We start from the raw sequence: 288,358 nt of genomic DNA, 5'->3' as shown, positions 1-288,358 counted from the left end.
TTGGGGCCAACACCCATTCGCTCCAGCCAATGTCAGCGAAGTCCACCCTGAGGTAACGCCTGGAGCAAACCCTGGGCTCGCTCCACTGTCTCCTCCTGGCCTTCTTCATTGTCCGCTCATCAAAGCTCAGCACCTGGGCCTTACTCAGGCCCTCGCTGCTTTCCTGACCCAGTTTCCTTCCTGGTTTGACCGCTGCTTTGGATTTGGCGGGGAAAAAGGTGCTCTGCCACAGTTCATGGTTCTTTAAGGTGTTAAAGTGGACCTCTGGAATGTCGTTTGTGTGGATCTGGTGCTGAAGCTCCCTCCGGATCCTTGAGGCTGAGGCGGACGCATCCTCCCCTACAGGAAAGGGTCCATAGCGCTGGAGCGACATGGCTACACTGTTTGGTTCATCTATGGCTCGGTCATCAGCGTACAGCAAAATATATGGCAGGTTGGCTGGAGAGAGGCGTTCGTGGCCATGAGGACTCTTCTGTTGCATCCGAGCCGCCCCAAACCCCATATCAAACTCCACCGTGACCACAAGCTCTTTGACATCCCTGGCTTGTTTCACCACCGCTGTGATGTCCCTCGATTGCCAAGAGCCTTTCTTGAAAGGGGTCAGAGTTACGTTTCCCAGTGGTGTTGCAAAAGCAGAGTTTGGGGAAGATCCATGGAAGAGAAGCTGTGACGAGGGAGGATATGGATGCTGGAGGCTGCCAGACGGGTGGCGAGGCCTTCGGAAATGCCACGGTCGCTGGTGGTGGCGGGGGCGTTTGTAGAGGAAGTGAAAAGAGGCAAAGAGGACGACCTCCGAGTCTTGGATGGAGGATAAGTTGAATTGGAACACGTCTTTGCCTTGCAAGACTCCTGGGGAATTTGAAAAAAGAAATTATAAAAAGAATGAGAGGACTGACAATAAAAGCAAGGTTTCCATGCTGAGTCAGACTTTTTAAGTATGGGCTAAACATATGAATATTACTCTACTCATCATAATTCTTTCTCATGCAAAGCACGTAAAAACCTTGTTTCTTAACTCTTTTGGAACTGAGAAGAACAGCTGTGTTTTCATCTTGTCTGCCATGCTTTTTGTACTTTGTTTAATGCTTTTGGGAAAAGATTGATAAATCAAAGATCAATTTTTTTCAGTCCAAGTACAAGTATTAAATCATTCAATCAGTGAATCTTGCTCTGAAATGAACTATAAAGATGACTGAAGCGATCAAGTTGCTTCTTTGAACCTTTTCCCCCCTCTCTTATTTTTTTCTCCTTTAGCATCTCAGTCTGGCATGTTTGACTGACATGAATAACTGCATCCAATATATGTTCTGCAAAATGTTGCTCAACACATGTGACTGACATAAGCAACAGCATGGGAAATATTAAGCACAGCACGGTTAAGTGCCTGCCTCACGCATGACCAAAACCTCATCCTAGATGGCTATCCTCTTGAAGTTCAACCTTGTCTCCCACACTTCCACCACAGCCTGAAAGACAAACACTGGATCGGTCCAGTAGGTCTGTAGCATATGGAAATGCTTATAGGAGAAAGAGCTCCTCTGAGGCTTTTCGCTGTGCAGCCGGTGTCTGGGTGTGATAATAGGTTCTCTTGTCTAACACCTAGACTGTTACTGCTACCGGGGAACTAACAGTGCTCGACACTTAAAGTCCCCCAGTTCACTAAATCACAACTCCGACGGAGCATGGAGGTGAAGATGTGTAGCCCAAAGGGCAGTGGGGGCTGCTCTGTGATTGACAAAACACCTGCATTAAGGATTGTTTAGGACGTCCCACTGATGAAATAATAAAAATCTTTTTTTTTTCAAGGTATTTGTTGTGTATGTGATTTGACTGTTCAAGATTATCTGAATTTTCTGCATTTCTTTTTACTTTGTATGCATTTTCAGTCTGTGAAAGGAACTTGAAATGTAAAGTATAAATTAACAAGTGCCCTAAACAATGAGTGTTTAATTCAAAGATAAGCATAAAAGTGTTGTATTAATTATGTTATATGTTAATGTTATATGTACTTTGACACCTACTTCCTATCAGACTTGAACTTAGCTTTATGGCACTCGCGTTTTTCTCCTCTGACTAGATCCTTGCTTGTGTTATAATAACCCTCAGATGTATGTGGCTTTGGATAAAAGCGTCTACTAAGTGAAATTGTAACATAGCAACATTGTACTTTTTAAAGGGTAAATAAACACAGGCTATTATCCTGATTCACATTTTATTAATTTTAAATAGTCTGTGAATAAATACAGACTTTTGTCTTTTTGTAGTGCTTGTAATGTAGTATAATAATCACCAAATTGATATCAGATTAATGATTATGACATGAGTAACACACAATTATGCTTCAAAAATGATAATTCTAATCATTTTTTAATTTTTTTAATTGGGAAATGTTGGTCTTTATTAAACTTACAGTCTTTATTTGAAAATAAATGCCTAATCAATATTCAAAAGTTAATAATAATATCAATAATCTGTAGATATCTGGGGGATTTTTAATAAAGAAGAATAGTGATCATATAAAATAATATACCTACTAAACATTTTGGATATTAGACTCAACTTTCAAGGCGCACGCAGTATCTGTTAATTAATTTTGGACAGGATAAACTTTTCTGTTCAGTCCAAAAACAGCGTTCATTGAAAAAATAAACGTGTGGGGTCACTCACTCGGGACAGCTTTGAAACTTCTCACGGTGTTTCCGTCCTTCTGGCTCTGCGGCTCTTTACTGTACTTCTCGTACACTTTGAACATGTTGATGGAGACCATGTCCCGGTTTGCGCTTTCGTGCGCAAAGACGCGCTGCTCTTCAGGCGACGGGACATCGCCACCTTGACGCACGTCTTCACCAAGATCCTCAGTTACGACTTTACCCCAGGTAGACTGCAGAATCACCAATAAATGCAGAATGTGAAAAAGCCGGTTCGCCATGGCTGGTGATCTGGGAAATGTTTCCATGCAAAAAAGACTCTCGGATAAAGTTCTTTATTCTGAGAAAAAGAATCAAAGAAATGGTCCCTCTCTGCTCGCTCGCTGGTTGATGCCCACCCAGACTAAACGGCCGGTATCCAGGTAATCCGTATCAGACCCGCACTCCACGGTTCATGGTCTACAGCTGTTTCTACAATGGGAGGAGACCCGGGGTGGACGCATGCATGAAGCGCTGCTGCTGGATGACAGATGGTGACGCCTCGGAGCGCACAGCCAACGAGAGACATGCAGCGCTTTTAGTTCAGAGTAACTGCTTATGAGTGTTTAGAAGTTTAGAAGAGAATCTGAGAGAATAGTGTGTATGTATTTAATCACGAAGCCATTAAGGTTCAAACATAGAGACCTAAGAAGTTTTAAAGCTGCAGTGTGCAACATAAAAATAACAACACACAGGGTTTTTTCATCATTATTATCAGTATGTGACGGTGTGTGTCATGCCTATATCCTGTTGGCCTTCTTAAAGAAAACTTGCTTTCCAATAAACTGAACCAGATTTTCTGTGGGTGGTTATCAAGTTAATGTTTGTGGTCATGGAGCAGGAAATTGGTAAAAAGTTGGACAAGGATCATTTGAGGGAGACTGTAAAAAAAGAACAAATTGTATATATTCATTTTCTATTGGTAATTTAAAGTGTAACATAGCAAAAAACAAAAAACATTCTCTCACCTACCTCTAGTGCAGAAACTTTTAGGGGTTTTTTTGCACAGGTTTTGATACATCCATCCCTGATAATTCTGTCTCCACCTAAATACAGTGGAGATGAATAGAATCGGATGGATCTCACAGCATTTAAATATTTAAAAATTCAAAAGCAGCATTTCTTCCCACAAACAGTGTCACTATCAAGGTGTGGTCACATCAGAAAGTGCCACAGCAAAATTCATCTGCTTGTCCTTGCAAAGTAATACCAGGTTCAGACTACATGACATTTTTGTCTGATAAGATGTCACTATATCAAATTAGATGATTATAGAGTCATAAATTCTTGCCATGATTTGGCTAAAAGACATGACAGACTACATGTTGCTACCTGACCAATCATATGCTGCAATCCATTGCAAGTAAAAAGTCGATAGTTCCAAGTCGGTTTTCCCGACTTCCAATCTAAATCCAGTGCATCTGCTCAGGAAAACATGGACGCCTGCAACAAACTGATGTTTGGAGGGCCATGTACATGCAGGGTTTCATTCCAACCCAAGACTGAAGCAGCTGATTAAAGAGATTAGCACACTTTAAAAGAGATGGCAGGAGTAGGCTAGTACTGCATACTCACAAAGACTTCTATCAAGCACAAATCATGGAATGGAAGCAATGGCAACTACAAAGTTGTTACAGCACATTTCACAACACAAACACTTCATGAAGTAAAAATTGATGAAAAGGTAATTCTGCTTACTGTTCGCTGTGTGCGCCGCCATATTGCTGTGTCAGGCGTGTTTCTGTTGGCGAAATCATGCTAGATGATTCTTGCCTGAGTTTCTGACTTGGAATTCCGACTTGAATGACTGTTCCATTGTAATTTTCCGTGTCAGAAGTTGTTTTTTTCTGAGTGCCAAGTACAATGGATTGCAGCAATAGCTTTCCACCTTTCACGACCTGCATGATGTCATCGGAAGGAGGTGCCAGGGAACGACTTCCAGGAACATGAATGTAAACAAACAATGGCGTCTGAAGTGGTGTGTATGATACTGGCTGTCTATTGTCATGGCGTCATGAACCTTTCTTTTGTTTCCCAGCTCCACCTCACAGCATGAGCCCATCAACAACATCATTTATCTTTTGCTTGTAACTAACTCCTGTTTACAGTTCTGCGCGGAAGAGCGCTCTCTGCACCTATTGGCCAACATCATGGAACACATTGTGGAAGTTGTTGTAATTGGCAAGAGAAGGTAAAAATTTCGGGCATGCTAGTCTTTTTGTCGAGACCTCGTGAGGCGTCCCAGATGTGCATTGGTTGTCGTCCACTACGATACACTAAACTAGATGAAACAAATTGTCACACCTGATGCCCATTTTTGGTCCAGACACCCTACATTTGTCAGGTCAGCCTATTAATGGGCCGATATTGTGTAGTCTGAACCTGATGTGCGCAATGTCAGAACCTTAGGAACGTAGGGACTCTAGCTGGCAAGCTAACAACTAAGACAATAGCAAGCCAGGAATGTGCTAGTACTAGTCACAGAGATTGATTGCACATTAACAAAAATGCTCTCCAAGCTAGCTAACTTACCAACTGTCATTTAACAAGCTAGTTAACCTGGCTGCTAACAAGACAACAAGTTCACACAGTTTATTCAAATCATATGTTATATCAGCAATTCCTGTCTTATAACTGTCTGCAAATCATTCCTCTTTTGAGGAAATGTTCATACTCTGACAGAGGAGAGTTCAATTAAATAAAAGTGCAATACAACGAGAGAGCTGCGTTGACTTCCACCATTATGGACGCTCCATTTCCTCATAGGTCGTGTCAAGACTCCCTATTGCTCAATAGTGCAATAGTGCAAGTCAAGATAGGCAAAGTTGAACTGGATGTGGAAAAAAAATCACAGATTTACTTCACTTCTTCTTGTAATTTAAGTAAACCAACCTTTTATCACAAAGTGGAATACCAGCGCTGTGCCAGTATTTATATTAGTCCATCCCAGGTGGAGGTAACTATGTAGTTTTGAAAAGGTGCCTCAGATTCAGCTTCGAGTGGTTGAAAAAAGTCAATAATTACCACCTGTAATTTTTTCAGTGTGTTTAGACTACTGAAGATGGTTATCTCAGCCGCAGAATAGCTGACAGCTTATCAAGATGACTGACAAGTGTTACAGCAACACTTCTGACTGATGGGTGGGTGGAGCTCACAGTTGTTCCTGCCTCAAGGGGAAACTTTGTCATATTGTTGCTTGTTGACACACACTTCATTTAGAGAGAACTGAGCAGCGAACAGCTGAAAAAGAACCGCCAGACTTCTTTTTAGGGTCTCCTGCTTTCTGTGTTCCTCATGCAGCACAATGGTTACCCTGTGAGAGAGATGGCAGCATGCTAGAGTCACCACGGGTCAGACAGCTATTAAAATACCCCCTACTAGTCCTGAGGGTGATCACAAGGGGCTCTTTGACACCACTGTGTCCTACAACAGAGATAAAGGACTCTGCTGGGACTGGGATCCTCTTCAGAAAAACACTGGTGTGTTTAAAGGTCGTGCTGCTTCAACAACAGAGCCAGATAGCATCTGTCTCCACCCAGGGAATAATCAAATGCTGTTATCACTCAGCGTGGGGTTGTCTAATTGGTTCTAATGGGGTTAGAAAAACTAATCTTGCCCATGTTACTTTTCTTTTGATGATTTCATGCGGGGGTTTCAAAACAAACTGACGTGGAAGTGAGGAGGATGAGTTATGTTACACTGATGGCTGTAATTAATTTATTCAGACTGTCCTTTGACTTTTCTCACCATAAAAATTAACTAACGTGGGCCCTTTATTTCTGGGTCCTGTCTTGTAGAGGGGGCCTATGTCACATTGGGTTTTAAGACTCTAAAACTTGACCTGGGGGGTCAGTAAGGGCTCAACAGCAAATTCTTGCCATGTGGCCTCTAACAGGTTAATCTGGCCCTGAAAGTTGTGTGACATTGTTATAGCTCCACAAAACACCTTTAAGTCACAGTAAAATGGAAGTTAGAGCATCTTTAGCTTCAGTAATGTGACGTATTTCTCTGGGGTTTCATTACAAGAGAGATTCGAATCAAACCCTCCAGATTTGCTTGGATATTTCTAAAGTGAGTCTGGTTTAGCAAGTGCAGTGCGTTATGAAGCTGTAGAGAGATATGATGATGTGCAGGACTGTTGTCCGACACCCAACACTCCCTCATCCTTGTTGTTCTATCAGGAGGAGTAAGATGGAGGTGAAATGAATGAATGAGACCGACATCCAAACTAACTTCCTCCTATGACATTGCTCTGCTAGCTATGTCCCACTAAGTGCAGTTTTATGTGATGGGCGGAGTAAGCTTAGTTAGTTAGTTTGGGTCAATATAGAACCAACACAATACTTAATTTTAATGTTACCTACAAAGCTGCTCAATACAAGGGTGGTTTTTACCCAGTTTTAGTGTTATTTTTATTCTACTGTTGGGTTATATACCCAAACTAAAGCTTTAAAATCTACTCTGCTCTTTTTAAACTTACATGTCACAGTTTGTTATTGATTGTTAATCACTTGTGTATCTTTTGAATGTCATATGCACATTGTTTTGTACAAGAAACAATACATTTATGACTGTTTTTAAGGCAGCTAATAGGTCAACATAACAGGTTGCTAATGGGTAAATATAACCCAATATTGTGTTGGTGCTATATTGACCCAAACTGGGCAAAATTTTAACCCAGGGATTTTTAGTGTGTAGTCACCCCAAATCACATTTGGAGATGAGTCATCAGTGTTTGTGTACTCGATGCTTCAAGTTTCCACATCACACTTGTGTACATTGTATATTGGCTCCAAACTGATTGTGATGTCACAAATCATGCTCATAGGTATGCCCCTTAAACTGAGATTTAGGGTGAGCACAGAGAAACTTTCCACTTTCAGCAGATGAATGTGAAAACATCTTTCTAGTGTCAAATTCTGTACATACATCATTTTGAAAAACATATTTTTGACTGAAGGGGGACTTAAAATTTTACTTTAAATTGAAACACTTAATTTATAACTCTTCTTCATTCTGTCAGTGAGAACTTTTGAACATTTTTAATATTCTGGATTGATTGGCAATGAGTCAAGTTTCCCATAGAGTCATTAAAATCAAATCAAATCAAATCTGATCTAGTTTGACAAAGCAATCCCAACTCAAGGTCCACTTTCTTGGTTTTTCCAGAACTTCAAATCATTTTACACAACCTTCATCAGCAGATTGGGTTTGCGTAGTTGTCATGGAAATACATTGACATCTGAGGTCAGAAGCTGTAAATGTTGTCATCGATAGTGCTTGTCCTTGTTGGCCTAAAAAAAAAATTACTCACTAACTTTTTTCCAACTTTTTTCTTGCACTGAGCAAAAACTATCCACTGATGAAGACCATACTAGTAAGGGACCTTGAGTTGGGATTGATTTGTCAAACTACAATTTCCATGGTCTAGAATAACTCTAATCTAATCACTTTATGGCAATACATGTAGACAAAATAGACACAGCTTCATTTGCAGCCTGTGAATGTCATAGTCTTTTCACTTCTTTCTTCCAAAAATAAACTTAACAGACAAAACTACACTCAGCATCTGGCATTGAGTTAGTGTGACAAATCCAATCTTCACCTGTGTTATCACAGAATTAAATCATCCTCTATCTTCTGCCTCTGAGGTCTTGATGTATGCGTTCTTACTTGGCATACAAGGTTATCATTGCTGGACACGACTGCAAAGTGGCAGCATTAGAAAGAAGCTCTTGCTCATTTCTTCTGTGAAATACTTGCCATTGATATTGTTTGTTTACTATTTTCTGCTATCAAACTCCATTGTGCCACCTTGCCTTATGGAAATACATCAGCTCCATGTTGACTCCTCTGGTGAACCAGCTGTAGCCACTGGGCCAAAACTGCTTCACTGCAGTGATTAGCCGCCACTTCAAAGGTAATTTAAAACCCTGTGAGTGTTTGTCACACCCACAGCAAACTTCATGGGACCTCTCACTTTACAGCTTGCCCGCTATATGAGAAGTAGAGCCTTAGAAGGACAGGGCTCAGAATTTGTTGAATTGCAAACTGTTATATCCAATGAACATAAATTCTCAAAGATCATAAAGTCACCTCATTATAGTGAGTTTGCGGCCAGAGATCAAAGGAGCGTGTCCAGGCTCTGTGTCCCACACACGTCAGGACGGTTACCAATATAGCTGCTAAACAAAGTAGAGTGTAGAGCGAGAGAGAGAGAAAATAGTCATTATTAGGTGTTTTAGACCAAAATTAGAACTAGCTTTTTTTAAAAATTGTTCTATGAATAAACCAGTGGAATAAAAGTTTTTTTGAGAAGGACACCCATAATTTAGATTTTCTTCTTTATAGCTGTGCTGGAAATATCTCAGCTCGTCATTGCCTCAGTTTAGCATTTGGTTGCTTGAAGGACTTTTTTGTTATTTGAGGAAATACGCTTTTTTGCTGAGAATTGTATGAAAATATTGACACCACTCTCACATCTGTTCGTTCAATATGCAGCCAGTTAGCTTAGCTTAGCATAAAGAATGGAACAAGGGGGAAACAACTAGAATGCCTCTGCCCAGAGGTGGAAAAGGGTTAGGGTTAGGGTTAGGGTTAGGGTTAGGGTTAGGCCTGCTCAAAGGGTTGAGGCCTACAGCTCAAAATTTTTGCTAATTAACCTGCTATATTGCATTTGTTTAATTCATACAACTTTTGTGAGCTGAAGGTGCCATTAGTTTATTTTTTTGTAACCTTTGGACAGAGCCAGACTCTCTGTTTTCAGTCTTTATGCTAAGCTAACAGTCTCCGGGATATAGCTTCATATTTAGCATACAAACACGAAAGTGATATTGACCTTCTCATCTAACACTTCACAAGAAAGCGACTAAGTAGATTTGACAAAATGTTAAACTATTCCTTTGACCATCCTCCATTCATACATCACCATCAAACCTCAGGAATGGTGCTGAACTGTGAAGTGATTTTGGCATAGCAACCTCGACTTTTAGGATCATCACGTGACGCACACTCACCTAAAAGGCATTTTTCACATAGTCAATTGGAAAAGGAGCGCCTGTAAAATGGTGAATACATTTTCCTGAATGTCACAAACCCTCTGAAATAACTTTTTTGGTATCAGAATTTTAGCTATTTGCTCCAATAACATCTGACAAGTTATTAAATTAAATTATTTTATCCCAAAGCAAAGATTTAAGTTAAGAAAGGTTGACCAGATGAGCAAAGAAAAGTAGAAAAGTGCAGTGTGAAGTGGACACTCCTTCATTTGAGGGGATCACTGACGCTGAAAAGATTGAGAACCAGTGCTGTTAGTTATAGAAGTCAATAATAGAAGTACCAGACCAAGAAGCGGGCCAAAATTCACGTCCTCTTTTGCACATTGAGACTCATTTAAAATTTTTCATCTCGTATGACATCATGGATGAGTCACCTCTCCACCTCCTCCTCCTCCTCCTCCTCCTCCTTCGCAGGGTGAAATGGAAGTGTACCCCCCCAAAAATATGCTCTCATTCACAGAATATTTGCCTGGGGTGCTCATCAGGACAGGGAGGAGGACAGACGAGCCCACCATGTTTCTTTTGGCCCAGGACCCCATCCTTCATCCTCCCCCTTTTCCTCCTCCTCTTCCTCCCTTTGACTTGTTTTCATACCGCTGGCTGGAGCTGAATGACCATTCATGCTCGCTGCTGTTGGATATGGATGTTTGTGTTTGTGTGTGTGTGTGTGTGTGAGAGACTGAGGGGCATGACATCCCCTCATCTGATGTCTGCCAAGCAATCCACACACACTCACTAGTCTGGATCCTGTGCCATACCTCCCTCATAGAGAGTCACAGTCATGCCACTTCAGCTCACATCAACATCATTCAAACAAGAGTGACAGGTCCAGCACGGACACACACGCACACGCACACACACACACTCACACACACACACACACACACACCCCTCTCCAGGAGATATCCGGTTGTCTCATGCATTAGCGTTGCAAGTAGCAGTGCCAGCTGAAAGAGGAATGTCTGCTGGAGTCAGAGGGGAAACTTGTGCATGACAAATTTATGACTGCAAATCACTGCAATTTGCCAGACTGTATGGTGAAAAAACAACAAGTGACATGTGAGAAGAATTAGACTGAGTTGAATCATTTCTGTGGCACTTGGGAAGCTTGTTGACAAAATGTCACCACCGTCATTTGTGTGACAGACAGACAGACAGAAAACGTGTATGTGTGTGTCTAATGATGAGTGCGTGTTCATTCAGACTGTGATTCTGTAGTTCAGATTGTGTCATTGTGTTATTTGTGCATATATGTTTGACTCTTGTAGAAACGCTCACACACACGTAACCGCATCCAGCCCACACAGCGTGACAACTGTACAGTATGTCTGAGTGTTGTGTGCAAACAGGTGGAGTTTCAGAACCTGCAAGAGTTTAAAATGGCAACTGAAAGGTCAACTGCAGAATGAGTGGTGTGCAAGTATCTCAAAAGATGAACAACGGACTATGGAGATAGGTCTAAATAGAAGGATAGACTGATCTCTCAAAGACTTGACAAAGTCTTGTTGTTATTACTAATTTCTGCAACAATTAGCCAAATGGGTAATTTAACCAACCTGAATATGAACTTACAAGACTTGCCTCACCAGGAAAATGACAGTGTCGACCATATGTTCAAATGCATAGAATAAACCTTACCTTTGTCCTGATAAGCAGCCTCTTGTGGTTGTGCAAAAAAAAAGACACAAGCCTGGTTCCATGACTTTGAAGCACAGGTGATATTAACAGAGCTGCACAGGTTATAAGTTTATTTACAGAAATAACTTTGTCACAAATAGGTTAAATGAACTGATACTAGCAATTTCTACAGGCAAATGGCAACGATTTGAGTGATAGTTCACTGATTACTGATTGGTTAGAGCAAAACAAAACAAAAGAGCTGCCTCTCCCACTAAGAAACATGTTTACAATGGCTGAATGGATTCAGTGGTAATTCAGTCTAATTACCAGACTAAGGTGAAAGTAGCATGCTGCTAGAAAAAAATCTATGCCTTTAGTACAAGAAAGTGATGTTAGCTCATTACATGCAATAGTTAACTTGGTAATTATTTCCAGTATAATTGCTTTTTTTCCCCATTAGGAGTACATCAGTTCAAACATGATTTCCATCCCTAATGTTATGTTCTCCTTCATCAAAAAGTTGGACTGTAAATAGGGTCATCCACTGGTTAAGACTACAAGTAATTTCTACTCGTTTAAATTAATAAAGAAAAAGGTGGTGAAATACTGATTGACAAAGAGCAGCCAGGTTCCTCTGACACAATTAAAAAGATACAACAGATTGAAGAATTACAGAATATTTGCTCTGCAAATTGTGTTTTTTATAATCCACTTTTATAGTTTAACATCAAAGTTGCGTCTGTTTTTGACATTCAAAATGAATGGAGATAGATTTCTAGATTTATTTTTCTGTTGAAAACAAGAAATAAAGACAGACTGGAAATAATGAGCCCCAGAAGTGGACGAAACACAAATCAGACATAGGCTACAGTGTCAAAGTTTTCAGTTTGTTATAAACAGTGCAGAAATTGGCTGTGCTGTATCTATTCAGAGCTGTTGGATGGAGGTGAAGTTGCCCATTTAGAAACAATATCAACTGTTCACACTGCTTTTTCTGCCAGATAGGACCTCCAATATAGCCACTGGAGGCTGTTTTTAAAATTCAAGAAAGCCCTCAGATTCTCTCAAGTGTGGTTGCTTCTTGCTCGGCCTCCCTGCTGTCTGCGCCCCTCGATAGATGTCAGCTTGACCCCGTGCCACGGGGCTGTCAGAGCCACACATGAGGACCTGCTCATTTATCATCCTGCTGCAGACAGTGGGGCTGATGACTAACCGAGGTAATGAGCTGCTCTCGGCTGTGCGAGGGCTTCCCTCCCGAGATCCAACTAACATGTGCAGAATCCAAAACCACAAGAACCCCAACAAACCCCACACAGCACCACCCCCATGTGGCTCCACGCATACAAGGCCAGCAATCAGCATGATGGATTTCAGCCCTGACACGCTTTTCCTCAAGCGGCCCAATTAGGAAAATACTTTTGCAGGTTGTTTTTCCTTTCTTTAACAAAGCTAAGTTCTTATTGTGCTTTACTGTCTGATCCAGTGGTTGGTACACAGTATGCCAGAAGATGGATTGACTTTAAAGAGGAAATTTAGTTTCATTATGGTTAGGAATAAGAGGTTGGGGAAATCCCTTTGTACAAAAGGAAAGTGAGAAACCAGATCTTTTTTTTCATTTGTGCATTAACGTGATAACAATACATGTGTAAAACAATTGAAAACATGGTGTTGGAAGGCAGAACAGAGGAGGTCGCAAAATAATCACACATAATCAAAACAAAACAAAACAAAACAAAAACCAGAGAAACCAGATCTTAAGATTGAGGTTGTAGGTGCTGAACTCAAAAACCAAAGACAGACAGGCGCAGAAAGGCTCGAAGACATGCAGACAGGCCATAAAGTTCTTTTGAAAAACAAGCTTTCTGTGCCGTCCAACAACAGAATCCCACTGAGCAGTTTGAGGGATTCTCACTTAGATCTTACTCTCACCAATCATAAGAAAACATGTCAGAGGAAACCTTTCTAAGCCGAGGTCCAAACCTTACAAACTCTCTCTAAACCAAATGTCAATCTGCGCCTTTCTGACGGATGACTTTGAATGTCTCCCATGAGAAGAGCTTTCATTAATGGTGATCACTCTCCTCGAGTGTTTTCAAGACTGCAATTTTTTCTCAGCTATACCACTGAGCTGTATTGGCAATTCCTCCTCAGAGGCCCCCGTCTGAGAACAATCATCCACGACGTGTTTGTCAGTTATTTGAAAAATTGACAACGATCTCATATTGCACCTATTATTCACGTCTCAGGCTCCTGGAACAGCTGTATATTAAAAGCCAGCCAGGAGTACATATCTTCCTTTGCCAACAGGAATGGTTCGCAGCACCAGGCCCTCCAGTTGATTTCACACTCGGGGAGCAGACCTGTGCTCACACTTGGCCCCACCTTATTAAAACTCTTTCCTTGTTAATTACCTCCAGACAACGCTGTTGTTCAGTCAGGATGGAGGACCAGAGAAACGTGAAACTGCTGGTGATACCTTGAGTTTGTCTGATAAGTAATTGGTATATGAAGTGATATATGATCTTGTGCAGTGTTTTGACTCGATAGATATTTGATTTGTTAAGAGTGCAGGTTGCATGAATCCCAAAGCCAGCTGAATTTCTGTGGCTATGAACAAGGATAAACAAAGCAAAAACACTATGAATCACATTTGATCCTCTAGAGCTTTTTTAAGCTTCAACTTTTTACTCCACACCAGTGAAGTGTATCGATGGCCTCACCCTCCTCTCACTCAGACAGTCAAGCTTGTATCCCAGCAACATACAGTAGATGTTCACCACCCATGCCCTCACTGTAATCTTGTTTATAACAGCTTTCCTCCATTACTCTTTCTGCGATGACCTTCTTTGTGGCTGATACCCCTCTAATCTTGACAGCTGCAACCAGCTCACTGCTGGCCATACCCATGTGACATAAGCAAGGACTACACCCTGTATTGACCAAAACATTATTAAAAAAAGGCCATTTTGAGGCATTTGGGCAAGCAGATACAGGATCATGCTGTGGTAAAAAAAAACAACCTAATTTGTGTGCACAAATGAATAAATCATGCTCTAGACTTCATAGTTCAGTGAGGGAACATAAAGTTTATCATATGTCTAAGGGATGTCAAAGATTACAAAACATTGTTCGACAAGCAAAACTCAAAGTACAACAGATATCTTCTTCCAAAATCAAACCAAAATAGCATTAAATACAAGCAGCTTGACACTCAATATTAAGTTACTGTAGCAAATAGCTGACCTGAAGTTACAGCTGTATTGATGTTCAAGATATGTAAAGTGTTTTGCCTGTTAAAGAACATTGTATTATCTTTGATTAGCGTTAAGCATACTGTATGTTAAATATCCATTTAAACATTATGCTCTGTTAATTGTGCACAGGCATTACATAATTTGAGAGTATAAATTAATAATTTGTGTGCCTAAATTTAGTATTTTTCTTTTTAGGATTGTGAGCCCAATAAGAAAGGTGGTTTTTCTCAAGACACATCATCACTTATCATCACGTTATCACACTCATAGCATGGTAATTTAACAGAGAAATAAAGGGATGTGCTTTCTCATTGGGTGAAAAGACAGAAGCAACAGCTAAAAATGGGTCAGAGCCAATTCAAGGTTATCATGCTAAAACAATACAGTTAAGACACTGTAGTTTGGTTTGGCTCTGTGTTGTGAAAGTGCTCTCTTTTCACAGAAAGGCCCCCCTGTTGTTTATGCCTATGATGAGCTGAGGAAGGTGATGTCGGCCATCGAGTGCCACGTTCTGTCCTCGCCATGATCCATCACTTCAAGGGCTACCCTACAGGAAGGACCATTTTCCCATCATCCCTCAGTCAGTGAGGCCGTTACTCTCCACATTAATGGACCAAATGGACTGACGACTGGCACCAAGCGCTCTCCATCTTTCTCTCCAGCCCTCACTTTATTACTCTTTGTATACTTTCTAACTTTCTCTTCCTTCCCCAGTCTGCTTATTTCTCTGTCTGTCTCTCGACTTCCCTCTCACGTTTTCTCCCGATCCCGTTTTCAGCATTTTGGCTTAACTGTCTATAAATCACTTGTCATATCACTGTGACGTAGTCTGGCCCTGCTGAGACAGCCTGTGGTGTGATTTAGCCTCAAGTTGATTTTCGTGCAGAGTGATACTTTGTATGTCAGTGCCTCTGTCAGTCGCACACAATTCGGACACAGCGAGTTTTCCAGCCAGCCCTGAACTTTTTATTCTCTTTTCATGCGAGAGAATGGAATTAAGTCGGTGCATTACAGACTTCAGTTTTTCTGGCCAGGCATATTGTTTTCCTTGGCCGCCTCACTTAAAGTCTGTTGAAACAGGCCTTTTTTTCATGTCTATAAATGGGCTCTTTTCATGAATCCATGAGGGAATGCTTGCTTTTTGAAGGGATTTAAGAGGATACTGCACCATACTCAGTCAGGGGCCCTAGATTTGTGCTGCACACTCCATCATATTGAGGCTAATATGGTATGGCGGGCTTGCTGTATATGAATTGTCATGGTATTTATCAAAATGGCTTGCCAAAGTGCTGGAGACGGGAACAACTGGAGTGGTGATGAGAGGGGTTAGTGAATTGCTTCCTGTCTCTGAGAGCTGATGAGTGAAAGAGAGAAGGAGGCAGCAGGAGCTCAGAGAACAGATAGCAGGAAAAATATTGCTCATGCTGTGCTTGAGACAATATGTTGTAATAGCATCTGCAACAGTGATGGAATAAATGCAATGGTAAAATCAATGTTAATAGTCATAACCCAGCTTGTCTCAGGATACAATTCCAGCAAACAATACACATTACAAAATGTCTCCAAACATCTGTGAAAAGCCAATTGTAGGCTTTAAAGTAATGGTTTGACATTTTGGGAAACATGTTTATTCACTATCTTGCTGAGAGTTAGACGACAAGATTGATACCACTCTTATGTCTAGTACGCTAAATAGGAAGCTATAGCCAGCAGCTGGTTAGCTTAGCTTAGCATAAAGGCTGGAAACAGAAGAAATCACCAAGCCTGGCTCTGTCCAAAGGTAACGACATACACCCACCAACACGTCTAAATGGCTCATTAATTAACTTGTTATATTTTATGTGTTTGATCCAAACTACTTTAAAGGTGTTGGTAGTGGATGAATGAACCATTAGAGCCAGGCCAGCTGTTGCAGTCTTTATGCTAAGCTAACAGTCTCCTGGCTGTAGTTTCATTTTAAGCGTACATATATAAAAGTGGTATGAATCCTTTCATCTAACTCCCGGCAAGAAAGCAGATAGGCATATTTCCCAAAATGTTAAATTAAATGCTAACGAACACATTGTGGTTTTACAGGTGTGCTTTGGCTACTGTGATGTTGATGGGCAACCAGCAGACACTTTGCAACAAGATATAACTTGTGTTAATTAGTGAGCTTCAGAGGTGGTAGGCAGACTTTGTTACCTTTAGACTGAGCCAGGCTAGGCCTGGTTGTGGCTTTATATTTTGTTTGCAGTCATGAAAGTGGTATCAATCTTCTCATTTAACTCTTGGCAAGAAAGCAAATAAGTGCATTTCCCAAAATGTTGATCCATTGCTTTAAGAATGATAAACAATGACTATACTACGGATAATATGTATAATTGTGTATGTCTTATTTAATGTCAGAAAAGTAGTATATTAGTAGCAAGTTTCAGGGAACATGGACTACATGCTGTCTTTCCCTGTTGGCGTCAGCTCTTCCGCTGGGATAAACTAACTTAACTTAACTTGGTACTGCTCAAACTGAAAAGGTCCGTTCTCATGGAACTGGAGCCATCGACACAAACATCAGCTAAATTGATGTTATATTAAGGTTGTTTAATGGTAAGTTGAGCAGCTTTTTGAGTGTGCAAGGTTTTGAGGTTTTCTTCCTCTCCAAGAGTAATAAGACTGAGGTGATATTATGTTACCAACCCTTCTGTCATTAGTTTGACCCACAGGTATTCATCTCAAGATCATTTCAGCCCAGAGAATATATTTGCAAAATTAAATTTTCCTTCTGTCATTGTCTTTGGTTTATGTTACTGTTTTTGTAATAATTTTGTAAGTTTTCATGAGTGTGTATGACGAATGACCTCAGGTGCGTAACTGAATACAAAGATCAACTTTGAGTCTGAGAAATGGAGACAACTTAAGGCCAACAACACATTTACAAGTTGGTGATTGTTAGTGTTGGTATTGTTGAGGTACTCTCCCTGTCCTTATAGCACCAGAGTTCATACTATTGTGTCTTGTCATGTACTTAAAAATTGCTTTTTTACCAGTGTCATTCCTTATACACATACATGTTTAAATTTCATGTAAACATTGTCTTGTATTTAATTTATACAGGAATGATGTATTTCATGAACACATACTGTACTTTCCACATGAATGCCAATAATTAATAGCAGATCTAATTCATGATTTAACAGCAGTTTACTTTACTTTTGTTTGAAATATTGGCAAGGAAATGAGTTCAGTGAGTATGCTGTTATACCAAAACAATCACAGCCATAGTCTTAATTGCAATTCATATTCCCCTGGACCTAATAGGAGTGTAACACAAAGCTACTGTATCTGTTCGTGTCACAAAAATATTGTATGTATTCGTATCTGGATTTATGCCGAAGTTGTTGTCTACATTGCTTCATTTTCTGTTATTTTATACTGCCATTTATATTCCTTATACATATATATAAAGGTGTAGCTACAAAGAAAATAAATATATGGGTTAAATATTACATTAAAACCATAGTAATCAAATAAAGATTATGTTTCATACACAAGTCAGAACTGCATTGATCCATATTGCGTGATTTTTCCTTTAAAACTGGAAGTTGTGTATATACATGACGGAGGCCCTGATGAATATACAATTAAGTTGGTCTGAAGTTCCCTTGGCTATTTTTCACACACTTTTGAGACAGTCCCTTACTTTAGCTTGTCAGTTCTTGTAGCTATCGTTAAGTCACATGGTGTCAGGCTTAGATACCAGATCATGAGGTAAAAATAACATCACTCAAGCTTCATCCTGTACAAAACATTTGGTTCAAAATTGGGAAACTGTTGGTTAGAGAACATTATCTGTTCATTTACATCCCTAGGACCTGATTCCATTTCTGTGTTTTTGTCAGATTGTGATGTAACTCCCCAAACAAACATGATGATGATTCATAAAATTCAGTATTTTAGCTTAAAGCAGGGAGTGCATATGCATCAGCAATTTTATTTATACAGTAAAAGACCCTTGATGATGCAGTGTGCAGCTGTGCCTCGTATCTACTGACAGAATCAGCCTCTAAGGTATTTTTATGTAGTACTGTTACGTCAGTCTCTATAATATCTTTTGACTGTAAATTTATGATTGTGTAGTCTCCACTTTCACTGACACTGATTAACCCACATTTCTATTGTTACAGACTAAATAGCATGCATTACACACACACAAACACTGTCACTTAGCCAGCTCTAACTTGAGAGGAGCAATTTCTGGTTCCGACTGAATTATTTCTGTAATCACAGTCTCCCACCACACACTACGCCGCTACAGGCTCTCTCAGGTTGCAGTTAATGATCCTATGACCCAGTCCTGAACCTTTGACATCAAATACTCCAAATGTAGTGTGATGTGATTGTAAAACTGCAGCGTTTGTCAAACCACAGTGAACTCTCTCTTTGTCTGTTTCCTCTCTCTTTCCCCCCTTTATCAAATGACACAGAGGAACTCCCAGCTCACAGCCCACTTTCTTTTCTTTCACGCTTCCTGTCAGTCAGTCTGTTTTTCTGTGCGTCAGACGTGTGTTTAGCAGTGAAGTCAGCCTGCTGCTTTCTGCCAAACACCTCTCAGTAAGATATTTGATACCGCTTCTTCATATTTCAGTCAAGAGGGACTCGGCTTAATGTGTCATTTCACAATTAACCTTAACGTGTGTCCTTTTACAAGCTAAAGGCTCGGAGGGAAATAAACTGTTAGATTAATTACAAAGAACGAAATGTACTGTATGACTAGTGCGGTTTTGTGTATAGTATAGTAAAGTATAGTAATATACACTGATAAATGAAAATATCAAAAGTGGGGACACTGACACATTTTCCCAAGTGGCAGTAAAAATTACTCAGGGGGACACGAGAGAGCCTGTTTTCAACAGACCTACACTGCCAACTGTTCCACAACATGATACTGTAGTAAATGAGAGTCTCTTTCACTGAACAAATATTATTTTGACAGGTCGTGTAGTGTTCGGCTGAGCTAAAATGCTTACAAACAGATAGAATCTGATCAGATTTATCTGATGGCCCATTTTCCCTGCTGTGACACCAACCAGCAGCCACAAGAAGGCAAAACTGTATTGAAGTGAACAGGAAAACCTACAACTTCTCTTTCAAAATAAAAAGTCTGTAAACCCATACCACTTTCTAACAAAGCACACTTTATAAAGGGTGTATAAGTTGTGACTGATGGCTTTATTAATGGTTAATAAATCATTTACTGTTCTTTAATTTGCTCCTTATGAACAAATTTTGGGTTACCAGGCTGTGAAAAACCCCTTTTGGCTGTTTTGATTTTATTAATAGCTTATGACTGATCTGAACCGTTAATAAATGATCCATAAACTACAATAAATCCATTATATTACAACTTTTAAACTTTTTATAAATAATGCATTTTTAGACAATGGTAGAAGTTGCCTTTGTCCACAGAACATTAGATTCTTGTAAACTTCTTCTAATGTGTTTTCATTAGTGCTTTTGAGTACTTTGAGTACTAAGTTTTGCTCCAATAAAACATTTAAGATTCACTAATCAATATTTTCATATCAACAATGGATAAAAGAGAGATGTTGCTTAAAGTGATAAACCCACAGAGAACCAACTGTAAGTACCCATCGCACTGAACAGCAGACGTAGCTAGCGACTAGCTGGTGAACATAGTGCATCAGCTAGCAAGTCCAAGAGCCAGATATTTCCCTTAGGAGTCGGTGGAGACCAAAACGGAGATAAAAGGAATTTGAGCAATGAGCTTAAATTCTCCAGTTGGGTAGAAACACGACTTAAGATGAATGCTAATTCTGCTCTATGTATGCTGGATGTGTTGCTTGCTAACATGTTCACCATAACAACTTTATAACATGACAATATGTCAATGTTGAGTTTCCAGCTTGTTCTGCTTGGACTTTTAATGGGGTGTTTTTCCTTGACAGGTGTGTTAGATTGTCACATAGTGCCTAAATCATCTCCTAGCCCTAGATGTAGTTTATTGGTTTTTAAAAATGTGATACTTTATTTTAAACATCTCTGGTTTAGGAAAGTTATTTTTGTATCCAGGGGACAGGGGTTCTGTTCCTTCATCATAAAACATGAAACTGAGTCACAAAACTAAAGATGTGTGAGATAAATGTGGTGCGAGGCACAAAAACAGTCACCAGTGTCTGCTGCTGCTCCACAGCTTATCCTTATTTATGAGGACAGGTAGAAGGGGCTTAGAAAAACATCAGAGATGACAGAATTTCAATATCAGATATCTACGTTAAAGCAACGCTCTGCGGGCAAAACCAACATCCGTGTGGAAATGACCCAGACGCACTTCTTCATCAGACGTCCAGAATGAATCCCAAAACCCGACATCCGAGGGAACCTGAGCCAGTGTGTGTGTGTGTACATGTGTGTGGTGGGGGGAAGATGAGACAGAGAGTGATACAGATAACAGGAGTGTTTCTGATTTGTCAGCAAGATTGATTTTCAGGCTTGCATGCCAATAAAAAAATTTGGTAATTGAGTTTAAATGAATTGACTCAGAGGATTGAGACAGAGGAAGGGAAAAAGATGGAGATGGAGAAATGGAGTGGGGACAGAAACAGAGGGGAGACTGTTAAGAAAACAAAGAAAAAGGCACAGAGAAAAGACAGCAAAAAGACAGACGGAGGCACAGAGTGTGAGACAGACATAGAGAGGCTGCCAGCTCCGCTTCATCTCATCAGACAAGTTCATGAGTGATAGCAGCCAAAGGCCTTGTGAGCGGCCTGTCCCCGCCGCCGTCCGCCCTCTGCTTTATTTCATCATGAAAGTTTTATGCGTGGAAAAATAACAAGACGCGGAGCCAAGTGGCTCGATGGTCGAAAGAAAGAAAGAAAAAAAACCCTGAGCCCTCTGAGACAAAAGGCTTCTGTTGTTTCTAAATCAACGTTAATTTGCGACTTGGCGGAACCCCGCATGAAGGAAGCTTGTGGTAAAGAAAAGAAAATGAGTCGGGGTTATTTTGTTCACATTTGCCATCGTAGGTCCAGGGTTGTTTTTTATGCTAACCTTGTGGTTTAGCCTTTCAAGTTTGGATTTCACTTCTGCCCCCACTAAGACCCACACCCCTCCTGCTCCCAGTGACTCTTTGACCAAATGCAGAGATGGCAATGAATCCGAGAAAAGGTTTCATCCTGGGATTTGCCCACATCACAGCGGTAGCCCTTGTTGAAGCCTTTGTCCTGCATTTGTCCTCTAGATAATTTGTTCTTTAATGCCACAAAATAGAATAAAGTCAGTGTAATTTTACTTCAAACTCTTTTGTCTCCCTGTGCTTAGCAGTTCATTCTACCGATCAAAGAGATTACATGAGTGAAAGTGCAAACATACAGTTAAGGCAGGGATTTATATGGTGACAGAAGATTTAGAGTTATACATTGAATGTGCAGAATAAGTAATATTTCACTGATGTTTTCCATGCTTCTCTCTCTTCATCTCCATTTCTTTGACTTGTTTGTAGATGCAATAATGAAAATCTATAAGATATAAAAGCTTGAAAAAGATACTTAACCTTCAGAGCCTTCAGGTTGGATTTACTTAACTCTATTAACTCCACAAGCTTGCTGTAAATTGGTCGTTTCAGCCTGATGAATGCCACCTGTTCATGATTAGTAGTGCATTTGCGTGATTTGATCATTAGCACAATTAACACTCTGATATTTCTATAAGGCTACCCGTGCCGCTGTGTTTGTGGGTGAGTTTCATTCGCAAAAATGTCGCACAAGAGTAAAAAGAAGGCTTGCATAGTGAAGAAGATATTAACACAGATGCAAACAACGTATATAAGAGCAGAGTTAAACTGTGAAAGAAATAAAGAGAGAATACAGTTACATGCTAACAAACTGCTAAAGCAAGTAAAGTCAGGTTTATTATATAGCACGCTTAAAGACAACTGGAGTTGACCGATGTGCTGTACAAAATATAGTGAAAGGCACAACAGTAGTGAGTGAAATGACATCAGTAGTAAAAAGGAAAGTATAACAACTATGAATGGCAATAATAAAATGCAAGGCAATATCAAAATATGCGCACAAATGTTAAACAGAATAAATCTTGTAAGATCAATTTATAAAAAATAAAAGATTATAAAAATACTAAAATACTAAAACCACTAAGAGCAACCAAAGGCCACTGAAAACATGTACGTCTTGAGTTTTGTCTTAAAAGTATCAATAGAGGGGGAACACTTGATGGAAAGAGACTATTCTAAAGCCACCCACTAGCCTCGATCGTGGAACAGTTAAAAATAATTGTTCTGAGGCTGAAAGAGGCTTAGTAGGGGCAGAGACGTTCTGAAATGTATCGGGGTGCCAGCACATGTATGGCTTTAAAAACAAATGTAACAACCTTGAATTCAGTTCCTGTATTTGACGAGTAGAAAACACAAGAGAATTTAATACAGCAGGTGATGTTACACTGCCAAAATATCAAGAGGGGAACGTAATTCATTGCTAGTCCAGGTTGGACCTCAATTCATTCTCCAGCAAGCTGCTAGCAGCTGTTGATTTTGCTCATCCACATCCCAATGTGCAAAGCATACCTCGCTGCGAGAGTCGTTTAGCTTAAACTCACAGAGTTGCTTTAGATTAAGGTCAGATCACGTTCCCACCACAGATGAATCACATCATTCGATTGGGACTGGATGGAGACCATTTTCCTTTGAAGGGTCTCAGCGTAATTGTTTTGGTCCACATCTGAGTATGATTGCTGTGTTCAGATCTGCCAAAATGAATCAAAGGGGAAAAACAAAAATTGAAAAACAAAGTTAAACCATGGCCTTTTTTTTTAGTTGATCTCGATATCATATTTTAACACCAAACTCATGCAATTTAAGGATTATAATACTTAAGTCAAGTGTTTTTCACCCAATGAAGACAGTGTGTGACAGTTCTGGATCAGTCTTCTATTTTGTTCTCACCAAAGACAAAACTGAAAGAGAAAAATGTTGTCTTGACTCACCAGTACGTGCCATTTAAGAGCTAATCTGTTCATATTAGCGGTTCTTGCATGAAGTCCATTGTTTCTTTCACATTAATACTGACACTGCAAACATTTTGTTAGAATTCACAATGATAAGATAGATCACAATTATTTATCCCCACCAACTTGTGAATTTAGATGATGAGATAAATATTGATGACCTGGGCCAAGTTAGGTGACATGACAGCAACATGACAAACAAAGCAGATGAGGATTGAAACAGATGGAAGAGAGTAAAGGAAAAAATAAGTAGACATATACAGGAAGAAAGATATATACAGAAGAATTAAAGGAGAGAAAAGGAAACAAGAAGTAGAAAAAACAATTACTTGATATTATGAAACTGTATCAGTATAACACTCTTGGCCAGTGTACATTAATGTAGTGTATTTAAAACCCGATAGTCTCAGTATGGTCTTAAAATGAAATATAAGCAGCTACAGGTTTATCTGAAGTTGCAAACCAAACACAGCCTGTATGAATGAAGTGGCCAAAGATAGAAAAGAAGAGAGACAATAAAAGCCTAGAAAAGCGAGAGAAAATAGCATGAAAGAAAGAAAACATTTAGCCCCACGTTCTGCTCTACATTCAGCAGGAGGAAAGACATTCCTGCATATTCTCTCAGCTTTAAGATGTGAAATGAGAAAATTCCATCCATCGCCGTCGATAAAGACAATGTTATTGCAAGACTCGCAGTGTTGGGTTACATGATGTTTGTCTCCCTGGAAACAAGCCCGTTGGAGAGGCGTCAGGGTTAGTAGCCGAGTGGAGATCAGAAACAGGTGAAGGCTATCTCTCTCTCGGTCACACCGTCTATCTACCTAATACAGCATGAGGCCTGAAGCCAACGGCAAGTGTGTTTGGTTTAAAAAGAAATTCAAATCTGTCAATTTTCATGTCAAAAAAAGAAGGATATTCTGGGGGGAAAGACATCTGAAACAGCATTTAGAACATTGTTGGACACTTAAAAGTCAGTTATTTAATTCTGAGCAGATCTCAAGTCCATATGGCAGCGAGTGCTGACTCCGTGTGACCGAGCAATGCGATTGCGAGCCTCACCTGAGTGCCATCGATCTCCATTTACAGGAACCGTGCGTGCATGAAAGCCAGGTCTGGACTTGATTGGGAGGCGAGCGGAGAGGCGGCCAATTTGTCATCATTTGGGTGACAACTTGTCTGACTGACATGCTCCCTCGGTGACCTCTCTTTGTGCTTTGAACTGATAACAAAACTGTATGTGTGCGACTGTGTGTGTGTGTGTGTGTGGGGGGGGGGGGGGGGGGGGGGGGAGAAAGAGAGAAATGACAAGGAGGAAACAGAGGCCGTTAAAGAGAAAAGCAGGGTTTCTGGGTTTAAATGGTAAAATTCCCAAACGTTTCCAGAACGTCATGTCTTGATTTCATTTGAAGGTTTAGATATTGAGTAACATTTCTGTTAACAATAGATTGCCATCACACACTGAGCTCAGCTTAAAACCAGACTGACTGTATATCAATTCAATAGTTCAATAGTACTTTTGCTTACTTTACCAAACTTTTTATGCGATTTCCAAAGTTGTCATGATCTAATGCTATGTAAGTTCATTTCCAGACTTATAAGATCTGTATGAGAAAACTGGAAAGAGCTCTGCAGGTGTTTGATATAAGACAACTTTATTTATCCACAGGTTTCCACCTCCTCATGTTGTTACACTGTGATTTTGTGTTGTGAAAGTTTATGAAATATTCTTTCCATCTAATGCAGTGAAAGCCCTAAAAATCCAGTACTCTGTGCACAATAAAAACTTTAAAAGCTGCATCATATTCCATATGCATGCATAAATGAAACCAAATGCTACTTTTCACAGACAAAAAACTTAATTTACTTAGCTGCAATGTTAACATCAAAATTAAAACATGCAAATTATAAATAAAATACATTTTTTTTCCTAAACACGTTTGGAATAAATTGACAAGAATAAACATAAAATTAAGTGCTAAACAATTTTGCAAATCAGACAACTAAAGTATTGTTTACAGGGCCTAATGAAACTGGCATAAAGATAAAAGTGCAAATGAACTATAAAAAAATAACAAATTACACACAATTATCACTATGAAGATTAATAGAGAAGGCTTTCAAATTATCATCATCATCATCATCATCATCATCAAATGATAAGTCCTTTTGGAAGCCATTCTGTGCCAAAAATGTCTGTCTAAACGTTATCCTTGATCTAGCGATCTCACTGTCAGTCATCACTGACTTGATGGACTTCACAGACTCAGTCATCAACGTCAGTATGTGAGAATCTGATGATGACTTTGAAATTGGTTTGTTTGTACTCATGGCTGAAGTGGTAAATAAAAGCATACCGCACCTCAGCCACACCGTCTATGTGGTCTTATAGATCAATGTTTGTAATATAACAAATTAACAAAACTGATTTATGAGGAATTCATTTACTTGAACTTAAAGCCAAATCAAGACAACAGCTGGACTTAAACATGAATCAGCATTTTGTGTTTCTTAACAGAAACTATCTGTCAGTTTTAGTGCTGTGTTTACAACAGTTACCGAGGTCAACAACCTTTGAACAGTTTAAGAAAACATCATGTTAAAAGAGTTATTGTGTAGTGTTAGTGCCTGTGTTAAAAGATCTGTAAGTCCTTTTATAGCAGGTTTAAATCTTGTGCTTTGAGTTTTATTTGTTAGGATGTACTTCAGTTGACATTTGGATATCTGAATGTGCCTTTAATAATATTTACCAGTAGAGTAATTCATGTAGACACAGGTGTACTGTAAGTCAGACCTTCCTGGTTTTTTCTGCCTCCTGCTTGTGTCATCACTGAATCACAGCCTGAGCTGCTTCTATGTGTTTCTCATTCCTCAAACTTTTTATTTAAATTTTGAATCAGTTGCACCTTCTTCCTTCTTGAATCACTTTACTTTCTCCTTGTTTTTCTTTCAGCACCATTTAAGTTACATCCTGTGACTCTTCCTCGCTTCTGTCTCCTCTCTCTTCATTCCTTCACTCACTCTGAAAATGTAAAAAGCTTTCCTTTTAAAGGTCGGACAGCATGAAGTAGAACTTTAACTTGTATGGTGTTAATTACAGTAATTGTGGACAAACAACACACTGTGGGAATGCATCAGCAGACAGGCTATCCAAACTATCAAACTACATTAGCATTACTGTAATGAAAAGCAGCAGCAGATAAACTGGACGGTTAAAACAACACTAATGTCAATTTAAAAAACTTAAGCTCCACTGAAGGGTTTTTGCTAGCTACTTATTTCATTGTATTTTGTCTAACAGATTATTATTTAATGCTGCACATGTCAGTTAATGTCATATATCATCCTTTGAACTCTCTGTCTCATGACAGCAGCTCCAGTCTGCCTGCTAGCTTAAGCATGGAGGGCTTGTTTTTAAATCGGCGTAGCATGGGTGGGTGGTGGTTTGTTCGTCCATGTTAACAATAACAGCTGTCTCCGTGTCTCATACAAGGCAACAGTGTTCAAGCAGGAAACAAAATGAAGCTACAACAGAAAGTGCGATAGGAAGCCAGTCTGAGCCAGTAACAGCTGTAAAATGATGGAAAGTTTGCGTAAACCATTTCACATGTTCACATTCATGAGAGTGCATGATGATCATTAGGCTGTTTTGGTGCCCCCTCTGGCACTTGGTGCCCTACGCACAGCGTGTGATGCAAATGTACGTAGCAGCAGTGCTGCCTGCCTGGCACCAAACAAAAGTTAGCGACAAGCTGGTGAGCATAATGAAGCTAAGTACAGGTTTAGCTAGCTTCACTGGAGTAGCTAAAGATCCAGGTATATCAGGAGTTGGTGGAGACCAAAAACACAGCTAAAAGGAGTGACTTACTTTCACCAGGAGGCCAGACCACACTATGTACTCTTCCAAAGAACATATCCAAGGTACAAGAAGCATCACTCTGATATCACGAGTGGACGGCATGTGTTTTTAGATTAAGATGGGCAACAGAGTGACCACTCCTCTCAAGTGAAATGACCTAGCTAGTCATTAAACTTTTATTTATGTCAATATTTTGAGATAATCAACAAAAAGTTGGACTTACCTGGACTCACTTGTGACTTGCAAAACAATTACTTGTAAAATGTATTTATAGAGGTGTATCTTCAAGCTAGTAATTAAAGACCACGTGATAGAAAAGACCAAAGTAGTCTAAAGCTGGCATGTGGCTATGGGTGGGCGTGGGTGGGCCCTGATCAGAAGGATTCCTTTTTTGCTGGATCATCCAATGAATAGCAGTCGATGAATACTGTCTCAATTATCTGACTAGGTGACCAATAAAATTAAAACAATTCTTCTTTCTTGCTTCTTACCATATGATGATGATGTTGATGGGTCCGATTTTTTGAGTCGCAGTACATTTCACAATTGCCAGATTGCGAGCAGCCATTCCTCTTTCACTCAGTGTACAACCTGTGCTTTGCACGTAGGAGTAGAAGCCTACTGTCCGCTAGCTAGCTGCTCTTAATGTAAGTTAAGATAAAAACCATGGTGAAACAAAACAGTTTGCTTAAGTTTGTCACAAAAAGACGTCATGAGGAGCAGGAAGAAGAGAATTCAGCTAAAGTTCAGCCATCATTCTCAACCCAGACACCTACTCCTGCGCCAGTTTCTCCTCAACAAGTGCCAAGTAGTAATGACACGTACGCGGCTGCTAATTCAGCCCTCAGCAGCAGCATGTTATTCTCCAAGTCTCTTTTTAACTGTCAGTCAGATAAAAACTGGCATCAAGACACCAATGATGACGTACAGACTGAACTCCTTCTCCCTGCTCTCCTTTGAAGGAGAACTGACTGAAGCGTTGGACTATAATGAAATAATTTGAGTTTTAAACACCAAGCCCCGTCATCTCCTGCTGTAATAATCAAAAGTAATTTACCATTTCAGACTGTAGAAGCCTATTGCCTATTTCAATATTGTTTATTGGGTGTAGTTTTTGTTGGGTGTACAACTGGATTTTATGCTGATGTTGCTGCGTCTGTCGTGTGTTGGTGTGTGTGTGTGTGTGTCTGTGCGTGCATGTGTGGGGTTTATGGCTGCCATGCCAGGCTATATTCAGGTGTCATTTTTATGTTACTGAGCAAGTTGGCACCGGTGTACCTCTATCCATATGACAGATTAATGATGCTGTTGCATCTGTTAGCTGTGTGTGTGTATGTGTGTGTGTGTGTGCATGTGTGTGGTTTATGACTGCTGTGCCAGGCTATGTTCAGGTGTTATTTTTAACGGTACTGTGCATGTTGGTGCTGGTGTACCTCTATCTATAAGCTGTGTGTGTGTGTGTGTGTGTGAATATGTGGCTGCAGTTCCAGGTCATGCGATGCTGTTAATGTTCGTCTTGGTGCCTGTAACATTGTCTCTGATGGCTTGTATGATTAAACTGTGGTGCATTCAGGCAAGTATAGTTGTAATGGCCTATTTTGGTTAACATATGTGTTTCAGAAGCCATTAAGTATGATTGGTCTTGGACGGCCTCAGCCCATCTGATTATATCCAACCACATTGTGATTTCTGCCTACATTACTGGTCTAAATCGAACTCTTTCCAAATCAAAATGTTAGGCTAGCTGGGAGACTTATAGGTGAAGTTCACAAAATGTGTATTCTCTCCTTTTATGTAACATGAACTGAAATGAGAATCTATGGTTCACATGAAGTCAAACTCTAACCACCTTTAGCACATTACTGTTGCCAACTCAAAGATGATGAAAGTTTAACCTTCAACCATCCTTTTTTGTTCAGGAAACAGCATTATCATTCCATTAAACAAATGTTTTGTTTTGTAATGAATGCTCTCCTGAGTATGCAGCTATGTTTCATTTATGGTGGTTAAAAAACAAATTTATGTGTCCCTGCCCTATTACTCACACTGCAGTATTTCAGAGTCAGCACCATCAGCATCTAAATCAGAGGAAAATGAAACAGCCTGGATTTCATAATGCTAAGAAAAAGTGCAGTTGATGAATAAACCAAATCTGAAATTGATTACGAGAAGTAATGAGTTGTTCTTTTTCAGAAGCTGTTTTATTTTTACAAGCAATTGGTAGCTGAGCAAATAACCCTGCACGGGGAGCCAGCCAGGTACGCATGCAGGCAAGGCTGAATGCATTGTGAAAGCTGAATAATTACATCGTCTAAAATGTTTTTTTGGCTTAAAGCATGGAATCAAAGATTAGCTCCCCAGAGTGAGGATTTAAAAGATCCAACCTCTCTAAACCCCGTTGGCTTGAGGACGACTGCTGAGGCAGACAAGATATAAGAAAAGGCTCTTTCTCCAGATTTCTTCCTTTTTTTTAAATTTGGATGAATAAATTAAAGAGAAAGGGTAAACAAACAACAGGTAGCCTATGTGCACCAAATGGTTTAAGAGTTTCCCACCTCTTTAAGTTGCTACACTGGTGTTTTGCTGTTTTTGCACGCCAGCAAGAACGAGCAGAGGAGAGAAGGAGGGAGAAGAGAGGAGTTCAGCTTTAACCAGTGCTGTGAAAGATATTTACATGCAAATTTAGAAAATAATGCAGGAAACAGCTGGTGGCTGAAAACATATGCAATACAGGTTCAGTCTAAGTGGATAGAGCCACGGGTATGTATTGCCACTGGTCTCAGGTCTTTATTTTAGTATGTCTAATACCCAAGTGAATGTCAACAGACATGCTGCAATAATGGAAGAAAAATGTCTTTATTGACCTAAAATAGAGAGTGTAAACTTGGATGCATCATGGTGCTGTTGGTGTTTTTTTTTTTCTAATGATCTCTGACTGTCAGTGGGTCCTTTTCTGATAAAGTTTCTTTGTTTAAAAAATTAATGAATGCACTTTTGGTTTTGAATTTAAGTTTTTAAATGGTCTGTTTGGGACCTGTGAAGACCTCTACACTCTGGCCATGTCCTCACAATTTTGGGGGATGAAGAGGATTTTGCTAAAGGAAAATTTGCCTTTACAGTAGGTCACTTTCAGGCCGGATATCATCTTTGTTCCACTTTGACTGTGAGAATGTGCACAGTTGGCCAGTAGAAACACTGATGCACTGCATTTGCAACAACACATCTTTATAATGAAACAACCACCAAAGTTACGCAACCCTCATCGTCATGGCAACAGTAAACACCATGACAATCTAAGTCACGGTTTTTAAAAAACTGTCCCAACTCGCAGTTGGAAATGGGAAGTGAACAGCGGTCTCCTGCAGCTAAGTACCAATCCACTCAACTGGCCTCTTCCTAATATGAAAATTTGTCACCTTGTACTGATGTCATCTGAAGTGTGTCACTTCCCCGGGTCATAATTACTACAGCCGCTAGATGATGTAAACGTAACTGTAGGTCATTTTTGTCGGATGAATTTTCAACCTATACTGTCATCATATACTGGATGACCTGTACTGTTGTTTTTCTTGTGAGGGCAGGCTGATTTGGAAATGTAGACTCTAATAGTCATGACCAGACTACAAGACATATCTCTCAAACAGATTGTTTATAGTTTGTGATTACCCACATGAGAACTGTGACATCACATCCTTATTTGGGGATGAATGCTGGCCAGTTTTGTGGATGTAAGTGTAATGTCATTGTACTTAACTTTCAAATTAGGTGGAATTTAGATCTGCTGAGAAATTGATTACTGAAATTGATCAATTTTTTTTTCTCTTGATTTTGGCCTCAATTCCTGTTTCTTACGATGAGAATGTCTTATGTACCCATGTGTTGTTTTTTGGGGTTTTTTTGGTGTGGTTGATAGAAAATGGTAACAAATGCCATGCCAGCAGTGTATAATATAACTTTATGCCTGCCTGCTTTTCTTCCATGCACACTTCTTTGTAATACTACCACTTGTTTTCCAAAAAGCCAACATTTTTTGCTTTATTACTTGGAAGATGAGAAAGTTGTTTTTTTTCCAGTCATAAGCTATGCAAATGTCTTGCTTTATATATAAATGGCTGCGAGATATCCAAGTTTGTTTCACATTCAGGAAAGAGCTTGGTAAGATGCAGTTGCAGTATAAATGCATAAAGAAATGCATGGCTGTAGCAGGACGCAGAGACAACTGCTTTGCCACACAGTTTGGCATGGTAACATGCTGAACAGTGCTTCTTTGTTAGCAGACAGAAACGCTCTCCCTGTGCGATCACCGCAGGATGCAGGCCTCATAGAAAACATACACACACTCACACACAAGCCAAGGGAACTTATACATCAGAGTAGTCGCTCTCCTATGAATGTTTAATAAGTGAGGAGAGGGGCCAGTCAAAATTCACACACACACACAAACTTAATGAGGGGTGTCTCACACGTAGTGCTTCAACTGACGCCAGGAATGGCGGGAGGTGTGTGTGAATGTGTGTGTATACGCTTTGGTGGGGGTGTTTGAAGGTGTGAATCAAACACTTAACTAAGCGGCTCCACTCATGCTTTCCTAAGACTTATACAAACACATTAAGCTGCTTGTCATATTTCTACATGTATGTTGCAATAGCTGTACACAAACTAGATTTATGTAAAAAAAATAAATAAATAAATACTCAACCTACAGTCTAACTTATCTCCACTTCCATTATAGCTATATGCCAGGACCATGTCTACACAGATTATTTGGAAAGGTAACTTTACTCATCTACTGCTTTTTTAAAGGGCAGGTCCATTATTTGTTGTTTTTTGAGGTTTATATATATATATATATATATATATATATATATATATATATATATATATATATATATATATATATAGCTTCCCAGTAGTGTTCCATATGTATTCAAATCTGAAAATTCAAAAATCAAAAGTGAGTAGACGAAACATCTCATATAAAGGGAAGCTTGGGATCTCTCCTGGTGCTCCTGATGGCCAATTATGTACTAGAGAAAACAAGACACATTCTATATTACAGAACACATGACACATTCTGATTTAGGGGCTGATAACAAATTCTCCGGTGTAACGTTAATGCAAGAACTTGGCAGCAATAACACACAACACTCTCTCCGGCAGTAAACGTCACCATGACAGTTAAAGCCACATTCATCTGGGGAAAGGATCACCGTGAATGATCTCCAGCTACACTGTATATTCAACATCACTAACAATTTATAGAAAATTTATTTCAAAAGAGACAACATTACACTTCATAACGCATTTTATTTATAACATGAAGTATGGGCTGGGTCTGGATTTGGATTTAAGAAGTCCTGCGCTAGAGGAAAAGTCAGGAAAGTTAGTAGGATTCATCCTCTGGGGACCAAGACTGTCTCTTCAAAATTTCATGGCAATCCATTTTTCAGTAACTAACAAAGTTGTTTTTATGATAAAAGGAGAGAAAAAAGGGTGAAATAGATGTGTGTGTGTGTGTGTGTGTTTGGGGGGGGGGGGGGATTTTTCATTTTTCTCTTTTTATTTGTTTGCAACCTTTTAGCACCCTCTTTGGTCTAGTTGATTAGTGTTTGCCCATTTGGTATACACTGTGGTGACTTGTGATGTTATTTTTCAAAGGTCCAACATAATGTGTCAATAAAATGTTTATTGGAATCTAATCTAAATACTGTAACGAAATTAGATTGAAGTCTGTCAACATCAAATACCTCTACTCAGCACTTTTCTTTGTGGTTGGATTTTGAGGGAAGTGTATGACGAAAAACAGGACAAGGGTGCTGTTCTTCCAGAGCAAATACAACAAAAACTTTTCAGAGTTTCTGGCGACAGTAGTGGATGAAGTTACAACACAATGGAAAAATCACTTCTAACATGTTGATCAAGGATTTTATTCTGTTTTCCGTTGTTTCTGGTCCTTTGTGCTAAGCTAACTAACCAGCCACTGGTGATAGCTACATGTTTAGCATGTAGACATGAGAATATTATCAATCTTCTCATCTAATGCAAGAAAGTAAATATGCATTTTACCAAAAATGTTAAATTATGCCTTGCATGTTAAAGAAAGATTGTGTACATGGTTAAAAGAAACCAACATTGACACCACTGAAACCAGAGACCACATTTCACATCCACTCTCCTAAAAACAAAGTCAGATTTGTATGCTCAAAAGTTGTTAAGCCAATTTTCGTCCCACATTATTCGTGCAGATTTGACCACTGGACTGTTTGTGTTTGTTTGCCCCAAACAGTCAATATATCAACCTGGTAACTACTGTACACGTTAGCTGTAAGCTAGCTAGCAATGTATGCATCAACCATATGTGTCCAGAGTGTATGTGTGTGAATTTGTGGGACAGTTCAACCACTGTCTGATCCCAGAACTCACTAGAAACTCCAGATCTTTCTGTTATACCTCAGTCTCTCTGCTTTTCATCTTGTTCTTGTATGTTACTTAAATAAAGCCTTGAGAAAGAAGTTCAAATTGAAAAATTATTAACTTGTGTGAATGCGTCTTCACCTTAATTTGTGTTGAATGGAAGCAGATTTGTTTCTATTCAAGCAGGCAATCACAGCTTAAATTCTCTTTCTTTACTGTCTGAGTACACCTTAAGTGGTGTATGGCACTAAAACAACATCATGCTACTTCTGTCTTCACTCCTGAAAGACAATTATTTGCATGACCACAATATGCTGCTTGTCAGGAAGGAAAATGTTACAGTAATGTAAATCGGTTTAAGTGTTTGACCGAATGACTAACGCTGTCATTTTCTTAGCGAGGCCAGTTTCCTGAACTTGTTTGTGGTCAGAATTACAACTAACACTGAATTAAAGTATCAGAAAACATGCAATACAAAGTAATTGTGTGTGTGTGAAAGACAGACCTGTTTACTTGTTCTTTGTATGAATGGTCTAAAAGTCTTCTTGCGCTTGCAGTGTAAACACACTTGGTTCATGTTGTGGCATTCTTGTGTTGGATTAATCCGAGTGCACCTTCCTGCCACCATGACTATCACTTTCTATACAATTGCAACTCTGCAGAGCTTTGTGGTCAGCTCTTCACAACACTTTGTTTTGTAGAGACTAGTTTCATCTGTCCCAAAGCAGTTCAACTCCTGTCACAGTTATTTGATGTGTATTAGCATCCCCCTCGGGGCTGAGCTGTCTCTTCAGCTCTCAGGTTGTGTTTGTTGTGTTTCTGCCCTTGCACAGCCAATTAAGGTTAATATGATAGACATGACTTAAGCACATGAAAGCTTCTGAGGTTCCCTGGCAAAATACTTCAGTGGAGAGGTACTCCAAATAGGTATGTGTGTGGATGAAAGTGTGTATATGTGTGTGTGTGTGTGTGTGTGTGTGAGATGGGACATACAGAACCTGAAGCAAGCCCCAAGGTTGTAAATTGTCAACGATGTCTGGAGCAAAGCCCCCATTTGAAATAAAGACACGAGACTCAGTATTTGTGGAATGCACTGTCAGACTCAGCTTGATATACAGACTTCTGCATTTTTTTCCTACTCTTTAAATGATCCTACTCTTTGATTTTTTCCACAAACCAATCAGAGACAGTTTTGGTATTCAGCATCAAGCCAGGTGAATGTTACAAAGATTTTGTGGGAATTTTTCAGTATGACAGTCACAGATGTATATCTTGCAGGATCTTGCTCAAGGGCTCCTCAGTAGCAGTCCTTAATAGAGAGGGTAGTTGATTCTTCAGAAATGAATTATGCTTCATTAATAGTAGGAAAACATATTTTAATATGCTTTGCTGTTGTTGAATACAGCAGATTTCTGTTCACCTTTATTGACACAAAAACAGCTTCCATATTCCACAGCAAAAGTTTACCTCCAAAAATGGAGTACAAACATTTTTGCACATTAGCGAACCTATGTAGCATTGGTTGAACAGTGGCCACAAATTGCATTTACAAGATAATAATGAATGCTAAAATTTAGCCTAACAGTATAGCACAAAAACACTCTGGAAAGTCACAGAAATAACTCAGTAATGTCAACTGCACAGGAATATGTATCTGCGACTAGTATGCTAATATTAGCTTCAACAAACCCCTTATAAATTCAACTTTTCATTTTTTCTGTCAAAGTTTAACATATAATTTCACATCCAACAGACACAGAGCAACATTAACAATCATTTGCAATCTGTTACTCGCCATACAACAAATTTAGGTCTAATGTTTACTCTCCTTTTAGCTCTGTTTAGGTCTCCACCAACACCTGAGGCAAATATCTGGCCCTTCAGCTGCTAAATCTCCCAAAACATTCACCAGCTAATCAAACTCTGGTCCTTCCGTTTACATGACAGTCTGTGCAACTTCTTGGTCACTGTGCTGCCCATGTTCTCAGCATGATCTCATCTCGGGGTTATTATACTATAAAAGCACACATGCAGACCCACCACACATCTTAGGCAATGGTGGTCCACTGCGTGATGATCTGCAGTGCCCTGTGGGAAAGTGATTCCTACAGTGTGTGGAGGAGATTCAGAAGTAATCCAAGTTCTCACCTATTAAAACGAAACAGATCACCACCTCAAAGAGAGGGCAAAATCCCCACTAATAGCGGTAAAGGCCTGTGGCAGACCCACACACTCTCTCTCATACACACACACAGACACAGAAAAGACAGACAGTGATGAATTGTAGGGGGAAAATCCCTGCTGTACAGATCCTTCAAAGGCAAAAACCTGCAAAGCTCTTCAAGGCAGATCCTCACAGCACTCAGAGAGAGCTTGCTTTCCTCCAGTAAAGAGAATAAGGGCGAATGAGAGCACTGGAAAGTCATTCAGACACTTTATTAAGATCTCAAGTCATAAAGCCACTGGAAAGCCATCGGATCCACGGCCATTTGGGCGCCGTGTCCTATGGACAGCAATCAAAAAGCTTGATGCATAGCATACATCTGGGATAGTGCTTTAGTGCTGAGTCTCCTATACCGGGGTCCAGTTGAGAAAATACTCGCAGAGGTGAGTTGCACCCAGCGTTCCCTGTGAGCCAGTGCTGTTCGTTACTGGGGTTTTCATTCCAACCAAACACTACAGCTGCTGAAACCTGCAGTTTTCCATCACACTCAACCCAACACAAGGGAACATTGGACACATTAGGATTCGAGTTAGAATTGCGCCAGAGAACTATTGGCTGCTCAAAAAGTCGCCAGATAGTCATAAAGCTTCAATGCGCTGTGTCGTGCTGGTTCAGAGACATCAGCACAGCCAACCTGAGCAGACTCTTCCAGGTAAATTCAAGAGGCTGGAAAGTTAAATGTTCGATATTGTGACCAGAGATGGAAAGAGTACGGTACAAGAATAGCCTGCTCAAGAAGATATACTTTTATTACACCTGGACAGGGCAGTTCTTTTTGTAAGTTTAGTTTGTTGTCAATGAAGTCCACACATTACATTACATTACTGTGAACAGGAACTTACCAGGATTTAAATGATACTGCACTGTTTACATCCATATTTACCTAGCAGTTGTTGTTCTCCATTGTTTGCTACGTTACCGTCACTTGGCTTTACTACGTTCCTGCCACCAACTGTCAAGGACTCACACATAAAAATATTGCTCCGTAGCACTACTGGTGGCCAGAAAATCCACAGGGTATCTTTGATTACTTAGCTTTTCATTTTTTATTAAATTTCCCAACATAAATATCTGTTTCAAAGCTTTCGCTGCATTGCCACTAATCAAATTTCTGGTGAGGTTTATACTGAATTCTTTACTTTCACATGTAATTATTTATTGTCTTAGCATTTGCCAAATTTAAAAATATTGAGTGTAAGAATACTGAAGTCTGTCTTTAATTGTAGAATATAAACTGATCCAGGGCTACTAAAATCTTCAAATCCCCCCCAAAAAATACAGTTGATGTGATGTAAGTTTTCTCAATGGTGGCAACTGCAAACCATTTTTTATTGCATCCTGTAGTGTTTTGAAATACTGTCATTTCATCTTTCCAGTTCCCATTTATTTGTGAAAAGAGACTTGGGGATTACTTGAGTTAGGTAACAATAAACAACATGTTCTTTGTTATTGTCATTATATCTTTGTCATCATATAATTTTTTCAGACGATTCAACACATAAAAAACAGTGGTATCGTCTTTTTAATATTACTACAAATATTAATACTAGGAAGATTACTTCTGTTGAATCCTGCCAGTGTAAAAGAACAGAAGTTACAATCAAAAAATCCCTATCTTTCACAAGGTGTCAGGCAGGTTCAACAGAAGTCTGTTTTATATTCTCAGTACATGAAAAAGGTTACTCATAATTACAGTAATTAGACCACTTCAAATTAGTGACTTTCCCTCCTTGAAGATGACAAACATGTTTATGGTTTCAATTATGTCTGCTATGCAAATTGGTATCCTGTAGATTTGTGGTATTTTTTCAACATGACACCAGCATATTTTATGGCTGTGGGCTTATTGCAGGCAGGCAGCAACCCATGCTGGCTTTAACACAAGTACATTCACACACTCTCAGACAGACACACACAGCTTTTACAGCAATTTAACAGTCGAAAAGCGGCAGTGATATTTTTACAAGCTGCACACCGAGGGAGAAATGCTTGCTTCAGATCATTTACTTGTACTGAGCAATGATGACAAACATCACATCTTTGAAAGTAGTGGAAACAAAGTTTGATTAAGAAAGTGCTGACAGATCCTGAATGGTTTGGACCTGTGGCAGGACAACCTGTGCACAAGACAACTGTGCACTTCCTAAAAAGGTGGACCAGATGGTCTATTTTAAAATGAACGGATGCACTGATTTCAGGTTCTCAAGTCAAAATTTAGGCATGAAATGCTGATGTTTCTCATGTTTCTTTTTGTGGTCGTCAGAGAAATACAATGTAAAGTGCAAAGTGCAAAGTTGTTAAAGGACTGTGAAAAGTTTTTTGGGGTTTGGAGGGGGGCTTAATCTTTCATTTTCTTTTATAAAACAGCTTGGCTCCCCAGCTTTTTTAATATTTCCTTTGGATCCTCGCCTTGACATCAAAAAAAAGCTGCAATAATCTCCCCCAACATTTCAAAGTAATATATTTTATGGCAAACATAACAAAATGATGACTCTTCCAGCCACGCTATTTTTGAATAAAGAGCTGCAAAAAAAAAAAAAGCGGTTACCGCCACCAAATAAGTGAGCTGGACACAGGTGGCAGATCTGTGGCTGCTGACGGACTTGAGCACTGTAATATTTTTGCTGAAATTCTGGACCCCGAATAATGAAAATAAATATGACTCTAAGTAATAACTAAAGATTCATGACCATTCTGTTTGTCAAAACTGACACATTAGTCCTACAGTATTAGTTGATTTGGAGGATCAAGCCTTTCTACAATACGTTATGAAATATTTCCTGATACATTTAAATCTATTTTCATTTTGTATGTTAAAGTTCCTGCTGGCCCCCAACTACCTTGTCTTTCTGTAACATTTTTGTCTTGCAGTAGTTATTTGTAAATGTCTCTAGTGATAAAATGATACTTTTATAGACACAGAAAACACAGAAGAGCAGTTTCTTACATGCAACGACGGTGGTTGCTTAATAAAATGTTTTGCTCAACACCAACATTTGACAAACAGGAGGAAACATGCAAAGGGAGAGATGTGTAATGTCAAAAAATTTATTCAGAGAGACATTGAAGTCCATGAAAAACAATGGATATTGTTTTAACTTTAATTCTTTCTTTCTATTCACAAAAAAATGAAAAAGTTTGCTGAAATTTCTGATTGTAAACAAGCCACCTACTATTCCTCTACAAATGGAAGACGGTCCATCTCAGCACGCCTCAGTAGCATCCTTTAACACTTCCTCCTGCTTTCCTGGGTTACACAGCTGTCCCATAAAGCCATCCTCTTCCTATCTCTGTATAATACGTCTGTCTGTGTGTCTGGGGCTTGTAAAGATTTACTTTTACCAGATGCTCTCTGCCTTGTTAACTTCAGCCCATTTGTCCCATTGTAGCTCAGTTCGTTTAATAAGATTTGCATGGCTGAACATGGAGTCGACAATTTAAGAAACTACCCACAACTATGTGTGGTTATTTCAATTCACTTGAGACCTTTACCCACCGCAGCTCCTACACCGAGTGTCTTCTTCTTTTACACGCACTGTTTGTTTCTGGTTTTATCAAAAAGACTTTTCCACATGTCCAAATTCAGCCTGAGCAACTGAAGGGGAGACAATGACCAGTGTATGCTACTCAATCTTTTATCTGTGTCATGACAAAACATGACTGTCACTCCGTATGCTACAATATGTCATGTTGTGATTAAAATCAGGGCGTAACATATGGAGGGCTGAGATTACAGGATTACTTGTTGCTGCTGTGACAGTCTGATAATTTCCTTTCATCACATCTGGACCCATGAAAGATTGACAGCTAACTGGACAGCTAGCTGTCCCCCCTCTTGTCTATAAAGTAGGACAAACACAGCATTGAGAGTGCAGGAGCTGCCAACAATAAATCAGTAAGTGTTGAGATAACATGAACAAAAAAATTAACAATCTAAATGTTAGCAAGCTAGGTTAGCTACGTACACTAACTTCCACTGGAAGCTACAGTAGTTAGCCTAGCTTGCTAGCTTCCATTAAAGGGGACAGACCATGCTTTTTCTGTTTTTTTTTCTGTTATTTAAAGACTGTTATGATGTTGGATGTCTATGTTATTTTTGTCAAAGTTCCAAAAATTGAGGTTAACATATATAAATGCACACTGCAAGTCAAAAGCCAGGGCTTCAACCTGCCGTGAACACTTCGGTTTTAATGTTTTTTTCTACCTTGCCGACAAGCTGACATCGGCTTGCTGTACATGCCTATAAAAGGCCGTCTGTTCTGTAGCCTTAAGGTTGTTGCTAAGGTTTTTCCTTGTGTTGTTTTCATTGTCTACTCATTTTTTGGGTCAAATTCCAGCTCAAACATGTACAGATGTATTTGAGAAGTTGATATATTGTGTAAAGAACGAGAAAAAGTAGTGAAATCCTATTACTATAGTTTGTTTCATGGTTTGTTGATGTCGCCTCTCCATGCAGCTTAAAGAGGCTAACCAATCAGAACAGAGTGGGCTCATTGGGATGAGGGTCTTAAAGAGACAGGAGCCTAGACAAATAAGGAGTTTTTGAACTGTAAATCATGCAAAGACATTCCAGTAGAGCCCCAGATTGAAAATATAGATCTGCAAATGTGCATAATATGTCCACTGTAATGTTTCCTTACCCAAAAAGTGAAGCAAATTCAAATTTCAAATTAAAAAATAGTTCAAATTGTAATAATTCAAGAGTAATTGTGGTGGTTCTCTGGGGATTTTCTGCATATGTTCAAAGCAGTTCCTTTGTCATTTATTCATTAGCTATACTGCTTAACCTATTTCTTATGTTAAATATAATTGTCTATTTGGCTATTTTTTGTACACTTTTAGAGGAACATTAATGCCTGGTGTTAACCAAGCTGTTTTTTACCTTCCATCTCAGATATTGCTGAGACAGAGCCATTACATAGCTATAAATGCATCCTGCCAGCATCATCTGATGGAGGAAATAGATATGAAAGGCTTTCAGTCAGACAGTGTAGCCTTGATAATAACATCATCTGGACATCTTTTAGAGCACAAGATGCTGTCACTGTATGTCCAGTTATTTGTTCACTGCCTGTTGATTTGTAGGTTTCTTATGACTCTTCCTGTGCCAAAGACACAGAGATGAATTAGAGAGTAACGAGATGATAAAATATGATATCTGAGTACTGAACATTTGTGAAGGATCACATCAAATTTATATGACTGTATTCACTGTTTAGATCTGAAATGACTTTTCCCGTCATTTTTCAGCTTTTCATGGGTCGTTGCAAGATGAGTCATACTTGTAAATGCAGTCATTTTACAGCTTTAGATATTGGCTTTCAGCAACTCATCCTGCACTTCATTATAGTGTTGAGGAGAAATGTATCACTTACTTAGTGAGGGGTTACAGTAATGTGATTACTTTTTCAGTATCAGATGATGTAAGGAATTCAAATTTGAAACTTCAACAATTTAGTTGTTGGCTTGTTCACTGTCTTAACACAAGTTTTATGAAGAGTTGATATCAATTTGGCTTGGTGTGTTCAGTGGAGAGACTGGTCATTAGTGCTTGGGGCTGGAGGTGTGGGTAGGCAGCTGGCCTGACCATGGGCAAAAAAATTGAAAAAATTGAATATCATGCAAAGATAAAATGAGATATAATTATAATCAGGCAAACACTCAACCCCAAAATCTTTTGGGTCACATTTTTTGGTTCCCAGTCGTACTTTTATGGAAGTAAGCAAAAGATTTATTACAGCAGTATCAACATTTCCTGAAATTAATGGTCCATCACTGTCAGCCTGTAAATTCAGATGGTTGATTTTTTCTGGTAAAGCTAACTTAAAGTAACCTCAAATATTTTGGCCGCTAATTTTACTATCCCATCCCATCTGCATAGCTGTAAAAACTTAGCATGCAGGACCAAATCATCATTCCAGCTTAACCTTTTCCAGACAGATGGCGATGAATTGAACTAAAAATTTATCACAGATTTACATCAATAAATTTGACTTTTTGGGGATCTTTGAACCCCGTGAAATTCCACCGTCCTTAGTGGCCTCTGTAGCTGTTGTCTGTGTCTTTCCTGACTCCTGGGGCCAGCTGGCTGGTGAGGAAGGAGGGAGGGTGCCGTCGTTCTCGTTAGCATTGGAGCCATTTAAAGCTGATTATATGGAGCTGGCTGTGCCATAAAGCTTCCCTTCATGAGAGATCACCCGAACAAACCGCACATCCGACTGTCAATATGACGGCTGTTGCCAGGCCGGCCAAACACAGTTTGCTGGAATGTGAGTGTTTAATCAGAAAACAAATGCCATATTTTGAGCAGTTTGTTTTTACGGCCCAGCAGGGGGGTGTGAGTGCATTTTTGTGTAAGTGTGTTTGTGAATTTGTACAGAGGTTATATAAACATGCATTCAGGTATTTTTTTCTCTTGTTTTTATGCATTTACTTCATATATATATGTATGTATGTGTGTGAGATGTTTGTTCTTGCAGAGTAACACTGGAGTGCATGTGTGTACTTATAGAAGTGAGAGAATGTTAATTGTATGTCAGTATACAGTGTGAGTGTGTGTGTGTGTGTGCATGCAAGAGTGATTATAAATGCACTACACTTTTCTCTCTGTATGTTAGTGTGAGTGTGTGTGTGTGTGTGTGTGTATTTGAGAGAGAGAGAGAGAGAGAGAGAGGTCATACTATATATATGGTTAGCATTTATGTGTGCGTGTGTGTGCTGTGCCAAGGGCCCAATGTGGCCACCCATGATGATTGTGGGGCCTAAGAGTAACACAGCTTGAATCAACAGCAAGACAAAACACATTTGAACCCCGCTGAGTTTCTCTGTAAGGAGCAAGTTAATGGTCCTGTCCTGAAAATACAAACAGCACACAAATACGCAGTTCACCACACAGTAGCAACCATTGTGTAAACCTGCCTTCATGCATCTATCCTGCTTCGACACTTCTGTCTTCAAGTAAGAAGAATGTTATTAATAATGTGAACTTATGCTTGGAGGAGAACCTTAGATCAAATGTTCTCTGTGGGGAAAACTGACCCTGATTTGAATAACGAGTGAGTCAGATGAGTTTTTGCGGTGCCTCCCACACAACTGAACCTGAAAATCTTTATACATTCCCTCCATCAACGTGTTTACTGGAGGGATAGAAGTACAGCACAATGTGTAATGAAGTTAATGAGCCAAGAAAGCCTAGAGAAGATGCAAAAAGCTGAGTTTGTCCCATATATCTGTCACACAAGAATGTTGATATTGGCTAATTCTGCAAAACCACGAATGACATTCACAGCCAACATTTTTAGCCATGCTGGTAGCATGGCTCTTGAGATGGCAAGGTTGGTCCATTTTCACTTTGGTCTACATCGAAATATCTCAACAACTATTAGATATATTGGTATGAAATATTGTCCAGTCATCCACGGTCCCCAGAGGATGAAGCCCTCTGACTTTGGTGGTCCTCTGACTTTTCTTCTAGCGCCACCATGAGGTTTAAATTTGTGGTTCAGATTTAAATATTTTGACAATTACTAGATGGCTTGCCATGAAATTTACGACATTCCTGGAAGACAAACAAACAACTTTCTCTCAAAGTTTTATATAGTGATGGATTGGCACAAAATTTGGTACACACATTCATGGTTCCCAAACAATGCATTCTAGTGCTTATTAGCAGATGTTTGCATGCTAACATACTAAATCAACATGGCAAAACTATACCTGCTAAACATCAAGTGTGAGTATGTCAGCTGGCTGATGTGAGCGTTTAGCTTGAGTACAGCCTCACAGATCCACTAGCATGGCTGTAGACTTTTACTGTTTTTTTGGGGGGGGTTTTCTCCCAATGTCAGCGTTTTCAAAATTCTCACTATTGCAACTACAGTATGGTTGAGGAAAGATCATGGTTATGGCAAATAAAATATGGTTATTTATTTAGGGTTAGGCAAAGAAAAAATATTTGGTTAAGGTTAGGGGGAAAGATCATGGTTACGGTTAATAAAAAGACAAACATTAACTGCTGGTGTGTGAGGGGACAGGAACACGTGTCTCCTGAATCAAAGTCAGACCCCTATACTCCCATTTACCACCCCAACCCCAACACCCATACTTTCCTTGCTTTATAAAGCACATACTGCTTCCTGAATTGGCATTGAACGTTGACATTGGATATTAATAGTGAGGTTCAGAACCGTCCAATGTGGATGTAATTTAAATGATAAATAAAGCTGCAATTTATAACTCTCAAACCACAGCAAAGATGACAGAGCATCATTATGATAAAGCCTCACAAAATCTTTTTTTTTACTTTGATTGTATTATATTGCATTATATCACTGTAGTTGGTGTAGCTGTTATTTCATCATCTTCTTGGACTCAAAGTAAACCCCAACCTTAGCATTTTGCATTTTGTGAAATGTCTTTGCACAAGATAGTAAAATGGACTGAAACCACTCATGCCACAGTCTATCATTTAGCACTGAAAACTTGGCACTGAAAATGCATTCAATCTTGTATCTCTGTTTAACCACTTTATCTATTTTGAAGACATGAAGAAGACAGGAACTCTTGTCTGCAAGGGAAAACTAAGTAAGAAATCATGTTTTTGATTTGTGTGGGATTACTTTTAACAGGGGACATCTGTCTTCAACAAAATTTTACTGAACAAATAAAAAATAGGGCAGATTTGCATTGGATTAAAACCATATACGACCACTGCAATTACTACATACAACCAGGGCTTTTGGCAGAGAGATTTGTAGGAGACAGTATTTTTTTTGTTCCAGTGCTCATGAAAGATGCAGGATAAATGAATGTATGAAGGTTTTCATGGCGGTTTTTCCTTAAACACATTTAAGGGTCTGGGGTTGGTGGTGCCAGTTAGCCTGGGCAGGCTTCTGTAGATTAGGGGGGCTTGTTATATCTTCCATACTGACTTGTTTTTCTCATACTGTACAACTGCATTTTGTTCTGTAATTGATTGTTGATTAGTTTGATTCGAGACAGGCTTGTGATGACGGCCCGTGGAAATAAATAAACTTAAACTTGAACTAGAATTTCAACAACAGCTACCACTATTGCAGCCAGGGACTTAGAGAAAATATGCATTTAAATCAGTTCCACACTGGACATATAAACACCATTTAGCATGATTAGATACACCAACCCAGGAATGGATGTGGATAACGCTTGGCTTTATTCAGTGTTGTTCAAACCACAAACCATACAGTTGATGTTTTTCTAGATCCTGATAAGGCCCGATTCTGGACGACAGACGACTTTTATTTGAACATGGAAATGATCCGGGTCAGTCGGTCTTTCTCTGGGAAGCTGGCCCAGCGTTCACACTAACCACCTCTTTGTTTTTGAAGCCGAGAAATAAATAAACGCCTATTGGAAATTTGTGTCTTTCCAGTCAATAAGTTCAAACCTTTTACAGGAATGCGGTTTTTCACTTCCCACTGGACCTAAGTAGCTTCTGTGATTGTGGATGTTCTCTATGAGTGTGTGAGAGTATGTGCATTTTTATGTGTGTGTGTTCATCAGACGTGTCCAAACCCACGGCTCAAGGTCGAGCTCAATCCAAGCCATGAGAAGCATGAATCAAAAACCACGGGAGTTCAGCCAGATACACAACAATGCTGACCGTAAATATTGAGCGGAAGACACACCCCAAAACACGACTTGGAAAGCCTCATATTTGTGGGTGAAGTCTTGAAGCTTTTTGAAGGGGAAGAATGATAAATTCATGCATAATCCTAATATTATTTCTTTGTTTCTTCTGCTCGCAGTCAGCATTGTGGGACATAACAGTTTGCTTTCCTCCTCCAGAAAAGCCATTTGCTGCCGTTCATTCTTGTCAGCCATGAAAAATAACTTCAGTGTAAGATAATCCATCAAATAACCATAAGAGAGTGTGTTTATCTTCACTTCACTTCACTGTGCTGAGTTGTGTTTTCATATCAGTGCTGCATGAAGTTACCCTAGCTTCCTGCCAATCACTTCATGCCCACAGGAAGAAACAGAAGCTCTGCAGGAAATAAGCCCTAAAAAACCTGTCTGTTTATGGATTTTGGCACATCTACGAGCCAAATGTGTGATTTTCTTCTTTAAAATAAGCCTGCAAATGTTATTAAGTCATTATGAAAAGGTTATTGGCACAAGATAGTGGGGACTTCTTTCGAAAACTGGCGGTCAAATAGTCCATGGGACAGGTTCTTCCTGATTACTGGACAAAAAGACTGAAGCTGGTTTTATACTGGACACAAGGGGTTAACAGGCCATCCCCATGTATATACCTACAGCGCAGGTTTTGATTTATAGTTCAGCATTGGATTTCACCCGTTGATAGCACCACCGTAACAAGTCTTATCATGCTTTAATTATATTCCCCATGGTAACTGTGTTTGCATTCTTTCATTTACTTTGTGATGTACAGCAACAGTGGGCTAAGCACATGCTTATAGAACTGGAGTTACATACAGGTAATGTATATTTCAGCTTGTCTCATCACTGAATAGGAGACTACTGCTGTGTAATCGCCGTGTTTTTGTTCTTTCATTCACTGTGATAGAGAATACCAATCGTTAAGCAGAAGGTTTGCAGTGGAAATGGCTTTGTTGTGTGTTACTGACAAGGAGACAGAGAAGGAGACAACTGGAGAAAAGACAAGCAGCCCAAGCTGACCAATTCTTGCAGTTTCCATATGGTATCTCCATAGTTACTGTAGACCTGACGTGTAGCTACATTTTTGAGGAGGCGTCAGTCATTTATGACATAACTGACCTTCGGTGTATCTTTGGCTGCCACGTGAATAGGCTCCAAAGCTACATTCTTTCCCCTTCAGGCACAACTGTATATTAAAATGGACATAGCAAGGTGTGACGTCACCCGCTGGTTTACATTTGGGCCGGTTTGAAGCCCAGAGTTTCTGCTTATGGTTGTTGCCGTCTACTCCGTTTGGAGCCAGGACCTTTCAAATAAGGAGTGCGGAATGTTGCCTTTTAAGACTTTTATTTTTTTATTGTCTCTGAGCAGTGCACACTTGGGCTAACGTTAGCTACTTTAGCATAATTGTGCTAATATGGCAGGTATCATAATCAAGTAACATTAAACTTACCAAAACATTGCAATAATAGTCCAACTCGTACTCGTACTGTCCGAATGGTGCGAGTCCCGGAATCGAGGAGAGCAGCAGGCGAGTGAACTGTCAATCAAAGCTGTCAATCAACCACCCACATGGCAGACATCAAAGCTACTATAAGTCTTCAAATCTTATTTACAAAATGATTTACAAAATGACTAAGAGCACACTTATTAGAGAGCCTGAATTTAGCGATTGACACCATAATGACTCATTGAAAAACATGATGAGAGAAGTTGACACATTTTGAATGGGAGTCAGTTGGAGTCAACAGAATAATGCTTCTTCATTTCTTGTGTTTTTCTGGAGCATCTTGGGTAGCCATTTTTTCTATTTTAAAATTATGAAAATTAAGTGAAAGAGCAAACATGAAATTACATACAGTGTGCACTGCAAAATAACAGAAGCTAAGCTAGAAAAGCAGAAGTTAAGTAAATGGGCTGTAACCCTCGCTGACACTGATATACTTCAGCAATGTGAAAAAAAAAAGAAGTCTCTGGTAATGTCTATTCAACATTTCTCTTCCTCTCCCTCCTGCAGGTTTACTAAGCCAGGAAAACCACATGCACAGTCTATACGATATGGCCCATATCTAAAGACAATAGGACAGGCTAGCCTTCCAACTTGAGTGCCAACAGGGCTTTTGAATGGCGGTCAAAACAGATCATGTTTTGTATCCCATTTGGCGGTTTGGGAGAGGAAAGACGCTGGCGGAAATCAAAGAAACGTCTTAGTGGAAACAAAGATCATCTGTCTCTCATCTTTTCTCTTTTGACAGGAAAAAGAATGTCTGAGGGTTGTGATTAATGAAATTATGACGAGGGTACAGTAGGGCAGGAACAAGGGCAAACACACACACACACACACACACACACACACAGACTCAAACTCTTATATAGCGCTTGGGCACCTGGAGGAGGCATGGATATAATATCCATCACAGCGAGAAAAGATGACACATTTTCTGCAGTGAAACGTTAGCCCCAACCAGCCGGCTCAGCTGTGTGTCCTGGGGCATTTGTCTTTGGCAGGAAAACATCACACACACGCACACACACACACACACACACACACACACGCACACACTGGAGGAGCTTCAACTGTCGTCAAAGTTGAGGATGGAATCTTAGTTAGTGAGAATAATGGTGTTATTATTACAGTGAGGTAATGGCAGATGGAACAGCCAATGTCACACACACACACATACACACACATCACATCCATAAACACACATAGGCACACACACTCTAAGCCACTTTACACCTGTTCACATAGACGTGGACACACACAGAACACTTAAACCAAACAGACATACTTACACCTATACACCTGTCTACACACACAGGGGCTGTAATGGAAATAGAACTTTTTACTGCCGCTCACAGTTTCGTGGAACTGAATCTGAGCGTGCTCACAACCCCACACTGCTGGTCTTCATTGTGACAGTTCGAAAGAGTGCTGTGCTCCCCTGCAGGAAGCAGACTTGAGTATAAATGTGACAGATGCTGAGGTCCTCTCACCACGCTGTCATTGCTCCTGACTTTATATGTGTTGATATTGGAAGAATTGAAAAGCTGGAAACTGCTCTCTAGCCACAGACAGGTTGTGCTAAACCTCAGTGGGTGGAGCCATTGAACCACAGGCCGCTCTTCAGTTTGCTGTGCCGCGGGTGGGGAAAACTGTCTAAATGGAGTGCAAGCGTTACATGAGGTGGCAGGTATGATGTTGAATCTATATCAGCTGACGATCAAACAGGTAGTGTTATCACACAGGCAGATATGGTTGTAGCACACAGATTGACATTGACAGGTGCCATTTTAGGTGCCAAATTCTAATGTCATGGGAAAGGTTGGGTTGTAAAATGGAAAATGTTTCTGTAACATCACCTGTAGGTTTCTGAAGGCTTTTGAAGCTTGTAGTCGGTGACCAATTTAGTTTCTGAAGAAATACAAATTTTAGTACAGAAATTGGGGCATCGCATTCTACACTGTAGCTCTGAAGACCATAAAGACCCTGATAAGTGTTTGTACAAGTGAAACTTCAATCTGAAACTCTTTTATTTGACTAGAAAAGTGCATTTGACATACATCATCGCCCTCAGTCTATGGAGACAAAAATAATGCATTTACCCCTTTTCCCTCATCTTTTATCAGAATTTAAAAAAACAAGAATGTACTCTGAAAACAACACACAAGTCAAGTTATGGAAATTACATAATTTATTCTTTACATAATTTAAGTTTTCTTGTGAAGTGATGTAATATTATCCCCAGCCAGTGAACCAAAATAACTGATTTATCTCTGGTTCAGTCTTTGGATACACAATCACAGCAGTGCACAGACTTCTAATAATGGCAAACACGCAGGCACACATATGCAATTACACACGCACGTCCACACACACACAAACACACGCACACTAATAGAACATAGTTTAGCAATCTGATGGTCTGTCTGCTCCTGTAATAGCCAAGCAAACACAGACAGAGTCAGACTGATAGTTTCTGCATTTATCTTTAATGATAGGCACACACACACAGTGAGATGCATAAAGTGTGCTGAACTTAATAGATAACAAACTGAAGACACTGGCAACTTCACGGGCAGTAACAGATTCTCCTGTACTGGTAGGAGTTGTAGCTACTGTAGAAGTCAAGCCAGTGTTTTTACAACGTGGCTGCAGGACTACAGCCAGGGTACTAAATTAACTAATTAATTAATTTTTTTTGTCCACCGGCCAAATATCTAGTGATGTTCAAAATTTTTACCAGCCACTCGTATTACCGTTGTTTTTTTGGCTGGTGAGTGAAGCAAATCTGCCAGCCACTTGCATATTTAACCAGCATTTGGCTGGTGGCTGGTGCTAATTTTGTGCTCTGACTGCAGCTGTGGTCTGCACCCTCCAAAGAAAGAACTGTTTGGAAATATCTAGTTTTATTTCTGTCCAGTTGGAGTAAATCTGTTCAAGAATTGTTCTGGACATGACTGCAGAGCCAACAAATACATTTTTTGTCAGGGTAAAGCAGGCTGCAATCATATGAGTCTCTAAACCCATTCAGAGGGTATGTACAGTGTTTCATAAACTTCTACTTGGTTCTGACCTCCAGGCTGATAACCACCGTTTGAGCTGCGGGACACGTTGGAGAATGACAGGCTGTGATAATGACACCAACAGAAGCTCTGCACTGCCATCTTCTGGCTCAGCTTGAACCGTGATAAATGACATTAAGACAAATCTGTATTTACAGGAAACATTTGACTCATGTTTGTATCCACATCTGAATTAGCTTTCCTGGATCATAGCATTAAAATCAACAACTATTCAGAACTGGGAAAAGAAATGAACTAATAACAGGATATAGAACATTTAACTTGCAAATGTCCCTGTATATTTTTACTGGGCAAAATCAGTAGGTTCATTCCAGCCTAATGAAAATCTCTCCTGCTTGATCAAAGCACTGCAACAAATCCAAGTGTACAAAAGTAATAGCTTGTCATACAAAACATAAGCTAAAGAGTAGATGTAAGAGGTTGTATTTAACTAACCACTGTCACCATTGCTACAGTTTCCCAAATGAGTCTAGGATTCAAACCAGCAACCATCACATTAGCTTTTTTTTTCTCAAAACTCCAGGAAAATCGTGTCCTCTGGCAGCCTCTAGATACACATTTCCACCAACATACAGTATATTACAGGCATACCACTTCACTGATCTTTCAGCAGGATTTTTTATAGAGCAGATTTCATACTCCTTCTTCCAGATTCCCTTCCAAGGTTGAATTTATAAGGTCAAGACACAAAAATGATTCACAACATGCTGAAAAGATCCTTTCTAGCTTTAAATTTGCCAAAAGGAAAAGCAACAGGAATGCCTATGGAAACAAAATAACAGGTGGAGACAATTTGACCCGTTGGTCAAGATGCATTATGCACACACAGTCTTCTTCTATGCTCGCATGCGTGCATCCATCCCTGATTCGCGCTCCAGTCCACCTTGTAACAATCTGTGCATGCTGTGCATCAAATCATCCATTCCAAGCTGTGATTGAAACAAGATGGACACTGCACTGGGAGGATGATTTGTAAAATACATGGCAACAAATTATTTACAGGGATCCTTGCAACTAAAAAAAAAAAAAAAACGTTTACAGGGAAAGAAGCTTGAGTTTTTACTGGGAAGAATAAGACTTTTATGAGATGTGATGGACAGATACAGAGCAGAGATTTATGGCTCTGGTTTTACCTGCTCGTCCTCAGGGATGCATTAAGGAAAAGATGGGAGGGAGAGATAGATGAAGAGGAAGAGTAAAGGGTGAAGGGGAGTGTAAAATAGAAATAAACTGGAGGAAACAGAAGGGAGACAAAAGACAGAGAGAATTGTTGTGGGGATACTTAAATTCCTTTCATTCACTACCATTATCTTCACGTCAAATAAAACAGCAGTGAGGGCATAGTACATTCCTTCTGCAGACTCACTCAGTTTTGTGTCTCAAATGAGACCAGAAATACTATCAACATCTTTGATTTGGCCTTGAACACTTGATACGCCATTAGAACTTGCATTGAAACATATCCCACATATTAGATTTCCACATTCTACAGTTGGGTATTATTGGACCCTTGTTCTTACTCTCTATTACACATCACTGCAGGTTTGAATCACACAAATGCTCACAAGGAATGTGGATGTCCATCCGTTTTAAGAGGAAGTTGGAAGCATTTTGGACTTTTACAGTTTGCAAACATATGTTTTGAGCAAAGCTGCTCTAGTGGCAGAAATGATCTTACTGACTCTGTTAAACCTCAGTGGGCGAACAATTCATGGCTGAAACCATTAAACTGCAGTGCAAGTTAGTCAGCATTTTACTGCTGACTGACAGATGTCCATTATTCTATTATACATTATCAGTGCCACTTCCATTAATGAATAAAACAGGAAGGAGAGAGTGATCTCAACCTCCCTGAACTAATCTTGAGGAGATTTCAAAAGAACAGTTTACACAGAGGTGGTATAGTTAATGCCAAGGTATACTATGAGATACATCCTGTTTATATCCTGTTTAATAAGTAGAGAATAATAAGTAAGAGGATCAAGTATTTTTATTGCATGAAAAGAGAGGGACTAATTATAACTTTAGAGCTATCAACATCAGAGTCACAAAAATAACTGAAAGATATAGAAGAATGGATCAGAAAATGACAATAATGACTGGGAGGCAAGTAGCCTACCATAAACTAATCAAATTTGAGAATGTAAAATAGAAAAAAGTACCTCCCAAACTGTTGTTTAAACATTCATCTACGTTAAAGCAGCATTAATTGATTTTTTGGTTGCTTGGTGGATGACAAATAAGCTGTAAACACAACGCTGATATATTAGCGCCTTGTAAAGTTGATATAGCAAACATGTTAGCAAACAGCTCTCTATTAAGTCATCCAGCAGGCACAGAGCAATATTAGCATGTTGTTTGTATTGCATACCATCTTAACCATCTTAACATGGTTTTGTGTTATTAAATCTGAATTTGAAGAAAGAGCGACAGTCTGACTCATGCCCTTGACACAGTGTTGTATGTTACTAAATGACTGTGAAAGGACAAATGTGTAGGATTTAGTGACATCTAGTGTTGAGGTTGCAGATTGCAACCAAGTGAATACCCCCCCCCCCCCCCCCCTTCCAAGTGTGTAGGAGAACCTACAGTGGCCGCGAAACTCGCGAAAAACACAAAAGGCCCCCAGTGTTTGTCCATTCTGGGCTACTGTAGAAATATGATGGTGCAACATGGCGGCCTCCGTGGAAGAGGACCCGACCCCTACGTAGACATAAAGGGCTCATTCTAAGTTAACAAAAACACAAAAAACAACAATTCTTATTTTCAGGTGATTATACACTAATTAAAACATACTTATGGATATTATATTCCATCTCTGCAAAGTCCGTTCTACTACATTATACACACTGCACCTTTAAGGGCGTGTGCTTTAGAAAGAAGCTCTTGTTCTTTAATCATAAAGGCAACTATTATTATGAGTGACAACAAAACCTGATATTTACATTTTGATCTTTAAGATTAAGTACTACATCCTGCTCAAAACCCCTTAAACTGAATGTCATTTCAAGCCAACTGTGTTTTTGACAGAACAAGAGAAGAAAGCATAGACCAAACAGCTAAATAGAGCCAGAAATATAGAGCTTTTTAGCAGCTTAAATATAAATCAGAGGAAGATGACTCTAATTTATGATGTGGTCACCACAAGACCAGAGTTCCTTTCTTGGTTAAGATTTCAAGTTTGCTAACTTAACTGATCTTTGGCTTCCATCCATTGAGATGATTTCTGCCTCTGGGGCAGCTCTGCTGAAGAGAACATTTTCTTTAAGTAAAACTCCAACCTGTGAGAGCTAATGGGACCTATGGGAGTGGTTTGGGAGGGGGAACGGGGCCTTTGGGGGAAAAGGGGCCGGCTGATCGAGGGCAGGACATAGAACAGAGGGCTTGTAAAACTTGTCTGGGGCTGATGCGGTCTCGCTGCATTTCATGGAGGCTGATGTTAACTGCTACAGCGAGGTGGAGGGTCCAAATTCGGTCTGTTTATCCTGGACAGGAAGGTAGCCGGGTGCATAGAGAGAGAAAGAGACGACTCTGGATAATCCAGGCTCTGACTGCAGATGGGTGGGCTTTACAGTACATGTGAGAATTCTACCGCATGGGTTTGACCACATGCGTTTGTGTGGTGGATGCTCCTTCCACCCAAATGACAAGAATGATTATTGCCTTCACAATATACTCACATCTCCATAAGGGACTTCCACATAGGATGTAACTCCACTCCTGGACTATAAAACCCATCATTTACAATGGCTTTTGCATTGTACAAAAAAAAAAACATTTTCTTCATCCAGCTCAGCTGCATGCTGAGGTCTGTCTGCAGCTTTTTAAACAGTCTGAACATGTGTACATGGACCCTGGTAGACATTTTCTGTACAGTATGATCTGCCTCCTTTGTATGGATTCTAAACTGTGCAGGATAGGTTCAACAACAAGCAACTTCTCATTTATTTCTCTCGCTCATTTTCTCATGCAAATCTGGGTGGTGTGCTCCATCAGGATTCACACCATAAAGTTGCAATGGAGCGTGTTTCATTAAACAGCACAGTACATTTGGTCCATTAACACATCCGGTTCCATGTCCTGACAAAGGATCGGCCCACGTTGAGATTCCTGAACTCCTGCAGAGAATCAACTCATAATCTCACGTTTAACTAAAATATTTTACTAAGGGCCATGCTAGATGTTAGAGGCTGAGATGTGTGTGTTTCTGCCTGTGTAGATATCCAGGGAAAAGTTGACTGTAGATTTGTCTTACATCTGCATATACGACTCATATCTTGTGTGGCCATAAGGTATTGAAAAAGATTTTTTTTGGCATAAAAAAATCAGGTATTGTATTGGCAGTAGTATTGGGGGGAAAAAAGTCAACCAACATCCATCCATAGATGGTTTAAAGCAGCATTTACTGATTTTTTAACCACTTAATGTCAGCGGAACAAGCTGTAAACACAACATTGGAAATTATTCCCCCATAAAGTTGTTGTGGTAAGTGTGTTGGCAAACAATTGCATCCACTATGTTCACCAGCTACTCACTAACTTTTCATTTGGTGATGTTGATCAGCTTTTTTGTTGAAAACAGCTGCCTGCTGCAACTAGAAATAAAAGCTGTGAGAATGAACCAAAACAGTAAAGTTCCCAGCAGTAAAACCAAAACAATAAGCTGAAAGTTGCTCCATAGGGCTGAGGGGAACTGTAGGTTCAGGTAATAATTTTCTGTGGGATTGTCACTACGAGTGACACCTTTCACATTACACATAGTCATGTGATTCATTGTTATTTGTAAAGATATTGATTAGTGCAGCTTCAAGCAAATTGGAGGTTTGTATTAAAATGAGGAGTCATCTCAAGGCATTTACTTCTCAAAAATTCATTTTTTAAAACTACCAAATAAATAGTGTTTTGGAATGAAACCATTCAAATGTTGGTAACATTAAGCTCCTTCCCCTTATGTAAGCCTCATTAAGATTTTTGGAAGAAGGACTTAATTTGTTGCACAATACCTCATCTTTCTGGTCTTATCATCACTGTAAAAGGATTCCTGGAAATTAAAGTCCCATCACTCCTCTGTCCACGTCTGTTACAAGTGCCGTTCCTCCCACGTTGTTAAGTCCATAACCAAAATTCTTGGCCTTGAACTATACAGAACATCAGGCCCTGGTCTAACCTCTGCTGCAGGGTGACTGAGTCTCTTTCCTTTTGGTTGTTTGATCCTTTGCACAGATGGTTTTCTTCAGGAAAAGGTGCTGAGTGAGAGCTGAAAAACCAGGTTTAAGGTATCAAAAGAACTCAAGAATACTGACCATTTGTGCTGTCCTGCCAAGAGCGACTCAAGCTTACAGTGGAATGAGCAAACCAAAAGGGTCTGAGCGAGCGAAGGTAAGGATGATGATTGTCTTTATTGAAAGACCTGAACCATACATGTGTATAAAATGTTTTTTTCTATAAGTCACAAGATGAATCAACAAATATTCTTTACATCTTTGTTTTAAAAACATATAGCTAAACTTTACCCATAAGGTTATTGGTTTATCAGTGATTGGGGTCAAATAGCATAGTTTCTTGGACTAAAAATTTGCTTAATTCTTTTCCTTTAGACATTTACCATACTGGCTGGTCAACAAGCAAGCTAACCAGCTTACAACACATTATTTATTGAAATCTTCACATAACTTTACATAATTCTAATGTCCTAACCACTCTCCACTTTTCTTTTCCTCCCTCTGGATCACATCTGGACTGCCGGCATGCCTGGCAGATATTGCCTCTTGACAGAAAGAATGACCATTTGAAGCTCAATTGAGCCAAGAACTGCTCTTTATCCCATTATTCAAAAGACTGTACCCTTTTTCTAAGCTCTCCATCTCAGTGGAGGATGTTATGGTTTCATCCTCCAGGATTTCAAGAAACATTGGTGTGGTCACTGAGGATCCCCTGATAATCTCAGATCAGACTGGCCTTGTTATGCAGGCAGGCCCCCCTCCAACTCATCAAGAAATCAGCAGCCTATGTGGTCTTCAACCCACCCAAACACTCGCCCGCACACTGGCTTCCTGCAGGCAGAATCTTGCATAAGATGCTGATGTTGGCCTATCAGACGTACCTCCAGTCTGTGCTGTAATAAAATAGCTTGAATTTAATCAACTGCTCACTCGGAGCCTCATTATCAAAGATCCACACAAATATGTGTCAAGAATTCTTGAACCCCAGCAGTGGAATAAGTTCCAAGTGGCTGTTTTTTTTCCTTTTGGAATATAGCAAACTTGCTCCCAAACATGTCAATTAGCTCACTAACTAAACAACCATAGCCCATTAGCAACAGAAATCGAGGGAAACAGGCTACCGCAGTGTGGCGAACACATTCAGCTTTTAATGTTTGCAATCAAGATGAGAATTTTGCAGTCTGCCAGAGAGAAGCCTGCCGTGCAACCACGACATGTACTCAATCTTTAGCTTTTATTTGGAGTTTACTCAGCAGCCAGCAACAGAAGAGTATTGCTGTAGTATGTGGCTCCCAGATGTGAATGGGTGTAAGTGTTAAGGGTGTTGCTGAGAAAGAGTATATGCATGAGACGCATTAAAGTCACCTTTCCCTGGATAGGTGGGTCCTGTCAATGTGTCTTAAAATTCCAACGAGTGGAGAGTTGGGGTTTTTTTTTCAAAGAGAGTAGGAAAGCCGTAAATCTCATCTAATGAAGTAATCGCTGAACCTTTGGCATGAATAAGTAACCTTATCCCTCTCCAGCAGACACATTATGGTGATTTTGTGCCATGGAGAAGTAAACACATGCCAAACTAAGCATTTAATAATGTTTAAATACTGATCTCTTTTTCTTTAGTTTTGACACATAAGTATCAGATTCCTGTCGTCAAAATGAGTAAATCTTTCACACTCCTTTCCGCCTCATGGACTGAGACAACCACAGCTCCATGGTCCTCTCGTCAGGTTGTTTTGCTTCCCTAAAGCAGTGGAGATGTATGATGAGGATTTCCGCTGAAAGAGCAGTTGAATTTCTCCCTTGTGTGTTAGGCAAAGTCCCCCTGGGGCGACCTCCCACACTGAACAATGTTGACACATTATGAGCTTGCTGTATAACTCTACTATTTCCTTTGATTCTCTCATTTAAAGTGTATGTGTGTGTGCACATATGAACACACACCCACTTACTCTCTCATCCTCTATTCATCTATTCGACGGATTGAACTTTTATTCTCTTTTAACTGCTTCCTTTTCATTGACGTCTCCTCAATTAACTTTTCAATCTCGGCTGCCTTTTTGACTCTTTCAGAAATGTGGAATTCTTTGGCCGACTGCTCCCTCAAAATGCGCAATTACCATTGTTTTCATTTTTAAATATCGACCCATTTTGGCCAGGATATAATTATAATTAGGATATCCTTTTCCACTCGCCAGTAATAAGTCACATTTGATGATTTCCCCTTCGTGTTTCACACAGAGCTGGAGGCCCTTTTCCAAGCCCAGAGTTGTGTCGCTGGATGCTTGGGGTTGCAGCCATGGTAATGGATTTGAGGCCCTTCTCAAGAACAACATGGCTTACCCTTAATCGTCGCAGTCCACTTTACACATTAGCACAATCAATTTAAGTGGGGGAAATAGCTGAGCGAGAGGTGGCATCAAACGCATGCAATCACCCAGCATCCATTGCTGCCTCTGGACAGGACTGTGCGTCACAGTGGCTACAGTGGAAAATGTGAATCTTTGTGAATGCCTTGTAATGCAGAGAGAGATCTCTGAAGCCTGCCAAACTGCATAACTGTGCCCATTTGTCTGGGTGGTGTTTTTATGTTACTTTGGGGGTCACAGAGCTCCAGCATTTGACTCTGCAACAGAGGTATTTATCCATATCCATATCCATGTTTTGGAGACAGTCTGAAAATATCTGCAACCTTTATGGTTTTAGGAGCCAGATTCTCATATGTCACATTCTCCTTGCTTATATCAAGGTAGAGACAAAGCCAGACCAGGCTGGTTTGAGTTCAAATGACTATATAAATGCTGTTCTTTGTAAATGTGTACAATACACACAACCATGTAACGGTCTGTGGGTTGGAAATTGTTGCACTTTGCATTTTTCAAAAAGCAAAGCTCATCTAGAGTAAGAAATAATTGGTTAGGTTTAACCATAAAGCAGTTTTAAGTATAGATTTTTTGGCCACTTTGGGGCAGTAGAACAAGCTGTAAGCACAACATCACCTTCTAAAGTTGATATGGCCAACATGTTAGCAAACAGCCTCCTATTCAAACATGCAGTAGGAACGGAGCAACATAAGCATTTATTTGAAATTTGAATAAATTTTTTAATAAATTTCATATTCACTCTCCTTGTAGCTTTTTTTGGTTTCCATCAAGGAAATATCTGTATCTTTAGCTGCTAAACGCTCAGCTACAGTTATGTCCACCAGCTAAGGTACTCGCTAACTTTGTCTGTCTGTTGTTTGCCGCATTGATTTGCATTTCTATTACCAGTTTAAATGTGCCGAATCATGCCGAGTTGCACCTGAGATGGACCATCTCCGAAGTCGAGTCAAAGCGTGTTTGACCTGCCTCCAAGCGGGATGCGGTGACGTCAGATGGGCTTCTTCATCATTCAGGGACGAGATGGCTTACTTCTGGTTTAGCCCTCTGCTAACTTGAATAGGATAAAATAATTCAGTGGTGTGGGGCTTCCAGACTTTCCAAATGTTATCAGACCAAATGGACCAAATTCTGATAGTGAGACAAGTCATTTGCATCAACTCACAATAAAGCTGAAACAGTGATCTGAAAGATGCTAAAATGCTTTGCAAAAAACTGATAAGATTACTTTAGAAATCTTTAAGTAGCCATTTGATTGGCTAGCAACACTTGCCTTCAGATACAGTAACTCTTCTAATTACAACGGTCAACGAGCAAGCATATGAGGAATGACAGCTGGACGTCACTGCTATCCCTTTATTCTTTTCTCCACCTCAGTTGCTTGTTTTTTAAAATCATGCTTTTTGTTGCTCTACATTGCAGGCTCACACAACACTTGGCACAGTCATCAGTGGCTTGATTCCAGCATATTCATCTATGGTAAAGTACCAGAGAAAAAGTCCACTATAATTCTGTTCACAGTTCATGAAATGTTCCCTGGTGTGTACAGTCACGTTGCAACAACACCATGCAAATGCAAATAATCACATTTGCAGTTGGTATGCTAAATCTACTGTGAACAAGGTCGTTTACGCCCTTATATTCAAACAATCTACATATATTAAACATGATGCTTAGCTTACAATATGTAAATTGCATTGATCCAAGTATGATGAAGTATTAGCAGATACTATCAGCTCTCACTGCAGACTCCCTATATGGTTGTATAATTTTACATTTTTTTAATTTTTTACACATTTCACAACTCATCTTGCAACCTCAGCTGCCCTTAAAATCTCATCTGCCACCCTCCCAGGCTGGAAATCACTTGAGAACAGCAGGGACAAAGCGGCGTCAGCAGGGAAGACGGGTGGAGAAAATCCATCTCCACCCCATCTTTCACTCATCAGTCATCACCACGTGCAGTGACCTAAGCAGAGGCTGCAGAGGTCAAGACCACGCTGTCCATCTCTGTTACTCTGTTCGTGAATAAACAGGGGCCAGTGTATGGGTGTGCATGTCCGTCAGGGCGATTACACGCACACGAAAACACACACACACATGCACTCACACAGCCTCGTGCCGACTCCACTGGCATAATTAGAAACATTTGGGATCATTTGCAAAGGGAACACAAGCTCTGATGGGATCCAGATGCACTACTGGGTTTCACCGAAATACAGGAACCCTTATTTATGAGGGGCCATTACTGGCTCCTCACCCAGGGAGGTGTGTGTGTGTGTGAGTGAGTGTATGTGTACTGTCCAGTTTGTCCAGATACTAAATGAGTGTTTGGGGGTGGATCATCCATATTCAGGTCAGACTCAGTTTAATGACATTTGTTTTGGTGAGATAATGAGGGTTAGTATTCATTGTATTTCTGAACACAATGTAAGCTTAAATGAACTCGTAGAGACTCAGAAACAGAACACTGTTGTTGAAGTTGTAGACACATAGAAAAGTTTTATGCAGGTTAAATTCCTCTTTAATAATGTAGAAATTCACATTTTGTTTTGTCATTTCTAGATACAATAAAAGTTTTGTTTGGTGGCATTCTGAATATCTGTAGTGTTTTGAGTCCTTGCCAAACTTTATAGCAAAAAAAAGAAAAAAATCTTTAACAATTTAGTTCAGTTTTCTTCTTCTGTTGGTATCAACAACATGCTGATTTCCTGTGAAGGAGAGAAGAAAAAAAAATTAGTTTCCTTGTTGTTTCCATAAGAAATACTCTTATCTGAGGAGTAAGAATCAGCATTGATGATTACTGTTTGCAGCACAGAGGAAGTTTTATTACTTGTAGTAAACTGCTGCCACCTTGTGGCTAACAGATGAACAGCTAATGCAGTAAAAGTTGTTCAGGGCTCCCTTCTGACCAGTAGGTTATGTGAAATCACGGATCCCATGAGGGTTATGGGCAGAATCTCTGTTGTTGGCCTACCGACCTAGAATGTTATAAGCTTTGAGATGCTCATGTGGAAAAAAAATCTGTGTCTGCCCGTAAATACAGTAAGACTGTATGATTCATTACCATGAATCAACAAGACATGTCGTTTTTTTTTTTTTTTAAACGAATAGAAAAGCCAATTGCATTGATTTGCATAATTATATCTACAAAAGAATGAAATACTTAGTAAAATCAGCTGCAGTTTTGTTTACTGATAGTAAAATATCTTTATCGAGAACTTTTCAAAACTCAAGTTACAAATCATCTTCATTGCACACAAGGCAGCAAAGTAAAATCAAGAAATTATAAAATCATTAAACTTCATAATAAAACAGATAAAACCAATTTCAGTAAAGTAAGATAAAAGAAAAAAAAGAAGGAGTAAATAAGAGAAAAATTCCTGCTGAATATGAACTCTAAATTCTGTATGTTTAATATTCTTTCATTATCCAGTCATTCACCTTTGCATCTGGTTATTCTCCTCATAAATCCTGAGGGTTTCACACACTGAAGCCCACAGTCAGCCTCCGACCCGTCTGCTGTTACATCTCTTTCTTCAGTATGATACTGTAAGAAAACAGACAAAACATGCTCATAGTAAAAACCTCATATAACATGACTGATATTTTATCTCAAGTCTACAGAATGTAATCATACATATTTCACACTTAACACCTTGCTTAGTATAAAAGATATATTTTTACATTTGGATTTCATGTTAGTTTAACACCATAACCATCCTTCTGCACAATTAATTTTCTCCTAAAATCAATTAAGATATAGAACAACACAGATGGATCAAGTTATCACTCAGTGCAGTGACTAACATCAGTGACAAACATACTGTTTGAGAAAACAGGGCACTTTTTCTATCCCATAATTGTGCTCAAGAGTATATTCAAGATGCTTCTGTGTGTGTGTGTCCCTGTTAGCAAGACCACAACTAACATGAGAGAGGATCTGATTACTTTGGTAATATTTGTTATGTTTCATGCCATGTTGTGTTACATCTTACATTGTTATGTCACACTGAGCTACATTATGTCAAGTCACAGCATGTTGTGTAATATCATATTACAATATGCTACATGATGTGAAAGGGTGGTATGTTGTGTCATGATTTGTTATGTAGCATGACTGACTCACCGCAGTGCTTGATGTGATTGCAAAGATCATTTTATCCCTCTGGACTGTTCAACACTATTAAACAGACTCCCTGGTGTCTGTTCCAATGACAAAAGGTGAAAATACAATCAGATATGACAACACACAATGAATATAACTCCCACTGGTTGGTTATCAAGACATGTTGTGTCAAGTCAAGTCACATCATGTCACACTGACAAACATCACTGACCTTTCTGTAGTGTTGGAGTCTGTTGATAAGATCAGCTTAATGCTCCTGTTTGCTGATCGGAGTGCTCATATCGCCCATGCCGCCCTCCATCACCAGCTCCTGATTGATCAGGAAGCACAGTGTTGAGTCTGAATGTCCACTGAATGTCCACTGTTGTTGGCGCTGTATAACTCACTCATGTGCCAGTAAACTGATCAATGGAAGGAAGGATCCCTACAGAAAACACAAACAGGTGAGGAAATGAAATGGGTGCAAATGTGTATATGTGAGCGTATGCAAAAAAAGTATGTGTATACCTGGGGCAGGCCGACAGAGAGTCAGTCGGACCTCAGGGGGCGAAGTCTTAAACAGCTTTAGCACCTTCTACAGAAAGATAAGACAACTATGAACAAGTGTTTATACAGATAACATTATTTCTTGAAATATATTGAAAAGACTTTCTGTGGCAAGTAATGACAGAAAATGTATAAACATCAGGTTACTCTCAATAAACTGATTTTCCTGTCAGGGTGTAAAAATCTATCAAACTAAAGAAAAACAATCCCAAATGTTAAAATGGGAGTACAAATACATATTCATGTGAAATGGTGGTGAGAATATTGAACCAGAACTGATCAGTCCTGCAATACTTACACATTCAACTACATCATCTCTATCTATGTCGATAGAGTGAAATTAAACTATTTTGATAACCGTTTTGAAACATTTTTTTTTTAAATGCAAAAACTGTCTGGTTCCAGCTTCTTAAATGTGAATATTTTCTGGTTTCTTTAGTCTCCTATGACAATAAACTGAATATTTTTGGGTTGTGGACTGTTGGCCCAGACAAAACTAGACATTTTAGATTGCATCTTGGCCTTTGGGAAACTGTGATTGACATTTTTCACCATTTTCTGACATTTTATAGACCAAACAAGTAATGGATTAATCAAGAAAATAATCAACAGATGAGTCAATAATGAAAATAATTGTTAGTTGCAACCCTAATCAGATATGACTGAGTGTATAAGTTCAACTCACAGTCATGTACCAAACTAATACATCATGAAATGAAAAGAACAAATTTCCCAGGGTGAATTAAATTCACATGCCCAGTAAATTGATTGTGGGACAAATCAAGGATTACCAAGAGATGAATACATATGGATGAGTTAAAAGGTAAACTTTTAAATTTAAAATGTGCACATACTGGATAAGACAGCTCCTTGAGCGACTGGCCATTGATGGCCAAAAGTACGTCTCCCTCCTGGATCCTGCCGCTCTGCTGGGCCGGTTGGCCAGGGAAAAGCTGCTTAATCCGGATGAGACTGCCAAAGTCCCGGGTAGGTGGATCCAGCTCACACATGAGGAAGCTGAAGCCCAGGCCGTTGGCACTCTTGGTCAAAGTCACTTCCTGGGTGTTGTCTGAATGTTTTGGAGGTGGGAGGATGGAGGATGGAGTCCGTAACGGGACAATGAAGCAGATGTAGGGAGGTCAGAATTTGAATGGAATGGAGAAGATAAGGTGGATGGGGACAAATGGAGGGAAGAGGAAGTTTGAGATTTGTGAGGAGGCAGAGAGATGGCACACAAGGGTAGAGCACAATATAAAAATAAGGGAAGAGAGGGAAAAAAATGAAGGTGAATTAATAGGAAAATTCATTACACAATGTTTATTATAATAAGATTTATTTTTCTAAGCTTCAAACATATGAGACTGAAAAAGTAAAACCTAAAATACATAACTAAAAGTGACAGTTTACAGCTCAGTCAGCCAAATCACATGTAATGTATTATTATGTGAATGCAGACTTTATGCAGATCAAGACCTGACCTTGTCACTCCCCAAAAGGACACAACAAAGTCAACACAGCTGGGATTGGGGAGTGACCACAATAACTATCCCTGACAAAATGAGACTCATAGCCTACAGGTGGATGCTAGGGTGGGGGTGGGGCTTATGAAATGCTATTTAAATTGCAGCGGAAGTGCCATCAAGTGAGTGCAAAGGTTACAGGACAGTTTTCAGGTGTGCAATGTGTGCAATGAGGCAACTGGCAAAGCAGTGCCTGTGAGTAGACCATTAATGGGTTTACACCGCCATATAGAAAAGGGTGCGGAGTATGTTACAAAGGAGTAGCAGCAGGCTTAAGTTGTCTGCTGAACTACAGCAGCTTGCTGACTTTGCTTCTTTTAGGTGTACAAGGCCTTTTTGTCACTTTAGTTAAAGCAATATTAAACATGTTGGGGAATATGCTTATTTGCTTTCTTGCAAGAGTAAGATGAAAACTCACTAATTAACACTAATTACAGAATATATCATCAGTTCACTACATAGCCCCATAAAATCTCACCTTGCCATTTTTTAACTTCATTTGTGTACAGATTATAACATGTTTATTAGTGAGCTTTAGGGATGCTCGTAGATGGATTTTGTTACCTTTGGATGGAGCCAGGCTTGCCGTTTCCCTGTTTCTGGTCTTTATGCTAAATTAAGCTAACCAGCTGTTAGCTGTAGCTTCATGTTTACCATATTTGGTATAATCTTCTAAGCTAACTGATAGCAAGAAAGCAAATTTCACAAAATGTCAAAATATTCCTTACAAGCAGGAAACAGTTGGCCTCATTTTACAGTGTTTTGACTAGAGCACAGTCAGTGTTGACTACTGGTAAGGGATGATTTTAAAAGGGTAAGTAGGCCTACGTAGTTTTTTTGATTACAACATTTGCCAGTTGAAAATATGAGCAAACCAGATTCTTTTGTTCACAAAATCTACATTTTGTCATCACTGGAAAATGTTTTTTTCATGTGAAGATAAAAAATACTCATTTTAAATTCAAAATAAAGAAATCATTACTTGCATGTCCTCCTCAGCCTGTTGTAGACATAATTAAAGGTAAGAGCAAAAATCAATTATTACACCACTTTGAGAAAAACTAACCACTTCTCATGATGTTAACTTCTAATGGATGGATAAAATGGATGAAACTGTCTCTGTATTATGTTAAAATGAGTGATCTACCTGTTTGATCTTCAGAGAGAGGAGAGAGGGAAGATGACAGATATAGAAGGACAGGCCAGAGGATAAGAGAGGCCAGGGGGATAAGAAGAGGAAGGTCAGGGTCAGCAAAGGAAGATCAGGATGAAGAAGAGGAAGTGTGTGAAAGTTCACCTTCATGCAGTCAGACTAGCCTGGCCGCCTGGTCGGCTATTAAAGCACAAAACAGCTTAGACGGCAGGTTCTCTCACGCAGGTTTTTCCTCAGCAGTGTGAGGTTTTGTGACATTATCTTCTGTCTCTCTGAGGGAACTGCAGATCAATCTATTGGCAAAATTTTCATTCATTATGGGAAGATTGCATGAGCACGAATGCTGTCATACTCACACAGCCGCAAATACTTCTGAGAAGTTTCCAAAAGGAGAATCTGAGCTTTGTTTTGTTTTGTTTTTTTTGTTGAGACTATTACATGCATTGTGTGTGCTTAATTCAGTAGGTCTGAACCTGAGCTGAGGTCTCCTACCGTTAGTAGAAAAGCTGTAGTCCGTGGGCCGGTCAGGGGCCGTTTGTGGAGGAGTATTAGTGGACGAGGACTTGTTGAGCCTCACTTGGCTGGTAGGTGGACTGATGCTGCCAGTGTCTGCACTTAGAGAAACTCTGGGCAGGTGTATCAACTCCCTCTCCACCACCATGGTTACCACCTGGAGGAGAGGAAAATGGGGGGGAATGGTAAGAAATTGTAAGAAAGCACAGAGAAGATGTGAGTGATGGTGAGGGAAGAACAGGAGAGGACAAGAAAGGAATGAAGAAAAAAACAGAAGAAGAAAAAATAAAAGGGGTAATGGAAGGGTGTGGTTGGCAAGTTAGGAGTTGCAAAGAAGGTCACCACTAGGAGAAATAGGTCATCTTTTGTGTCTAATCATCAGTCAAATGTTGTTCTTTACCTCCCCAGTTTTAGTCAGACACTCCACAGCCTGCTGGTAGGTGAAACCTTGAAAACTAATCCCATCCACCTCCAACAGTCTGTCATCTGTAACAGGACAAACAGACAGATAAATGATATTTTACACTCATATTTTCTCCCTCTACTTTAAGTGTTTTGTCTCATTTCTACTGTTGGCTTTGTGCTTTGGAAGTGTCAGCTAAATTCCAAAATGTCGACAAAATTTCCAGTCTTAATAAGTGTGGAATTATAGTGATTAAGTGTTAAATGAAGCGTTGTTTGTTGACACTATTGGAACAGTTATGGCTCTGGGGAAGCTGTTGAAAACAATGATATGAATTATTGTTTTGTTTCTGCCAATGCATCCTGACACGCATGAAATGTGTTTATGCTCTTTGGATGGATGCGATAATTAAATTTTTCAACTGTTGTTCTGTGTGTGTACGTGAACTTTAGACCTAGATGATGTGCCTATTAACCAACATAAGGTGTACCCTACATTGTTTTTCTGCTTTTTTAATGTTTTTTTTTCATCTGAATGTAAGGTGTAATATTGTAGTCATAATTCATATTGAAGCTTGTTAGTTGATTTTGTTTCCCTTGGTCCCCTGGGGGAATAACTGAGGCTTTATGTACACTTATAGGTTTTCTTCTTGGCATTATTGGATGTGATATTTCGTTGTGATACCTGTATGTAGTCGCCCATCTCTCTCAGCAGCCCCTCCTGGAACGAGGCTCTTGATGTAGATTCCTCCATTTGGAAGGTTTGTGTCGACACCTCCCTGAACAATTCATGACAAAGTCTTTTTAGTTCAACTTTCATTCAGAACGTATCTGTGAAATACTGCCACTGAGGTGGGAAAAAGGGCTTTAATATATTTAGATTAAGACAGTCATGTTTAATGCAATATTTGTTCCAGTCAGTGGTGGAAATTGAGTGTTGAGTGTTTCAATTTCCTTCTATTTTACTACTCCACTACATTTATCTGGCATCTAAAATGACTAGTTACTTTGCAGATTACAAAACATATAATAATCTCATAAAATGTGATGCATTGTTATAGATTAAACTACCCAACAGTATACAAAGTGGTTTAAATTGGTTTTACCTCAACTAGCTTCAACATTAAAATGCTTGGAACCATTTTCCAATGAAGCATACCTGATAAAGGGTTTAAAAGTTGTAAGTAATGGATTTATTGATATTAAATAATATATTAAGGCATTATAGATTAATCATAACCTTTGGGTTTTCAGGTAGTAAAAATTCATTTTGCTGGTGTATTCTTCTTTGTAAGAGGTCATTCTGCATAATTAGTACTTTAACTTTTGACACTAAAGTGCATTTAGCAGATAATATTTATTTACTTTTACTTAGGACAATTTTGAATGTATTTTTACTTTTACTTAAGTAAATGAATACTGATACTGAAACTGAAAAGCAGCTCATGATGCAGTAGTGAGCAGTGTGAGTAAGATAAACTGGACCAACATTTCTCTCAGTCTCTAATCTTGTCAGACCACAGATCAGATCGCGTGAAAGAGACTTTGTGACCTACTGCTGGAGATGACTTGCTGCACTAATTACCCTCCCTGACTGTTCAGTGTAAATGTTTTCAATCAAATTCTTACATGTAGTTGAGGACACATTAGTTAGACGGATACAGGGTTTTGCAGGCTGATGCCAAAACCACTGCTTTTGGATCAAAAGAATATGTTGTGTAATCACCATGTTCAACATTTGTAAAATTGATTATTTTTATGCTAAAAACAGATACATGATTCATCTTTTCCCCCAAAAATGTTATTCTTGTGATGGTGGAAAGCATCTGAAACTGTGTAGACCATCAAAAGACACAGTAGTTTTTAACTCCAACTGAAGATTTTACATGGAAGTCAGATTTATTAGATTGATTTGTGTGGGTTACTCACTGAGATGCTGATGCCCAGACTTCCTGATATCTTCCTGAGTGCCACAGTGATCTCGTCCGGCCTCACATTGTTCATAGAAGGAGACTGTGGGCAATCATCCTGAAACCAACATGGACAGTAACAACATCCAGTTCAACGCTGTCTCTGTCTGTCTGACTGCGTACACACCTACACACTAATCCATCCATGTATCCAGACTATTGGCAGTATTGAAGAGACAACAGATCAGATATTTACTGTCCCGAAGTACAAAATTACCACAGTAGTGACAAGAATTGTAAGTTAATAATATTTGACAGGATAAAGAAAAAGACTTATGTAGGAGGTACAGTACAATATAACTGATATTCATGTGGCCACCTATATGGGGTCTTAAACATCATTAAAATAATTACAAAAACACCTGAGCTGTTAGGATTCTACCTGTGCACTGACGCGTACTTCTGGGGGGACATGTAGCCTGTTGCTGGTCTTCGGTGTCATCATGACCGAGACAATCTCGTCCAGGTTGTTGTCTCCTGATCTGCCGTCTGTCGGTGAGGTATGTGACTCGTGATTCCTCAACACAGGAGACCGCACACTGTTGGGACTGAGGTGGACTGGGGATAAAAATGACAGATTTTAGTCTGTGATTTAGTAAGTGTTATACTACTTTTTTTTTTTTTTACATTTTACTGATTTGTAACAGGTGCATTAGTAGAGTAGCAGATGTGTAGAGGAGTTCTAGGGTCACAACCACATTATTCTCACACACATTCAGTAACAACACACACACAGAGCACCTTTTGGCTGTGAGATAATGAGCTGCACCTCCTCAGGGCTGCTCTGCATGACCTCTGCTGCCTCACTGAAGGTGACGCCCTCCAGGCTGATGTGGTTCAGAGAGATCAGACGACCACCTGAAGGCAAAGGTCACAGTGAAATGGTGCTGGTGTCCAGTGACGGTGTAGCGGTGGAGACCTACACCCCCAACTCTTAACCTCACATGTGACCCTAATCTACTAATCTTCAGATAATTCAACATACATGAGGAGTTTGCTTCAAATTTCCAAAAGAAAGTAATAAAAATGACAGATTAACAAAATGAGTTCTATTATTGATACTGAATCACATACCTCAAATTTACAAGCCTTTCTAAATGCTGAAAAACTGAAAAAATAACCTAAATATGAACCGCCACCCCCACTCAAAGTCATGTCTCTCTCATGTTAACTATAGCTAACTATATTTACTTGATTATTGGCTGATGAGGACAAAGTTTGATTTCTATTTGGCAAAGGAACAAACAAACTTCAGTCATACTACATACTGGATTTTTGAGTCCAATACTGATATTTGAAAGTTTAAAAAATCCAATTAAGATATATCAGCTGATGGTAATTTTTAAAAACATAAATAATCATCATACAGATACTAAACAGGACATTGTATAGTTGAAAAATCAACCTGTCTGTGCTCTCTGGTGGACAAACTATATAATGGAGACACTTTTTCTAAATGGCCACAATCCTATTTGGGCATTTCTGTACCATAATTTCTTACTTGTCAGCCAACATATACACAGATACCATTATATCTGTAAGTTAATAACAACCAATAATAAAGTAAAACTGTCAATGTGATTCTTTACCCGTCCGTATTCGTCCATCCTTGTCAGCAGGTCCACCAGGCACAATGGAGGCAACAAAAATCCCCAAGTCATAACGCCCCACTGTATCCTCTCCCACTATCACTATACCTGGATGGACACAAACCACAGAGAAGTAAAAATACTTTTCAAATGGAGAGAGAACCTTCCTTAATGCCTTGGTTTTTCTTTCATATCCCTTCCTGTTTGTTAATCCTGTTTGTCTTTTTGCTCAGAAAGGAAGCCATTAACAATCATTTCCATTCTGTTAGCTAAAAAAATCCATCTAAAGCATTGATTTTTCCTTAAACATGTCAGTATGTTTTTCCACCAGGAAACACCACTTAAATGCAAACAGCTGTATGAATGTGCACAAAACTGCACTAGCTCATCAAACATAATATCTGCATTAAAACAGCTCTGTCTTAGTGTTTGTAATAAAGTGGCATCAGCTTACCCAGGCCAAGCTTCGGGTCTTTCTTTAAAGAAATGCATATGACTTCTCTCTCAGACGATGATCCCTGTTTAGTTGGGGTTTCTGTGAGACAAAGAGGTACAATATCGCATAAACATTAACTGATATGAAATGTAGTCTTGCCTTTTTTCTTAAACGATGCAGGCACAATGTACTAATAATGAAATCTGATGACCACAAAAATGTTCAGCTGTCACTAGGGTTACAGTCAAGTAGTAGAGCAAAGAACTAAAATGCTTTTGGGAGGCCATTTGTTGACTAGTGGACCTGTAGTTTTACATTGCATATGCAGGCCTTCAGTCAGAGAAGGTGAGCAGAATAGTTGGTCGTACCTCTGGCTGCTGGGGAGCTGGAGTGGGCTTCAGATCCGCTCTTCTGAGAGCAGGCTGGGGAACGCATACCAGTGCTGCTGCGCTGACTGCTGGAGCAGGTGCTGCAGAAGATACACATGAACAAAGTCAATAAAAAAACACAATTCTATCTGCTGTCACTTAATGAAAGCATCAACATGTTCTCTTCTGACCAGTGCTTTTGATAGCATGATCTAGCCTCAGAGGCTTGGCTTTAACTCATGTAAAGTCTGGAATGAGAGTCAGTTGGAGCCAGGGATTTTTTGGAGCCTGCATCTAGTAGCCATCAGTGGCATTTCACTTTAATGTACTTCTGAAATGCAAGACTAGATGCTCCTTCACCTTTACTGTAGTTTAGTCGTGCCAAAAACGACAGATTTCATGTGAAATGTGGGGAATATGGGGATATATGAGAACTGATGACTAATGTACCTGTGCTCATTGAGGCTCTGGCGCTGCTGTTTGATGCGGGCCTCAATCCTGGCTGTGACATCGTCACACAGCTTGTTCAAGGACTCGTCCTGAGGTGTGGTCAGACCACTGTCATCTTGCGGCGTCTCAGAACATGAGTAAGACTTGAGCTGGCTGCTCTGAGCACGGCAGACCGCTGCATACTGCACAATGTTCTCCTCTGAAGGGAAAAGAAAGTTCTCTTGAGTGATTAAAATTGTTAGCAAAAGACCACCAAACTGTAGGGTAGGTTTTGATTTTGTCTTTTCTTCTCAGAGGCAGAAAGAGACAAGAAGTCCACAGAAAACTGCAACAATTCTTGTGGAGTTGTACATCTCAAAAATAGGTTTTGGCAATTGTAATTGGTGCAATAACTGACCTGAGACCAGGCTGTGGCTGAGCTGGCGAGAGTTCATTTCATTGTTAAACTTGTGCTGGGATGAACAGAGGTTACACAGGTATTTGGCTATCTTCGACCTCTCTGTGATGAAGGTGTGCTTCTTCTTGCTGCCCCGGCTCTCTATTACAAATTTGCGCCTCTGTAGGAACATCAAGGAAAGAGTTTTAGGGGATAAAAAGGAACACAGAGAAATATCCAATGTCATTACAAACCAGTAGTTTCAGATTTTAGTTTTGGCATCAATTTGATTTGAATTTCTTGGTATGTATTTCGTCCAGAACTACCTGTGAACCGACAAAGCCCGTCCCATTATTCCACTTACATTTGAGGAAATGGTCGCTGTCTCCCTCCAGTAGAAAGCCTGACTGGTGGATCGGCAGCCACCTTTAACCTCGTAGACGATGACTCCTTTGGCACAAACCCCGAGGATAATCTCTCCTTCTAAAGGCTTTTTGTCACGCGTCACTTGGTAGAACAACACTCCGTATTCAGGCAACTGCTGACACACCTACAGGGAGAGAAATATCAAGCCTACAGCACATCACTAGATATTGATTTTTATGATCAAAATTGACTATTTTGCTACCTTGAGGAACTCCAGCTCCGATTCATCGGTGAGCATCTGAGCATTGTTGGTGTGAAGCCGTAGCAGCTCCCCTTGAACATAAGGCAAGGCACGTCTCTCCATCACACTCTTGGAGACATACTGGTCAGGGCGGTAGTAGTTCCTACCGTACACCTAAAACCATTAAGTAGATTTAAGTATTTTATTAATAGAATCAAATCAATGTATTCATATAGAATACATCAGCATGTTTTTAAAGGTGTAACCTGTAACATTTTGATGGAGAATCTCAATTCTGCTTTAAGAGAGAAAACAAATGCACATAAGGAGATAGAGAGAAGTGGTAACATCTTTTTTGTGGCAAAAAGCCACAGGATTTATGAGAAATGTAGTCTTAAAGATACAGTAGCATTTAATCATCATCATCAATCACCAATAATATGAAATAGACGCAGCCACTAAGTCTCCAACATGGACACATTTGTTTCCAGTAATTATACAATTACATTCTACTCAACAACAGTTATTTGTGTTGTTGCCTTTAAAGGGGAACTATAGTAATAATAATATCTTTTATGGTGGTCAAATCTGAGAAAATAATCCTGATGATGTCACAGTGATGTTATCAGGGTTAAGTAAGGTTTGTAGATTAAACATTTATAACAGACAGACTGACTAAAAAACTGTGGGCGTGAAGTTTGAAAGATGTCAGGCAGGGAGGTTCCAGGGAACGATGCTAGTTGGATGCATTATGGGAAATGTTGGATTCAGTGTTTGTACAAAAAGTCAGGATTTCTCTGCTGCTGCTACATCGATTTTGACCATCCTTTTTGAAAATCTTTCTCTCGTGAGTCACCCAACATTATGGAAGTGCAATGCTAAATTACTTTTTCAACCCATATGGTGACTATTCCTTAAAACTATACATTTAGTTAAAATAGCTTCAGGTGCACAACCTCAGGCATGCAGTCTCCATACTCCGCCTGCAGGGCCAGAGCTCCGAGGTACAGAGCAGTCTCCTCATGGCAGGACAGCCTGTCCTCCAAAAGGTCTTTCCTGAGCTGGAGGTAGTACTGATGGCGGGTCTGTTTGTGCCTGATAGAGAGAGGAGCAAATATTTGAAGGATTCTGGATGATTTCCGCACTTATTTTGTAACCGAGGACTAGTTCTTTTGGTAATGAAAGAAGAAAGAAAGATACTTACAAAAGAAGAGAAATGTCATTGACAAAGAATTTGACCCTGAAGAAAAGGACAAAGGTGGATGTAGGCACTTTCTTCCAGCTATCTGGAGCAACTTTGGAAATCTTGGTGTCGTTATCCACAAAGAAAAACTCATTATCTGACCAGAGAAGAAAGAAGATGTGAGTTGACACATACCATGGGATAATATTGTATGAATTATTAACTACACCGCATCCACTGACTCACTCACTGACACATCATTTTGAAACCTCTCTGCTTCTTTACCATCAATGTAAGCCAGGCCGAAGTAGAAATGTTCCATTAGGTTGGAGTGAGCCACTATCATGTCAAAGACGTCTCCTCCTCGGGATTTCACCTCACATTTCACCAGGATGGTTTGACCGTTTGGCATCACCACACTCAGCTCTCTCTGTGTGGTTTGAGATTTGCCTTTCTTTGACTGCAACAGAGAGAACAAACAATGGGAGACAGAGTGACAATACTGTTGTAAATTCATTTTAAAAAATGGGAGGGAAATGTGGGGATTAATAAGCATAATACGGTTGGGAACCTGGTGAGGTGTACTTGCAAAGTACAATTTTTATTCAACACAGTTTTATGTTTGATTGTGGTGTGGCAAAACTCAACAGATGTTTGTTTAGGACAGGTGTTACTTCAAGTAAGTTGTACTACAGTGCTATCATTCTCTGAAACATCAAGATTAGCAGCGATGATGGATGTGGGCAGAGGGATGTCGCAGTGAACTGACACACCTTTACATCAGTGCAGCAAGGTGAACATTAAACCACTAGAGATGAGCAGATTTTATCGAGGTGTTCAGTTACTGTTTAATTAAGTTTGTGTAATTGGAAAAACTTGGCCACTGTTCTTAAAAAGTTGTCAGATTTCTCCTTAATTATCCATGGAAATTGGTTTGTAAAAACATTTGTTGTCATTGTGTGGACCCTTGAGGTCTAACAAGCATGTTGAATGTAGAGCTGCAATGATTAGTTGATCAACAGAAAATTAATCTGCAACTATAATCGACTAATAGTGTCAGTCATTATTCAAGCAAAAATGCCAAATATGCTCTGATTTCAGCCTCTAAAACGTGATGATTTGCTGGTTTTTTCTTTGCCATATGAATTTAAACTCTTTAGCCTTTGGACAAAACAAGCAAATTGACGACATAACTGTGGGCTCTGAGTAATTTTGAATGCTATTTTTTTCCCATATTTTAAAGACCACCATTAATCAAGAAAATAATCTGCAGATAAATAATTGATGATGAAAATAATTGTTAATTAAATTTCTAGTTTAATGGATTCACTTTTTTTTAACTAACTTTTGTAACTAACTTTTTTTTTAATGTTTCTTGGTGCAATACTGCTGCCAACTGTCATGTTACGTGTCCGTCCTCGTGCATGTGCATGATACAAACAAATCCGGGAACCATTCATAAATACATTGCTCCATAGCACTACTAGTGGTCAGAAACTCCACAGTGTAACTTTAAGCATCTAAGACAAGACCAGACTGCCCCTTTTAACTATTGTAAAAGTCATAATCACAGGATTTTATTTCTTTTTTCAACAACTCACCAAGATGGATCCAGGCAGCTCCAAGACAACCAGCGGCTCATCTAACATTCTGATAAACTCAGGACCCATGTCCTGCAACAGAAGACAAGGCAAATGAAAACTGCCTCCATCACAAATTTTTGATGAAAACTGTGATGAGGAATTTGCTTTGTAACTTGCTTTAAAATACATCAATTTGCCACAAGTACAGCATGTTCAAAGAGGAACTGTACAAATGGGAACAATGGCTACCATTGGAGAATAAAATTCAAATTTCATGAAATTTTGTAAATACCACCAACATGTAATGTAATATAACTTAGTAATCTGACTCACCTTGATTTTCTTCTCGTTCAGACTCATAGTGGACTCAAACTGTGTGAGGGATCTGGAGTTGGTTTGTCGACTGCCGTCCATGTACGGACTACAGGGGTTGCGGTTCAGCTGCTGCCAGCTGCCATAACTCTCCCTGTGTCGAACTCCCGGGGGAATCCTGGAGAAAAAAATGAGTTTTCAGTTCTCAGTCTGATGGGAAGCGAGATCTGTCACTCATGAGATGATAGCTTGCCAATCAGACATGAGGCATTTGATGGCAGTAGTCTGGGATTGCCTCCTGTGGTGATTTTGTCTTCCCTGCACAATTTATGTCTCTTTTCTTGTTCTGTTTTCTTTCCCCCATTGTTTTAATCATTTAACCAACAATACGTATGATTTGAATTTCATTCATTCTGAAGTAAACACATGTAATTTCATACCCGATGGGCTCAGATGGATAGGATGCTCCTGAGAACGTCCTGGAGATCTTCTTCTTCAGTGCCCACGTTGAGTTGCTAAAAGATCCTCCTGAAAAACATATTGTAATACTTTCATATTTGCCTTGACAAAACATCTAAAAACTTTTTCTCTGTCTGTGTTTTGAATCTGACCAAAAGGGATCTTACTGTGTAATCTGTCTCTGATCATCTGACTGCGATCTGTCAGCTGGGATCCATTTTCCGCCATGGACACATGATCAACCTGCAAAAAGATCACTGTCCAGCTCAAGAAAACAAGCAGGAAGTCATCAGTTAAAGCAAAACCAAAAATCACCAAATCTAACCAGCTGAAATCAACCCTCTACACACATCCCATCCAGTGCCCACTCACTGAGTTTCGGTAGACATCCTCCACCAGCTGCCTGACAAGCCGCTCCGCCGGAGGCAGCATCAAGGTCTTGTGGTGCAGTTCACAGGTCTCTAGTACTGTCAGCAGGTCATTCCGCCTCACCACTACATCCTCGCACATGCTCAGCAGCAAACCCTCCAGCTCTGTGCTCAGCTGGACCGGCTGGGAAGAACAGGAAGACGGCAAAACGGATGAGGAGCAAGCACTGAGAATGCGTTTGAGAGATTCGAATGTGAGGTAGGAGACAGAGAGGGTGCAAAATACCTGGTTTTGAGGTAGCTGATAATCAATGCACCAATAAAGAGTCATCCCCAGGGAGTACACAAGCATCTGATGGACAGTAGAGACAGAAAATGAGTCAGATATTAGCATTCTAGCTAAAGTTCTATTGTCTTTGGGAATGTGATTTAAATGTTAAATCACACACAATCACGGGAATAATTACAAATCAGGGCACATACATATAATCTCCATATTCTACCGAAGATCTACAGATGATTTTTTGTTTTTACAACCTTTTCAGCTGCAGTCCTGGTGGAGGCAGCGTGGCCCTGCTGGACCTCGGGAGCTGTGAAGGAGGCCACATCTTCATATCGGGCACAGCTCTTAAAGGCCAGACTCCCATTGGCTGACAGTAGCACCGAGCCCGGGCTGAGCACACTGCACATGTTACCTGAACCTAAACAGAGAGCAGAACAGAAACCGGTGACATTTACCAACTCGAAGGATTTGATAAGTTTGCCATTTAGGGAGAGCATATTTTGGTGAAAGACATTAGGGTTATCAAGTAGGCAGCATGTTTTCTTGAATTAAGTTCTCTTAAGTGCAATGGGGGGAGGGTCCAGTGGAACAAGAGGTTAAATGCTGCCTAAGAAAAGAGCCATGTAGCCAAATAACAGGTGGAACTGGGAGGAAACAGGAGTCGCTGTGTGGTTGGTTACCTTTTTTAGAAATGTCCAGTAAGGCCTCAGTGGTGGCGAGCAGCAGACACCACACCTCATCCTCATCCAGCGGTGAACCCCGGGCCTCCAGCACCTCTGCCAGGGTCACAAATGTACCCATCCTGCTGGGAAACACACACACGACAGAGACATACATGCAGAGCTGCAGACCTTTCCAGTAAAGGAACACCAGTAACAGGATAAATGTAAGCTAATGCTCCATAATCTGTCCTGTCAGATGTCTGTGTTGATTTATGGCATAGTTTTAGATATAACTATAAACTACAAAGGAAAGAAGTTGAAGAAGTTGGCTGCTTCAGAAAAAAGACCTGATTCTTTGATTTTCATAGATTGACTTGACAGGAACTGGAACATAGGAAAGTTGGTGGCAACTGAGCAGATGCCTTACAGTGTCATTTCTCAACAAAGAGGCTGAATCCCCTCATGGACAAGAACACTAGAAGTAAGACACAGAGAGCGTTTAAAGGTCAGAGGTCGGAGTTTCAGACAGACAAGCTTAGAGTATAGTGGAATTAGATCTAATTGGAAACAAATCCAACACTTCGGTTAATTGCTTCTCATACGAAGTAATTGTTGCACGTATAAACCTGTTGAATGGAGAGCTTCTATGTGATGTAAGGACTTATTAGATTTTCTTTTTCAATTGATTAATCCAGATGAATGACTGAAAGATGCCAACATGACACAGTTTTAGTTTTCAAAGACTGCAAAAAGAGAAACAATGATACACTTGTATATTAAGTCTTTTGTTTGATGATCAGTTTTTTTAAGGTTCCATACAGAATCTCGTACCAGTTTAGAGTCTGGTGGTTAGGCCTGGTGTTGAGCAGTATTAAAGCACTTATGTGCTTACGTTGAGGGATTTCTGAAATGGTAAGTTACCTTGAGAGGCTTCCGGTAATTGAAAATATCCGGTATACTGGTGACAAAACATCATTAGTTCAGGTGAAACCAAGGACTGTCATTCATGCGTGTTGGACATTTTATGTCATCACTGTGTATTATCTCACAATTCTACAAATATATTATTAGTATTAGATACTCTTAAGTTAGTTAGGGACATTCTTAATAAGTCCTTATTTTTGTCTGGTTTTAAGTGGAAAAAGTTGTAAAGAGCATTACAGATATTGCTCAAGTATGGCTTGTTAAATGAAGAGAATACATAAGGATGTATTACTCAGCTATTTCTTTCAGAACTGAGAAAACTTGTGGGTGAGTTGGGTGGGACTTCCTAGCTTCTGTATGAAACAAAATATATGTTTTAAGTATGGCATGGGTGCACACTTTCTACACTTGTTCTTCAGTCAGTTGCCTCGGCCATTACTGTTTCTCACTGATCCTTTTTCTCTGTAATTATCTGACACAGGATAAAAATAGTTGGCATTATAAGCTGTTATGAGGTTAAGAGATGCATGTATGCCAGTAGTCTCAGTAAGCTGCACTGACACCACTACTAGCAAGCATTTAATGTATTTTTGAATGGTTCATGTAAGAATTAGCATAAATCAGCATACACAAATACCATCACTGAGAAGAAACTGTCAGAGTCCACCTGCATGTACACACACCTACATGTCATCAAACTACATTTTGCAACTGGGTCAAATTTGAAACTGTAGGATTACTTTATGGCACAAAGCAGGAGGAAGGTACTGATCTTCCAAGAGGGCAAATTGAGGTAAAGCTTTCATGATGTTGGACAAATGATCACTTCCATGTCGTAGAGGAGAAAATCTGACTGAGGATATTTTTGCAACATGAGGCCACTGAGGTTTGCTGCAGCTAGCGACACTGATGGCACTGGCATTAGATGAAAGCTGCTGAGAATAACCAGATTACCATGAGGTGTTTACATTGGTTTTAGTAATCTGAGTTTTCATTATTTGTTTGATGATGAGATTAACGTGCGGATGCTGGTGCTGTAGCCTCCAGGAAGCATCTTATTATAACTGTCTTATCACTTCTCTGAGGATAAGAGGAGGAAAATGGAAGAATGTTGTTGGTGTTTATTGTCCTTTTTTGCACTGATGGTTTTATGTCTTTAATTTACTTTAATAGAATTAACAATTCTCACTACAACTTTCCGTTCTGATGTTTAGACTCAGTATAGAAATGCTGCTTTGCATCCAGTTAATTCTGACACATGAACACAGTGAAACCCTGACAAGGAGAATCCAGACATGACGCAGTAATTCGATAGATTGCCAAGTAACCCAGCTCTGTTAATCAGGTTATGTGTACTTTGATTTAATTCAAGCGAGATGACCATAGCTGACCTGTTGACATAGTAGCTGCTATAGTCACAAATAATCACATTAGCGAACATATAAATACAAATGATTATACCAAATTGTAACGGCTGATTTGAAATGACTGTCCAATGATAACTGATGTTTAAAGTTCTTGCTTAAACACATTAAATCATAGTAGAAAAATGACCAAAACTGATGAAGAAACATGATTTTTGGTCGGCTTATAAAGTCCTGGTAGAAAAAAAGAAAAAAATCCTTCAACTAAATCATAACATAACTCATTCCACACACAAAGTATCTATGTTTGTATCACGCTCCACTGCCACTCCCTTCACACAAAACATCTGACAATGATTTCAGTTGGGAATTGAGCAACCAAACACATGTTGACTTGATAAATACTTTCATTTATCAAGAGAACGAGAGAAAGAAAGAGTACACACAGCTCTTTTTCATTTGCCTTCTTACTCAGTGTGTGTGCGTGTGTGTGTGTGTGTGTGAGAGAGAGAGAGATGGCTTCGAAGCCTTGCACAATGGCACCTTCTAAGTTATCTCAGATCAATCCTTATATTGTTGATCCCAGTCCCTAGTTGATATATATATATATATATATATAAATAATAAAGAAGAAAAAGCCATTCTTCTCAATGGTAATAAATATAGTTCTAATAGCTCATTCTGTACCTGAGTGGAGTCGTACAACAGCCAGCACTGTGTCTGTAAGCATCTATCTCAAGGCCTACAGGTGGTTTGATGAGTAATATTCACACCACAAACATTACAACTTGTTTTTTATTTTTACATGTTATGTGACCTACCTTATTTCATCCGGTATCTGAAGAGATTCCTCTTAAGTTCCTTCAGACATCCGCCTCTTTGAATCTAATCCTTCCTCTTATGCATTCCCTGCTGCCATTCTACCCCCCTCTCCCTCGTCCGGGTGTTTCTGTCTGTCATGGCAGCCCGTCACATACTGTCATTTCCTCATGACGGATCAATTGTCTCCACAGAAAAGACACATCAGCTCCATAACATAGTTTCCTCCGGGCCCGCAACTAATGACGTGTTCTTTCTGTGTTTTCCGTCATTTTCAACTATTTTTAGCCTGGAGACATAAGAACATAATTGGATTTGCAGGGCAAGCTAACGGCAGATGGGGCAGCAAAGGACCAATCCATTGCAGGCGGCACTGTGTTAATCTGATGTTTCAACCACAAGTGACACATTAATTGTCCCACTTTCTATTAGTCCCTTACATAGATTACCACACAGGTGATCGACTAATACATGCCGCTCTGAGATTAAATAGATATTATAGAACATGCTACAGGCTTATGCCCCTCTGTCATGAAGATTTTCACTTAAGTAAAAGTAAATAAAAGTGCCATATTGAATGTCAAATGTAATTAAGAATGAATCTGTGGATGGATCATCTGAAGAATTGATATTGATGTGATGTAACATTGATGCATTAACATGTAAACAGTACGTTTTAGGTAAACTAGGCCTTTTATATCCTTTCATGAGCTCCCTTGGTGTTTGTTTCCATTAAAAAACATGCAAAGTAAAAAAGTACAATGGTGAAGGGAAGTAAAAAGTGACATTTGACCTCTGAAATGTGGTATAAAGTCACAGTATCTTGGATGTTGTTTCTGCTTTTTTTCTGTTATGTGCATAAAAAGGTTAAAAAATTGTGTTCCAATTATCTGCAATTTAATAGGTTTTCTTGTCCGCATTCTCACCTGGCAGGGTCAGCCACATCATCTAGAGATGTCTTGTAGCTTAATTAACTTAATTTAGTCCAGATTTACGCCTCTGTCCTGTTCAGCCCAATATTAAGGATCCGACATGTAGAACATTTGTCACCTTCTTCTCAAATGGGCTCAAACTTTCTTCATTGTCAAATTTGACACCTATCATCATGCATAAACACATTCAACTCTAGTATGCTTATCTGAATCCTCAAAAACTGGTGCACAGATATCATCTGTATGAGTGACGTGACCCTAAATGAAACATTAGTGGTGGAAGAAATACTCAGTTTCTTTACTTAACTAAAAGTACAAATAAAATTATATAGAAATTCTATATTAGAAGTAAGATTCCCTCATTTAAAATTGTTTGGTTGTTCAGGTAAAAATTTGGCCCCTGTGACTGATATATTATATTATATTGTTTTTATAGAGTTATAAACCTGTTCTCAACCTAAGGGTCATGACCCCTCTAAAGGGTCATAAGATAAATCTGGTGGTTCATGAGACAATTAATGGAGTAGGAAACACACATAAAAACAAGGTTCTGGTTCACAAATTTACACTCACTTTTGAGAATTTTCTTTAATCCTAATAATGCTTTTTTGGGGGGTGAAATAACATAATTGTACCTATTTGAGCCTTGAACAGATATTTAAATCAAACCATCTGAGAAGTTTAGGGGGGAAATGTTTTGATTTAAAAAAAAGTATAAACGCAAGTAGAAACTGTTCTTTTGTTAGGGGTCACAAGCCAAAAACATTGGGAACCACTGGTTTAATCTTTAACAATGAGTAGTATTTTACAAGTTTATGGTATGTTTCTGTTTAAAATATTAATCAGTAACTAGTCCAGCTGCCAAATGCAGTGCCTGTGCTGATTATTGTATTTGGAGTACGGTAACTCAGCTTTATTAATGTGGCTGGCACTGCAGTGAGACAATATATCAAATCAGTCTATTTGGGCATTCAAAATCTGATATACTACATTAATTTGAATGATTTACAGGCTACATGCGTTTCAAAAACGTTCATATAACGTTTGTATCCATTCATGTATACGCTGTGAATGTATTTTAAAACATTTGTGAAAATACACTTGCAATAAACATAAAATATGCCGTATCCTCCCCTTATAAACAGCGTCATTGCAAAACGTTGCGAAACCGTCGCTTCCGCTTTCCCGGAGCGACTTCCGGGAACGCGCAGGCGGTCTTGAACGCCCCCCTGGTCCTCATTGTGCAGCCGAGGAAACATCGCAAGGTTGGTTTCGACGACGTCGGTATGAAATGGCAGAAACTGCGTGTGTCACGGAAGCACAAAGATTAGGTTACGAAGGAGCTACACATGTATTTTGCGGTGATCCCGGCCTGCTAGTGTGAGGGGAACGGGAGTGTATCCGGAGGAAAAAAAGGGATTAAAGTGCTGTTTTTCTCCAAAAAAAATCCCCCCAACGTCCAGGTTGTGTTGTGTGTCCGGGCAGCGAGCGGCGACTGCGGGTCGACACTGCTGGAATTAACCGGAGAGGGGTGAGCTCCACATACGGATTTTCTTTCCTCTCTTTAAGACGTGTTATTGTCAGTCGTTGGGGGATGGTAACAGCCAAATATGTGTCACACACGTTACTGTAAATAGGTGTTACTATAATGTACATGGTGGCAGGACAGGTCTGGCCTAACTGGTAGAAGGCAACCAGACTGAGTGACTACACTACTGTAACCTACACAGTCAGTGCTACACACACATTAGCGCTGCTTACACTGTAAACTGTGAACCGGTTGGTGTTGCCGGTTTTAAAACTAGTGAATGGTTCAACAAAAATACCGTGACCTCCAGCGTGTGGTCACCCAAGAACAATAACATCCTCCGTGTGAACAGAAATCACATATTGATGCCTTTGAATACACCCTGTTTCCATGCGGCTCACATCAGCTCGCTGATATTTACTGCCGTGAAATGATCTCATTAATATTTCATTTTTTAAAGGTGTTCCTATGGCTTTACCCTGATATATCCAGTTAGTATACTGTAGCAGCATAATCTCTGGATTCAGTAACAATATTTGGCTGTAGGCAAGGCTGCACTTTCTCTGTTTCTGTCTTATGATGTGATTATTCTGATGTTATTGGCCTCACTGACCTGCAAATTGAAAGGTGAACGTGATTATCCAGTCTTTGACAATTGCATAATGTTGCAGTTCGGTTTATCTTCGTTGCAGCAATTAAATGGTGTACAACGCTTATAATAATCTAAGATAGCTTATCAAACCAGGGGATCAAATGTTAAGTTTCATAATCCATCAAATGATCTATGATATTATTAACTTAAATGAGAATCGTCTGATCAAAGGTGGGTTTTCACAGGTTGCAGTTAATGTGTGTGTGCATATTTTATCTATAGTCATATTTGGGTGATGCAGCTCCCACACTGCACTGCACATTGATGGCGAGGTTTTTGAAACAACCTGCCAAGAGAACAGTGACGGTCAGCCAAAAAGCACCAAGAAATCTGATTCCTGCACCAAAAGCCAAAGGTAGCCTGCAGAGATGGGATTATGAGTCCTGGCTAACAGATGATGAGCCCACTGTCGTACCTGGGGGTCCTATTGGTTGATGCTGATAGGTTTTTAGGCCTTTTGACTTGTGAATATTAGATCATTTTCATTTTTCTAAATGGCTGAAACACGGTGCCAACAGTGTCACCACTGTCTGTCTTTCTCAGTCCTAAAATGCTAATATTGATTGGACTGTGTGACTCACAGGTGTATACCAAATTTGCCTTTATAGGTGAAGTCAATACTAGCTATAAAAACAGGTGACACAGTGACGTGCTGCTCTAACCTGGCAGCCAAGAACATCCCTGACACAAATAAAGCAAACCAAACAGCATGCCACAGTTCAAACAGTCATGGGTGAAGGCGAAGACAGTTTCTTTGAGAAAGAAACACCACTCTCTCGTGTCTGTCCACACCTCTGGGACAAGCTCAAATTCCTTCCAGTAAGATGTGATGTTGCTTTTGTTGCAAACCTGTTTGTGCTTACACCTTGTGTAGCTGTTCAAATGAGGGTTGTTGTACAAATTTACAAGCGCAATGGAATATTTGTGGTCATTATCAATGTTGCGTAGGGCTGGACAATACGGCAAAATATTTTTACCAGAATTTTTTTTTCATATTAGTAGATATCTTTAAATCTTAAATTCAGTTACTATTAAATTGAAGTTTTTTTTTAAAGCTTGTAATCGCCTAGTTGTAAATTCAGAACCTGAAAAATGACACAAAAAAAATCAGTCTCTTCAGGAAATTACGATTTTGTAATTGCAATTATTGACATAAAATTCAAGAAATCTCTGCAATATTTGCGAGGTTTTGTAGTTTTGCTAATTTCTGCAATTTTTCTGCATGAAATGGACAAATCAACAGACGGCTTGTGATTTGGACCAATTGTCGCATTTCGAGTTGTGATAACGAACCTCATCGCAGTGTGCAACTGGTTTGCATTCAGGTAGTCAGAAGAATACAAGTTGATGTGTTGTTCAGACAGCAAAGATGGACGTCATCTACCTCAAACATAAAAATAGGCACTATGTTTTTATGAAACTATAGTTATAGTTATGTTATTTTAAAGGCATTATTGACTGATTTTATTTGGTGATTTAATAAAGGCTTATAAATGGAACTCATCAAAATATTTTCTTTTTTGATATAACTTTGAGTCCATGGTTCTCAGCAATGAAATACAGTTGTTTCAGTGATATGCAGTATGCTTTTTTTTTATTGAAGAAAGTGATTACATTGGTAGTAGTTTTTTTAAAAATCACAGTATTTTCCTTCGCTTGCAATTTTTCCCAATTCCCACAATTTTACTTCAAACAGATCACATAAAACGTCGCAAATTATATCAATTTTTTAGAAAAGCTGCTGCAAAATCAAGTATTTTTGTCTGCAATAATCACAAAAAAAACTCTGCGAAATCCTGGAGGGACTGTTAACTATTGAATTACACAGAAATAAACAAAAAACTTATTGTCAGTATAAATCTGTGTATATGTGTGAACATATATCACATAGTAATGCTACGGTTTGTTACTGCAGCGTTTCTCTGAGAGTCTTACTGCATGATCCAAGGGATACGTCCATTTGCTGGTATTGAAGATTGTGCGACTGCACTCTGCGTACCAACGACGCCCTACAACGCCCTTTTTTACGTTTAAGATTGTTACGACTGTTGAGGTGTCACTTCCTGAAAAAGTTTCTCATTGGGAGTGCTTGGTTCTTCTATGATTAGCACAACTAGCACACTTGCTAAGGTTGCGTTCAGATTACACTCTGTTTGGGCCAAAATACCGCAGATTTGTTCCTCCATACAATCAGGCGAGAAATCAGGTTTGAGGCCTCAGCTGGTACCAACATTTGGCACAGAATGCGCCTCATATTGGCTCTTATCAGCAGCCGAATGTGAGTGGTTCTCTGATAAAATCTAACCCCTCACAAATTGCTGGCTGGCTCAATCAAGGGCGCTCAGATAATACAAACCTGTTTGATATTTGCAAGAATGTGTCTGGTGAATTCACTGCGTTCTGAGTGGACTGGACCAGACTTGTAGCCAGTGAAAGACGGATCAGCTCCGGGGTGAAATGGTGTGATGGACAGCTGTCGGAGAGAGGCTAGTGTAGATATGGACAGGACCGCCAGGGCTAATGTACACCCACCTGTGCAAAAGCCATATTTGACGCTTTTTTTGACACAGTTATCTGTTCTTTTCTGTCTGCTTGTCAGAGGAATTATTTGCTCACAGACGCTTTCTCTGTGGATTTTTAGTGACGGTGGCAGCTGTGTTTGCTGAAAAAGCTGATGCAGCTGCAACTTTGATGCCTTAATATTCAGATGTAGGTGCTCTTCTGAAGAATTATCAATAGATGTGACCGGCCTTTGTGGTCAGATAAATGTAGATGTAAGCTTTTGTCTTTCTCACACCCACGAACACACAGACCGCACGATCAGTGAGCCTACAGCTCTCATTCACTAATTCGCTTTATTGCGTGCAACCCTGGCTGTATGATACGTGATGTAGGGCCACACAAACAGTTGAATCGGGTCGACAGCCCGACACACTCTGTCATATCACTCAGTTCCATTTTCACATGCAGCCACAGATCCTCCAGTCTCACAGTAACCCTGATATGTGCTGCTCTGTCTTCAAACGGGGGAGAGAATCATGTCACACTGCACGCTGAAGCTCAACATCAGCTCAGACATATTCTGCAGTGTTTGCTTAAGCTTACATAGTGAATAGTAAATACTCTCTAATGACGTTTCCCTAAAAACATCTTACAATTGGATTATATGTTGTTCATGTCAGCTAGATAGTGCTGATAGTACGGAGTGTTTCTCTTTGCTGTTTTCTTCTGCCTAAAAAAAAAAGTCCACTAGAGCTGCAGAAATTAGTCGATCAATTGACTAGTCAGTCAGCAGAAAATTAACCGCCAACTAATTTAGTGATCGATTAATCATTTTGAGTCAATTTTTAAAGGAAAAATGCCGAAATTCTCTTTCCTTTTTCTTAAATGTGAGTATATTCTGGTTTCTTCAGTCTTTGCGTAGAGAACAAAACAAATATCTTGTTTATAATAATCTTAGGTTGCATAATGGAAATGGAAAACATTGATTATCTTCTTTCTTTATTTTTAACATTTTATAGACCAAACAACTAATTGATCACTTGAGAAAATAATCAGCAGATTAATTGATAATTAAAATATTTGTTGGTTGCATTAAAGTCCTTATGCGTCAGTCAGTTTAGAGCTGACACACTTGATTAAACGAGGAGTCGATTGACAGAAAATTAATCAATAGCAATTTTGATAATCTATTAATTTCTTAAGTAATGTTTGAAGCAAAGATGCAAATTTGTTGATGATGATGAGCGCCTAAAATTTTAGGATGTGTTGTTTTTCTTTCTCTTTTCTAATTGTACACTTAGTACTTTTAGGTTTTGGACTGTTGGTTGGCCAAAACAAAACCTTGGAAGGCAACACCCTGGGTTTTTGTGATGGGCGTTCTTCACTCATTTCTGACATGTTATTGACCAATTGATAACAACAATTATTAACACATTAATTGCTAAAAGCAGCATATTCTCACATTTGAGAAGCTAGAACCAGCACATGTTCAGCCTTGTTGCTTGAAAGGTGACTGTTGACTATCAGAAGTGGTGATTAATTTTTTGTGATTGACCAATTTTTCCTTCTGACGTTTCAGAAGATCTACTCAGGACATCACTAATGAGAGTCACCTTGGATTTATCTTGAACTTAATAAAGACTAAAGAGGAAAACAAATTCTGAATAGTTTTAGTTAGATTCTTTACAAATATCACATATTTTGTACATATGATGGAATATATGTCCTAAAGTAACATTTTCAAATGACTTATTTTGTCTTCCCAACAATCCAATATACATCCATCAGCCACAACATAAAAACCACTGACAGGTGAAGTGAATAACAATGATTAACTTGTTACAATGGCAGCTGTCAAGAGGTGGGATAGATTAGGCAGCAGATGAATAGTCCGTTCTTGAAGTCGATGTGTTGGAAGCAGGAAAAATGAACAAGCTTAAGGATCTGAGTGACTTTGACAAGGGCCAAATTGTGATGGCTAGACAACAGGGTCAGAGCATCTCCAAAACAGCAGGTCTCGTGGGGTCTTCCTAGTAAGCAGTCAATACCTACCAAATGTGCTCCAAGGAACAGCAACCGATGAACCAGCGACAGGGTCATGGGCACCCAAAGCTCATGTTTTGCAATGTTAGAAGGATCTAATTTGAATTTTCATTGAAAAACATATGAAAATGATTATGGTGTGATTTTTGCAGGGATCTGTACCAAACAAAGATGTCCTAAGTCATCTCTGCAGCACAATATTTAATTTAAAATGGTATTTTGACTCACATTTCACCTTGAACAAATATTGCTCCTCCTGTGATCTGAAAATTGCAAAATAAAATCTCTATTAATTGCTCAGCCCTACTGTCCACTGCTGAAAGCGCCGGCAGTGGACACGTGAGCATCACAACTGGACCATGGAGCAATTGAAGAAGGTGGCCTGGTCTGATGAATCACGTTTGCTTTTACATCATAGATGGGTGCGTGTGCGTCGTTTACCTGGGGGAGAGATGGCACCAGGATGCATTATGGGAAGAAGGCAAGTCGGCGGAGGCAGCGTGATGCTCTGGGCGATGTTCTGCTAGGAAACCTTGGGTCCTGACATTCATGTGGATGTTACTTTGACATGTACTACCTACCTTAACATTGTGTCAGACCAAGTACACCCCTTCATGGCAACAGCACTTCCTGATGGCAGTGGCCTCTTTCAGCAGGATAATACGCCCTGCCACACTGCAAAAATTGTTCAGATGGTTTTAGGAACATGACAAACAGTTCAAGGTGTTGTCTTGGCTTCTAAATTCCCCAGACATTGTTCGTGCCAAACATTTTGTCAGCACACATCCTTCTCAGATAAAAAGAGTTCAGGCTCCTTTGTGCACCGTTCATTCATCCTTGTACCTCTGCACCGTGTGGCTCAGCTGCAGACTGTTGACAAGGTTCTCCAGCAGGAGAGAGAGAGAGGATGATGATGTTCTGATCAGAGTCAAAGAGAAGAAAGCAGGAGAGAGGAGAGGAGACAAAGATGAGAAGAAGCAGGAAGGATGAAACACGAGTATAAGAGCTAAGGTTTGAAGAACGGCTGCACCCAAGAATAAAAATGCAGCGGGAAGGAGAGCAAGGAGAAGAAAAGGCTTGAAGGCTAAATGATACTGAAAGGAAGGGGGGGGGTGGACTCAGCAGTAGTCAGAGAAATCCAGAGGTCAGGTCATGGTCCGCGGAACGTACAGCTATCATCGCAACGCCGACCTCCTCAGCGCAATGTTCCAAATTCCACTAATGATTCGTTGTCTTCAGACCGGGCATGAAACCCAGCTTCCTGCTTCCTCTCTGCCTCTCTCTGCCTGGCTCATCGCTCCATCACCCCGACCTTTGAGGTTTATATGTACTGTATGCACAGCTCCTCTGGGTTATACGATGTATTTCAGCTTAGTAATCGTTGCCTGGCCAGTTTGAGTTGCTGACACCCTTGAATCAAGGATTTAATTGGGTTAAAGGGGCAGATTTATACTGTATCCTTGCAGTGTAGGACAGAGTAATCGCCATCAGTGATTTGACAATTCTTTTTAAGGAAAAAAACCACAAAAACAAACAAAATACAACTTGTTTCATTGGATGTGGATCCACACACTTGCTTTTATGCAGGTTTATATATGTTAATCAACCACTACTGTAGTTTTAAGACGTTTGTTCCAAAATTCTATTATGATCATTCAGATAAAGTTATCCTACATTGACAAAAAGTTGCAGTTCACCTAAAATTGACAAAGTCGCTGTTTTGACGTGTGTGAAAATTTCTATACATTATTTCTATATGATTGTTTTGGTCCCTGGAAGTATAGAATTAAAGATGAAATCTCTCTTTCTCTTGACTCTCTGCAGGTCTTGAGAGGAAAGCTCCACTTGGATGCCCAGTCACAGTGTTTGTCCAAGGCTTCACCATGAACCGAAACAAGAGGGAAAAAGAGTACTACAGTATAGATGTGGGCGATTCAACTTTTATGGTTTTAAAGCGCTACCAGAACCTCAGACCCATCGGATCCGGAGCACAGGGAATTGTCTGGTGAGTCAAAGGGAAAAAATCTGAAAGGCCAAATTGTTGGGAATGGTAGTTTAACAAAACAATCTTAACTCAAGGTCCATCTTCTAGCTTTTTATCTGGAGCTTTCAACTGCATATCATGGTCTCCATCAGCAGATGGATTGGCTCAGTTGTCTCAATGTGACATAAGTAAGTGACCTAAGCCATCTCCATGACAACTATGCAAACTCCATCCGCTAATAGGACGATTTGGTTGAAATCTCCACAACAGGCCAGTAAGTGGACCTTGAGTTAAAATGATTTTTTTAAAACTATTTTGATATTATTTCTTTTTGCTATTCTTTTCTATTCATTTAGAAAACTTGCAAATAGACAAACTTTAACATACTGGTTTTATGATGGATCAAAGTCCTAATATTTAGCAGATGTTATAATATAAATACAACTCAAAAATGTTCATCTTAAATCAATTTGTTGCCCCTTGCACAGCTAGTATAACAGTAACATTTTTCAGTACCACCTCATTCTATTGATTGTGAAAGCTAGAAACTTGTCAGCTGTTGGCTCTGAAAGTTGATGAGATCAGATATTGGAAAAAAAAAAAAAACCCAGCATACAGAACAGAAACTGATGCATAATGCAGTATTTGTTGACAGTGCAGTGTGCTAATGTGTGTGTTCCCTGTGGAGTTTTGTAGATGTGAGGGGATTTGGGGAAGGGCGGGTGTTGAAATGATTTTGAATCTGAAATCCAGGATCACTCTGGTCCATGTCAGGGTGGTTCCTGTGTATGATGATATTCTATCATATCAACAGTTGTACCGCCGTTGCGCTGTTTGCATAATCGTCATTTCAGTGGTAGATTGATTGGACATAACATTTTTATTTAATGGCCAAAGGGGGCAGTCAGAGGTGATCCAGTTCCTGACTTTGTAACATAAGCTAAGCGTGATGAACTCATCAGAGTTCTCTGCTGTCATTATTCTTCTCTGGTCTTCATACCAGGTAGGAACATGAGGTAAACGGATGCACATGAGCATCAGTCAAGACTTCATGCTGTTATGTGAGGAAAAGCTGGCTATTAAATGTCAACATCTGCTATGATTCTCTTACTCTGGCTTTCATGCAGGATACCCAATATAATTGTTGTAAAATCTTTTTTTTTGAAGATTTCTTCTCCAGACATTGTGTGTTTGTCTTTTGTAACAGTGTTTTAAACAGGGACATACAACAACCCTACAATGAATGCTTCAGCTCTTTATAAGGCATCATTCTACACAATTTTTAAGTTTTAATTGCGTTATATTGTAAGTGATATTACAATATTTTTTTCCTCCTTGCAGGACTGAATGATATGGGTGAAATTTTATCATTCTATGTGTATTTTCTTTTTTAATAAATGTTCTGAAAACTCAATTTATAGATATAATAACCTGGCAAGAATGTCTTTTTTTTTTTTGGCTTATCCAGTAAATTGAATATTATTGATGCAGAAGTCCTGTAAAGGTCAGTTTATAGTCAATTCGAACTGGTTTGTATCATGTGTTGTCTGACCACATCAAAAATCAAAAGTTGTTCCGACTGAAATGAACTTCCGTAATAATTGTTCTGAACGGCTATACTAGAAGACTGAGTGAAAAGCTGACTGTTTTTAGAAAGTTACAGTAATGACTCTACACAGCCCCTCCTAATCAGACGTTTGAAAGGTGTGGGGCAGGGTTCTGAAGCTATTTGACCATCCAACAAGTACATCTGATGGAGTGTACTGGCCCCCTAAATCCAATATTGCCATAAAGTCATCCTGCTTATTGATTTGCCCACACTGGTCTAATATGACCAAACATATTAAACGGACAGATGCCTTTGTATCTGAAACGTCTATGGACTTATTGTATTTAATGTCATATCGCTGAGTGCTAGTTCCTCCATACAGGCATATGAGGTGGACAAAGTATTAAAAACACCCTTAATTACAGTGCAGTCCAATACACTAATACCATGAAGTACAGCCTCAAAGCATCCCATAGAAATGAGTCAACACACAAGCATCTTTAAGCTATAATCAATCAATATTTCGGATACAATGGCTCAAACAATTACCTGTATGTGAAAGTTGTCGTGACGAACCCACAGATAGTTAACACCAGCTCTACGGAACTTTTAAGTGTCTTTTAAACTCTTTGTTTTGGTTTTCCAGCTGCAACATTACTGCTTGATTCACTCTTTCCACTCTCATCACTGTCATGTCGAGATGCATCTGGCAGTGAAATGGCAGACACACAAATGTATTTGTTTCAATAATAAAAACTCACTTTCACATGATTTTGACCACAACAAGAGGCGACAAATTGCGATTTCAGTTGGATGTTATGTGGTATCTTCTATAAATTTCAACATCCTCCTATGCGAAGGAGTTGGAAAAACTCTTGGTGGACAAATTAAAATAGACACTGCGGTGCCACTTGTTCTCTTCTGGTCAAAATAACCAAACCGAGGGAGGGAATTTTGACTAAATATTTCCAAAATATACTTGGAGAGAGTACACCATGTGATTTTATTGTCTTCAACATTGAGAACAACCACTGGAAAAGAGAGCGAACGGTTAAAAGATCAGCGTTCCAACAGAATGTGTGAAAAATATTTTTGTGGTCCTCAGAGAAGTGCTACAAAAACAATACATTTGTTTTTTGTTTTTACTCAGAAACCTACTGACATGAATTATTGTTGACTGACTCTATGCTTTCCTTCCCACCCCCCCCCCCCCCCCCCCCTTTAGTTCAGCGTATGACCACAACTTGGAGAGGAACGTCGCCATCAAGAAGCTGAGCCGGCCCTTTCAGAATCAAACTCACGCAAAACGGGCCTACAGGGAACTGGTGCTCATGAAATGTGTCAACCACAAGAACGTAAGCTACGAGCTTCCTGTCATCTTCTGTTTGATTTTCATACTTCTGTGTACTTTAGACACTAACATATCGGCTTGTTTCTCCTGGATACAGGCTTACATTTGGCCTTGAAATACACCAGGTTGTTTCAGAGTTTTAATCAGTCAAGAAGTAATGTGATGAACAAGCATGCAGGAGCAGTGAATTCCCAATAGAAATAACTTGGACGGAGCAAAGCTTGGCCTGAGGGAAGGCTCTGGAAAACATTGGCTGTGTTTAGTCTTTAAATCAAATTGGAAATAATTTTTGTCCCTGTGCGTCCATTTTGATTGTGCTGCATCAGGCTTGCATTGCAAATAGTCAAATACTGAAGTGCGGTTACACCTTATCCAACCAAATATCATGCAATTATCTGTGACATTTCCATAAAAAATGATTTCTCTATCGCAACTCTCTACTGCTGAGTCAGTAGTGATCCAGAAAAGTGCCCATCATGTTTGACTGACAGCTCGACTCTGAGTGCAGTAAGTACCGAGCATCAGAGATGGATAACGGGAATCTTTTAGATAACCGCGACGCTTCTCTGTGCTGCCTCAACGTGTTTTTAACTTAGTGTTCGAATTAGGCAATGTCCTGTTGTTATTCATTATTGATGCTCACGCTGGCGCAGTGTGAGCCTTTCAGTCTGAACAGTCGGGCCTGCTGGTTGAGAGATGTAGATGCGGTGATGTTGACATTCATTACAACTCCTCATCTCCCCTCCGGACCCTCAGAGTAATAACTGCGCTTCTTATTTCGACAGATAATCGGCCTATTAAATGTATTCACACCACAGAAGACACTGGAAGAGTTCCAAGATGTGTGAGTATAACCGAGCAAAATAACATCTGCTGCACTGCATGTTTGTCAAATCAGTACAGGATGTGGCATGCTGGGGGCTCAGATTATCTTCTCTGAATTTTAGGGGCTTGTGCAGCTTAGCAGGATCTTTGGTTAGTGTGTTGTTCTGCCTTACGACAAATACTTTATACAGGGAGATGCATTTCAAGGAATAATTAAAATACGTGTAATGTGGGCATGTTTAATGTCTGCCATGAACTTTGATTAGAGTCACAATCAAATGAAAATGACCGTATTTTCTACCAAGGTCAGGTAAAAAAAAATAATTGCAAATGCCCCAATCTGTCCACATACATATTCATATTTCTGTTTACACCCTGACTTTTATAAATACTACATTTTAGTGGACTCTGCTTTTAATAAGAGCAGCACCGGGGTATATTTAGCAGTGTCCTGGATGTGTTTCGAAGTCGACAAGATGCCCGTGCGAGTGGAAACTGGCTGTGGTATCACAGAGAGGGGAATACTAGTCTGAGATGTGGGGAGGAAGTGATGGTTTGGTACATCGCAGAGTATGACGGGAACAAACATGATTAATGCCATCCTCTGGAAGCTCAGTGTGTGTATGTGTGTGTGTGTGTGTGTGTGTGTGTGTGTGTGGTACTGTGTCTGCCTGATTGGAGCTAAAAAGGAAACTGGACAAATCATAGCCAGAGGGCTGTGGGGCAAACACACAGCTACAGGATGAAGGAAAACACTCTATTTTTTTGTACGTGTGTGTGTGTGTGTGTGTGTGTGTGTATGCACTTGTCTGTCTGTTTGGACACACTCATGCACACTCATGCACAATGTGCATGACAGTGCACTATATGTTAACAGAATTTCTAAAAATATAGATTTCATCATGAACTTGCTTAAAAACATGAATTGAAAGTGTAATTTATCCATTTTCAGTCCGTCACATCTTATAATAAAATATAGTGTACACAAATAAGGATGCAGAAGTCCCTCTGTTTCCAGTGTAAAGCTGAAAGCAAGATGTTGCTTTCGTTTAAATACAAATCTGTTACAAGTTCCTTACTCCATGTAGGAGGGGCTGATGATGTAACTGCTGCCAGATAATGTCACGTCATCACTTTGTGAAAGGAAGAATCATTACTGTCAGTTCCTAAATGCCATGAGAAACAAGTGCTGTGTGGTTGAGGAAAAAACAGACCTAAATGTTAACTATATATATAATTTATGCTCTTTTTTTCTTATTATTTATTCTTTAGATTTTTAATCAAAAATACCAAAAAATATGTGGTTCATGTGACTAATAAGTCATCTAATTGTACAGATGACACACCAAGAACCATGAACAGGTTACATGATATCAGTCAGTGTTAGTAATTTTACTGACTGATAATACACTTAAATATGCTACACCACATATATAAAATTATTACTTTTAATGTAATAATTTGATAATTACACTTGATTCTATTTACATTAAACCAGCCAATATTACATGACCAGTTACTCTCTCTGAGCCAAAGTATGAAACCTGTGTTTCATACAAAAGTGTGTGTGTTTGTGTATGTGTGCTCTTCTCCTTCCATGTCCGTATATCTACTTACTTGTGTGTGCCTGTGTGTGTGTGTGTGTGTGTGTTTGTTTTAACCTCTGGGTCTTCCTTGCAGGTATCTAGTGATGGAGCTGATGGATGCCAACCTCTGCCAGGTGATTCAGATGGAGCTGGACCACGAGAGGCTGTCCTACCTGCTCTACCAGATGCTGTGTGGAATCAAGCACCTTCACGCTGCCGGCATCATACACAGGGTCAGTCACACACACACACACACACACACACACACAATAACTAAAGGTTATACTGTAAGCACACAATCTATTCATAACTGCAGAAACTGAGAGGAATCAGGAGGAGACAAGGCTGCCAGCATAGATATGTGAATAAGATTTATCAAAATTTCCTCATTCAAAAACATGAAATAAAGTCAAATGGGAATCTTAGTTTTCATTTCATTTTCATTTACTGACACTTGTAGAAATATATTAAATCACCAGAAAACACAGCTAAACAGGTTGTTATGCATCATGAATAGGTTGAGGTAACACACACACACACACAGGTGCTCATGTTCACCTTGAAACAACAGACACAGGATGACACACACACACACACACACACCCTGAAGCACCAACAGCAATATACAGAAGATCTTTTTTTTTTTTTTTTTAAGTACACACACAGTCACTAAAACACACACACTCACACACACATGTACGGCACTTGTCAATCACCCGCAGTGGAGGAAGCAGCAGTAGATTAGCAGAGCTCCTCTTGTTCTGCCAGCCAGAACTAATTGAGCCACAGGCGGCGCTAACCAGCCTCGCTCACGTCGACAGGGCTCGCACGCAAAGCTTTCATAAGGTGAACAGATGCAGTATGAGTCATGTATCGCCAAACATTCAGTTCCGTGCACTTTTTGGGACGCATTGTCTCTGTGATGAAAGCTTCCCAGTCCCCTCTAGATGCTGCTAACCCCTCCCTCTAGAACATGTTTCCTACCGATCAAGCCAACAGTCACATTTAAAGTTATTTACCCAAGTGTGTGTCCAGTTTATAGTCATTTTTTCAATATGTGTTCAACTATTTTCTAGCTGTTTTCTTCCTGTAGGTGTCATGTGATTAACATGAAACAAGGAGGGGCATGATGCATTTTAGACAACAGTTAAATAAGCTCTCATCTCTGTTGGTATTTGTTTTTCATACTGTATGAGAGTGAATGATTGTTTCTTTTGGAGGAAAACAAGCTGTGATATTCAATCCCCACTACATCAACAGCAGTGTTTCCCATATATAGAATTTATTTGGACATTTATTCCCACCCAAAAAATGTTTTTGTGCAACGTATTTGTTATTTCTTCCTCTCAAAGTCTGTGGTGCATTCGGGAGACTTGGAAAAATGAGTTCCCTAATTGAAAGCGAGCTCTTGAATATGATGCCACTTTCCAGTTTTGGATGTCGGAGATTTTAACACTCAATGCAACACAACACCCGCCCCACAAATACATTTTCAACATGTGACTTTGGAGCCATTTTCCTCCGTGTGAAACGCATTTACTTCCTTCTACCATAACTGCATCACCTCAGTCTAAACCAGGTTGATATTTATCTCAGTGTTGTGTTTTCCCCGACAGGACCTGAAGCCCAGTAATATCGTGGTGAAGTCTGACTGCACACTGAAGATCCTGGACTTTGGCCTGGCCAGGACAGCCGCCACCGGCCTCCTCATGACGCCCTACGTGGTCACCCGCTATTACCGTGCCCCTGAGGTCATCCTGGGCATGGGCTACCAGGCCAACGGTGAGTGGAGGAAGCCGCTTCTTAACAGCGACTGGCCAATGTGGAGCTCCTAAGCTGCTGCCTGGCCTGCTGCATGGCCCCCCTCCCCCACCCCGGGATGTTTCGACAGCACCTCCCAAACACACACACGCGCACACTCCCACACACACACTCTCCCTGTTCCTCTAAAGGTCACACTCAGGGGGGAAGTTGGGATGTCGGGCATCGATGCTTTGTGGGAAACTTCCTGTCTGGGGACCCCAGTGCCCAGCAGGGCTTTAGCATGCGTTTGATGTTTTATTAAGAGGTTGCCTGTCCTGAGCCTAATACAGCCCGGTTCAAAAACAAACAAAAAAACACTAGTGTGAATACAGGCACTTCTGCATGCTTCAGCAGTTTCACTTGGTGCAAGATAGTCTCAAAGGAATAGGTCTACATTTAGGGAAATACACATATTTTGAGAGTTTGTTGAGGAGATTGACACTATTGTCATGCCAGTCCACTTAGATATGAAGCTACAGCCAGCAACAGGTTAGCTTAGCTTAGCTTAAAGGCTTGAAATAGGGGGAAACAGCTAGCCTGGCTCTCTCCAAAGGTTGAAAATCTGCCTACCAGACCCTTCAAAGCTGGCAGAGTTTTCTACCTTTGGACACAGTCAAACCAGCGGTTTCCCTCTACCTCCTCTCTTTATGCTAAGCTAAGCTAACAGCCTCCTGGCTCTAGTGTTATATTTAGCATAGACATGTATCAATCTTCCCATATAACTCTCAGTGAGAAAGTGAATAAGCGTATTTCCCATAATGTTGAACTATTCCTTTGACAGACACGAGTTGAGCTCCATTAACCTAGCGGGTACTTTCAGGTATAAAGTCTGATGCATAATAGCCAGTTGACCTAATCGTTTTGGGTTTTAAACTCCCCCTTTAGCACAGGCATCATGAGGTAAACGCATAGAAATGATGCTCCTATTCCAGCAAAACTCTCAAATGCTCTCTCACTCAAAATCATTGACCCGAATTTTTCCTGCTGACTTTTTGCATTTTATTTTTGCTTATTCTCTTCTCCCTCCTTTTATGCTGCGCATATGTAGTGGATATTTGGGCTGTGGGCTGCATTATGGCAGAAATGGTTCGCCACAAAATCCTTTTTCCAGGAAGGGATTGTATCCTTGAGCTGCTTGCAGCAGTCTGGCATTTCTTGTGAAACAAACATAGCACAAAAGAACTTTTTCGTCTCTTCAACCCATTATTTTTCATCAGACGGATCGCACTTCAACCCATTATTTTTCATTAAATGGACTGCACAGAGACCATAACTTGAGCAACTATAGAAATTCTATTTCTCGGATTTGCCTGACACCTCGACTTGCAACCACCCGCCTCCTACAGATACACAAGCACTCACACTACTCCCTCCTCACTCACCTAAGCAGCAGCACTGTTGCTTCAGGCACCATGACAGTCACATGAAAAACCTGAAATAGAATTTAATAGCTTGCTCTTCCGTAGCTGAGAACTGAATTGCAAAAAATACCCTCATCTATCCTCCAACTGCTCTCCATATGTCTTTGTAGACTCCATAGCAGCAGTCACGGAAAAAGATGAATAGCTAGGGGTTTTTCTCCAGAATATACTGAATAAATTGGTGCTCGGTTACAGAAATATTTGCAAGACTTCTAATCTGCAATGTCCCAAATGTGGCTGTGACAAAACAACTCAAAACGGCTAATTTTTGGCCTTATAGACCAGAATATTCCAGTTTTACACATATAACAGTGAGGATCCTGAGGGTGTTAAAATGCATTTCTGCTCCTTAAAACATTTCAGAGGACCTTGAAAGTCAGTGTCTCACTTGTCAAAGCTTGAAATTCATTACTCACTGTACCTGAAGCAGAAATAATCTGAAACATCTCTCCTTTGGATAGTAATATTGCGGTTCCTACAGAAGTATGCACTTTATTTGTTTTACGCAAGCCAAAAAGCACAATCATTTTCCCTAGCCCTGTGGGACGCTGACCCAGGTTTGAGAGTGCACTCGACTGCATGCAATTCATTTTTTTGTCATGTATCACACACGTCACCTGGCACGCACATCCTGTTATTTTATGTTACCCTTTTGTTCTTTTGAGTTTCGTTTGTTTTTTCAGTCCTGCATGCTAATTCGGTGGTTGTCATTTCATTTTTCAGTTGATGTCTGGTCTGTTGGCTGCATCATGGCTGAAATGGTCCGGGGTAGTGTGTTGTTTCCAGGCACTGATCGTATCCTTAAGTTGAACCTCCATCCAAACCCCAAAGTGCAGTCTTATCTCATCCTTTGACTGACGCCTTGTTCATATCTTTGCACACAATGGGAGGCCAGAAGTCATTAATTCCAATGGAAGTATAGTGGTTTCGCTGCCACTTTGCTGTCTTTGACTAAAGACATTAAACATTATAATAATTATTAGTGTAGTTTTTCTTATTACTGCTGCTCTATTCTCATAATTTGAGAGAATACTTGCCAAGTTACTGAATGCGTTAAATTACGTTGTCATCTTCAGTGTCTGCAATCATTTCTCTCAGTGGCTGAGCAGAGGATGAATAGACCTTTTTCATAGCAGACTTTTTGAATTCTCATAGCAGGTGTAATTAATAACACCAATGATGGCTCAATAACATTTAAGTATCCCAAAAAGCAGTCAGTGACCCTGCATTCATGGATGTGGTAAACCTGACTGTAGTGCAACCATCTTTAACGCAATTAGTTACACCTGTGGTTTTCCTATGATGACAGATGAAAATGTTTGCTGTAGAAAAGGTCTGTCTACCCTTTTTCCCTCTACGCCTTCTTTCTTTCTGTTTTTGTCCCTGAATGAACACACTGTAAGTTGTGTTTTATTATTATCTGGTTAATTTATTCAGCATGTACAGTTGGTTTGCATGTTTTCCTAAAACTAAAGGGTTTATTACCTGTTTTTTGTATTACTTGGTTTTCATTGATGGGCTTATTAGCATAGAGTACATTGCACAGAGGCAACATTTGTGTATCTTAACATGGTCAGTCTGTTGTAATTGTTGGCTTTATAACCTTCTGGTATGTACTGATATTTGCTTAGCACTGTAATATGCTAATGATTGACTTTGGTTAGCTAAGGTCAATGTAGCATTAGCTTGTTATTTAAAGCTTTTTATTGATTTTTACACTTTGTTGAAAGTAACAGTGCTATTTCCACACAATTTCATGAAATTTATAATATGACAGACCATAACCGTCATGTTTTAGATTTTTAGAAAGCTTAATGAAAATATCTTGTTTGTCCGACCAAAGCTAATGAAACCGAGGTTAGCATGTAATGGTGGAACAATTTTACCCGTTCAGCCTTGCAGCCAATTTTTCCCAGTGGCCACTGGTGGTATTGCAGTGAAAAATCCCCCTTGTGGCCCAAAAAGCATTTTTTGCGTAGACCACTATTGTAAAAGAGACGTCTGTAAAACTGTTGACAGGATACCTTGAACTGCAAACAATGTCAATTATGACTCTTTCTATTATGAATTTTTGATCCATGGAGGTTTTATATTTGATTTAAAAATCTGTGACATCACCCCAATGTAAAGTCTATGGGCTGAGCGGGAACTTGCGAGCTGGGCCAGTGGGAGAAACACTGCTGTGCATATTCAGTTTGCCACATAACGTAGAAGCAAACCCAGAAGCTAGAAACTTTTTTGGCGTATGCACCAGGCAAGCAATTCTTACTGGACTGAATGGGCGCCATTTTCGGCCTGTTATCCAGCTCTTAAAATACGTCCATGGCACTGATCCACTGATTTGGCTAATGGACATTGGTGTAGTCTAAATTGACAATGACAGACGACTGGTAATAATATTTAGCATATTCCTTTTAGAATATAATCAGACTGAATTTCCATTTTGTTTCACTTAACTTTTCATTCTGACATCATGTTCATGTTAGCTGTTCTTTGGGGGTGAAAGGGTTATTTTATCTTAACCAAGATAGTGATTGCTACTTGCTACTAAGACAGTAGCAAGCGATGTATCCATCCCTGTAATTGTAAGTTCACATGGAAACTGCGGTTGCAGCTGCTAGGAGCAGTTCACTTGTTTTCGTGTGGCTATTTTTGCCATATTCTGTTGCTATTTTTCTGTACATGAAAATAATCCCGTTTAGAAAGCTCTAATTAGCGCGGTTGCATTTCCTACACCATACCTATTTGATTTGCTGAGTAAAATCAGAGACATAGCCGATTCTGAGGTCTGAAACCAGACTAGGCTTCTCCTCCTCATTGTTCATTCATTAAGGATGAATAAAGGTGTGAACAAGGCATTTCATGTGTCCTCCAGATAGATCTGTACATGTTACGTCTGTATGTATGTGTTTGTTTTTGTCCTTGAAGAAAAAAAGTTGCATTCATATTTCAAGCATCTGGACAACTGAAGGTGAGCATCACTTGCGTCACCTAACATGCAGTTTATGCGAACTTCCAGATGTTTGAAATCATTTTTGCAACTTACTTCATAGTGTATGTATCCCACCCAGTTTATCCTAACTGACTTCCACAGGTTTGATGTATGAAAGGGATATGGCCATTGCGGCATACGCAAATTGCCAATATTTATCAGCATATCACTCTCTGGACAACTTTTCACCAAAGTTTCTGGAAACTTTCATTTATATGTCTTATTTATAAATCTTACAGTTTGCTCAATAATTGTTTCTTTACCAAAACAGAGGTGGATATATCGTGTTATATCTGAGTCTATAATCCTTAGCCATCACTTTCCACTGCAGATAACATTCTGTTGTGTCTTTTTCTGCACTCCCTTGTCCAGTAACTGCATTTGACATTTTCTTTTTCAGCAAAGTTGCAGTTAAAAAAGTATTTTAGGAACATGTCCAAGCCAGAACAATGCTGTGTAAGACATAACCACTCCGGATGGCTCCCTTTTACTATTCATCAATTTGAAATGACCCACCACAACTCTGGAATGTCCGTTCCTTTTGTCCATATCCAGCCCAGTGCTTTTCTTAATACTGTAACCTTAAGATATCGACCAGTGGAATAAGGTGATCGAGCAGTTGGGGACACCGTCTCAGGAGTTCCTGATGAAGCTCAACCAGTCAGTGAGGACCTACGTGGAGAACCGACCACGGTACGCTGGCTACAGCTTCGAGAAGCTTTTCCCCGATGTTCTGTTTCCTGCAGACTCTGAACACAACAAACTAAAAGGTAAATATGCTCTTGTCTGTCTTAATGCCATAAAAGTCTTCTTGTAAAGGCTTGTTGTAGTGCAAGAAAATATGCGTGGAGGGGCAAATTTAGAGATAAAAACATCCCCCGTATAGCATACACTTTGGGTTTGCGACCTTACACACATCTGCTGACAGCAAAGCCCCAGTGACAAATCAGTTTTTCAGTGGCTGCCTTAGATTAAGCACTTATTACAGAAGCTGACACTTCAACACTGGGTTGTTTACTGTGAAGAGGAATTTACCTCGAGCGTGTCTTCGTGTGTAAATGGAGAGAAGATGACAGGAACACTCACAGCAAGCGTGGCAGAGCTGTTGTAAGATGTCGCAGGAAAAAAGTAGCTCATCCTTTTCTGTCCTCATTAATTTACAGAGGCAGGAATACGTGACAAGAATGTATCTCCCTGAAATACTCCCGTTAAACGTCTGAGAGCCCATGCTGGCAAGACTTCAGACAGCACGTGATTAAGAAAGTGGATGTCCTTGACAAACCTGAATGCAGACACAAAAACATCTGACTTTACTGCTTAAAGGGCAAGAATTAAAGGTTAGCAGTGATATGGAGCAATGTTTTTTGGAGTCAGTGCCCCTTTTTTACATATCACATGCACAAGCTTACGCATTCCTGCTGTCCGTTACTTGCTGTTCCACTGTGAGTTAAAGCTAGTGGTGCTAACGTGCTAACAAACTTTGCAATGCGCCAGCAAAGTCAAGGAAAAAGACTGCAAGCTGGCAATGAATGTAAACATAGAGGGATTAATTGCATGGATGCATTCAACAAGTTTTGCTTGATATATGTATCGATTAAAATCAATGAACGTAAACATAACTTTGTTTACAAGAAAATCTCACAAGTAAGTTGGCATTACTTTTTGGAAAAGTGCATTCTTGTTAATGACATCATCTCGCACCAGCACCAATGAAACAACTGCCACTCCTCCCTTGTCCCATCTAATGAAACCGTCTTTTCCTCCCTCACCGATACTCCATTCATTTACACTTCTGAATGGTCCCTCCCAGTATCGTGTCCTGCTCCAACATCCTGTTTCAACAGGAAATACATCACATCAAGGAAGCAAGATGCTCTCAGATGGAAGAAATTACAGAATGGAATTCTGGATGGAAGGGTGTAACAGTAATGGGTTGAAGCTAATCATTCACCATTTATTTCTCTTTTTCTTCCGCAATACCGTCTTCAGCGAGCCAGGCCAGAGACCTGCTATCCAAGATGCTGGTAATAGATGCGTCAAAACGGATCTCAGTGGACGATGCTCTCCAGCACCCTTATATCAACGTGTGGTACGACCCGACTGAAGTGGAGGCGGTAAGTATTTATTAATAATGCTTAATTCATTTTTTTCTTTGTTTTTCATTTAAAGCCTCTGAAAACTTAGTTTCAAAGTATTTCTCTATAACATTAAATATTCAGGTTATTTAATCATAAATATCTAAGTGGTAATAGAGCTTTCTAGTGAAATTTGGGTAAATTAGGTAAAAAAAAAAAGCTCTAATATTGACATGTTGATCACGTATTTTATAATGATTAAACACTTGCACACAAGTAAAATAACTAGAGAGGTAATGTACCCATGTCTCTTCTTGGCATCAGGACCACAAACTGAAATTCTATTGCCTCTTCTCTCTTAAGTGTTTGTGAACTGCATGCACAATGCATCTGTTTGCTCTTGGATGTCCACAGTCCTCAGAAAGTCTGGAAAAGTACAATTTTCTGAAGTTGAGACACTTTGTTTGGTGACAATCCCCTGTGCTCTCCCTGGAAACACAATGACTCAGCCAGTGCAAATTGATTCTGCCTGTGATCAGGAGAATTGAGAGATGAGACGAATCGTTGCTTTTCTTCCCTCTCCTCTCCTTTCTGGCAAGAAAGGACTCCTCAGAACCGACGGTTCAGCCTTGAAAGGGACAGATTTGTACACAGATTTTGCTCTGACACTGCACAAATGCATCAAATCTCCATCTGACACTCAGGCAGACGGATCACTCTATCTCACGGCTGGCTTTGAGGTAGTTTATTCCAGCCCAGTCTCTGCTATAAATTTGAATTTAGTAGTTTGTGGTATTTTCCTGGAAAGGATTGTGCACACCAAAGCAGAAAAATTCAGCAATAAGTGGGCTTACTGCGAGGAAGTTTTCATGCAGCAGATTTCTATCTCGTGCCATCATTAGCTGAGTCTGTAAGTTTTCAATCCAAGCTGCAGCAGCTGAATTCACTTCTTCTCTAGTTTGAGGTACCTCATCACTGAATTCACCTGCTATAGTGTTCGATTGGAATAAAAACATGCAGATTTAACTCAAAATGAGGCAGATGATTGATGACAAAACCTCAGGTATGATAGGTAGAGAGACTGTCAAACTGTCTCTGTAACTTAAAGGTTACAAGTTCTGTAAACTCCGGTATCAGCATTCACGTTTCCCACTGCAAGATATAAAACTGATATCTAGTCAGCGATTGAAAAGAGCATCAGATAACAGCCTGGTGGGTTGACAGTCCAATAACGCCATTATAACCAGCGTGATGCCGGTGTCGCTGTGATGCGTGCGGACTTGTTGCTCTATGTTTAGAATGACCATCTGTTAAGAAGACAGAAATATAGAAAACATGTGTCTGTCCGTCTTTTTTTTCCAGCCACCACCCGTGATCACAGACAAGCAGCTGGATGAGAGAGAGCACACAGTGGAGGAGTGGAAAGGTAGGAAAGATCCTCTGTTTCTGCTATTCTCTCCTCTCTTTGATAAGCTGTCATAAGGAATTAGCTTCTCGCAGTGTGTTGCATAAGGCCGGTCTATCTTCGTGCTTTTCAGCCTGTAGGGCATTTAATCTTCATTCTCAAACTGAGGGGCATGCTTTTCCTCGCATAGTCTGTCTGAATTCATAAATACACCGACGTCTGATGTATAATCCCTTAATGTTACTCTGGCACTGGAAACAACAGACGTACACGTCGCATACATGTCCAGGTTTTTTATTTTCACCGCCTGAAATGTGACCATTAAGATGATCCGTATCCAAGTTTGTCAGTTTTGCTCTGCTGGATGAGTGTGATTTTTTTAAAAAGCTGTCTGAGTTTCACAGCTGCTCACTCGTTTACCAACCTGGTCAGTCTGTGAAGCTTCATACCAAAAGAAAGACAAGGTAGGAAAAGGAGCTGTGAGTCCAGCTTTCTCTGGACAAACTCCTGTTCAGGAGACTTGACATTTGGATATGTCTTTTACTGTGTGACCACACACACACACACACACACACACACACCAGTATTTCCATCCTCTCTCTTGCAGCTGGATGTTGTGATTAAGGCTGAACAGAAGAAGTGCGTGTCTGCTTTTTTCCTCACCATCTTGACTAAACCAAATTATTGTATCTTGTTTGTTGCAGAGTTGATATACAAAGAAGTGTTGGACTGGGAGGAAAGGACAAAGAATGGAGTCATCAGGGGACAGCCGGCGTCCATAGGTTAGTGGAGTTTCGTGTGTGTGTGTGTGTGTGTGTCTGTCATAGGCTACTTTCAGGGAAATTTCAGACTAAAGACCAGTATACTGGGGACAGATTGTCCAAATGGGGACAAAAGCCATGTCCCCAATTGGTAAAACACTGATTTTTGGGTCAGTGGTTAAGGTAATGGTCAGGGTAAGTCTCCAGGAAATGAATGTAGGTCTATGTAATGTCCCCAAAGGTGACAGGTGAGCTTTTACCTCTTAGAAAAGGTGAAATGATCAAGACTGTTTTGTCCAGCACACCTGTAACTGTTTACCAACAGCCTGCACTGTTAAAGTGCAACACTGCAGTTGTAATTGTGCCAGTAATTTCTCTGTCGAGGGAAAATGACTGAATTAGCACACTAGCTTATGTAGTTAGACACTCACTGGCCACTTAATTAGGCACATGTACTTGTGTAATGCAATCTAATACAACAGCTCTGCCGTGAATTCTACTTTGAAGAAGCTTATATAAATAATCTGTTTTTGTTGACACTGTCAGAAAGGTGATATTTCTACTTTGTTTATTGTTGAGGTCATGGTGGGTGGTGTAGTGGTGTTCTACTAAAGCGTATTATAAGATATCTGTAATAGAACTAATGATTATTTTCATTTTCGATTCATCTGCCAATTGTTTTCTTAATTAATCAATGGTTTATTCTAAAAAATATCACATAATAGTGAAAAATAATACAAAAATAATAATACAATATAAATATAATAGTTGCCAATTAATTAAATGAATCTGTCTATTGACTGATTGTTGCAGCTCTAGTTTATAATATTTTGTCCACACTGTGTATCGCTGAGGCCTCAATAAACATTTGTAAAGTCATTTTATTAAAATAAATGTAAACCTGCATTATTTATATCCATGTTTGCTGGCTGCTTGAATTTTGCTCTGGCATTGGCAGGACTGTTTGCAAGATACAAACAAAGCAGGAACCCGCTCATCAAAACATTGCTCCATAGAGCTCCTACTGGTTGAAAACTCTTCAGGGTATCTTGAAGCTCAGAGTACGAGGTAATAAGTGATCACGTTTGATGGCTGAGCACAGGCCTTCTCCTGTTTCTCATAGCACAGGTGCAACAGTGAGCAGCAACCCCCAGCAGCACCACCCCTCCACGTCCTCCTCCGCCTCCGCCAGCGACGTCTCCTCCATGTCAACTGACCTGACCCTGACTGACACCGACAGCAGCCTGGAGACAGCCAGCGCTGCCGCTGCTGCTGTCGCCGCCGCCGCCGCCGCCGCTGCCGCTGCTACAGCAACCGGCCCCCTGGGCTGCTGCAGATGACTATCATCTACACCTCCTCCTGGTCCTGGTCCTGATCCTGGACTGGGCCTCACCCCCAAGGTCACATCCAAGACCACAAGCCCAACACTGGCTCCTGGCCCCGCCCCCTGCATTTGCCTCCTCCCACCTCCTGTCTGTGCTTGTCTTCAGTAGTGTAGCGTTTGGCCAGCTAGCTGTTTGAGAAATATTTTGATTTCTGAAAGGACAGATCTTTTTTTATTACAGTTCTAGTCTTTTTTTAAACTTAGGATTTCTTTTTTTGTTTGAGTCCTAGCTGTAATTTATTGTGGCATTTCTTAATTTTTCAGAAACCTAAGATGATGATAAGAGAATTTTTATGATTTCACTATGTTCCGGTTTGTATTAACCGACAGTGAGAATTTAAAGAAATATCTGTAAAATGTTTTAATGTGATCTATTTTTCTGTTGAAAGTCATTTGTTTCACTTGTAAGCTACTGCTTTTACAACTTGCCATATAAATGTAGATTGAGTTTGTACAGATTTTATGGTAGATGTAGTTTTATCTTCAATACAAGTTTGCAGTGAGCCATTGAAGCATAATTTAATTGACAAATGTATGGTCTTAGTACTCCCCTATCTATTTTATCTCACATGATATGGATAATGTTTTAAATGCATATGACATATCCATTTATATGAACGGAGATCATCTAGATTTTATTTGTAAAAAGATTTTTTTTTTTTGAGTCACTACTACTTCCTGCATTGTAAAATTTCAGTTTAATGAAAGCTTTATAATTTTCTCATTCTTTACTTCCTCTTCAGTCATGATATAATTTCAAAATTCTGAGATTCTCACTCACCAAATGATTCAATTTACCTTCTACATTTAAGCTATGGGATTGATAATGGCAGAGTTAGGTCCCATGAGATAACTTTGAGCATCTTGATGACTGTCTTCTGTATTTTTAAGTGCTTTAAAGTACCTCTTCCTCTTGTCTGCATCAGGCTGTGTGACTTTATGGAACTGGGCTGGTGGAATTGCGTTGGTAAAGCCAGAGGACTTGCGCGTTCTCTGCTGTGACAGTGAGGTATTGTTAACAGTTCAGGATTTAGAAATGTCTTTTTGTCGTGCTTTGGGAGGTTTTTTTTTTTTTTGAGACGTAGAGCTGTGTGAGGTTGTAAAATGGGTGACGGTGTAAGTAGAATGTGCTCCAGTCAAGTAGGGAATTGTGATATTGAGAACGCATGTGAACGTGTTGATATTTGGTGTCTTTGAGGAGGGATAGAGGTTCTGAAGCCTGATGGAACAGTGTGCAAAGATGTCTACTTCCTACTACCAGATCCTGTTATTAGTAATGTAACTAATGTACTTCTGTGAATTTGGAAATTTGAAAGTGATTTTCTAAAAGTTGGCCAAACACTTTGCATACCAGACTTGCCTGCAATTGTGAATAAAACTAAAAGAACCTAAAACTTGGCATGTTAAACAGCAGCACAAATGGACAAAAATAGAGTCAAAGAAAACAAATTCTTACTGTATGCAATAATGGTGCCCTTTTTGAGTGTTTTTGATTTTGTTTTAAAAGGAAAAGTGCCTGTTGTTTGCCATTCATTCCTGAGTATGTGGGAGGAAGTGTATTCATTCTGTGTAGGTTTTTATGGCGTCTGGGTAACAACAGTAGTTTCCATATCAAACCGATACTCGATGATGGGGTTGTAGTTCTCACAAATGTATTGTATATTTTTCTACTTGTTTTGATTTTGACCCTTGAGGGAGCCTGTAGTGTCTTGCAGGGTATGAAGGTGATGATGTATACGCTGGGATGCTTAAGCACGTGTTTGAGTCATTTCAGAAGAAAAGGCAGTTTTATCAAGGTCTTTCATCAAAGTAAAAAGAAGTGTTTCTTTGCAGTGACAGCAACCGAAATATAGGTTAATAACAGTTTTTCGGCTTTTCTTTGAGTACTAATTTAATGTGATTATTGTAAGAGAAGAATGAACCTTACAGTTCAACTACTGGATCAAACTAACAAATGAAATCTGCTACTGCATTTTAGTCAGTATTTAGTGGATGGTTTCGGAGAATGTTTACTATGGGAAAAGGCAGATCGATGTTTTAGTTATGAATACATTTCTAAGAGGCAGAGCCAAACAGCCACAGTGTTCCTGGTTAATTAATGTTGAGCTGGTCCAGCAACTGAGGACATGGCTAATATTATGTGACACTTAATATGTATAATGTATAATGATACAACCATAAGTTTTTCCAGTTTGAAATAGCCATGCTAGCTTATAGTTATCTTGGCAAGATGATTGAGATGATCTGAATTTTGACACACAAATCACAAATAACACATGGTCTTACAGAATAAGTCACAGGAGTTGATGCCATTTATATTTTCTGTTGTATTTTTTGTGGTTAGGGAAGATTATTTCTGCCTGCTAGAAATGTTTGCATAACTAAAGCTCCTATCTGCAAAAGCAGAGTCTGGATATATTGTACTCGTCATGGATCATAAGCAGGTATTGTGGATGTTGACAGCAAAGGCATAAACATCACTGTGCTAGGATTGTCTAAATGTATAATACAGCACTGTCTAGAACCTGTCCTGGTCTTTGATGTGGATGTTTTTCTGGGAAGCTCAAAGCAAAGTTGTTAGGAAAGGTTGTCTTCAGACTGTAGCCTATGTTGTAGCTCTTTGCTGTGCTCTGTTTAGCCAATTTGATATTGTCTGCCAATAATATGTCAAGGTTCTGGATTGGGTTGCACCAGCTATTTGTACATCCTATACTAAGTTTGTGTGTAAAGTAACTACAGGCTATTTTCAAACTAGTGAAATCAGGTTGCACCATAAAAAACTAAGGGATGTCTAAGCTAGTGCTGTCCAATCAAAAGCTACTGTAGCCAGATAGTCATTGTAGCATCTGTGCAGTCATTTTTGGAGTCCAAATGATATATCAAACTTAACTATATTTACAGAAAGTCATCTTGTTTTATTCACATATGCACATAAATATGAGTTTAAATATGAGTTAGTAGCCATACAGTTTACTATAAGTAAGAAATATCTCATTATGCTAACCTAATCAATGTCATTTGGTTATATCGTCAGGCTAACGTTATTGGCATATATTTTGTAATTTGTAGATTACGCTATTTTTGAGGAATGTAATTTAAAATCTTCTGAGTTTACATCATTATTGCAGCATTTTATCAAGTGTCTAGTCAGAACATCGACCATATCACCTTACCTCTTTTACCTTTCACTCTTAACTGGTAATATATTAACTAGCTCATGTTAGCTTTGTCAATTAGCAACCCAGTTAATATATTAGCAAGCTCATGTTACCTTTGTGAGTTAGCTACGTAGTTAACAGTTGTTATATTAGCAAGCTAACGTTAGCTTCGCAAAACAGTTAACCTGGCAATTAATGAGTGTAAATATTCAGTAACAACTAATCTATTACAACTAGTTTGTGTGGTGCAACCCTTTTTGATTAAGTGATACACAAATCTAAGTTTGAATTCACGAACAGCTGGTGCCACCGGCTCCTGCTGTCTTTTCAGCCGCCAGAATTTAAAAGGAATGGTTTGGTAATTGTTGAGCATCAAGAGTGTGCTTGTAAGGTACAGTGGTAGCAACTACAGAGCCAGTTTAGTACAGTACAAAGCAAAATTAAACCTGCAGCCAGTCATAGTAGATTCCAACAACAAAAAATTAAGATTATCCAGTAGTAAATGTGTATTAGTATTTTGACAAAGGGTAAAAACTAAGACTTCAGCAGTGCCACATCTGTAAGAAGGCAGCAATAGCAGGGAGAAAATCCGTGACATGTATCCATTTGTACTATTAGCCCATTTATCATATTAGCAGAAAAAAAATCAATCAGAAAAAACACTTTGTTGTTTAAAGTGCTCTTAATTTTCTTAGCCTAACAATCGGGGCTTTAATTGGAGTATTTTGTGTTTTTTCTTCTTAGGTTGTTGTTGCTTTTTTTTTATTATTACTGCATCTCTCAAAACAATGTCATTCAATGTCATGTCATGATTTAAGTCGGCTTTGATGAACTACCTCACGCTGAATTTCTGCCAGTTCTTGCATATACTTGGTCGCCTGCAGAATTAGCTATCGAAGACGTGTGAATAACAGATTCCATTATTTATTTATTTGAAAGTGTACTATTTGTCGGTTTCAACAGACTTCTAGTTTTGTACATTATGTATACTTCACCTAGAAGTAAGAGAATTGTTATATGTATTTTTGTTCTTTTTTTTTTTTTTTTTTTTTTTTTTTTTGGTTTTGTTTTGTTTTTAAACTAAATGTGCAATACCTTCAGCAAACTGTGCTAGTAGTATGTGATGGGCCTAGCCTTTGTTAGCTGTCTCCTGAAGGTAAAGAAAATGTTTGGTACTGTCAATCCATGTTTTCCTTTTTTTATGAATAAGATCAATTTTTATTTCTGTGACTTGTTTATAGTCATAATGTTGCGTAATCAGTCTTACCCACCAAACAAATCTGTCAGCCGGGGTTTGATGCAGGGGCAGGAGGTTCTTTCAGTCACACATGGTTGACAGATTTTGCTTTGGGACGTGGTAAGGACAATAATGTTAAATAAACACAAAAAAGATGAGTAAATACCTACAAGAAATCATTATATGTATGGTGCTGGTTTGTAATGTTTGCTAGTGAATCCAGCCATGCAAGTAGTTTTAAGAATTCCTGGATCTGCGCGTCCCAAAAACCGCAACCAACGAAGAAGTGCACTACTAGAATACATGCACTGGGATCTGAGGATGCCACCTCTTAAAAAATACAAAAACAAAAAAACATGTACTGCAAATAAAAGAAATACACTTTGAGTTATGGTTGTATGCCTTTTCCTTTCCTGAGTTGCCTTTTTTAACAATCATATTTCATTGATATCTACTAAAAAAATTACTTGAAAGGAAAAGATCAGATTCAGATCAGATACTCCAAGAACTCAGGTTCACTAATGTCTTAGAGATGATCTTTGTCACCTTTATTCCCATACATGTCCATTCATTACAATAGTGTAAATCCATAATAAATAAGCACCATAGATGATCAGCAGAGCAGTAAGAAACATTTAGCCTGTCATGAGACATACACACAAGGAAACTAAATGTCTCTATTGAAGTCAAAGAACCTGCAATAAATTTAGACCATCGTATTGTGGACTGTCTAGAGTGGTAGTCAGAAAGCCTTGAAGGACAATTACCTTGTAAACCTGTGCAATTAAAGAAGGTAATATAACATTGGCTTTATATTTGTTTATAAAATGTAAAAAAGAAAAATACAGTCACATTGAATAACCAAAAGCACATTTTCACTTGTAATTATACTGTTTGTTGGGCCCATTAAGAAATAAGTGTTGCTTAATACACCTCTGGACATTCTTCTGATTGATGACATTTTCAAACAACATGCAACACTCACAGAACAGATATCTGCAAGTCTTCACCTTGGAAACAATTTAAGTGTTAAGATCAATTTTCAGAGTAAAAGACATCTGGTAGGAAGTACTGAACACTATCAGTGATTATATATTTTTTTCCCCTCTGGTAACCGTTAGCATTTTTTTTATAGGTCTGGTTTCGTCAACAACACGTTACATTCACTACAAGGATACATTCTTAATTCAAAACTTCCATTCATATCACTATTCACTTTCACAAGAATTGGCACCTTCTAGGGAGATCAAGTTATTCTTAAGCAGTTTGTTGCCATAATAAAAATGAGAAAACAATGCAGCCACTGTGTGTACTATGGGCGAATATACTGTATGCACTACATCTCTGGACAAGCAAGCAACACTACATTTTTCCTATTTAAAAACACTTCCCTGAAGGCACAACCAGGAAATTCCATTGTTTCTTTGAGGGCAGTGTTCAGCTTCATGTGCCAAAATCAACATGGCTTCCAGGCAGGCCATTCAGATCTTTAGTGAGCGAACAGCTTGAGGCGGTCCAGCTTTGGTATTAACTGTGTACTGTAAATGGCCTTCACCCACTGGGCCACATGTGCCGTGTACTTGGCAGCACGTGCTTAGTTGAAAATGCTTGAATAATTATTGACATAGTCCCTGTTATATTATCTGTACATTAAAGGTACATTGACATCTGTGAGGATCAGAGTGACCCGAAGACTGAGGTTTGCCATCAAATGGACATGGAAACCATGTAGATGGTGACGAGAGAGGCACTGGAAGGGCCTGAGGACAAAGATTCAGAAGCAGCTATGGCAGAAGTCCCACCTCTTACTGCTTCAGTTTTGCTCCACTACAACAAGAAATTGTTTGGAAAATCTGTTCAAATCTTTTTTGTGTTACGATATATACATCTGATTCTACAGCAAAAAACGTCTGCAGTACGAATACACAACAGGAGGATAAATGCAAGTGGAGGAACCTCTGCTAAAGCTACCACTGTAGTTTAAGAGTCAGCTCAGCTTAATTACAAAAACATTATTTTCTCACCTACAACTAGTGGTATGTAGTCATGCAAATAGCTTTGGTTTTAAGATTATGAGATATCCATCGATGAGATTTCTGCCACCAGCCCCCAAAAACTGGAGGTTATTTGAGTTTAGTTTATCGCGCTCACAGCATTAAAAACTACATTTAATAAAATCCAATTCAGCAATATCTCTTTCCAGAAACAGTAAACCTGTTACTATCTAGATAATTCACGCAATTCTTTCGTAACCTCATAACCTGGCCAAAAAACTTTATATAGGTCTATTGTACAGGTAAGTTAGAAAATTTGTTTTTTGTAATTTTGGTGAAGTGACTCAACAGTTGCAGGAATAGTTCGACATTTTGGGAAACACATCGGTTTGCTTTCCTGCCGAGAGTTAAATGTGACGGTCAATACCATGCTTTCCTGTATACTAAATATCAAGCTAACTAGAGCAAGCAGGAGGTTAGCTTATAGCCTAGCCTTGCATTAGAGCAGGAAACAGGGGGAAACAGCTAGCCATGCTCTGCCCAAAGAAAATCCAACTACAAGCACCTCTAAAGCCCACTAATTGGTGTGTTGTATGTCATTAGGGGCCGAGCCCAAAAGTCTACTATACTGTAAAACAGTAGTACTCGTTTGCTTTTACATTTCAAATTTTATAAGGAGTAAACAAAGAAATATTGTGTGAATTAGCTTTAGAAATACTGCTACACTGTTTAAAACTTTGGACAGAACCAGCTAGCTGTTTCCCCTTGCATCCAGTCTTTTGGCTAAGCTAAGCTAACTATATCCTTGCTCTTGTTTTGTATTTTGCATATGGATATGAGAGTGGCATCCAAAATGTCTAAAATGTCAAACTATTCCTTTATTTTAAGTATAGATAAAGATAAATCAGTCAGCTGTCGTTATTCCACATTGAACTCCAAAGAGTCTTACAGTTTCTGCACGAAATCCATTCACGTAATATCCTTGTAACATAGTGGTTGTAGAAGTCAGTGCTCTCCAGTAAAGAGAATGTCAAAGAAATTACACTATGTCCCACCATTTACGCACAGGTACCTGAACTGTTAAAATACTGCCTCCACAAGACTCATCACATGGGTGTAAATCAATGTCCATTTCAAGCATGCGTAAGAGTATCACTGCACATCAAGGAAAGTCAAAACCACTCGGTGCTCAGTGGAGATGATTTCATATTTACTTCATGTGAATTTCTTCTGTCATCTAGTACAGTTCCTTCGAGTTTGTCCTGAATAAACACAAAAATGGCCTGTTTTTAAATTTTTTTTATTTTGTTCTTTTCTTGAAGGAACATCCTGCTGCACTGAGGAGGACACAAGCCCTTAAGGAACACCAAACCCCCGTAAATTTAAACCCTGATGTCAGCCACTGTTTTGGCCCCAGACAGAGGAGTGGCCGTGCTGTATCAAATGTCGCTAGTCCTCGCACCTAAGGCCAGATCTCCAAGAGTGGAAAAGAAATCCTCCATCTCCTTCTCCAGAAGCCGGTTGCGGTTCTCTGCGTCCTCCCGTGCCCGCTCAGAGTTTCGTAGTTTGATCTCCAGCATGCGTTGCTTCTTCCTTTCCTGCTCCATTTCCTGTTCCAAACGCTCCATCTGTGCACACAGAGCAGCACTGGAATCCTCCAATCTGAGAGATGCAGCACATCACAGACAGAAAACAAAGGTCAGTGACATTCACCTTGACTCTTAGCCTGTGCACATTTTTACATACTTGCACATACATTCTATCAAAGGAACAGTTGCTCACACTAAGGTCTTTGGAGGTAGATCTCTAAAACCCAGGCAAATAGAATCAAAACTATTGGCATGGTAAGATACCACTAGAGGTAACTTGGGTGAACCAACCCTTTACGAAAAGTGGAAAAAAAAAAGAATACTTAAAAAAGGAATACAAGTCTACTGGCAGGTATGCTAACTAGCCCTCACTCCATCCAGAGAACACTTGACTTAAGAACTAATAAAGACAAAACTGCTGACTCCTGTCTCTGCTACACCAAACAAAAGATTTACACAATTTCTGTCTAAAGGTTTTTTTTTTTAAGTTTGTTGGTATTTTCAACTTTATTTGATGTTTAGCCGTTGACAGGCAGATAGACAGGAAACATGGGTAAAGAGAAAGGAGGATGACATGTGACATAGGTCTCCAGTCCAAATCAAACAGGGGACATTGCATTTACATGGTACAGCTCTTAGACCACCACAAGTGCCCAAGTTTTGCAGCTTTAAAATATTTCTTTACTTTTTAAAACCCTCTGTGTAGGATTTTAAAACATTTTGAATTAGTGCAGCATTACAAAAAGTCACTGGTGATTGGTTTATTTGCCATACAGAGTACTACTTAGTCTGTGAAAACAGTTGTATCATGGCTTGGAGGAGTTTTGTTTTGTAAAGTCTGAGAAAATTACCCCTGATGATGTCATCTGATTTATCTCATCTTTGCCTTAGAGATTTCAATTTCTTGACAGAAAACCTGTGTTAAAAACTGGATGTGTGGAGTTTGAAAGACGTAGACATTTAACAGGCAAGGAGATTCTAACAAAAAGAGTTGCATGATCCAGAGTTTTTGGAGGTTGGCACATCTAGCTACTGAAAGTCAAGATATCTCAGCCCACGCAAGATAGACTTTACTCTTTATTTTTTAATCTGTCTCTCACAAGTCCCCCAATCGTATGGAAGTGCAATACTAACTCACTCAAGTACCCCTTTAAAAGACTATTATCATAGTAGCTAACTTAACCAATACAGCAAAGTTGCTGGTATACAGCAGTGCTGCTAATAACAGTAAATGAGAGCATGACAGCGTTAAGTGAGAAAATTCACTCCATTGTGTATGTTTTCACAATTTTCTGTGTTTGTTAAGATATTTTTTATTGTACAACAGTTAGTTCTGATAAATAAATATGATTGGACAGAAGGCATTCTATGAGTGCTGATATAGAGTATAACAGCACTGAGACTTTTAATTATACATGTATCACTCCACTTTACAGGTGTTCTAATAACCGTTAATTACATTAAAGGTTGTTATCTATCTTAGATTGTAACAAACTTTGCATCTCAAAGATGAACATATTTCCACAAATAATATTTGAGTTAAATTATGAATGGTCGTCAGAAGAGGGCGACAGGAAGGAAAGAAGCCCGGGTACTTAAGTGCAAACCTCTAGGTCTGTTCATATGACATCAGCCGACCTAGACAAATGAAGCTAACACTGTAAGACAAACAACATAGGCTTTGAACTGCTTTCAGACTTGGCTATGTCTCAAAAATATAAACAATGACATTCAGTCTGTTAAGAAGACCGAGCTGAATACATTCTTGAGGCAGTTTTATAGATCCTTCCGGACAACTAAAGGGGAGCCCTACAGCATCAGCAGCTACTTTGGGCTTTGGGCTGGTTTAAATTGGTATATCAACAAGCCTCCGGTTAGCCGTTCATGGATTTTAATGCGGGACCCAGAATTCAGATCAGCTAATGATGTTTCCAAACGTGCTGTAAAAGAGATTAGAAAGGCAGGAAATGACAAAACAACACACCATCCCCCGATTTTACCTGAAGACCAGCGCATCTTAAAATATTCTGCAACACTAAGTCAAGACAGGGGAGAATCGAGATCTCAAACCTGACTCATTCACCCTAAAACATGATGAGAATGGCGCAAAGTATTTTACCAAGACACTGAACGAAGAAACAAAAAATCATAAAAACCCACTGGAGAGAGACAGAGAAATCGGAGGGGAGCTACGTTTGAGGGGGGTAGGAAATCCCCTCTGCCTGGTAGCATCTCTCGAGAAACTGCAGCCCAAGAAGGTAACAGCTGCGACAGACAGCTTCTGATATACCGCCGTTCCCCTGGGAGTAAACCAGCTGTCGCAGATGTTACCCAGGATGTGCAAAGAGGCAGGGACACGCACGTCTTACAGCAACCACAGCCTGAGAGCCACTGCCATACAGAAACTGTCTGATTCGGGACTCAAGGCTCACGGCTACCTACGACCGAATCACAGCTGTGCTGATATTCAGTATAACAGCACAAGTCAAAATGTTTAATAAAATGAACCATGTGAACCCAGCTGGTTGCTGTTGTAGAGCAGAGTGGTTCCAAAGTGGGGACCCTTGATGGGGAGCAAATTGAACTCAGTGCCCACAAGATAATCAACACAAATATGACAAATTTTAGGAAACCCTAGACCTTAGACTTACTTTTGGATCCTGGCCTCGTACACAGTCTTCTGTTTCCTCAACTCATCTTTCAGCCCCTCTACCAGATTGCTCAGTGTTATATTTGTCCCATCTCCATCCTCAGACATGATAATGGACGGCACCCCGGCTGCCATGGCCATGTGTCCGTTCTCACTGCATGCCGCACTGCTGCTGCACAGCTCCATGGCCTCACAGCTGTCCTGCTCAGAGCTCGGGTCTGTCGTCATACCTCCATCCCTTCCTCTGTCAATCTCCCTCTGACTCTCCATCCACTCCCCTTTTTCCCCACTTTCACCCCCTGCTCCACAGATCTGGTTAGCTGAAGGCTCGCTGCTGCCAGATTCAGGAACGGAGATCTCGCAGGAGGATGTGGACCAAGGTGTGCTGGCTACACTTGGAACACTCCCCATGCTGGAAGAGGAGGTGACGTTGTCGTAGGTGGACAGTCTCTGCGAGGAGCCGGTGGAGTCGCGGTCCCGGGCAGACCGCTCACCTGAAGAGGTGCGGCGGTGTCCCCTCAAGGAGGACAAACCGTTCATGAGCCAGTTACCTCCACCCCCACCTCCACCTCCACCAGAAGATACACTGGTAGTGTCTGCCACAGAGCCGCCGCTGCTTTGCTTAGCTTGTGGCTGGGAACGAGGCGCTGAGGAGCTTTTGAAGGAGTATTTCCAGGAAGGCATGGTCTTGGCTTGTTTACTCGGGCTGACCACGGTGTCTCCCTTCCCTGACGGAGATCCCAGTTTTGGTCCAGGGTTTGGGTTAGGGGTCTGAGTGGGTGTGATGGCTGCACACAGTTTGGCATCTAGAGATGAGGCACTGCTGTGCAGTTCTTGGTCAGGGTTGGAGACTGGGCAGCTGTGGAGATCTTCCTCGGAGATCCAGGCTCCCAGGCTGCGATGTTGGAGTTGATGTCCCTGGACAGGGAGCTCTGTTTGGGGCACGGTGGATCCTTCCTGGTCCCTCCCTGAGTACAAACGGTTGTGTTCCCTAATGAGGATTGTCATCAGGTGCTGGACGAGAGAGGTACCTAGAAAATATGGACCAATTTGTACTTTGTCAATACTACCAAATGTAATGAGATGTTAATCAAAGTAGCATTGCTATATGAACTTTTAAGAGTGTCATGGTAGTTTGCAGTGGCTGTCGCCATGAACTCAGTGAACATCGTCCGTACCTTCCATGATGGTGACTGGGTCCTCCATCTTGGGTCGAAGGATATTTGGTCCAAATACTGTGGCGAGATTCTGGACACTCATCTTGTTCTCATAACAGTGGGACTGGACCTCATCAAGGAATCTAAGAAAAGATGCAGTGTTAAATACTAGAGCAGAAGCAGCTATCTTTGTTGAAAATATAAAACCGATAACATTTCTGATCACTTTCAACAGTCGAAAGTAATTACCTGTCCACATCAATTAAATATCAGGAGAGGGAAAAGGTCATTTACTCACTTGCATATGTACTTGAGGAGATTGTAGTTAGGTAGAGGTAGAGTGCTAACTTGCTTTCCAAGCTCCTGGACCCCCTGATAAAAGACAGATTGTACCCACTGTTAGACACACATACAGTGCATAACACACATATACACACACCAGGTAAACTGCACACACCTCCTCCTCATCTTTGACCAAAAGCTGTGCACAGGTTAGAAAGTCTTCATATTTGGAGAAAGGAATGACAGGTTCAGGCAGCTCTCGCAGGTACAACTTCAGCAAGGATGCCACTGTGTGGACTTCTGTATTACTGTAGGAGAGTAGAGAAAAAAATGAATTAGGAAAATTAAGGTCAGCCCCAGTTTTAACGAAACTGGAGTTGACTACTGGATGTCCTGTCATTCGAGCCTTACGGGCCCCTCCTATCTACCTGTCAAACAGAGGTTTGTCACCACAGTCGAAGGCCTCCTGCAGCTCTTTGACCAGGTTGGCCTGTCCTGGCATCCGAAAGAGACCCTCCTCATCCAAGCCTCTCTCCCTGATGAAGTCCACACACTGCTCCACCAGCAGGGGTGCCAGCCGGGGGCCGAACTTCTTCTCATACTGCACCGTGTCCTCCAAACGCTGGCCAAATATCCCTGGGGACAGATGAGGGAAGCAAATAAGTCAAATATCTGTATATACATATCCACTGAAGGTAGTAGGTTATACATATCAGTTTTTTGTTGTTCCATAGTAACATGATGCAACAGTAGGCCTTTAATCTTACAACAGATAGAAAAATATTCAGTCAAACTGTCTCAATGAGCCAATCTGTAAAATGTTGTTGAGACATGCAAGTTGCCAAATGTAACTTACAGTGTGTCTGAAAGCGGTTTCATACCTTGTAACTTCAGAGCAGTTGTAAAAAGAGTACAGTACATTGCTGCATGTTACTTCCCAGTTTTTCACAATGGGGGCCCCCAATCACAGCATCACCGGCAAAACTGTTAGACTTTGTCCCACAGACACCTGATGTGTGATGATCTTTGCGAGCAGATGTATGTCTTGGTGTAGAACTTAAAGTATCTCTAGCATTTAATGGTTGAAAAGCAAATAATTCAGTGGGGAAAAGCACACTGAGAACCTGCCAATCAGCATATTGTTTCAAAGTGTCCTCAAGTGGTGGTCCAAAAAACTTTATTTTGCAGAGACCATAAACAGAAAGATATGGAAGTACCAGAATTCCTTTTTAAATCAGTAAAAAGACACAGTTTACTTGGATAATTAATTAGTGGTAATTGTTACCTGTTGACAGGCTGCAGCATTCGCAGCTGGCTGACAGCTCACAGTAATCGTAGTAATTCACAGAACAGGGGCTGCACAGCAGCAGCAAGTGTTTCTCATACATCCCAAACCCACATTTCACCAAATTAATCCATTCCGGTTCAGGCATTGGACTCCGCTGGTAGAAACAAACACAAAGTGTTGCACCACAGAAACGAGTGACAGTTGAGGGAACTGACGGAGGAGCAGCTGAGCTGACAGCGCAGATACATGTATGTGAACAGCAGACAGAGGTCAGTGTGCTGTGACTGCAGTGCTGCTGTTAATGACGGGCGACATATCTATTCTGGACCGAGAACTGAGACACAGACACCCCTACTCTGTGAATCTGAGAGGGAAGATTGAAATATGACCAAGCCAGCATGAGGTAACCCAGCAGATACTGTATTACCACGACAGCTTATATGAATGTTGCTGATTGATATGCTTCTCTCCAGCTCTGACAGACTTTTGAAAGATATTACATCTGTGAGCAGTGGTGTAGCGAGCATGTAGAGGCCCCCACCCTACCCCCTCCATCTCTGCCACAGCTGGAACACAAATGATAAAACATTTTTAAGAAAACCCTGTTTAAATACCAGAATAGTGTGACACTACACAGTGTTTAGAAATTTAGAGCCTCATTAATAATTTTTGGCCACTGCGGGTAAAACTCAAAAAGAAGCTAACAGACACACATCCCTGACAAATGATTGCCCTTTAAAGTTGACATGTGGCTAACCTAGGCTCACCGAGCTAAGCATCCATTTTCCTAAATACCCGACAATCAGAAAAATCCAGAGAATCATCACATACTTTTAGAACAGTATTGTTCTTAAATGACTTGGGTTTTTCAATGATTACTAGGTGTTAAATTTTCAGAAAGATTACACTTAGGGTGACTGTAATGATATGTGATATGCACAAACTGGGGCCATGGCTAACCATACAGTAAATATGCCATAATACCAAAACAGTGAGTTAAAAGAGGCTAAAAAGCTCAGTAGAGCAACAGTGTTGAATGATAATTCTCTGCGGGTTCCCTGGTAGGAGCAACCACTTTTCACTCATTTCATTCATTTGATTCAGTGTTAATACAGAAATGTAGAGTAGGTGTTAAAAAGGAGGACCAGAAATGGCATATTATCCCTTTCACTAAAAGGATTGGCTCTTGGAGTTCTGGGTTGTTGACAGTGCTGACACTAGAATCTATCAACTAGTTGACTGTCAATTTTAATGTAATTGCTTAACAATTTAAGTCAAATAAATACCAAATATTCTCAGGTTACAGATTCTCAAATATGATAATTTGCTGCCTTTTTTGGTTTGTTTTGTGTTGTAATGGTCAGACAAAATAAGCAATATGAAGATATCACTTCTTCCAAATGAAACAGAATTTATGACATTGACTAAATCAAAAATTTGCTGCTGCTCTAGTAGTACCCCTGTCCTCCCTTTGCCAACAGAGCTTAACCTTGGCTGATTAAAAATGAAGACTAAAATGAGACTAGTGATGACATACACTATATCATTGGTGTGTTATTCTACATTTATCTCCCTATTAATAAACCACTCTTTTGTAATCCAACACTTTGCTGTTCAGCTGCTCTAAATGTCCCAGTTCACACCCAGGCAGGCCTGGTAATATTTCTGGACTCCTGTCAAGTACACTAACAGCCAGACCGGAGCAGACAGGATGAGAATTAACCAGAGGTTCACTGCTGCTTAGAAAAAAGACTTGAAGGAGCAGAAGAAACTCTTCTTGACTGGATCGCTACACTGCATTCACTACATTTATGCTCGTAGTTTACTACTCAACAAGCTCTAGCCAAAGAGCACCTCAACAGGTGTCACCACAGGCAGACACCCCATAGAAGCACTCTGTCCTCTATTTTTGAATTTAAACCAACAGTGTACTGGAATAGATTGACTGCAAACTCTTATCACATGTCTCCAGTCAGGTACCATAGCTGGACACCAGGAATAGAGACAGCAGGGTGAGAATTAACTGCAGGCTAAAGAAATGAGACACAGTAGGGGCAGGTGATACTTTGCATGACAGGGCTCAAGTTGTAACTAATACAGTATAATATAGACACACCAGAGAGGTGGGCTGTAATCTTTTCCAATTTCAGCAGCAATATCTGGTTTCAAGAAGTGTTTGGAGATGTGTGGAGCCTACAGGGCAGAGAGGAAATGGAGACTTCCTGGCTTGCTTGGAAGGAACTGCTTTGGTCCAAGTTAAAAAGTTGCTTACAATAATTAGTGGCAAAGAAACTTGAATAAATATCGTCAGAACTATTGTTTGTTCTTTTTAAACACCCTGAACAAAATCTTAAGTTTCTCTAAACCTTTTTGTAGTTGGCTTTCTTTAATCTGTCTTGAATGTTTTGTTATGTTATTACTTAACAGACTGTGTCGCTTCCTGCAAACTAAATTTCCCATCAGAATATCTTAATTGTTCTCCATTCCCATGTGGTCAAACGTGTTCAGGGATGAGATAGTGGGCCTCATGCAAAACCAGTTGTACAAGTTAGTTCTTAAATGGTATGTATGAGGGATGTTAGAGAACCTGTGGCATTCACCAATTTCGTTGTTGTCCAGGCATGTTATAATAGTCATGCACAGACAGTCTGCCTGATGCCACACTTACAAATCATAATACCATGATCTGAATTTTAAATATGTTACAGAAATTGACAAAAATAAGTAAACTGAAGGCAAATATTGTTTATATTATTTTTTTCTGTTCACCATATAATCATCATGTCAACTTACTTTTTTTTTTAGGTTTTATGATTTCACTGGCATATTTTGTACAGTCCAGTAGTTGCCAGGGAAATTCTCTCAGTCCGACAGCTGTCTCAGGGTCTTGATGCATGTCTCTGTTCAGGATCATCCTCCGATATACAGTAATATCGGACAGTGTGACATCACCTGCTGTATAGTACTCTTCCGCCCATTTACATGACTGTCGCGTCCCCTCGATCACTTCCCATTTTAACTCATGGACTGCTTTAACTTTAGAAAGGCATTTTTTTAGCAACTAACTTCATATGAAGCCATTCCCAATTTATTTCTGTCACAGTACAGCGCTGCTTTGATGACACATTACTGGCAGCCTTTTTAGGTCCCCCTCACTTTACTAGTAATGACACTGCTGAGTTACGACAGCAGGACTTGAAGCTCAGCAGTGTGAAATTCTTCTTTTTACTCTTGGGTGACATTTTTGTGAATGAAACAAATAGAGCAGAACACGTATAGCAATTTAGAGGCATTGATTATGCAAATGATTAAATCTCATGAGCGCACACCTACTCATGAACAGGAAGCATTGATCAGGTTCAAATGAGCTATTTACAACAAGTTTGTGCAGTTCACAGAAGTTGCTGAATCTGACTTTGTAAATGTTGAGGCTCACTGTCTGTGTTTTTGAAAGTGATAATGTTTCTCATATTTGAGCTTGCAGTTAAAGGTTGGATTTTACCTCCTCCAAATGGCGCCCAGATGACTCGCCGTATTGCCTTGACCCAGTCATCCATGTCTGTCTGGGAGTTTGCCATGAGCAGGAAGGATTCATGGCTGATTGGTGCCCGGTCCTTGTCTCCTGTTCCACCTGTAAGAAAAAATGACGAGGAAGAAGGAGATAAAATGTAGGGGTGAGTGCACCAGAGAATTCCTGACAATTCTTGTAGGGACCTCATTGTAAGGGCAGTGTATTTGTGGCCTTTATCAGATTGCTAATGTTGCAGTTAGTTTGGGTTTGTGCGTGCACTGAGTTTGTGCCAGCTGTCTGTGTGAGCCAAAGTTAGTAACCTGTGTTGACTGGGCTGGCACCCACTGACCTTTGGCTAGCAGGCCTCTAGGTATTTTTCATAGAAAGACAGAAGAAAAACAGGTAGAGCACAGTATAAGCAGGCAGTGCTGCAGGGAGAATGAATCAGCACGCATAGCTGGATAGATTTGAGCACATTTAATTTTTCTAGTCCAGCAAGTTTTAAAATATGCTACTAATTAGTCACTCAGTTTGAGAAAGAACACTCATTTTTCATGTTTGGACATGTGAAAAAACCAACTGGATTTTAGTAATACTTTTGTGCAAAGAAAAAAAGACAAAAAGACATAGTTTAAGGTAAGACAGCTCAGTATATATGCTGATGTTTATTGTATGTGTGCTTTACAGTAAGTGTGTAACAGAAAGGTCCAACAATGCTGTTAGAATTAAGTCAAAATATAGCTTTTAATAGATGTATAATAATCCAGAAGAAAAAAAAAAATCAAATGCCAGCCAAATTAGTTTCATCTGGTGCTAGAGCCTGCATAGGGTTCCCACCAGGTTAAAACCACTGTGCTATAAAGGTTTCCCACCACTAGATGGCACAATGGTTCTGTTAAGCATTCTCTGTATTTGTACTCTATTTGTAACTCTCTCCTGTCCTCTAAATATGACACCAGTGAGTCCAAATCACATTTCCAAATGGAATTTAGCTGACACTGTGATCTAGAACAACTTTTAGTGAGCGCAGAGGTAGAATGAGACTAATTTTCTATGTTTCTTAAGCGCAACACTCACAGAATGATAATGAATAATGAGTGATGTTAGGCTGAGATAGAGTGCTAGACATGTTTTTTTCCTTTCACAACAGCAAAACTATATGAAATATGAACTACCTTCAATAATCATATGATAGATTGCTACATAAAGGAACCACATTGACACCGTAGGCAGCAAATGTATCCTATTTATTATCCTGCCCCTATCATCTTTTTGTATATATTGTTGGACATTTAAATGATGTGGAGAATATGTGATGTGTTTCCCATTTGGCTGAGCCATTAGTGTTGGATGATGTTGTTGCCACAGTCACAGTCATTGTTGTCACAGTCATTTAGCTGTGAGAAGGGAATCCAAATATAAACAGCGGTGCCATAAAGCTAAGTGCCATTGTCACCCAGCTTTGCAAACTCACACTGTCATGATGAACAACACACTGTGGTCTGTCTTCACATGTGCACCAGTACCTTGAAATGGAGATATACTGTTTTTGTCTGAAATATAGCTCCTTTCTGGTCATATTTTTAAGAGAAGACACCATCATGAGATTTAAGGTTCAAATCATGTGACAAACAATGTGGTTTTGTAATGTTGGCCTCATTAATGCATACATGCAGAGTGTGTATGGATATGGACAACTGAAACTAAATGGGCCCTTCAATTTGCCCTCAGGAAAAGAGGCAAATTAAAAGGGTGATAGTCAATATAAACTCAGACATTAAGGAGCCGGGACACATCCAATACTTCCTTTTCAAGAAACCAAGCCCTGATAACACACACATACACACACACTCAGATCCATTTAAAATCAATCCTAACATAGCCGACAGACACCAAAAACCATTGGAACATTCAAGCCTGGAGTAGATGGATGCATGAAAAGTACAAAGATCCCCTTTGGAGCCAATTAAGATAACACTGACTGCAAGGTTAACGGAAACACAATTTAAGTGAGCTTTCCTCTCAGTACAAAGTCTGAGTGATGAAGCAGATTTTTACACGGAATCAGTCTGAGCTTGACATTTGAGCCTGGGAAGAGGTTGAATGTTTACAGCATGTGTGCGTAAAGCTGCAGCGTGTTGAGTGTCTGTGTTTATTGAAGATATATTCACAATTATAGCTTCAGTTCCTAAATGTCAGACAGCTCACAGGTGGTGCTGACTGGGAAACAAAGAGAGGAAAGGGATGGAGGGAGGAGGACCTGTAGTTTTTATGGTGCAGCAGAAGAGCCTCTTTCTTGCTGATGTCATTGTGTGAAATTATAAACTCGTCCGTATGGGATGAGATACCACAACAAGGCAGTCAGGTGATGGTGATTCACTAAGTATTTATAGTCAAGGCCAGTCTGGGGAATTTTCTTCTCCACTTTTTCCTCTTTCCAGTGAGCTTATTCCACCAGTAACTTATTGATTGGTTGTTGATATTGTTATTTGAACAAATATGAAACAATGACTTTGTTAGATTTCAAAGGCTATGACGTTTTGCTCTTGTGTCTATGTTTATGGCCAGTGTGGGACAAGTTACTTGAAAAATGTAATTAATTACTCACAATAAATTACTTTACTTTACTAATTACTCAACACCGAAGTAATTAGTTAACATTACTTGTTACATTACTTTTGTTAGCAGCCAGCCTATGTTTTGGAGGTGTTTACTCACCATCAGCATTAGCTATTAACTGCACGTAGCTTTCAAGAAGTCCCACAGTTCACTCACCCTCCAACTTTTAACAAAACCAGGTGATTCCTGAGGTTTACCAGTAGTGTTAGCAAGGTTAGCAAGCCAGCGAAGAACACACAACACGTACAGTAAATTGTTTAGAGTAACCAGGAGGCTCATTTTGAAAGGTTGAGAATGTGGATTGGTATCTCTGGGACTGCCCTGAAGTGGTTTACCTCATACTTTTCTAACAGAAATTTCACTGTGTCTGTTGATGGCTTTACCTCCTTTCAAGCATTGTCTATGTATGGGGTGCCTCAGGGCTCCATTCTAGGACCAGTTTTATTTTCTCTTTATTTACTCCCTTTGAGCCACATTATTAACCCTCCTGTTGTCCTCGGGTCAATTTTGACCCAGGAAGACAACAGGAGTCATTATGTATGTTATTGTAGGTCATTATGTTATCAAAAAATTAAAATGGTTTCAAAACAGTATCCTGACTAAGAAATTATGAATTATTTTAACTATAGTTGAGATCAGAGGAAAATATGTTGATGGATTATGGCAGATTGGTATATGTAAAAGTTTAGTCAGGATACTGTTTTAAAACCATTTAAATTTTTTTGATGACAGCACATAATGATACCTGTTGTCCTCCCGGGTCAAAATTGATCCGAGGACAACAGGAGGGTTAAAAAGCATGATATTTCATTTCATTGCCACGCAGATGATACTCAGTTGTACTTGTCCTGCAAACCATCTGAATCAGCTAAGTTATCTTCACTGCATAACTATCTAGCTGCGATTAAGGATTGGATGGCAGAAAATTTTCTTCAGCTTAATTCCTCCAAAACGGAAATCCTTATTATAGGCCCTGAGCACACACATGGCCAAGTTCTGCCTGCTCTTGGCTCTCTAGCTCAGCATGTGGTACCCACTGTTAAAAACCTTGGAGTTATTTTAGATCAGAACCTCTCTCTCGAGTCCCATGTTAAAAGGCTAGCTCAGTTGTGTTTTTTCCACATGAGAAATATCTCTAGAATTAGATCTTTTATTTCTTTTAATGATCTTCAAAGAGTGATTCATGCTTTTATCACTTCTCATCTGGTTTATTGTAATGCTGTGTTTGCATGCCTTGGCCAAAACATGATTGCACGGCCTCAGGGTGTCCAAAATGCAGCTGCCAGACTTTTAACCAAATCACGAAAGCATGATCATATCTCCCCTATTTTAGCTTCCTTTCACTGGCTGCCTGTCTGTTTTAGAATTGATTTTAAAATTTTACTCTTGACCTTTAAGGCCCTGAACAGTATGGCACTAAGCTACCTGGCTGAGTTTCTAAATCATTACTCACCAGCACGTAGCTTGAGATCCTCTGATAAGGCCCTGTTAGCTATTCCCCACTCAAAGCTGAAGACCAAGGGTGACAGGGCTTTTGCTGTCAGGGCTTCAACCCTATGGAATAGCTCACCAGAGGAAATTAGACTAGAAAATTCACTGCCTTCTTTTAAATCATCTCTCAAAACTTATTTCTGCCGTATGGCTTTTGCTTAATTATTTTTCTGTAACTTTGTTTATCTGTTAATCTCATGTGTTACTTTTATCCATTACTTTTGTCATTACTTTTAACTGTTTTATGTGTTATTTTGTTTGTTGACTGTGATTGGATGTATTTGGATGTGTGTTTTCCTGCTTTCTTTTATTTGTTCTTGTTTGTGAAGCACTTTGTAACGGTTGTTTTGAAAAGCACTGTGTAAATAAAGTTTTTTATTATCATTATTATCATTATTATTACTATTATTATTATAATTATTATTGTTGTTGTTGTTATAATTATTTCTTGTTACAGAAAGGCACAGTCCTCCTCTTTGGTAGAAGTTAACAGTCTCCCCATGCTGGTGCCATGCCATTGGTTTAATGGCCTATTATTCTGAAACCCCAATAGCTTGAAAAACTTCCCATTGGTCCGAAAGCCCATTAGTCCGATGGCCTGTTATCCCGAGAACAAAAGCCCAGCGCCGAAGGCCCGTTGCTCTGAAAAAAAACTCTCTCTGGAATTTTTTGCCATTAATATCTTAGTGTATTTTGACATGCAAACGCAAAGATACCGTTTATAAAATGCTTGATTTTTTGTGCATGTAGTGCATACTATTTCTAATCCTAACCCTAACCCAAAAGACGACACAGGTAGCCTAATCGGAATGCCTAACCATACATTATGGCAGTGCGTCACCTTTCATCTGGCTTTTGGGACATGTTTCGAACTATTTGGGTGTTGACATAATGAGCCTTCAGACCAATGGGCAGTCCCCCCCGTGCTAGCCCCTGCGCCAAGCTAACACATCCCAGAGCAGTCTGAACACACAGAGTTGATATCAACCCTCCTTAAAAACAGCAAACACGACCGCGTAAAAATATCAAGTGTTACTAAAATAAGTAACTGCAATTCTAAATTTCAAACTGTAATCTTGTAATCTCTTACACCAGTTACTGAAAAAAGTCACATAAATGTAACGTGTAATGCATTACTGCCCAACACTGGACAACATAAAAGATGAATAAATAAAATCATCATTGGCTAGGGGCTATACACCAATTTACCCAAAGGCTGCAAAGCAAAATAATAAGAAAATAAGAAAATACAGACAGAGGGCAGAGTTTCTGTAGACATACACTGCCACACACCTCTAGTGGGTCATAAGTGATGACTGAGAGGGATTACTTTTGTATGAGTCTATACATTGTTTCCTGTATAGTATACATTTAAACAAACATGATATAACATGTTAATTAGGGAGCTTTAGAGGTGCTGGTAGGCATTTTTTTTGGACAGAGCTAGAGTAGCTGTATCCCCGCTGCTTCCAATCTTTATGCTAAAGCTAATTGTCTCTTAACTTTAGCTTCATATTGGGTATTATTTCATCTAACTCTCTGCAAGAAAGCAAATATTAAAGCACAGACAGACAGGCCTTCCACAGATCCACTTTCTAGGCCAGTGTGAGGATCAAACCTGTGACCTCACATTTACTGTGTCTCCAACTACTCGGCTCCTCAGTAGTCTAGCAAACAGTCATGCAGTTAATAAACTGTTTGGTGTCTTGGTGTGCTTTGTCCCTCAGGCCAAGTCCTCTATTAATAATGAGACTGATGATTGGACTCAGTGAATTGGTTGGGGATTAACTTTATATGACCTCTGTGCTGCTGTTTTTTATTGGTATTATGTATGAGAGAGAGAGACAGGAAGAGAAAGACAGACAGAGAGTAAATAACTGAATGAGTAGACAAACATTGAGGACCAATCAGTGCAGACAGTGGAATTATAGCTTACAGTACAGGGTCTACTACCTGATACTTAGCAACTACAGTACGCAGTTACTTAAAACCATATGTTGATGTACTACAGTAGAAATTTTATATTTCAGGATTTCCACTCAGGATATTAAAAAACTCCACTTATCTGATGATCAGTTTACAAGAATGAGTTATTTTTTTAAGCTTTTTAACACTTAATAACTTAAGCTCACTAGTCACAATTATATTTTTCTTAACAAAATGTAATTATAGCATTGCCCAGAAGGGATTAGTATTGCAGGACAGTGATGGTAATACAGTGTTTTAAAAGCTGTCAATATATATACTATAATATATGCATAATACATAGTATAAGAACGAATCACAACAAAATAACTTACTGATTGACCTTGTCCCACCATAAAGATCTAACCTTGTGTTTTTCATCCAGCATGTCTTGCTGTGGACACAACAAGGTCCCACCACAATATTGCTACTGTGAATGTAATGCACAGTAGACACTGAACCACAGTTATACTGTATCAGTAACTGTATTGCAACTGTACTATATCAGTGTGTAACTGACCTGTCTATCATGCAACCAACTGCAAAGAAAAGTAGCTACCTGCTACTTAAGAAAAAGATTCTGGAAGTCACCAGATAATATTTATTTGCATGACAGGATATTTCCTGATTTGCTAATTAGACACAAAGATCAAAGCAAGGTAGAGGTTTTTAAGAAGCAATACAACTTTTGAAAAAAATAAAGATAAAACAAACAATAATAATCCTTATCTACATTGTGCAACAATTAATCTATTCACTCTCATTTATTTAAACATTTTGCAAAAGTGACAAGCAGAACCTTTCCTGGCAAAACTTTGTACACAAAGTCATTGCATTGTTTATCCCTGTCTTGCTTTTCCATAGAAAATTTGAAAATACATTCAGCTAAAATTTCTATTACATTTGAAGAATAGATTTTTTTCAAAGATGTGACAATCTCAATACATGATGTATCCTGCAAACAGGCATCAGCCGATAGGGCCAGAACAGGAGACAATGCCTTAAAACTATGCAACAAAGCCACAAGTAAGAGGTTATTTTACACATACTGCATATCTGCACCTCCATCAGTCTCAAAGCTACTCAGGCACTTCACTTCAGCCTATACTACACTAGTTAAAAATCTCCAGTAACTGTTTCCCGTTACCTTGGAGATGTTGTTTCTTCAGTCTGTCCGGCTTGCAGCAGACCGGCCCCATGTCTGTGTGAGCGGCGCAGGCTGGAGCTGGGACTGGCTCTGGCCTAATGCTTCTGCTGCATGAAGCGGCTTCTCCGCTTGGAAGTCCGTTTGGAAGCAGATCAGTAAGCAGGTAGCACTGACGGCCAGAACCTGCCAGTGAGGCATGCTCGATGCCAGCGCAAACAAAACCCGTTAAACGAGTCCCACTTCTTGCTCTTCACTCATTTATACTGTCCATTCATTCACTCCTTTCTTCCCGTCGCGTTCATTCAGCAGTGTGGGCAGCAGGTTCTTTCCCTCAGCCCCCCCTGGGGAGAAGTAAATCCCTGAGGAGGAGTGTAACAAGGCTCTCTCTCTCTCTTACTTTCTGTCTGTGTGTGTGCAGTAAGTGGGAGATGGGCTGTCCTCCAATCTTTGCCAAACAAACTTGTACACACACACACAGAGGGAAAGCAGACAATGCCAATCAATCTCTGTGAGATACAGACAGTACAGACTTTGGATTCCTTTAAGTCACTCCTGATTTAGGCTCATACGGAACTGTGTGGATATAATTATCTGTGACTTTTTGTGTTGAACAAAATCACTTTTACCACTGTTTTTTGTTTTACTGCTACTCTTAGATACAAAAGGCATGTAATGATGGCCAACACTGCTGAGAAAAGAAAGAGAAAATTAAATTTAATCTATATCATGTCTTGCCCACTTTTGCTTGACTGACAGGTGATCAGTTCACAGTTGAAGTTCAGAAACACCCCAGCAAGGGTCACAGATGATGAGAAAATGAACAACAGAAAAACAGAGATGTGATTTCTGTGTTCTTATCAATGCCCATATTGTCTTACTGCTATTGGATTTAACACCGTCAAAAACATCTCAAATGTTTACAGTGTACATGACATTCTTGGAGTTTGTTGTATTTACAGTAGTGCATGTTTTTTAACCCACTATCCCATATTTACAGTGTAATGATGTTACCTACAGGGAGGTGAAAGCATGACTGTCAGTGTTTGTGTATACACTGCAATAAAGCTTAATCATTTAACCAGTTTCTTCACCCACAGTAACAGAACATAGAACTAAATGTAGCGCAGCTAAAAAAAAGCTGTGTTTTGGGTAAAAGTTGATGTATCTTGAGCAATAAACCACTCTATTTCTACTACGCTGACAGGCTGTCACTCCTCCCACGGATACTTAATATCCCTCAGGTGCGCGTAACACGTTCGGTCCATCTAGAAAGGCCTTTTGGTAAATGCAAGGAAAAAAAAATTACTAACCGAAGAAACTGGGTACACAAAGATATTATATAAAGGAATAGTCAGACATTTTGGAAAATACATTAATTTACTTACTTGGCAAAAGTGAGACAAGAAAGTTGATACTGCGCATGTTAATATGCTACATATAAAGGAAATTAGCTTAGTTTAGCATAAAGACTGGATTTACGTGGGACTGCTAGCTTAGCTGTACAATTGTAAAAACAACAACAATAACAACAAAAACAAGACTATGACTGTGTCCAACATTGCTCTGTTGTTCACTTATTTAGTACTAGACACTCAATACTTACAGTGCTCATTTTGCATCTATAAAATATGGTGCATTTCATTGTGGAATTGTTAGCAGAAAGTAGCGCACAGTACATGCCATGGACACAACTTTTTTGTTTCATGGTAGAATTTTTGGGGGTAGTGGATAAATTTACACTCTCAGAATTCTGACACTCAATTGAAATGGCAGACAGTAAGGGATTTTGGAGTCTACAGCCATGCTAGCGGCTCTGTGAGACTGGTGCTTTGAGCTAACTGCAACCATTAGCATGCTATTATGCTCACAATGATGATGCTAACATGGTGATGTATGTTGACCATGTTCATCATCTTAACTTGGCGTGTTAGCACACTGTAGCTACTAATGTGTACTACAAAGTACAGCTGAGGCTGATGAGAATCGTTTTTCCGGTATTTGGTGGTAAATCTTATTACATATACATTATTATAGTATTGGATAAATTGAAATTTTGACCCGATGATGTTGCTAGATGAAAGTCAGGAGATCACCAAAGAGATTGCAATTCATCCAGAGCAGGACATGAATGTATGTACCACATTTCATGGCAATCCAATAGTTGTTGAGACATTTCACTCACTGAAAGTAAATGAGCATTTCCCTAAAAGGCAAAACATTTCTTAACTTATGACATCCAGCAGCATAAGAGGATCATATTTGTCTCTATATGTATCTTGTTATGCTGTTTGAAGGCTCTAAACTGTCTGACCTAATGAGTGGATTATCATAGTGGCCAATATATACACTTTGTGTTAATGTTACAGAGGTGAAAGGGCAAAGGCCTCTAGTGTAACCATGTGTTTTGGTGATGCTGGCTGCAGGACAGGCAACAGGACTCTGAACTCTGATGTGGGCTTGTTGGTGCATTTCTGAGACCCAGAAAAAGCCAAGTGTGTGTTTGTGCATGCATGGATGGAGTGTGAGTGTGTGGGCTGCCTAAACGGCTGGTCCACAATAATTAATTAGCAGAGGCTGTCACGTTTGCATAGGCACAAGTATGTGTTGTATGTGTGTGTGTGTGCTGTTTTCCAGATGACTTAATTGCCTCACACCGCCACAACAGAGGGCTTATTGCCTTGAGTCAGCCGTTAAATACAAAGAATATTTTAAAATATCCAATTATTTGCCCATTTCCTTCGTGCCTACAGGCTTTGAGACAAGCTCAATTCAAACTCAGGCACATGACTGTGGAATCGGCTTTGTTTGGGTGCACTGCTTGCTCTGTCTGCAGTACATACAGATTTAAAAAAAACAAAAAAAACACTGTAGGAGTCCAATTCTTAATAACATGCGTGCTGAACTACTGCTGTTATTTTACTCAGATGCCAAGAGGAAATTACAAGGAGTTTTGTGCTCTGTTTGCTTCCACCCAGCAGATGTCTGCAGTGTTGATGTGAGATAAATGTACACAAAGAGACTTTTATAGTGACAGTGACCTTGAGAATGTTCCCATAAGACATCTGTACTGAATGATTTTATAATTCTCAACCCTTTTCAATTCATTGTTTACTTTTGAGCATGAACATCGGAGAGCTAATTTATGAGAAAGTGTTCTCAATCTGCTTTTATAAACACAGATAAAGAAGTACACTGTGTTTTGGACACATTTAACACATAGCATTAGTATAGCGTGTGTGTGGTTGTTTTAGAAGTTCAGCGTCTTGCAGCTGCTATCTGTCTTGTATCTACTTTTTGCAACAGGGCTGGATACTCCACATCTCCACAATAAACATGACCAATGGAGTTACCCTGTGGCTGGACACACATACACACACACACACACACACACACACACACACACACACACACACACACAGAGTCTTGCAAAAAACAAAGTCCATCAGTCAATGACATGACCCAGATGAACAGCCAAGGTCCCTGGGCTCCTTTGAAGGACAAGGCTACTATTACAGTGGACAAAGGAGTGCTGAAAGTGAGGGAAAGTCAGCAGCTGATTTATCAGCACTCATCCACCCTCATTCCTGCTCTGGTTTCACCTCATGTTGAGGGTTTATCAGTCTGGGAATCCTAATCAGTTATTAGTCTTGCCTCTCAGATGTGTGGTTTTTCTACCATTTTTATGGTAGCAAATACAATGCTACTGTTAGTGATGCCCCCCTGTTACAGGATTATACAGTGTGCTACACACAAAATGGTGCACTTTTACACCTTTCTAGAAAATGAGTTTTTCTCTAAGATCATCTGAAATGACAGTGCTGTTCAAATTATCTGTAGCTTACTGGATGAATGCCCAAAATAAACATTTTTTCATTTATACCAGTTAAGTCAGCAGAAACTCCTTAAAAAACAGTGCGTAAGAACTCAAATCAAATCAAAGAACCCTTAAAAAACGCTCTCCTCTTATCAATTGATTGCTGAGACGTCCTTGAGAGGCAGTAAAGAATGTAGTGGCATGGTGCTCCTTTAAGGAGTGTATAGTAGCATAAAAGAGTGGAAGATATTTGTGTAAAAGAGCATCAGTGCTCATTGAGCTTGTTGCTGATTAGTGTTTTGCCAGAGCGAGCTGAGAGTTGGCAGGTTTCTCCTCCAAACAGTTGCTACGGTACACTAAAGCTATACTGATCAATGAAATCAGCTGCTGTTGTGTTTGGTACAGGATGCTGATTGTGGGAGGAGGCAATATCCTCTATAAAGAATTACTTTAACACAATATGAAATCTTAAATCTCTGAGTCTATTTATTTCATACAATAGGAGTGAATGAAGCCTTCATCACTCTAAGCCGATTATAGACCAGAGAAAGAAACTCTCCCCAAGCAGCCGACAAATCTAATATCTTGTAAACAGAAGATGTAGTCGGCTTTAAGGTGATAAGCAGGGGGACCCAAAGAGAGAATTAATTCTGATCATGCTGAAAGATTCCTGCTGCTGTCAAGTACAGCAAGAGAAGCTTTGGAGAGCAGCTCCTCTGTTGTAGTTGATGCTACATTTTCAACCCTGTACATTTCATTCAGACCTGAATATACATCTGATCTTCTCTCGCTTCTCTCCCATCTCTTCTCCCAGGGTGCTTGCCTGCAGGCCTGTCCACAAGTTAGAGACTCATTGGGGTTCACACCCGTCTGCTATGTTGACTGGCCGTAAACAAAACACACAGAGACTCACAGGCCTGTCAGCCATTCTAAACACAAGGAGAGACCTCCAAGCAAACACTCCCTGAATGACAGAGTGATATGGGGAGCCAGCAAGATGTACTATACACAACTGGGGTCAGCTTTTTTTTTTTTTTTTTTTTGCCTTGAATTTCATCCAACAAGACCTGGAAAGTTACAGACTGGACCGTGAATCTACAAAATCACTTCCACATGCACACTGACAAATGTACACTTCAATACACTCGTAAAAATAAATGTTACATTGATCTAAGTAAAGCCATGAAAGGCTATGTGAGGTCAATCTAACCAGACTTTTCAGCCGCAGGCAAAGCTTCTGTATGTTGGTTGCGGGTGGAACATGTGAAGCATGACGGCTCGAGATGACGGAGAGGCTGTTTTCTATTTATTTGACGTTACTTCTTGCAGGAATCAACTTTCACACTTCACAAGCTAGAAATGTAATACTGGCGCACAATGTCACAATCTGACCGGCTCTGAGGTCATGAGATGTGAGGTTAGGGGGTTTACCGCCACACTGACTAACCCTTGGCTAATAGTGCTCCCTGCTGTTTGAATACCAAATAGCAACCAGAGGAAAAAGGTAGTCATGTAGAGGGTTTCCCCCTTTCTGTTCATATATCTGGGGCCAGATGTAGAAGTAGATGTAGTGTACGCACAAAAAACACTTTTTTACCACCACTTCCATATGGATAATTCAGGTCAGATTAGAAAATTGTCAGGTTTGCATTAATGATAATCTAAGATGCTGTACAGTGGAAAGTGGGAACACAAGCTACAATATGTTGAGAGATGAAGGGCGGGAAAACTGTCACACGTACTATGGCAACCAGAGGAACACAAAAGACTAACCTTAACCCCACAAAATAGATTTTTAGAGGTGGATAACCACAGTCAAACTGCATGATATTACTCAAATGTACGCTGTAGCCATCGACACAAATGAGGCCATGAATTAAATCATTGTTGCATTTCAGGGTGTGTTGGCAGAGATGTGTATTGAGTCAGGGACGAGGAGGAGGAGAAAGGGGATAGTGGATCTCACCTGGTACAATCTCAAAGAGGTGTCTCCCTGGTTCGTCCGGGTTCGCTGTGAGCTCGTTCACCTGGCATCCCTGCAGAGTTATACAGCCCTGAAACACACACACAGAGAGGCATTCAAACACTGAGCTTGAACAAATTAAAATATGTTTTCCCCGACTCCCCCCTTCCTACCTTTTGTCCATTTTTCTTCTTCTTCTCACGCTTGTGTGTTCCTTACTCTTTCGACTGTCTTTCTTTGTGTCTTTTCATTTCTCCTTGCCCCCCTGTTGTCCTCTGTCCCCTTTTTCTAGTCTTTTTAATTTTTCATTGAATTCTCTGAGGGCTGAACAATATTTTTATATAGAGATGGCAGTTTGAAAGAGTGCAATTCTCACATTTTTAATTGTAAGTTACTGTGTCTTACTGTGTCTTTACAAGCTGTAACCAGTAAAAGTTCAAGCTGGTGGCTGTTAATGAGGACTCACTATGCAGCTACCAGAATAAATTATGTTTTTCTTACTTTACAGTCGCCTCATTATTTTCCAGCTTATAGGTCACTGAGGACATTTCTTATCATCTGCAGAGTATGGATGCTCTACACTTTATCTGTAACTAATTTTATGAGTGGATCTGTGACTGAAATGCTGGAGTTCCAGGAAATATCCTTGCAGGGCCGTGATATATGATATACAGTTGTAGATCAGGGCTAAACACGCTTGCAGATAATCTCGTTTAATACCATGTAAACCACAAATGGAGACTCGGAGTTTAATTAACACGATTTAAATTGCAATTGCAACATCAGAAAAATCCAAATGAGATATTTTCCTCTAATCTTTCAGCCCTGAATTAATCTATCCTTCCTGTCTGCCCTCCTTCCTCCTTTCCTCCTTCCATTCTTCCTCTCATCCTTGCTCCTTCCCTCTTCCCACTCTTAACCCTTCCACCATTTTAAGCAGCTACTTCTGTGATTGAACAGGGACCCACACAGATTATCAGAATACATTATCCAGATCAATATCCATTTGCACCAAGAACTAAGGCCAAGTGAGCTGTGAAGAGATGCCAGTGTCTGTGGGTCGGCCCCGTTAATCTGCACACTGGCATCCTCCATCAAACAGGCAGAGGAGTCTGCCAAATCGCTTCAACCGGAGGGCCAGGCTGTCGCCAACATTAGTTGCCATGGCAACAAATGGAAGAGGTGGGAGCTGGGGATGGATGGAGCACAGGGGCAGGGCAGGAACCAGTGGGGGGTGGGGGGGACTCCCAAGGGTGCTATGTGCTCAGAATAACACGAGACACGAGTAGCTGGCCGGCGATGAATGAATAAAAAAAGGCAACACGTAACCCAAGAAAGCAAATCATACAGTTAGAGACTGAAAATGTAGAATAGACAGCATATTTTTCTAGGTCTTAGTTTGTTGACAGTGACTTTGCAGTACAGCCAGATGACATGGCAGAAATATATATCTAGATAATTTTTAAAGTCAAACTAAATCCATATTTTGTTTGAAATTGATCAGTATTATCTTATTTAAATGAAAGCTTTATGTAGTTGTAGATGCTCGTATGGTACATTTGCTGTTCTTTACATCCATCTTTTACATCCAGATGTGTCATAAATCTGTGTATGCACAAACTGGAAAAATACTTACCCACATTTCCTCTCTCAGCTTTTTAAAACCGTGCTTACATACTGTTCACGTCTTATTTCAGTTGCTGTGAAACTGCACACAGGCCCTCAACTAGCCCTAAACAGATGTGGACACACCCAGCTTAACCTGGTTTGCACATAAATGTCAATCATCATCCTGGACCAGAAAACCAGCCCAGGCCCCAGAAGACTCGTTCTCACTTTCATCTCACTTTGGCACCTTCCTAAACCAGTGCCAAAGCAGCCAGTGTACAGTTACACACAGACATTACACACTGCTATTGATTTAAAACGTGTGTGTAGGCCCTAAATTGAGCCTCATAAACACCCCAACCTCCTATTGTTTTACACATGCCATGGAGCTCCGACCAAGTCTCTCAACAGCTGTCTCCTTACATCTAAATCTGTGCTGACGTGATCCCTTTCAAACCGGCAGCAGTGAACCAGTGACAGAACCTGAGCTGATCATATTCAATGCTAAAGCTCAAGCTAACAGTAAAGCTAACACTTAAGTCAGTTAATCACTCAATCCCACAGAATTTTGTTTTATGTTCTCACTCAAATGTGCTTTCCCTTGGATTCAATGTGTCTTGTGGATCCAAAAAAAAAAAAGGTAACATTTCCACTGGATGTAATGATGCAGCCATAAGCAACCCAAGATACCAAGTCTCAGGTTTAAATATTTCACTCAAAATAAACAACATACATATATAGAGAAAATTTGACGTGATGTGAAGGAGGTCACCAATAGAATTATCACCCAACTCTAATTCCTCTCAGCTCATCAAAATATTTTAGCATCTTTCAGCTCATTGTTTTGGTTTTAAAGTCCACACTTTATTGTTTTGGTTTAGTCTCACCACTCTCATCTGCATCGTTTCCAGCCGCAGCAGGCAATCGTCTTCCGTGATAAAGCTCTGATAAACCCCACTGTACGCCGCCTTCCCAGACAACGTTAGCAACTAGCTGGTGAACATAGTGGGGAATTTAGCAGCTTAACAATCAGATACTGTGTCAGTATATGTTGGAATATGTTGTGTTTACAGTCTGTTCTACTGCCCCCATGTGGCACAAAAATCAATTAACATGGCTTTAAAAGGAAAACTGTTTTTTTTAAAGTTCAACCTTGATTATTTCTTCAAGTGTCATTTTACCTTATGATAACTAGGCTATTGTTTGCTGCATTTGCCATTCAAAATGATGTGAGCTGACGATCAGTAAAAAAAAAAATTAACGCTTTAACAGTCACCCATGAAAAGACCTATACAAAATAAATATTGTACATTAAATTCTCTTAATTTGACATATGCATTGTTGATATCTGGCTGCTTTTTTACAGGGAACAATTCATCTGATTTACAGGAAGTTAGTTACCAATTGATTTGATTGACAGGTGGTCTCTGCACCTAAATATCACATTAAGGGGAATTAAGCAATCCAGAACAAGCTCTCTAGACTCACAGCTTTATTAAATTTGATTAATTGCAGCTGAAGATTGATTATGTATTCAGAGCACTAATGATCCCCACCCCCATCTCCACCACCCATGTGTTTGTCTTGGAGAAACAGAAATCTATCGTTCGATAACTGAAGTCCATTTGTTCTGTAGTGGATTTATCCCCACATGATGAAAAGGAAAAGAAAACCTGTATAGATCATTTGTCAGTATTGCCTTTCCTTCCGCTAATTATCACATCCTTTTATCTTGGTAAGGGGGGTGGTTTCTTTCTCTGTTGCAGCAATTTGCCTACACCCCCACCCCAAAAAACCCCTCACCCCTCCCAGCCTCGAATTTCCTATCGATTAGAAGATGAGAGGGAGAATGAAGGCCGGAATGACACTTTCTCACACATCCTGCTCTCAGAGAGGAGGGGGGGGGGGGATGTGTGCGTATGCATAAGTGTGCATTTCCCTGAGTGTATGTGTGTGTGTGCCCATTCAACTGTGTGTGTGACTTGAATCCATTGGGGGTTGCAAATCAATACAAGCTGGATGAGTATTGGCAAGCTCTGATTAAAGACAGTCTGTCAAATCCTTCAGTCATTTGTTCCCCACAGAATGGAGACTGCGAGGAGGAGCACATGTCATCTTGTGTGGATATGGTGTGTGTGTGTGTGTGTGTGTGTGTAAGCTGACTGAAAGACAGTGATGGCAGACGGCTGCTACCCACATTATATGAACAGCAGTTATGCAGAGTGAAGAGTGAGGAAATCAATAAAAGTGTTGAGATTTCAACCAGGAACGTACGGAGATGATTATTATGCTATAAAAGCGTGTGTGTGTGTGTGTGTGTGTGTGTGTGTGTGAGGAAGCTGCCCCTGCTGTCTTTTGTTGTCAGATTACATCATTGCCTCTTGTTAGGACTATGTAAGCCTGTCAGCTATGTTGACTTGTCCATCTTAATATGTCTGAGGTCAGTCCAGGTCAGCTACTGTATCACTTATGAGCTCTTCAATGGCAAATATCAACGAGTCAGCAACCGACAACAATAAAAGAAGCAGTAGGATCTATTAAGCATTTATATTTTTAGGATGGTTTATTGACACTAATAGTTTGTACTAATGCACTAAAATGTACTCTGTGCTGTGAGTGTGATGAGTCATCATTTATCACTGTGTATTTTTTTCATCTGTTGTCAAAAATAAAGCTGTTTCCTGCTCATTATGCAATTGTACTTAATTAGATTTTCATCATGTTTTTCATACTTGACAAGAGTGAATAAAGGAAGAAAACATCTCCAACTATAAGTGTTGCCTTCAACCAATGTAGACTATGGATGTGGAATCTGTTTACTGCCATGTATTTGGAGTCGTTTTTGACACTTGAGAATAAATCCTGATGTTAAAATTGTCTTTTATGTCACAAATATGACTGTTAACTGGAGACTTTCAGCTGAGTGTGTCGTAGTTGCTCGTAGTGACGGCAGCTGTTGAGAACACCAAGAGAACACGTAGGTGTCTTTGTAAATTCTTTGTTAATTTTACTTTAATTACAAGTTTAATAGATATGTGTCAGATTATAATTATTTATAAAAGTGTTAAAGATCCCCTCCTGACATGTTTTAATATACGTACAAAATACTCAAATGCAAATACAAATGAATAATATTTTGAATCTGATGTGCATATTCCAAAAAAAAGTTACCTTGTTACAATCCTTAAAATGACATCTATCCTTTCTCCCTCATTTCAAAGGTGCACTGGAGGCTTCAAGTTTCCACATCATACTTGTGTATGTTGCATACTGGACCACAACTGGCTCCAAACCAGTTGTGATGTCACAAATTGTTGTAGGTATGCGCCTACAATTTGCTCACTCAGATTTAAAATGAGCATAGAGAAACTTTCCCCCCTCAACAGAAGAATGTGAAAACAACCTTCTAGTGTCAAACTCTACACATACATCATTCTGCATAGCGAAGCTCAAACATCCAGGTAAAGTAACAATAAGCAAGACACATCTTTGAGTGGAGGGGTTACATTGTGTAGATGTAATCCCAGTGACTTGGTTTAGTTTGAGTTTGTGTCCATGCAGCATCAGTATTACCTGTGGTTTGGTTTCTTCCTCGTCTTTGTAGAAGAAGAGCTGGTCTGAGCGCAGCACGAACCACCGCAGCTGCCAGTTTTTCATGATGCTGCGCTGCTTCTTCAGCCAACCAGCCTTCAGCGCTCCCTCCTGAAGGCTGGGGGAGGCCGGCCGGCATGGGCCCCGCGACACCTCGCCCATCACCATGCTCTTGGACCTGGCTGCAAACACACACAAACACAAGGCATTTTTATTCTGTGTATACACAAGCTAGCCGAAAGCAAGCGGTTGTAGAGAGCCACAGGGGATTTGACGGTGGTGCTGCTTAATTTCTTCTATTTCTGTAGGCTGTGTCTTTCCATTTTCTTCCTAATAGATGCTTGTGTTATCCCTCATTCTGTATGCTGCCTTTGCACGGCCAGACTCTTCAGTCATGAACACACACAACCTTCTGCCCCAGGCTGCAATGCCTCCAGATGAACAGGGAGTGGAATTACAAAGAGGCAGCAGGCACAAATAATAATAGCAAAGAGATAAAATAGAGACCGTGAAGGGGAGGAATACACAGACACACACACACACACACAAACATGCACATAGCCTGAGGTGACAGGGATCCCCCCCTCCATTTCAGAGGTCCTTGGAAGAGACTTATTGTGTGTTGCCACAACCTAGTAGAGTAGCAGAGGCTTTTGAGCTGGGATAATAGGACCACATGGGACTGAGTGACTGGCTGAGTGACTGAAGCATTTTCAACAAACGTGTGTAACCCGAGCTCAGCCAAGGACAGGTTTAAAAGGGGATAGCAGCTTTATAGCTGTCACCATATGACATCATGTTTGAGCCCACTGAGCTACTCAGATTGTCCTTGTATGACATCAGCTTTGAAAGTAATAGATAGATGCATGTATCAGTTTGATATTATTAAATAATGACTACATCAGCTGACATTTGAGCATGTGTAAACATACAAAGCCAATGCCAAGGACACTGTTAGCCTCTGATGTATTTTCTATTATGATGCACCAGATCTAGGTTTGCACAGATGAGAAAATGACACAGAGAGCTGGCAACCTAGGCCATGCTATTTGATGTTCATGTATAATTTATAGAAATCAATTGTGGAGACATCCTCCCTGCTGGTGTGCGTTTTGTGCCACACACACACATACACACACCCTCACAGATAGAGAGAGAGAGAGAGAGAAATGATCAATGTTCAGATGGCGCAGAGGGAAGAAGGGGATGGATAAATGGGAAGGGGGAAGAAAATCAATGTTTATTCTCTTTTATTGTCTCATGTCTCTTTCCAGCATACATATAGCATAAAGGACAGTCATTTTTATTCGCATGTCACAGCCTTTCTTGGCAGTCTAAAAAGCCTGTTGATCCTCACAGATATGTTGAATGGGCTGGTCTTTGTTAAAGGTAAAGATTTTTTGACCTTGTTTCCAGGCTGACAGGTTTTCATGTGCATTACAAGACATTCAAACCTACAGAATCTTAAAATCTGTTTGGCCAATGAAACTCTTTCATCACACATGAAAACCATAAAAATGAAGTGAGAACTCACGTGTTAATTTAAATCCTTTTATTGTGAATGATTTTCACGGGGAATTGTTCTTTTGTATATGAAAATAGGTTTTCACAAGTGAAACAAATGTAATCTATGGAGTGAAAACTGTCATGTTAAGAGAATTTATGATGAAATATGAAAAACAACATATTATTGAATGAGTCTTTTTCCACTTGGTCCCGGACTGACATGTGTAGTTTATCACCTGGCAGTATTGATGATGTTGAGAATTGTTAACTTCTCACATCAGATATATATCAAAAGTATCCAAGATTATTAAATTAACCAGCTTGTAGTTTCAACAGATATGTTAGCTAGTTTGACAATTTGTTAGCCAATGGCTAATTATTTATTGGACCTAATATATCACTTTAAGCAGTATTAATAGATTTTTTTGTGCACTTGTGGGAAGCAGACCACTCAACATTAACATAACCATATAAAGTTACAGCGAACAAGTTGGCAAACAATTTCACATCCTGTGTACATGAAGCAACACTAGAATTCATTTTGAGTTGTGTTTCTGCCACTTAACACATTTAAGACAAATATTCACTCTCCTTGTGGTTCTGGTAGGGGCATGTGGTCCATTAAGGGTGCTAGAAGGAAGCCCCTCCTGCAATTCTGACTGTGAAATTCATATTTTAACGAAAAATCATTTTTGTTATTGTTGTGTTGTGTGTTTATATACATTTCAGTTGTTACTCTCACAGAAATCATACATAATTACAGAAATGTGTGATGACTAATGAAATAGGCTTTTCCTGGTCGCCCCTGACTGGTTGACACTGCACACCAAAAATAACTGGATCTGGGGCGGAAATATTTACACCCAAGAAATGTTGCCAGATTGGGTGATTTTCCGCCAAATTTAGCAGCTTTTGCTGCTTCCTTATTAGATAATGTTTACCCCCTGAAGAACATTTCTTGCTTTTAAGCTGCTAAATGCTCCACTAAATTCACAAACTAGTTGCTAATGTAGTGAGACTGAACCAAAATAGTAAACTTCTGGGCCAGAAAACCAAAACAGTCAGATGAAATATGCTAAAAATCTCTGCAGAGTTGAGGGTAACTGCAGAGTCGGGTGATAATTCTCTGAGGCTTAATCACTATGAACGACACCTTTCATATTACACATTGTCATTTAATCCATTACTGATTTGAAATTATTGATGAGTGCAACTTTAAAATGTCACCATGAATTTTCGAATGAGATACAATCTCTAATATGAGCTGTATGCTCACATCTACGATCTACACATTATTATCAAATTCCCTAAATGTATTATTTGCTTAACTGTAATATCGATTTCGATACCATGAGAACATTGCTTTACTATTTCCTATTGCTCTACATTTGAATCATATTGTATAGGTGTCTGGCCAGTATGCAAGTCTCTCTCAGGTTCCCTAAACTGGTTTTCATTGTTTGTTAGACTAACTGGGCTTAATCCCTTAAAACCATGCTGAGTGTGTGCTTTGACAGCATAAAAACAGTGAGAGTAGTGTCTGTGAAACCCTCCATTGGTTTCAGTTTGAACTTTTTGATGTCTGGTGTTTGGCTTTGTGCTACCTCTAAGTGGCAACTTGTCAAGTGTTTGAAGCCAGAAAAAACAGATCTGTGCAGCTGGTAGAACTTGGATTAGTGTTGAGATGGTATAACCAAATGGAAAATTATTTTTACTTCTTCTTCTTATACTGAAACAATAACTTTTCCAAATCCTTTATTCCTTCGTGTCAATCCATAATGTTCTGTAACATACGGGTTGGATATGTGATGGTTGGATCACTTTTAATGAGAAGAAACAGCAGGATGGAGATGGATAACTTTCTTAAGCAGCACATGACTGCTCTCCATACTTCATCAGCTTCATAACAACAACACTTCCTTGTTTCTAACTCACATGTGGCTGAACTAACCAATCAGAAACTAGAAGGACTTGGACTGAGGTAAATGTGAGGAAAACCACAGAGCTAAATTCCAGGAGATTATTATAACTATTTTAAAGATGCTGATGTAAACATACATATGTAAATAGCTAACTGTGTAAACACTGTAAATATATTTTTAGTAAATTAACTCAAACATATGAATTAACTTAACTTCTAAACCTTACAGTTCTAACAGTCGAGTCTCATCTGAAGATCAAAGGCAATATTTCACATTAATAGAACATTCTTAACATTCTTCCCAGTTATTTTCTTTCCTTCCACCCTCCTCTGTTCTCTTTTAGTATTTATCATTGTCATCTCTACCTCGGCTTTTCTCATTTATCCATCTCGTGTTAATTCCAGTCTTTTCCAGCTCTGTGTTTTCGCTCTCCTGCCCTCCTCCCTCCATTTCTCTTATTTTGACTCGCTCTAATTCTTCTCTCCCTCCTCACGTTCAGCACTGCTGGTCCTATTGAATCAGAGCTCTGTTATTACTGAAAGCACACAGGGCACATGCATGCCCGTAACACAAAGACACACACATACACACACACACACACACACACAAAGATGCTAATTATCACCACTGGCACCTCATTTAAGCAGGTTTTGTCTAATAAATTCGTTTTGGGATTAGAGGCACATTTTCATTGGCAATGTTCTAACATAATTGTTGATGCTGTTTTTTGAGAGCAATATTCATTTTTTAACCACTGCAATATGCTATTTGCTATTGGGTAATGCTATACAATAGTTATTGTTTGTATTTTAATATATTTATATGTGTGCCTTGCAGTCTATGCTCTAAAAAAAGCATCAGACATATACAAAAAAATCTCTGCATTTTAAATGTTTACTAATTCTTAATAAAGCTATTTTACATAATCTTGTAGGAGGGTGAATTGGTTGTTTGTGCTCCAAAATGTTCACTGACACTGCTTTATCATGGTGACATCAGCAGTCAGTGGTCAATGAGAGATGACTGTTGGTGAGGCATGGCGAGCCCAGAATGTTTATTTGGAGATCAAAAGTTCTTCTAAGACTGTGACGTCATGATGTCAATGGGCTTTCAAACCAAAAAGGTGTTGATGGCAGCATGTTGCTTCAAGTATCAGATAGACATTGATATACGAGAAATAGATCCATGAATTCAAAGGTTTATCAAACCCCAGCGGTTTATATTATGAGACCGGATTTTACAACTCTGCAAAGTAATCACAGCAACAAACATTTTATCTTCAATCTTGTTAATTGCAAAGTGAGTTTTCAAATTACCCTGGTCATGTTACGAAGTAATCTACTGAGAAAGCGCTGTGGTCTCATTGCAATTAATGAGGGGGCTGCATTATACTGTATTATATAATATTGTTGAAGAGACCATGTTATGTTTACTGATTAGTATCAATGACTGAACCAATTACAGCACTAACTGTCAATATTTCTGCCTTTCACAGCTCATTTTCTGAAGACCTTTTTAATTGTAAGACATTTTAAGCCTTACTTGTCACTATAACAAAAACTCACTTAAGCTGTATTTTTTTTGTCTTTTTACTGCTGCAGCTCTCTTGTCTGACATTTCTTGGCAGTAACTGGGTTCTCTTACTGGTTTCCCCACCCAAACCTGCATCTTTAAATCTGCTACTTCATACCACTAGAAATTTTAAGCTGGTACATGTGTGATCACCATCAAGATCTTCTCATTTTCCATTGAGGGCACTGACCCAGTACAGATTATTAGTGAGTTCAACCATCATGAAAGCAAAGTGGCTCATGTCTGCTCCACCGCAGTCCAAATTCAACCATGAATTCTTGATAGGGACAGTGTCTTGTTTTTTCCATATTCCTTGTCCTCCTTCAATCCTCTGTTTCTACTCACCACATCATGTCTTTCCATCCCTCCATGCCCTGCCAGTGTTAGCATAAAAGAGCACCACTGTTTAACACATCAGCTGCCTGGATCATGGACTGAGTGGAACATACACTGGCTGATGATTCACGCCTGAGTCACAACAACTGATTTTTGAGTGCGTGCGTTTGTGTGTGTGTGTGTGTGCACGTGCCAAACACTACCACCCACTGCGCCAATTTGGACATCGTGTTCAGGGTGATTCAGACCTTCCTTGGCTTGGGTGGAGCTGCTGTGTGGTGACTTCTACAACTATCGACTGCAATGTTGAACAGAGGCTGTTTTAACGTTAAAACGCACTTTTATGCATAATCACTGCAATTCACTGAAATAAACAGCATAATTGTGATTCATTATTTTACAGTAGATAGTAGTTAGGGAAGGGCTGAGTCAAATAGTAAGAACTCAACATTATGACTTTGATTTGGGGGCTTCACTGTGTGTGCAGACTGTGCACAGTATGCACACATTTGCATGTGATGACGTAAACTGATGATAATGTAAATAAGCTTGTGCGTCATATTATTTTCAGGTCGTGGATGAATAATTCTGAGCATGCAGGTGAATATCCAGGAACAACAGAAGGTCTGGCGACTCATTCAGTCATGAGCTCATACATGATACAGTATCATGAATGCACATGTTATTGGGCAGTGGGGCGTGTGCCAAGTAGACCATATAGACCGCTTAATACATTTTTAACTTCAACCAACGAGACTTAAACTGAACTGAGCTGAATGACTTAGTAACATAGCAAAAAACCCAGAGAGAGAATGTTGATAAACAAGTTGATGCCATTGACCAATAGCAAGCAGTATTTACAGCGCTGATCTTTGAGGGAACGGAAATTTAGAGCATCCAAAATGGAGGAAGCTAGTATAGCTTAGAAGAGGCATTAAGCAAGGGTTCTACAAATCCACACTATCTGAGATGCTGTAGATTCAGCCAATTTTCCCAAATGGAATTTGGTTAGTGAAGTTTATGCTTGTTCTGTCACAGGAAAGGACAAATCAAATGAGAAATGCACATAGAGTCTCCTGGAGGACATAGAATGAGCACTATGTTCATAAAAAGCTGGAGTGTAACGACTGAGCATGGAACTGATGTTACAATGTGAACAAATGGTTGTCTGCAGACTGAAAATCAAAACACAAGTGGTATGACACATGGAGGCACACTTGATGCTACATTCTTACACACACACACACACACACACACACACACACACACACATGCCTGAACACACACACACACACACACACACACACACTCAACACAGTCTAGGTCCCTATGATGTCACTTAATGCAGTTTGGAGCCGCATATTTGCTATCAGCAGGAAATGGATCTATGGCTCTTATGCACATCGCAGAGGAGCCCATCCATTAGCATGGCAGGGTGGGTACTCCACAATAGCAAGACAATACTACACTGATGGCTAAATCACATACACACACACACACACACACACACACACACACACACACAGAGGCATGTTGGAGGAATTCAATTTCATTAATCTGGTTGTTGTGTAGTGATTTATGGCTGGTGGAAAATAGCAGAGAGAGTTACAGGTGCATCGGTGCGTAACTTCCAGTTATCCTATCACTGTTGATTAATGTGTTAACCATTGAGTGTGTATGTGTGTGTGTGTGTGGCAGCCTTCACTGACAGGCTGGGGGTGTGGCAAGTAATATACAGCCTGTATGTGAGAGCTGCAGTGGAGTGGAACTGATGTGCAGCAGCGGGTGTGTGCATATCTATCCGTGCATTTCTGTGCATGTTATCTCCACATCGTGCATTAATGCACATGATATGAGTGTGCCGGTGTGTGCATTTTTTATCCACGCCTCATGCTCTCGCTCGCTGTATCAGGCTGTGGAGATGTTCATTCATAAGCCTTGGAAAGGCAGAATGTCAGTGTGTTACTACAATGCAGGACTTTGATCATAAAACCATGGTAACACAGATCAAAAAGATGCAGCAAGAGAGTGAAGCAGCTGATATGTGGGCATTTAAAGCTGCTGCTAGATTTTCTCATGCCAGCCAAAGAAAAATGTACCCAGAATTCATTCTATTACAGTGTTAATATGTCGCTGTTTATAGCAGTTAATGAAGCAAAAGAGTCAGATTTTTCTTTATGGAGCAGACATTGATGATGAATTGACTCCTTATTAGCAACATTTGTTTACTGCCTCCTAGTGTAGATTGGTAGCTTATTGGTTAACTCATACAAGCATTTATAATTAAGAGGAAGGATAATTGCTAAGGTTGGGTTTAGTTGGCTAAATAATGCAATAGTTCCACATTTTGGAAATTTGCTTATTCACTTTCTTGGCCAAAGTTAGATGAGAAGATTGTTACCATTACTCATGTTTGTATGCTAAATATGACGTTAGAGCCAGCAGAGGATTAGCTTGGCTTAGCATAAAGATTGGAGACAGCAGGAAAACAGCAAGGTTGGCTCTTTGTAAAGGTGGAAAAACATCTAACAGCACCTCTAAAACTCACTTACGAACAAATTGTAACTCATTCGCTGATGCTGTAAACAACACAACTTTTTGTTTTACTGGCTATTAGTGCAAACAATTTGGAAATTTTCTCCTGCTTCCAGTGTTTATGCTAAGCTAATTGTCTGCTCTAGCTTTATTTTTAGTGTACAGACATGGGAACGGTATCGATCCTCTCATCTAACTCTTGCCAAGAAAGCGAATGAGCATGTTTCCCAAAATGTCAAACTGTTCTTTTAAGTGGAGCTCAGTTAGGCAAGAGAGGAGGATGAAAAGACTGTGAAATGTAGTTAGTAGTTTCCAAACAAAAATAATTCAATTTAGCTGTTTTAGGTAGAAGACAAACTGCCCTTCCAAATTCAAACAAGATATAGTCTATACACTGTATATCTAAGCTAGCAATCCTGTCAACTGAGCTTCTGGCAACATGAATTTCACAGCCATGAATGATCGATAAAAACCTCATAATAATTTACATTATTCATTTCTATTTTGATTGTCAGTCAGAAAGGGTTCATATGCTGAATGCTAAAACATTGCTGTGTAAGTGTTGTGACCCTTTCATGACCCGTTTTGACCTTAGCTGAGTATGTACTACACGACTACATCTGTCACATACCCATTTATTCATGGGCTTCACGCAACAAATGTGATGCGGTCAGTAGTGAAGCACTAATTTACAGAAGGTATGCAGAGAATGCTTCACATGCAGAATGACATAGTCCGCTTTAATCTCTTCAATTTTCACCGTCTTAACGGACGTGCAGCGAGGATAAATGGTGCTCTCACCTCCTTAGATTTGCAACAGCTGCATTTACATTTTTATATTGATTTGGATATTTGAGCCTTCTGTAAATGTACAGTATATTAAACCTCTTTACATGCTTGATTGTAATGCAACTAATGGTAAACCATCATGTTAGTTAAAACTATTTGATGTTGCCTAAGCATGATGTAATCAATTATGTGCTGATTTACAAAATGTCTACAGTGAATTACTCTTACTCATCAAGCCAGTTGAATCTGCTCTGCAGCCTTATTAATATATGCAAATACAGATTTAATCCACTTTGCTACCAATTTCATGCTGCTCCAGCGGAGGATTTACACATCACTCACCCATTCTTGGGAACTATTCATTTCATCTTAATCAGATCCAGCTGTATAATTGCAGTCATGGAGATTAGTGCCAAGGAAGAAAGGACACACACACTCGCACGCATGGACATATTGACACATCCATCCAGAAAGACAAACACACACATATACTGGGCTACATGCTCGAGTGTGCACACGCATACATGCAGCAGCAGCTGACAGCAGCTTGATAGTGCTGAGCGTTGCAGTGATGAAACTAGAGATGCTGCTCTAATAGAATTCACACCGGCAGCATCGGCCAGCTGTAGTAGAATGCTAATGTGTGCGAGAGGTTTCCTGCGTGGGCAGTGCCACTGCTTCATTCAGAAATACGTGACTGCAGCATAGTAGTGGAGGGAAGATAGATGAAGGGGAGGAAAGCTGTTTCTGCATATAAATTCTTCTCTTAAATTAGAATTTTGAGGAGAAAATGCACTTTTGCAAATGCTTTACATTTGTAAAAGTGTATGGCAAAGTCCAGGTAGAGCTACTGCATCATCAACTCCCATCACAGTCCCTGTCAGAGATGACATGATGTGTCACTACAGAGTTGTAGGTGAAGGATGAATAAGCAATTAATGGCAGGTAGTGTTGATGTGAATCAAACAAACCGTGTCCGTACCTCTCCTGGTCTGTCTGATCTTTGGGCTCAGCATGGTTGTCATCGCTCGTCCGCGCGCTCTCCTCTCGGCATGTTCATGTACATCCAAAGCACCCCACCCCTTGTCTCTCCCTCTGCCTCTCTGAGTCTTTGCCTCTCTCCTCTTCTTCTCTCTCTGACCTTCTGCAGTGCGGCCGGCAGCTAGGGGGTTGGGAGAACAGGGGAGGGGAGGAGAATGGAAAGAGAAGGGGGTGGTGAAGGAGGAGGAGAAGGAGGAGGAACTACCCCTTTTTTTTTTCTCTGCGCACACGCCCAGTGGCCTCCACGCCTCCCTGTTTTATTATTCATAGCTGTGCTTCCGCCTGGGGTGGATGGCAGAGGAGGAGGAGGAGGTTTTTGAGGAGGGTCATATACCGGCAGAGCATGGGCCTGACCGGCTAACAGATGCCTGATTTTAAGTGTTATTTTCTGCAGTGAGTGCTTTCTCTTCATAATCTGTATGTTTGAAAGGGGAGAGAAGGAGAAGGGGAGGGGGTGTTCATCTGGCAGGTGTGTCCTCCTTCTGCACCTAATTAAGCTGTAGAGGTCCTCAGCATGTATCCACCTCTTTCCCTTAATCACTCATTTTTCCCTCATCCTCCCTCTTCTTTTTCCTCTTACCTCTTTCTATTTCTCTCTGTCTTGTTCTGAGTCAATGTTTGGAGTCCTTTTTTAAATATTTTGTTTTCCCTCTCCTTCCACCTTGTTTCAATTCCCTTCCCATTCTTCTGTACATCTGTCAGTCTCTCCTCTTTTTTCCCTTTCTTCTTAATCACTTTTCTTAACCATTTTCACTCATGCCTCTCTTGGCTTTCTAAGAATGATGCTGACTTTCAATTCAAAGTCAGACGTGGGAAATTCCCAGCTTGTACAGTAGAGCGTAATTACATGCTCCAGGCATTCCAGTGGCACAACTCAGGAAAACCAGGGGAGATAAAAAATACTGGTCCCCCTCTGACAGACAATGTCCTGTCCCCTTGAGCTACAGTGGCCTGTAATTGACACAAAAAGTGTGTAGGAGTGTGGCACTAGAAGCAAGATGAATTTATAGCCAAGAAGGAAAATGTCACCGATGTCAATTTTGGAACTGGGTTTAGATCTAGTCTTGACTGTATGGCAAGAAATGCATATGAGTTACAGTTGCATTTCAGCCATTTGACTCTTCTCTTAGGGAATTTTCACAGCTATAGTTTTTTTGCTGTGGTCTGAATTAGTTGATGAGTTGGTGAACTTGGTGCATTTTCCTCTTGGTTCGGTTTCTTTTCACACAGAGAAAAATCCAAGTGAGCCAAAATGCAGCACCACAAGCCTTGTGAGAATGTTCACTTAACTCATTGGTCAGATCTGTCTGTGGCAGGAGCAAGAATGTAAACACAGGAAGAAGGTCCTGAAGGAGGTCCACTGGCCATATACAACGAAATACGTTGCGCTAGTCCAGCTCTGACCTTGATTCATTCTCTGGCTAGTTGTTAGCAACTGCTAAATTCACTCATCCGCATCCAATTATGCAAAGCTCACCTGGCCACGGAAGCTGCTTCACTCAAACTTGCGAGTACACCTAGTAGTTGGGTTGGATTAGGTCACGTTCCCACCACAAATCAAGTGCTACAGAGATCGTTTGCGAACGGACTGCAACCACTTCCTCTGAAGAGTCTTGGTGCAGTTGTCTTGGTCCACACCTGTCCAAACGAATCATACCAAGGGGGAAAATGAAGTTCGATTTAACTGGACTAAAAACTGCAGGTAATAAAACAACCTTAGTCAACAAAAAATAAAGACATTTTAGTCCTGTTTACATCTGTGAATTTTTAGTCTAATTTTTGTCACGCATTTTCAATTTTTATATTTTCATAACTTGCAAGTAACACACAAAGTTCTTGCAGAGAAACTCTTGTGGGCAGTTGTGTCAGATCATAAACTAATTCTGAAAAGGTCAAAAAATCCCGAACCCACACCTCGATCTAGGGTCTCTTAATAACTATCAACAAATGGTCACTAATCTTCCATTTTTTATCTAAAGCACTAGAGAGAGTTGTGTCTCAGATTCCACCTCTGTGCCTCTACTGGATCTCAGTGAAGGCTTTGACACCATTCATCATTGTATACTATTAAAATTCACTAAATTCAAATTCACTGATATTAGATATGGAGTATGGAGTACCTCAGGGCTCAGCTCTTGGCCATCTGCTTTTCTCTCTTTGCCTCTTGGCAAAATTATATGTACTTTTGGAATAAATTTCCATTGCTACGTGGATGATACTCAGCTCTATGTGCCTACAAATGCTGATGATCATACTCAAATTACTTAATTAGAGGACTGCTTGGCTGCTGTGAAAAACTGGATGTCACAAAATTTCCTGCTTCTAAATTCAGACAAAACTGAGATGCTGGTCGTTGGCCCTGCTAGACATAAGTTTGATCAAGTAACAGCTCAACAACTGTGTGATTTCACAAAGTGTGGCAGCCAAAAATCTTACATTTGGTCCTAGCCTTTCCTTTGATAAGCACATTAAAGAAATCACCAGGACTGCCATTTTCCACTTTCATAACATAGCTAAAATTCAGTCTAATACATACATTTGTTTCATCCAGACTTGATTACTGTAATGTTCTGTTTTCAGGTCTGCCACATGCTAGTACTAAAAGTCTTAAGATGGTTCAAAATTCTACAGCTACAATCTTAACTAAAACAAGAAAATTTGACTGTATTACACCAATTCTAGCCTCCCTTCACTGGCTTCCTATCCATGTTAGATCAGATTTTAAGGTGTGCCTGCTGACTTATAAAATCTGAAATAGGCACACTCCATTAAACCTGTCTGATCTCCTTAAACATTATATTCCATCTCAAGCTCTCCGCTCTCAAAATACAGGGCTTCTGTGTGTATTCAAAGTTAAAAGGAAGTCAGACAATCCGAGTCTTTTGAGTCCTTTAAATCTAAACTTAAAACTCATATTTTTACCTTAACCTACAATTAGCTGCTTTGATGTCTTTTCTTGTCTCTTCTCCCGTGTATGTGAATGAGTCTCCCCTGTGTGTATGTGTAGTCTGTCGTCCTGCTGGTCACGTGGCTCAGGTCCTATTCTTTTCTGGTGGCATGTGGAAGCTGCTTAGCATTCTATTTATCACTTATTTATTCATATATATCTTGTTATCCTGTTGAATGCTGCATTCTGCAATTTGTGTTCTATCCTGTACACACAACATCTATTGCATGTCTGTCTGTCCTGGGAGAGGGATCCCTCCTCTGTTGCTCTTCCTGAGGTTTCTTCCATTTTTCCCCCTGTTAAAGGTGTTTTAATGGAGTTTTTCCTTATTCGAATCAAGGGTCAAAGGACAGGGTATGCAGTATTGCTGTGTAGACTGTAAAGCCCCCTGAGGCAAATTTGTGATTTGTGATATTGGGCTATACAAATAAAATTGACCTGACTTGAAGCTGGCTAATTCTCTAATCGTTTCCCATTCTCTTAATGATACTGTCAGTGGTCCAGTGTAATTCCCAGTAATTTGATCTGATCGACTTGTTCTAGTTTTGAGCCCTGTATAGAGAGATGCTCAGATTTATGAGGCTACAGCTGTCGCCACCTTGATGAATATAGCTACAAGGGTTACAGGTGTCATTCTCATCTATAACCAGGTTAGCGTAAAAGGCTTAGTTTCCCTGTCTAATGGTTCTAATGGTTCACACACACAGGGCTTACAATACTCTCCTCGGTCAATCCAGTTGTCATTTCGAAACTCTATTAAACAGAACCGCTCACTTGTCATTCTTACTCACCTAGCATAAGTGCAGCTTCGTGCTCATCATTTGCTAAAATACTGTTCAGCTCCTGGGTTTAGCTTGAGACGAGCCACAGTAATATTTCTTCAGCGAACATCTAGAGGAAAATCTAGAGGGTTGACACAAATGATAACCAACTGAAAGTAACATTAACATTGCATCCACAGCCATCAATAATGTAATGTAATTATGTAAATATTAGCATTAGCTTACCTTTTGACAAATGCTGGTATGGTTAGCTGCATGTTTTCGTGGTTTGTCCTAGTGTTTTGTTGCTGCTCCTTGTCTAATTTTCTGCAGGACTGCAGATGAATTTAGTCCATAAATCTTTTTCTTTCTTTCTTCCAAAAACCGGTAACGTTAGCTAACAACACTGAGACATAACATTTCTGAAATATGAGATGCAGCTAATATAGTGCAACAAGTCAAGAGATACTTTTGGTGGACATATTTGTTGAAGAAAAATGCAATAAATTTTTTCATAGTTCTCATTTTCAAAGATTACATTTTAAATTATAGTATAAGTCTTGTTTTTTTCACCAAAAAAAGGTACTCAACAAATATTTTTTTTCATGGTTTTTGTTGATGAAGCTAACGCTGAATGTCACCATGCCAAATCCTGGAATAATCATAATGTTTTGTATCAAAAATTAACACATGTAGCAACTTTTAGAAAACAGTTATCTGAAAGACAGAAATTTCAAAAACTCGCTAAAAAACTATTATCACACCACTATAGGTTTAAATTTTTATCTGTCTTCATTCCAATAACCAAAGACGATCAGCTTTTAGGACTTAGTAATATTTTGTATGGAGGTAGAAAAGAGCACAAGAAGCTTTTGCTCAGTTTTTAAATCTTACATGTTTTATGTAACATTTTGCTTGTAAGTGCTGTTTCTTTGCATTTTCCCTATCTGATGTCTGAATTTCCTACTTTCAGTCTTCTCTGGAAGGCACCATCAGACCTGTCGTTGCTGTAGCAGCTGTGCTACAGCAGCCGGGCTTCCCTCCTCCTCCAGTCTTCAGAGGATAATAGTCTTAAGTCCTGCGCTGCAATTGAATCAGTCAAGGCCCCACGTCAACCACAGCTGCTCTTATTACAGAGCAAAGAGGGAGAGAGACACAGAGAGGGTGGAGGGGTGTGTGTGCCCTCACATACACATACATGCACATATACACACCAGCCAACAAATGTGAAGATAGATCTATGGCGCACATGCATGTGGATCAAGACAAAATGGAGCCAAAATGAGGCTGACACAAACAGAGATAGGGGTCACACAAGCTGAAATGAAACAGGGAAAGAGGAGGGACACACCAACAAGAAACCACACGCACACACACACTCATACACACCAAGAAGCCAAAATGAGACAGCAATAAAAAGCCTTCAGTGCCAGTGTTTGGTTTAAGACTGAGGTTGGGTGAAAGCGATGTGGCCACACCATACTGGGTGTGGCACCAAGTGTTGTTTCCCTCTGAATTTATCACCCAGATCATCCTCATTTTGTTCTTTTATCACAGGGTGGCATGTTGGATGAAAATGGAAAAGACAGGAAGGTGAGAGGAGTAATGAACAGACTCTCAGATCTGATAATTGAGGCCACACAATGAGACAAACAGCAGAGTCTCAAACCACCAGACCAGTCCTCAACCATGGTTGTCCTGTTTTTGTTTAGACATAACCACCGGGCTGTTCTCTGTATACAATTCACTGGCACCACAACCCTGGTATGTATGAATTTCCATGTCTATTTCAGCTCTCTTGAATGTTAGGCTGTTCTTTCCAGCTTAATGTTAAGGAGACTTTTTGTATTAAAGGTGCCCTGTAGAGTTTTCTTCTAAACAAACGAAAATTACATTTACATTTATTTTTATGCAATGTTTGTATCCTTGAGGTCTAATAAACATGTTGAAAGCATTTTCGTTCTCATAAAACAGCTGCAAAGCAGATTATTTTGAATATTTAAAAATCTGCATTGTTTACATCCATGTTTACTAGTGAACAGTCTTCTTCTTCTCTGCCTTTGTGGGTACATTGCTGCATTTCTTGGTGCATTACTGCCACCTGTCCAAGCCCCAGGCCCCGGGCCTCTGACCGAGGACCAGGGGCTTCACATGACATGAGCTTAAAAAACAAGACAAAAACAAACAAAAAAACCCACAGTAAACATGATGTAGGAGAGTACCAGTAAGCTATCTGTGATGCGGGGGCGGATGTGATGAGGAGTGAACTGTCTCGCTGTGCTTCAACAGTCTTTGAAAAAACATGATTTCTGTCATTATTTTTGCTTGTGATGTTTAAGGGTTGTTAATTGAAAAAAATGATCTTCTTGTGTTGCCGCTGTGCACACACACAGGTCTACTTGGCTGATAACCTAGCTTTGTCTTGACTTACTGTTGATTTGTCTTATATTGATGACTTTCCGATTCTGTTTACTGATTAGGAGGGCACTTCATTTGCTATTTGTCACTGTCCGTTGATGCAGGGTGTTGAATGTTGCAGATGAAATTGAGAAGACTGATTTTCTCGTGTTCCTGCCATGCACACACACAGGCCTACTTGGCTGGCGTAACCTAGGTTTGTCTTGACTTATTGTTGATTTTTTTTCTTATGTTGATGAGTTTGTACTCTGTTTACTGATTAGCAGGGAACTTGATTTATTATTTGTCGCTGTCCATTAACGCAGGGTGTTGACTAATTGTATATTCATTATTTATCAAACAAAGGTGGAAATAAATTGCTGGTTACGGCTCCTCAAATGTGAAGATTTGCTGCTTTTTTACGTCACTGTCGACTGGGCTGCTTGTTGAACAGATCAAACAATTTGAAGACATAACCTTGGACTCTGGAAAATTGTGATTCACCATTCTATATTCTAAATCATAAATCATGCAATCAAAATAATAATTGACAGACTAATCAGTGCTGAAAATAATTGTCAGCTGCAGCCTCAGTAAATGTTCTTCATTATGTACTGCTATATTAATTACTGCAGATTTAAAATGACTGAAGGTGAAAAGAAGAACAAGGACTTTATCTCTTCTATTACTAAATATAACTTGTTGCATGGCTTGTCATAGTGATAACTTCCAGCTGTATTGTTTATCTCATTGTTCCAGGTAGCACTTCAAACTGCTACTGTATCACATGGGAGTATGACTGGCTCACAAGGCAGAAGTCATCAACATCAAGAAAAACAATCCTGCCATGACAATATAGTGAAGGCTGACCAGCAGCCACTAAGAGTTAAACTCATTGACTTTAGCCTGGCATGTTATGTGTTGGCTGCTGAGCATGCCGTTCACCTTTCCAGAACATGTTGTACAGGTAACTACAGTAAAATGATCCTCATCACAGCTGAAGACTTTTCTGTTTCCCACTGCTTTTAATTAAACCAAATTTGAGGGTTGATATCTTACACTGCACTGTAACTTTTATTCTCCTGTTTTATCTGTCTTATTCTAATTTAGCTTCTTCTTATCTCCAACTTAACACTTTTTAATTGTATTTAAATGTCTGTTTATATTGCCTTGTGTTGCTTTTATATTCTGTCTTGATGCCTTTTATGTTCTATGTGAAGCACTTTGAATGGCTTTGTTGTTGAAATGTGCTATACAAATGAACTTGCCTTGCCTCACTGCTGTTTCTGTTAAGAACAGCATGAAAGAGGTGAGATTTTAGTTTTTGTACCTGATGGTTATGTCTTGCTGTATTTCTTCTCATGGAGCTCCTGCAATCATCAACAATACTTGTCTGTCCATCTATCCATCCATCTTGTACTTGGCCCTGAAGAGTTCACCAATGAGACTTAAGACAATAAGAAATTACTTACTTGATACAAGTTGGTTCAGGTTGAATCTCTTGATGACTTTGACAACATAGTTACTCTGTTTAGATCAGACTTTAATGTGAGAAGATTTTAAAGAGATATCTTCAAGATATCTTGAAGATTTGATGATTTGACATATTATTTGACTTTTCTTGTCTGTGTGTCAGCTGATGAAAATGAATATTAAAGTGATCAGCATCTGTTTGTGCACCTGGTAAAGTAGATACTGTAGCTGGATGCTGACCAGAGTATTAAACCCATGGAGCCTCCCTCACTGCTCCCAGTAAGTATCAAATAATGTCTCAAGTGCTCAAAGGCTCTTTGTGTTTATAGCTTTAACAAATGCCACATTTCTTTGCAATTTTTTTGTTTTTGCAGAGATTGTTACAAGGACCAACATTAAGAAGGAGGTGTGGTTGAAGAGATTTTTCCAAAGGATTACAAATTCTGTTTACCTATACTTCTCCAGTGATGGATGAGCAGACGACAACACCATGATCAATTGAATCCATCATCATTTACCATTCATTGTTTATCATTTATTATTCATCATGTATTGATAAATCTAGACAGACAGAAAAGGTCTGCAGTGTATCCTCACTCACCACTGTAAGAAACCTAAATATCAATTGTCAAGTGTCCAGCACTATGACTAATGAACCAGTCGATTTTTGTAAATAATGCATGTAGTCACATCTCAGAGTATGTGCTGTTTTATGAAAAATGAGATAATGATTCCTGTGTTCTACATATCACACCACATGCAGTATGTGGATTTTTAACACACTGTTGATGCTAATCTTAAGTTAGTTTTTGTATCTGAAACAAACTCCTTTTGTTGTGTGTTTAACAAACTCTCTAATTAGCCTTCAGTCCTGAATGTGCACTGGAGTACACACATCTAATCAATTACCTCCTTATTGCAGAATCTGTAACCTATTGATTACAATTCAAGTTCTTTCAAACAAGGGGCTTTAGTTGTAGTTTAGTATCATCAAAGCATATCACAATCTATAGCAACAATAACATTGCTGTTTAAATGCCATAAATAGAACGCAGAAGATTGCTAGGCATATGTTTGGCCTCTTTAATGAGAGATTTTGTAGTATTATTTATATCAGCTACACAGGATCATGAAAGAGATGCTAATAGCACTCAGAGCTGAAAGGGAGGTTTTCTCTTTGGGATACTGAACATTTCCCTCCCATTACTTCATGCGATTCATGCTGTTTATGGCACAGAAACAAGTTATTTTAGTGGAAGCATCGAGATCAGCTGATTCGCTCACAGAGGCAAATATTTTACATCAAGTTCAAATGAACTTCTATCAGTTTTGGAAGACATACTGTCTGAAAAAGCAATGGATCCAACTGAGGTCAGCTTGGTAAATATGCCAGTAAAACCTGCCCAACTTAGTGTACTTTTAACATTAGACACTGGAATAGCACCACTCCCTCCTTGCAACCTAGCCCACTGACTGTTGTTGCTTCTCAACGTGGACTATTGACTGGCTCGGCATCTTCGTGTGGTCCTTTGAGGTACTCTGCATGTACTTTGAGTGATAGAGTGATGACGATGAAAGCTGGCTTTCAAGCCAAAGGTGATGTTCAGTCAACTAAGGTTGTTTTAACAAGACAATAACTACTACTACAAATGGAAGATGACAAGCCTATAACTGGAGGACCAGGTCCTCATGACGCTAATGAAGTTCTGCCAAGACTACCCAATTTTGCACTTGAGCCAGCTCTGTAGCACAAAGACAGTAAGGAGTGTATAATACATTTTCACTACACTTTTTAGAGAGATGAATCAGACCAGCATGCTGATCTCATTCCAGATCTTTTCCAATGGCAGAGGAAGTTTGACTGAGGTTTGTCAACGCACCCTGCTAGTAGCCACTACATTACCAATTTTAGCGCCACCTCTTTTGCGAGGTTGTGTGGATGAACTTTGCTGTGTGATAGCTAAAATATTTCTGTTCTGTCAAACTGCTGGAAATAACCTTACTCCATCACATAGTCATTGTTTGGTGATACCTGCAGAACAATATATCCTTTTAGGTAGAAATGGAACTTAATGTAGCAAACCATGTTGAAAATGCAACCAATGCGGTTTGTCTTGTTAATAATTGTGTCTACCCCTCCTCTGTCCCCGCTGAGATCAAATAATGTCACTGAGGATGAACCATGCTTGGAATGCTAACATGTCCTCACAATCCACAGTGTTTAGAAAACCTTTTAAAATATTGATACCGAGGATGATTAAAATTTCATTTTGGCAGGGATGGGCTGTGCTAACAGACCCGTGGGTGGCTGCTGAAGGTGTGACTGTTGACTTAGCATTACTTATTGATTGCTACTGACTGACTGATTTGCCTCAGCAGTTAGTCACTGGCAATGTCAAATGGACTTTATTGACTTAAACTCTTCCTCTCTAAATTATTATATTGAAACCATATTTTTGAGACATTTGTTAACAGTTTATAAACATACAATATATACTGATGTGATGAAGTACCTCGATTTATCTGGTCCTATCTATCTTATTTTATTTATACACATTTTCTCAATAAATTTTTCAGAAAATATGTTACATATTGATATAATTGTAGGATTGTAAAAGGCAGAAGTACATTTTAAAATGTTTTTATGACATATGAAAAAGTATAATTCAAAAGAAATGATTGATTATTTTTTATTTGTACATGACAAAGCTTGCATATGTAATGAATTAAAAAATCCTAAAAAGCATAATGAAAGATTTTATGATGGAGAATGTCTTAAAAGTTGAAAAATCCCAGCCTGTTCAGCAGCTGTTCCATGTGCTTACTATAATTCTGATATTCTGTCAATTATTTAATGTAATAACCTGTCCCATTTACAGTAATGAAATAACACTACCTAAGCAGGAGAGTACTAAACGATGAAATGTTGTTTTTTCACTCTTACATTGCAATGTTAAAGCCTCTGGGAAAATGTAATTATACCTTGGCTAATATGCAAAGCAAAACACTACAGAAAGAATATTGATAAAAGTGATTTGCAAATGTTGCTCATTAAAACCCTCTCTGTCTAATAAGTTAACAGTCCAGTGACTGAAGCCTCATCTCACATCTTTAATTAGCAGAAAGACAATTAAATTGGTGCTCACTAAAAGACTAGTGTGACTGACTGAGGAGACACACAGCAGACAGGTGTTTTCCCATGAGGTCTGTCTGTCTGTCTGTCTGCCTGCCTGCCTCCTTTTTTCTTTCTCTAACCCCTTTTGCCCCCATTACCCTCCTTCACTACTCTGTCACTGACAATTAGCACCGGGACATGACTTCATCCACTAATGGATATGAAGAGAGCTGACAGGACTGCAGACTAAGGTGTATGCAATATGGATGGCAGCCTTCTGCCTGTCTGACTGTGTTTCTGTCTGTCTGTGTGTCTGAATTTTCTTATTCTTACTTACTTAGTTTTTTTTTTTTGCCAGATTAGAGTTGTTGCACACAAACATTATCCAAAAGAAGAGTTCTTATGAAGTTATAATAAAATGTCATTAGTTGACTACAGTATAACATCAGTGTAAACTATTACTGCATTGTTCTACTGTAGAGAGCCAAAGTCCTGACAGGGCTCACAAATTTAAATGAATTAATGATCCCTGTCAAGAAGAATGAATGAATGACATGACACTGATGTACAAACATGTAGTAATTTGTATCCAACCAGGGAATTCTCACTCATCTCTGCCTGTCAAGTGTTTTAGTGTCTTTCAGCTCATATTGTTTCAGTTTTATGGCCTGCAACTTTACAGTTTTTGTTCAGTCTCTCTGCTTTCAGCAACTTTGGTTTCAAGTAGCTGTTTATTGTAAAATAAAAAAGTAAAAAAAAAAAAAAGCCAGATATTTTTCTCAGGAGTTGGTGGAGATCAAAACAGAGATAAAAGAAGAGTGAGTATTGGCTGCAATCTTGTAATCACCATCCGGTGGCCCGACTCAAAATTAATGTTAATGTTGCTTCATGTGTAAATAAGTTAAACATAAAAAATAAAGCTAAACTGTTTGGTTACAGGTTCACCATATTATATTATCATCTTAATAAGATACAAATGGCACCTTTGATACATAAAAATGTAAATGGTAGAGGAACCTTTACCTTATTGAAAGCCCCACAATGAGTTTTTCAGTTCCCTGTTTCATTTCCTGTAATGTAACCAAGTCCAAGTGCCCTCTATCTCAGCCAATAAAGGAGTCACAGCCATGCAATCAAAATTAATTGGATTCTATTTGTGGCCACATTGCTTTGCCTCCACAGCAATTCTGTTCCATTTATTCTGCCTGCCTGTGTGTGTTTAGGTGATTGACATAGAGAGAAAGAGTGGGTAGAGAGACTGATGGAATGGTTGAGAAAAAAAGCAAGGAGAAACAGAAAGACAGAGCATCTATATGTGTGTGAATTGATTTTCAATAGCACTGCCAGTGTCCGTGTGTCCTGGAGCGTTGTGCAAAGTGCATTAGACTGTTCAGCTGTAACGGACCCCCGGCTAGCTGCAGGAGCTATTTAAATAAAGATCACACTATTAAACCAAGCACACAGCTGGTATTTCTGGCTGGTTGAGGATGAACACACCAATAACATGATGTATTCAGATAGGAGATCACATCAGTCATTAATGATCACATCTGCCTCAAATATCATAGTTTTCTCTGTTTTAAATGGTTGAGTTGTCACATATATGCTGAGGGGAATTCACCTCTTACTGCTTACTGCTGGTTGCTGCTCTCTTTCCGTCACCTTTTACTGTAACATTGGTCAGTCTCACAATATGGCTGAGTCAATACCAGGCAGCTCACCTCTTAATGAGTCTATCTGCTGGGATCTTAATCCAGTCTAGTCAGCACTCTTCCACTCAGCGATGGTGAAAACTGGATGACAGGGGCCTCCAAACCGTATTGACCGTTTGTGTGGACATAGTGAGGCAGATGAAAATGGGATGAGAAGGAGAAGAATTGATCCTAATCTGGTAAAAAGAATGTGGGGAATAAACAGAAGTGTGTTTTAGCCAGAGACAGAAGCTATGAATGACCTTCATCCTCTTGGCAAACAGTGTTTTCCAAGACAGCAGTTGCCACTTGGGGGCATCAGAAACAGGTTGTAAACACAATATTAACATACTGTATTATCATTTTAGCTGATATGGAAAATTTATTAGCAAAAAGTTTCTTCCTTAGGCATCCAGCAGTTACAGAGGAACATTAGAATTTGTTAGGAGTTGTGTTTCTGTCCACATGAAGAATGCCTTTTTTAGCTCAGTTTTGGTCCTTACCAACTCCAAAAGAGAAATATTTGGCTCTTTAGTGTCCAAATGCACAACTATGTTGCTGAAAAGGTAGTGCACAGTGCAAGTTTAGAGGTTTTTCGCTGAAAACAGCTACCAGTGACATCTGGAAATAATGCTGATGAGAACAGTGAGAGTGAACCAAAACAGTAGATTGTGGCCAATACAACCAAAACAATGAGCTGAAAGATACTAAAACACTGAGCTGAGAGAAACTGCAGAATTGGGTGATAATTCTCTGTGGGTATGTCACTATGAGCGACTCCTTTCACATACACATAGTTATTTGATACATTCTTAATATAAAAAATTGGATTATAGCAACTTTAACTAAAAGCTGAAAGCATCACATTGTTGGGTGAAACCCTCATATCTCACACAAGTCAGCTTTGCTGGAACAGCAGCCTTGTTTTCACTTCAACTGCGGCACAGAAAAACATCACCAAAATAGGATTTGTGCTTATTAACAGGCTAGGAAGTTCATGAATGAACCATGCTTAATCTTTAAACTTATATCAAGCTGCCACGATTAGCTTAATATACCTCATTTCCTACAGTGAAGATTCTACTTAAAGCTAATTTCAAGCATTTATTGCAAGTTAAAATGTTGAGAAAATAGGAACAGGAAGGTGCTGTTGCAAAAGTATTGGCACTCAATGAGTAATGGTGGCCTCTGGTGCTCTTTGCTGCCCTCTAGGCCAAAGAGATTGTCAAGACATGCAGTGCAGTAGATAGTTTATTTATATGATGCTTGAGCTAGTGTCCAACTATAAACCATAAGTGAGGAAATGACAAAAGTGAAATCAGATAATATAATCCAATATCTGACCACATTAAATTTCTGTCATCAAAGAGGCCCTTTGGATACTAAGCTAATTTATCTGATGAGAAACTTTATTTTGAAAAACATGAGAAAGTTGAGGTGGCCTATTGGTAAAAAAAAACATTAACAAGAGGACATGAAGACAGTTCATGATACAGTACAGTGCATGAAGTGCTTATGGATGTTTAATGAGGCTCCTGATTGTACTGTGGGTGTTGAAACAGTAGGTGGTGCTGTAGTCTAAGTTTAAGTCCCTCTACAGTCAAGGATACAGTACTGTGTGAAGCCATCTCACATGCTTGAGTTTACAGTGAGGTAAAATAAAAGTAATAAATGATGATATTTCATGTATGCATTCTTCAAACTAAAATCAACCTCTACATCTCTCTGTCTTCCTGGGTCACTGAGTGAGGTAGACCCAGTAATTTGGGCTCCTTCCTTGTCACCACATCTTCCAGCTTCTTCCTCTCCATCTGACACTTAATCAGACAATCATCACACAGGATGCTCTCTTTGACAATATAAAACCTGTCTGTCATCATGTCTGATTGCTGGTTGAGGGGATGCTCAATAAGGAGGGGGTTCCTGTCCAGGTTGACCTTTTCCAGTTTATTGAGCCTTGACAGGCAGACAGGGACGCGGGTGAATTGGTTGTCAGAGAGGCCAATATGGCGGAGCTCCTTCAAGGCAGCAACAGAGGAGGGAAGAGCTTCCAGCCGGTTGAGGCCCAGGTTGAGTGTGTGGAGTTTTCTCAGGAGGCCGAGCTCGTTGGGGAGGGTTTTCAGACGGTTGTTACACAAGTTCAAAACCAGCAGGTTCTGGAGGCGGCCGATGGTCTCAGGGAGCTGCTCCAGCTGCAGTAAAAATAGTGACACATTCTGTAATACACACTATGATGAAATACAAAAAAAACTGGTGGCATCCAACTAGACTCAGTTATAAAAATACATTTTGGCACTTAACACGTAACATACAAATATAGGCATCATAATATAAAGATGACCAACAAAAGTCCCCAGAAGCCAGTTCCAGTTAATTGTAGAGTTAATTATTATGTTAGTATATGTATGATTTTTAATGAAGTACTTAGTATATTTATATTGTCATATACATTATAAACTTATAATTTATAATTATATAATTGTATATTTATGACTCAGCAAAATCTGCTGATGAAGGCAACAGGAGGGGCTGAAAGCTCCAGAAAAAACCTAGTAAAGATACCTTGAGTTAAGATTTTTTTTTTACTGTTTTCAAGGTCAAGAATGAACCTTCAAGGTCAACTTATCCTCATGATTTTTTAACACATTTATAAACAGCAATAAACTAACTCACTGTATTAACAATCAATCATTAACTCTTTATACACCAGTTACAAATGCTTCTTTTTTTTCTTGTTTTGATTAGCTTGACCAATGAAGCCCCCAAACCATCCTACATTTTCCATTCTGACTATGTTTAGCACATTTTACTGACCTTACCCCACACAAATGGTATCCTCTTATTCATTACAAACTCAGCTATGATTCTACCTCATCATTTTCTCAATTTAACAAAGTTTAAAGCTAAATTACAAGAAAAATGACATATGGGGCTATAGGAATTTACAAATCTTTAGTGATAATCACTCAAAATATAATCAGAACAGTTCAAAGTTTTAAAAAATACAAATACAGCAGGAAAACATTAGAAATACAACTATAATACAGTCCATTCTTATGTATGTATGTTGTAAACTAATTGTATCATTGTATCATTGTGCCGTTTTCATTGACAGTATACCTATCTATGCTGTATGCATTGTAAATTGCTGAAAATACAGTTTTCACAATTTAAAAAATCTTACTTGTCATACTTAATTGAAAATTAAACATAAAAATGTCTTCCAAAAAGGTACTGTGTGAAAGCCCTACATCAGCACTTTCAACTGGTTTTCTCAGCTTACATCTAGATGACATATAAATAAAGTTATATGACTATATGCTCAGTGTGTTTACCATTAAATAGACAGACTCTGGACAAATAGTATGTACAAAAATATACTTACAAAATAAGAATATATATATCCAAAACAAAACTCAGAGGCTTTTCAAAGAATCTTTTCCTCAACTTTCCATCATACTCACATAGTTGCTGTGCAGATCCAAAACACGGATGCTGACGAAATGGTCAATAAAGTCTGGGACTTTACTCATCAGGTTCCTGCTCAGGTCCAGTTCATCCACATCACACAGTTTCTGGACGCACTTTGGCACCGAGGAGATCTCCTTGAAACTGAGATCCAGTCGCCGTTTGCCATCCAGTGTCAACTCCACACAGTTCTGAGCCATTTTCAAGGTGATTGTCTTACTTTTAGCCTGTCTGGTTTTCTTTCCCTTGGCCATGCTGCTGCAGGGAGACACAGGAAGGACGAGGAAGTCTGTAGTTAACAGTGTTCAGTAATGTGCTGTGACAAAGGAGTTGACAGTGGTACCGGTCTGCAAGATTATGTTACCCAACAGAGCCCAGCCAGTTGTAACAGTAGACAACACTGAGTTTCAACATGTAACATAATCACCAATTGTTCCATGACAAAGCACGCTAACAAATATTTGCACGTGCTTTACTCTCACTTTGTAATTACCTCTAGAAAAGTGTACAATATTGTTTAAGAACAATACACTGTGGTACTTAAAGGCTAGATGATCATTTTCAAGTGCATAATTGGGTGTTTTAAACATTTTTGAGTTTTTCCTGCAAAGAAATTTACAATCAAGGCAGTCTTTGATCCCTTACCAGCATTAATGAGTCCACTTCCTTAGATCCAGTACATTAGATACCAGGAAAGAGACAAATGGAAAGACTCAAGACACTCCAGCTCAACTATCTTCTTTCTCAAGCCTGTGAATAACACATCAAGATGCCACCGCAGAGTGTTGTTTGTAAGGACATAGAGAGAGACATGAGACTGGACATGTTGTGTCGTGCTGTGGCTGTCTATCAGGCAGCTTGCAGTTCTGGCCTGGACTCACTTGGCTGGACATTGGATTTGTTTTCTTTTTGTTTCCAGGCAACTGCTGCTTGGTTTCAGGGTGGGTTATGGCTGTGACCCGCTAGCTAAAGCAGGGCAGTCTTTTAGTGTGTGTGTGTTTGGAAGAAATTTTGAAAAATTACAGCAACTGTTCCTAAGATTACTCTCTTTGAATAAAAATCAGATAAGAGGGTGTTAGTGTTGATTGTAGAATTTTCTTCAACAGCCTAATGGCTGGCAGGTCTCTAAAAAGCACTGAGAATGATCTTGATATCCCATATAGGATTATGATGAGTCTGGGTTTCAGTGGAAAGTTTCAATGGAAAGTTCCAAGATAGTTAGAAAGAAGAACAGTATTACGATTGGGAAATGTTAAAGGGGCACTTCACCAATTTTACAGTAGAGTTTACTTGCCAGAGAGAGTATTATCCAGCATGTGAAAACAGTTGTATAATATATTCTGCAGCTCTGGAGGGAGAATGAAAAAAAACAGCCCAGGTATCATCAGGGTTATTCAGTTTGAGTTTAAAGACTACAAACATATAACAGAAAGAACTGCAATACAAACTGTGGATGTGGAGTTTGAAAGATATGAGTATTTACTAGACAGGAAGGGTCTAATGAAAGACACAACTGAATTGCACTATGGGAAATGTAGGATCTAGTGCTGCTTCGTTTTTCTTGTTTTTTCTGTCTCTCACAAGTCAGTCAATGTTATTTATAGAAGTGCTGGAATGAAAAACTATCACAGTTTCAGTCCAAGAATACTGCAGACTAAACAATAGGCTGCATCATCGGTGCTACTGTGCAAAATGTCCTTAAAATGTCTTTACAAATAAGACAATAATTATGCAGTAATATTTAATGTATACCTGTATGGTGTAAATCAGTCAAGACATTTCCCTTCATAAAATGACCCTGCATATTCTGTTTATTAGAAATGTATATTGTGTAAACTCCAAAACAGGCCATTCCTTTCTGTATGAATTAAAATAGAGCAAAACTGGATTTTTTAAAATTTTCATAATTAGTCCAAAAATGTTGTTGGTAGTTGGAGCAAAGATGCCTCTCGTGCTCAGTCTTTTAATGCAATTACAATATTATTTTCTGAGTGCTTGTTTATGGTTATTAAAACTCTTAAATTAATCATCTGGAAACACATATCCAGTCTCAAGGAGTACAAATTATTCTTTTTAATTGAAAAAATGTCTGTTGAAGAAAATTGGTTCACACACACACAGTTGAAATGCACACATGGTGGCACACGGAGGGCAGAGATTTAACTCCAGACTGCTGTGTTTGTAAATAGTTTCCAGTCTGACCCATTTCCCAAGCTTGATATGATACAGCAGTCACACGGCTGCATTGATATCCCTCTCTCTCACACATACTTACACACACACACACAAACACACACACACAGACCTCTGTCAGCAGTACGTATAATGTATCACATACTGTAGTCGCATCTCAGACATTACTAAGCTGTGACTTGTCTAAATTTAGCCTTATGCATTTCATATGGTGCTATTTCACTTGATGTGAAGAACACGCAGTAACTCCTATCTGCCAGTAGGGGGTGCTGTGTGTGTACAAATCAGTTTGAATACAGCATCACGTCATGGTACCTTGAAGTCTGAACAGTTCCAAGTCACTCGTCCCTAAAGAGTAGAAAATCTCTCTAGTTACATTTCTTACTGTTGTTTAGGAAAATTAGAAATCATTTTAGTCAAATAGTAGATATGAATAGATGAATTGTAGTGTTTGTGATGTAAAAGTCATCCAACCTGGCCCTGGTCATATGTCTGATAAGACTTTATTCAGATTACGCTGCTCATGTGAACCCTTGACACTGACTGACTGAGACTTTCCAGGCTTACCGGGAACTGGGAACTGGTATCAGGTGCATGATGTCAAGATAAAGAGACTCTCCTGACAAAGAACTAAAAGAGACTCACAATAGAGTTAGTTTATTTACATATATTATAGAAAAGGTGACATAAAGTAAAATAAAGTTAAAAACTGAGATCACTATCAGCACAAACTTTGTAACTTTTTAAAAAATATCAGAAATAGTCAATCAGTGAGATGATAATGAGGCAGAAGGACTCCATGAACTCATCAACTAGTTTGTTGTTGTTTAAAGCACTAAAGTCTGAAGTCTTGTTCACAGAAGATATTTTGACATTTCACAAAATGTCTAAATTCCATTTAGCTGCTTTGCTTTCCTGGTATCGAGCTATCTTTAACAAGTCAGAATGTCTGTTAAGGCTTTTCTTTTCATGAAAAGTATTTAATGAGAAAGTTGCAACCTGTTTGATCTTCACAACGCTTCTTATAAATGATCTGATCTTGCATGCAGTTATTATTAATATAATATATATAGAGAGAGAGGAGAAAGGGGAAAAAATTAAATGCCACACTCACAGCTCACACACCAAGTGCTCTGTAAGTTAAGTTTGTTAATGATGTAAAACTTTCATGTTAACTTTCCATCCACGTGCTTTTATGTGCATTTTTAATTTGTGCATTTACAAAATGGTGTGGAAAAACCAGCAAAAGAAAACAAAAGTTGAAATATGCAAAAACATATATTACATTTGGCTGAGGTGGAAAAGTACAATGGAAACAGACTTAGCAAATAAATCATGTCATACATGAAGCATGGAACAAACTTCTGCTCCACTGAAAAGATGAAAAATGGTGGCAGATGAAAAAATCAGATCTGTGTGGACCACTGTGGAGACTGTAAGCTTCCTCAAAACAATACATTAAACGTAAATGTCATTTCCATCAGGTATCTACGTGGTTTTCCATTGTTTGGGGTTTGACTGGCGCTCTTAATGATGTCATCTCATTGGGCTCTCTTCTTCTGCAATGGTCCCTTTTCATGGCAGACATTTTGACTTGTCAAAGCAGGAAAAGCAAAGGGGTAAATAATAACAGTAACGATGGCTCCACTCCATTGATTGTCCCAGTAAACCATATCGGTAAGTGGGCATACGCAATACCAGAGCCAAGGTTCACCTAATTGGAATGCAGCCATCATTAATGTTATTAATTCCACCTGTGCTTTTCGTACTTTGACAAGTCAAAACATCTGCTGCGAAAAGGGTCCATTTTCTAAAATAAGCGCCATCAACTGTTTATCTTGCCCAACTCCTAATATTCACATACCAGTAGTGGACAGAAAAGCACAATAATTTGCATTTTCTTGAAAATTAGTGAACATTTGCGCTACATCGGGATGGAAACTTGGCTACGGTCAGACTACATTTATAGATTAAAGGTGGGATTCACGACCGATGCGGAGTGCTGATGTTTACAGATGTGAGAAGAAAACTTTAGGATGTCACAGGCCTTTTTTTCTATGTTGTGCAGCAGTATGGAGTCTACTGTGTAAAACCTGGTTAGCCCACTTTGTGTTATGTTTTACAGTGGAGGTACAGAATAGCATGAGCAGTGTGTTGACACAAAGTTGGTTGGAAAACTACACTGCTACATTTGTTTACCAAATTCTTAAAGTGAAGCAGTACAGTACATAATTAATTGGAAATCCTAACCTTGTTTCTCATAATAAGAGTTTGAATCTAACACATAATTCAAACCTGGTTATTATATTTTGACTGCATGCACCAACCTAAAATCAGGTCACTTATGAACAACATTAAGAATGAAATATCATGTGCATGTAAACACACTCTTAAATCATGGCAATAAATATAATCATCCCACAGACAAAAAAATTGGCTTGGGGTAGGGGTTGGAAAACATCACCACAAAATGCTATATTCTCTGTAATGTAAAACCAAACCCCTTTACTTCCTCCCTTTTTGCTTTCTTCCACAAAGACTTGCCCATTCATAGCTGTGGGATTTTTTTTTCTTGCATTTATGTGTTTATTTCTAATTCTCGTTAAGTGCCAGGCGACAGTATAATATGATCTATTAGCCTGAGTCATTTCCCTCAGCAGTGTGAAATACAGGTCAGGAGATATGCAGGTCACACTGAAGGAAATGGTGCTGACCTAATTGAGTGAGGTACTGCACACAGCAGTTCAGATTACACATAATGATTAGAAATGGGAGCACGGTGCTTGTGTGTGCTTGTGTGTGTGTGTGTGTGTGTGTGTGTGTGTGTGTGTGTGTATGCGTGCATGCACATATCTAAGCATTTGTGAGTGGGACAGAGAATCACAGATAAATATAAAACTAGACTAGTGGTTTTGCAGTTGTATTGTTTATCTCCATGTAAGATGAAGCTTGATTGGCCACAAACAAGATATATCTGAATAGAAAGTGTTGTGGCATGGATGTAAGTTCATATAGTCCTACTAAATGTGTTTCTAAATGTATGTGACACAACAAACTGTGTGGTCTTTAGCTCTACATTTGCAACGTGTGACGACACATCATGTGTACTAACAAACCACACACAATGGTTAGCTACTGTAGCGAAGAAGCTAACAATCTTAAGTTTGGCTGGTATCGATTCTGAATTGCACCCATGACATTTTTACGTGTTACATCACAATTTTGACACTAAAGCCAGACTATGTAACTTTTAAAACATTCTGCCTCTTACAAATAAAAAGATGAACAAACACACTGTTGCTCACTTCAGTAAAGGGGTTTTTATGGTGATTAATATTAGCTAATGTTAGCAAATATTGCTGATATTACTGTGTAACATTGACATTTCTGAGTCAGTCTGCTGACATTATATGACTTTTCCCTGCTTGTGCTCCCTTTATGCTACATTTTAGCATTTACCATTATCCCAGAACTGCCACTAGTGGCCACAGTCTCGGTTTAAAATTTTTTTAAATGCATGTATAAGTAGCAACACAATTAGCCACTTACTGCCCAAGAGCAGAGCACCTCCAACATGGCTACCAAAGTAGAGCGTAGCATCTTGTTAACATGCAACCAAGCCCCCAGGAACAGCGCCAGGCTTTGAAGCCAACTTGACATAGTGGCCTAAACATGTAGTTATGTCATATGATGCTATTAGGCCCAAAAAGACTTTTTCCCATAGACTTACATTGTGAAAGAGAGGTCTGTTTTTTTTTTTAGCGTCACAACCCCCACAAAATGACTTGTTTCCCTATCAGAATTTGATCCATTCTGTTCAATCACATTTCGAAAGTCAAGAGGAGCTGAGTGATTGAATCGTTTTATCCCCATTCAAATTAGGCGGAGGGCTAAACTGTAAGTTAGTGGTTTTGGCTGGTGGAAGTGTCTGGTGAGCATGCTCTATGGACACACTGGGCCCATAGAGGGTGTGGAGTGTGTTTTTAGGAAGTGTTTTTTTTTGGCTTCATATGCCACTGAGCAACTTTCATAGGAATGAACAGGACCCCACCTCCAACGTTGTATCCAGTTCTCTTTATACATCCATGCATGCAACAAGGTAAACTGAGAGGTAAGCAATATATACCAGTAAAAATACAGTAAAACCAAAACAAAGAATAGCAGCAGATACACAGGACAAAAAAGAACTACTGCAGACCTACAGAACTACTACAGCTGGTGTCATGTCATTTAATTTACTGACTTGTCAACACGGATTTCCTTTCTTTCACTCAGTCATTTCCTTTCTTCCTGTCTTCATTCACAGCTGTTTGACAGTGTTTTACAGCATTTTCCTGTTCCTTGGTAAAAACCTGAAATGTGTAATGTTTTTATATAATTAGTGTTTCCATAATTTGGTGACATACTAAACATGACAAATTCACTATGGTTCTGGAGGCTTTTTTTAAACATACATCAACATTGATGATTTTTGTCAGGTTTCCCTCTGGAAATAATGTATTTGTGTTTATGTTACCTCACAAACACCATTGTATGTCATCTATATTGGAGCATCTTCTAGAATTTATACAGTCAGATATTTCTGATTGGAGATAATGAATAAGAAACACTCCCTTCTATTTCAACATTTACTACTGAAGCAATAAGATACTTGATTTGGATAGAAAATGCTTAAAACCGTTATTTCCACCATGGCCCTTGGTTAATAAAATTAATCACAGGATCACATGGCATGGCATGTTGGTAAATTTTTCTTAACACTTCTCAGTTTTGTTTGTGTGTCATCTTCTCACTTCCCTTTTAAATTGTTTTGCTAGGACAGTTTTTGATTGGCAGAGGGGAAGCAGATCCATAAACTATGGAGGAAAGTAAAATAAGTTTGGAGTGGAGCTACACAATAGCCAGCTGTAAAAGACTGGTAGTAGCAGGCAGCTCCCAGGTTTGAAATATGAAACTATTTATGAATTTTGTGAATTGCTAAAAAAAGATCATACCTTTCATGCTCGGTTAACATTTACAGGATACAGAAAGTTTTAAGAGACACGTGCACATGCCGCCAGAAGGATGCGGCTTTATCCTGCTCAGAATCAGACACAAAGAATGAACCACAGCGCTGAGTGGAGGCTCCAGAATTTGTCACAGAGACTTTGAGATGCTTCCTTTCCAGCATGCTTCTGAATACTTTGTCGTCGTTATGAACTATTGTTCAGGCCTTCTAATTCAAAACAAGAGTGAAGCTACTTTCGTGCTGAGATGAGTGATAGCTTGTTGGACATGTTTAGGAAAGCTGGCACCGCGGGGGCAGAGGCATACTTGTGTTTATCTAAGCTCTGAATGGATGTGGCTTTCCTTTCCTCTAAGTCTGTGCCTGCTTTGTTGTCTTTGCTTCAGGGCTGGAAGTTCAAAGAACACCTTTCCTTTTTGTAAATGTTGGTCCATGTTTCATTCAGGAAAGATTAACATGGACTTCACTAAATATTCACTATGCACTTGGGAAAGTGTTTTGGAATGGGCCAGTTAATTAGTCATGTTTTAGTTACTTGTATGTGATGAATATAATAACTGGGTAAGGATTAGCTTGTTGGCACAAGTCTACAAATACATGTCTTGACTGTTTCAGAACCTAAATTATAAGACAGAAGTGATCAGTCATTACTTTAAAGGGCTCTTAATTTTTTAACTAACTTGCTTGAGGAATACATTTAGCAAACTGTGAACACACAACTCAAAACAAATTTCAATAAACTTGCATATAAATGATCAACTGGATACACAGTACATTCATCTCACTCTAGTAGTACTGTATGTTTGTTGGTTTTCTGAGTTAAGATCTGTGGGCATTTATAAAAGAGTCTGCATTTCCTTATTTTCCATTGTGTTAGCTGATGTTTGTTGACATTTGAGTTCCTCTGTATTTCATTTTTCCACACTTTTGTTAACACTAAAACAGCCAAACCAGATTTAGCTCTCAGCTGTTATGAACTGTAAAATTAAATCTTCTCAGCCTCAACACAGTGGGTTTTTTTTTTAAATCATGCAAGGAAACAGTTGTCATTATTATTGACTCTCAGGGTAAACACCTCTGTTAGATTAAAGCTTTTGTGTTTGTTGGTCTGTTCATTCATGGATAACTCTTTAGCAATCGTCATAGCTCACTGAAATAGAAATCCCACCAGTATAAGCTATTTCTCATATATCTATGGGAAACATTCACTCAGTCGCTGCATTAATTAAATATTCTATACTATATACTGTTAAAGCAGTTTTGGTTACAACCCTCGTCCAGACATAGATAGAATAGTAGTGGCACATCTACTGTACTTACTGTCTTTTTAAATAATGGCGGCATACAAGTTGAGTTTCAATCATGTAAACGTATAATAGATATGGAGGTCAAGAGGAGCAAAACCACAACAACATTGGATGAAATGCGTTAAAAGAAAGCATTTCACAAAACAAATTAACAAACAATAATAAAAAAATGAAAACATTTATGTTGTGTTAATGTGTTTTTTGATTTGGTAATGTGTTGTATGAGATGTTCCCTCTGTAAAGTTGTGTTGTCAGTTTTGTTAATCTGAAATGTGTTTTGTGAAATGTTTTTGCTTTGCTAATGTCTTGTATGAATTGTTGTATTTTCTATTTTGTTATGATGTGTTTTGTCCAATCTTTTTGTGTGTTGCCCCTTTGGGCCACCATACATATAAGGTGAGCACAACACACACAGGTGTGGTATGATGGGCCTCAAAACACCTGCAACTACTTGACTACTTGTAAGTGAGCGTACATGGGTGTTGTTTCGTGTTTGGATGGCTGTTTCTTTTAGACTGAACAAGGATCATTTTTCTTTAAACTTTTGAACCCATCTCCCAACAGGACGTTGGATCAACCAGTCAGCTTTTTTCATTAGCAGGGTTGCATGACACATTTATGAGATATTGAAGGTGTGCCTGTCAGCTTTTGTACAAGTCTCTGCGATGGATGGGTTACTCATAACACTTTTGTCTATGTAGATCTGCAGTGACGATTACGTGTATCTTTGCAAAACTATAATTCTAGGTTTAGCCCACACAAAGGCGGCATCTTCACCTGTGGCAATTGACGCCTGTAGAACACACCAAACGTGCTGTACAGACAAAAGAAGTTTTCATGGTATGGTCCAGTCCAGTCCTGTCAAATGCTTCGACATAGCTGGTGTGTTTTACACTCAACAGTATCTAAAAACAGCTAGAAATTCAACCCCATATTTGGTGGGAAATCTCATCTTGACTTCATTATTTAAAACTTCACACCCCCACCACTCTCCTCTCTGACTGTTAACAATCTTAAAAGTCATTGTACAGTGTGATGTCATCACTTTTGGAGCCCAAAGGGGTGACAGACAGCCAAACGGTGAGCCTGAGACAGGCTGTTTCCCATTAGTTCTGCTTGGCCCACAGTTCCATACAACAGCAGAGTGAATCATAGCCTTGAAAGATGACAGTCGCCCTGTGCTGCAGACTAATAAATCTTGTAATGAAATGCTTCATCAGTTACTGCGTGTCTGTCAAACACATCCAAGTGTGAAGCAAAGATGAAAAAGCTGTTTGATTCACAAAAACAAGAGCCAGGCTGTTGGAGTTTTCAGTTAGCTCTGATAAGAGTTTTTACATTTATCCTTTGTGGGATAACTTTTTATGCATTTGTCCTGCATTATGACTACTGCCAGTTCTTGTTTTTTAAAGGGTCCATTATTTTTTGTTTTTTTGAGGTTTTTATATATTAGATCATTGCTAGTAGTGTTCCATTCGTATTCAAATCGAAAATTCAAATTTTGGTCTATGTACGTATGTTTTCATGTCAAAATTCTATTTTCCCTTGCCCTTCTACAAACATTTCCCCACGTGACCTGACATAGGTTTCTTCATGATGACGTTGCTAGCGTGGCTAGCCAGTAGCCACAGAGACGGTCTGAGCACTCACTGTGGCTGCTGCTCTGCTGAACGTGCTAACAGACACACAGACTCACACAGATGGAGCACTCACAGTTACTTCTTAAAGTTTAAAAAATAAACTCTGAGCTCTCCTTCCACCAGTAAATGGTTCCGGATCAGAGCAGAATCCGGTGTGACTCACTGGTGTTATTTGTCCCAAAGCTCTGGCTCTGCTCTCAACTCTCTCCTCCAGAGCTCCCACTGCTTTTTGCTAACGGCTAAGTGGGCATTTTCATGTGAACAATCCAAAAAAAAAAGCAAATGGAGTCATCCTTTAACATCAGTATGGCAAATGGCATCATAAGCTATAGTTTTAATACCAAAAAATGTCTTGTTTTCAAATGCCATTCTGATATTCACTTTTTGGCTAAATTTACCTAAACTGTTACTATAAATATGTGAATTATATTTATGTCAGCTTCACATTTAAGTGCTATCTTGTGTATTACCATACAGTAACAGAGTACGCCGTAAACATGCTGTTTTTGCTTTCTTTGCTCTTAAATATTCCCCAGTGTTGCCCCGGGGACTTGCAAAACAAGATCTCAAAATTTATGACTGGACTAACACAGAGAGCATATTTTTAAACTCACTGGACAATGAGCCACTCCGGCTAACTTGTTAAGCGTACTGCATGTAGTTGCACAGGCCAATTGATTGCTCTTTTTGAGACAGTAGTAGTACTGTACACTTAAAGAAGGGATCAAGGATGAATTGGTCACTCTTCCGGCGTTGACAAGAACTGACCGTCCACTACTGGATATTCTCTGTGGATCCGAGTCGCTTACAGGACATCCAGTTCGGAGCCTTACTCTAATTCCTGCCTCCTGTGATTTCCACTTGCTGAAGTCTTTCATTATGTTCTTTTTTGCCCCGAGCCCAGTGTAGCTATGCATTTCTGTAACCACACAGGATATGTTGGTTGTAGACTGTGTGTTTACTATGCATTGTATTTCTATGGACAGGACTGATGGCATGCATGGGACATAAGTGGCACGGAGACACGCCAAGATTTTAGCTTTAACAATAGGTTTTGTTTGGCTGTTTTATGGATGACATCAGATGTTTTTTTAAAGGGAGTGTCTGCTAAGCCTGCAGTTTTGTGCTCAGACAGGCAACCAGCATCAATTTGTCCCACACCTCCAAGTCTACAGTATCCTGCTGTTCTTCCTACACACAAATCTAGAAATACTTTCCTGTCTCCTTCTTAACTCTCCCTTTTCTACTTAGACCTCCCTCTCTTTTCAACAATCCCACCCTATTAAACAATTTGAATTTTATTTGCTTTACTTAAAGATTTTGTTACTTTTGGACTACTTCCCTCCAAACCAAGTCATGTAGTTTCTGTTACTGAGCTGACCTGTGTCTTTCGGTCAACTTCATGTGTTTTCTTTGTGGGTGAGACGTTTTTATAAGACCTCTGGGGTTCCTTTTGTCTCACGCACACTGTGAGCTTCCTCTCTCTTTTCGTTTTGAAAATAATTTGGAGGTAGCAAGTAAACTAAACCTAACATTTAAACCTCCCCCTCTCTCATTACAGCACCTCTACCACCACAAGAGCAGCTGACACCCATCCAGGCTCCTAACGGCTGCGCCCCTCTCATGTCTCCTCTATATGCCAACACAGAGCTGAAAACTGACTGGAGCAGGGCAGCCTGAGCTTTGATCACAGTTTAGATGCTGCTTTTACTGATGAGTAACGGTTATAGCGTATCAATACCACATGGAAGCTCAAAGATCACTGTTGTGTAGGATTATGTGGAAGGTTGCTTCAGAACTTTTGAGCCTTCAGTTTAAATTGTGCAACAGATTAATCGTGCAGGGTATACTCACACAGGGGCAAAGCAATACATCTTTGAAATGACACTAATGTATGTATCTTTTGAAAGAGGAAATATCACATTCTTTTTCTCACAACTCAAAAGTTTGATTTGTCAGCAATAAATCACACTCTTGTTTAAATCAATACACTCAGGATTTTTGTATCCTATGGTGGCTAATGTTAGCTAATGTTAGCAAACATTAGAAATTGCAGTGGAACACATTACTGGCATTACTGAGTCAGTTCACTGACTTAATGACTCTCACGTGTGCTACTGTTACACTACATTTAACATTTACCATTATCCTGTAAATGTTAACTGTGGCCACATTTTCATCTAAATGTAAGCCAAATTTTAAATGAAGTCAATGCCAATAAACCATTGCAGAAGAAGAGCACATTGCACAAGATTATGTAATAAAAAGAGCACCAGTCAAACCTCAAAAAGTGAAAAAGTGTAGTGGATGCTTCAGTGCACATTTAAGTCACTTGCTTCATGTACGTCATTATTTATGTACATATTTAATTCTATTTCCAGTGCACTTTGTCACATTTTGATTTTATTGGTACATGAACTTTTCCACCTCAGCCAAGCTTAAAAACTTTTTTGTCATATATATATATATATATATATATATATATATATTAATTTTTGCCATTTCCATCCAGGTTTTTTAACTGCAAATTGAAAATGTGAACAAAAACAGATGGATGGAAATACACATAGTGGGTACTGTTGAAGAAAAGCTACATACTTTTGCTTTAAAAACACCCATACTGTGAGAGCTTTCTTTGGTCAAGAGAAGAGGCTGCACCTTTCTATAATTACTGGAGATGACGAGTATTAACTTGTCAGTGAAACTAAACAAAAAAGCCAGATGACTTGTGCCTCAAAAGAAATACCATAAATTTAAATTTTGACATTTCTTAATAGAAAAACAGACCCTTAATTGTTATGCTTAGTCATTTCCACATGATTAAATATTGGGGAATAAAGATGTGTAAATACTTCTCAGGCAGCACACTGCTTACATCCACTTTAATATTTATTTCACTTATTGATACACACTGTACAGCCGAAATGTACAAAATGAACACAAGCAGAAATGCTGGAATGTTGATTACTGCAGAGGTCAGTGGTGGGCAGAGAGAGGGAAAACCAAGAGGGAGAGCAGAGAGACACTATTCACACACATGGTTCTAGTTAGTGGACTCCCATTGAGGACACTGTGGTCTGGAAGAAACTTTAAATTTCACAGTTTAAGGGCATTTTTAAAACACTTCTGCCCACCACCAAAAGGTCACTTTCAGTCATTTCATATACTGATAATACACACTGTGCAACTGAAATGTACAGAAGTGAATGACAGAGGAGTGTTGGAATGTTGACAAATGGAGGTGTATAGTGGTTTGAATTGAAATGTAATATATAGGCAAGAAAGAAAGCAATGTTAAAGTCCATAACCACCAACTTACTGTTGGAATTAATCATACATTTGAAGTGATAGCTAGAAATCTAACTTTGTCCTGTACTGACACAACTTGTCCCATGGCAGCCATATTGGAGGTCAGCATTTCGGCAGCTACGGCAGCTGATTGGTGTACATTCAAACAACTTGATTTTCTCACCAGTTTCAAAATGATATGGTCAAATACATTTTTTATTATGACTGGAGACTATATGATTTTATGTGTAAATCAGCCTGTTAGCTAACCATAGTTTCTACATATTTCTGAGAAAGTGGTTAGAGTACATAACTAAAGCAAATACTACATACAGTTCATTCTTAAGCTTTTTACACAAGAGAGATGACTGACATCAAATCATTTTACCACATGACTTAGCTGGTTTAGCTAACGTTTGACGGCTGAAAAGGAGGCACATGGATCTCAGCCAACATGCAGTGGAAAGTGAGACTTGCACCCTAGAAAGGCTCCATCTCCATGGATAACTCCACATAAGATAGTGGAAGTCTTGAAGGGAGGGAGGGATCCGGTGCCTTTGTGTCTGGGTTTCAAGTTAACTGTTTGAAAAAATCTCCTTTGCTTTTCCATGCCTGAATCCAGAGGATCATTATGGAAAAAGAGGCCTAAGCACTTTCACACTCAGATTCACGGAAAGTGGAAAGCAAAGAGACCGTGGTAAAGGTATGTGGGATTAAAGCCAATATAGCCACTGGCTCTTATCTCATCTGAAACAACAAAATAACCTCAAGATTTGAAGCAATCTATGACTTACATTAATGTGAAATAGTCCAGAGACAGTTAGTCTTAGTTTGCTCCTGTTTGTAGATCAGGTGTCACAATTGTTTGCAGCTTTTCAGATTTACAGTATGTGCCTTTGTGTGTGAACTTACAAGGCTGTTTAGCCTACATGTAACTCCACCCTTGTATGTATGTGTATGTAAGTGTGTGTGTATCGCTAACAGCCTGTTAAGTTGATGTTGGCATCAGATGAGAGGACTGGTCTCACATATGTGGGGGTATTTCGTGGGCTAATCGCTACTTTAGTATCAACTCTCTGGAGTTAGGGTCATTATAAACTGCAGTCTGACATACAAAAACAGACTGAACACAGATGTTGTGAGGCAGATAATGCTGGGAACACACTAGAAGTAAATCACATTTGAAAGTGCATTGGTTCACATTCATAACAACATATATCTCTGATTTATTGTGTCTTTCTTTCATAAATCTGCTCACTCTTGATGGGGTTTCCCACAATAAATTATGTAAGAAACGTCACAGACATTACGATCTCACTGGAACCAGTATATCATGTGAAGTGTGAAAACAGAATGACATTTTTTTGCTTAGATAATCAAGCCTTCATATGTTTCAATTTGTGGAAATGCTAGCACCCGAAATTATGTGCATTTATAAATTTTAAATACAAATTTTGGGCATTTTGGGAAATACCTGATTTGCTTTCTTGCCAGGTGTTAGATGTCAAGAATGCTACCACTCTCATGTCTGTGTATTAGACATAAAGACAGAGCTAGGAGTCAATTAGCTTAGCTTAGCATAAACACTGAGGGGAAACAGCTTGCTGGTTCTCTCCAAAGTCCAAAAATACACCCACCAGCACTTCTAAGCTCACTAATTAACAGTTTGTGCTCTTTTGTTTGAATCCATACAGAAACAGAAATGTAAATTGACAATGTGCATTTGTATTGGGATTGCTGTACCTATTTCTTGGTGATTAACAGTCAGGGGTAGTGATTTCCCTCAGTCTTGTTGGCCCCATGAAGTTGCCAGGAAAATAGTGAAGATGTAGCATGGAAGTGTTAGGTGGACAAAGAAAGTGTTGTCAGTTAAGATATTGTTAGAGCACGTGGCTCCCCCTAGCCAGGCTAGCCAGCTAGCTAGCTAGAGCTATGCTGTTTGCTTCCACTAATGCTAAACAAAGTAGTCAACTCCTGGTTCCAGCTCTGCATAATTAATGCACAGACATGATGAGTTTGGTATTGATGTTCCTATCTAATACTAATTTGTGAATAAGCGTATTTCCCAAAATGTCAAACTATTCCTAATAAGTTATAAACAAACAGAAGTATGGTTAGCGTTTGTCTTGACACAATTGTGTACAAGGTTGGAAGCAATGGAGGTTGTACTATATAGACAAACACAATTTTTCCCTCTTGGGATAAGGTGTTAACAGGAAATCTTTCATGGAGACAGAACAATATCTTACTTCACTTTGTTCCAGGGTAAACCTGACTCTCATTGGCTGTGATTGCCACACACCACAGGACTCATATTAGCCTGCAGATTTTAGGTTGCAGTATGAAGTAGGCTATGTTTGGTATGATTACGGCTGCAAGTTCAATCTCCAATGTCCCTTTCGATTGTCATGATGGACAAATCTGTTCTAAATCAGCCCAAAAGTCTTCTATTGTGTTCCCAGTTTAAGCTACACAGGATTCAAACATGGGTGCAAAAGAAAAATACTACCATGAAATACTCCAGTAGGATATACAAAACATTTACTTTTGCACCTTGGTCTCTTAAAAGAAAGTTATATCAAAGTTCATATAAAATTATATGTACAATTTCGTTATAATTTTGAGACATTTTGCTTCTCAAAAACCATTTGAATACAAAATAATATAGACTATAAATAAACAACACTTTTTACATAAGGAACAGTTATTAGTGGTGTGTGTGTGTGTGTTTCTCTCATAGCTGCTGTTCCCCAAACAGTATCTGAGCGTACACTGTGCCGCTACATGATGCCTTGGTTTCCGGAATTGGCTTCACCAGATCCAGCTCTGCGTAGGTCAGATTCTCCTCCACAATCCTGGGCTGGAGATTTGAAAACGGAGAAGTGAGAGGGGAAAGGATAATATTGATGGAGGAGATGGGGAGTGGGAGGTGATATGGAAGGGAAGTGGTATCAGTGGTGAGAAAATGAAAGGAAGATTTTATGTAAAACTCCATTAAGCTAATTACAAGGCTGAAGATGCCATAGTTTTGCCCTGTTTACTCAAACGACATTGGGGTGTCAAATATGAATACTGACAAGAAATCCTCTGTACTTTGGAGTCAAAGTCAAAACTGATCCCTAAACAGCAGTTATCAAGCACCCAATATACTCGATGATGTTAGATGTTTTCCCCTCTCCTCTTTTTGGTTTGCTTCTCGTTTACATCACTGGTTTGGAAAATGTGAGCAGGCTATGTGCACACGTCACCTTACAGGATTTCTGGGTAGAGGTTGCCAAAATTCAGTTACCTCTTGCACTTTTTAGTCCACCGAAATGCCAAGTTGTTATAGAGGCACTTCATTCCAGTGACAATTAGCTTATGTGGCACCTTTTACAACATTTTGTGGTACTTTTGCTGACATCAAATTCCTTTCACACGGCACATGTGGCGCAAAGACAATAACAACTTTTATCAAAATGTACCAATGCATGTGGTATATGCAACACTTTTGCATACTTTTAATACGTCAGTTACACAAAAGTAAAAACAGGTGAAAATGATTACTGGATAGTTTTCAGATTATTTGGCAACAATAAAAGAATGACAATAAAAGTAAATGATGTGTAAAAGGGCTCAGTTGGTACTCACCAAGACTACTTTCCTTGGTTGTGGTTTTAAAAGTTTGGGTTTCCGTGTTTTGTCTCCAATGGGAGCTGCAGGGACGAAACAAAAGTTATTGTTTTCAGTTTTGAGATCTAGCAAGTATAATTTATTTATGCGTATGTCAGGATCCAGCGCTCTCCACCAAAACCGCAAACATGGCAAGCACTCAGATACACATTGTGCTTAGACAGTCTAGCACTGAGTATCCAAGGAATGTTTTCCTAATACTTAAAATCCGATACCACTTCTAGAGTGATCAGTCTTTTTGTGCTATGTTCTCAGCATAACACAAAAAAATTTAACTCTTTGGTTTAAAAAGCAAAAATGAACATCAGTTACAAAAAACAGCAACAATCAGCAGCCTCAGCCTTACTGAAGTGAGCTCCAAAACCCCACATTAGCTAACCCCTTGTAGGGTCTCTCTGTCGTCACGGTTGAGTTTAAGAACATCAACAAGTTGGGAGGAAATCTGGGAAAGAATCAAGGCCTTTAAGACTGTACTGAACTCAAAAATTTCTTGCTTTCATGGGAAAAAGTTGATGTATTACATTCTGCATACTAATTAAGAAGTGGGACTGAGCTGTGGTTTGTTAGAGGTGAGAAAGTTCTCTCAGTTTATATGTGGAAAGGGTGGAGGTTTACCTCCATGTTTGGAAAGCCATGCTGAACAAAATGAATCAAGAGTAAACCTCAGTTTGGACTGATGCTCATACTCAGCTATTTCTGCTTGTGTTCTTCACTAACAAGAACAAGTAAATGGCAAATAAAGGCAAATATGCAGAACTGTCAAAATTAGCAATATCACCAAAGAGAGAGAACAGTAAGTGAGAATATGGGTACAGGCTTGTATTTACCTTTCGCTGGTATCTCTGGTGGTATCTCCTCTTGGTAGTCTCTGCTCCTTTTCTTCCTGTACCTCCTCTCCTTCTTAGGCAGGGCAGGAGACACACTGATCACACTAGTGACTGTTTCTCCTGAGCTGGAATGAAAACAGAAAAAAGTTGTATAAATTTGCCTTTTGTGACTCCAGAAGAACCTTCGCAAAAGCTGATAAATTGCTTCAAGTGATGTCGCTAGAGTCAATGTTGGGTTGGGGCTGAAGACTACAAATTTAAAAAATCTGGGGCTAGAAAGAAGTGAGGTCTCTGTAGCCCACTTTTCATCGCTGCTTGAGGCTAGCAGCTCGAGGCTAGCAGCTCGAGGCTAGCAGCTCGAGGCTAGCAGCTCGAGGCTAGCAGCTCGAGGCTACATTAGCTGCTACTAGCATAACACCCGAATTTCTGAACCAAACTGTCAGTGATTGTATTGCATTCTGGGTACTGTAGACACCAAAATCTGGTGTCTACATTAGATTTTGACAAGGAAGAAGAAAGCATCAAATAAAAAGGACAATATATCTGGTTCTCGATTTTGATTTTTTTTAACTGTCCATCATGAGTTTACTGATTTAGCCTAGGAGGGAAGGCTTAATCTGTGCTTTAATAAGTGTGAAGCTGTATCAGCCTAACATCTTACCTGTTCTGAGGGCTTTTGACCAAGTGGTAATTATCTGCAGAGAAACAACCCATTTAGAAACATAATAAATGGTGTGGAGACAAGTATTATGTCAGTGAAATGCAAACTTCTCATTTCTTTCTTAATACAAAGTTAATTTTGTTTGGAGTTTTTAGTTAGGAAGGAATGGGTGGAGTAAAAGAAGAAAAAATAGAAACAAGATAACAAGGAAAATGGAGAGAAAAAGAAAGAAAGGTCAGAGGTCATTGGAGAGTAATGCTGCTGTTGCTGACCTTTTAACCTCTGCTTCCTCTGTATGTACTGGCAGGTTACCGTCACCGTGAACATGCACATGCACAGCAGGCCCACTGAGCAGATCAGTACCGCACAAAGGTACACATCTGAAACACACAAACATGTACACACACATAATTCCAACAGTACATCGGCCTCATGCCTATTGCTTCACTGTACACAAAAATCTGAAGGAAAAAATAGTACATGTTTGCTGAGCTATTTCAGGCACTGTAGTATATCCTTTGGGTTGGGCTATTTTTGCCTGCCAAGGACGATACAGTGCCAGTCCACCACAAACACACACACGCACACACACTAAAAATATGCCGACTTACCTTCAAACAAGCTCCACAGGCTTTCTTTGGCCTTGGTGGCTGGTAGGACATGCACTACACGGAGAAAGAAAGAGAGAGGGGAAACATGTAAAGTCATCACTGTGGCTTCCCTGCCGCCTGATTACACGCTGGCTGGAGTTTAAATAAAGTTAATTGTAGGAAGACAACAAGCTGAGGTTTGCCTCCTCCCTGCCTGATCCAGTCTCTGAATCACTGTCCAGAGAGCCCAACCTTTACTGGATGAAAAAGGACAAATAACTCATTAACTTGGACATTAGTGACAGTTGGTTTAGAGTTATGCATAATACTAAAATGTCACCTTACATTAATCAATGCTCTGGCCTCAACTTTCTCTTTCATGTTCACAACAAACTGTTAAGGCAGAACGGGGCAACCTCTGCACATTTTAGCTATGTTCACACAACGGCTGAGAATGTTCCAACTCAGACTTGTTTTTTCTCACTTGTGAGCCAGATTTGATGTTTTCTCATCAGTGTAAACATAAAATTGTGGCATGGACTCACTTTAAAATTCCAATATGGATGCAAAACAGTACAAAATCAGATCCTAGTCCATGTGATCTACAGGCAATGCTCAAAAAAGTTTCCCATGACACTAAGTAAAAAATACATTATTTGATGCCTCATTCCTTTTGCTGACCCCCTTACTCCCTGTTGGTACGCCTGCCAAGATTTCCAATCTAGCACTGCACTAATGTAGTTTACAATGATAACTGAGGCAAATTTTCCACTTGGAATTTGCGGTATAGGTTCTTGATTTGAGACAGGGGTAAACAAAAGGGGGCTTCTCATTTTTAGTTGGCAAATGCGGATTTACACAGTTAAAACATCAGTTGCTGGCTAGCTAGCTAGCTATAGCTAGCTAATCAACGTTATAGCTCCATGATTTGGTTGGAACTCCATCTCTGGTTGAGCTTTTAATGCCTTAGCTGGCGCATATAAAATTAGCATCCTGCAAAGGGTTATACGTATGCATTTGATTGCTACATACATGATGCTGATTATAACTTGTTGTATTATATTACCTACTTTAGTTTTAATAATGTAATATCTTTGTCCTATTTATGCAGCCTTCAGTACAGTATTCATTGTGCAATCCTGTAATGCATAATGACAATAATGCTGAACCTTGAAACAAAGGAGCAGCTTTGTTTTTGTTTGCTTGACTCTGACAGACCAGCCAAAATACAAAGTAATTAATTAAAGTGCAAACCATGATGAGAATTAGGACACACAAGAAGACAGACTGCATCGAGAGGTGGCGTAGTAAAATACTTTAGGGAGAAGGTTAAATAAAATAAAAATAAAATAAAATTTTAAAATTCCAAACAGCATGCTGGTGGATAGGGGCCCAAACAAGATTGGTTGCAACATGGTTTTTGGGGTTTTAATGAGCCCAAAAATTGATTATGAGCACCAATGGGGAATCAAAGGCATACAGTATGAATACAGCCTAAATCTATGTAATGAGAATCCCAGCTAAGTCTTCTGTCCAAAATGGCTGAGAAGTTATGTTTCCCATTCTGAACCTAAAATCTCACCTCACATACTCACTCATTTCTCCACCCCATCTGACCACAGCAATCTTAACACCACTGTACGCTTGCTGAGCTGGTGGTAGGAAGCTCGTGAAATGACACCCACCAGGGCATCCTGAAATACCCCAAACCACCAGCAGCTGACGACGCTGGCTGGAAACCTTCCCATAAGCACACTGTCTGCACTACTTGTTGACTGATTGACTGACAAACTGGCTAAAAGCTAGCTTTAGATAACCTCAAAACATATCTTGTAGGAGCCATTACAGAGATCCTCCCTGCATTCCTCTGGCATTGGTACTTACTGTAAGATAACTCTGTGAACCAATACCATGTTTTCAACAAATTAGTATCCAGAATCTTCATTACTTAACATACAAAGGAGTGGATGCACATTAAGAGAAAATGACCTAATTTACCTAATTATGATATAATATTTTTCAGTCACTGAAAAAAAATTGAGGAAAGATTAGATGGCATAATGTATAGAGGTGTGTAGATGTGTCTGAGAGAATTACAAATGTCAAACATCACATAAAGCAGTGGGATGTTTACTGCAAAGCCTGCAGTCTTCAGCTGTGATTGAATCCTGGAAAAGAGTTTCTGCAAAATGCTACATCAAACTTATACCTCTACAGTCAAACCAGTCATTTTGTTACGGGATAACATTCATTTAAAGTTAATTTCACAGCATGAGGCCAGCAATAACAGGGCATCCTAATACACAACAGCAGACAGCAAGTCTCATTCACCATTTCACAGCCTAATACGTTCAGCAATGCCAGTTTAGACTTTTATTCTCTATCATGATGTCATGTCTTTTTGCTGTTTATTGGTTCTCAGTTAGCATTTTTTTTCTCTTTGTTTCAATATTTTCATCGATCTTTTTTTCTACACTGTTGGTGGAAAGGCTTTTATGGATCCAACAGTGCTCAGACTGTTGGGAAGTTACTTTTGAATTCGGTCTGCCATCTGTGAAACCACTAACCCTAAACTGACCATATGTGACCTACATTCTACTATTTGGAAACATTGCCCCTAATCATTTTTAAGTTGAAGATAGACAAAAAAAATAACTTGAATATTTACTTTGTAAATATAAGTAGGTTTGCAGATTAAATGATTTAGAACAGTGTTAAGCAGAATTTTTATGTTTAACACACATTTAATCAGCCTAAATTATAATGTGTGGTGTCAATAAAAAAATGTCAGATCCACTTGACTTGTTTAACTTGATACTTGGACAAAACTTTTTTTCAGAGTCTGAGTTGGTATCAAATAAACCAGCACTGGTGAAAAACATTTTTTGAATGTCACAGTAACTGGATAGTGGTTTTCATTGTGTTTGGCCCCTGTTGTATTTGCAAAGCTTGTGTAAAGGGCATAATTTATGATATAATAACTCTGGTGTTGTAATGTTCCTTTTCCCTATTGTCATTATTCCTTATGAAATCCTAAAACCACCAATGTGTGTAATCGACAGTATCTGGGATAAAACTACCGCAGATATATCAGTGGGTACAAACACTAGCTTCACTGTAGGATGCACAGATTCAGTGTGAAATATCATTAAAAACAGCCCTTCTCCAACTTCTTTAAAACAGCAGATGGTTTAATTTAAAAACCTGCCCTTCATTTACAGTGAATTATTCACAACATAAGTCTTAATAATGTCAATGATGTCAGTGTGGTTTTTTTGTTTCTGTGTGGCAGCTGAACATGTTGGAATAATCAGAAATGGGATGAAGCTAGTGTACTGTATGCCATAAAACTGCCTTTATCTTCGTCTAGAAAATGTCTTCTTTTTACAGCTACTTTTGAATGGTTAATACTGCATCAGACTACACTGGAAACATTTAACAAACTACTTTTTGTTCATCATAGAGGACAGAGTTACATTCAAATGCTGACTGTATTTCAGACTTGTGGCTTTTTTTTTTTGTGCCCAACAAACCCAACGCTGTAAACATCAATACACTGATGTGGACTTGAGTGAATAATGATCCTCTCTGTTTTCATCATCCACTGAGTCAATCACTGTTCTGTATCCATCTAATTTACTGTATTATAAATGACTGGAGATGAATGTAAGTACACTGCGGTGTTGTATGTCTTGACAAAGCTTTGAATAATCCGGCCTTTAACTTCCTGTTGTCTCTTTGCATCTTTTCTCCTAAGAATTAGCATCTTTCTGTACACTTGCTGACTGTGTCCCTATTATGACCACAAACACAGGCCTATCTCTGTGGCTTCTTGTTCTATGATTCCCCTTTTTATGCCACTTTCAACTTTTTACTATCAGAAAAATCCTTATTTGTCCTATCTTTCCTTCTCTTCCTTCTCAAGAGATTTTTGTGGCCCCAGAACTGCGATATTTCTGATTTTTCCTTTTCCTTTTGGAGCTGCCAATATACTGCCCAGAGTTCCCTATTCTTACTATACTTAAACCCATGCCACATCCGTGTGCCATGCACTTCTTCGAAACACCCTTGTTAACTTGCATTCGCCCACATGTGTTATAGAAATACCTAAGAGTTCAGTTTGTTTATGCCAAGAGGAGGCTGTATCCACACTGTGCCCTCAGTTTTTCTACCAAACCCTCTGACCTCTCTGACTGTGTTTATTATAGCAATAGTAGGTAAAGTAATGGGAGTTTTGAGTGAGAGACAGATTGTGGAAACACCTGGTCACCTAATGTTATCTGACCACAGGAATTCCATCAGTTTAACATCACACAAACACACACACATAAGTGCACATGGAGTCTCAGTCATCTGCTGTTCCTCGTCTAAAGTGGGGACCAGGGGCACTGGTCCCAGTGGGGGTTTGGCCCTCAGATGTGTAGCTGATGTTTATCATAGCTGTCAACCGGTGTTGACATGGAAGAAATACCACTGCCAGCTGGTCCACTGGGAAGAAATAGTGCAGCTTTCCTGTGTTGCTTAAGCTTTGGCTTGTCCATTATAATTACCCAACATAGATCCTGGACAGTGTATTCCAAAGTGATATTAATCATTCATTATTGCAAAACAGTTTGCTGTAGAGTTGCTGTTTGGTTAAGGGTCATCATTTTGGTTCACCTGGATTTTGTTTTAAAAGTATACAAGATTGATTTTAACAAATTTTCTCCCAGATTTTATAATCAGGGCCCCCTTTACGCATCTTTTATAGCCCCCTATGCACCCAAAATTATTATGCCTTATGATCCAAGAGGACATTGTCCAGTGCAAATTAAAGTTAACAAGGTCCTCTTGCAGTGAGCACAGCTCACACAATGCGTCTGGTAGGGCTGGACAATATGGCCAAAAATAAAATCCTGATTTTCTTGGAGCTTGAGGTCACAATTAAATTTTTTTTTTCTCTTCAAAATGCAGGGAAACTAAAACGATCTAAACGTCATTTTTTTAGGTCTTCATGTGCAAGAATAATGAAAGATGTGCATCATTTGCATATTCAAAAAGCATCGGTTATCCCATACAACTATGGACTGGCAGTACAAGATGCCTAAATTAAGCAGAAGCTTAGCTTCTTGTCACTTCTGTTGTGTAATGTAGGAAAAATGGTGTTGTTGTAACTGCAGTAATTATTCAAAAATGTCGAGGTAGGCTTTTTTATTAATATCACTGAAACCATAATGGAGCGGCGCTTCCTTGGATGAAAATAGCTCTCCACATCCTTGACCATGAAAGGTTGAGAGCCAGACACGAGCCAGCTGCCCACTCAACTGTCACTGCAGACAAACTTTACCTTCCTCAGCACAACTATCTCTTGTTCCATTTCTGCTGAGTCTCTCTGGACTCTCTGTCTGTTCTACTTTTGGGAGGGAAACTCCTTGTCAGGGCCAATGTCAACAGCTCTCAGTAGGGACTGCATGTCTGCCCGGGCCCAGACTTGGCTGCGGACACCCCGAAAGTCACAGCCTGTAGAAACGCTTCCATGGAAAATGTGGTGAGCAACAACTAGTGTTGTTCAAAGTGGGGAGGAACACTGACCGTATTACAATAATAAGACTGAATTAGATGAATTGTCTTTATTTTGGTGAAACAATGTGCTCATTCTTTAGATAAAGCAGCAAATTCACATGATGCTTCCTCAACTACATTTTTTTAAAGATGATTTTCTTTTAGCATTTTTGCCTTTATTGGATAGTTCTGAGTAAATGATATAAAATCTTGATTGCTAGCATTAGTGTCATCATTGATAAAAACCCAAACTTCCTTAACAATAGCAAACACAGAATCTTAGTACTGCCCACTCCTATTGATGAACAAGTGTAGACACACAAGTAATTGACTGTTCGCTAAACCCCTTCTGGAGCGAATGTCAAGTTATAGTATAGCAACAGCACGACAGGTCTGTCAAGCTTTTTCTAGATTTCTTCACATGCTGAAGTGAAATATGAGTTATATGACCGATATGATATGAACAAGATAAGAGCAATAATCAGCATTTAAAGAGCTTGGAGGTTGGTGTCTTGTTTTTTGCTTAATCAAAATCAAAAATGTCTGGCTAACTAGCTTACTCCCTACAGTGCAGTGGTAACCTGAGCATCTGAGACCAAGGAGCCCAAAATAAACTAATTGATTTAGTCTGTGAGGTTACAGGTCGCATGAAAAACAAAAAATGTTAACCAATTCTACAAGATTCTGATTTTATAACAAGTCAGCTGGAAACATTAAAATGTCAGCCAGAGACAGCATTTTCATCCAACTCATGGAGCTAACATTAGCTTAATTAGCTAGCCACAGCTGATAAAATCTGCCCATGACAGCTGTCATTTCAACCCAAAAATTTACAGTCGCTGTCTAGAAATGAGAGCCTTGCTTTCTAAAATCACGAACCCATTCTTTCAAAAATAACTCAAAATTTTGATGGTAAATATGCCACTGTTATGACTGTAAATTGCATATGTATTGTGTGAAAACAGACACCTTGACAGGTGTAGCAACAGTAGTGGGTGCAGGCCTGATGAATGGTCCATTAGTACCAAAGTTGAAGACAAAACCCAAAAATCGACAATGTCTTCAGGTTTGGTGGTGAACATAAGAATTGTGTTCATAATCTGACACAAATGAAAAGTTGTGAGGAAAAAAGTACAAAGCTTTCAAAGTTTGCTTCTGGTTTTATGAAAGTGAAGGGATTTCTGTGTAGTATCTGGTACCAGTACAGTAGATGTGTCATCCATTCCATTGTGTGAGCATCACATGTGCCAGCGGTGGCATTGAAACCTCACACTCTCTCTGCTCTTTATCCAAATCATCTACTCAGTCAAAACCGCAACTTATTGAGATGGAGGATCCTTTTATCTCCAGGCTTGTTCCTAACCAGTGACATTTCCCCTCCCAAATCAAAAGCAGGACAGCACTTTTGCTCAGTGAGCCCGCTTCACTGCCTCCTCAGCCAGATAAATGACATCATCCAGTTGTGGTCAGAGAAACTGCTACTACTGGAGACTTATTACTGCTCTCTGAGGACTAATATTTATATCTGAATAACAGTGCACTGTCATCACAATTAAATTTAGTCGGGACTTCTCATGAGTTGTGTAGGTCTACGATCCGACGAATATCTCCTAATTTGCCTTAATGATATTTGGAGAATTTTATAGAATTACTAACAAATATATGGTGGCACCTCAGGTCCGATTCAGTCATCTTTTTGAGGCCTTTAACAGGGCAACCATTTTCTTTTTAGAGACGTCCAGCTAAAACCTCAAACAGTTTCATGTGTTCGCAGCTGGCAGCTGCTCAAAAACAGTCACGGTTCTGTGCTGTTGGCCATGGAACATCTCTACGGACCAACCTGGCATCTGCGTTAAACTATGTGGTCTTACTATTATCAAAACAGCATTTGACATTGCTTCTGTTGTGGTTGCAGAAATAGTCGTTAAGTCTCCGCCCTGCATCATCAAACACAGTGAAGTCATCCTGTGATAAACTGCTACAGCTACTGGTTTCTCCTGCCAAGAATGAATGGTAGCAGCCTAATGCAAAGGTTCCCAGCGTCTGTTGGCCTGGGACCACAATTTTTAAGATATGCCAATTTTCTAGCCTGACCAGTACTTTGATTTTTGTAAATCCAGCTTCACACAAGTTAGTGGTTGCAAAGGTAGTGTTTAATTGCATGACAGCTCAGTGAACTGTTGAACAGCGTTGCTAAGAGAACTACAGTGAATCTTTTGGCTAAATTGTTAACTTGACATGCATCTCAAAGGTCTGCTTCCTTCGCTAGATATACTGTATAAACTGTGCAGATTGCATGAACGTGCAGTAATGTGAACATAATTACAACAATTAATTCCTTAATAAGTTTTTTTTAATGTTTTATAAAAAATTGAGTTGATTTAAATTAGGCTACCTTTATCTACTTTAAAACGGCTCTTACTTAATGACTTGCTAACAAGTACTTCCTGAAGAAATCTGAATTGAGTATTAAGTACATAATGAACTGCTAGAAGCTTTGTTAATGAACCAGTGTTGAATGATTTGTTCCTAGATATCTGTAAATCTGTATACTGACCAATTTCTAATGAATCATTCCTGATTAGCTATGAAGCAGCTTCCAAATGACACATAACAAATAGCTAAGACTTAACAATTGTGTACTTTTATATACAATTTACTACTATTTGTATATTTCTTCAAGTAAAGTGGTGCATCATACCAAGTTGTCACTTGCCATTTTTCCTTGCTTTAGCCTGGTATTGACTCAAATTTTTTGCCCAAATTTGGCTAGATACATTGTCAAACTGGTGAGTAAGTGTGGTTGGTTAGCGCACATTAGAGTGCACGCGTCCTGTTTATCCATTGGTCTGAACCACTCTGTCCTGGCTTAGTCATTTGGCAAAATGTGAGTGTCTGGAACATAGTGAGCTTATGAATATGGGCCTTCAGTGGAAAATGGTGTGAGGAGCTTCGTTGAAAGTTGTTACACTTTTTTTCTGTCATGAAAACTATTGGAATCTAATGCTGAGTTCACACTACACAATTTCAGCCCTGATTTTCCACTCTGCGACAGTTTTTGGAGATCGCCGACAAAAGCCCCCAGATCGGAGGCAAATCTGTGTTGGCTTGGTGCTCGATCACTACGGGTGAACTGTTCAAGGACATGATCTGAGAGCTTGCTGATGTGTCACAGATGCTGTAAAAATATCAAGCAGGCTAAATATGCGGTCATGTCGGGGAGCCTTGCAATGAGCTACAGCCAATGAGAGTGCAAGACACGGGGTAAGGCAGACATGGAGTGATGACAGCAGAGCAAACTCCTCTGCTGCACAATAATATAGTTTCTATCAGAATCAGCTACCTATGTTTCCATTGCAAAAATATTTATTCACCTCCAACTCTCTCTGCAGAACAGACAATCCTTGCTGCCTGCTTATCCCAATCCATTCTCTCACCCATATTCTTTTCTTTTTCTTCCTTGTTTTTCGCTGCAAATCAGCGCACTTCTCACATGTGTGTATGTGACAAAATGTAGTTTGGAGATCAGACAGACTTATCAAGGATTCCTCCTGGTGGAAGATCTTGTAATGTGTGACTCCCTGTTGCCGATCAGTCATGTAGTGTGCAAACCACAACAACTTCAAGACAGAAGGTTGTTTAGTATGAACAGTACAGAAATCTGATGACTTAGACTTAGACTTGGCCTTTTTTGGACTTTTCTGCAACTCAACAAATATGAAGCAGGGTGACATGCCTGGAAAATATCCCAGTGATAAGAAAAGCGCAGTAAAAAATAAAACAATAAATGAAGCCCTCACCTCTGAGCTCAGTAGCAGCAGTGGCGTTTGATGAGGCCTTCCAGCGGTCCTGGTGCTTTTTAAACTCCTGAACCCGGCATATGTAGAGCCCCCGGTCCCCCTCTGACACATTCAAGATCAGCAGGTCAAAGATCTTCCCCTGCTTCACCACTGTCAGCTTCATCTTGGGCCACGAGAAACTCTTGGTGTAGTTGCCATAGAAACGAGCCTTTCTCATGTTGACACGAGCGATCAGGAGTTCGTCCTCTGGTCGGTCTGTGCCTGCTGGTAGGAAGGTCCATTTCACTACCGGTAAAGCGGCGTTGCGGCGCCGCTGGGACACAATACAAGAAAGTGTTATATTTTGGCCCTCCTGGGCCACCGTGAAGGGGGAAGGGGTGATGGTGACGTTGATCGCCAAACACAAATCTGTAGAACCAAGATTTATATATGTTATTTTAGTATGTGCATGTACTGGAGGATTGGTTGTTACCATGGATCACATATTATGTAATACCAGTATAAGCTGAAAATGATGTCAGAGAGGTGGGTGCATTGTTATTTCTTGTCAAAACACGTGATTTCGAAGCCACGTTCCCCTCTCTTATTTTGACTGCATGCTGGTTCCAGCAACACATCTCTTTAAACACAAGCAGCTGTTTTTCCTGCCTTTCCATTGTTGTGTAAATGCTACAGATGCTTAGATACACTGTAAAAAATGTCATTTCAGCTTATGTACTGTAACTAGCACAAAATAGTTTATTTACTTTGTTTGGGCTGTTAGTTCTAATCTAAAATGCACTGAGATAACTGAGAAAAGACCACATTTTCACTAAGTTGGCTGTATCTGAGAATCCATTTTTCCCTCTTTATTCTGGTCTCTTAGCCACACTAAGCCAGCCCATTTCACAACCAAAAACATTCTCAACAGTGAACATTCTCAAAAGGGACAATTGTCATATTTGGGCATGAAAAACAGTTGAGTGTTGAGTACCATATACTGTATTTTGAGAGGACAATTTTATGTTTCCTCTACTCACTAGAGGACACTCAACACAGCCAATCACACAATGCAGCTGCTATCAGTACCTTGTATCTCAACTTATGAGCATTGAAACAATGATTTAACTGAACAACATTATGAGACACACATTAAATAATGATAACAGCAACTTAATTGTCTGTTCAGCTGTTTTGACAATAAATTTCAGTAAACATTTGAAGATAAAGGAGAGGTTGACAGTATGGTATGAAATTTCAGCCTGATAAAACCCAGTGGAATAACCAAGCTATGTTTATATCACTAACACTCCTTGCCAGATGGCTGTAATGAACAAATGTTTGTTTGCCAAAAAGAGGAGGAGAAAAAAAGCTGTTTTTCTATTGTTTACTGTCATGATGTGTATAGAGATTTTTTCAAAAGTTACCTGAAAACAATAGTATGGACTAGGTGTGAATGTAGTCCAAGACAAATGCATTACTAAACAAAACTAGTCTGAATGATTTTACTCTAAATTAGAGGAAAAATGTGTTTCGGTAGAGGTTTAAACCAAATGTGGTTAATGAGTCATGAGGTCTGGTAATACATCGCAGTGTTTCTTTAACTATTTCATTTGATGGGTCTGATGTACACTCAGTGCCACATTCATTAAGTTTATCATTAAATGTACATGTGAGCATGACAAATGAGCACTCACAAGTATTTGTCTTTTCTTTCCTCATTTTAAGCCTCAAGACTTGAACTGAAGTGGTTCTTAATGTGATTGACAAACCTAATGTAATTACATGGAGTTACTGATAAAACATGAGTTGATTTTATCAGTTGAGATTTTACAGTGTAAGCAGCTGCAGTCCAAAGATTTTATTATCGGAGGTAAATAACAAGTTTAAGGTATCTTTGTAGCAATATTTAAATTACATTTTGAACAAATCAAACAGGTTGCATGTCACAAGATGTAGTTTGCGATTCACCACATATATGTGCCATTCACATCTGTTTAAAAGTTGCAGTATGTGGTCAGATCTCTGTCAAAAGTGAGGGGAAAAAATCTAAATTGAGACACTCTAAATCTTTTTTGTGAGTTTGTTTATGAGAAATGACTAAACAGTTAACGAGAATATGGAAAAATGGAAAAGATTGTTCTTAGATTTTCCCCAGACTAAGGGTAGTTCTCTGATGATTTGCATTATTAATACAGAGGGCTGACTCCCTTTTCATTTCCTTTCCAATTGGCCCCTGAAAATCACAGAGAAGTTGAATGCAGCCTAATGGTTTAAAGATGGTGTGCATTACCAAAAGAAGTGGCTAATACCTGCCTGACTGACTTGAACTTGTCTCTTAATAATGAAGACACCACAAAAGAATAATACAAATATAATGAAGCTTTGTTTCACAGAGGAGCAGCTATATGTGTCACATCTGAAATCCATACAGTCAACGTCTTGCTGTTGGTTTGTTGCTCAACAGGCTTCTTCCCTCTCACGCTGACAGCCGTGTTGTTTTTGGCATATGACGACATATGTGGGATGAATATTGAGGAACAAACTTTATTGCTGTATGTGTTGTATGACAATATATCACACATCTGTTTTTTTTTTCCAACTTTAGGCAATTTCATAACTTTCCACGACACGCAAGCATTTTAACCGTCACACAGCTCAGATGCTTCTGGCACAACTCGTAATTAAAATCTCTGCCTCTTTTACAGTCTTGTCTTTCATTTGGTTTTGAGTGAGAGTACAAAACAATAAGTTGAGAGGTTTGCAATTTATTTTTGAACTCCAAACTGTTACATTAAATGACCTATTTTTAGTGGAGATAACTGAAATCACTGTAAATCAATGTAGAGGTGAAACTGCAAGCTTGGCTTTCAAACACTCACAGAAAAACCACCAATTTTCACTTTGGCATTCCCTCTCATCACTGCAAACATATGCAACTCTGATAAACTTGTTATTTTCTTGCCAACACACCCTGCAATCTCACTTGGAGCCTCAATCATTTCAGCAGCAACTGAACACTTCACAGAAAAATCTATAAACCTTCTCATCAACCAGAAATGTTTTTGTCCATCTCCTCACCCATCACCCCAACATCCTCCCTGATTTCCAGATGTATTCTGCAAGTCTTCTCTAAAAAACAATGGAAAACATTTTGTCTCCACCACATCCACTTTGGTATGAAGCAAAATAAACTTTTCCTACCTTCAAAGAGTGCTCGAGTCAGGAGAGCGAAGACCACAGAGGAGATCTTCATTTTCCACGGCTGCAGCCTCCATAAACTCCAAGTTAAATGCCTCTGAAGAAAAGAAGCCTAAGGTTTCCCTCCTCCTCCTCTTCTTCTTCTCTTTTTTTTCCCCCAGCAAAGGAGTGTAATATGAAACATTGGACGCTCTGTTTCTACTCAGAACCTCCCTCGGCCCCTCCCCCCTTCTGTCACACACAATGAAAACACATTTGGCAGACTCACGTGCACACACACAAACATATGCACATGCACGCCAGGCAGACAGAAACAGACAGGTGAGCATGTGCGAGAACACACACACACACACACACACACACACACACCTTTGCTTCTAGCAAGTGAGTGGGAAATGTAATTTCCTGTGTAGGATGGACAGGAGGGAGGAGTGTGTTGTTGAGATTGACGCCGAGCAAATCACACTTCCAGCTGTGGAGAGCTAGTGGGCGCAGACCTCAGTCAGGGCTCTTATTTTGGAACACACACACACACACACTTTGACAAAGGGGGGAGGAAGGGAGGGGTGGATTGGTCTGTGTTTGTGTGTGGCCACTGAAATAATGGAAAGGAACATTTTATATAGATTAATCCTGCAGTTAAAAGTTATAAATTTTCATTATCCCAGAGTTTCCTCTTGTGCTGAACTGGTGCGGTTGCTCATCCTGCTTTCAAAATTGGCCCTTGAAACAAACCTGTGGTTGATGTTGCGTCTGTGTAGATTTGTGTGTGTCTGCATCTGTCTCCCTTCATTTATTGTCTCATGTAACAGGGCCCCACAGTGAATCTTTGTACAGCAGTCTGTCAGCTGAGGGGTTTTTTGGACACTTTTCTGGCTTTTATCAAACCTCAGAGGGCAGCACTGTGGAGATCTGGGACACTTTTGATTTACAGATAATGAAGGAGACAGCCCGCGAGGTCTCTTAAGTGCTTCTAGTCTGGCGACAGTTTGACAAACATAGCTGATCTCTTGACAAAGAACTCCAGTATCTTCTAGTATTCAGTGTAAATGTGGTGAGGGATTCACCAAATTAGTGCTGTAAACACAGTGTAGAAGTCCTTGCTCATGCATTTTTCCTGCTTATCATCATTTCTGCCGACAGTTCTTTCCTCAACCCTGTGCAGCAGAATAAAAATTGTATTTTATAGCTTTCAGAAAATACTGTTTTTCTCAACCAGCAGCTGACTGGAAATAGAGTAAAAACAAGTCTTTTTTTAAATCTTGATGCTGTTTTATCTGATTTTTCTTCCACTTCGGGGAAGAGGAACTTCACAACTAGCTGAAAACACATTGCCTCATGAAGATGTTATGCAGGGCAGCCAAATTGACACGGATCTCACAATCTCACACCACACATGCCTTTTCTCACGCTAACTTTTCGTCTTCGCTTCCTCTGATTTAAAACTTGGGATTTTAAGCGAATTGAACAGCATTTTCTTTTCAAGTTCAGATGGACTGAGGTGCAGAGCGTAACAAAGTTAAGGCAGCACTTTTCACGGACTATCCATGAATGCCCCGATCACCATCTGTTTGTGCCAAAAGCCTGCAACAACAAATTATTGTGATGCGCATTCTGGTGGAGCAGCCATTCACAATGATTTTGTGGTCGAGCAACTAACCACTGCACATGAGTGGAGCAAGGCTGGAGAGACTGCGGTGTTAGCATTGTTCACACTGTGTGGCTCACTACGTCTGTGTTGCAGTTATGCTAACACTAGTCAATGATGGTACAATATTCAGCAGGTAAGCGCCTTCATCACTGAACAACTTCTTATCTCTATGGGGCCAACATAGACCTGTTTACGAGATGCCGCACAAATGTAACAAATGTAACAATATACTTGCACATGTTGTCTTGATTTCCGTCATGTTTTGACAGGTATGCAGTAGTCTAAAGTTGTCTAATCTAAGAAGGTCAGAGAGAAGTTGAGAGGGTCAATTTACCACAAATAATTCTCATTTTACTATAAACAAAAGTAATCACTACTAAAATACTACTACTAAGTACAACTAGTACTACTACTAAAATACATTACACAACAGCATTTGATTCTTCGTTCATTTAAACACATATTGATATAGAACCCTGTACTCTTGCACTTGCTTGCAGTAAGTACAACAGGACAATTAGTTTCAATTTCTAGAGCGGTAAGATTACAATACACAACTAGTCTAGACACAAAAAAGACATTTTGATCCTGCAAAAAGTATCAATATAGTGTTTATGTATTCAAATACCTTCAAAATTAGTTATTTAGGGTAGAAAGTGAATTTTAGCTCCACAATTTAAGCTAAAATCTCATAGATAAGTGAAATTTAATCCATAGTCTAAGGATCTGTTATTATGTTCCTGTATTACAGGTCAGCTGCTGAACAGCTTACATGCTATTTTGTGCTCTCCAATGTAAATTCTACCTTTTAAATGAAATATGAACAAGCTGTCAGTAATATCAGGTAATATTTTTCATTTAGTTTTTTCCAGGAACTGCTTGGATCTTCTTTGTATTTTTGTTTGCATGTATTGAAAGATTATAGGACATTTAAATTCAGTTTCTGGTAAACATTTCAAAGTATGTGTTCTAATGTGAGTATGTGTCCTGATCTCTGTGAGATCATGACAAAGTTTCCTGTCTGGTATCAGTTCAAAACAGTTAAACACTGTCTGACACACTCGCCTACAGTGTAACAAGATCTTTTTTGAACCCAGAGATCCTGCAAGATAAAGAAATGCCTGGCAAGGACATAAAAGCTTAGACTGAGGTAGAGTAGATTCTCTTTTAATGGAACCTTAACATGTGGGAGTGGTAAACATGGTCATCATCCAGATGTAATTAAGTTTTCCATCAGTCATTTGTGTTTAAGTTCTAACGAAAATACATGCTAATCAAAGTACAAAGAATTGTTTACTGGGCTCCTCTGGTGCTCAGATGTGAAACTGTACTTCATCGAAATCTACAGTAGTTTTTTTTCTTGTAGGTGCATGGTGCCCCCTTGTGGAAAATGTATCAACTGCTCATTAGTCATAAGCTTTCTGCTGAGTGGTGAAAAATAATCTCTGTGCAGTATGTGTGTCAGTAGACCAACTCTGTTATCCAACAGAAAATAACACAAAAATCCATATATTTAGGCTCTTTAATGGCAGGAACATGTTTTATTAAATTATCAAACAATACAACTCTCCACAGCCAAACAAAATTACGTTATTACAAGTTCTATTAAGACATTTAGTATAAAAAAAACTATTATGCTACATTATTAAGGAACAATTAGAACAATTAGAAAAGGTAAAATAGCTATTGTTGATGTTTGAAGTTGTGTGCGTCAAAACGTGAGGAGACAACAGGTCACCCAGTTGACCTTTCACCCAGATGCCACTTTTGCAGGGTTTGCATCATCCTGCAAATCACTCTGCCTGACCTTTAACATTGCGTGTCACTGGAAACCGCCGTCACGGGTTGCTCTGATTGGCTGAGACGGCTCAAAGTGAACAACTGAGGCTGTGGTTGAGAAGTGGAACATTAAATTGAGCTTAAGGGAACTTGTACCATGTAACACCAATATTTTCACTTTAATTAATGAAATACAAGGATGTTTAAAGTTAAATTTCACAAAAAGTTCACAACATGTTTAGGGTCTATCTTCATGTTTTCCATGACTGTCATTTATAAAAAATGGACTATAGAACACAAAAAGAGATCAACTAGTTTTGAGTTTAGTTTGTTTGTAGCGGTCAGTATTATGATTATCAACCATGTCTTTATGGTCAACATCATACCTCTGAAGGTCTCTTCGTGCTACCATCTGTGTGAGGAAGAACAGTTGGACACATTAAATAAATCACCATGTTTGTGCAGGACAAAAGCACAATGTCATATTTTTAACAAAGGACATTAGAAGAATCTAAGAAGACAAGTTTAAGAGAAAGAATACAGGAATGTATAACTGCCTGTAATCCATCCCCTTGGTCCATGACCTCACCTGTACAGTTGTTGTCATGGAAGTGCATTCTGATGTTGCAGAACTTGACAACATAGAATAGAATGGCAAAGAACAGGCCAATCCCAGTTCCGATCAAAACGTACTTAATTTCTGGAAAGAAAATAACCAGCAGACATCATACAGCCATTAACAAACAAGATGCAATGTAACACGTGTGACCGAACAGAATGTGAGTTTAGGGAATGCCAGCTCATGTTTAGCCCTCCTGACACACTGAATGTGTTTGTATGTAAGTGAGGGAGGGAGGAAAAGGAAGGAAAGATGTTTGATTTCACAACTTGTTTACCCTGCAAAAGTTAAAGGTGTCAGTCATAGTACCATGCTCCGTTCCGCAAATTAAGTTGCATCATCATTTGCAATTTGAATCCTGGGCATCCAGGAGTCATAGACGGGGTTACTGCTGGTTAGCGTGAGCCAACACTCTCATGAGAGTTTGATCTCTTTGACAAAACAATGGTAATAAATTATACAAACATTACCGTCAGAGGAGTTTTGCTTACAAAGCAATTCATTTCACTTTTAAGACACACTGGAAACACTTCAGTTTCCAGCAGTTGGAAGCTGTCAGGATTCAGCCAGGATTTCAACACAATGAGCATGAAACCAAACATGTTTTGGTTATAGTCTATATTTTTATTAATGTCAACAAATCCCATGAATAGACCAAAGCAAAACTGTGTGTTAATTTGACCACCTTGCCATACTTTGTGAATCCCCCACCCATCTGTGGCACTCAGCCCCAAGCCCATTGGTTCCTACAGAGGAAATAAATCTTTAAAAACAGGTCAAAAATACATAATTTTTAAAAAAAATTTTTTTTTAAGGCTAATTACATCGGTTACTAAAATTTGGGCACTGTTGTTTTTAGAAAATATTATTTAAACAACAGGAATAAATAGTACATTTGTTTGGGACTATTTTCAGCCACGGATTAATACATATTTTGTGGACTAGTGAGCATTTACAGCAGCTGTATGGTGTATCTGATACTGGAGTCGGAGTCTATACGTTCATTGTAATGAAGGACCATGTGTGACATGTTTGGCTTGTTGAAGTGCTCTTAAGAGTATTTGGATGACAATGGAGCATTATGGCACAGAGGAATATGTTTTGGCTATGCAGGTGAGATTTATTAGTAGGGCCGATTCATAGTTGGTTTGAGTCTTTTCATGGGATTTGAAAGATATAAGAAAAGAAAAATATTAAATATTGTGAGCAGTGAGATTTGAGTCACGCTGTTGTTTGTCTTGCATTGTGCTATTTATTCTTTGCAAAATATCTTTAATCTACCTTAAAAATCGACGCTGTGGTGCACGCTAACCCACCTAGTTTTGTGCCAGATTCTTCTCCATCTCCTCTTACACCCATCAGCAGATACTCTGAAACACATTATTTTCAGGTCATGAAGACAGACAGGAAGGAGGTGACACCACAGTGTTGTTTACATCAGATAAGACTGAGCTTGTCAGGGCTCCATTGCTCGAGACTTAGTGATCATGAGGCGCTTTTATGCCTCTGCAGTACATCCTCCACCCAAAAAGCAACAACAGGGTGTTAGATCTTGCGAGGGATAAGCAACTGTAACACTTCAACTAACCATGACATGAGGTAAACAAGAATAGGCATAATAATATTTTAATCTTGGGTGTGTCCTCTCAATACTCAATGTAAACAAGTCACAAAAAACACACAGATCATTTAGGCTACAAAATGAAGACCATACAACAATAACAGCTGAAAATATAAAACTGCCCCCCCTGAATATGTATTATATTATTCTTGCCTTTGTGAGAGAAAAATCTGATTGGTTTCAGGATAGTAACCCTTTCATTTCTGAAGCAAACATGATAGAAAATGAGGCTAAGAATTAGAAGATAATAATTATGAATAAAAGAGATTAATATAACATTTAAAATGCTGATATTTTTGGCCTTCTCTGAAGGCCTAGAAGGCCCTAAAGGGTTGCCTACTGCTGGTTACAGAGGTTAACCTCTGCCACTTATAATAACATACAGTAAATATCACACATAGACAAATGTAGATAAGGTTTATACCAGGGCACACTTACACTGTTGTCAGTAAACTCTCAATGTAATGTGATTAAATCAAAAAGTATAGACTTGTTCCATTGATAAAACTTATTTAAGACATGAAAACAATTAATCGAGCCTTTACTGGTCTGTACTTTTTAAAACACACACACATGCACACAACCACACACACATAGGTAGACACAAACTGTTCACATGCTTATTTTAGTCCCAAGTTGACATGTGTTTGCTGTTGGGTAAGTTGACAGCATGCAAGAGCCAGACTTTTAACATTTTTTTTAATGTGGCACCCTTATGCCCTTACATAAAAACAAAAAAGCATTTTTAACAAGCTTGTGTTTATCACAGAATATTAAAGAAAGAGAAAAAAGTCACAAGATACAGAGTTTATTGGACATAAGGTCATAATTTAAAGAAATACAAACCACTTAGCATACTACTACGAATTTTAGTAGATTAAACTGAATAAATGGCTCTGGAATCTGAACTTAGTTTAATTACTACTACCACTTTTTTACAAACTGTGTCACATTTTTTGTGGTTTTAGCTATCATTCTTATTCATTCCTTTCAGTTATGATATTATTGCCAGCCTCATTAAGAGCCCCGTGCACATGGCACTGATAATATTAGTAATTGGACAGGTTCCAAAAGTTAATTCAGGCTCAACCACTTATTTGGGATGACAAACGAAGATCAGCAGTGAACATAAATTGTTAACCCAACTGTCAATTGAAGAGTGTACATAATGTATCGTATGGGCTAGCTTAAAGTGAGCAGGTATGTGAATTGTATATTTAGATGAATGAAACGCCAAGGTCTAAAATTTGACAATGATCAGATATGTTGAGTGGTTTTATGATTTCTGGTGTACGATTTCACTTTGGCTTAATGCGCACAAGAAACATGTGTTCATACTCAAACCTTGATAATCATTCTTGTGGAGAGTTTTGGGCTTTTGTGTTGCTGAAATTTCAGTTATGCTCATCTGTAAGGTAATTACCACCAGAATGAGTCTGGGATTCCAGTTCATCTTTGTTTGGTCAGCTCTTGGAGGGGCATTTATATAACTGACGAGCTGCTGCAAATAGCAGCTTGTGTTAGAAGCACCTGCTTATATTAGACAGTACAATAGCAAAAGAACCACATCCATCATGTCTGCTTTCTGACACATGCTTTTGCAGCTAGAGCTGGATTTTAAGTAGAAGACCTGCTAGGGCATTAGCTCCAGTTGAGGAGCTATTTCCAAAGTACCCTTGAACCAGACACTAAGTCAGCAGCTGCTCCACTGTAGCTGCTCAGAGGCCAAAAGACAGTGGAGTGGTGAGGCATGCGTGTCTGTAACTAAGAGTGGAGCAGGGTGTTGCTGAAACAGAGCATACACGCTCAGCAAGTGGCTATCTTACATTTTTAAACCACCAGTCACACTCTTTGGCAGTTCCTGACAGTTTGTTATATTTCACAAGACCTTAAATAAGAGCTACACACAGCCAAACACAGAACACAGCCAATCAATAAACAAGAAAAGTGAATCGCTTGCTAATATGTAACCTTTTAGAGCACTACAGTCACCATATTACAGAATTCAATTATAAACAGGCATTTCACCACACAAGTCAGGAGAGGTTAAGTTCCTTGCTGAAAGACATGAGCAGGAGTTTGATCACTGCAGTGTTGAGTGTTGCACGAACTGAACCTGTGACTATTCATGGGGCGATCTATGTGTTATGCACTGTATCAGTCTGTGGTAATTTCAGTTTAAAGCATCCTGAGTGTTGGCAGAGATAAAGTTTCCAGTGACCAGAGAGTGACCTCTTACATAACGTGACATGTCCAGCAAGCAGAGCATGGACAGTTTGACACCTCACTGTGGCTTCAACTCACAGCCCTAGTCAAGAACAAAACAACACTTTTTTGATCGAGAATAACAATTTCAGTAAAGCGTGAACTGACTGCAAGATGAAAAATGTATTTTTGAGCCAATGGGCTTTACCATCATCAACATGCACACTGTTTCCTGCCTGAAATATCCAACTGTATCCAATACATCTCCACAGCATGTTCAAATTATAACACATCTGTGTACGGCTGAGAGAGATTATTCATTATTCACTATTAACACACAGATGTCAATTGTACTCACCAATGATGAAGACAGCTCTCATTAAAGATGACAAACACCCACACGTCTGAAATGGTCTCATCTCTCCTGATGTTTCTGAACAGTTCACTGGCTTCTTGATGTGCTGCAAGTCCTTTTCTCATAAATACACGTAATGACGAGCCATTTCCTGAACTTGTGGGTTTCAAATCTTTGCTGATAAAGACATTATGCGTCTGTCTGCCTGTCATCGAACACCCTATGAGATGGTAATGCAAGGCCCCTCACATTTCTTGTGGTTAGTTTTAGCCACTTGAGTTTAGCTTTAAAACGTGAGATGCTTTGGCATGTGCCAAAGCAGAAATGGTTTGGTACACATTTCAACAGTAAAGCTCTGTTGCAACTGTTGTTCATGCAACAGTGGTTTACACTACATCCACGTCATGAAAGCTTTTACTTTGCTCACTCTATGGCATATTTTTTTCCTGGGAAAGTTCAATTTGAAGCAGACAAAATTCCAGCAATAATTTTAATTTAAAGTACAACTTGGGTCCTTTTTCAGGGTCCCTGAAAAAGTTCACCAGTGGGTGCTCTTCCTCAATTTATTTTCTGGGTTAACAAATGAACAAATGAAGAAATAAAGAAAGTAATACACTTTGCAACACCGTTCCTCACAATGTTTCATCTGCCCTGCACCGGTACTATGCGCACTGAAAGCCTTCAGGGACAAAAGGAAGAAAATGGAGAAAAGAGGACGAGGAAAAGAAAGCCAAATATAGAGGTATGTCATCTTATGTTAACATTAAAATGCCATTTTTGTGTAATGTTAGACATTTCATTTCTAGTAGCTAGTTAGCTAAGTAGCAATAAAGCTAAAGCTAGATAATGATGCTACAATAGCTGCTGGACCCCCAATAACATTACAGATTGAAGGATATGAGACTGAATGGCAAGCCAGTAGCTAGTTAACTGCTCCTTCCTAGAACGTAAGTCATTGTGGTTAAATTTCACTAACCAATATCAGTGATAATGGCTAACGCTATATCCATAAAAACATAGATTTCTGCACTGGGTTGCACCAGCTACGTGTAAGCTGGCATGAGCCACTTGGCATCGTAGCACATTGTAGTAAGCTAGATGGTGAAATATCATATCAATAAATTAGGTCTCTACTTGATTACTGTGTTGTAAAATGGCAGAAATTAAAGAAAAAAACTGCTGTTTTACCATCAGTGAGTTCTGTGACATTTTATGATTTACACTAGAGACATGTGTGTAAATATTTAGTTGTTACTTAGAGTTATGTTGTAATTATCTCCATGGTGCAAGCTTTTATTTTAGTAATGCATAAATCACAGCTTAGTAATAATTTATGTTATAACAGGCTGCAGTAGTTGTTTGTCCTACTCTGCAGCTACATGTTTTTCCTTGTAATAGGTTAATATCTACTCTATAACTTACTTTATCTAACTATAACTTTGTTGTCCATATTTTACAATAGAATAAGTGGGTGGTGATGAGGCAGCACTGGTGGGGTAACATGGTGGTTGAAATGGTGGTGGTGTGTGTGTGGCGGGGAGGGGGGTGGTCACCAAATCCTAATCTCGCCTAGGCCACCAAAATGGCTAGAGCCGGCCCTGAAACTTGCTACACATGACACACACTGACGCAGATGACTGAAAGAGAGATTTTGATATTGATATTAAAATACTGAATTACATTTGAAAATGCTACATCCTGAGGCCGATGCTTTATGCAAAAAAAAAGCCTGGGTCAGGATGCTGAACTCTATAAAGCTGCTCTATATACCACTTTTTCTCCTTCTCTGTGAACCTTGGAAGTAGGTCAGGTTTTACCGGATAGCCCTACTCTACTTCATACCTTTTGTTTCACAGGAAGCAGTTTTTTTATGGTTCGTAAACTAAATCAACAAGGAAAAAGAGGTACAGTAACATACAAAAGCAATGATCACAGAGTAACAATTAAAATGATAAAAAAAATAACAAAAAAAGCATATTAAACTATTCACTTATTGCAGTTGATGCAGGATTTGTAAAATTTTGGCACTTAGACACAGGTTACTGGTGTTGTTTGGGTGGAACCGCTTGTGTTGCCACAGCAGATATGATACTCCTCGGACTTACTACTGCCAATAACATATTCAGTATCTCAATTCAGTCCAGACTGGATCCATCCCAATGGCTTCAGAACTGGACTCAGGGTATGCACATGGTGGTGACATATCTTGGGTATACCATGAAGTTGATAGTGTTTTTGGCAGCTGATGTTTAATATCTTGACTTCTTCATGCGATGATGTAACTGCATTTGAGGTGCTCTGCACTGATTGGTCAGCCACCTGCCCTGTCAACCCCTGAGGGTATCAGTTATTCCAGTCCTGTCATCACTCCCCTAACACAAGGCAAATACAGTAATGGCTGCGTATGTGATAAAGTTAATAATGTGATAAAGTTATGCCACGTTGGAGCTTCAGGCTGTGGCTGCTGTGTTATAATGTCACTATTGACTTTAATACAAAATGAATTTAAAAAAATTCAAATCACATACCTGAGCTAACTGTTGTCTATCTTTGATTTTATGGCTATGAAATCAGTAAAATACACTTATTTTTCAGCCTCTACATAGGTCAAATCATATTTACTTGAGCAATGTTGGAAAATTGTGGGGAAACACTTGACCTTTAATCATCTTTAAAAACTACCACAACATCTTGTTCCACTCACAAATCTACTCAGTAATGGGTTTTGATTTCTAAAGTGACTGACTTGACAAGTTTCATTTTAACTGCACAGAAAATAACAAATAAATGTGTCATTTGTTAGAAGACTTTGCTGCCATGTGAAAAAGTAATACTGTAGATGTTTACTTTGAAGGAAAAGACCATGAAAAGTTAAGTTGCTATGCTAACATGTAGGCTTTATAGGGTTATACTGCCTGTTAATCAAAATACTTTGACATAAAGAAGAACTTTTTGAGGAAGTTATTTTCTGCTTTTCAGAACTGTATTAATATTTACCTTATTAAACCATATTATGTTGTTGATATATACTTATATTTTATATATTAAGGGTTCACATTAACACACGTCAACTCTATAATTTGATTACACTTTCCTCCTGAAAATAACACAGATGTAGTATGACAACAGACCTGTATCAGTCTGCTATGTTGGATTATGTTTAATCCCTCAATGATTTGTGTATTATATGTCATTATATGTGAAAAAAATCTTCATATCTTGGCTGTGCCTGATATGCCCCAGCTGTCCTAGAGCTTCCATACCTGGGTTTACTAGCCTGTCAGTCTTGAAGGCCAGTTACCGCCCTGGCTGCCTGTCCCAATTCTCAGCGAGCATGAACGAGCATGAGCCAGGCTGCTTACCAGCTCCCTGTGGCTTCACAGCCAAGCATAACACATGTGGGTGTCAGTCATGATGACACAAACAAAGGCTGGATCTTGTCTCTGCCACACTGGGCTACTTTTATTTGTGGGATACTGTTGTCCAAACCACTGTGTCTGCTATTTTCTTGTTCTCTTTGTAGCTGAAGTAATTATGAGCCAAAGCAAACTGAATTGTTGGTCAAATCTTTTATGAATGTAGAAGTTTATAATTCTCTACTGTATCTATACTGTGTGGTATGTTCCAAACAGTCATGTATCCATCAAGTTGTAGCTCTACAACTTCTGTATAAATTCTCACACACAACCCTGTCCAGCTAGCACTACACATGTTTTGGTTTTGTGCATGTTCTCTCCTATTTTGCTCATTCTCTAGCCTAAGTTCACTGTTCACTAAACCCTTAACCTGAGCAGCATTTGTCAATTTATAGCTTTGTAACCATAAACAGGCACGGTGGTCCTGTCAAGCTGAGGATTTCTCCTCATGTTGAATCGTTGTGCATGGGGCTCTACTAAGTGCAATACTTGCATTGAAAGAGCTTGGAGGGTGGTTTATTTTTTTGAACCTTTCTAGGTTCAGTTGTTAGTATGTCCAGTAGGTATCTTATTCAACAACAAGCATTACTTCCAAGACCAAGAAGCTCATCATTCATTAAGTAAATTGGTTTGTGGAGTTACATTTTATGTAAAAACCTGAGTGAGTACCTTATTACCTCCTGAGGAAGTTGGATTTGTGAGATCACAACATCACAAGATCATGCGAGAATCCATCTTGTCAGGCTTCAAGGTAAGACAGTGATAGACAGATGGTTTATCCAATCACCTGCCAAGTTTTTTTTTGAATGTGCCTGCTCTTTTCCAAACAGTTTCCATGGATGACTTCTCAGATGGTTCTGTGTAAGAAACTATCTGACGTGTCAGGTTATACCTGTTAGGACTTAGGGTAACGTCAGCAGCTGTCATTGTTTTTATGGGATTTGTTTTATTCAATTATGAACTTGCCTTGGACTTTGGCTCTGGAACTTGTTTGTTGGTCTGAGTTTCTACTCAAGTATAATTCTCCATATGTAAACCATGCACTGGCTCAAAATCAAGCTACCACTGCAGTATGCCATGAACAGTGTTAGGCTACTTCAAAAATGTAATCAGTTATTCATTACTCACTGAAAAAGTTACATTACTAATTCCTCAACAGCTGGGGTATTTAGTTACATTACTTCACATTACTCAACCCAACTCCATCAAAGGTATGCTCCAACAACTCCAAAACCATCACAACCACACATTGCATCTTCTGTACTTAACATGTAGAATTAGAAAACTAGACATAATGTTGCATCCTGTCTTAATGTGTTAACAACATAGACTGTATAAAATATGGACGTAGTCACCATGCGTCACCCACTGGTTTCTGAAGAGCAGTTTTGAAGCTCAAAGTGAGCCGTTCTGGCTGTCGCCATCTTGGGAGTGACTGACTCTGCCTCACTCTCGGCCAATCCAAAATGGGCAAAAAGGCGGGCTGAATGGCTGAAACAAGCGACCTACCGGCTGGCAGACCTGTCACTCAAAGCAGCCATGTCCGTCATTATGCATAACTTTACAGCTTAATAAAATTTAAATGGGTGAGTTATAAAAAAAATCACCCCCTGTACAGTTGTCATGAATGGGGAAATTAGCTATAACCATAGACCAAAACCGATTTTTGTACCAGGCTGTAAACATGTTTATTTCTGCTGTAAAGTTGGGCATTTTAACATGGGGTTCTATGGGGATTGACTTGCTTTTGGAGCCAGCCTCAAGTGGCCATTCGAGGAACTTGTTGGCACTTCCACATTGGCTTCATTTTTCAGCCCCGGAGGTTGCCGCTTGGTTAACAAGCATACAACCAAGGTTTAGAAGTATTTACAGATCACAAACAGCAAGCATTAGCCCTGGTGAATGCATGCAGGACTCCAGAATTCTTCACATTAAAGCCCTCCAAACTATAAACAAAAGGCACGTGATTCCTGACTGTAGGCTTATCTGTTGCTAGCTAGCTAACTAAGAAGACAACATATGAATAACATCAACAGCTATGGAGTTACCAGAAGGCGTATATATCTTCTTTTGGGGAATAGCTAGCTTCCAGCCCATTCAAGACCAGTCTGTTCTCTGAAGTAACGGAGGATTACCAATATGAATTATTTAATTACTGAATTTCAAATTCTCTTACACTATTTGTTAAGAAAAACAGCAATAATTACTTCCAAGCACTGTCCACAATGTCCACATGAATGAAACTACAAACTTTTTACAGCAAGTATTTCATACTCAAAAGACAGATTGTGGATCAAGTTTCAGTTTAACTACTATTATAGCATGGGTTAGTTTTTTTGGCCAAGGCATATGGTTTAAATCTGGCAATCTGGCACAAGCACTGGATCTAATTTGCTGTTGGAGGGTTGGAAGCAAACAGAGAAAGGTGTGAAACAGATTAGAGGAAGAGGTCTGGTGTGAGAGGAGAAGCAGAGGGAGGCCCATATGAGGCCTTACTTTGAGCCAGACATGACTCCAGACAGTAAAAGAGAAATGCTCTCAAATACAGCATCTCCGCCTACATGAAATCCCCACATTGCTTAGCAAGTAAGTCTATACCAAAACAATGCAGAGACCTTTTTAAAAATGAACATGCCATCTTACACAATATTTATATTTGACCAATTAACTGAATTTGATTTGTATCCATTGCATATCAAGGCAGAACTGGTGCAGTTTTAAGAGATATTTTTACCTATTTCATGCCATTTAGTTTTAGTCATATTTAAGTCATCTACATTGTTTTAGTTTTAGTCTAGTTTTAATCGACTAAAATCTAAGAGGTTTACTTAAAGTGTAATGCATTATTTATTTTTTCTCTAAAATTTTCAGTTAATTTTCTGTATATACATGGATTGCTCTACAAACTCATTATAGACTCCTTGTTATTATCGTATGATATTAAGGTTTGAACACGCAATATGTCTATTTATCTTAAAATCAAATACAAATAAAACCAAGTCTCATATAAGCTAAAAGAAACAAGAATAAGGTCTTGCTTTTTTCAAATGACCATCTCAGACAATAACCAAATAACACATTGAGCATAACACCTACTCTCCCTGATAAACGCTACTGTCTCCATCGTTGGAAAAAAGTCCTCATCTTCATTCATTGTGACCAGTAATCCTGTGCACCCAATCCATGTTGCTATGCCCTCCTCCTTTGTAGGTTGTTCTTTAGAGTCACTTCTGTACTTAGAAGCACTTAGAAGAGCTGTTGAAATATTCTGCTTGGATGCATTTGCTTTATTTGCACACAGTGGCCCAGTCTTGTCATTGGAACTCTTCTGTATCTGTGAGGCTGAATAAGGGAAAAAAGAAATCAAATCCTGATTTTTCTCTCACCCCCTAACCTCCCCTCTCTCACTCATACACATGCACACATAGCTGCAATCTGTCTCTATACTACATTTCTGCTCGTTTCTCTCGTCATATGTCTAACATTAAGTAACTGTAACATTAAGTTAATGTGAACATGAAGTTTAACGTTTTTTTGACATGTCAGTGTGGTACTGAAATTTCAATGTAAACATTTCTTCAGATGTGCATTCTTCTATTTGTTACATATTTGTTTCAATTTGAGGACAGTGAAACTTTATCTTACTATCTTGTGTCAATCAATCTTTTAATTTACAATCTAGGATTAGCAACTCTGGGTCATTCACTTCTCTAATCAGTACAGGACAATGGTAGTTTCTTTTAGCTTGTATTGTATTACAAGTTTAACAAAAACACACCAGCTCAAGTTAGTTGATAAAATAACGTTAGCTTGATTTCATATGCAAATGTAACTTCAAGTTAGTTGTGTTTTTACCTGTGATTGTTGCTACGGTTTACAAAGGGTCTTGTTTTCCATGACATCAAATGTGAAATTCATCCATATGTCTGCTCTCTTCCCAACTTGTCATTTGTCTCATTTTTATTTGTTGACAAAAGTGTAAGTAGATTTTGTTATAGTTATTGTCATCATAAATTAGTTTTTATTCAGTTATTGTCTTGTTTTTGTCAATGAAAAAATGTTGACGAAAATTATTTGTCAATGAAATAATATAGATATTAATACACAACGAAATACAGTTTGGCAGCAATCCTCAGTGTAGCAGCTTGGATAAAACCGAATAAATAGAGAATAAAATAAAGTAGTTAAATATGATAAAGTATTATACAATTAACACTGGTCTAATGTAAATACCATTTTTGCAGAACATAGCAAATCTTTCTGCCTGAAGCTAGTCAACTAACATGCAAGGTTAGCATTTGACTAACTGAGGTGTGAAAGGTGCAGTCTGTAGAGAGGCAGGCTGTTACCTTATGAAATACAACATGACAGAAATAGACTGGCTTAAATATGGCACCTTGATGGAGCACAGCACTGTGGATGTTGGAGCCATGGAGTCATGGAGTTGTTGTTGGGTCCTGGAGGGCTCAGCAGAGACGTTGATTTCATGCTTTAAAAACTCAAATTACAGGCCTATACACTTTTGAAACGATATGTAACCCCATTAAGTACAATTCAAGAATAATTTAACTCATTACTTCAGTATGGTGATGTGGCTGGTGAATGAGCATTCCAACAACCAATGGAATAGGTAGCACATGAACAGTAGTGATGAAAAAGGTAGTACATAGAAGAACAAACCTTTACATTAAATGTAAGTATTCTGACGGACACACAACAGGGAGCATGTTCTTTAAAACAAGCTGAGACACAAAGTACCAACACTAACACTTTCTCCATTTAGGGAATGCACAGGGTCAACCCTCACATGTGACCTCATCCATTGACTTCCTCTGACTCACAAAGGGTAACAAGTCAACAAAATGCCCCTTCCATTTCAGCTTAATCTCACAGCAACAACAGCTGCATTGGTCCTAAAACTAGACTACCCAGTCATACACCTTAATGATAACAACATGGTAAACAGAGCTTGAACAACAAGAATTAACCCAGCCCCGCCATAGTCATATCAGTCTGCAGACATCCTCCATAGATACCAATCCCCACCTCAGGGACTGTCTTGCTAATTTGGCATTTGTGATGCAATGGCCTATATCAGAGAGCTTGTTTCCCCGGGTGACAGAGACAAAATGATGTGCTAAAATTATAGGTAAAAGTTAGCCAATGGTGATGGCAATCAGGTAAGTACACACACCTCTTTGTGTTGTCTCCATGTAGACACAAATGATAGATGCCTCATCTTCATTGACAATAAGGCCCTCTGTCATCATTTTGAAGGTGCCTAACAGTAAAGAGAGGGTCCATGAAGGAGCCTATCAGCCTTTACTGCTTGGTTACAAAAATAACCAATGACAGTGTCCATTTCATCCTGCTGGCCTGCCTTGCCCTGCCACTCGACACCCACTGGTTATTCCAATGTGAGCTAGCTAGCTGTGTCCTGTGTTCCTGCTCAGTTTGGCCACACCGACCTGTGCGTCTATTTTGGTATCTTCTGAGCTCGCTATCAGGAGCCTGACCACACCAGTGCATTTGAACATGGATCTGAGGGCTTGACTCACTTTGGTGAGTTTTCTCTGTTTCTTCGACTTTAAAAGAAGTGTTTGTTTACTAGGAATGACGACCACTAACTAGAATTTATTCTCAGCAGGTGATTCTGCACCGTATTCTTGGATTCTACATTGAGGATTTGTGTTTGATACCACAGTCTAGATTGGATCGTCAGCATGAAAGACCCATCACCAAGGTGAGGGAGCAGTGTGATTATATGGATGTTTACAAAGACATAAAAAATACTGCTTGACAATGGATATAAGATAAGATAGTTAATATTTTAGATATTGGGCTAAACATTATCATCCAAATGTGCAAGAGACAGAGAGCATGTCTGTATTTTATTGCTATAAAATCATTGCATACTCCCCATTGTTACATTATTCATTGTAATATTTGCACATCAGTTAGGAAAATACAAAATGATCTTCCTAAGGTTGCAGATGTTTACACTGTAGCCAAATGGGCTAGTTCATTCCTTATTGCTATAAAATCATTGCATATTCCCCATTATTACATTATTCATTGTAATATTTGTACATCAGTTAGGAAAATACAAAATGATCTTCCTAAGGTTGCAGATGTATACACTGTAGCCAAATGGGCTAGTTCATTCCTTAGGTATAAATACACAAGCAATGCTGGGAAAGTACCGTGGTTGCTAACTGATCTTAGGTTATGAGAGCTGTTGGCCACCAAAGTCTCCTGGAAAGCGAAAACATTCTGTAGGTCAAGCTCAAGATACAGTAAAGTCACTTGGTCCAGTAATTTTTCCTGGGTTTAGAGCTCCTTAATAATAGTAATAAATAAATAAATAAAATTTGTCTTTTGGGCTGTAGTTAATTTACCCACCACTGTTTTTCTTCATATAATCTGTGACCGGATTATATAAACATGAATGGCTCTTGACAACTGCGAGTACTTTCGAACTATTTTATGTGTACATTACATCATACAGTTTAATGTACAGATACAACGTACAGTACAATGATACATGGAATTTCTACAGTTATATTTGTCTCAATCAACCTTATCTGCTTATAAGGAGAATAATGATTGTGTGGATAGTTGGAAAGTTGAGTGATATGCCAGTGGCTATGCTCCCAGGTCAGGACATATAAATGGGTTAATGAGCTATTCTAAGACCTCACCCAGATAGCTAAAGTAAGCTACAGTAGAGCAGCTGCTGCTGAGGCGCACTGTGAATGATGTGATGATTTACTTGCATTTCCTAGGCTCTGTGGTGTAAACTTGCTGGCACGATTATTCTCCTAAAGCTTTGCAGAGGAATTGTCTATATATTAACTGTACAAATTCATTAAATGTGAAAAAGATATGACTGCATTTGAAGGGGACCTGTGTGAAGTGTGAGTCTTGCCTTTAAAATGCACTCACATGAACAATGGAAAAGTTCTTTTTTAATATAGTTCCTATAAATGGAGTAATAGTTGTTCTCCTACATGTACACCTACAGTGTGCATAGTGTTTACAACTTAAGGCACCATACAGTGCTCTAAATAGACAAGAGCATGGTTTGAAGTGTTTGTCTGCTGCCTGCATAGTGACAGCATGGCCGAAGCCGGCACGTGTCATGTACATAAAGGTCATCAGTGCACTACAGAGTTCAAAACCATTTATAGTAATCATGTCATTCAAACAACCTATTTGTGAGTTTTTGAACTGCAGAAATGCTGAAATGCTAGCTATATACAGTGTGTGAGTAAGCAGACTGGTCTAAACACTGACACTGATTTTGCTATCTTTTTTTAGGAAGTTCACGTATTCCATCACCTCTCTGATGTCAACCTGAGCTGGGAGAAAACCAAAGGATCTACAGGGCTGTAGGGGAGGCGGGACAGGTGATGCACGAGACAGAAAGACAGTTGTTGACATCATGAGCTGTGTGGAAAAGCGACACATGAGCCATCGGGTGGGAAGCATGCTCCACCATCGCTTCCCTAATGGCTTCACTGACTTGTTCATGGACGAGACTGATCGTGAGGTCAGCACTCTCACTGATCGAGCCTTCCGAAGTCTTTGCATTGGAGATGACGCAGTTTACAATGACGAGTTCTTGTATGGATACTCACCTTTCAGCTGCCACAAACCATTGGCGGGGGAACCCCTTAAAAAGACTCATCATAAGGAATCTAAAAAGCAAGGGCAAAATAAAAATGACAAAAAACTGGTGCCCAGCCATGGACAGCAGAAGAACATATCCCACATGTCGTCTTTCCTCAAGGCATTGAGTGCCACAGAGGAAAGCTGTGAGGGGATGTTAATTAAAAATGGAGGTATGACAGACTCTAATGGGGAATCATGGGATAAGTCGGCACTTCGCAGTATCCAAAGGGAGCTATCGGAATTCTCCTCGGATTATCACACCAATCTCACAGACAGACATCACAAGAACCATCATCGACATCACTCCAGTGATGGTTCATCGAACAAAACAGGCAAAGATGCCCTTCTCTCAGGGAAATCATCAAAGATCAAAAATGGGAAATCCACTGTCAAACTACGGAAACTTAATATCAAAAACTTTTTCCTTCACAGTGAGTTCAGCCCTTTCCAAACATGGAGAGATTTTAACCAGTTCCCCTTTGGCCAAGAGGACACAGTCACCTCTATTCTCCCTACAGATAATATCCCTAAATGGTACGACTTGCCGTTTTACAAGGAGCTGACAGAGGCACACAGAAAAGAGACTCTGCATACAGAGGAGACACAGTCACACCAGAAAGCAGCAGTTGAACTCCCTCCTCCCACTGCTCCTAAACCCATCCCTCCCCCTTCACCACCGAAGGTCCTGCCAAAGCCCTCAGCTACTACAGCTGAGAAGAAGTCATCAGACAGAGGTGATGGGAGTGCTGCCCCCTGGAGGCGCAACAGGTCCAGGGCAAACAGTACTGTTTCAGTCAGTCAGCTAGGGGTACCACCTCAGGACAACTGTTCATCAACAGTGAATGAAAGTCCTTTGTTGCTCAAAAAGGAAGCGAGATCTGTGGAAGTGAAAGCAGTTGAGGAAGTCAGCTCTGTGGCCTCTACTCCGTTCAGCATCTGCCAGCTGATGACTCCCCTCATTCCCTCCAGACAACCGACAGAAACATCAGAAATCCTGCAAGCTGTCTTCTCCCCCTCTGCGCTTGACCTTCCACTAAGACCACACTCTGAGGCCAAACTTACCCCTGAACCTCCAGTTAAGCGAGATAGCTACAAATCACTTGCCTCTAGCATCCTCTTCAACCTCAAAGACAACAGGAAAAGGGTAAAAAGCCGTTATAGCCCACCTAAATTCAAAACATTAGAAGTACCTGAGAGTGGCTCCCAATCTCCGCAATCAGATCATCTGAAACATCCACAAGCTGGATCTGATGGCAATGCTTCTGGCTTAAGCACTCCTGCCATTTTTAAAGATGGACAGATAGTTTGCAGTCCCCTTTTGGAATCCCCAACTGTTGGTCTTACTAAGCATGATATTAATCAGCCTCTCTCAGATGATTATTTGCTATCAAATCTTCTGCAAACTAAAAGGGAGGCTGCCGGTAATGGTGAGGAAAATCCCATCTCCTCTATTATACACTCAAAAAAGAACAAAAGTCCCATCGCTAAAAAGCAAAACTATCCTTCCCTGAATTTGTACAAGAAATCCAGCCCTGTCAACAGTGATATGAAATATCTCCAAGTCCCCCTGAGTACCAGTGCCCCTGAGTACATAGACCAACCAGCTGAGACAAATGAACTTTCACCACTCACACTAAACAAAGAACTTTCTCCAAAAGCACTGCCAACAAACACAGGGCTTTCGCCAAATACTTTAAATGTCAACAAAGATCGTTCACCGATAATTTCACCCCATGCACTTGAGAAAGAGGGGTTGTCATCAAATGTATCAGTAGGGAAAAGACCACTAAATGTACCGGACAAGGCAAAATGGCCTGCAAAAGACATAAAAGAAAAAGACTCTGGCACACAGCCTTTTAGTTCTAAGGAAAGGGATACTACTGGCCAGACCACGAGGACAATGGATGTCATCAGAGCAGCAAAGGAAGCAATTAATGCAACAAAAAGTAAAGTTCTATTTGTAGCTCAGTCAGAGAGCATCAACAAACCAATTTCAGACATAGAAGAACTGAGGGAAAAAGAAATAGATGAGATGTTTGCCTATTCAAAAGAAATGATTAGTAGCAGGCGGGAAAGTTCAGTAGCAGAAAACAATGATGTTTTATCTCAAAGTGGAAGCGAAGCATCTGGTTCAACACTGGTTGGAAAGAAAGAGCCCCCGCCAGTCCCAAAAAGAAATTTTGCTAAATCTGATATTCAATTGGCTCTTGACAAACAGCAAACACATAACACTGACAAACTCACTAATGGTGATTTGGGGGAAGCGAAATCAGATTCACCAGCAAAAGACAGTGAATCTGTCCAGAAACGAGGGCGGCTAAAACATGTATTCTCAGCCAGACAGAACAATTATATAAAATGTCAGAGATACACGGTGATGGATGATGAACAAGGAGGCAAGTATGAGGAAGGTGATCTGAAAGTGAACACAAGAACAGAGAAGGATGAGGAGATGATGTCACTCAGAGAAATTAGAGATAGTGAGTGTATAATTAATGATTTGCATGCTTTGAAAGAGCTGGAGAGAGCACGGCTTGGTGATCGTGTTCACGAGAATGCAAAGAACAAATTAGGAGTTGTTAATATAGATGAGGAGGCGAGGGCTAAGAACGATTTGATCTCAAGGGAGCTTAGGAATATTAAAAAGGGCATGCTGTCTATGAGAGGGAACACATCAGCTAAGAGAGAAATATTTACGAAGAAAGAGAAGGAGCAGAGTAAGCCCGAGGTTTTCAGAAAGATAGACGGCAATGTCATTGTCAACAAAGCAGTTATAAATGACAATTATGACAAAGCCAAATTGGCACTTGAAGAGATCATCACAGAAAGGCAGATAAGAAGAAATAAAATGACAGAACAGGATGCGAATCCAATATTAGAGGAGAATGCTGGTGATGACATTTATGTAACAAGGGTACAGCAACGTAAACAATCTATGAAAGATTCTTTGACAGAGTCCAAGGAAAAAGAAAAAGACCTAAAAGAGAGGTTAGGTGATCTGAGAGACCACAATCACATGAGACAGATCCTATCAAAAACTGAACCTAGACTCGGTGAATCTCACAGATCAGGTGGCAGAATAGCTTTCCCAGGCATGGACAAAGTTGGCAATGAGCCTGACGCACTCCTAAATAACAAAGCTAAATCTGTGACTGATAAAGTAACTGATAATCCCAGCTATGTTGCTGATAATTCAGAGGATCTGATAAATGAAAATGAAGACAAAAACTTAGATACTCCTCCTGTTCCTCCTAGAAGCAAAAAAGGAGGGAATAGAACAGATGGAAGTGTTACTAGGGAGACAGATAGTTTGAAAGATGTAGCTGTAGAAAATATCTTAAACAAAGATGGGATAGGCCTACCTGAAAATGGTGAGGCACACTCAGCAAAAGAGATGAGAAGCACAGGCTCAGGAAAACAAGACGTAGATAGTGACCTTTTCACGAAAGAAGCTTTGCCAAGCCAAAGTGAATCCAGTTCTAATGAAGAGATGTGTGACGCTGTAAATAATGCAAATTTGAAATCCACTACCGGAACTGATGCAGTTATATGTGACAACATTGCTCCTTCAGAGTACCAACAATCTGAAAATATATTGTGTTTATCACCAGAGTTCAGAGAAAAAGAATATAAAGCAAATAACGTTCAAACTGACATGAGCCCCACTAGGGAAAGCATATTTGCAAACAACAATGCTAAGGCACAGGAAACATGCAAAGTAAAGCGGAAGGCCCCTTTAAAACCAGACAATTTAACCATGCCAGATGAGCATGTAACTAAGGCAGAAGAAGAATCTGACATAATACATACCGCTAGTGAGGAAGTAAATGTGGATGCAGAAACTCTCAGTGAAATCCCCAGGGGTATAATATCACCCTTACTCCTGGTAAATGGTGTTAGCATTACTCAGAGCCCACCAGATCAAGCCAGCTTGTCCTCAAAATCATCCTACTTCTCTGTGGAGAGTGCACTGCACAGAAATACTGAGACTGAGTCAAATGTTGACCAATCTCTTGAGAACTCAACTGGAGAGGTGGAGGAACTTGATGAGTTAGGAGAAAATGTTTCAACTCGAAACTCAAAACAGGATTCAGAAAGGACAGAAGTGGAATATTATTCTTTAAGTGATCATGAAAGTGAGCCAGAGCTTGTAAAGCGACCAATAAAATCTCAAAAAGAGACAGAAGGTCTGTACAAGGAGGGCAAAGAAAGAGAAAATACTATTGTGGGTCAAAGCTTAAGTCATGATGAAAATAATCAGACACCAATGTCACCCTCTAACATTTTCTCACCAACTTTGGGGGTCCCAGCCTTATTCAAAGTCAAGAACAACACTTTCAGTAATAAGTTGAAAAAGACTGTACAACCCTGGTCACCAAGAGGGAGTTTGAGTGGTTCAGAGAAGGGAGAGGAGGAGTTACATCAAGTAAAGGAAAATCCAGAGATCCCATTGGCTAATGAAACTGTTACCAGTGGCAGCACCTCAATGGCAGATGAAATCTTCAAACCTAAAGAGATTTTATCAAAACACTCAGCACCCCTGCCTCTCTCTTCTTCAAATCTGCAAAGTGACAACCCAAAGAAACCCCAGGCTGGAGGGTTCCTTGCTGTCCCACAGGAGGAAGACAGATTTTCTGGGGTGACTCCATCATCTGAAGGCATGGAGAGCTTAACAGCCAGCACAGCTGACACAGCTGATGACAAGGGAGTGAATGCTGATAAACCAGCAGAGCGGGAAGTATTAAAGGTTCCCAGTGAACGCTCTGGGTCCACCTGCAGTGGTAATGAAAGCCAAATGGGCCTGCCCAAACCTCCAACTGTCTTACCCAAATCTGAAAAGGCTGTTCTCAAAGCCTTGAAGCTGACCAATAGAAGGATAAAGAAGGAGGAGGCCCAGAAGTCGCCCCACAAGTCATCTCAAAGCAGCAGCAAACACAAATCGGATAGACACAAATCCGAGCTCAAAAGCAGTAGTAGTAGCAGAAATGGCAAGAGTAGCGAGAAAAAACAGAGAGAAAAAACGGAAGATGGTCATCATCACAATGAAAGTCACCATGGAAAAAGCAGCAATGACAGGAGTGAGCCACTACTCTGTGAAAGAAGAGGCCATGACAGTGAAAACCAGCATCACAACAGAACAGAAATGAGCCGCAAGACTCGAAGGCAGAGCCTTGATTCAGTGAAAAACAATAACCAGAACACTGAAGCACTTCCCAGAGTTGCAGCAGAACGGCAAGGCCGCAGGACTGACCGACACATTCGAGATAAGCCAGAGCAAAGACATTATAGCAGTGATAGGGTCATTAGTAACGTACCTGTGTACAAAGCTCATGTTGGCGATAGACCCATATCAGACAGGCCATTCCAACGGTCGCAAAGCATTGATAGGTACTTAGGAGATAAAGTGGAGCGCAGGCTCAGCGCCGATATGTCAAACAATGAAAAGCTTGATTCAAGAAGCCAGCGCATCGAGAAATCCATCATGGATGAGCTCCAGCAGAGAGGCAGAGCCAGAGACAAGGTGAGCAGAGACAACCCACTGAGAAGGAGTCACAGTATTGACACGTACAGCTCAGATGTGTCTCACCCTTCAGTCCTGTCCCGCCAGTCAAGCCACACCAGCCACACCAGCCAGCTTTCTCGCCAGTCCAGCATCGAACACACCATTGTTACGCAGTCCTTCCCTATGACTCAACGAAAGCTCCTCCAGGATCCAGACTCAGGGCAATTCTTTTTTGTGGACATGCCCGTACAGGTCAAGACAAAAACCTTCTTTGATCCTGAAACAGGAAACTATGTGCAGTTGCCAGTCCAGCCACCTGAGGGTGCTGTTCTCAAGGCATCCCCCATGGAAGTTTTGAAACCGCCACTGGTTGTTTACCACAGCTTTGTCCCAGTGCCTCTGTCCCCCATGGCTAAGAAAGCCTCCATCAAAGCCCCTCATATGGAGGCAGAAGAGTCTGAGTTGAGACACCTAGAAAGGTCGAAGCAAATGAACTGTCAGGACGGAAATCCGTATTTAGAGCCTGTCTACGGTCAACATGACCACATGTTAGGGGAGTTCCTTGGCACTGAAGAGCTGGACTGTCCGAGTTGATAGGTTTGAAAGGAAAAATCCACCCTCCTCTCATGCTGTTTTGTATCATTGATTTGTGATGTTCTTTGCATTCCAGGAATTATTTTGTGAACTTCTTGTTTCTGTGTACCAACCTTCAACCTGTCTTGTCTACTAGTGATTTCCTACATTGTTTTGAAGGATTTCTAGTGAGCAACAGCATTTCACTGATGGATTTCTCTCTAGTTTATTATTACACTGGTACAAAATGGCAACTCTTGAAAGAAACCCTTGATGCTGTTGAACACTGTTGTATCTATATGTTTGGCCGGCTGTATACAGAATAGGAAAAATACTCCATAAGCAACAAAATGGACCCAGAAATGCAAGGTACATCGCTAACAGCTGTTTAATTTTCAACAGTGTGTTTCAGAGTGGATTTTTCCTTCAAGATTAAGTATTTTCTCAATGCAACTTGTTGATTCTTGTTTTCCTTTACTTGCCTTAAAGTTTCGTGAGACACAGAAGTTGTGTGGGCTTTATGAGGGTGAGGTCTCTATCAGATTTGTGAAGAGTGTAAACTTGAGTGTAAACTGACAAGAAATAATGAATTTGTTTATGAATGATTGTTGTTGTTGAATGCAGTTGTTTGAATAGAGTTGAAAGATTTGTGTAAGATAATGTGCAATTTTCAAGAAAGATAAGAGACATGGATGATCCATGTACATAATGTATTTAAGTGTAAACAGAGAGGGTAACCTGAATGTAAATGTGGAATATTTATTGTAAATGCTGAGAGTTTGTTATGTTCAACTACTGTGGTGTTGGGGTCTCCACTATTTTTCAGGTATTGTGTCTCTTTGTTTTATTATGTGCAAAGTTTGTTGACTTGATATTTCTGTTTTTCCACAAGACAGTTTGCAGTCACATCAGTTATCATTAGATACTTGAAACAAGTAGAATTCATTAAAAAATTATTATCTTTCATTTGTGTTATTGATTTCAACTGATCATGTCCACAACTAAATTGTCAAAACATTTTGCATGCTAAAGTTGAAATTGCAGTTACACTTGTTGAATATGTTTGATACACCACATATTTCATTTATACTTTTTAAAAGATTGAACTAGGATTATTGCAATTTTAATAAGCAGAGGACATGAAGGAGAATTGGTTTTCCAAGTTTGTTGCATTGGCATTTTTCTAACTAGAGTAAAGCAAGGCTGTATTGTGGCTGTGATCCATTCCAATAAAAAAAACAACTGTTGTTACAGATGTTTATTGTCCTTTTGTTGCTTTTTGTGCATAGTCATTCTTATCTAAACCAAATGTAAAAGTAAATTACTGCTAAATCTGTTGTTTCTAAATATAATGATTAGGATGTTATGATTGGTGATTTAGTTATCAGCCAAACAAGGTAACAATGACATTTTTTGTATAACTCTCTCAGCAAGCAATGACACACCACATGTTCACCATTGTTTTTCACCATTGGGTGATTAACTCTTTGATCAATCAAAATTTCAAATTAATTCATGGGATGTTTATAATTTGGAACAGAGTTATGGTGCTTGTTTGGTTTTTTTTTTAATTCTCTTGCTTGAAATTTTGCATATTTCAGTTTTTCAAATCACAATCACAACCTGATCCTGATACTTAAGAATTAGAATTATATTGTAGTTTTGAAGTCTTGAGGTAGAGCTCTATGCTGCCATCTGTTGGTCAAATAATGTAAAGACAAGAGTGAACTAGGCCAGAATGCATAACAACACTTTTGGGGCCTTCACTAATCTGTAAACTAAAGACCAAAGACGGAGTGTGTTTGGGTGATGAAAACAATTTAAACTCAAACTAATTTGCCTGATTCTTAAGGGTCCACAAAAGAATGACTGTGTAGACCACCCAGCTAATAATACAAACATGTAATGTTTCTAATTTTAATTCTCATTAAGATTGTATGGGCAGTGAGTCTCGTCAAATCCTTACTCTTTACAGTATCATTTCTTTCATGCCTTTCAAATCTGCCTTTTACCACCCGTTCAGTGAGATCCAGTTCCAGACTTTTGGCATCTCAACTTTCCTAATATCTGTCTTTGCATTATGCAAATTGTACAAGTAGTATTCAAGGTTCAAATCCCCATTTGAGAGGTCAGAATTTATCTTAACATGAAGCTCTAGTATAATCAAATCCAAGTACTGATATCCTTGCAAGTTTCATTCCAGTAAAGAAATTGGTCATTTTTTATTTTAATAGGATACCATAGGCTGGCTCAGCACCATGGACAGCGTCACCGAACCGAGACCGAACTCCAAATCAGGATCCAGGGATGTTCAGAAGACCTTAAGGTCGGTCTAGTGGTCCCCGGGTTAAATAAGATATAGTTTTGAAGCTACCCAAACTGCAGCAAATAGTGCAATTTAATACCTATTCATGCGTAAGACAAAAATAATATCAACTAGTGATCATTGGAACAAAATATTGTCAACTATGGTACTCAGGTCCATTGTGGGCATCCTGTCATGAGTCCCAGGTCTAAACTAGACAAAAGATCACAGATTAATAGTTGGGGAATAGTTGTTTAATTTCTCAAAATAATACAATATTTAAACAAATGCACGAAAATACAGTATTTTATCAACTCAAGCAAAACCATCATCTCCCCATCCCTCATTGTCCCAGTGTTAAAGGGTGCAGGAGATGCACAGACAGTCAGTGACAGCCGCAGCTCAATGCCACCATGTCGTCATACTGCTTCAAAACCACGTTCTCCTCATCATCAAAATATAACAAACTGATGGACTGGAGTCTGTCAGGCACACAGCATGGCGCCTCCACTTCGTCAACAGAGAGCTTGAGTGCATGCATGATGGAGCGCACAGTGGCGTGGTTGGTCGCTCTGAGGCTTCCTCCCAGTGGGAACGGGCAGGAGCCTTTGCAGTGGTAGGCGTTGTAACCAAGGGGAGAGATGATCCATCCTGACCAGCCGATCTCCTCAAAGTCAACGAAGAGGGGAACGCGCTGGCAGGACTGAGAGGGGCCATAGGGTAAGAAATCTGGAGCTCTGCGTCGCCTTCTGCTGCTGTGCTCCTGGAGCTCAGGTGCTGCAGCTGCAGGTTGAGCTTGTCCTGTGGAGAGAGGACACTCTGGGTTAAAATAATATCATGAATAAAAGGTATTTCTTATGCTTTAGATTTAAAATATATAATGCTAGTTTAGGGTTAATTTGGCAACTGAGAGATGAATTTACTAAATTCAACATCTATCTATTCATTGAGTACACTAGTGAAAGGAACAGTACAAAAAGATAAATTTCCCTCTCATTCCCCCATGCTCACATCACAATCATCATCTTACCCAAGTATGACTGATTTGAGGCTCCTGCCCTCCCATCGTCTGAGAATATGACCAGGTAGGCGTTTGTGTCTGTCAGCTTCTGCTTAGATGAGGAAACCACTGACTCCATCCAGTTACCAGAAGGAAGTGTTGTCACCACCAGGATGCCGTTGTTCTCCTGACTGTTGCGGATCCACTTGGACACCTGAGAGTCAAAACATAATTGAACAGATTAAAAACAGCATTATAGTATTTTATATCAGAAAATTTAATGTAAGTAGTGAATAAACATTTAAACAAAGATGGGGAAACAGTAAAATATCAAATACTAAGACCAAAAAATATCTTAAAAAACACAACAAATGAAAGAGAAAATAAGGAGGGGTTACCGTTTGAGTGACATTGAAGACTTCCCATCCCTGTGTGTACAGAGGCACCAGTCTGGATGTGATGAGGTTTCCTCTCCATGGCTTCACTCGGCTGTCCAACACCTCATACAGATCCACCTGGACAGTCACAACACAAAGCTGTCAGTTCACCAAACTGAGTCGAAAACCATCAAAAGCCACATTCTCAATGAAGCTGCTGCTTCATTTGTCTACATAGAAATGAAGCAGCATAACTTGAAATTACGACTTGAAATTATCACTTGCATGAAAATTAATATGTTCACATGACAGCAAATTAAATGCCACACAAAAAGTATTTTACCTTGTAGAAATGAGGACTGTATGACCTTCCGAGGTAAAACTTCTGTTTCTTTCTGAACCAGCGAAACTCAGCTTTAATCATTCTCTCCTCTCTGCCAAAAGACGACAGGTTGAAAAAGTGAAACCTCTCTCCAGCATGACCTGCAGGCGGAAAAACATCAAACACATACTTAGAATAACGACAAAATTAGCTAAAATAACAGTAACAGTCTTTAAAATGACATGTTTAACAGGGAAACTGATCGCGCGTATCATGCGTAATTGCACTTTTGGATAACAATTACGCACTCTAATCTATTATATTTAGTGCTGCCATATGGCAAAAAGATCATTTAAATGAAGTAAATATATGTTCTTGAATACATACTCACAAAACAACGCGTAAATGTACGTTTGACAAGCTTTTAATCACCTTTATCCTCGAAACTCCTCACTATGTTTCCTTCCAGAATCTCCTTTTGGCTTTTCGGCGTCCCATCGGCCACTGTCACCGCGTTAAAAAGATCCAACATGAACTGAGGCGCCTTCTTGTGAGGAGCCACAGTTGGACCTCGAGGTAAATCCTTCAGATGAAACAACGCGTCCAGTTTCTCGCTCACAGTCTTCGTCGCGTCCGAACCCTCCTGTTTGCCTGCCGTCCCTCTGTCCCGCGGGATGGCGAGCAGGGTGACGCACCTGAGCTGGAGAGCGACGACGAACCAGACGCGCAGAGCTCCTGCTGTCATTTTAGCGAGCGAGCGAGAGAGAGAGAGAGAGAGCCGTGGACTGAGCTCTACACCTGTGGGACGGTGGGTGATAAGGCGACCCCGCTGCCTTTGATGACAGGATGACCCTGTATTCAGCTAACACCAAGAGATGATTGGGCAGTGATTGATGATGGTGGGGTGAAAAACAAAACGCAAACACAAAGGAAAGTAATGACCCGAGAGTCAGCTTTAAAGATAAAAATAAATAAACGACTAATTTCCCTTAATTTGTATGTCCAGGTTACAGTTTGTTAGGAGCCATTTGGCTTATTTGTCCTGTTCAACCAAACAGACATTTATCAGAAAGCAGAGACATGTTTGTAGAGGTTTTTACACTATTAATGCAGGTTTCTTTTTTTTTTTAAGTAATAACCCTGGTTCTTAATTCTGATAGTCTGTGACCATTGACACTATTAAAAAATAATATTTCCTAATATGTATCCAAATAACTCATATTTGACCATGCACATAAATACCTTTAATACTGAGTATGGATGATGTTTGCATCAATAAATAAAAAAAACTGATAACAGAACTGTAAAAACTACATTAGTAATGTGTCATATAATTGCACAGCATTATTTGTGTTTACATAAATTAATTTAACATTAAATATGGAGGATTCATCTTTAAGTATGGATAAACTATGTAAATTTTCGGCAGACATGCCCCTATTTTTCATTAGGCTACGCTGCTGCATTACAGTTGTTTTGAATTAGGGTCTAATTAGTAGGCCAACCAAATAAAGTTTCTCCATTATGATGTTTTGTCGCCGTTTCTCCACATGTGTCTCTGCACCAGTTGTCTGTTATCAGCACGAGGCCAGTTCCAAGAGAGCAAACGAACAGACGAGCCGTGACGCAAATGAAGCGCGTTTTCAAAAGCTGCTTGTTAATGCGCACATTTCCACAAAACGCCCGCCGGTCATCGTGCCCCCCTCCCTCCTCCCCTCCTCCTCCTCCTCAGTTACTGTGTGGACAGTGACTCAGAGTTAACACCGAAATCAGCATGACGTGTATTCCCCCGTTAACATGAGCCCGAGATCAATCCAATCAATCAGATCGAACAAAAGGGATCAAATTCCCAAGATCATCATGCTGATCAATAAGCCAGTCTCTCCCCCATTGTTAATCAATTTCATGGCGATTACGCAGGAATGATGATCCCCTCATTTAGGGCCATTACTCACGTTTAAGGCCCTATAGTGAATAGTCCGTCTCTGATCTGGCTTGTATCACTTCGTAGCCGCGCTGTCAGAGAGGCCACAGGATAGATTATAGCCATAAACACTGTAAACAAGATACCAGGAGATCACATGCTGATTAGATTTGTTGAAACAGAAGTTGTATTTTTTTCTGCCAACCTTTTTTTTATTATTCCGAAGTCAAGGGCACACTTTCAACTTTGTTATCTAGTAAAAGTTAGACAAAGTAATCACTGGGATTACTCAAATGCTAATGACAAATTTGTCAGAAAAAAACACACAGGACAGTGTTAGTGCACTGTCCATCTTTAGGGGGTGAACCAAGAACTAAAGGTAATGAGATGCTGGAGCAGCCATTACTTAGTCCTGTTAAGATGCAGTGAAGAGCAGCAGAGCTGAAAGACACATGTGTCTCTCTGTGACGTATATATGTTTGTGTTCCTCCACACATATGTGTGTTTGTGTGTGACATCTGGCACGTGAACATATATGGGGCTGCTGGTGTGTGTGGGATGTCCTCAAATGTTTACACTGACCATGTGCTGATCACAGATAGACTTAAAGGGAAGCCCTCTGACGTAGATCTGTACAGTGCTTCACCTAACAGCTCAGGACAGACTGCACTGTATACTGTGCATATGGCTTTATTTACAGATATACAGTAACTACCACAATAGAGCTGGGAGCCATATATTTTTGTTGAATATTTCTGAAAGATACAGCATAATGTTATTTTCAAGTTAAAGCAAGAATTCCACATTTTGGGAAATACACTTATTTGCTTTCTTGCAGAGAGAAGATCAAAACACTCTCATATCTGTTCATTTAATTTAAACAATTAGCTTATCTTAGCATAAAGAAATAAGACTAAACAGGTCCCAGGTAGCTGGGCTCCTTCCAAAGGTAAAAAATCTGCCTACCAGCATCCCTAAAGCTAATGAATTAACACATTATAGCTTGCTTGTTCAGTCCATATAAAAAACAAAGTGTAAAAATGACAAGTTGATGTTTTACAGGAGGTTATGTGCCAGACTATTTCTTGGCTGAGAGCAGTGACTTCCTGAAGTTACTACTGGTTGCCTCTCAACTTTACTTAAGTCTCCAGGAAGTGACTGCACCTGGCCAAGACATGGATTTACCCCCATTTCCTGAATTTAGACATACTTAATGGCAGATACATGTAAAACAGGTTGTAACTGTCTCTTGTGTAATTTAGGACTAATGTCCACACAGAGACTTGACTTGGGTGGAACAGGTATCATATGCTGTTTGGTTAAATGCGGCCAACAGCATTTCCACTCTGTATTCAACACTGATCACATCTATAAGTTTATGCAAGAACCTCAACATTACTTTGCCACTTCAGACGAACCATTCTTTTCTAGTGTGTTTCTCTGTTTCTTATTGGGTACACATCACTAACTCTGTGTTCATTTGATGCTGGATTGTTGTAGTGTTCACTGTTGGACAGCAGATGGGGGTGTTGACTTGGCCATGGAGCAACATGAACCTACAACATGAAGAGCTAGGATTTGAATTTCATTGATTGTGATTTTATGCCACATCATATTAAAGTGTAAAAGTTTCATTTTTAAACAATATTTGAAACCTCAGACATGCAATTTATGTGGCTCTTTTCAACTGAAGTATTTAATGTTCTGATGTTCAGTGGAAACTAGAATCTTGCACTGGATAAACTCATAAATACATGTTGGTAAAGCAGCCTACAGTTTATTACCCATTACTTAAAAGTGCTATATTATGTAACATAATTAAAAGGTAAAAGGAAATTCAAAATCATGCACAACAAGTTATTATTATATGTTTAATTATTTATTAGATTGGTAATATAGTTGAATATTTGTCCTCTTCACCATATAGTTTGTTGGTTTTCTCTTTGACCTCACAAATCTATTGGTCTTTCTGGTGTTAAGTCTTTAGTTCTCAAATTGTTAATACTAACACAGACTGGCATCTCTATGTTGAACTTGAGCTGCTATTTTCCCCAGAAAATTACAAAGCATTTTAGTGAGGCACCTCTCAGGTATCTTTGCTGTGAGTGAATGTTGCATTAGTTTTACTAGATGGTGTGCTGTTGTCTACTATGTCACCCAGGGCTGCCTGGCTCCACATCTGACAAGTGTGTCCATGTGTTAATGACTTCACCTTGTGTTAAATACCTCTACTGAGGCAATTAGAGACACATGGAAGGCATTTGCTTCAAGTGCTGGCCACTGCTGCAACTCTGAATGAATAATGAAGAGGAATACAATCGCAGCAAAAGTGGAAACACATGACAAGGATCTCAATGTCAGCCACAATATAACATATATATTTTTTAAAAATGTTTCTCTGTTGCCTGTGACTGCAAACAAACAAGGTCAGCTGTCCTTTTCACTGCCTGAAATGTTCATTTTAACAAAGGTCTGTCGTATCTCAATTGTTGCAGAGGTTACAGGAGCACCAGTTTAAGTACTATTGTATTTTATAGCTGATTAGTGACCAGTCAGAATTGCGACAACCTACTGAAATCTGTGTTGTCAACTCATCGTATATACACTTATTTGCTTTCATGTCGAGAGTTAGATGAGAAGATTATTACCACCCGTGTCTGTATGCTAAATATAAAGCTAAAGCAAGCAAACGGTTATCTTAGCTTAGCATAAAGACTAGAGGGAAACAGGTAGTATGGCTCTGTCAGAAGATAACGAAAATCTCCCTATCAGCTGCCTCTAAAGCCCATTAATTAACAGGAAGTAACTGTGCCTAGCCAATTACCAGCACACTACTCCTCATAAAACCTCAAACTGTTGCTTAATGACATTTCAATCTTTTTAACCTGTTAATTTGTTATGTTTAGAGGCAACTTGTAAGTGGAACTTTGAACAGAGCCAGGCTTGCTGTTCACCCTAGTTTCTAGTCTTTATGCTAAGCTAGGCTAACTGCCTACCGGCTCTTGCTTCATATTTAGTGCACACACATTGGAGTTGTATTGATCTCCTCATTCAACTCTCAGCAAAGCAAATACGTGTATACGTGAAACTGATGTTATATTGTAGCATTAGCAGAAAAAGCTTGTTATGGCAAGGCAACACACTTCTGTGAGTGTAAAACTAACACGTTCACTGAATTTCAGGTCCAGCGGCGATGTCTATCCTGTTGCAGGAATGCTAGTCATTGCTATTTGACATTTTATGTTCGCAACACTGTCGAGGGAGTGTAGTTTTTAAAAACCTCTGTGACTATCAGCAAGTAATTTTTACCATCATCAGTTTTTCCCTCAACTTTTTATCATCCCGACCTGAGTGTCTCAAGACAGCATTTTGCAGGACATGCTGGCTCAGGACATGGCAGTGATCAAGGAATTAGTCTAATTCGTCATAGAGGAAGACTGGAAAGTAAATTTGCCGTGCCACTTTGGCATCACACTTTGGCAAGAAAGTGGCATCACCCTTTCAGGTTCATTAAAGCAAACAACGTCAGAAGATAATGGCTGGTAGATGGTTTAGCTGGCAAAACCCTCAATAGTGAACAATACAGTATTCACCTGTGAAAAGCAAGGCCTCAATGTGTAAGACAGTGTGTTTTATCAGTCTACAAATATTTATATTTCAGCTATATTTACACTCAGTTGGTGCATTTTGCTAAAACTACATTCATTAAGTTTATATTCCTATTTACTTTTTGAATAGGATCTTTTCTCTTTCTGGTTGACTGTAAAAGATGGAGGTTTGCAGTAGGTAACAATTTAATAGCAGGAGGGCTCCCAGTCAAATCCCATTAACTATTTTGTTGGAGCAAATAATGGTGTCTCTTAAACAAATGTGTGAACTAACATTGCAGGAAAGATAGTTACTTGAAGAGCATAACCACTGATATTCTTGAAACGTGAACAAGTCCGTTATGCAATGTACTATATAGTGCTCTCTTTAATTCTATATGTTTAGGACTGTGCACATGTGCTTATCACTGCAATTTTGAACATGCCTTTGTTGTGGCTGGCCCCACTGGCTTGATAGACAGTATTGTGGCCCATTCAGTAGTCCAGCTGTCATCCCCACTTACCGAGTTTCACTAGTTATACAAGTAGTTAGTTATGGTTAATTGTTAAAAGTTGCTAGATGTCAGAAAACTTTCTCTAGAGCCCCTTTAAGCTTTCTTGAGTCTTACCCTCAACCAAGCAAAGATCAGTTGTCCAAACACCATCACTACATCTTCTGCTACTCTGACCAGTAGCCACTAGTTAACAAACCCTCTGTTATATCCCTTGACCTGTCTGCCAAATAAAGGAACATTGTTTCAGTGTAAATTGTGTGTGAGTGTAAAGATTTAGTATGTACTGAACCATAATTTTGAGTGTGGTGTTCCTGATGATCCTGATAATCAAGTTTGACTAAGGCTTTAACAACCATGACACTTAAGTATTCAGCAAAGAAAAAGTTGTAAAACAATCGATTGTGATACCATAAGTATTGCACAATATCCATTTAAACCATACCACATTTATAAAGGGAAGAATGTTAACAGATCTGCAGTAAATGGGTCCATTTTACTGCTCAGAGCTATTGGTAGCTCATGAACAGAGGCTGGAATAATTAAGATGGCAAGTTTTATTATAGCCTTTATTGAAACTTGAAAATCATTGAGGGCTGGCCCTCATTTACAATGATGTCAAGTAAAATAAAACAATAACAAAAGATACAAGATAAAAGAAAACAATCAATTAAAACAAGTATAAGTACAGTTAATAAAGGATACAGGATACAAGATATGAAAGAAATCAATTAAAACAAGTACAAACAGAAGTTAAGTGGTTGGTAATCATAGATTTAAAATGTCCAAGGGTTACTAAAGTATCAATTTTTAGGGTGCTCTGCAAAGAGTTCCAGGCAGTTGGAGCATTAAAAAAAGCAGAAGAGATGCAGAGATGCATATCATCTAACTGATATCCCTGATGCTCAGTAGATGCGTACCAATGATGCTCTGGGAGGCTTAATTCACCAACTGCAGCCAAGTCCTGGGCTGAAGGGCTCTTCATCCCCTTTTTCCTAAAATCACAATCAGCTCATTGGTTATGCTGACGTTAAGTAGTAGATTGTTCATTTCCTCCCAATATGAGGATGATTCATCATTGATTATAATCCAACAGATGATGGTGGTATCATCTGCATACTTCACAACAGAGTTCTCTCCATGTCGGGGATGTGCAGGGTGAACAAGAGGGGACTGAGCACATTTTCCTTGGGGGCTCCAGTGTTCAGCAGTAGAATGGAGGAGCTGTGACTGCCAATCCGAACTGTCTGCAGTCTGTTTGTGAGGAAGTCCAATATCCAGTTGCAGAGCGTGGTACCCACAGTGCTGACTTTACCAAACAGTTTCATGGGGGTAACTGTGTTGAATGAGCTGAAATCAGCAAACAGCATTCTGATGTAGGTGTTTATTTTCAAGATGTGTGAAGACGCAGAATCTATGTGTCAAACTTGCAAATCCCATTGTGTTGGCAATATACATTAAGGTTTATCACCTTTAAAATATTGGCCCAGGTACTGCATATTAATTTTCCTCAATGTCTCTGAGTTTACTCCTTATCTTTGCAACTTCATCAACAGTTTTCCCACACTGTCTGGCTAACTCTGAGATAAAGTTTCTTGCCTTTAAATCCTCTGGAAGTTCATCCATTATCCTTAGAACCCACAGAAATTCTTCTATTTCTGAAAGAGTTGCTTTAGCTTGTGCTCCTGCTGTTGTCATCAATAAGGAAGACTTTTCCTCCAGCTCATCAGACATTTTCTTTATTTCTTCCAGGACATTCTGTTGTTGTTCAACAATGATCATGAATTCTTTTCCTAACTGTTCCACAGTTTTTATACTGTCTTTCTCTGCCACTGTCTTCTTTGTATTTGCATTAATAGCAGTTGTACCTCCAGCTATGGCTGCAGTTCCTGCTGTTACCAAGGCTGCTCATGTCGCCATTCTTCTTGCTCCTTTCCCTGTTGATGTAAGTCCTGCTAAAAGTGCTGTTAAGTAATCCTCTTGCCCCAAGACCACTAAAAACCGTCCAGATCAAATTGGTCCTGTATTTTTCATCCTGCATTTCTTTTACTTTATCAGATATCTCCCTAAGCTCCTGTACAACAGCTTGCATTCTTGGTTCATGCAGTGCAATAAATGATCACACAGTTTTACAAAGTCTGTTTTAGTAAAACAGATAAATGAGGTGGTAGTTCTCTGGACTTTCTTCTTCTTGTACTTGAAGCCATTTTTAGGAAGATTCCAACAAAATGTATTAAAAAAGGCCAACTGTGATCTAAACAGGTGAAAGAAGCCTGTCCCTCAGTCAACTGGAGGGTTTGGATTTAGTGTAGTCCAGAGCTTTCATAGAGCCAGTCTGAAATATCCTTGTTAGATATTTATGCTGCGGTTTAAAATGTTTTTTCTTTCACGACCTTGAATTGTGGAAAGATAATACACAGAATGGACAATGGACTCAATTTAATTTAAATAAGCATTCTAAAATCATTTATGACTCATCCTTGACACAGAAATCTAGATGTCCTCAGAAGTTAATATACTACACTTCCGGTATCTGGAAGTCAGACGGAGTTTGAGACTCTAACTTGCTAGTCAGGTCATTGTCTCAGTCTCTAAATATAAATCTGGACACAAGTATATGTTTGGTTTCATCAATCTCTTGCCATCACATTAACATGACACCTCGAGCAGTTTAGAAATATGTGCCTGCTAACTTATAGCTTCACAGGAGAAACACAACAAACAAATATGTTTTGCATATACAGTACACATGGCAACAGGCACAGGAAAACCTATCCTAAATTTACAAAAACACTACATGAGATTTTGACATTTAATGCTCAAAATAAATTAAGCAAGTTACCAAACAGGTGAACTTAACATCTAGAAATAGCCAGGTAAATATAAATTGTCTTACCGTTTGTTTGTCTGTGCCACATGTTAATCTTGCAACAAAATATTTTCACTTTCACAATGCTCATACTCTTAACAGTAGTCTACAGTATTTTACTTTGTAGGGCATGTCAGTTGTGTCACATGACACTATCATTGCAACAAGTTGTCCCCCATGCTATTCACCATCAAACCTTTTGGCTTCAATAACATATAATGATGGCATGTAGGCTTTCATTTTGCTGTACCTTTGTGGAAGAAGTTCATCAAGAAATGTTATGCCTTTCCAAATGTGTCCAATAATAAGTCACTATAATCATCAAAACATGCTCTAAAGGTCGTACTGCAAACTACCCAAACCAGAAGAGTGTGTTCCAAAAAGGGAAGGCTCAAACTCATCATTAAATGCTCTGAGTTCTCACTCTCATTTGGTGCACAGAAAGCTGCTATTGTGGCATACATTCTTGTGCATTGTTCCTGCGTGTGTGTGTGTGTACACTTTTAGCTTGTAGGTAAACCAGGGATGTAGCAGTATTTATAGATGCAAATATTCATTCAAACACATCTAAGCAAACAGGTGCACACTGCAGCCATGTGTTGGGTTTGAGCACTGCACATCTCAGCATGTTGCCGCTTTGACATCCTAATATCTTTTGTTAATCCCTAAGAGAACAGAGGAATTAATAAATCAAGATATAACTGCTTCCAAAATCTAAAAGATGGAAGTAATCAAAATCTATATTTAGTATTTAACTTCATTCTAGGATCCAGGATTTGAGATTAGATTGCAAATCATGTAAGGACCCTACCGCCTTTAGTCCCCTTTGTCCTGAAATGGGCCAACATGAGGCCTGAGGTGAGGTGGGCCTCTGCTTGAAAGGACCCTGAAAGTGGACACAGAAAGGATCCTTGTAGGGGCTGAGGATAATTACTCACATAGGCCCAAGTTGGAGCCCACCATGGTACCAATAAAAACTCACAAATGCAGACACAAAGGCCCACAGTTGACTCATATGCCAAACTGTTAGGCCTCATAAGACCTGATGACCTGGAGGTGAGAGAAAAAAAAAAATGCAGATTTTGACTGTAGCATGAATATTCCACTGCATATGAAAAAAATAAAATAGGGTCACACACCAACTGCACTGTTTTCTGAATACTGCCTATAACTATATAATGTCTTTAAAAGAAATAAAATCTTATTTTTCCCCAAGTGTATCTTGCAGGACAAGTGTGTTCTTTCAGCAAGTGTGCAGTACTCATGGTAAGTAGGACTCCCACCGTGGGTGCATTGATAGTTTGTCATTTCTCTGTCTGCCCTTTTATCCCACATCTTTAAGCTTTTCCTCTTTCCTCTGTTTTGTTCTTTTTAAGGCAAATCTTCATGATACTTTCTCTTAAATCTTTGCTTCATAGAAACATCAGAACATAGTTTAAGTACATTTGGGGCATATAATACAGTAAGGTGAGCTGAAAATGAGAGGGTTCAGAGACACACCATAAAAGCACTAATGTGGGAAATGACAGACATCAATAAAGAATGACAGAAAAGGGAGACTGAGACAGAGAGAGAAGACAGAGCGAGACATAGAAATCTGAACATTTAGACATAAGCAGCCAGGTTTCTGTAAGTCTCCACTGCAATACTTGAGACAGAAGTATTAGATTAATACTCACTGGAGCCATTAGGATGACTAGAGGATATCCTCCTCAACTCCAATAGAGCTGATGAGAGGAGGAGTAAATGTTCTGGTCAGGTAAAAGAGACTAGAGGACTTCCTGCTTCATCTTACCATAAATGAAAATTTGGCTTGCCTTTGAATATATCATTTTCAGGACTGGAAGAATACCAAAAGTTATGACTGACTGTGAGCAAAGTATGTGTGTATGTAGGCTTGAGTATACAGTATGTCTGCATGACTGTATGAATGTCTGCAGATACAAGACTTCAAAATGGAGGAGGGCCTGCTTTAGTAGGAGTTTTGTTGCCTTTGCCATTGCAATACCCGTGACCTACATGAGTGTGTGTATTTGTGTATGCAAGTATGTCTGTGGATACAGAGGCATGAATGTGTATGTGTATATATGACCATATATCCACTGCATTTTTTCATGACTTGTATGCTTTTCTCATGAGACATGAACATGTGCAGATTCTGAAAACAAATCTATTTATATCAGTGCACATCTGGAGAGATGAGGTGATAGACAACCTGAATTCAGTGAGAACTGTTACTAGTCATCAGTTGTCGGCAGCCTTTGTCACTGTGAACCACCAAAACTTTCTGTCCACCCTATCCGAACTAGGCCTTTCAGGTACAGCGCTACTCTGGTTTGAGTCCCAAACAAATTGTGGAGCAGTTCATTTAGGGTGGGAATGTGATGCAACCTTGATCTGACCTAAGGACTAGACATACTCTGCAAGTTTGAGCTAAATGGTTTACATAGCCAGGTATGCTTTGCATTCTTGGATGTGAATGAGTGAAATGATGAGCTGCTAGAACAGTTGCTAACAGCTAGCCGGAGGGTGAATGAAGCAACAAAGTACATTGCATTCTTCATATTTTGTCACATAGGACCTTATAAGGACATGTGTTTACACTCTAGTTTATGTGGCTTTTAGTTATGTACTTTGATTTGCTTTTAATTTTTAATTTTTTTCTGTCTTTCCACTGGAGTACCTCAAGGATCAGTGCTTGGTCCTCTTCTCTTCCCAATACACACCACTCCGCTTAGTCAACCTATCCACTCACATGATATCTCTTACCACTAATATGCTGCTGATACCCAGCTCCATCTGTCCCACCTGTCACAGCCTGCCTTAATGATATCGCAAAAAGGATAATGGAGCACCGTCTTCAACTCAGTCTCTCTAAGACTGAACTTCTAATGATCCCAATCATTCCTTCTGTTCAGTACAACATTACATCTCTCAAACAACAGTTTGCAAAAAATATGGGCATTGTAAATTTGTTTATGTGATTGGGGTGAACTGAACCTCTAGAGGAGTAGTTTTAGATTTTGTGAAATATACTTATTTGCTTTCTTGGCAAGAGTTAGATTAGAAGATTGATACCACTCTCATATCTTAGTGCTAAATATGGAGCCAGAGCCAGAGGGTGATTAGTCTAGCTTAGCATAAAGAGGGGAAAGTTAGTTTGGCATTGTTTACAAATCATCTAAAGCTCACTAATTATCATTTTTTGATATAATAAATTTTGATTTAATACATTTCACTTGAAATGTAAAACCAATGAACTTAAGAGAGAACCAGGCGAGCTCTTTTTATGCTAGGCTAAGCTAAGTGCCAGTTGGCTCTAGGTCCATATTTAGTGTACAGACATGAAAGTGGTGTTTCTCATGTAACTCTAGCAGGAAAGCAAACAAGAGTGTTTACTGAAATGTCAAACACTCATATAACAAGGTGTGTTGACAATATTGTTACTGCACAAGAAACACAGAAGAGGAAGAGTACTAAAGATGATAGTGAACATCTCACTCTCTCCTCATTCCGTTCTCAGCAGTTTTTAGCCTTCTGTTCTCAGTTCCTGCACTCTTCAGTTTGCTTATCCAATGTCTGAATTCAATCTTTCATCTCATTCAAATCACAGCTTTAATTTGGAGAAATATAGAGAGTATTTAGTCTTGGCTCGAGCTCCAGAGGCAGTGGTATTATATGTGGCTATGGACCAGTTGTGTTTTTTTCTTTTCTTTTTTACTCCTACATCCCATTTCCCCCAGCTCAGCGTGGCGACCTTACCTTTCTGTCATTAAATCAGCTAGACGGTACTTCATCTGGCAAATTGTTGCGGTTTAGATGATATTCGCTGAAACATTGTTTCCCTCCTTGCTCTGTGTTCATTTGTCCAATATTTGTAGTAGAAAGTGCCATATAACATTCACCTGTTCCTAATTATGCTGTTTGTTATCTTGGTCGGCCACCTGCACAGTCTGTTTATGTGTGTGTGTATGTGTGTGTGTGAGAGAGTCTGCTTGTAGAAATACATTCATATTCGATTGCATAAGACTGTCTGCCTCTGTGACTGCAGTTATGCACATGCGCTTGTTACAGAGGTATTCCTGGAGTTTTTTATGTTTCTTATTTAGTCTCGATTTCTGTTGCTAAGCTCTCAATACCAATAGTTTTTCTGCACTGCAAGATTCCCTTTTGATCACACAGTGTAGATGGGACCATCATTTTCTGTTGATAAAGTTTCAGTGGGTGGCACTTATGCTCACTACCCAGTTTCTCATTTTGTGTTTATGAACTTACTTCCTGTTTGTCAGGAGTGTTGACGACAGCAAATAATCCAGTGCCAATGTGTTCAGCCAGTCTGGTGCCAGTGATGGAGGGAAGGAGGCCAACAGTAAGTAAATTGGTGGCAGGAGGATGAAAGGAGGGAGAGGATTAGTTGCTTTAATGCAGAAGGGAGTGGTTCAAGCCTGGCTAGACAAACAGTATTCAAACATCAAGAGTCTGCAGGCTTTTAGTAAAATCACAACAACAGATTCTACACATTTAGAGAGAGAAATTTTAAAGATTTAGAGAGAAATTAATCACTAATGTGCCATGTGAAAGACAAAGTTAGTGACTAGCTGTTGAACATAGCATTTAGCTGCTAAAGAGGCCAAGGTTGGGATGCACAAATGATGTGTACGCACAAAAATCGATTGTGATCTGAGGGTGATGCAATGAGGTGGAGATGAAATATAAGGTGAGAGAAACAATCTTTTAGTAAAACATTGTTTGTTTAGGTTGATAACCAACTACACTGATTGTGGTTTTTTTGGCATTTACACAGCGATCTGTAAAATGCCAATCAATGGCACATTTATAAACAGAATATTGATTAATTACTTTTGTGTGATTAATTTGATCATTCTTTTATTTTATATGGGAGTCAACATTTTAATATTCTTTTTATTTTATCCTTAGTTGTTAAAAACCTTTTGAAGTTGGTTTAGATATGAGCACTACAAACTAATCATTGATTACAGTCTGAGATATAACTGCTGGCAATGGTTTACAGGTCCATGTGATGAATTAGTGATATGGATGGTATAAAGAGCCACATAGTCGTGCGTAATGACAGCTGTTCTGGCTGTTGGAGAACCTCGCTGGTACAACACTATTGGTGAAACTGCACTTCTTTCCCATTTGTTTCATTGACAGGTGTACAGACTGGTGGAGCAGGCAGCATATTGATATGAAAACAGCTGGTTAAGGTCATGTCTTCATTAATTTATGGCTAATTGTACAAGTGGAGGCTTGTGCACATGTGCTTATAGTTCCACAATGACTGAGATATATAAAACAGAACCATGCGTATGCATGGCTCTATAAATCTGACAAAAATAATGCGTAAGCATATTTCTGGCTTTGTGCGTACACACAGTTTTAGTCATGAATCTACACAAATTTTTATGCATCTGGCCCTATGAGCTGGAGGGGACCAAAATAGAAATAAGAGAATGAATATTAGACTCACATTCGTTAGGTTGAAAGAATCAAAACTGTTCACCACAACAGCTTTATAAAGTGATAATATGTCAACTGCGAATTTTGAGCTTAAAAAAAAGGAAAAGAATCAATGTACCTTTAAATGTCCAGAGGGTAAAAAGACTTGTAATTTTTCACAGTGTGACAGATGATGTCACATGTTACACAAAGAGATATAGGAATGGGATGTGTTGATGAGATGGTTAGCAGGAGGGAAATTACTGCACCTCTCTTGCTCTTTTTCATTGTGTGCCAACATCCTGTGGCTCCTGCTGCTCAACTGATGTAGATTAAGGTGGACTGGCCAAACAGACTGAAGCAGCCCAGTTGTTGTAGCTATGGCTCCAGCGGCTCCAGGGAACCAGGCACGTGGAGTAGCAAAGGGTAATGTTTGTTTGTTAATGCCATATGTGCCGCACAATGTGTGCTTATATGTATATATTATGTCTATGCATGTGTGTGTGTGTGTGTCAAGTTTCCAGATGAAGTGAGGGTTTATGTTATTTAAATTGGCTCATACATCATGCTACCAGCCCATTATTACTGAGGTCTGCTATCTGAACCACACATCTCCTGCTCTCTTTTTGTGTTCTTTATTTGCATAAACTGGTCACTGGTTTGAAAAATGTTGATCACAAATGGTGCGAGGAAACTGGAGCTTTGCCTATCTGCTTCAATTTGTTCTTTCCATTTTCTTTACTGCAAATCTGCAGTATCTGAGACTGTAGTCGGAGGAAAAACACGGGAAAAAAGTTACTTAATTTCTGTTTTTCAGCAGTCTTATTGCTATAGCCCAAAACCTGACCAAACCCATACTGGAACAAAACCCTCACTTTGGGATATACTGTACTGTAGATTACAAACCCTACAGCAGAGGTTTAAGTAACAACATGATGATGTTGTTCTATGGTACAGAGGGTTTTCATTCACAAACTTAGAGTAAACACGGCCAGTTCCTTCATGGAGGTCCACTGAGGAGGAGGCTGTGTGAACTAGAAAGTTTTAGTACAGCATTTGTCAGCTAATTCTAGATGCAAATGTTGGCAATATTTACCTACAGATGTCAGGTAGTCTGGCTTACTGACACACTTGAATGGGATGGAGCCATTATATTATGTTATTAGTTGCACCTGTGCCTTTCCTGCTACTTCATGTAAAAGTGTGTGCTGTGAAAAAGGTCTGTTGATCTTGCTAATGATGGAAAACTGTGACAAAAACGTGTTTTATACAGTGGGGCAGACTTTCTGGCTCAAATCTATGGATTGCTTGTTCCAAATATTCAAAGAATACATTAAGACATTCTGCTATATATTGCACAAGTTTGCTCAGTTAGGGCAAGAGTACATGCAATATGTGTACCTCAAAAGAGAGCAGAAGTCCTTATCTGTCCATATTCCAAATTAAATGGGTATAAACTACACTTTTTGTGAAACCAAACCCTGTTTATGCTACTTGCAGTAGTCTTTCAATGCATTAACATTATATAATTACATCTCTATATAGTAGTTTTCATTATTAGTTTCAGAGTCCACCATTCTCACACTGCATTCAAATTGCCTTCACATGCCCGGGAGATTCAAGCAGTTACAGGAAATGCAGTGTATTTGTCCTAGGCTGCTTCTCCTGCCTTCTTCGATTGTGTCGCACAATCATGTAGGTGGCGCGATGCACTGTGGAATAGTTTGGGAACATCACTCTAACAGGAGCAGCCACAAGAAAGTCCAGAGTTGCCAAAAAACATACTTAGCTGACTCTTTTTTCAGTCAGAATGGGTGGAGCAGATCATTGTGCCACAATGTGTCATGTGTCACAATGATCGGTGATCCAAACACAAGTCAGCATTTGTTTAACACTGATTTCCCTTTTGGATTTAGTCACATAGACAGATAATGCTAAGTAAATTTGTAACTTTTTCTTCCTGTAGTCTGTGCTTTGTTTTCCAGGCTTAGATTAACTGTACACTCAGTATTGCTTTCTCATCATGTGTAGAATATTTTTGTGAACCCTTGATAAAGCCTTTTTATTTTCTTCTTTATTTAGATTGGTTTTCAAGGAGCATGTAAAGCAGCTAAAGTGGCACTACTGCACCTGGCACCTTGTTGACTTGACTTAAGGGGTAAAATCTTCACTGAAAGTTCAAAAGTGAAGTAATTTCAACAAATCTTCACACACACACATCATTTCTGCCACACTATGGCATCTCTATGTCTCTATGTCTGATGAACTGATGTGTCTACACACAGGCTTAAAGAACAATACTCTAGTGGCTGTTCCAGCAAGTGCACTCAAGACTACCTTCCATACATTATTTCAAGGGTCTAAAGCACTTAAGATGTATTGCTGGGCGGGGGGGGGCAGCTGTCCTCCATCAAAAATGTGTCTATAAAACAAGACAGCAATCATATTCAGTATTGAATCTTTAATCTTGGCAAGGGGGTAATGGAGTGATAATCAGTCACAGTGAGCTGCGACAATCACCTCCAGCTCCGCAGTGAGATAACTAACTCCTAAAAAACTACTCACATTGTGTGAAACAAGGAATCAGATCACAGTTGTAATTATTATTGACCGACTTTGTTATTAAAATGAAATTTATATAATTTTTCTTTTAGTCTGTTTGGCAGCACTGTAAACAGATACACTGTTCTTCTGCTGTATTTTTGACAAAGCACCTGCTCAAGGAGTGTTTGTTGTCCCCATAATTCTGGGACCAGTAGTATCAAACTGCATTTTCTGATACAACCAGGAACATCAGGTGTCGCCAGACCAGTCTCAGACTCATTTGAGGTTAATTACCTGGTCAATAACTATAATACCTACTCCATATCAATATTAAAGCCTGAAACCCCTCCACCCTAAGGAAAGGGAGGAATCCAAAGTACCACTGGAAGATAAGTGCTGAAGAAGAGCATGATTTGGGACCAAATGGCTTCCAGTGTAAAGACACTGTCCATATGTCAAAATAGCAAATATGACACAAATATCCCAAATCAAATGTGGGCTTTTTTTGGCAAAGATGTGGTGCTCTCAGGTATATGTATTCTGGATGTGGGCCAGTTCTGGTTTATCTGGTTTGTTCTTGGTTGACATGGCAGTATGTGGGCCGGATGATGATATGAGTAGACTAAGTTTCTGCATTAAATATTTCTGTAACTGGAAAAATAAGTTGTGGAATATTGAGCTCAGGTAATGAACTGAAGAAAGCTGAACATGTTTTTGTATATGAAAAAGCTGGACATGTTGCTCATCAGTCTGGGGTGGCAGGGCCCAGGTGTATTGTTAAAATGTCCTCCAGCAAAACTAAAACTCTCTGTATGTCATTTGGGATAAAACGAATATAAATTCTATGCAAAAATGACATAAAAAAGCTTGATGGCAGAGGATAAAGAAACCCTAGATGCTGATTTGTGGTCAGTTTTCCTGCTTTCTCGCCGATGGTCTAGGATTGGGATTTGGGATGGGGAACCTGATCCAGGCCTGTTGTTGCTGTCTGAACAAGGAGCGGCATATGGAATTCATCCACCACATATATCCATTTTTCATCATCACCCTCCTCTCCTTTCTCCATTGTAGTGCTGAGTTCCTAATGGGACTTTGGTGGACCAATGGGGCATTTATACGCCAAATGCTCTGCACTCTTTCATCCTCATCACTCGCTCCCACTGGCAAGGTTCAAGAATGCCTCTCGTCTGAATGTCTTTAAACTACACAAGGCCACAGCATCAAGGGATAGAGGGGTAAAATTTATGCATGCTAAATATTATTTTTGGAGAAGTCATAGAAGTAAATATATGTAGTAAAGCAAAAGTCGAAGTATGTAAGTAAGGGTACGGTATATTGAACAATGGTTCCTTGAAGAGCATAAATATTATTAACCTGTATAGGGATATATGAAGTTTATTGGTTCATTTCTTTAAAATATACTGTAATATCAGTAGTAGTCAGCCTGTTAAATTGAAAAAAATACAACTTAATACAAAAATATGCACAAAAAATACAAAATATTTCTTTTATGTACATTTTTCTCTGCAGACAAAGGCAAAAAAGTAAGAGAAAAAGAAGAGAAAGAAGAAAAATCATGGCCAGATTACCTCTTGGACTTGTTGCTTTAGGCAGATTGTGGTTTTGTTGCAAAGCCTCCATGAACAATCTGAGACAGGCCTCATTTATAAATAAGTGCCTCAAGTGCTTGGAGCTAGAAGATACTTAATGTGTATATGTGTAGACACTCATAGCTGGAAGGATTTATAAAGTGTTTATATAAAGTGAGAATGGGACAGCTGAGGCCAAATGGAGAAAAAGATCTTGAGTTTCAACCAAAATGTGTTTGAAGAGAAGCTGATAACAATTCGGTTTAACTGCAATTACTTTTAATTAATGACCAAAAGATCCTTTTCCACTGCCAACCCCGATTTTTATAGAAACACACACACTCACATGCATAGACATGTATGAGTTGGGGCGAGGTGTGAGGCCTGGCTTTGGAACAGCTACTGCATTGTAGGAATGTTTAGTACAACTCAGATTGCTGAGAAGCCTTTATCAAGTTTCCCCTCTGTCAAATCTCTGTGAGTGACGATCATTGAGCTTATTTATTTAAACGCTCAGTGAATGTGTTCAAACTTACAATAAAGTCTGCATGACGTTTAATCTCCACAATCGCTTTACTGACGAACACTAGCTGAATAAATGACCCTGGGTGCTCAGATTGATGTTTTCAGACCCTTTTCAGTAATGCAGATTACATCACAGCCAAGTTTAAGGGAGAGCGGCATAAGAGGAGCAAATGTAACAGCACAGTGAGCGGGAGCTCAACAAGACTAAGGACCAAAACATGGTCTATGCAAACACATGAATGCACATGCTTCAGGCTGCACTAGATTGATTTCACGTGTCGGTGCGTTCTGGAGTGTGTCACTTAAAATTTTTTAACACTACGCAAGCACAAGCTGCAGTCTGAGTGTTGCAGCTTGTGTCACTAAAGCATGAAATAACAAGAGAAAGCTGACTTATTTGGACTGACTTGTGCTCAAAACAATAATGCTGACCAGTTCGACAAAACTGTAGCTTTTTCACTGTTTTTGTTTTTTTCTTTCTTCTGTGCAATAAGTACAGCAGTAAACATTCCTTCACAAAAGCCATGTCAGTTCACTACTGTGGTAATGGAAAGGGTCTGCTTCAGCTTCTAGTTATAACTATGTTCACCATCTTAGTTTACAGTGCAATGTTAGCATGACAACATTAGCTAGTTATCAAAAACACACAAAAAGTACAGCTTAGGCTGATGGGAGTGTCTTTTATTTGTTATAAACCAAAGAATGTGGCAAATTGAAATTTTGATGATGGCACTAGAGGTAAAGTTAAGGGATCACCAAAGCTATTGCAAATCAACCTTAGGGGAACACAAATGTCTGTAGGGGTTCACCAAAGTCATTAGGATTCATTGTCTGGGAACCATGAATACTGGTACAGAATGTTGTGCCAATCCATCCAGTCAATGAAAACTTTGAGGTGCTGGTGGTGCTACAAGAAAATCCAGCGGTTCATGAAAGCCACCCCAATACATCCTCTCACAGAGGATGTACACAGAGGAAATTAGAAATAAAACCTTATCTCAAATAAAGGCTTGATACACTCTGCAGCAGAAGTATTACTATTTGGGAATTTACAGTATTTTAGTTTAAGTGCAACTGCTGCTTTGTTAAAATGCTGAAGTTTGAAAAAGCATGCATTTTATTGCTTATGAGTTCAAGTGAAATTTGTAATTCGTCATTTTTATTTCTTCTTCCAAAAGTTATAGTCCTGCTTTAAAGTTTGTCTTACTACCCAACAAAAATGTAGGAGTTTGTTATTTCAGGAGTAAGTAAAAGGTTATGCTTTATCCTCTTATCGTCCTCTAACATAATGACAATGAGTTATGACTAATGAAACACTTTCACTTATACTTTTTTTGTTCAGTGGGGCAGATAGGGAGTGTTGGCATTGATGGATTTGTGTTGAGAGAGCATGTAGTTGAACTTGTTTTTTTAAAAAAACAATCTATCTGCATCTAGGTCCATTTTCAACTCATTATAACATGCACTGGTATAAAGAAAGGCTCTGTTGGCCATAACCCTATTTGAATCACTTCTTCCATTTTCTCATAGCTACTCTGCTGTGGCTTGTTCCTGCCAAATCAGTGGCATTTGGGGTATGCAAGACAGGAGCCTGCAGTCAATATTGTCAGTCAGTTGTAACTCCAAGGTCAAGTCTGTTGGCGGCTCCACTTATCAGATGAGAGAAAATAGCCAATTGAGGCTTGGCCGACTTGGTCAAAGTTGGCGACACACCAGCAAAAAAACTGAATAATAGTCTGCTGCCTCACAGTGAGCTTATTATTTCAGAGATAATGAACATACACGTTATAGCATACACTATATTTTTTCCCAGCTGAAGATGGTGAAGTGCAAAACTATAATGGTTTATATTTATTCTTCATCTGTGTTTCATTTTCCAACTAAATAGCATGTGAATATATAACTGTTGAGCACCCAACTGGTAGTCCCAGATATTGGACTTCCATGTAAACACAGGGTAATGCTTACAACTAAGACATGAAAATCCTCTGATCAATAGCATTCAGTTATGCAGTTTCAGCCAAATCATGTTGATAATTTTCTTAGAAATCTTGTTGACAAAAAAATGTAACTGACACATGCAATAAAACTAAAATAAGAATGGCACACCACTACTGCCAAACCAATGCTGAAATGTCCCACAAAAGGACAGTTTGATTTGATTAACGAATGCTTTAGTCCACCGGCTGTCATCTCATTCTCACGGCATCCAAAGAACAACCCACACTGAGTCCAAGGAGGGAGTGGGTGGGGGGGGGGGGGGGGCTCATTTCATGCTCAGACCAAAAAATGGATTTGGATTGTAGTGACTTCCTCTTTTTGATTACTCCTTCGGAATCTGAGGTTGAGTGGAGGACAAATGACAAACAGGACTTCTTCGGTGATGGAAGGGACAGAGTGAAACAGGCAGGAATAAATAGAGGGAAAGAGAGAGAAGAAGAATGTGAGGCAGACAGATGGATAGAAGGTGAGATACTTGTCTGTATGACGAATATTTCCCTGACAGTGCTGTCTATAATTGATGCCAAAAGTGAATACTGAACTAGACTGGAAAAGCTCAAATTCAGGTAGCGAGACAGAGGCAGGCAGAGAGGGAGCGATAGGTCTGACCTCTGAGTTACATCATTGTTTTATCGATTTAACAGACTTACCGATGCCTGATGACTCTTAGATTGCTTGGAAAAGATGTGAATAGTTTTTTGGTGAAAATATCAGAAAAAGTTGGAGCAGTTATGGTGTGTTCAGCCAGAACGCAAAATGAATTTTCTCACGACATTCATGCAAGTTTGACCACTGGACCATTTGTGTTTATTCGCCCCAAACAACCAATGTACCAACTGTATGTTAGCTGTAAGCTAGCTAGCAACGGACACACTGACCGTGTCTGGGGGAGTGTGTCTGTGTTTTTCTGTTTTGTCCCTCCAGTCTCTCTCCTGTACATTTATGAAGCAGATCCATAAAGCCCCAGAATACACAGGATTTTTTAAAATATTTTCAACTCGCATGTTTTTGTCAACTCTTGCCACCCCGGGTGAACTTCGGTCTTTCCATTGACTTTATATGCAACTGCACTACCTCTAAAATTCACTTTGCATTCTGTCTGAACACAGAAGTAGCATTAACTGCTAACGCTATCAATGCTTGTATTGACTTCTCTTCTCAATAAGTCTGTGGTCAGTGCACATGTTTTTGAGATTGTTGTACCACTGGCATATTTTATGTTACTGTTGCATGTTTTGAAGACTGCAAATGCAGTTTAGGCAGCGTTGTACATGATAGTCTGAAATTTCTTTCTGAGTGTGAAAGTTGTGGATGGATTGACGCAGGTATGTGATTGGAGAATGTAGCAAGCCAGAGGAAGAACGACGGGTCACACACACTAACCAACATACACATTAGAGACACAGGAGAGAAGAGAGAGAGTTACTTGAAAATATTTTTTTCTGAATTTCACGCATTTTGGGTCAAATCTTTGGTTGTCAGATGCTAAATATTGTACTTTCCGCAATGATCATGTCATGTCTGAATAAGAGAAGAATCATTTACATTAGGGACACCTGTCTGAATGACAAAAAGCCATCTTTTGACAGATCAATGTTACGCATTCCATGTCTGAAAAAGGCTTAAACCAGATGATACTTGTTGGTAAAAACTGAAATTTAAAGTGACACCTGAGATTTTTAGATCATTTTAAAGGTATAATGGCAGAGAATGACTGCTGGGATGAAAAGAGAAGACAAATGGTTGTAAGGTAACGTAAGAGGTGAGGTAAAGCACAGGGACAAGAAAATGCAAGAGGGAATATGGAAATATTTCAGCTGTGTGTGAGCCAAAACTGAATAAAAAACCTTCCAAATGGACACTTTAGCAGAAAGCAGGACAGCAGAGGTGATGCTGAAAAAGATGTCATATTTTGTACACTGAGAGCCACTGAACCGGAGTCAAATTCCTTTTATGTGTAAACATACTTGGCCAGTAAAGATGATTCTGATTCTGATATTCTTCTCTTCCAAAAGGTATTTATCTCTGACCATCTGTGTTTTAAAATTAAGCCACTAGAAAAAAATCTTCATTTTGTAAAATTATTTATGTCCATAAAAAGACTTTTTGTAGCATTCTTTTAGCCTTATTGTACAGCATTAGTCAGACGTTATGCTGTAGTTATGATAAACTGTGTGAGAAGGGAGCACACACACCAACACATGGACACATACACACATCATTAACTATAGAGTTCACTAGGGTCATCAGTGTGTTGCTGTAGCTGGTCCAAGACAAACAGAGGAGTACCGGGCCCTACAGTGTGGACGTCACGTAGCAGGACAGCAGACTTGTTATTTTAATGTCTACCTCACATGTTTATGGCTGTACTTCTGTATTTATGGTATGGAGCTCTGCTTATGTTGGTTCCTCAGAGTGCTGGCTGATCCAGTGATACACAATAGTTGCAGCTTCTGTTATTTGTTCCTAAAATGAAGCCTGAAGCCAGTTTTCATCACTACTTCTTGTCAGTGGGTGATTTGTTAATTTTTAACAGGGGGATGGCCCAATGGGAGGGTTAGGGTTAGGGTAACCCTAACCATAGGGCTGCAGGATTACTATATAGGCCAAGCAAAATTCTTGATATCATAATTGTGATTATAATTTTGATTTAATAGAACAGCTATAAGACTAAATACATATTTTGTGTAGGCCTATTCTTTTACTGGATGTGGACATTAAGCATTTTAGTAATACTTTTCAAATCACACCATAGTTTTCATGGTATAAACTTTACCTCTTTAATTAAAACTTTAATTCTGTAACTGTTGGACTTGAGTGCGTTGCAGTCAGTGCAGGTTAATTTCCTCAGTCACATTACCTGCTCCACTCCCAGGTTACACCAAACATCTATAGTAAAAACTATATCTGTGTTCCTCTATGATCCTCTCGCTCTTCCATGACTACATGTTGCTACTTGTCACCTTTATCATCAAGTTGACACTACTCTATAGAGTATATAGACTACAGTGTAGTATAGAATCGAGTATTTATAGTATATGGTTTAGAGAATATTATAGATCCAAGACAAAACTGACAGAGGGATGGGACTGAGAGAAAAAGACACAATTACAAATCCGTCTGCTACTTCAGCACCATAGACAGCGCCATAGATTTATCAATACACAGCACAGTTAGGCTACTGATATTTCAGAGCCATGGTTGGGGCCATAGATTCTAACTTGCACAAACCTCAGTCAGATATAGAATATGTCTGCAAAACAATCTTTCTCATGGGACAATAAAGTGTTTAAATGAATTTAGAAATGGACTACACTTTTATTTGCTGAAGGGGTTGATGATGTTATATGAAATGCTCAAGAAATGGCACAATATGGTCAGTGCTATTACTGAGCCTCCCTGAGGGATCTGTCTAAATATATCCAACATGACATGACCTGCATCTCTCAGCACAGTCACTAAGCTTGAGGGTCCCCCCTCACACACAATAGAAAGTAAATATGGTTGAATATGTTTTGGAAAACTTGAAAGTCAACAGCCGAAGCACAGATATGCACTCTCATATTTTGTCCACACATAAATACTAACATACTTCATAACCAAACTAAGGATATGGGACATGAGTGATATTGCTGTCATTGCCAATGCCATATAACCCATCACTTTTTAGCCACACTAGTATCGTGGCTCTATGTGTGGCAATGTTGGCCACTTTGATCCAGACTAATGTTTCTCAACAACTATTGGATGGATTGCCATGAAAGTTTGTACAGACATCCAGAATCCTACTGACTTTGGTGACGGTCTGACCTTTCATCTAGTGCCACCAACAGGTCAAAGTTTACATCTATCCAATGAAATATGTCACCATTAAGTTGGATTGCCATAAAATTTTGTACAGACATTCATTATTATCAAACGATGAAGCCTACACACTTTGGTGATCCCCTGACATTTAATATAACACCGCCATCAGTTTTAGTGAAATGTCTCAACAACTATTACATGTATTGCCATGAAAATTTGCAGACACATTTCAGATCATGATTAATTGTAATAACTGGTGATTCCCTGACTTTTCCTCTAGTATTACTAATTTGTTTTCCCAATTAAGTTTGGGAAGGAAATGTATTATCTTCCGTGGAAATGTTTTTAAAGCACTGGAAGTGCTACGTTTATGCTCAAAGGTTGTCGAGGTACAAAGTGGGAGTACAAAGCAGAGAACTTTGACACTGAGGTTTGTGTCCTGAGTCCCAGGTGTGGTTATGTTTAGCAACAAAAGCACTTTGTTTAAGATAAGGAAAAACTCATAGTTTCAATGAAATGTTAATAAATTCAAGTCACTTTTTCAGAACTTTTTCAATATTTTACCAGACCACAATCTTTTTAACCAGAACAAAAATCTAAATTCGTTATTAGAAACTGCTCATGTTGATTATTTTTTTAACATACTGATGATTTATGCTAGTTTAAATTTACTTCTTTAGATGCATCATGTTTACATCAGTAATCTTTATGAACAGACATAAAAAGGGCCTATCTTTTCAATTACTTTCAACAAACAAAGAAATCTCAATTATATATATATATATATATATATGCATATATACTGTGCATATATATACTTACTCATTTGTGCTTTAAACACCAAACAGTACATCTTCCACAACCTCCCCAAACCTACTAAGATCACTTGATAAAGTCATCATAATGAATACAAAAGAAAGAGAAACAAGAAAGACAAAAAATAAATCTGTCAAATATAATTAGCTGATTTCAGCTTTCATCATATATTTTAGAAATAAATGAGAGGAACAGCTTATATGTTTGCGTATGTTGGAGGATTCATTACCCTTAAAACAACCTACATTTAATTTTGTCCAAAGGTTAAAAATGCCAGGATTTATGCAAACGATATCCCATTACGCTGTTGGCGTTAACATCCAAGCTTGGCTGAAAGTACAGAGTTCCTCCTCACCACTTATTCTTGGTTTTGTTAAAAGGCAAAAAGTTCCAAGAACAATGTAAACAAACTGCAATAGGTTCTTGAATTGATTTTTAAAATCCTGTATCTCAGGAACATGTGCAGTCTTTTTTCATCAAAACTGCCTCTAATTCACACAGCTGCACATATTTTACAGTGTGACAGTCAGATGTTCATGTTTTACTCCACAGCTGATGAAGTAATGCTGTGAAATGATTGAAGATATTTTATTTTTTCTTTCCCCCATGAGTTAAAAAAATAATAAATGTCTAACTGAGAGGCTTCATAGATTTATTCACAACTGATTAACATCTTTTTAGAAAAACTGTACAAATGGGATACCTACATGAGGTGTGCATAATTACTACTAAGTTATGCTGAGTTCATTTTACACAGGAATTACTGTAAATATGAGCCTCCAGCTGGGAAAAATGTTAGTCTTTTGGTGATTATTGACCCTTTGCTAAGCACCACCTGTCTTAGTTACTGTTGCTAAGCCTGTCAAGCTTTTCAAGCCAGCGCTGCACATATTCAGTTTAAAGTGATAATGGAGCAGATTTATCTTTCAGAATCTGTTTAAACTTTTAAAACAATGGGTCCATCATTTCAGACAGAAGTGAACAAAAACAGGCTTCTCATTTCTAGCTGTAGCTAACTAGTTAATTAATTAATTTAATTAATGTCCCCTGCTGATTCATATGAAAATCAGAACCCTGCAAGAAAGTCTTGGATAAACAATGCAAAGGTCAGGTTTATGCTTATAAATAATTAAGTGTCCTAATATATATTCTTGGAAGTATGGTTACCATTGATAAGCTAGTTAGCTGTGCATGCTAATGTTAGTGGCTTACGATGGAGCAGAAAAACACACTGTTTAATCCATTCCTTACACTTTTGATCGTATACTGTATTTTTGGTTTTGGAAAAGTGATTAAAAAGGACATTACTTTCCACACTCTTTAAATACACTGTTATACATAGTATCACTGTTACCAGAATCCCAGACACACCACTTCCACATGTGAAGAAATCAGACGCTTAACTGGCTGGCTGTGCCTCACTTTGGTTGCTAAGCTATTATTGGACAATTGCTATTTAGGGGAGGAGTTTTCGTTAACAAGTTATAAGCAGGACATGACAGAATTATGTTGTGTATTTGTCACATTTGTGTAAAACTTGCAAAGGTGAGTCAACATAGATGTCAAATATGACAGGAATTGCTTCAAATATTAATGTCAGTTGAGTTTAAAAAAAAAAAACCCAAACAAACAAACAAAAAAAACTTACTGACAACAGAAAAAGTGGTACCACTTTCTGATAAGCCACCATTTATAAGAGATTTACAAGCATGAATTAATGACTTTATTAATGTTAATAATTAATTTCTAATGCTTTATATGCTTCATCATGCTTCCTAATAAACTAAAGTGCTAAAAAGACTAAGTTTGATGCTGGAGAGGGATTTTCTGCAACCCAAAAGTTATTCTTATAAATTATTTATAAAGCATCAGTAAATTATTTATTAACCATCAATAAAGCCATTAATTAATGCTTATAAACCCGTTATAAAGGGTGACTTATCAGAGAGTGGTACAGAAAAAGCATTACATCAATTGACATTTGTGCCAATGACTTCTCAAACATGTTATCTTTGATAGCTACCAGGCGCTGTGTTCCACAAATAAGTGATAAGATTTCCAAATGCGACTACTGGGAAACTGCCGAGCCTATGGAGTGATAACAGCACCTCTTATGCAAGACAACATCACACTCAACTCTGCTATGGTTTGTGAGTTTCTATCATCTTCTCCATCTCCCTCTCTGTTTCTCATTTCTGCCATCTCTTGTCTTCTGTCAGTGTGAAATTCCCTGAAGGTTTGGCAGAATCCATGAAATTTCTGCCATCAGACATCTGCTCCGGCTTCTCGGCAGTTTCATCTGGCAGCAGATTTGAGCATTGTTGTTGCTTTGTTCCAACTACTGGGAGAGAAAACCCAGGCAGTCAAGGCAGTCCAGGCAGTTTTTAGATTGTTCTTATCCAGAGCGATTTACAATGAGTGTAATGGCAGAAAACTTGAATATATTTTTTTGAACATTGTTCCCTGTGAAACTGCAGTATCACACTGGCGTGATCACATTCCCTGACATTACGCATCCCGTTAATTATGTTTTTTCTTTATAGACAATATATCAAAATTTGAATGTGATTAGAACAGATAATGTTTATATTCTTAGGCAAATAGCAGTATTTATAAAGCGTTTTGATTTTGTATATTAGAGTGAGTCAGTTGAGAAGACATGGCAGATTGGGATTTGATTCAGGGAGGAAAAGTTGCTTTTTGGTGTCAGGTATGAAATTCTTTCCGAGGACGGCTGTGGAAAAATCATGAATAATTAATGATTCAGTGTGGCTTTATGCTTGCAGTTATGAATCACAAATAAGCACAATGTCTGATGTTAGTTTTCAGTTTGAGCTTAATGGTCTCTGACTGAAGTCATGTTTGTGGGTTTCCAACGAAAATTACTTATTCGTAAGTCTTACATAAAATTCTGCAACAGGTGGGTGTTTTCCAGTAAACTTTTTCTGACGTGACACAGTACATGTTTCTAGTTTGTTTGGAATAAACAGAAGAAGAGGCTTTTGAAAGAGCAACTGAGGTCATTTCACAACTTAGAGGATATGTTGGTTGTTATGAACTAGGCAGCAGGCACTGAATCATTGAATCATGTTTGCTGCTGCAGCTCCCTCCACAATCCCCAACTTTACTAAGATAATGTTCATGTATGTTTATTAAGAGGGGATTTGTTCTGTCAGCAGAATCATTTAAAAGCCCCCTCAAAGAGCAGAGTCACCAAATCTAACTGTAAAACCATTTGCCATAAATAGTCAATTCCTTTTTGTACAGTAAGTGTCTCTGACTGTAGCAATATTTACATTTTTTAATGAAGTTTGGTCCATCAGTTCCCCATGCTAGTTTTCTACACTTAACGTTTGAAGTGGAAAGGTAGTGATTTTTGCGACAATGAGAACAAACTCTAAAATATAAAACCACTATGAAAAAAACTGTATCCTGAGAAGGTTCCTTGAGGTGCCTCTTAATATCCATTCTCTAAAAGTGTGTAACACAGAAAGCAAAGTGAATTTTTGTCTTGTGTCATTTGCTCTGGACAGTGTGTTTATTTACTCCTAACAGCCAATGTACCAACTGAATGTTAAGGCCAATTCATAGTCCATGTGGCCAGGAGGGTCCGTGTGGACGTGGACTCCGGGAATGCTCGCACACAGCCCAAAATTTGTGACCACATGGAGTGTACACACTACAAGCACGCCGACTGCACATGCGCTAGAAAAGCAAAGTGGACATTTGTTTAGTGTATTGTGTGTATGCACTGTATTCCCCATCCATGGTCCTATTCTCATTAAGCTGGCGTACACACAACTTTTATTTTTTGACTTTTTCTTGTTCTGCAACAAACACAGCAACTTTTCCTCTTGCTGTCATGAGGTTGCCACCTTGTCTTCTAGTGCCCATGTGTGGAACACTTCTGTATATGCATACCCACAATTAAGGTATGTAAAGAAGCGTGTGCAGGTCCGGTAACCATGAATTGGCCTTTAGCTGTAAACTAGCTAGCAACGAATGCAACGGCCATGTCTGTTGGAGTGTGTCTGTATATTTGTGTGACAGCTCAGCCTAAAACTGAACTCACAACTCACCAGAAACTCCACTTCTTTCTCCCAATAGTGTTTCATTATTCTGTTTAAACATTGTTGCTCTAATAGGATTTTTTTTAATTAAAATTCAATCAACTTTGCACTACAGTGATTTTATTTTATTTGATATTTTAATTGACCCAGGATCTCTGGCATGGAAAACCTCTGCTGTAACAATAGAGCTGAATTCAAACATCTCTAAGGCTGACTGTAGTGTGACTCATAGAGGAACTTATATTAGCTACTGTACGATTGTAGCTAGTACAACCAGCATCCTCATGTGTGTTAGGACACTGATTTATGTGTCCAAGTTGATACATTCTTCTACAGAGAAATACACTCTGAGGTAAATCAGGGAGGAATCCACAGGCTTTACTACAACTGGCATCAGTAACTTGCAGCGTACTGCCGCATTCCCATCAGCAACACACAGACATTCCTCCTGCAGTGATTTATACTAATGAGTCGTGACTGGTTTGTTTTGAAACAGATCCTGATTTCAGTGCTATGTAACTTCATACTTACAGATCCTACAGTAGAATATTTGTGTGAACAGTCTTATACTCTCATTTTCTTCTGTACTCACATGGATGAGAGAAAGGACAAACATTTACTTTTAGTTTGATCTCTGCTGCATCGCAGTTTGAATCACTGCTTTGCAACAAATGCGACTTTAATTTACATGAAAATGTTGCTAAATCATTTCAGTTACAGATTCTTGAATCTTGCTGTGATAGATATTCCATCACAGTGAAGATTGTTTTTACATTTGTAAGAGTTGTCATAATGCTGTTGAAAGTATATGCACTGATGTGAAAAACATGGCCAGGTACCGTGTGGAGGTGTGTTCAAGTGTTGATGAAAAGCTCTGACAACCAAGACGTGTTGTAAGAGAGCAGTCACAGCTTTACGTAATGCAAGAAGTCATTGTTTTTTCCTCTCACAGCACAGCTTGTGAATGCAGTGCTGTTCAGAAAAACAAAAGGAAAAGACATTTAAAAATCTAAAAAAATATTCTTTGGAATTGGTAGGTGCTAACATAAAGTATTTACCCCCACTTCATTATTTTACACTTCCTTTGTCTCAGGGACACATTGTGGTTAAAGTCTCTTGAGCCGCTGTTCCTTTGCCCTCTTTGCCTGAAGTGTGCCTCTGTATCAAATTGATAAATATATATTTATTGCCTGCTGCTGTCAGACACTATTTGTGAAAGCACTCTGCTAGGTGTGGGAGATGGAGATTTCTTGTCAAGCCGACATGCAGTTGTTCAAACATAGAGAAGGTTGTGATCTATACTTCTAAGTGTTTAAAAAAAAATTAGACTAGTCAAGAGCAACTTAAAATGTTAACGGCACTTTAACTCTGTACTTTGTGTATTTGACAGAGGTCAAAGTATCAAGAGGAGATTCATACATCACACAATCTTTTCAATGCCCCTGGTCAACCGAAATGTCGCTCACATGACTCCAAAGAAAGAAAGAAAATAATTGCATGTGTGCTTACACTTAAGTACTTATCCAGCTGGGAAGTAGACTTTTCATCATCCTACATACATACAGTACATCACACATTAATAATGTAGACACCTAAGGCAATTAATGACATTAAAATAGTATCCTTTCTCATATAGTTGCATTGCTGGTAGGTACACATTGCCTTATAGTTCAATTACTCATAGCCTCATAGTAATATTTATCTGGACAATGGGCCTTCAGGACTGATTGTAATCTGTTAGTGTCCACGAGGCCCTTACAGCCATCACAAAGTTCGTATAAGTGTGGTTTGTATACTGGGTGCCTCCCGAAAGCAGTTAAGTGCGCGTTCATGCACTGCCAGGTAGTAGGCAGGTGTGTCCCATGTCTGAAAGATACCAACACACACTACACTTAATCCACATTTCTCCTTATACCGCTTTGAAGCAATACTCAGAGCCAAGTGTATCCCACAATTCACCACAGTATATTACACAACATCAGTCCAATAGTTGGCGGTAGTGCGCCTATTGGCTGGTTTTAGGACTGACAATAATCAACTGACAAGAGAAAAGTTTATAAGTTGGATTTAGCTGAATATTATAATTCATATCCAAACAGTAAATTATGGCAGAACCTCCACAGATGTTTAATGTGTGATATTAACAATTAAGAACAAGATAAATATTAATTATCATATCCATTATCAGACAGAAGCCATTCAAAAATAATATCATATTATGTCTCTTTTATGTACAGTAAACCTATGTGCTTCTATATAACTTGATTTAATAACTTCGTATTTCTGCTCTCAGCTCCTGAATGTGCATTTTTACCGTCATCTGACTGTGACTGTAATACTGTTTGGCTGAGCCTACTCTACTCTTACTTCAACAAATCATAGAAGCTCGACTGTGACATGTACAGTGTTTGTATTTGCATGAGTGATGGGGGGTCCCAGTGAACCAACAATTATTTCCATTATCAATTAATCTGTTGATTATTTTCTTGATTAATCGAACAGTCGTTTGGTCTATAAAATGTCAGAAAATGGTGAAAATACTGATCACTGTTTCCCAGAACCAAAGATAATGTCTTCAAATGTCTTGTTTTGTCCACAACAATCCACAAGCCAAAAATATTCAGTTTACTGTCATAGAAGACTAAAGAAACCAGAAAATATTTACACTTAAGAAGCTGGAATCAAAGAATTTTGACTTTTTTTCTTAAAAAATGACTGAGAATTAATTGATTACCAAAATAGTTGGTTACTAATTCAATAGTTGGCAACTAATTGATTAATCAACTAATCATTACAGCTCTAAAAAGTTGACATAAAAGGACCAGAATACAGTGGAATGACAGCCTGTGCTTTTGTGTAAAAGTCAGCAGTGGTGCATGAAATACAGTACAACATCTTTTCATCTACAAATGCTGGCTGATGCTGTGATTTTCAGCACTACTAAGCTCAATGGCATAGATTTGTTTTCTGGAGCAGAGTGAGTTCAGAGGTTCTTCAACCAAAAAAATGTATATATATTTATATTAATCTAGCAAATAACATGATTGGGAAATTGATTATCATGCTTTTCCTATATGGTAAAAACAATGACAAAATTTCTATTTATTATTAATGCACTAATCTACCTCAAGCATGTTCAGTTTTTTTTTTTTTAAAAAAAAGACCTGATGATATCTATTTATCTACTATCTTTGATTGATGCACAATTCTAGCATCATTTTATGAGAATATTAACTGTAAACAAAAAATAGAGAATAAATCTTTCTTTTAAACCTGAGGAAGGAGGGAGATGAAGTACTTTTTCCAGTCCTAAGAGTCTAAAGATCTTCTACTCAGGCTGCATATAAACCCCAACCAGCTCCACCAGTGGTCCAGGCCAACCTGTAAGTCACCTGTGAAGTGAAGCTCTTGGAGAAAGCAGAAAACAGGATTTTGAAAAGGGAGGAAGAAATTACACTCTTGGTTGAGAACTAGTTTCGATGTAATGTAAGAAGGTCTAGTGCTTTGTTTCTTGTCTACTTCATGGCTTCATCTGTTTGTTCCTGGTGGTTAGTCAGTACTTCTACTGATGAAGGAGATAATTTTGATTATTTTTATTTCCTATTATTTTTTCCTCCATAATTCTGATTTGAGGTCAGACCGTGGCAGGCAATCATCATATAGCTGATGTGTATTGTAAGATGAGAATGTCTCGGCGATTCTTCCCTAAGTTGTATGAGCAATAGTTAAAGCAGACGTTTACTGACAAGTGTCAGCAAGTTAATGGTGGCAATTCTCCAAGTGTTATCTACAATGAACCCTAGCGAAGAACAGACAACTTAGTTATCAGTCTGTTTTGACATTTACTTGATATATACAGTATATCACATCTAAAGTGTGAAATATCAAGCTTTTTTTTAAAGCTGCAGTTCCCCTTTTGGCCTGCTGGGGGTAGTAAAGTATCATATAAAAGCTATCCCACAAGAGATGTGTGCCTCAGCACGTCCGTTACAGGAAGGAGATAATTAGAGGAAATAAATAAAAAAAAAAAAATATTGACACCATATGCTCTCCGTTTCTCTGCTGCTCTTTTTCTCAGCCTGACACTTTCAGCTGAATCTTAAGACTTCAGAAATGTGCAACAGGTACAGGAGTTCAGCGTCCTGCAGAGATACACGGCCTATGAGGGAACTGAACCCTGCAGCTGCCAAACAATGCCACCCTTTCCCTTTCTCCACATTCACAGCTGGGCTGGATGAGCCTAAACTCTCCTGTAATCACATAGTTGCTGTTTTATCAGATCATTATTCAGCTCATTTAGCCCCAAGGAACTGACAAGCACTGGAAAGTGAGATAATGTGTCTGTGTGTCAGGCAAAAGCTAAAGCTCTGAGATTAGATAGACTATCCTACTAAACACACACACATATTGTAAACACATATGTGCCAACTGAGTGGGAAGCGTGTTTTGAAATAAATGCCAAGTCCCATAGTGTTCAGAGGAGAAACTCAGGCAGAGATGCCATATGCTCAGACACTATATAGATGATAGAAAAACTCACTTTCTTTCTTTTTACAAGTAAGAACTTTATAAAGAAGTTGTGAACTGTTCTTTATGTAGAAAACAGATGTGGATAACTTAATAAAAAAACTTGGTGTCATGATGCCCAAATGGTGCACAAGTAGTTGAAGCAATGAACAAATAAGTGCCAGAACAGAAATGACTTTTTATCATAACAGCATATTCGCTGGCATATTAGCTGCATTTCAATTATTACAATTCCAAGTTTTGCAGAAACAGATCGTCTCAGGCTGCAGATTTTGTGTGCTTTGTGTCATGTTGCACAAATCAATTTGTGACACACAGATGAACATTGTCTTTTTGCAGCGATGTAGACTGTGATGCTGTTTGGACACGATACAGCAGTGTATCCTGAAGCTTTTTCATTCCTTCTTGTCGGATAGTGATGGATGCAAAGGAGCACAAATTGAGAAAAAGGTGCTGTTTGTTGTTAGTATTTTAATCAGCAAGTTCAAGGCCATATGCTTATATTTTAGGGGTGCTTGTGCTCCTTATTGAAAGTTCATTTTTTTTAAAGGAATTTCTTTTTTCACTTTTTTTTTAACATCAAACATACCGTACGAACAAGACACAGGGTCAAACTGACTAATGATAATATGATCATTATCATTTGTTGTATAAACTGTGTGTCAGTGTCATTTTCTTGGGAAGTCTTTTAAATATTACATAAGCGATGTTATAATTTGTCTGTCAACAGTTCAGCCATACTTTCCTACCAGCTGCAGCCTGTATTTTCTGATGATTACTATTGAAACCTGTTGATAAGGGCTTCCTCACACTGTAAATGTTACTGCATTGTGCTTCACCTGTTTATCACTTGTCAAATGTGCATTTTCCCCTCACAAAAAGCACAGAGTCTTATAATTCTTTTAAAGGACAGATTCACATTTTTTTTCCAAGTCTGTCTTAAAACAATAGTCAGGTGCCCAAATGAAAACTGAAATATGTTTTTCTGATAGGGGACAAATCTGTGAAAAAATGTATTTAAAAGTTTATTTGAAACTATTATGAAGCTTCAGCCATCCACATTAATCAAATCAAGTAGATATCTTTCAACGTTACAGTCTTTTTAGCGCCAATGTTCCTCTTTTTGTTACTATACTTCCACCGCAGCTCAACAGGGAAACACTGTCTGAGGAAACACAAAGAGGGAATTTGATGCTAAAAAGACTGTAAATGTGGCAGATATCCACTTGATATGACTAACTCAGACTGCTGAAGCCTCATATAAGCTTCACATCAACTTTTAAATGAATTTTTGCACTAAATGACTGTGTGGACACACTGTGGATTTTGACCCACAAAATGTGTGATTAATGTAAGCGAATGGAAAGAAACTTGTAATATACTGTGAAACATCACCCACGTTTTCTTAGGGAACATATATTTAGTGGAAAGTATTTCCACTGACAACGGTTCAGTGTTTAAATGTCATATTTAAATACTGTGAACCCTGGTGGAGGGAGATGTTTCCAAGATATCTCTTGGTACATATTAAACTAAACAATATGCATAGTTAGATAAACCTAGATGTAAGGGAGAAGATATGTTCAATTTTGGTGAACAGACCCTTTAGGCCTCTCTTTTGGCAGTGCCATTGAGTCTATCACACTCTTGCCCACCCTCAGTCTCTGCCCTCGTAAGTTACAGTACATGATCTCAGGGATTATCAACCGGCAACACTTGGCGCTTGTTAATAATGTCATCATTAGGTCCCCGTGGGGACGTTGAGGTCAGTCGAGGAATGATAAAGAGCCTTTAGTTAAACACCAGAATCGTGTTGTTAACCCCCAAATTGGCAGTACAAACAAGATTACTGTGTTTTTGGAGGAAGTCAGTCTTTGGAGACTTGGCTGTGGTACAGTATGCTGTTCCAAGAGTCTGGGTTTCTGTGGGTGGGAATAGGAAGATGGGCACAATGTGGGATGAGAGGGCAAAGATTAGTCTAAATACTCATACAGAAATACTGTCTGAGAAGCAAAGAGACAGTACACAGGGAGATGACATTGTCTGTTATAGACGCAGCACTGTGTGCATTTGGCTGCATGTATTTCGCACAAAATTTTAAATGGAGCAGGAATTATAATGGGCACTAAGGTGCTAATGTTCTCAACTGTCAATGTGTTTCTGTGCTGCTTTTCCCTATGATTATCTGTCAATCAAACACTGTCTTCCTTTAATTGTTTGTTAATGAAGTTTGAGTTTTTGTAGATTCTTTTCTTTGCTCAGCCATTGTGGCTATCACTGCTAATGCTAACTATTCATTAGTGAAAATACTTAGTCTGTACTAGTGTTTGTATGATTTGACTTTGACATCCTACCAGATGTGACCCTTCATAATACCAAACGTCCAGTATTAGCTGTTTTCTCTATGAAGACATTTGAGTTTGCCAACTACAGCTACCTCCCTTTTGACTGATTTCCATGACAGATTCAGTGGCTACCAAAGGAACATAGTTGTTGGATAATTATGACTATATTGTCCTCTACTTGTGTCTCAGTTTTGCCTGCATACTGACATCTTTTACAAACTGAAATGTACATACGATAGACATTTTGGTTAATACGCTAATTCACTTTCTTGCCAAGATTTAGTTGAGAAGATTACTATTCTCGATACTTAAATCAGTGACACTGTTTTTTATAAGATTATGTTAGTGAAAGCTTTGTTGCTCCAAACATTGTCTGATACCATTTTCTCAAAAAACTCACAGGACGTGAATGATTTTGCTCTTAAATGAACAGTTTGACACTTTGGGAAATGTGCTTTTTCACTTTTTTGACAGAGAGTTAAAGTAGTGTTTAGTCACAAACAGAAATGTAAAAACAACAATTTGAGGTTTCCAACCAGCAGGGACGCTGTGCTGAATTGCTTTTCACCACAAAATAGTTCCACCACTTAATTTACCCTAAAGCCACAAATTGTCTATTTTTACATTTCTGTTTGTGTACGGATGACAAACAAGGAAAAAGGTGCTGGTGGGAACTTTGGACAGAGCCAGGCTCTGTTTACTGTTTATGATAATTCTTTATGCTAAGCTAAGCTTAGCATAATGCCTTAGCTTTATGTTAAGCTTCCCTGATCTAGTGTAAAGTGAGGATCTCCTCTCATTTCACTTGCAGTTCATTGAACCAGGAAGGCTGTTGGCTAAATATAGTGTACAGGTGTATTGCTGTCCTTGTATCCAAGCAGCTAGCAAGCGGGGAAGCCCCAGTCTGAGCTAATGACTGCTGTCGATCAGGTGTTTGCCTGAGTCAGCACGTAATCTCCCTCAACTAGAGCAGATGATTGACAATTCAACACCCTCCCTCCAACCACCCCACACCTCACACCCTCTACATTGAACCCTCCAGGTGTGTAGCACAAGCTGGTTTTAAAACTGTGTGTGTATGCATGGATGACCCTCGCAGCTGCAGCGTCTCTGACATCAGCACTACAGCCTTTGCAAGACATCTCTAATTAGACCCGAGCGCCCTGTCATCACATGCTGCTGTTATCCCCCAAGCAGCTGTCTCACATACACAAACACTCACACAGAGGTGCTCACGCCCCACACAGGTGTCCTCAGCTGAGACAAATATCATAGCAACCTTTGGAGAAGAACGAGACAAAACACAAGACAAAAATCATAACTAGAAGGAGGCAGCTTAAATTTTGGATGCAGAGTATCAGTGTATCTGTATTTTTATTGTTTTGCTTGTATTTCTCTTCTCAACCAACTGAAAGTATTATTTCACCACAGGGTATCTGGCAAGCAGAGAATAAAGAACAAAGCCACAAGGCACAAAAACAGCCTATACTTAAAATGCTGTAAAAAGTTAAAAGTCAAAATTTATAGTAGCCACCATATTCACAGCCTTTTAGAGACAGAATAACATAAAATGCCAAGAAGCAGAATGGCCTTAAACTGTAGACTGAAAAACATGAATGTTAGAATGTAGATGTTTGACTGGCTCTCCAATCCTATCTGTCATATCAGTACATGCACATACAATAATGTTAATCATCCTTATCTTTCTGAGCACATAATTGTCAGCTGATTCCCAACAAGGCAAATATGCTAAGCGTGTAATGTAAATTATATGAAATCAGCCATTGAAGCATTTCAATTGTTAACAGAATATTAAAATGCCAAAATAAAATGTTACACAACACTGTAACCCTAGTAAGAAATGAAAGCCAACAGTGAAACCAACAACAAGGAAAGCCAAGCCCCACCATGGGTAAAGCCAGCAATCTTGAAGCTGCACTAATCAGTATTTTTATTTCATGGGCCAAATGTGTAATTTGAAAGGTGTTACTCATAGTGGTGAACCCACAGAGAGTTATCAAGTGACTGCTGTCCCCCTCAGCTCTATGGGGCAGTTTAGCGTCTTTCAGCTCATTGTTTTGATTTTATGGCCCACAACTTTACTGTTTTGATTCCTTCTCACAGCTTTCATCAACCCTGTTGATCATTGCTGACAGGCAGTTCTGATGAACCCACTGTACACCAACCTGCCCAGCACCAAACAGCAGGTAGACAAAGATAGCGTCTAGCTGGTGACCATAGTGGAGCATATAGTGGCTAAAGAGGAAGATAATTTACCTGAGGAGGTGGTGGAGACCAGACTAAATGCTAAAATTAGAGCGAACATTTGACTTAACACTCATCAGGTGGTCAGAAACATGACTACTACTGTCTACCAGACGAGTTAATAGGCAACTGTTTGCTAACACATTTGCCATATCAGCTTAACAAAGTGATAACATTTCAATGTTGTGTTTACAGCTGTGGACCAAAAAAAAATAAAAATAAATCAATCAACTACAATATGGTAAAGATAAGGATACATAAAAGGCACACTACTTCTTGTGTTGAGACTAAGCTGGCCTTCTTGAATTTGTACCTTTTCTTGGTAAGCTTTTGATGCCATTACATTAGTAACACTGATTGCCATTTTAACTTTAGTTTTTCTCCCTCTGTTTCAGGGCGATGTGTGATGATGTGTGATGTGTGATGTTTATTTTCATTTTCCTATCATTTCTGCATCTAAGCCAACCTGAACCCTGTGCAGCAGCAGCCAGCTTCTAACACATCAGTGGGTGACTAACCCGGAAGGTTGTTGACTATGGCAGCTGGTAGTGATTCAGCAACACGGAGCATTAAAAAAATGTTTGAGCTTTCGAAACCAAATGGATCGAATGTGTTTTAACCGTGTTCTGGGCAAAGGACTCTCCTCAGGCCAAATGACTTCAAGATTACAAGCGTCACAGCTCATGATGCTTCTAAAGAGAGAAACTGGTGGTTTCAACAACTGAACAAAAGCTTTAGCACTGAACAATGTTTGGCGCACTGACGTGATGTCATTTAGCAGGAAGTGAGGAAAAAGGATGCAATTTTGGTCTGTTTTTGCATTTATTCTCTGCTAATCTGTCTTAAATTTAACATGAATACCTTTATGTAAACTGTAAGACCCAGCAGAACCACCGGTACAATTTCAGTTGATGCCATAACACAATTACATTGAGGGTTATTATGAAGCACATTCAGCATTCTTGCCAATCCTCCCTTGTAATTGACTCACTTTTGTAAGAAAGGTTTTAAGTGAACCCGCCCTCCCTGTCAAAAGCCCGGCTGTATATAGACACAAATCACTGCCTATTGCTAATTTCCCTTGTAATTACAGGTTCGGCTCCGTTCTACAATTTACTTATTATCCTGAACAACACAAACCAGAGCTGTCAGAGTGTCAAAAGAGGGATTTTCCCAGGTTGAATTCCAATGAAAAAGTTTAAAGTTTGCAGAAAACTGTGCAATGAGAGACAGCCACAGAAAAATAAGCCACATTTGGATTTTTTTTTTCTTCTTTTGGATGACTTTTCATATGCATTCAAGGATGTAACATGAGTCCTCAACCAGTGTGAGACGACAGTGATGTGAAAAAGGTGTCACTTCCATTTTTGCACCTACACTTTTCTCAGTTGTTTCAAAAGCGTTTCAAGCTATTTCAGCTGGAAAGCAATACTGGAAAAACTCTCAGACAGATAAGAGTAGGCATGAGTTTGTGCTTCAGAAGCTAATGAACAGAAGATGCTTCACCCCCTCCTTCAAACCCAGCATAATATTACTTCTTTTCAGTCTGGCAAACAACAGAGAAAAGTTGTATAACAGAAATTTTTAAACCCAATGTAGCAATTTTCAAATCCCCAAAATATGACACCTCAGTTATTTGTTACCCAAAGTGATAAGAAAAATACAAAGGGACAAACTAAAGTATGATGTTTCATGTGCAGTGAGAGTACAGCCTAAAAGAAAAAAAGGGAGTTTCCTCTTACCCTTGCTGACATCGTTGCCCTTCCTCTCATTGCTGTGTTAACTTATCCTAAAGGTGAGTTGTGAAATTGAGAGGTGTCCTTTGACATCCATCTGGAGCTGCTTGCCCTGACATGCAACCACCTGTGACCTGTGTGAACCTGCAGTAGCCTGAGCTGGAGACAGAGAGCAGGCTCATACAGGGCCAGCCACTGAGGAAGCACTCCTTACAGAATGTTTCAAGTCTGTCTTAATACATCACTCAAATGCCTTATGAGTAATGGTAATGGTGCAGTTATTGGTTACTGCGGACATTCCTTTTGTCTCTACTGCCTGTGAATTGATCCCCACTGTAAGAGATCCTGTGTCGACACTGATGGAGGACTTAAGCGGCTGCTGCTGCTTTGTTAACGTGCTGCTTTCATCGCACAGTCTGTGTAGACAAAGTGTAGTCTACGCAAAGAGGGGCTTAGACCAGGCAGACCAAAAGTGACCTCACCATCACAAGATCAATACATCAAGCTGAGCTCCCTGAGAGATAGAAAAGCAACAGAAACAGAATTTGCCAAATAAAGAACACAAGACTCCAATCAACAGTGGACGAGTTACAGTTTCTAAATCACTTCTCAGGAGGGAAAAATACTAGCATTTCACAGTGGATGACTGGAATCCACTGGAGACTGGAGATTTATGGCAGTAACAGAAGGGTGTATGTAAGGAGATGAACAGGAGAAAGAATCATACTGCAGTGTATCAAACCCACAGTGAAACATGTTAGTGGGAATATTCAAGTCTGGGGGTGTTTTGCCTACTCTGGAGTTGGACATGTGCACCGCAGTGACTCCACCCTGACCAAGGAGAAGTACCATTCTTCAGATACATGCTATACTCTCTGGTTTGCATCTTTGTTAGGAAGGATTCATACTGCAGCAGGATAATGACCCCAAACACACCTCAGAGCTTTGCAAGAACTACTTGAAGACCAAGGAGTCCTGACTGTCCTGGACTTTCCTCCATAGTCACCTGACCTCAACCCCATTGAACATTTATGAGGCCACTAGAAGAATGAGAAAGCCGAGCATTCTGTGACATCTCAAGAAGCTTTTTGGAACATTGTCAGATCCTGCTGGGATAACGTGGGTCATCAGATTTTGCACAAACTTGTGGAGTCCATGCCACCTCGAGTGCATGCTGTCAAAGCAAAATGCAAGCAAAATGGGGACATACCAAAAGAAAACTCCACAGGGCACCCTTAGGTATAAGCATGTTATCCTTACCTATTTGTATGGCATTCTAAGAGCCTTCACAAAATCCTCCACAGTTTGCCCTACCTGTGAAAAGATTTTGTTTTCTCGTTCTTTCTCAATGGCTAAAATGACCAATCCACTCAGTTTCTTTGTCTGACTGTGCTGCTAAAAAGTGTGATCATTCTGAGCAGAGAATGAGTGCTCTGCTGTCACAAACATGATTATGTTTTACATTTCAACAAAGTGCAATGTACATTGCAAACTGGAATGACTGAATTGCATTGTGTCACTTCTCCAGTGACTTAGTTTTAATGTGGCACCGTGAGTGTGTGTGTGTGCCAGTGTGACATGTCAACCAATTGTAAATCTGCAATTAGATCTAAACCCAGAAAGAGATCCAAAATGCAATCTCTGCCTTTTTTCTCTCTTGCTTGACCATTTATGAAGAAATTAGTCTAATTACACATAAATAGAAAATGGCTTTGGTGAATTTACCTCATTTTGTTTGTCTAAATGGGCCTTGTTACGGCTTTACGTAAGCAGCACAGACCAGGGCCTGATCCGTAACTCAAATGATGTTATCAAACACATGTGCGGCCCAGGTTTCACCGTGCCTGCATGAGCCTGGATGAAGGAAGAGAGGTGAAAAGTAAAGAAAGGCCAGACAGAAAGGAAGGTGAGAGGAGAATAAAAGTGTGAGAGAAGATAACTGTCCTGGTAATTCCTCAAAGTTTGATAAAAATAAGACCAGTGATATGTGATAAATGCTATCGATGGGCAGATCTGATCCATATTTTCACAAAATGTATTGCACTTTGAGTTGGCAACCAACTGCAATTTTGATGAAGCATGGCTAGCTGTGCTTCATGGGAATTATCACCATAGCTGTATTGCACTATTGCCCAATCAGATTGCTTGGCTAAAACTACCCACTGTATAATTGCATTTACATTATGACCAGTCGCGGGTCAGTCTTTGCCCAGCCAGGGCTACATATCCTACCTCCACGCCTTCTCTCTTCATGCTCTGTGGGCAGACATGTAGATAGTCCAGATATAAGGATATGACATTTATACAGCCTTCGGTCTCAAGCCATTATAAATAAAATTATGTCACGGTCAACTGTGTGCTATCTGATTCTGAGTAATGGTAAAAAATCCCCTCCCACGTATGCTAATGCTGTTTTTGCAGCCCCTGTTGGGAGAGACACAGCAGACATGCCAAGAAGTTCAGAGCTTGAGAAAAGTGAGTGGGTGAGGCAAGTGGTTGATGTTTTCCCAGTAATATATTACAGAATTAGCTGAGAGGGCACTTAAAATGCATACAGACAACATGTTTTAATGTTCTAGTAATGTGCTGTATATTCACATCTAACAGGAATATTCTCTCACCATGAGTGCTGAGTTCCAACAGACTAAAGTCAAAATCCACTTTAAGGAATTATAGCTCTGTGGCAGCTGCGGCTCAGGTCATCCAAAAATCAGAGTATTGGTAGTTCAATCCCTGGCTGCTTCTGTCCACATGCCAGAGTGTCCTTTAGAAAGACACCGAACCCTTAATTGCCCTACTCAGGTTTAACAGCTCTTTATTTTCCAAATTAAATAATGTTTCACTGCCCTCTCTGGTGTCAAGTTTCAAGCCTCTGACCACAGCCATCAGTGATGCTGGCCATGGTCAACATTTCTTTTTTACTGCACCTGTAACCACACCCAACAGTGATGTAACAGTGTCCTGTACATCTATACGTCAACGCAGTGAGATTCAAGAAGTTCAACCACTGGAGATCAGCAAAAACAGAATTTTCAGAGGGTGTTAAGTGACAACAGTAAGAGTACAGCCTGCTGCCTCTAATTGATTCGCATTCAAAAAATGTCATCTTATCTCTAAGTCAATAAGTTTTTGTCAGTGAGTCATTATGGTCTCAATTGCTAAATTCAGGCCCTCTAATAAGTGTGGTGATCATTTTGGAAATGATTGCTCCATTAATACAATTTGAAAATTTATAGTAGCTTTGATATCTGCCATGTAGGAGTGGATTGACAACTGTGATTGACAGTTGGCTCACTTGCTGCTACCCCACCTCTGGGACTCACTGAGTCAGACTATTGTCGCAATATTTCAGTAAGTTTAATGTTACTTGATTGTGACACCTGCCCTGTCAGCACAATTTAGCTAAAGCAGCTAATGATAGCCTGAGTATGCAGCACTGGGTGTTCCTAATAAGCTAGCGTTTGCTTTAGTCCAAGGAAGCGAAGCGTGTTTCCACAGTGTGAAAGGCAACACCCCACACTCCTGATTTGGAAGGTCCTGGCTCCATTTAGCTAAATGCAAACGTTTACATGCTCACAATGACAATGCTAACATGCTGATGCTGGTGATGTTTACCATGTTCGCCATCTTAGTTTAGTATGTTAACATAGCGACATATGCTAATTAGCACTAAACAGGACAGCTGAGACTGATGAGGGTGTCATTAGTTTTGTAGTAGTCAGTAAGTAGTAGTATTAGTAAGTATGTAGTCATAGATCAAAGTATTGGACAAATTATAATTTAAACCTGATGATGACGCTAGATGAAAAGTTGAGACCTCACATTAGCTCAACACAAACTCAACATCATTGCAGTTCATCTTGAGGGGGGCATAAATCTGTATTTTAACGACCCTCAATATTAATGATCAACATCAGGTTTTGATTGGAGCTCGGTAGTGGCATGGCTATATAGGATACATCAGCATGCTAACATGGTGATGTAGCCTACAGAAGGTCATGCTTGTCTAGTCTAAGCATTTAGTTCAAATCAGCTTTGCAGAGCTTCTAACATGGCTGTAAACTCTCATTACATTTCTGTGGGGAAATTCATCCTCTGTTCTTGACTTTTTAAGTGTAGAGGGCAGCCAAAACACAACACCCAAGGAGTCGCTCCAGATCTGAAGCCAATGGTTTAGTCAAGAGCAATGGCAGGGATTTTCTAAAGTATTAATTCCATCAAAATTATAGAGCAAGGACTATTTTCTACAGTTGAACATCACTGTGTGCTGTTTTTTATATGCAACCATCGGCCATATTTCATTTTACAGCTGCAAATTTAAGTTCATACTGCGTTTCTGGGGGATGTCAAGAGGCATTCCGGGAATTGTAGGGAACTAGATGAAATAGACGAGCCAGAAGAAAAGTCAATTACAACTCTTTATGAAAAATAACCCCGTCTAACAGTGTAAGATTATCTGAGGGGGAGTTTTCCTCTGAGAGCTGGACTTGAGCAAACAATCATATGAGGACAAGGGCTAGACAGAACTTTGAGGTTGATGATGCAACTGCATCTTTGTTTTTAAACTTTGAAGACAGACGTTTGGCCTCGGACTCTCAGTTAACATCTTAACGGTACCGCAAGAGCTTCAGACATTCTCATACCAAGTCTGAACAAATACACCGGCAAGACGACAATATTTGTCTTCCAGCTGCAGATATCAATAAAATAACAGTCAACATCCCTCTGGCCTCTGCACTGGCCAAATGATGGCTCATTCTGGTACACACACCCACACATGCATGCAAGGATACACACACATAGGTGAACAAAACTGCCAAATTGCACACACACTCAACAGAAACAGGAAACAGGAGATGTTTTTCTAGACAGTGTAAAGAAAGATGGGTTATAAGACGCAAACAGGAGGTGATGAAGTTACACACGTAGACTATAAAACACAAAATATTTCTCATCTTCTATTTTAGGCCAGCAAACGGAACAATCTAACCACGGGAGATGAAAATATTTCTTTAAGTGTGGCACAGATCCTGAGTTGCAGGGCGTTCCCAGGACATGCCAGATTCAAGACATCACTCCAAAGTTTGAGCTAAAAATTTCTGCCACGCATTAAAGCCCCTATAAGCTTGGTTTTAAATTGTTATTATGTGTTGATAAAATTAAATATTCATGAATAAAAATGCAAAAATCAGAGTTCAAGTTTTGTGAAAAAAAACCCAGAAAAACCATGGTTAGATTTTATTCAATAAGAGTTTAACACTGTTCAAAAGTTCAGCTAATCTGCTTCATCAAGACTGTGTGGGTGTGATTTGACCTGGTTTGATTGACGGTTTCCTGGCAACACATGCAAGTACCCACAACTGTCATCACATGTTGAGTCAAAATAGCTAAATTGTGGTTGGTGCACGGAAGATTGTGACGTCACTTTTTTCCAACCAAGCCTTGCCCACTTCAAATCAGCAAGAAGCACGTACAAACACATTAATGTCTGTGGTATAACATATTTATAATAAGGTGACTGGCTCAGTGATTATTTGACTACATTTCTGGCTCATTTTTGCATGTTTTATTTCATCTGTGGACATTCATCTTTGTTTCTTGTTCTAATTAGCTAGTCTACTCTCCTCTACTGTAAAACTGACATAAAGCTGCTCTAATCAATATTTTTATATTAACATCGGATCAAATGACAATGTGTTATGTGAAAAACGTGGCTTGTATTGACGAACACATAGAGAATTATCCCTCTGCTGTTCCCCTTAACTCTGCACAATGTTTTAGCATCTTTTAATTCATTCTTTTGGTTTCATGGTTCTCAACTTGTTTTGATTCACTTTAAATGCTTTCATTATTGTTGTTTCTAGATATAGCAGGCAGCTTTTTCCAGCTTAAGATCTAAAAACCCACTGTATGCTACTTGCTCAGCCTTTGTCAGACAGACAAAGTTAGTGACTTGCTAGTAACAAAGTGAGCATTTAGCAGCTAAAGATCCAGCTTTTTCTTTTAGAAGCTACAAACAAACATGGCTCACAATGAATGCTAATGTTGCTCTTTGCTAACGTCTTTACAATATCAATTTAATAAAGCCAGTTTTGTGTTTACAGGTTGTTTTGCTGCCCCCAAGTGGCCAAAAATCTAAGCAACTGATGGTTTAATTCCTGTAATTTTTCTAACCGTCACTCTCTGGGATGAAGCCGAAGCATAGTGGCGGTGGCGCAAGGATAAATTGTGGTCCTAAATAATTTTAAATGATTTGTCCAAATTTAGCATTCTTGGTCATCTGTTTATTTTCAAGAGTTGCAGGTGAAAAAGGTTGATGGCTCCTTTCATAAATGTCACTTCTTTTATATTTTTACACTTCTACTCTCTTATATGCAATTAAAGCAAGGAATATATTCACGCACTAAGCTTTCCCACACAGTAAAGCCAGCAAGACAGCAAAGCCAGCAACAAGAAAACAGGATGCCTGTTTTATGTTTAACCATTGGCACGCTGATGATTACAGTTGAGCCTCTACGAAAAACAGAATCATTAGCGGCCAAACGTCACGCAAACATGCATTTTTCACATGAAAAAATATTACAATTGCCTTTTTGACTCCATAATATTTAAATGAATATTAATTGAACAATGTGCCATGTTTAATCAGTGACAAAGTTAAAAAAAAACAAAAAACAAAAAAAACTCCCACTGTGTGCCTTGTTTTTTAAATACTGGGTCAGACAAAATTTCTGGAGTGTGTTATTTCTGTTTTTCCCCAGCATCCTTCTCTTGGAGGGTCATATGTCCCTTGAGTCTTAACCTCATCAGTCATTGATCACTTACTGTTGTGAAAGTGAACTTCTCATTTATTCTCATCCAACAGCATCCTCATCCAAGTTGGCTACATACTCTAGTGGGTGATGTAGTGACTCAGGGACAGACAAGAAACGACTCGCTGTTGCTCACACTCAGGCAAATCAGATCCCTGAGTGTGTTAGTAAATTAGTAATTTTCAACATTTGTCTGCAATAAATGGATTGACTGTTATATTTTACTGTCCAAATTGAATCATCTAATGCTTCACAAAGCAATGTGGGCAGTAGAACACGATTCACTGGCGCACAGCCATCTTTTTCACAGAGTGAATCATCTGGTCTGGGACTGACTCTTGTGTCACTGGGTCACTTCTGATTGGTAGAGCTGACCGCAGGCTTGGCACTGGTATCTCATTATTTCAGAATGGTGGAGCCAACCGTAGACTCAAGCCACAGTGGAGGAACAATTAAAGGTCTGCAAAAGGCACAGAAGTAGAGGCGAAAATTTACTTTGGGCAGGATTTTACTGCTGCGCAGAGCAAGAAGCTTGGCTACAAACTTTTGACCAAGAAAAATAATCTGTCTGTTCATGATTGTTACGACTTTAGTATTTCCTTCCATGATTTTGCATGGTTTTGACGATAGGAAATCATTAGTTAAAGTAGACATAAGCTCAACAACATGACATCATAGTGTCAACGCCATAGATGAATGCAACTGGTCTCCAAGCATTAACTTGAGGATTTATTCCTTTCACGTGAAACTTACAATAAAACAGTGACACTCACAAGTCTGGAATCTGCTTTTTGTCCATTTTACATTTTCCAGGTGGACCTATTTTTATGAAAGAAATGAATTCTTTTGGAAAACAAGGAAGGGTAGCAATTTAATTTCAGTTGCTTATTAAAGCCTCCAAACTTGTTGAGAGTCCACACATCACTGAGCATTTTTGGAAAGGTATTTAATTTTTTGATCATCTTTTGAATGTCAACAGGAACTAAGGATCACAGATTTACTTTACTGTAGAGTTGCAAAGTTGGATGAACCACTGGTTCCAAAGGTATTTCATCCCAATTTTAACCCGTATCAAAGAGTTCTTTTAATGATACTTAAGAATTCCTCAACACAAATATCCAGGAATTTACTGAATAATATACCAATAGGTTTACGTTTTGGTTTACGTGTTGTTATTATTTCAATTTTGTTTCATTTGAGAGATTGTATATGTTTTAGTTTGTTTTTTCTTTTTTTCCATCAGTTGGCAAATGGCTCAGCGTACAGGGCTTCAGAGGTGTGAATCGGAACTGTGGCTAATTCAGTTAAACTGCTGATTTTTTTGTCAAGTTTCTGCAAAGCATAAGTTTGTTGTTGGTGACGCACGTAATGGAAGTTTAAGCTTGGTTTTGGATGTCTCTTCTAATGCTCCTTGGGATTCAGAGTTGACTTCTCCTCTGACGGTTTTTTGTACACAGGTTTCTACCTTTTGTCTTGTAATCGAAGAACAAGATTTTTTTTTAAAACACAGTGGCCTCAAGCCTATAGGAAGTGCTCCAACTTCCACTCACATAACATTGTCAATACAGAAAATGAAAGGGGCAGATGCACAGCCCTCTCTTCACAGCTCTATTTTCCCTGAGGTCTTCCCTTCTTTCTCTCAGTTGTGTCTACATTCTTCAAGGTACTGGTGGGCCATGGAGGTGGGAGGTTAGTGGGATTTTTATGGCAAACATAGAGTGTGTCAGAAACTGTCTCAGTTTGACTTTCACTTCCTCAGAGAGCACTTTAGCACCAAGCTGAAACAACAGGCTATGAACTACAATTCAGCTCATCTTGTAAAACTGGTAAGAAAGAAAAGTAGAACAAAATCGCAGTGGAAAAGGAAACTTTTAGAAAAGGATGTCCCTCTGTGTTTATATGCCCTTTAACTCTGAAATTTAAGATCTCCAGAGAGATTCACACAAACTGGATCTGTGCATCCCACGAGTCCTCATGGTGGTGTAAATTAGAGTTGTGTAAAAAAAAAAAAAAAAAAAAAAGGAACACACCACTCCACCTCTGGAGCACCATGGCTGCAAGGCTCTCATTAAATCCACACACACACAAATCCACATGCATGCACAGAATTTACATTTCCCTAAAGCTGAGTCAAGCTATGGCTTTGGCTCAGTGCTACTTATGCACATTTGTTACTAACGAAAAGACAAACAGCAATGCCAGAATATCTGCTTGTCCTTTAGGGCAGTGTGTGTGTATGTGTGTGTCCTTCTGAAAGTCTTTATTAGGACCCAGTGTTGGAGAGGAACCATGACAGGACCCTCAGAGTAGTAGAAGTCCCAGCAGAATAGACTTGGCTTGGATTTAACCCTCTTATAAAACACCACAGAGGCCTGATGGCTGAGTGAGCAGGAACATTGAGCTTGTGTTATGGTGTGTGTCAGTGGTACTCAACCTGATGAAACATCTAAAAAACAAACCTGCCATAAAAATATTGTTGTACTGGTAATTTGGAAAATCATCAAATCTGAAATGCAATAGGTTTTTCTGTAACTTATGTGTCATTTTTACTGAAAATCAGACTGCAACAGAGAAGAGTAGTGGTGGAGGATCTTCCTTTTTTAGAAAAGTGAGCTGCTGCTTCACCAGCCAACTTGGCGCTCACAGAACCAAAGTGAACAAACAGCACAAGCTGACTAATTGGAAGAATCTTCTTTATTTTGTCAATGCATTTTGGTGCAGAGCCTTCATCAGTGTGGATACTAAATTTTGCCTTAAACAGAGGAAGAAAGAATTTTTGGCTTCCTTTTTGTATAAAGTATCACAGACTATCAGAACGTGGCAAGAACCGTTTTATCATTTTAGCTCATTTGAACATTTGAACAGGACTCTGTGAAGTTAAGTTTTCCTCTTGGTGACATTTTTGTGAAGGAAACATGACCAGGCAGCTTTATGTAGCAGTTTGGGAATGATCAAATCTCAAAACGTCCTCATGAACAGGTGGCATTCATCAAGTTGAAATTAGCAATTTAAGACAAATTTGTGCAAGCAAGAGATTTTGATGAATCCCACTTGGAACACTTGTGCGAGCAAACCTCACAGACAGAGAGCTTTTAAGACTGTGCGTGAGAACTGCATGCAGTTTACTGTCACCTCTCAAAGTCTGCCAATTTCAAACACCAACCACAAAGTTGTTGTCAATGTAGCTGTAATTTTCTCTTTAATCAGTTCAAATTGTAGTTAAAGCTGCACTAATGCCTTGAATTAGTGCAGCTTAATGGATCAAATCACTTTGTATTATGTGAATGAACTCACTCGTACTAATGATCCTACAGAGAATTTGATGTAAACGTTGATGGAAAGTTGTTGTTTGAATATAAGGGCAAGTAAATTAAGATTTTGGAATATAACTTATGGGGAATGTGACACATTTCTAAAAAAGCAAAAGTAAAAGCCTTAATGCGTGCTAGAACTTCCCTGACAAAACCTTAGACTTATTGAGAAAGAGAGTTGCAAAAAAATGAGCTGTGTCTGACATCTCAATAATCCTTGCCTAAAGCCTTGCATGTGGACGGGCGGTGGTCCCTTTAAGCACTGCATATATGCTCCAGCTCCGAGGTCTCCAGAGAATAGTTATCTTTTTATAAGAACATCTTTAAGTGCTTTGGTCTGTCTGAGTATGAGCTCATCCTGCAGATCTCAGTGCCTAGGAAGAGCTGGCTTGGACATGCCGTGAATGTGCTTAGACTGGGTAAATGTGAAGCCCTGACAGAACTGCTGTGTGTGTGTGTGTGTGTGTGTGTGGCCCTGCTTTCATACTGCAAAAGACACATCATCGGAAGACGGTTCATTTCCTACAGAAGCTGAGCAACCAGGGAAACTTGCCAAGACTTTGTTGGACAAAAAATGTTAACAATCCTATGAAATGGATCCAGAATAATGCCAAAAACCTCCATAGAGACTTCTTGAGCCACTCCTTCAGCATTATCCATTTTTTCAATGTTGATTGCTGTGTTTATGTTTCAAACAATAATCACTTCACTGACAAATGATTAAATATACTGCTTACACTAGAACTTTGGAGCGATAAGGGGGCGATAGCATGACACAGAAATGGTTATATGTGTGTTTATATGTTATGGAGTATCTCTCCTTTAAAGTTGAGCAGGACTTGAATTGAATACTATTATTATCAGAACTGAACTCTTATCTGTAACTCCAAAATGTTTTATCAAACCAATGATGACACCCAGCCCAGGTTTAAAGTTAATTCTTGACCTTAGGAACAAGTCCATGACAGGTGGCTCCAGATCGAAAGCTCCAAAACAACAGTATGGACCTTGTGGTGAGATTACTTTCTCAACAAGACTGAAATACATTGCATACAGTGTATATGCTCTCATCCAGCTGGGAGCTGATGATATGTTATGATAAGCAATATCAAAGGAAGAAAAGCACCCTATTAGCCTGTTAAAAACAATACATAAGTGTAAATAGAATATCTCACACCAAACACAGTCAGTCAGAATAGAACCACACATCAACAATATACAAGTTGTGGGTGTGAGTGAGAAAGAGACACTGTTTATCATGCATTTTATGTGTTTTCCTTTGTGCATTTGAAGTGTTTACACTAATTTGGCTTTATAAATGTATGTGGAGGCATTTGTATGCACAGAGACGTAACATAAGAACTGTTAAAAAATGCTTTTTTTTTTCTATAAACCTGCGCTGCAGTTTTGCCCCATTGATAAAGACATTAGCATTCGTTTCCATTAGCATTTAAACACTTTTTATATTTTGCTGATTTTTTATTATTTTCTTCATATTTCATGTTTTCATTTGTATTCATTATATAAGGCAGTTTTTCCAAGTTTCTTTTCCCCTTAGTTTTGAATATTGTGGGATTTAGAGGTGCAAGTCAAACAGGAAAACCATATAGTTATCAGCGTATAAATGGGTCACTATAAACAAATATACCAACAGGTTTTTAGATATTAAATGGAAATTTAACAAAACATGTTCTGAAATGAAGTTTGAAACAGCCCAGTAGTTTCTTAGAAATTGCATTCATATTGTATGATTGTACGCCAAACATTTCATGCCAGTGCAGGAAGTAGTGTGCCATATATGCAGCGAGGTGGAAAGTAAGGGTGTGGAAATTGGGGTTGTGGCTAGTGTATGAGGAATCTGATGCATCTCATGCAGGAGATTGGAGTTTGCAACCCATTCATCTTTTTTATTAACCATAACCATGATCTAGCTTTAACCAAGTGTTTTAGTTTCCTAACCATAGTTAATTTGCCATAACCACAATTTTTCCTTAATGTAAAGCAAATCTTAGTTGCCATGGACACATATTGTAAAAAGCATTGACGTAATCTGGAGTTTTTCAGTATTGCCTAATATCAATGATCCCTAAAAATAAAAGTTATTGTATATTTTCAGGAAGGTACAAAAATAACCAGCTCCTTGAGAATACAATTGCTATTTATGCTGCAGTATACTCATGTTTCTTCTACTATATGTAGCTATAATCCAGGATAGATGCATGTTTAATGCATGAACTGAGGCTGTTACAAAGGCTACCACTGTACAGTGTGTGTTTGCGGTGTGGATGTGGTTTAGGAGAGACAGATATATATCCCTGGCAAGCCCAGCGCTTCCTCTTAATGCCAAGACCTTACAAGCACATAAAACAAAGGCTTCCATGCTTGGCCTCAGTGAAGTGGGTCAGCAGGGGAATATCAGAGAGAGCAGCGGGGCTCTTTAATTATTTCCTTGGGAAAAGAGAGGAGGTGAGATGGAAAGAGGATCAGGGAGGAAGTGCAGTTATTTAGTGCGGGATGTGTGCGCGCTACGTGACTGTTTGTGAACGTGAGCTCAATGAAATACATCAGTCTGGACACAGCGTGAGCGCTCAGTGGCCGGGTGAAATCGGAAGCCATGTTGGACAGAGATGGATGAATGAATTAATGAAGTGTTTTTGTGCTTGTGTGTGTCCCCCAACCAAATAAAAGTTGTAATTTTTTCATTGTTTGCAAACTTTTATGTCATAATGCACATATATTTAACAATAATTACAGAAAATTTTGTATTTTACACTAAAATATCCTTATTTGAAAATTATGTAAATTTGTTGTAGTTTCATGACAATTGATTCTTTGGCGACTTGGGGGCAGCACAACAAGCTGTAAACAAAATACTGAGATGTTATTACCTGATAAAGCTGATATAGCAAACATGTTAGCAAAGAGTTGCTTATTTACAGCATACATCCAGCAGACCCATAGCCACTCTGGCCACTTGATGAATATAAACTCAATATTTACTCTACTTTTAGCTCTGTTCTGGTCTCCACCAAATCCTGAGGGTTGCTGGTTCTTCAAAACAATGAGCTGAAAGGCGCTAAAATACTCAGTAGACTAACAGGGAACTTCAAAATCGGGTTATAATTCTCTGTGGGCTTATGATATGAGGGACCATTTTTCCATTGTTTATACTGTATAACAATTTAGATTAGTGCAGCGTTAAATATGTTGCTTAGGATGTTGTATTTCTCAAACTCCTCACTACATTTTCCATTAATCCTTTGGTTTCCTCAAAAAAAAAAAAAGATGTTGACGTTGCTGTTTGTTACCCCTTCTCTAACATTGCCACACTATATTGTGTTTCCTTCTAAGAAGACAAATGCTAATTTTTCATTACGTAGACTTTAGTATGAATACAAGATGCTGACCTGGCACAGCATCTGCCTCCTAACTGTACAGTGAGGAATATTATAAACATTTTTAGAATTTCTATTGTACACTGACATCTCACAGCAATGTCAGCAGTTCAAGGTAATAAAAACTCCTTAATTACAACAATTATAATATTATGTCTATCATATTGGATCAGGTAGGAGGTAAGTACAGCATAACAGGTAATTTTAGCCTCTGGTAACAGCCAATATGCATCAGATTTGACACCCAGTTTGCACCAAGTTGCTTTACTGTTTGGTTATAAGTTATAAGTTTCTTCAAATGAATTAAACATACTTTTAAAGTAAAGATAGGTCTTGTTTTGTGCTTGTAGAAGTCCGACTCCTAGACACATGTGAACAGTGTAAAATGCACAAAAAAAAAAAACAGTCTGTTGTGGTCTTATTTGTTTATTAGTAATTATGCTAATCCTTTAAATTGTAAAATGCTTCATGATGCACCTTTAACTGTGTTTACCCACTAGTAAATGTGTGTTTACACTTATAGATTTATACGTGTGTGTGTGTGTGTGTGCGTGTGTGTGAGTGACTGTGTGTGATTTGTGCCCATACAGAGAGTGTTTCCTGAGCTGAGACTCCTGGGGCTGCTTCAGTGCCCTGGTATGGGAGCACAGAGAGAGATAGGACTGGTTACATCACACACAGGCTATACATCAACCACTACAGAGACTGAGGAGAGGAAGAGAGAGTGCCACAGAGAGTGAAGTCAGACAGAAACAATGAGTTATTTGCATGCAACAGAAGTGGAAGAAATTGAAAAGGAAGTAGAAACAAGTTGTTCAGGTTGGTGGCAAAATATGAATACTTAAGAAATTAGGAAATATGCATGTAGTCAGATGCACAAATGTAACAGATTTTAAGCACACACACATTTATACACACAGGCAGTTGCACTCAAACAGATGCAGCACTTGTAGAAGTTCTGTAAGTACTGTATGCCTCTTTTGGATAATGTATGGTATTCTGTTTCCTCATTTGTTTTTGCCAGAAACTAGTTTTATTGTTTTATGCTACAGTAATTTGGATCTACTGTACATCAAATTAGAGGCAGGATAAATAGATTTCTGTACCTTCTATAATGGCTTCCACTGTATCACTACACAAAAATCCATTCACATTTATGCACAATTAACGCTAAGTTCTTCATAAAAAGGTCAAGCAAGAGAAAAAAGGAGATTTTTAATTCACTTTGGGGATTTAGATTGCATTGCAGATACACCAGCGCGGGTGGTTGATAAGCCAAAACCACACACAAACACTGAAACACACTGAAACCTTGAGAGATTAGCCGCTTTCAGTCCAGCGACAGTCACAGAGCAGCAAGGCTATTTGGGCCATTTGTCACTGTAGTTGCTCCCTAAAGGCCTCCACATTGTTCTCAGACGTGTTGGGGCCACGTAAAGTTTGAATTAGACCAGGCGCCCGACTAAAACCACTGGGGTAAAATTAGGCATGAGGGCCGGCTTTCTCTCACAGCCTCTTTTAGGGGATTAGATGACGTTTAAAGTTATTGGAGGACTAATATGCATGATTAAAACGGCTGATTATGGTGCAGAATGGAGGTGTATTTTATTGGCCTCACCTAAAGAGGTGGGGCTGGGGTTTGGGGGTAGGGCAGATAGGGGGGTTAAGAGGCTCACTCAGGGTCCAGAGTGAGATTATAATGCCTTATTTAACACTCGATCTGTGGATAGCAGGCGGTGAACTGTTAGTGAACCTTCACGGCCAGCATTAGAACAATGTGTGCGAGTTGTGGCTACCCATTTAGTTGCTTTTTTGTAGTTTCAGTGCAGTGTTTTCTTAGAGTAACCTCTAGGGCAGTAAAAAGAGGGGTCTTTTAAAGTTAAGTTAGCAGAGGTATCGAATGACATCCACGGGTGCCTAAATAAGACTGGGACATTTCCAGACTGTGAACTAGACTCTATCAAGGTCAGTGGGGACTCCTCTGCAAAGAAGATATTGACTGTTTCCTTTCTTTTGGCTTAAATTCCCAAGATAGTGTCAAAAACATGTCAGTGTTAGGAGGTGAAACCAACCATAGACAGCTGGAAGTTGTTCCTGCTAGCCATCAAAAGCAACTGTTAAGGAAAAACATACAGGAGCAGCAAAACCAGAAAGTCTTGTTGGTGGCCGTCAATAAAAAAAAACAGGCTAAGAAAACACTTCTGTTTGCTAATTGGACCAGTAGCAGTGGTAACAGAGTGACATCATGTCATCATTAACAGGTGCCTCATCCGGTTGGCTGTTCATGGGAAAGTTTTAATTAAAAGTTCCCGGTCACCCATCCACACCAGTGCAGGCTGGCGATTAGTTGCTTGTTAAGGGCTGTTGTCAATGTTTATGATGTGTCAGGGCGAAGGGAGGCAGGTCTGTTGTTGCTCCACGGGGTCAAAGTCAGAGCAGGGGGACTGACCAGAGTAGAGCCCAATAAACTAGAGGAAATGATGCTGACCATTGTAATTGCAGAGACTGTTTTCCTGTTTGTTACCTCTGCAAAGGAGGTGATATTTTCAGTCCTGTTTGTCAGCGTGTTAGTTATCAAGATATCTCAAACATTACTGGCCAGGACGTCAGTGAAATGTGGAGAAAGGTTCAGCCAGGAGCCAACAACTGATTCGTTTTTGGTATGGATACTGCCATCATGTTTCCATTTATAAAGCACCTTGCATTTCTGCTTATAACGTGTATCGTGTGACATAGATGCAGTTTTTCCCCTTGAGTTCTTGATCATATATAAAATCGGCCATGCACATGTCAGAATTTCCAAAGAGAAGTCAGTTGGTCATACAGTCCACTATTGTTGTCGTCCAGACTAAAATATCTCAACAAATCACTGGACGGATTGCCTTGAAATAGAGGTCTCCTAACCAAATTTTTCACTTATCAACACCTAATTGATGGATTGGCTTACATTTTATACCTTCATGATGCTCCAATGATAAATCCTAATGAATTTGGTGAACCCCTGACTTTTTCTCAAGCACTACCATATGGTTTGCATTTGTTGTTTGGAGTAAAATGTCTTGACAACTATTAGGTGCATTGCTGTAGACATTCATGACCCCCTCAAATCAAAATTATAATTTGACAAATACTTTGATCTTTTACCAAATACCTGCAAAGCTAATAACATTCCCCTCAGCCCCAGCTGTGCTTTGTGTTTAGTGCTAATTAGCAAATGTAAGCATGCTAACACACTAAACTAAGATGGTTTAAATGGTAACCATTATACCTGACATGTTAACATTGTCATTGTGAACATGCTAGCATGCTGAAATTAGCATTTATCTCATAGCACCACTGTGCGTAAGTATAATATCACATATACAGCAGTATGACCGTAGACTATTAGTCTTGTTTCACCACACTCACGTTTGTCTAATCTTTTCTTTTCTTCCAGATTTGGTATCTACAACATTTGGATGACTGACAAAAAGTTTTCCAGTTGTTTCTTGATATTCCATATAATTTCCTATAGCTATAGGGAAGTCTTCTAAGAGTGGCCTAATTGACATAAATTTGCCATATATGGCCACATTTTGCAAAATGCATTATTTCCTACATAGATGCTGCTAAAACATAATAAATCCAAATGATCAAAACACTATAAATTTTGCAAAACGAATCCTTCTAAAAAGCCCTTATCTTCCCAACTATTTTCCAAAACCCCTGTCCAAGCCATCAAGCAATCGCCATGATGGTATAACAGTGTTTATTTTGATATATATCAGTTGCAGTTAACACTTAAAATGTTTTACTATCTCAGGCTGTCACTGCTGTGAGTTTCTTTTAACTTCTTTAATTCAAACAACCGCTCATACAAAAATGTTTGTTTTTTCCGTGCTACATTAATGCAAACTGGGGATACAAATATGTATATATACACACGCACACGTATATGTGTGTGTGTATATATATATATATATATATATATATATATATATATACACACACACATATGTGTATATATATATAAAATCAGAGTATTTGTCAAGTTATAATATATATATATATTATATTTTAACCACATTCCTACTCAACATTTGCAAGAGACAACTTCCTGCAATAGTAATTCAGGACAGATGCAGAGGAAATGCGCAAAAGGTTATTTTTATTGCTCTGGATCGAACATCTCACTCCTAATTTCAACCTGTTTAACCCCACCCTCCCTCTCTCTCACACTGCACACAAGGGGACTGTGTCCATTGCTGTGCTATACTGTAAAGCATACCAGCCTTTTATGTAGGCTTTGGAGTTTGGACACACCTTTGTTTCCCTTCCACAGGATGGCTGTGGCACAATATCAAAACCAGCAAATACAAAAGTTATCTCACATCCATCACTGGGACAGATGTTTGTATCTCCTGTGTGTGGGTATGGAGGTGAGAGGTGACAGCAGGATCAGCCCAGATTCCACAACACAGAAGAAGATGGAGTAGCATGAGTTGTTGTGATTTCTCTTTCTCTCTCAGAGGAGGTCCTATTTATCAGGGTCGGGGGTGAGAGGCAGCATTTATCATGGCCGAACCCTGGCTCAGTGCAGGGCTGCTGGAGACTCTCTGGGACCCCCCGCCTGGCTGAATTGCAACAAACCAGTCAGCCGATGAAATAGGGAGATCCTGTGACCAATAAAGAATAAACATGAATAATCTGTCACCACTTACTGTGTGCGTCTGACTAATCCCTGTTGCACCACTGTTATTTATTCTTTATTTGTTTGGAGATTGAAGTTTTAGCTCCAGAAACATTTCTTGGAGTTGCTTCAGAGGGAAGAATGATGTCTTTGGATGAGTCCTTTGGCACTGGTCCCTGAGATCTAGCTCATCCAATGAAATTATTTCTGCATCCTGAATTACTCTGCTTTAATGTGCAGTTACACGTGCACCAGTTTCTGAGAATATTTGCTCTGTTTCTTGTTCACTTCAACTGACACTTCACTAAGCCCCACCTCTACTGCCTGTCAAGCTCTCCAGTCGTTCACCACACATATACAGTTTACAATAATAACAGTGGTACATTTATAACTCGAAATTCATAGTAAACTTTGGACGATGAGGACTTGAATTCAGACAAAATGCTTCTCATTTGATTTTACCAGCTGAAATGACAACTGATTTTATTAGCTATAGCTAGCTAGCTAATAAACATGAACTCAGAGAGCTGTAAACTCTGTCCTTGGCAACTTTCACTGTTTCCAACTGACTCATATGAAATTTAGAAACCTGCAAAAGGGTTTTAAATATGCTTTTGAGGGCTATATACTTGATATCATGCTAATTCAGTGCTGTGGAATGATGCAAAATAAGACTAAAAGGCTAAAGCTAACATGTCCCAGGTCAAAAGTAATGAAGCATCTTCACCAGGTGATGATCCACATAGAAGACATGAAAATAAGTCAGTATTGTGCTTATTGTTCAAACTGTTACTTCTTTCTAATATACCTCTGTTTGAATATTAACTATAGAAACACAACTTATTTGAAAAAGCAACACAAAGGTTAGTTTTCTTTCTTAAGTCAACATCTACTAATTCAATACAGAGCAGGACAAAAACATTAATGTAACCTTAAACTCAGATACAGTAATATCCGTGCCAGTGTTAGACTGGCTTCCAATTCTTAACATAGTTAACCAATGATACTAAGAAGCTTTTGAAGAAATGCAATACTATTGTAGGTAACAAGCTAACCAGGCAAGCTGGAGTTAGTGGCCTACATCACAGCA

The 288,358-nt window shown here is 39.3% G+C and overlaps 8 protein-coding genes and 3 long non-coding RNA genes across 22 annotated transcripts in view; 5 read left to right on the top strand and 6 right to left on the bottom strand.

The window, feature by feature from the left end:
- Window positions 1–3,457, bottom strand: part of gdf10b (growth differentiation factor 10b) — a 4,051-nt gene extending 594 nt beyond the window's left edge. The window contains exons 1-2 of the mRNA XM_044338612.1: window positions 2,668–3,457; window positions 1–849 (exon numbers count right to left, since the gene is read on the bottom strand). The exon at window positions 1–849 is cut by the window's left edge and continues 53 nt beyond it. Coding sequence (XP_044194547.1) covers window positions 1–849; window positions 2,668–2,956 — 1,138 coding nt within the window. The 5' untranslated portion in view covers window positions 2,957–3,457. The remainder of the gene's footprint in view (window positions 850–2,667) is intronic.
- A 52,147-nt stretch (window positions 3,458–55,604) lies between these two features.
- On the top strand, window positions 55,605–60,373 carry LOC122971940. Its single transcript, XR_006399592.1, has 3 exons — window positions 55,605–55,756; window positions 59,397–59,453; window positions 59,830–60,373. It is a non-coding gene; the product is annotated as an uncharacterized LOC122971940 (long non-coding RNA).
- Window positions 60,374–60,480: 107 nt separating this feature from the next.
- frmpd2 (FERM and PDZ domain containing 2) lies at window positions 60,481–81,181 on the bottom strand. 4 transcript variants are annotated; one of them, XM_044338698.1, is made up of 31 exons: window positions 79,993–81,181; window positions 76,902–77,026; window positions 76,476–76,639; window positions 76,225–76,290; window positions 75,943–76,122; window positions 75,738–75,813; window positions 75,552–75,639; window positions 75,133–75,289; window positions 74,818–74,889; window positions 73,502–73,676; window positions 73,238–73,373; window positions 72,990–73,128; window positions 72,055–72,207; window positions 71,791–71,976; window positions 71,448–71,607; window positions 71,051–71,249; window positions 70,601–70,701; window positions 70,251–70,331; window positions 69,797–69,904; window positions 68,949–69,065; window positions 68,590–68,765; window positions 68,167–68,265; window positions 66,923–67,016; window positions 66,236–66,321; window positions 65,815–65,992; window positions 63,504–63,718; window positions 62,611–62,677; window positions 62,315–62,527; window positions 62,104–62,180; window positions 61,419–61,524; window positions 60,481–60,685 (listed from the first exon to the last, which is right to left on the bottom strand). In XM_044338698.1, the coding sequence occupies exons 2-28, from the start codon at window positions 77,020–77,022 to the stop codon at window positions 62,490–62,492; spliced, it is 3,432 nt and encodes a 1,143-aa protein (XP_044194633.1). In that variant the 5' UTR covers window positions 77,023–77,026; window positions 79,993–81,181; the 3' UTR covers window positions 60,481–60,685; window positions 61,419–61,524; window positions 62,104–62,180; window positions 62,315–62,489. The 4 variants fall into 4 exon arrangements, with proteins under 4 accessions (XP_044194633.1, XP_044194635.1, XP_044194632.1 ...); XM_044338700.1 differs by having other exon boundaries at window positions 76,902–77,023; XM_044338697.1 differs by lacking the exon at window positions 79,993–81,181 and having other exon boundaries at window positions 76,902–77,058.
- Window positions 81,182–82,109: 928 nt separating this feature from the next.
- mapk8b (mitogen-activated protein kinase 8b) lies at window positions 82,110–111,565 on the top strand. 3 transcript variants are annotated; one of them, XM_044338387.1, is made up of 12 exons: window positions 82,110–82,187; window positions 89,472–89,652; window positions 92,406–92,535; window positions 93,317–93,375; window positions 95,037–95,175; window positions 96,559–96,724; window positions 98,890–98,961; window positions 101,746–101,928; window positions 103,148–103,272; window positions 104,596–104,659; window positions 105,343–105,420; window positions 106,523–111,565. In XM_044338387.1, the coding sequence occupies exons 2-12, from the start codon at window positions 89,531–89,533 to the stop codon at window positions 106,537–106,539; spliced, it is 1,155 nt and encodes a 384-aa protein (XP_044194322.1). In that variant the 5' UTR covers window positions 82,110–82,187; window positions 89,472–89,530; the 3' UTR covers window positions 106,540–111,565. The 3 variants fall into 3 exon arrangements, with proteins under 3 accessions (XP_044194322.1, XP_044194323.1, XP_044194321.1); XM_044338388.1 differs by lacking the exon at window positions 98,890–98,961 and adding an exon at window positions 97,794–97,865 and having other exon boundaries at window positions 82,111–82,453; window positions 106,528–111,565; XM_044338386.1 differs by having other exon boundaries at window positions 82,117–82,453.
- A 149-nt stretch (window positions 111,566–111,714) lies between these two features.
- Window positions 111,715–156,379, bottom strand: si:dkey-191m6.4 (rho GTPase-activating protein 22). 5 transcript variants are annotated; one of them, XM_044338382.1, is made up of 13 exons: window positions 156,224–156,379; window positions 155,503–155,591; window positions 155,287–155,398; window positions 151,490–151,669; window positions 141,830–142,029; window positions 136,652–136,739; window positions 123,641–123,769; window positions 119,279–119,486; window positions 119,026–119,158; window positions 118,867–118,940; window positions 118,590–118,711; window positions 117,413–118,442; window positions 111,715–114,834 (listed from the first exon to the last, which is right to left on the bottom strand). In XM_044338382.1, exons 3-13 carry the CDS (start codon window positions 155,291–155,293, stop codon window positions 114,612–114,614), a joined length of 2,394 nt encoding a protein of 797 aa, XP_044194317.1. In that variant the 5' UTR covers window positions 155,294–155,398; window positions 155,503–155,591; window positions 156,224–156,379; the 3' UTR covers window positions 111,715–114,611. The 5 variants fall into 5 exon arrangements, with proteins under 5 accessions (XP_044194317.1, XP_044194316.1, XP_044194318.1 ...); XM_044338381.1 differs by lacking the exon at window positions 156,224–156,379 and having other exon boundaries at window positions 155,503–155,741; XM_044338383.1 differs by lacking the exons at window positions 155,287–155,398; window positions 156,224–156,379 and having other exon boundaries at window positions 155,503–155,741.
- LOC122971649 lies at window positions 123,725–135,763 on the top strand. Its single transcript, XR_006399541.1, has 2 exons — window positions 123,725–123,812; window positions 135,500–135,763. It is a non-coding gene; the product is annotated as an uncharacterized LOC122971649 (long non-coding RNA).
- A 140-nt stretch (window positions 156,380–156,519) lies between the features above and the next one.
- Window positions 156,520–160,562, top strand: LOC122971648. Its single transcript, XR_006399540.1, has 5 exons — window positions 156,520–156,849; window positions 156,969–157,020; window positions 158,413–158,620; window positions 159,290–159,405; window positions 159,501–160,562. It is a non-coding gene; the product is annotated as an uncharacterized LOC122971648 (long non-coding RNA).
- A 4,758-nt stretch (window positions 160,563–165,320) lies between these two features.
- On the bottom strand, window positions 165,321–168,354 carry lrrc18b (leucine rich repeat containing 18b). 2 transcript variants are annotated; one of them, XM_044338322.1, is made up of 3 exons: window positions 168,046–168,354; window positions 167,397–167,655; window positions 165,321–166,124 (listed from the first exon to the last, which is right to left on the bottom strand). In XM_044338322.1, exons 2-3 carry the CDS (start codon window positions 167,652–167,654, stop codon window positions 165,648–165,650), a joined length of 735 nt encoding a protein of 244 aa, XP_044194257.1. In that variant the 5' UTR covers window position 167,655; window positions 168,046–168,354; the 3' UTR covers window positions 165,321–165,647. The 2 variants fall into 2 exon arrangements, with proteins under 2 accessions (XP_044194257.1, XP_044194256.1); XM_044338321.1 differs by having other exon boundaries at window positions 167,397–167,658; window positions 168,046–168,353.
- A 12,067-nt stretch (window positions 168,355–180,421) lies between these two features.
- vstm4b (V-set and transmembrane domain containing 4b) lies at window positions 180,422–199,383 on the bottom strand. The gene is made up of 8 exons (XM_044338320.1): window positions 199,108–199,383; window positions 195,925–196,332; window positions 186,605–186,658; window positions 186,266–186,373; window positions 185,994–186,027; window positions 185,333–185,457; window positions 184,464–184,528; window positions 180,422–183,693 (listed from the first exon to the last, which is right to left on the bottom strand). Exons 1-8 carry the CDS (start codon window positions 199,157–199,159, stop codon window positions 183,568–183,570), a joined length of 972 nt encoding a protein of 323 aa, XP_044194255.1. The 5' UTR covers window positions 199,160–199,383; the 3' UTR covers window positions 180,422–183,567.
- Window positions 199,384–216,166: 16,783 nt separating this feature from the next.
- On the top strand, window positions 216,167–225,756 carry LOC122971195. Of its 2 annotated transcripts, none has more exons than XM_044337740.1 (3): window positions 216,167–216,312; window positions 216,398–216,493; window positions 218,071–225,756. In XM_044337740.1, the coding sequence occupies exon 3, from the start codon at window positions 218,195–218,197 to the stop codon at window positions 224,519–224,521; it is 6,327 nt and encodes a 2,108-aa protein (XP_044193675.1). In that variant the 5' UTR covers window positions 216,167–216,312; window positions 216,398–216,493; window positions 218,071–218,194; the 3' UTR covers window positions 224,522–225,756. The 2 variants fall into 2 exon arrangements, with proteins under 2 accessions (XP_044193675.1, XP_044193674.1); XM_044337739.1 differs by having other exon boundaries at window positions 216,395–216,493.
- Window positions 225,757–227,037: 1,281 nt separating this feature from the next.
- LOC122971196 (bone morphogenetic protein 2-like) lies at window positions 227,038–230,173 on the bottom strand. Its single transcript, XM_044337741.1, has 5 exons — window positions 228,937–230,173; window positions 228,526–228,665; window positions 228,204–228,320; window positions 227,836–228,019; window positions 227,038–227,606 (listed from the first exon to the last, which is right to left on the bottom strand). The coding sequence occupies exons 1-5, from the start codon at window positions 229,247–229,249 to the stop codon at window positions 227,191–227,193; spliced, it is 1,170 nt and encodes a 389-aa protein (XP_044193676.1). The 5' UTR covers window positions 229,250–230,173; the 3' UTR covers window positions 227,038–227,190.
- Window positions 230,174–288,358: the final 58,185 nt, after the last annotated feature.

Source organism: Thunnus albacares, chromosome 20 (assembly GCF_914725855.1).
Source record: "Thunnus albacares chromosome 20, fThuAlb1.1, whole genome shotgun sequence".
NCBI classification, from domain to species: domain Eukaryota; kingdom Metazoa; phylum Chordata; class Actinopteri; order Scombriformes; family Scombridae; genus Thunnus; species Thunnus albacares.
The sequence above is the reverse complement of the archived record's forward strand: the minus strand, read 5'-3'. Positions and strand labels throughout refer to the sequence as shown.

Coding starts and splice junctions, on each gene's coding strand:
- frmpd2 (XM_044338697.1), bottom strand. CDS start 77,058: ATGTATGTCTCTGTCGTGTGTGTGTTTCCCAGCAGGATGGGTACATTT. Junction 75,290..75,551: donor TATCCATCTGAGCCCATCGG/GTATGAAATTAC, acceptor TTTTTTCTCCAG/GATTCCCCCGGGAGTTCGAC. Junction 71,250..71,447: donor CAGCCACAGCCTGGTCTCAG/GTCAGTTATTGC, acceptor TTTTCCCTTCAG/AGGAGAACATTGTGCAGTAT.
- mapk8b (XM_044338388.1), top strand. CDS start 89,531: ATGAACCGAAACAAGAGGGAAAAAGAGTACTACAGTATAGATGTGGGC. Junction 93,376..95,036: donor CTGGAAGAGTTCCAAGATGT/GTGAGTATAACC, acceptor TCTTCCTTGCAG/GTATCTAGTGATGGAGCTGA. Junction 103,273..104,595: donor ACCCGACTGAAGTGGAGGCG/GTAAGTATTTAT, acceptor TTTTTTTTCCAG/CCACCACCCGTGATCACAGA.
- si:dkey-191m6.4 (XM_044338382.1), bottom strand. Junction 136,740..141,829: donor AGGAAGAAACCAAACCACAG/GTAATACTGATG, acceptor TGTGTGTTTCAG/GGCTGTATAACTCTGCAGGG. Junction 118,712..118,866: donor CTCCTCAAGTACATATGCAA/GTGAGTAAATGA, acceptor ATCTTTTCTTAG/ATTCCTTGATGAGGTCCAGT.
- lrrc18b (XM_044338322.1), bottom strand. CDS start 167,654: ATGGCCAAGGGAAAGAAAACCAGACAGGCTAAAAGTAAGACAATCACC. Junction 166,125..167,396: donor TGGATCTGCACAGCAACTAT/GTGAGTATGATG, acceptor TTTTTACTGCAG/CTGGAGCAGCTCCCTGAGAC.
- vstm4b (XM_044338320.1), bottom strand. CDS start 199,159: ATGAAGATCTCCTCTGTGGTCTTCGCTCTCCTGACTCGAGCACTCTTT. Junction 196,333..199,107: donor GACTCGAGCACTCTTTGAAG/GTAGGAAAAGTT, acceptor TTGGTTCTACAG/ATTTGTGTTTGGCGATCAAC. Junction 184,529..185,332: donor ACCAGAGATACCAGCGAAAG/GTAAATACAAGC, acceptor TCGTCCCTGCAG/CTCCCATTGGAGACAAAACA.
- LOC122971195 (XM_044337740.1), top strand. CDS start 218,195: ATGAGCTGTGTGGAAAAGCGACACATGAGCCATCGGGTGGGAAGCATG.
- LOC122971196 (XM_044337741.1), bottom strand. CDS start 229,249: ATGACAGCAGGAGCTCTGCGCGTCTGGTTCGTCGTCGCTCTCCAGCTC. Junction 228,020..228,203: donor TCTTCAATGTCACTCAAACG/GTAACCCCTCCT, acceptor TTTGACTCTCAG/GTGTCCAAGTGGATCCGCAA. Junction 227,607..227,835: donor CTCAAATCAGTCATACTTGG/GTAAGATGATGA, acceptor CTCTCTCCACAG/GACAAGCTCAACCTGCAGCT.